Source organism: Poecile atricapillus, chromosome 13 (genome assembly GCF_030490865.1).
Source record: "Poecile atricapillus isolate bPoeAtr1 chromosome 13, bPoeAtr1.hap1, whole genome shotgun sequence".
Taxonomy (NCBI): domain Eukaryota; kingdom Metazoa; phylum Chordata; class Aves; order Passeriformes; family Paridae; genus Poecile; species Poecile atricapillus.
The window spans coordinates 2,352,611-2,634,479 of NC_081261.1; the positions used below are offsets into that span (position 1 = coordinate 2,352,611).

The window sequence follows — 281,869 nt, forward strand, 5'->3', positions numbered from 1 at the left end:
CAGCTTTTTTACAGCTTTGGAAACCACCTCTGAACCCTTTATGTCTGTTGAAAACAGATGCTGAACTTGTTGATGCAGTTGTAAAAGGGTTTGATGGGATTTTAGCTAAGGAAGGACACAGCACACAGAGTGAAACCATGGCACTGCTGAGGTTAATGGGAATATTCACAGCATATAATACAAACCAGCTCCTTGTACAGCATCTTTTCTATCTCAAGAGCCTCACTGAGACATAACTAAAATACCAAATTTAAAAGGCTTCCAAACGCTACCTCAAGACAAGACTGCTAGGACAGAATTTCAGCCCATGGTACTTGAATGTAAAATGAAAAATCCATTAGTGACTCACTTTTCCTAAGGATAGAAGGCAGCATCCTTATGAGTCAGCTTTCTGCTGAGAAAAATCTCCTGCCTTCAATGGAGCAGGAGCCACACCATTGAAAAGAGCTCAATTATCAGCCATTACACTGTGGGACAGAGGGGGGAACAGGTAATGAAAAGAGCAAAAACACATGAAGGACTCAGCTCATGGACGACCTCTCAGCATTATAAGGCTGACCTTTAAATTCAGTGAGAAATGAGAGTTGCATCAATCTATCACCTGTCTGGGAAATTTACTGTAAACCTCTCTGGAAGTCAAAGCACACGTGGGTGCTGTGGCTGCAATGCTAACTAACAAGGGCAGGGTTAAAATAGGAAGGTGGCAGAATCAATTAAGGGCAAAAAAAGAAAAAAAAGGTAATTAAATGCACTGAGCATTATCAAATTTGGATGACTGTAAGGGATGAGAAAACTTTTGTAGTGTGTGACAGATAAAATCTACAGATAAAGAAACAATCATACATAAGAGGAAACGTGTTGAACACTGACAAAAAAAGTGATATGGGTTCTGAAATGATTTAAAGGAAGTTTTTTGCATCTCTCTTAGAGTAAATTAAGTCACTTCTGTGAGCACCGCACTAGCAAGGTACATTTTATTTCTCATCTCTCACTTCAGCTCCTAAGTCCTCACCCAAGCAAAACTGAGTAAATTAAATCTTCCTCCTGATTTGAAACAACATAACTAATGCAAGAGAAAGCCTTTCAAGCTTGTCAGCTTTTTCACACCTCTGGGCTGCCTGGAGTCATCTGCAGCAGTGCTGTGTCCACATGAATCACAGTACCCTCTGAGCCACACACCAAAGGAGGCCAGCGTTTTGGAGACTGGCATTCTCCCTCAGATTAGTTCTACACTAGATTAATTCCATTGTCTTCATAAACTTCACTTGTTGTGGGGGGTGAGTCAGAGAGTTTGGCCCCCCACCTGAAATAATATTATCCGTGGCTTTGGATGGACACGATTCCACTGTGCTGATTTTTCATGCTTCCACTCCTCCTCCTCCTCAGTGCTCCTGCCTGATGGCCACACGAGGCCATCAGCACAGGGACTGCAGCATCGTGCCACTCAGCAGCAGGACCTCTCCTCATTTCTTCCTAAATAAGTTTGCTGTGTTACAGATGACCCATGGATCTTACTAAAACTGACTGATTTCACAGCGAGAGAACTCTCTGCCGAAATTCTTTACTTCCCCCTTCTCTGGCTCCCCCCCCCAGAATTTACCATCAGTGGCTCAATCACTTTTGCAATTAACAGCAAAAGGCAACAGAAAATTTTCTCCAGGCACTGGTGCTGGGAAGGAGCCTTCCCTTGCTGGGGTTCACTTTCAGCTTCACCACCGGTTTTGACCAATTATTTCCCTCTCTGGGGGAACCACAGCCACCTTACCCCACTTCCCTGCCCTGCCTCAGCAGGAACACAATGTCACTCACGTGAACTTTACGTGGCCCCAGGGGCACCAGGGGAACACCAGGGGTTCCTCATTTACATAAAGCAGCTCCAGCCATGACTCACGTCTGCCTTGTCACTGTGACGAGGCTCCTGATGGCGAGGGGACACGCTGCGTCCTCCGTCACTCCGACGTCCCCGACGTCCAGGCTCTTGCAGAGCCTGCGAGTGGGGAAATAACAAAATGTAAAACGTACCCAGGAAATTTCCCTGCAGCGTGAGAAAGCTGAGCTTCTCCTACTTCATCTCCTACATCTCATCTGCAAGGCTTTGCTGGCTGTAGCTTGGTGTCCCCCAAGTGTCCATCAGATCTCTGTCCTCCTGGAGAAAGGTCTTGTGTGAATTAACATCGTGATTGACAGCATTTCCCATCCATCAGCCAAGGCCAGAGGGTTCCCTGCTCAGGACTGCTTAGAAAATTGGAAGAGGGCTGAGGGATGTTGTCCTGGCACCATAAACCCCGTGGTGACTCAACTGAGAACATCCCTCTCCATGTCAGCAACAAGTCTACAACACTGGGATTGAGAATTTGTCTGCCGTGACTCCCTGAACAAGGGTGGATTTCAATCTCTTTAAGCTTCTAAGTTTTAGGCTTAAGGAGTTAATCTCTGTCCATGGAATGAGGTTACTGCTCTGAATTACCTCTGGAGGAGACCTCTTCCTGCACATGGGCTTGAGAGGGAATCTAGGAAAATCAGTTTCATTAGGCTAATGTTAGCCTCAGTGATGAAGTTTTCTTCTTCCTGACGCTGTTCACAGCACTGTCACCAGCAAAAAGCATCCACTGATATGGAAAAAGGACATCAGGGAAATTCCATTGAAATAAGCAGAATTGGAAAGTTCCCTCTTTTTTTTTTGGTTTTTTGGTTTGTTTTTTTTTAATAGGGTTGTTCCCATGAGGATTTCAGGGAAGAGAGTGAGTGAGTAAGTGAGTAAGAAGATGAGGAAGGGGCAGGGAAATACCAAACACTTTCAGTGTACGCCCTCAAACAGTGAATGAAATTTGAAATCAGTAGAATGGAAACATTTGGGATGAAGAATGGAAGAAAGTGAAACACAAAGGATGAGAGATTCATGTTTCAGTGCTGGAAAAGTCATGATGAGCAGGACAGTCATTTTTACGTGTTTGTTATACCCATACTACGAAGCCAACCAAAACAGAAGGGGCTAAATATTGTACCACTGAACCCAACCCAATATTCCAAGGTTTATTGCCTAGAGCTCAGAACTGGGATACCCAAAATCAGAGTCAGCACAGGCCAAAGAATTTCCCTGGGCATCATAACTTTGGCAAGCAATATTGCAGAATGATAAAACAGGAACTCCAAGAGAACATGATATAGATGTTTTCTAGACTTTCTCCCTCCCAGAACTTCATCCAGTGCCTGCAGATTGCATGCCAGGCAATCACAACCTGCCCAAAAGTCTGACATGTTCCCTTTAGTGGCCTCTGACACCAGAGATGAAAGGTACAGACATATTTACACCATCGGATGCACTAGAGCCAAGCTGCATTAGCATATGGCAGCTAAGATTAATGTTTGGAAGTAGCCCAGTCTCTGAGTCAGACTGATCCTTTCCGTTCATAAACTTTAAAGTGCCAGGAAAAAAGTGAAAAAGTCCAATTAAAATAAATCCTGGCTAACTCCACTGCAGGCTTATCATCACAGCGTGAGGAGGACAGGATTTTGTTCTTTCTCCTGCGAGAAGCTTGAGCAAGAAACCATGAAGTGGCCTCAGCAGAGACAGGGTGAAAGGAGTGTTCTTTGGTGAGGGAGAAGTCTGGAGACTGCTGGGTCTGCTTCCTCTAAAGGCTGGAGGAGTTTTCTGGATGGGTTTATTTGTTGCTTTGGTTTAGTGATTTCTGATTTTGCACTCTGTCATTTGAAAGGAACCTTTCACTTCACTTCTGGCCATTCAGCTCCCCCGAGTACATCTCCTCTTAGCTTCTGCCTTAAACTAAATTTATCCTCACCTCCAAGTTCCTGCACTGGCCTGCCTACATGTGTGGTCTATTTGTTCCCAGTTCCCTTCTGCTGGGCATTCCCTTCTCCAGCAGTTTCTCTGTCCATTAATTCACATCTTTCCATGCTCCATTGTCTGCTCTGTGTCTCCTCACCCCCATCTCAAGCCAACACTTTGAGACAGTCACCAGTTTGGAGTCTCTGTTTGGCCAAGTGGTGATTGCTGGAGCTGGCACCGAGGATGGATGCTGGATTGGATCACAAGGCATCTGGAATTGACCACTAAAATTCCTCCAAATCTGAGGCCAGATGCTGTTTACAAGGGCGTGTAGTGACAGGATAATGGGGAATGGCTTCAAACTGAAAGACAGCAGATTTACATGGATTTATTTGGAATAAATCCTTCCCTGTGAAAGTGCTGAGGCCCTGGCACAGGGTGCCCAGAGAAGCTGTGGCTGCCCCTGGATCCCTGGAAGTGTCCAAGGCCAGGCTGGATGGAGCTTGGAGCAACCTGGGACAGTGGAAGGTGTCCCTGCAAATGAAACAAGGCCAGAGACAGTGGTTTCTGCCTTAATTCATTAGAGGGTTAATAAAACATGTTATAAAATATTTTTCTTTGGCCACGCCTTGATTTCTGCAACAGATTCTTTAGCACTGACAAAACCTCCCCAATCCACTGACCATCACAGCAGTGTGAGGACACTGAGTGAGAACAAGGAAAGCACAAGTCTCATTTGCAGCAGAGGCAGCAATTAAAAATCCATATCCCTACCATGAAAAAGATGGAAAAAAAAAAATGGCATGTATTTCTTGTCTGTAATGTCCCACAGGGCTTACTCAGCTACACAATATCTAGAGGAAATCACTGAGAACGCTGATAAGGCAGCACAGAGGACATGCCAAAAGCAAGTCAGGGAAGTGCAATTCAACATCTCACGCACAGGGCTGGCTCCAGAGGGGCAGAGGATGGGAGAGAACCCGCTAAGCTGCAGTAGCAGGACTGGCTGCCCACAGCAGGAGTTGGCAAGTCTTCCAAGGAAACTTCCAGAGCCTTGTTTGAGAAATTCCTCCTTGTCAAGTTGTTGTTTGGGTTCACTTGTTTACTGCCTGAGGGCCTTTGTGATGGCCTAGCGCTGCTGAATCCTCCCACACTCTTGTGTTGGAAAAAGCTGCTTTCCATGAATTGCTGAGCACAGGAGAGCTCGACAGAGACACAACCTTGCACTTGGGTGCCTGAGCTGGCTTGCACAGCTCACACCTGGGAAGAAGGCACCCATTGAGAGAGGTCATTGTGGATTGTGAGCCAGGCACAGCATCCCCATCCCTGCTGAGTGCCCGCCGAGAGCCTGCCCATGCAGCGGCTCTGGGAGAGATCCAAAACAGCACTCAGGCACCAAAGTGCAACTTCTGCAGACTGCTGGCGCCTGTGCTTGTGAGAGCAACCCAGGAAAGCTCTGCCTGCCCTCCTCAGCTACGTCAGATGCTGTAAGTGCCCACAGCTCCTGGGGAACGCTTCCTGAGGCGCCGCAAGGTCTGGCGCCTTTTCGTGCCCCACTGCTCTGGGTGGGCTCAATTCCCTCATCTGTTCCTTGCCTCCTTCTCCAGAAATCAGGTGGGGTTTTTGTCAGGAAGACCTTCAAGACCCAATTTTCCAGGCATGGTGTAGCCAGCAGAAGGGAACTCTCAGGAGTGCTTATAGGAATTTAACATCAGTGAGTCAGGGACCCCTGCTCCAGTATCCAAGCACCATCGCTGTTTTCAAAGTAAAAGCCCTAATTCAGCACCAGAAATTCTGCACTTCTGGTTCAGCCTTCAGAACACATTTTCACCCCTTTCCTTCTTGCCCTCAAGTTTCTCACAGCACTCTGTGTTCAAAGGTCCAGACCCATCTTCCAGGGAAGGGCTCTCCAGCACTCAGTGAGTATTTAAAGCAGAGGCTCATCTCCCAGGCATATTTTCACTGACAAGACCAATTTAGATGTCAATGCCAAATGTGTTACCTAAAACAAAAACACTTTGTGGCCTTGTCTGAGTTTCACAGTGAGGTATTCAGAGGTCCCCTTCTCCTGAGTATTTCCCACTGGCTGATGTAGGAATCTCACCATCAGTGTACAGGCTAAGGGTACTTGAGTCCTTCAAGTCCTGGTCCTGAACTATTCCTCTCCAGTGTAAAGGGAATTTAGGGCATTTAACTCATTATAGAGCATTATACCTTTGAGAATCAGGTTCTAATCCTCAACCCTCCTCTGCTGCTAATCCCAAACCTCCTTGAGATCCAGCCCTCTTAGTGTTCAAAGTCCTCTATCCAGGATTTCACCCTAGTTAACCATTAACTTAAATCTCCCTTTGGCCATGACCTTTGGTCAGGTGCTCCTGAACTACACTGAACACTCACCACCACAGGGGTGCTGTACAAAGCATGAGGTAAACCTGGGACAGGGGCTGCAGCTTCCTTGTGGCATTCATTTCCACAGTGGAAAAAGAAATAAAATACAAAAAAAAAAATGTTCTGCTCACTGGGATTTTCCCATAGTAAATTCCTGGCCCCCAAAACGTGCCAGGAAACAGGCTTGCAAACAGGCAGCTTGTATTAAAAGCAGGGTACATTTTCTAGGGGCTTTAAGAGTGGCAGATTCCCCTTAGCATTTGCCCACTGTCACAGGACAAGGGAGAGATCATGTGGCTGCACAGACCCCTTCTCCACACTCATACACATCAGTTGTACCCATCCCTGTGACTGAAAAATAATCAGGTTATTTCTTCTGCCTATTAAGCAGGAAGAAGAGAGGTGGTTGTTATGTCTTCTTAAGGAAAAAGCTTAGCTATTCAATAAAAAAGCAATTTACACAGTAAATTCAGTAGATACTCATTTATTCTAATGTGTATTTTAAATCCCATCTCACAAAAATAGATGGACAGCATTACATATGTGGTAATGATAAACAAACTACACTGCAACAGGACTTTAAGACAACATTTAAAGGTTGCTTTTTGTTCCCTGGAATTTGGGAAGTGCTGCCAACACGTAGCTTACCCAAATCCTAAGAGGAAGGGCTGAACTTTCATTACTGATTATACTTAGCACAGCACTTGTATTTGAATTCTTCACCTCCACGCGCATCCTGTTCCTTCAGCGAGATTTCCTCACACGCTGTTATTTATATTTTGAAAACGCTTTATGGCATTTTTCTCTTCATTCTCTGCAATGTTTTTTCCTTTTCCTGAACGGACACACCCTGCAGAACACAACACATAATCGGGGGCACACGCCCTGCAGAGCAATGCGCTCACTCCGATTCCCAGCCCACCCTGCCACACCAGGGCTGCAAACTGGGAATAAAAGCACCAGAAAAACGGCCTGGGGTGGGCACTGCCACACAACATCCCAAACAAAACCCACTGGTGAGCTTTTGGTTCTGTTTTTACACACCTCTGTAGCAGAAGGGGCGTAAGTGAATAAGCACTGCACCTTCCTAAGAGTCACTGCACATTCCCCATTGATGAACGAAGCCTGACTGACCCAAAAGATGAGTGTGTGTACCCAGCTTTACCTTTGGCAAACAGTGCTGCTCATCACCCAGTCACAGCACAGTAAGTTCCCAGTGCAAGAGCTGTGGCAGGAGCCAGAGGCTAAAATAAAACTCAGCCGTGTGTAAGGAACCACAAACAGAACAAAAGAGGAAATCATATATGTGAGTGTTACAGGATGTTAGATCACCCCAAACCGTGCTGAGCAGGTAAGGATTGAGGTTATGCTTTTCTGGGAAAGAGAAAACCTTGAGATTACAAAATTGAGATAAATAAAATACATAGAATCATGGAATATGCTGAGTTGTGAGGGATGATCCAAATCCAGCTCCTGGCCCTGCACAGACCCCAAACAATCCCAGCTCCATCCCTGGAGCGCTGTCCAGGCTCTCCTGGAGCTCCGGCAGCCTCGGGGCTGGGACCATTCCCTGGGGAGCCTGGGCAGTGCCAGCACCCTCTGGGGGAAAAACCTTTCCCAAAATCCAACCCAAACCTCCCCTGGCCCAGCTCCAGCCCTTCCCTGGTCCTGTCCCTGTCACAGAAGCAGAGATCAGAGCTGTCCCTCGGGAGGAAGTTCCAGCAGATCTCCCCTCAGGCTCCTCAAGGCTGAATTATCAAGGATTAATATAAACTCCAAAAATTAACTTTATTAATGCGAAATCAAAACTTAAAAACAGCATATCAACTGGAAATGAAGAATACCCCAGAAACCTGGGCATGAATCATTTTACCTACATTAACAAATTTATTAAATAAATAACCAGAAAGATGATTCAAATAAAACACTTTTTTGGTCACTATTTTTTTCATAAGAAGGAGATACCAGTTTTGTTGTGAGGCATTAGTCAGGAATTCAAATAGACTCATCCATGATCTGATTTATCTGTAAGAAAGTGATCTGGAATGAGGAAAACGCTCTTTTTTTGCAAGAAGAATTATGAACACGAATTAGGACTGAAGGGATTTGTTTGCTAATTTAGAACTGAAGCTGATTTTACTCTGTAGTCTTAGGTGAGTCAATTCATCCTCCTGCTTTGGTTTCTTCGTTGTCAAAGAGGTTTGAAAATATCAATTTACTGGTTTCAGAGTGGCAAGTTTGGCTCAATGAACCTTCCCAAGGTAATTTGAAGAGAAATGATAGTTTTAAGCCTACTGCTGTCAGAAAAACGTTGGTTTCTTGCTCCCATGAAAAAGAAAGTTAACTTTTCCATCAGCTGTCAGTATCAGTTTGCTCATTCCAGCCCTAATGGTGGGACAACCACCTCAAATAAACCCTTTGCTTTTGGTTCCCATTCTAACACACACCATGAGCTCAGCTGCCGCACCCAGCTGGACTGGGGACAAATTCCTGTTCTTATCTCCAGCTCAATTGAAGCCTTATGTAATTAAACAATATTGTGACGAGGGTCTTATCTCAGGGCATTAACTTCTTCTTCCCTTGGCAAGGATGTGAGCGAGCTGGACCCAACTGCAAAGCTGCTCTGAGCCCTTTGCTTTCTCCAGTTTGACCTTTTAGTGGAAAATAAAAATCCCCACAACGTGAGCTCTCACTGAGCTGCGTTCTCGAGACTTGAGCCTGCAGGAAGAGAACTCTTCAAGGCCACCTCCAGATTTATCTACTGTACAAGTGAAGAGCTTTTGTAAACCCTTCAGCACTCTCTTGGCTCCTGAGAGAGCTGATGCCTCTGCACAAGACAGTTAATAACAGCTAATGATGTGGGGGCCTTGCCAGGAGCACTTGGTTGTGTAACCACCTCGACAGGCACTGTTTGTTTTGGTTTTTTTCCACTACGATCATCGCCCCTGGCTATGCCTGTGCAATCGCTTGACCTCATGAGAGATGAGAATTGTCTCATTAATTTCACTGGCTTGCTCAGTTTTTTGGAGCACAATGCAAAGTGCAGGAGGATTTTGTGGCTGATCTGTTAGTAATCTGCTGAATATGCTCAATGCAGTCAGATAATTCAGGTGTCTGATATAAAAAAACAAAAAACAAAAAAACCATTAGGTATTTTTATCTATTCCCTGGGGGCTTCTGAGGGATAATGCCGTGTTATCTCATACTTGGGATTCCTCCAGTTTCACTTTTCATATTCCCAGCATGAATTATTATCTCTTTCTTTGAATGAAAATGGTATTGATTAACAGCTCTGACTCTTCAGTAGTTTTCCCCTGCTTGTTTCAATCTGAATTTCTTTTTTTTTTTTTTTTTTTTAAACCAGGTATGGGCCTAGTTCCTGTGTGAAAGGAAAAAAATGGAAAGATACGCATCTCTAAGTAAAGAAATGATGACAGCAGGAGGAGGAAGAAAGAAACAGAATCAATTAAAAATGCAGTATATTGCATACTCAGATTGTTGTCATTTCGCGCTTTCTCTTGCCCTGCTTTTAGACTTAAAAGGCAAGAATAGTTGTATTTTGTTCCTGCAGTGCAGGCTAACCTGTGACAACCATTCTGAACACAGCAATACTCACACTACCTGCAGCAAAACATCCCTGAGGGATGCTGTTAGCTGGTGACAGAATTACGGGAAGGAACGGAGATGGTCATGGAGCAGGACAGGATCAGCCTCGTGCATTGCACTCAACCTGACAGGGATGCAGCCAGAAAAAGCCATGCAGGCAAAATGGAAAGACTGGGGAAATGTCTCATCTAACAAATGGGGAGCTTTTTCTAACTTTAATCCCTCGTCTCCAGTGAAATTGCAAAAAAGAGATTTCCAAGAGCAGGTGAAAGAGCTGTGCTGGCCCTAAAGCAGCTTATCATGGAATCATGGGATGGTTTGGGTTGGAAGGGAGGTTAAAGAGCATCCAGTCCCATCCCCCTGCCATGGGCAGAAACACCTTCCACTGTCCCAGGCTGCTCCAAGCTCCATCCAACCTGGCCTTGGGCACTTCCAGGGATCCAGGGGCAGCCACAGCTTCTCTGGGCACCTGTGCCAGGGCCTCAGCACTCTCACAGGGAAGGATTTCTTCCTAAGATCCAAGCTAAACATAAAGGGTGCACAGGGATGGAGGGGTGGGTGCTGTTCCTTCCTTTGTGGGAGTTGTGAGAGTTCTCCGTGTCTGGCACCGTGGCTTGGCTCTGTCTCCAGACACGGCCCGTGCTGCGGTCACCGACACACGCTGGTGTTATTGTGATGCTGAGAGTGAAAAAGATGCCGGACAAAGCCTGAAACAGCTCCACACTTTGGTCTGGAGCACCAAGAGGGGCTGAAGTAGAAGGGAAAGTGTCTGGGGCACCAGGAGGGGCTGAGGGAGCTGGGAAGGGGCTGGAGAATTCCTGAGGGAGCTGGGAAGGGGCTCAGCCTGGAGAAAAGGAGCTCAGGGGGCCCTTGTGGCTCTGCACAAGTCCCTGGCAGGAGGGGACAGCCGGGGGGGTCGGGCTCTGCTCGCAGGGAACAGGGACAGGAGGAGAGGGAACGGCCCCAGGCTGGGCCAGGGGAGGCTCAGGGTGGACAGCAGCAGGAATTTCCCCATGGAAAGGGAGCTCAGGCACTGGAAGTGCCCAGGGAGGGTTGGATCCCCATCCCTGGAGGTGGTACTCAGAGCTCTGGGCTGGGGACAAGCCGGGAATGGGGCACAGCTCGGACTCGATGGGCTCCGAAGTCTTTTCCAAGCGAATCAATTCCTCCATTCCGTGCTGCCCTGAGAGCCGCGGGGATGAGCGGAGCGCGGGGAGCACCGAGCGGGCCCTGGGGCCACCGGCACCCCTCACCCCTCACCCCACACCCCTCACCCCAGACCCCGCACCCCTCAGCCCTCAGGATCCCGGATCCCCAGCGCGGTGCCGCCGCTCCCGTAACCCGGCGGCGGAAGCCCCGGCCGGCCCGGCCGCCCAATGGGCTGGGGCTGCGCGGCGCCTGGGCCGCGGCCGGGGCCGTCACTTCCTGGCCCTGCAGCCGCCGGCAGCGAGGCCACAGCCGGGGCCGGGGGCGGCGGCGCCCGCAGCCCGCCCGCCACCACCACCGCCACCACCATGCCCTTTGACTTCAGGAGGTGAGTGTCGCCGAGAGTCGCGACAGAGCCCGCCCGCCCCGCGGCGACCGGCCGCCACCGCCCCGCGCCGCTCCCCGCCCGCCGGTGCGCGTGGGATGGGCGGACGGATGGATGGATGATGATGGATGATGGATGGATGATGGATGGATAGATGGATGGATGGATGGATGGATGGATGGATGGATGGATGGAATGTTCGCAGGCTGTGGGAGGGGGGAGGCTGTGCCCAGCTCCCTAAGGCGGCTCCATCAAGCCGAAGGGGCTGCGCGCAGTTTGGGTAGCCCGGGCAGGACGGAGGGAGCAGCAGCACCTTTGGGGTGATGGATGCGGGTGTTTGGGGTGGAGGTGCTGGGCTGCTGCTCCTCCCGAGGTGTCTGGGGTCTCACTTTTTGTGAGGAGGGTCACTTTTTGTGGTTGAGCTCCTGCAGCACCTTTAGAAGGTCAAGGTGCGGCTCCCATGGCAGCTTTAGGGCATCATTCCTTACAGTGAGGTTCCCACAGCAGCTTTAGAGTCATTTCTTATGGTGGGGTTCCCACAGGAGCTTTAGGAGATCACAGTGGGGCTCCCATAGAGTCTTTAGGGGGTCACTACATAGGGTGGAGCTCCCAGAGCATCTTTAGGAGGTCAATCTTTGCAGCAGAGCTTCATGTGCCAAAGCTGTGCCGTGTGTCTGGTGGCTGGGAACCAACATCGACGCCTCCACCTTTGGTTTTGCCATTTTGAGCAGGTGCAAGTTGTAGGATTTGGCCTTTCTGTGTGGCTCCTTCATCCCCTGGGCTGTGGCAGGTACCAAAGCAGAAGTGAAAAAGACCCCTCTGACTTCACTGGAGCCAAAATAGCAACTGTGGGTTCATCTTCTTTTTTGACCTATTCTTGAACCAATAATTTGCACCTTTCTAAGTTCAGAAATGCCAAGGGGAAGATGCACAGAAGAGTTTTCTAATACAGATTTTACTGCAGTGTTAATAGTGCTATAAAAAATACATACTTTTTGGGGAATATGGAGTTAACTACAGTCCTTTCCATGCAGGACCATCATGACCCCTACATGTTCACCCCCTTGAGATGGGAAATGGTGATAGTTAAGTGTTTTAGTTCTCACAAACAAAAAAGTTGTGCATTATATTTTTACTGTAATTCTAAACCAGGCCTCTCATTTATACAGGGTAACAGGATCTTGTGTGATCCATGGGGCATTGTTGAACATGGAGGCAGTTGCTTCTGAATGAAAACTTGCTGAAGCTGGAAACAGCATCTGCTGGATCATGTGGGATCTGGGGCCCAGAGCCTCGTTTCTGCTTTTGTGTAAAATTTGATAAAAAAAAAATCTTCTTTGGAGACATTCTGCCACCTGTGAATCCTATTGCCATCCATTTTCAGACTTGTAAAATACATGAACAATAAGAGATCCTGGGCTGGGGCTGTCACTTTGTAATAGCAGATAAAGAAAATGTTATTTCTGATGTGTTTGAAAATGTAATTTCTGTTGGGTCTCAGAATGTGCGTGTGGAAACACTGGCTCACCCAAGAGCATAATCATCTTTAAGAGACAGCACTAGTGCTTCATTTTGGAATGGAACAAAGATGTTCAGTAAAAGCTGAATTGCAGGGTTTGTGTTAATGAGTTACAAAAACAGAGGCATCAGTTCAGATCTGCATTTTAAAGATTCACAATTGCAAATAACTTCTTTGTCATTCAGAGTGGAGGATTAGAAATAGACACTTCAAAGCTCTTTCTCAAATAATGTAAGCTCACTGAACTTCAGCTTTTCTGCAAGGATGAATTTTTCAAAAGCTGCCATTGATAACAGGAATTTCATATTTAAAGTACAGAGGAGCTATTGTCACGTGCAGCAAACCACTTTCCTGTTTTAGAGGCATGAACAGAGTTCAGGACCAAAAGGTTTGCAAAGGTTAGAGCCCTTTTTAGCTGTTGTGGGTTTTGTTCATGGTGCAGGCAGCGGAACAAAACCTGCTGAGGCTGGAAAATGTTACTGTTGTAGGTAAAGTATGATGCACATGTGAAAAAAAATTCAGGTACTTCCTGACAACTCTAGAACATGCAATACAAGACTTCTGGAGAATTACAGTCACCACCTTGAGTCAATTTCTGAATGATGACATTTTCAGCATGTAAATTTCACCAGTTGTAAATTGTAAATTCAGAGAGTTCAGCTGGATGTTCCCTTTGGCAGGTACAGTTTGGTACCCTGTCCTTTACATGCCTGTGTAGAGGTTTGGATTGTTAAGAAACTTTTAGAAATGCCCCTGCATATCTTCTAGAGTCCAAAATTCCGTGTGGAAAGGTGGTGTGTTCTTGTGGAGGCCACACATTTCACTTTGCAGCTGAAAGAATTCTGTCCTTAGCTGCTCTGCCAAGGACATTTGGGAAGGCAAGGTTTTGTTGGTTTTGTATCCTCCCCTTTCTTAGAGCTTTATTTTTGGTATTTTAGGGTGGCAGGGTGTTGACAGCTGGCACCAGGTGTAGAGGGGGCATTGTAGACCAGCTGGAAGTTTAGGCTTTGAGCTCTGTTTCCACACAAAGTAGCTCTAAAAGGAATAATAGGTTGCTCAAACCTCATCTGGAGATGATGGAGACACAAATGACAAGTAATTAAAACAGCCCAGGACCAAAAATGTCCCTGTTCTTCGCCAACTAAAAGTCAAAGAAATATTTTCCTTCCATGTGACTAAATATCTTTGCTCTGTCTTAGCTAGGTTGAAGAACTGAAATTGCTTTAAAATCTTTCTTGGAAGTTGTCTCCATCAGTCAGTCTGATATGAAGCAGCTTGGTTTGTTACCTGTACTTATTTGTACAATTTTTTTTCCTGTAGGACTTCTGTTTTCTTGGCTTATCAGTGGTTCCCTTTCCTAATACAAACTACATTTAATTCATAAATAAACCAATATTTTCAGAGTAATCTCACATGAATAATAATTATTCTGTCTCTAGTATCTTTAGGGTTTTAATAATGCTCAGTATTTACCTAATGCTCTTCACTTTTCAAAGCATTTCATTCAGACTAATCCCCCCAGTCCTGCTGGGATCTTGGTAGAGAACCAAGTTTTCAGCTTCCAGATTGAAGCCTTCAGTACAGGTCTGTTCAGCGCATGTCACAAGACACCAGCCCTCCTACAGAACTACTAAATCAGTTTGTATTTCCAGAAGGCCTGGTTCTTTCCTATTTTTTAACATTCATTTGGCTGGAAGAGAGAGGCAGATTTTTCCCTTCTTGCCCATCTCCCGGTTTTTAGAACTTGTGTCAGCAAAGCAGCTCTGCATGTGTTTGATTGGGGATTCTGAGTCCTCTCACTGGAGCTGAAAGGGTATTTCCCCTTGGAGCCTTTAAGATCCAGTGTCACCTGCACACTTGCAGCCCCTGAGGATTGTTCTGATCATAATTAGATTAAACTTTAAGCCTGGGTCATCTTGAGTGGTGATTGTGAGCCAGCCAGAAGGGTTCCCACATGTGTGATCCTGTTAGGTGGAGGCTCAGCTGGTGCTGGCACTTCAAACTGCTCAGGAATTGAGAATGACACAAATAAAAACGAGAGTTACAGATGTAAAAATTAAATTACTCCCTTGCAATGGAGGTGGGCAAGGTGGAGAGAAGCACTGCTGCAAGTTCTCTTGGCTCTGGTGGCTTTTCTTTGCACCTGCCTTTTTGCACGGAAGAGTTACTGATGGGTTTGTAAGATACTGAAACTTCTGAACCATCTTGGTCACTTTAGTTGGTTACACTGAGAAAAACTAAAATAGACCACTCTGAAATCAAGTTTTTGTTCTATTTCTGGGTAATTCACAGTTGTGCTCTGGCCAGGTGTTTGGCACAGAGTGGCAAGTATCTGTGAATCCTTATTTTTATGTGTAACTGAGACACTCAGAATTTATTTCCCACAGTTAATCATTGTGATGTTTTCATTAGGGTTTTTATATTGTTCCTTGTTTGGTTTTGGGGTTTGGTTGTTGTTTTTTTTTTTTTTTCACAGTGTGATAACCTGTATGAAGTAACAATGTGCTGTACCCGGATTTTGGAGGTCATGGGAAAGGAGCCAGGCTTAGAAAGGATTTAGATTTAAATGCTGATCTAGAGTGGAAGGCAAAAACTCTTATTCCATCTGCACAGTATGACAGGCCCCTACTGTCAGCTGTTCTTTGGCATGTCTGTGATAAATATTTTCGTGTGGGTGTGCTGATTCAGACCTATGGATCATTTTTATTGTTTTGGGACACAGGCAGGTCTTCGCTTTCGTTCCTGATTTTTTTTTTAAATCAAATTGTTCAGTCTTAACCAAAACTGACACACTCCAACCTTCCTGCTCTCAGCAGAGGGACTATGTTTGGTTTAAAATTAGACCAAAGAGTTGTGATGGTGAATAGACAAAGTGATGCTCACAATTGCGACAAGGCACAGTTGTGAAATCGATTCCTGACCAAAAGAAAAATGAGGGGACCATGAAAGATTGGTTTTGTTCCTTCTTTTCTGAAGCCTAAAATGAAGTTATTTGCCTTAAGCTCACTAGTGAATGAGAAGGGGTCCGAGGGGTGCTTAGTTTGAAAAAGATTTTTCTCCATAGACTCAAAATCACCTAAAATCTGGATTGTGCTCATTAATCTGGTCAGGAATCGATTACACAACTGTGCCAGCTCACAAATCTGAGCATGAGCTTGTCCATTCACCATCACAACTCTCAGGTCTAATTTAAACCCAAACATACTCTCTTTGCTGAGAGCAGTAAGGTTGCAATGATTTTGTCCAAAACATTAATTCCTGGATGTGGTTGAGCTGGTACCCATCACTTCCTAAATGAATGTCTAGGGGCTGTAGCACAGCTCTGATCTATAGAATTACAGAACCACAGAATATTCTCAGCTGCAAGAAACCCACGAGGATCATCAAGTCCAAGCCCACAACCTTGGCATTATTAGCACCGTGCTCTGATGGACTGAGCTCATTTCAGCAGTAACTGCATTTCCATCCCCACCTGCAGCCACGTCTGGGGAGCCTGTCCCAGTTCACATTGTGCAATGCCACTGGTAAACAACCCTTCCAAGTGGTATTGCTGCCACCTTACGTAATGACCAATGTGGATTTGGGTGCCAGGCAGTGCCATGACTAACTTTGGCTCAACAATAGCCCTTTGAGGGCACCTGAGAAATTATTCTGCAGTCACAGCAGTCAGATGGGCAGGCAGAGCTGCACAGACAGAGTCTATTGATGTTTGTGCCACAAATAACTGATTATACATGGTGTGCATGTGTGTAAATATTTCTTCCTAAGTCTCCCTAGTGCGCCATTTCTCTCAAAATACCACTGGAGTGGAGATGGTTTTCTCCTGAGTAAGTAGGGAAATATTAAGGCCTGGCTTTGTAGGAAAGTTTTGCATTGTTCCTTCTGAACTTTAACTGTCCTCCTTTGTGACACAGATGCTTCCTTCATGCCATCATAGTTCATTGCTGTGAAAATGACTGAATCACACTGTAAACAGAGCTGAAGCAATGCCACCAGCCTGGACTGGAGCTGTGGATGTTGTTGAGCTTGTGTTTTGAAGTGTGCTGGTGTATTTTTTAGGCTTGTACTTCAAATGGTGGAGGTGGTGAGGAAAGAATAGTCTTGCAATGAGCGAAGAAGTGGAGAATCATCTGGGTTTTTTTTGTCTTCTATCCAAGCACAAGCCCTGAAGTGATGTCTGGGTATTCCTGTACCGAGCCAGCTGCTCTCGAAATGGAAAACTTGGTCTGCCAAAAAATTAAACACAATCTACAAAATCTTCCTTATACTGAAATGCTTGAGTATTTTAGTAGTAAATCTTTATACTGAAGTGTCTGAGTATTTCAGTAATAATCATGGCAGACACACACACAAGATGTAATTGGCCAGTACAACTCACTGAATTGTGTGTGTTTGGATGTTTGCTATTCTGTTTGTTTTTTTTGAAGGATGTTTCCAAATGAGAAGTATTTAGATTAATTCAGAGAAGCCAGAAAGATTGGCATGTAGTAGAAGAGCCTTCAAAATGTTGTGTTAAAATGTGCAGGCCTGTATTAGTGCTGACAGAATTTCAGGAGGTCATGATTCCTTAGTGTTTATTTAACAATTATATCCTAAAGCAGATTGCCTGGCTTCCAAATTGTTCCTCTCTGTAGGCCACTGTGTGCCCCCTAAAACATCAGTGATGTAAATGTGACTTTGTTTTCTGATAAAGGTGAAATTTTCAAGCCTTGCTTGGATTCTGTGTCATTCTAAATGCAACGTGACCCAACTGCACTGAAATCCAGATGTGGCTGCTGCATTATAACAGGTTACATCTGCACCAAAAACCAGTGGTAAACCTGCAAGTTGCAGCTCTTGAGTCTGTATCAGTTATGTTTTTTTAGTGGGCATCCATAAAGATATTTCTTGGAAATTGTGTCAAACCAGGAACTTGATGTGGAAGCCAGGTGATGCAGAGGAGTTGTAGTCGCTTGTAGGTAACACACTTAGATGGAAATAAAACCAGGACTTGGTTTTACAACTTGAGTTGTAAAAGCTTGTGCAGAAATTCTTGTCTTCTTGGGTTGGAATTTAAATAGGAGAATCTGGGTTTGGCCTGTGTGCTTTTGAAGGAAACCTTATGAATATGGAGTTGTTTTCTTCACATATCCTTCCTTTCCCCCTCCTTTTTTTTTAATCTCCAGATGTTATATTTCTTCATATTCTTTTGTACCAATTTCTGATTTTTGTGCTGAGCAAGCACAGCTGGGACTTAAATCAGAAAGAATCTTCCCCAACTAAAACTTACACATTTCTGATGCTAAAATAGTTCTTCCCAGATCTTGTTTCAAGGTGTTCAGCAGTGCAAGGCAGCAGCAGAGCCTCAGTGTTTTGTGATTCCTGGAAGCTGTGGGAAGGACTATGGTACAGCTCTTTTTTTCCCAGAGCTCTCTGGTTGTGTGTAGGTAAATTCTTGGAATTCGCAGTCCAGCTTTGAATTTTGTTCAATGTCTGCTGCAGATCAGGACTTTTGTTTGTTTGTGGGAAGGGAATGTGGCAGGAGGCTGAGAGCCCTGAGCTGGGAAAAGGAGAAATGGTCAGGACCAAGGGGATCACGAAGGGTGGAAGTGCTGGGATGTGCTGGGGAGCTGCAGGAAGAAAAATCTCTGAGTTGAAGGGTTACAGTCAGCTTATGGCATTCAGATATCTGAACAACCTGCTTAGTTTGGGGAGCAGCCATGTATGTTTAATGTTCTTCCCCATTCTCTGTTCTGAGCAGAAAATGCTGCTCCCACTCAGGAGCACAATGGCTCTTCCAGTCCAGCAAAGGGCTGGAACCCTTTAAATACCAGTCCCCTTACTTGGACATTTTTTCTTCATGACACTTTTCTCCTGTTTTGATGAAGCAGTGTGTAATTTGCTCACTTTATTTAAAATGCATTTCTCTTCCATGCTGCATTTTGACACTTGCTTCACTGCCTAAAAGGAAGTAAAATGCTCTCTGGCAAGACTCCACCTTTGAGTATTTGAGATTATACTTCCCCCCTCCTCCTAATTGCCTTTGGAATGGCAATGTTTGAGCCTAACATTTTATTTTGAAGGCAGAAGAAAAAGTGAATGTACTGTTTCCTGTCTTCCATCCTTCAGTGTCACTTAAAATAGTTACACTTTTGGCATATTGCAGCAATACAAGTGCTGTGTATACTCCTGAGAGAACAAGCTTGATATGCACTGGAAGAATAAAAAAAAATTTGTTAGATTCGTTTGACAAAAAGGTGTTCTGCAGGACAGCCCAATAAAACCACAGAGTGGGCAGAGAGGAGGAAAAAAGAGAATTGGCTCCTTGGAAAGGAATCAATCTAAGTGGGAGCAGAATGTATGAATTTTCGTGCTTTTTTTTTTTTTTTTCAGCAGCTGCTGTGAGGATTGAAAATGTTTTGTCCTAGAAATAAATGGGTTTGTTTTTCTGTCCCTATGCAGATCCTGTACCTGCTAAGTAACCAGCAGGCCAGATGACATAATGTGCACAGGCTGGTGCCTCCAAGGTTCTCTCAGCCCCTTTCCCTAAATGTCCAGTTACCCAAAGGCTGGATTATATAATTAATGACAGTCCTCCTGGCCTAACCTTGTTTGCTTGTTCTCAGTACTCCTCCTTGTTTCAGACACTTCCTCTGTTAGTTTCATTATGTTCTTGGAACTAGAATTAAGAGGGAGGAGCTGGCTGGCAAGGAAACCTATTCCTGCATTTCACTCCTGGGTTTGTAAGTGTGGAGAGTCAGCAGGTCAGAAAAAATCCTGTTTGCTTTGAAAACTGGTGTGATGTTGTGAGTGAGAAGTCAGTCATACAGTATTTGAACAATTGCAGCCTTCACCTGCTTGCAGTCCAGATAAACTGGTTTAAAACTCCATCAGCCCCTCCACCTGTCTGGTCCTTCTCATATCAGAGCTTGCTCAAAGTAATTGAGGATTAAACAGTTTCCCATGTAATTCTGAAGCCTTGTCCAGTAAAGCCCAGGTTCTGCAGTGTGTGTGTTAATGTCCCATTGTGTGTAAATGAGGACTGGCTGATTGCTTAATGATGTGTGCATTATCTGCTGTTATGAGGGTGTTAATCTTATAAAACGTGTTAATAACTGCTTGGTATTTACAAGTATCGGCTTATTGGTCTGGGCTTGAATCTGTATTTGCATCTCCAGCTCACACTCAGGGCCAAGCTTTGGTGTTTGTGTATTCAGTGTTTATTTTCTGTGTGAAACTGCCCTTAGCAGGATCCCTTATCTTACTTTGCACATGCTTCAAAGTTTGTGTCCCAGTTCACAGAACCATCGGGACTGTTCACAAACTGCTCTCCAGGCACAGCCCTGGTGCTGAACCAGGCTTGGCTCTTACAGAGCACATTTGTTTTCCTGAAGCCACCTTCCTGATGCTTTCCTTGTACAGAACTTCAAAGAATCACAAAATGTTCTGAGCTGCAAGGGACCCACGAGGGTCATTGATCCAGCTCCTGGTCCTGCACAGACACCTCAACAATCCCATCCTGTGCATCCTTGGCAGTGTTGTCCAAACTCTCCTGGAGCTCTGGCAGCCTTGCTCAGTGCCCCACGACCCTCTAGGGAAAGAACTTTTTCCTAATATCCAACCTAAAATCCTCCCAAAGCACCCCCAGCATCCCTTCCATGTAGAACTTGGAGCTGTGCTAGTTCAGCTTCAGATATTTGCAGTTTTCCCATCTGTAGGTTCCCACGTGCTCAAGGAAAGGTGGGCAGATGTTGCCAGGTGTTGCTGTGCAAAATGAAGGAGCTGAAGAAGAAGAAAGGTTTAATTGAAAGGTGGGCAGATGTTGCCAGGTGTTGCTGTGCAAAATGAAGGAGTTGAAGAAGAAGAAAGGTTTAATTGAAAGGTGGGCAGATGTTGCCAGGTGTTGCTGTGCAAAATGAACGAGCTGAAGAAGAAGAAAGGTTTAATTGAGTGGAACAGGAATTACACAGTGAGTCAGCCCTGGGAGCAGAACAAACTCAGGTCTGTTGGCTCCCACTGCTCATCCCCTCCGCGGGATCATAGCCTGGTTCTGCCAGAGCTGTCCTGAGCTGCTCCCTGCACATCATGTTCTCATCTGCCAGCAGACAGGAAACATAGAAATGTCATCTAAACAAAGAATTAGCAGAATGAAGGGCTCAAAAGTCAGTAGTTCCTATTTTCTGCCCTTGCTGCTGACTTCCTACCATTGTTTTCCCATTCATTTAAACAGATCTCACCTACTTGGTTGGATTGGGAGGAGAGTGATTGATTTTATTGTCTGTGCTGGGTTGTAGGAGCTGAGTGTTCTTGCAGAGTTGTCAGAACATGCACTTGTCTTTGGGTGGGAAGGAAAACAGCTAAAGAAATGATTTCAGAATTAAATCTTGAACTAATATTTCTCAATGAAAATAAAAAAAATAATGCTTTCTATACACATGTAGAGTGTGTAAAGGCAGCTCTGTCTCTTTACCTGTTTTTGAATGAATTTACTTTGTGTAGAAATTCTTTCTTTGCTAGGTTTGTGGAGTAAAATTGGAGATTTTTGCCCAGCACAGGTACAGCAAGGACCACAGGAGCTGAAAATGCAGAGCATGTTGGAACTCACCACTCTTTTAGTGTCAAGTAAGAGAGGCTTTGATTTAAAAGGACAGGCTTTTCTTGATGCTTCCCCCATCCTTTCCTAGTTCATAGACTTGCTCCAAAATGCTGGTCAGAACAGGTCTGACTTTTTTTCTTGTAGCAGCTCTCAAGCACCTGGGGAACAGAATCCAGCCCAGGGCATTGCTGAGCAGTCTGTGTCCCTTGCCCAGCCTTCTTTTTATTCCTCTCCAAACCAGCAGTGTGGTGATGCCCAGCCCCTCTCAGGGTCACTGAGCAGAGGGGAGTTGTGTCCTGCTCGTGTCTTATCTGTGTCCCAGATCCCAGCTGTTCCCCAGGGCCATCTTTACTGTTTTATTTCACATATTCTGTCCTTGGGCACATGGAATGGGGTAACTGATCTTTCAGGCCATCTCTGCCCACCCCAGCTGTTACACTGCTGAATAAGATCAATTTAACAAGTAAAGTGGTTAATCTTTTTATCTCTGGTTCTGGGCACCAGAACAGAAATTGTAGGGATGGTTTCAACAACTGTGAGCAGTAAAACTCCCCCCAGCTACTTCAGACAGGTGTCTGGGATTTTATTTTTATTTAAGTAAATGGTATTTTGCTAATCAAAAGAGCGCTGTGTGTGCAAACCTGACACAGCTGTGCTGTTTCTTCTACCTCTGTGTTCCCCTCAGCTTGAGCTGTCACATTGAAAGCTAAATTGGTGGCTTTAGATTTACCCATTTTACACAAGTAACAACTTTGCTTTTCAAGATCTTACCACGAGTGTCTGATGTGCTTTGTAGGAGGGAATGAAGCCAGAAAAGTGTGTTCTGATGGAAGTACCTCCCAGCCTTCGGTGGAGTGAGACTGTGTCTAAGGCTGCTTGGTTTTATTTACAGCTAAATGACCTCTCAAGGGGTTAAAAGCCACCTGATGGCTTGTGCTCCTCAGCTGGTGTGCTCGGGCTCCTGATGCCCAGCAGCTTTGTTGCCAGAGCTGGGATGAATTGTCCCAAAGTCATTGTTTGGGAGCAGTGACCCAAGGAAACAGAGGAGCAGTCGCTGCCTGTTAAACAACTTGGAAGCTCTTGGCTAAGTGATTGGATTTTTATTTAAAATCTATTTTGTTCAGTAATCCTGGTGTATTCTGTATGCCATCTTAGTTTCTCTAATTGTTTTCTAGCCCCATATATAGATATTTTTATTTTTTTTTTGTCTGTCTCAAGAGATCAAGTCTGGGGACACCAGTTTCAGAGGCTGGGCCAGGCTGGGAGGGACCCCAGAGGGTCACTGGTGTCACCTCCCTGCTCCAGCAGGGCCATCCCAGAGCACAGGGACAGCAGAGTGCCCAGAGGGCTCTGGAGTGAGATTCCACAGCCTCTCTGGTCTCTGGTCAGGGCTCAGGCATTTCCAGGGCAGAAATTCTGCCTCCTGTGCAGGGGGAATTGCTGGGCTCAGTCCCTGCCTGTTCCCTGCTCGGACCCCCAGGGACACTCAGGAACCCCCAGGGACCCCCAGGGACACTCAGGGACCCCCAGGGACACTCAGGAACCCCCAGGGACCCCCAGGGACACTCAGGGACCCCCAGGGACACTCAGGAACCCCCAGGGACACTCAGGAACCCCCAGGGACACTCAGGAACCCCCAGGGACACCCAGGGACCCCCAGGGACACCCAGGGCTGAGGTCCCTCTCTGCTGGGGCTCCTCTCCAGGCTGAGCAGCCCCAGCTCCCTCCAAGGAGCTGCTCCAGCCCTTCCTCAGCTCCACAGCCTCAGCTGGATCCTCTCCAGGAGCTCCAGGTCTCCATTCCTGATCTAGAAGCCTGAGAACCTGGTTTACTTCATATTTACATCTTGGTTGCTGGGGAGAGGATGGGGAATGCCATCCCTGGGTGTTCCTGTGGCTGATCACAGACCCCACTGTGCCAGAGCTGGAGGGATCCAGGGTTTCTCTTGGGCACTTGTAATTCCCAAACTTTACTGAGATGACCAGGGAAGCTGCCTGAGAAGTCAGCAGAGCACACAGCTAGAAATGCTCCTGTCACTTAGCATGCCTCTGGTGGGAAGGTTTCTCTAGAAATACCACTGGGGATTAAAGCCAGGGCGTTTCCATTTGTGTCTCCAGCCTGAATGATCCTGCTCTGACAGCAGGCAGAGCTTCCTTTTGGTACCATAAATTCACATGGAAAATAACCAATATGGTCTGGGTTTTCTTCCTCCCTTTCTGCCTCCAAGCTGCATTGATTTGGGAAGGGAAGCTTCCGACACAGGGTGGTTAAACTCTGATCTCCCCCTTGTAGCACCAACCTCTTCTGAAGTGTTCCTGGAGAGAGAAAATGGAGTCTGTTTGTGCACAGTCATCTTTGAATGTCGGATGGACTTAATCCAAGTTATATTTGCCATGACTAAGTTTCTCTCTGCTTCCCATGTCCTCCTTAAAAATGATGAAGTGTTTTATGCAAAGTGGATTCTCAGCTGTAATTGGTATCTCTGCTAAAAGCCATAATAGTAGCAGCTACTGAATGAATCACAGTCCATAAACTCTTCTTCTTCCTCTAGGAAAGGGTCTTCCAGAGGTGGGAGCAGCAGGAGTATGAGGAAACAAAGCTGTGTGATGGGATGGGGAGAAACTCTTCAGAAGCATCATTCCAGCTCGTTTCATGTGCACTCAGACATGTTTCCTGAAGTGGGGCTGAGGTTGCTCATTCTCTTCTTGCTTCACACGTGCCTCGGTTTCCTGAATTGCTATTGCAGCTCTTCTGTCGTGAAATAGAACTTCAAAACAGACCCAGTTATACAAACCTTGTGGGAAGAGCTGGTTGTCTCTGCACCAGGTCTGTAGGTCTGGTGGGGAACCCAAATAAAGGGGGTGGAACCAACCATCTCTGCTCTCTGGCATGCAGTGAAACTGAAAAAGGTTCAAGGAGGCAGACAGGAGATGGTAAGAGGAAGAACAGAAGTGTGTCGAGTGACAAATCCCAAGGTTATGTCCTTGTCTCCAGGGAAAACCAATCCTCAGAGTCGAGGATGATTTGTCTCTTTAAAAGCACTTAAATAGAAATTGTAGCTGGCTGGATTCACTGATATCTACATGAAGTAATTAGAGAGCCTTGTGTAATTCTGAGGGATGTGGCCTAAAACTGAATTTGTTTAGGATGTCTAAATGACAGATGCTCTCAAAGAAAAGGCAGTGGATGTTTTCAAGCCTGTTATCACACAGAGCTGCCTCAAAGTGACTCTTATCAAAAACCAAATGCATGCTGGCATAGGCTTGACTGTCCAGGGCTGTTTTTGGCACCTGTTTTGCTCTCTGTGTATTTTCCACAGTGCTGCAGGTTTTTTTTTTGATGTTGTTTTCATCAAAAGCCATCCAGGATTGTTGTTTTGAATGAATATTCCCAGAAATGCACAGTGCAGCAGTTTTTCTATTCACCTGAAGAAGAAAACCAGTGTAACAAATAGAATACTTTATCTTCTTTTGACAAAAAACAACTTTTTTCTTTTTTCAAGACTGAGTTTTTAAAAACTTCATGTCTGCATGGGCTGCCTGTGTATCATTTCTTGAACAAGTACAATGTGTAATGGTAGAAATTCTCTCTTCCACGTTGTAACTGGGTTTACTGGTGAGTGTGTAATGAGTGGACTTTGTAAAGAACAGTTAAGTTCTTTGTTTAGTCAGGAATTGGTGTGTGTGGAGAAATAGTGACCTCATGCCTTCTTGGCTTCTTGAGTTTTGAGGTTTGCAGTCACTGATCCCCTTTGCAAGGAGAACTTGACAAATGGGGAAAACCAGCAGCGATATTTCACTGGAATTTATCTCCAGTTTGCAGCTCCTTGCTGATAAATGGGGAGAGGCATTACCAGCAAACAAACAGAAGGGTAAACAAGGTTTGGTGACTGCTTTAACCTGCTTGTATTCCCTGTGCAGTGGCAAGGAAACAGTTCTGGCATGAAATCATTCCTCAAAGTCCAACTTAAAGTCTTCTTTCACTTTAGAGAGCAGAGAACACTGCCTAAAAATGCAGTGTTAGCTGCTGTGCAAGGTTTAGAGCACAGACAGACTTATCCCTGCCTCCTTGGGAGTGGAGTAATTGTACTGCAGGTACATAAATTCTGTGTGAGAAGAGGGATCTCCACAGAAATCTGAGTGGTAGGGCCCAAATCAGCCTCCCACTGAAGGGCTGAAGAGAGGGGTTGTTATTTCTTTGTTTTTTTGTGCTTTCTTTTCAACAGGAGCCCTTGAGATGAGGGTTTTTGTTGATCCAGGAAGCCATCTCAGCCTGGAAAGGTGTATTATTCTTTATTTCCACCCCTTGTCTATATGTCATAGTTGTCTTGCCTTTTTCAACCTGCAGCCCATCTCTTTCTCAGGGAAGTCATGTTTCTTACCAGGAAGGAAACAATCAGGGATGGCATTTCTACTGACCCTAAACCCCTTTTTTCAGAATCACAGAGTCCCAGGATGGGTCAGATTGGAAAGGACCACAGGGGGCCACTGGTCCAACCTTTTGCATCCAGAGAGTTCTGAAATATCCCCAGCGAGGGAGACTCCACACCCTCAAAACTGACTTTTTCTCTCTGTATTTGATAATTCCACCTTTGTGTAGTTTAGTCATTTCTGCTGTAGAATTGCCAGGTGTTTGATTAACTTGATAGTGAAGTTCTGTTTCTGCTGGAAAATGTGTTATCCCTGCAAGTCTCTTCAAGTTTTTTGTTAGTGAAACAAATTGGTTTGAGCAGCAGCAGGCTGTCTCGTTTATTCCAAGAGATCTCAGAGCTACTGATGTGTAATAAAATCAAGGTAGTTGTTCACTCCACACTGGACTGGTTATTGAGAGTGAGTAATGTCACCAGTGACCTCAGCTCCAAATGTGGTATCTGCTGAAAAACAGATGCCACTTCTCCAAGCTGGTGAGCATGGGAGGTGGAGAGTCAAGTGTTGTTTTAGCACCCACATTCTTCTGGGTGAATCACAGCCCTGGACCCTTTCTGCTGAGCCAAGGTGACAGTGATGGATTTACACCACTGACCTGCTAAAAGGGGAGTGTCAGCCGTCATTCTGATTGGGTTTTTATTTTTTTCTTAATCATCTTTGACATCAAAAATGTAATTTGTTGTAATGAATGCTCACAGCCTCTTTAACTTTCAGGATGTGTTGAAGTGCCTACAATAGAGCCAGTATGCTTCAAAAGGAAGACTGATCTTTAAATATTTGGCTCTCCTGGGGAAAAGCATAATCTGCTTGAAAAACAAAACTATTCTTCCCCTGTCTGTGAGCATTGATTTCTGGAAAGGTATAAAAATTAATCTTTTTGCTGCTGATTTGCAGTTTCTGAATTCTGTTCTGTAACCAAGTGCCACATGAGAATGTGTAACAGTTCTGCTTGATTAACTGGAATCCAAAATGCAGTCCAAGAGCTCTAGAACAGCCTTTCTAGAAAGGCTCTCTCCAGCCTTTCCCTGGCCCCTCAGGTAAATCAGTAAAACCAGACCTTGCAGAATGATACATGAGAACATTCTGCTGCTGGTCTTTGCAAGGACTCCACACAGGGCATCAGTAATTTTGGGGAGAAATTCAGCCCTGGGTGCCATCCCTCCAGTCTTTGTGCCAGGGAGGGATGGACAAATGCTGGAACCTGAAGGAGGAATTAATGTTTTTCCTTCTGTGATATGAACCCCTTTGGGGATCAGAGTTTCCCTTTGCTACAGGACATTCAAATTGAACCATTGTTTAGTTAATTCTACTTAAAAGTTGTTGGGTTTTTTTAATTGCCTCACATTCTTTGCTTCTTGCTCATGACAAACTTAACAGCCTCTTCCAGAGTTGTTAAAAAAAACTCTTTTCAGATTCCGGAGATGTCAGAGAGGACTCTTTTGTTTGGAGGTTTGGAAATCTTCAATGAAATAATGTATTTATTACTTCATTTCCTGAAATATTTCGGGTCCAAACTTGAAACTGTTCAGGTGTACATAAAGCCCTGGCAGGCAGCCCTGCCTGTGGCAGCTCCTGCTGAGGGAGTGAGCTCATCCTCTGCTCAGGGGAGGCAGGTGAAGCATCAACTCTAGAAAAAAACTTGCAGTGTTTGGGTCCTCTGCCCTCCCTGCCCCTCATCCAGCAGCATCAGTCCCAGCTCAGGTGAGACCTCACCTGCAGAGCTGCCCCAGCCTGGGGCCAGCACGGGGAGCACCTGGAGCTGCTGCAGAGAGCCCAGAGGAGGCTCCAGGATGAGCAGAGGGATGGAGCAGCTCTGCTGGGAGGAAAGGCTGGGAGAGCTGGGATTGTTCAGCCTGGACAGGAGAAGCTTTGGGGTGACACAATTGTGGCTTTTTAGTGCCTGAACGAGCACCAAGGAAGATGGAGAGAGACTTTACAAGAGGCTGGAGTGACAGGACAAGGGGGAATGGTTTCACACTGACAGAGAGTAGGGTTAGATTAGGAAAAATTAGGGACATTAGGAAAAATTCTTTCCTGTCAGGGTGGGCAGGCCCTGGCACAGGTGCCCAGAGAAGCTGTGGCTGCTCCTGGATCCTTGGAAGTGCCCAGGGCCAGGTGGACAGGGCTGGGAGCAGCCTGGGACAGTGGGAAATGTCCCTGCCATGGCAGGGTTTGCAATGAGATGCTCTTTAAGGTCCCTTCCAGCCCAAACCATTGCATGATTCAATGATAAACTTCTGTCTGAAGAAAAAATCTGAGTAGCAGCAGCAGCAGCAGCAGCCCATGTTAGTGGAGGTACAGCTGTTGGAATCCTTTTGATGCTTGCTGGCACTTGAAATCTGCCACCCTTTCGTTTGGCTCCTTTGAGGTCACCACCTAGAATTCACCTCAGTCTTTCCCAGAGGACTGTGGCACTCCTGTCCATCAGGGAGCTGGAGTTCTGCCCCACACCTGCCTTAACCACACAAAGATTTGTGAATTCTCTGTTGGAACCTAGTTAGGAATGACCCCCTGCTCATCTCTGTGATGCTGTTTTACCAGTTGGTTGACATTCCCACCAGCAAGATGAGAAAGTTTGGGGGTTTTTTGCCATGTCCTTGGATTGATAAAAAACTATTGTAGCATTCCCTCATGTTAGTTATGAATGTTGGTTCCTGCAAACCTCTGACATTGCCAAACGGGTTTTTTTGATTTCTTTGTTTGCAACCCTGCTCTCCATTGAAAGAAAAGACACTACAGATGTGTCAGGAAATTCCTTTGTTATACTGATGACAGCCTAATTCTATCTTTAGCCTCATATTCTGGAATTGCAAGGCCCAGCCTTCCCTTTATGAGAACACGTAGGACGTGGGGGAAGAACATTCCGAGCAGCAAGTTTGTTGTTTCCACTCTGAAACGATGTTAATTGATCAACTCAGAGATACAACTTGGCCTTACAAGTCTTGTCTTTCTGAAGGGGAGGAAGAAACTCGCCAAAAGCTAAATATAAATGGCGTGCAGTGGAAAATGCACACGTGCCTGCTCTGGGGGTGTGAAGTGATGTCTCCCTTCCTAAAGCAGAATGAGCTGCAGGTTAAGGGAGTTCACTGAGCAGTTGTCATTCCACTCCCTGGTTTCTCCTGGTCATTTAAGATGATTGCCAGACCCTGGATGCTGAGGGTGGCACAGGGTGGCTGTGCCCTGGGAGCTGGCAGCTACAGCCCCTCTGCACAGCCAGGCTCCCTGCAGGGTTACTAACACCTTCCACTGCTTTGAGGCAGCTCTTGCAACAGAGCACAAGGTTCCTCTCTGTTCCCAGAGCACAAATACTCCTCCAAGTGACCAATGCCTCAGGAACCTGGAAGCTTCTTGGAATTTTTACTGCAGGTGCTTGCAGGAACATCTGACCTGAGGGCAAGTAAAACCTGTTCCCCTTTGCTGCCTCCTCCCTCATGCATTACAAATCATCTCTGGTGTCTAATCCTCATTCTTTTCTCTTCCCAGGACAGTGTAAGTGCTCTCCTGGGATTGCTTTCCGTTCTGGGAGGTAGGCAAGGAGCCAGTGGCAAAAGGAGAAAGGCTTTTCTAGTGGAGGCAGATTTTTAATCCTTAGGTCTAATAGGAGCTGCCACAAATCTCTCATTTCTTGGGGCTTAGAGTCTCCTGTTACAATAACTCTTGTCAACTTCACAGATTTGTTTGAGACATTTGCTTGATTTACTTGTTTTCATGATTATCTATAATTAATGAAGCCTTCTTTAGGGTTCTGTCCTCATTGCTAGCATTTCATCTCTCTGGTGTCTCACATAATTTTCAAGCTGTCAGTGAGTCCTTTACGTTTCACATCTTCTTCTAATTTGGAGTTTAAATAGAGTGAAGAAGGTGGCTCTTTGTCCTGGCCATGCCATCTCCATCACTCTCCTCAAACTTTGTCATTTGGGCTTCCCCCTTGCCCTTCTCTGTAAGCCCCACTGCTGTTTTCACTAACAGGGATCAGACTGAGGAAATTCTATCAATTGTGGCCAGTATCAGATCCCTTATGAGGAGTCCCTGGAGCCCTGGGGACTGTTGTTCTTTTGCCAGATCATGAACCCTCCTAGCTCAGAACGTTTCTTTTCCAAGCAACTGGTTGTCCTGCCAGGAGACTTGCACATAGCCAGTCCTTTTTTCTTTTGGGCTGGTGATCATTTGGATTTGCTGGTATCACACATCAGTGAGCAAAATCTAACTAGGAGTGTTTGCCTCTTATCCCAAACTTGTGTTTTTTGATTGTTGTGATCATTTTGGCATCCTTGTGCACTTTCCCTCCTTCCCTTCTCTTCTGCTTGGGTCAAGTTCTGGATGTCATCCTTCAAGCTTCTGCTTTCATCCATAAAACCTTAATTGAGCACTTTTTGTTGTGTCTCTGCCTAATCCAAGCTTACTTAGGCCACTGAGAAGTTAATTTGTGGTGTTGGGTGTTACTTATGTGATTAAATGACAATCTGAGAGAGCTCTGCCTCATATGACATCAGCTTTCCAGTGAGTTGTTTAAAAAACTGGATTTTTTTTCTTTTAATGCTGTGATGTGCCATCATTTCAATACTAGTAAATATTTCTGATGGTGAGAACAAACTTCCTTTTATAGTATCCACACGCTGCTGTTTTTACTGAATCCAGCCTGGAGCTGTTTCCTATTTCTGAGTGTTTGCTCACACTCAGCAGCTCCTGGTGTTCACGTGCTCTGTCTCTCTCTGTTTCTCTCTCAGCTTTTTTAGCCTTGTTGATCTATTATTGTGACTTTGGCCAGACGACGCCAGCTTTCAGCATTTAATGGGCTGCGAGAGCAACAGCTTCCTCTGCCTGTGAGACCATGATGTCATCAGCTACTTTGGGTTCTTTCACCATCCTGATGCCTCGGTGGATGTGGAAAGAATGTGAACAGCACTTTCCAGATGTTCCCGGGGCAGCTGGAAAACCATACATGGATTGTTTGCTTGGGGAATATTGCTGCTCTGTTTAGGAGACAGCGGTGAGAAGGGTGATGAGAACACAGCTCCTGTGCAGCAGTGCTGTCAGCTGTCTCACAGAGGGTTGTTGGGGTGTTAAGTGATGGCACAGCTTATTCAGGACTCGAGCTGGGCAGCTGAAATATCCTCCCCCCTGCTCTCCATTCCCTCTTCCCTTCTTCCTCCAGCTTCAACTCCTGAGCTTCAACTCCACGGTATCCTTCTGATCTCCTGCAGGGCAAATGCTGTTCTGTTGGTGCGGTTTCTCAGAGTTATCTCAGCAGCTGAAGACTAAAGAAAAGAACAATGATCTCGTTTTTAAACTCCCAGTAAAATATTTGATGTAGTAGGAGCTACTGAATAAACACAGGGGTATTTCATCTTGGTGCAGTGTAGCCTGGGAATTTGGAAGCCCTCTCCAGGGCTGGAAAAAGCACCAACTCTCACCCACTTGTGGCAAAAAAGGTTATTTTGAGGGAGAACCGGTCACTTCCTTCTTTAGGGTGGGTGGGTGTTTTTAATGCATTAATTAATTTTTATTGAGTGATGGAAAAACTGATGTCAGAGCTTCATTGCGGTTGGGCGTGCAGGAACACAAGGTGGTAGGAAATAATACAGCTAACACATGAGGGCAGGGAGAGTTTAACCATGGGGAGTTTAAAATAGCAAAGCTGAGCCCTATGGATATTAAAAGCTATGACTGAATCAAAACAACGGTCTAATATTAAACTGGATTTTGCTGGGGGAGGAACAAACCTGTTGGGTTAATTTCTGTTGTTGTATCCAATGTCCAAGGGATGTTTTTTTGTCTCAACACCTGAATTTCTGACTTAGGGGTTGTCTATTTCTGGCTTTGCAGGATACAAATGACCAGGGGCAATATAGGTTGTGTTTCACTGCGGGTTTTTTGCCAGATATCTTTATCAGGAGTCTGTAGAGAAGCCTTTTCTTTTTACAGTGGTCTATAAACTTGTCCAGCATGACTTCTTGCCTGGCTGCTCTCACAGCTCAGATTGCACATATCCACAACAGGGAGGCGGAGGGAAGTGCTTTGGAAATGGGAGCCAAGACAGAGCACAGTTACATAATTGTACAAAAGCAAAGGGTTTTTTTGTTTTGTTTTGTTTTTTTCCTTCCCAGATCCTCCTGCCTACTGAAAAAAACGTTGGAAAGCTGGATGGAAAAAACTTCAGCGTCGTTCATCCCTGTGGGGGCATGAAATGTATTGAAATGTTCCACCTGTTTTATGGCTGATGCTTTTCCTCTTTCAGGTTTGACATCTACAGGAAGGTGCCAAAAGACCTTACACAGCCAACCTACACAGGGGCCATTAGTAAGTAACTTCTTTTTGATGTCCTTGCATAGCCCTGGTCTAAAATTAAAGATTGTTTGGCCTCTCTGTCTGCAGGGGATTTTTTGAAAGGGATGTTAAGCATTGGAAAGGGTGTCCTTTGTTGCTGAGGCAGCAAACAGTGGAATAGTTGGTGTGAATTCAGAATTGTAGAATGGTTTGGGTTGGAAGAGACCCTAAAGAGCCTCCAGGTCCAACCACCACCAGTGATCCACTCTCACTCCCATGGATCAATACACAGACTTTTGGCTGATACAGATCTCTTGCCTTGGGCCCCTTTTCCTTCCTTCCTGCTCCTGAGGCAGGCTGGAGGCTGAGTAATGCCATTTCACACAATTATATGCAGCGAGCTGGCTGGGCAGAGGGCTTGGTAAACATTGATCAGGCTGGTCCTGCTGGGCCTGTCATTACCCTGCTCATGCAGCTTTCCTGTCCCTTGGAGCAGGGACTTCCTTTGCTCAGGGAGCTGTGCCCCGTTCAGGTGGGTCAGTAGTCTTGTATGTCATTGCTGACGTGAGTGATGTCACATCCCTTGGTGACAGGACTGAGTCAGTGCCTGTGAATCAGGACACGAAGGAGAGCCCTCTGTGAGCTGAAGGAACTCCTCGCTGTGAGCATCCTCCAAGAACAGCTTGCTGAGGGTGATGTGGAGTCTCCATCCTTGGGGATGCTCCAAACAACCAGAGCTGGCCCTGAGCAACCTGCTCAGAGCAGGGGAGTGGGATGGGATGATCTCCAGAGAGGTCATGCCAGCTTCAACCAGCCTGTGCTTCTGTGAAGATAACACATTTCCCCAAATATTTACTCTCAGAGTCCTTGTCCCCTGAGCTCTCCTGGCCACTGAATTACTTGTATCCCAACTCCCATTTGGGTTTGCTGAAGTTGTGAACAAAGAGCTTGACTCAAGCTGTTTGGGAATTCAGGGGCGGATGAGATTTAGTGTTTTGAAAGAACACTTTGAACTTTGTGAGTGATCCTGCCTTCTCTTCTGTTTTGGAAACTAAGAGTTCCCACAGTGCCACTTGGATCCCTTTGAGAATTTGTCTTGTTATGAATCACCTGCAAAAGAGTATTTTAGAAACAACAAAAAAAAAACATCAAAGGCCATGGAGTTTAGGCTTTCAGATCTGCAGTAAACAGCTCAAGTGATAAGTCTGTTGTGGGAAGGCTTGAAGGTTGTGACTCTTACTTACAATTATTAGCTGACTTATTTCTCTCTATTGTTATTTTCAGCTTCTCAGGCTTTGATTTTCTTCTCTAACTGGTTCTCCTTCTTTTTCTCAGAGCCTTTTTAGGCAGCCTGATAGAAGCTTCTGAACCACAAACTGGTGGCTTTGCCTGTGAGGATCCTGTGAGCAGCTTTTCTAATGGGCTTTTCTGTCTGACCAAGCCTGTGGCTTGTAATTTGAAAGCCACTAATCTTAGGTGTTGTAGGAGGCCTGGATGAGACCAGCCCATTGCCAGGCCAGTTGGAAGCCTGGGAAGGTTGCATGACCTGGTGATAAAATGCTTCAGGGAAGTCAGCTTGTGTTAACATTGGAGGCTTGAGTGCAAGGGAAGGTTCTGCCTCTCAAAAAATCTTTTAGGCTTTAGTACTCATGTGGAATTACTACAACTGCAACTTTATTTTGGCTTGCTTTAAGTCCTCAAAGTTTTACAGAGCAGATATAAAATAGTCTATAATATCCAGTTAATTTTGGCCTTTTCCATAAAATTTCTGCTCAAACCTTAGTTCAGTATCACTTCTGGTGCTGGGGGCTTTCTGGAATAGGAGTGGATTTACTGCAGGGTTTCAACAGTGGGGTTTGGATTGTAAAAAGGTCTATTTTCACAAAAAAAAAAAAAAGGTGAAGGTTTATTAGGAAAGAAGGCACAGATCAGATGACAGAAGAAGAGATGGCAAAGAGCATCCTGGCACCAGGGCTGAAGGGGCCGAGGCTTTTAGGGAAGAAGCAGCCAAGGGACAGGAAGTGTTGAGGGATTTTGAGGGAGAAGAGTAGGTGATCTCGAGCATGAGCAAGTTCAGAAGCCAGCTGGCTTTATTTGGTTTATTTGGTGTTGTTGAGGCTTTGTTAGGCATGGCTTTTTAACTCCCCCATTTGCAGTGAACGCTGCACACAAGATATTTCAGATCTGTGTGGCGACCACTTGGCTACAAATGATTTTCTTAGGAATGAAGGAACCAAGAACAATCCAGTGCCATTTACTTGGAGTGAGGCTTGTCCAGTGCAGCTGTGGACTTCTCTGGGAAGTGTGTAGAAGTTACTCATTCCTTTTCCTCATTAAAATCCCGTTCTTCAGGCAGCATCTCCGGCGTGCTGTTGTCCCTCCTCCAGCAGTTTTTGCAGGTCCTCCTGCCGTGTGTAGCATGTCTGTGGTGTCCCTGTGACAGGTGTGGTGACAACCTGGCCATGTTTGGGTACAGAGGCAGCAGCAGCAGCTCTCCTGGCTGGCTGGACAGGAGCAGTGGGGCTCTGGAGAGCAGCCTGCAGCCCAGGCAGCTGCTGGCACCATCCTGCTCTCCAGCCATCGCTGTGGATGCATAGTTTGCATGCACATGTTGTATGCACACATGGAAATGTTAGCCAGAAATACTCTGTGCTGTTTGGAGTTTTAAATACACATCAGGAAATATCGAAGTTATGATTCACATGGCGCCTGTAACAGGACCCGTTCCTTGCGCTTCGTAACAGTTTGCTCCACTGAATAATAAATACTATTAATTTTATGCCTTAATATAGACATGGCTCCACGTTCTCAGTCTGTGTGATGTGTTAAACACTTTGTCTTTCTCTCATTTCTCGTGGGGTGGGGAGGCAGAGCCAGGAATGTACGTAGACTGGGTATGTAGTAGAAGGGATAAGTACAAAAAGGTTAGTGCAGAAATAAAAACCTTGGCAGAGTTTCCCATCCTTTTGGGATTGCAGATTAGCCAACAGCAGCGTGTCTACACCAGCAACCTTTGATATATTGATCATGTTATCATATTAGAGCTTTAAAAAACCTGTCTCAGATGTTGTTGGAGCTCTGTGGGAACGTCGCCGTGCTCTTGCAGTTAAGCGAAGCTTTATGCATGAATTGTTTGATTCTGTCTGATTCCAGCCTTTAATCTACTTTTCCAAATATAATACGCTTGTCACATGTGGGTGGTAGGACTGCACATTTGCATGGAAGCAAGTAAAAGCCTTCACTGTGAAAGAAGCAGCTCAAGCACCCCGTGCATAAATTCCTGTGCTGGGAACGTCCTCTGTGCCTGCAGCTCCACGCCGAGAGAGGAGCTCCTGTCCTGCAGCTGAGGAAATGCTGCCTCTGGAGAGAGTAACTGATAATGCTGTCACATGAGTCTCATGCCAAAAACTCCCCCTGCCCTGGAAATGTGTGTGTATAGGAAGAGTTTAACAGTGTCCTCTTTTCCAGTGTCTGGCAGCAGCTGCCTGAGAAGGAGCAGGAGGGGCAGGTTAAACACTTCACCAGGCTTTGCTCACTTGGCTCCTGAGCTTCCTGAGCTGGAGTTGGTTCCTTTGTGTTTAGTATCCCTCAATGGATTTCTTCCTCAGGGCATCTGTGATTCCTTTTTGTCATCTAACAGCTTTTATTTCTTAACCATCTTCAGCACCCATAGTCAAAAATCTTCAGAATTTAGTTGTGTAAAGGAAAACCTTCTCTTGTTTTTAACCTCCCCTTTCCCTGTTGTTCCCATACTGGAAGAGACAGTGAGTGGTTGTTCCCCACTCACCTCCTTCAGGCTGCTCCTGATTTTATATCCCCCTCTCATGTCCACCCTCAGTAATCTCTTTTACAGCTTCAAAACTGGCTCAGTGGTTTGAAGACTGAGAAAAGCATTGAGGAGCTTTGAAAGTCAGTCCCTGCCAGGCACTTCAGGGCATTCTTGCAGGGTTTTTTAGATACAGGTTAGTGGAATTTTACTGTGCTGTGCTTGGTAAGTATTGTCACAAACCTTCACTGCAAGAACTGAAGACAGACTTGAGGGAGCAAGTGCTGGAAAATAAGATATTTTGATTATGTAAGTAGCAGAGAAGGAAATTTAAAAATTGGAAGAGAGAGGAAGCTCTGGGAGAGAGTTTAGTTAAGAGAGTTAGTAGTAGCAGGCTTTCCTAGAAGTGCTTGGGAGCAGAGAGGTCTGGCTGATGCTGTGGAAAGCCTTTATGGGATTATAACAAGCAGCAAGGAATATGGGAAGTAATTAAAGAAAAAAGGGTTGTCTGTGTCAGACTCTCTCCCCTGCAACTGCCAGAGCTCAGAGATCTCATGTCTCTGTCAGATCAGTGGTACAAACACTGGATCTACTCCTGTCCTGCCTTGGTTTCTTTTTTTGGGATCTTTAAGTAGGTGTGGATGTTCTCACAAGAATTTGCTGCTGTGCTTTAAGCAGACCTTTCTCCTCCCCCAGCCCTTGGTGCCCTGTGCCAGGGGCTCAGCTGGGTCACAGCCCTGGTGGCCTTCCCTGTCCTGACAGCCATGACTTGGGAGCAGCTGTGTGGCCATCTCAGGCTTCTCTTTAGGAATTAATATCCCTTCTTGCTTCCTGGTTTCCTGCTGGTCTTCAAGGTTTTTTTTTTCCTCTCCATCCTAGCTAGTGGATTTTTTGGCATCTCTGTTAATCCCTTGCACTTTAGAGAGGGTCAGTAAATGAATTATTGAATTATTCTGATGAGGAAGGGGAAGCAACGCGTTTTTCTTTCCTCAGAACTGGAAGAATGAGGCATGAGGCTCTAGGTCACTCAAGGGTCTGTCTCAGCCCTTGCCCTCAGCACCTCTTTCCTTCCCTTGCCTCTCACATTCTGTACCGAGGGAGTTTGGACCAGGGCTGTTGTGTGATTGAATTGTTCCCAGCCTGTTGTTACTTGAGCTTCCCAAAGGAATGGGCACTCAGGACCTTGTGCACAGGTCATGTGGAATAAAGTTGAGGAACAGGGCTTCTTTTTTTTTTTTTTTTTTTTTTAAGTGTATTTCTCAACTCTAATTAGTGGCTCTGGTAAAGTGGTGATTTCACAGAGAGCTGTGCTGGGATGGAGGGGTTGTGCTGGGATTGTGCTCCGGCTGTCACAGCCCTGCAAGAGCCTGTCAGTTCCTGCTTTGCCCTTCTGTGAGTGATTCATGGTGAATTTGAGTATTGTATTTAACACAGAGACACACTGCAGCCCTGTCTCCTTGAGCTGGCACATCCTTGTCTGCTCCAATCATCCCTGATCCATAGGATTTTCAGCTGTGCTTCCTTCCAGCCCCTCCTGTGACTGTCACTGCTGCTGGAATGTCCCTGGTCAGTGGCTTGAATAATTTCCTGGTGAAGAATCAACAGTAACATTCCAGTTACTTTGGGTTCCCTCCATGCAATTCCAGGTTGGAATTCTTAGGAAAGACATGGGACTTGTCTGGGTACCTCACAATTCCATCAGTGGGGATTTTCCCTCTCTGCAGAGTCAATATGCCAGCAAATGGAGAAATTAGAGAAGTCAGGCACAATTCCAGTATTGCCATGTCTCTGCTGTGCCAGCTCTGGGAGTGCAGGCTGTGAGGTGCCTGACACAGAACCAAAACGTCTCCTCATCCCCAAAACACTGTGTCAGGGGGCTGTGTGCTTTCAAAGCAAGGAGGTGCTGGATCTTTTTGCCTTCTGGAGGTTTTAATAGTGATAAAATTGGGAGCCAAGGCTCCAGAGAAGTGATGTGGTCAAGCAGCTGTGTCAAGAAGAGGGAGTGCTGGCATTGTGTGCTGAAAATGAGAATGCAGGAGATGTGGGGAGATGGAAATCATCACAGAAAAAGTGACCAAAAAGGGAAGATACCTCTCAGGATGTTTGGATATTGGCATGGCATTGAAGTCGCTGCCCTGCTGGGCTCTAATCATTGTTAATTCCCATTGTTAATTGTGTATGGGTGGCATATCCATGGGGGGAATGATATGGCTGTGTGAGAACAGGTTTTGTCATTGTTAGATGTACAGAACTAACCTTTTCCTCTCCTTACCTCTGTTCCAGTCTCTGTCTGCTGCTGTCTCTTCATATTGTTTCTCTTCCTGTCTGAGCTCACCGGATTCATAGCCACTGAAATGTAAGTAAAAGTCATGTTTTCCCTTCTTTGTGTGGATGTGAATCTTTACAGCTTTACTGTTATCTGAGAGAAATATTCCTGTAATTTCACTAGGTCACTTAGTTGCCTAATGGCTTTGGGATTCCTTTAGGTTGAGTCCAAATTCTCAGACGTCCATTCAGCTTTTTAATTTGCTAAAATTAATAGGCAAACTTGGTTCTGAACTATTTTTGATAGAGGAAGCTGTTCCAGACTCGCTTGATCCTTTATTAGCTGCATGCTGGATTGCATAATTAGCAGCATGGAGAAATGGATTGCATAAAATAAGAATTATTAGTTTAATATCAATAATTGCTTTTTTTTAATAATGTCAGAGCTGAATCTCCGATTCATGCTTTATTAATGTGTGAATTTTTTCTTCTTCTGTTGAGTCTTACTAGGAAACCTTGTTCACAGGTTTTGTGCCTGAGGACAAATTGCCCCAGGTGGTGACAGCTTTGAGAAAAATGGAAATAATTTCTACTTTTAAAAATTGCTCACTGAACAAGCATGAAGTACTTATTAACACTGAGTTAATCAGATTTTTATTTTTTCCCCTGTTCTCATGTTCTTCCTGCCTCGAAGTAAACTTTTGGTAACTCTTGACACATCTGCCTTTGTTTGGGGCTCTAGGAAACCTTCTCCATCACCCTGCTGATGTGGCAGTGAGCTCACTGAGTGTGAGGCACAGTTCCTGGATAGCTGGGAAGGGTGGAACTCCTGTCAGGCTCACATGATGCTCCTGATAGCAACAGATGTCAGTGCTGAGCAAAAAGGCTCCGAAACCTTGCTTAGATTGAGCATTTTGATAACCAAGAGGCCCTTTCATTGTTTTTGTGCAGCTCTGTCTTGGATCAAGAATATAATTTCAGGAATAATGTTAATGTTGACTAATGTTTAACTGAAGGCAGGAGTGTAATCAAGCTCAAGATCGCTTTTTTGTGCCTGTTGCACGTTTACTTCAGAGATGGTATCTCAGATTTCTTGCTTGCTCACTGTTTCTCTGACTTCATTCCATGTGTTTGCTTGTGAAATCCGGGGTCACCTTATCAGCCACTTCACAGAGCTGAGTTTCCTTGGGTTTCTTGTTTTAAAAGACAGAGAAAAGCTAGACAGACTGCTTCAAGTAAAGCACTGCTTTTTCTTGCTCTCCTCTCAGATCTCATTCTCTTGCCTGGTTCTCTTTTTTCTTTCAGTTAATGCTTTACAGGAGGAAATAGTAATATTTACTTAGTTTTGACTCAGTTATTGGAGTGCACATAACTGCTTTATGTAGTGGCAGTTTCATGACTAGAAATTCCTTTTTGAACAGCACAACTGCATAATTCTCTGAGGCCTCTTCTTGCTTTTTCCTTAAGAAGATGATGCCTTTTCCACAAAAATATTGGGAAGTGCCATAAGCATGCTCAGCTGGCAAGTTCCTCATTAAAACCTCGCAGAAATGGTGAAGTGCCTTTCCCAGCAGGAGCTGTGTGGGGAGGAGGCAATAAAACAGTAACATTTGGGAGAGGATGTCATACAAGAGTCTGGGACAAATGACTGCAGGAACCTGATTCGTCATGGACTGTCCAACACAAAAGCTCACACAAAAGAGTAGGAAAACCTCCTTCTGATGAGTTACAAGTCACCAGACTCTTGCTGGGAACATTCACCCCCAGCAGTTGTGAAAAGGCTCTCCCAGAACAGTGGAAATACTTCAGAAAGTCACTTTAAGTCCTTCCCAGTTCAGCGACTTCGAAAGCAGGAGTAAACTTTTATTTTTCCATTTCTTACTCGTGGGTTTCTCTTCTGAGAAAGCCAGTACAAGTTGTTGTGAACTCTTGTGGTTCCCTTTCAGTCAGGTATTACTGGCAGTGCATTGTGAGGCAGCAGCAGAGCCTCAGCAGAATTGGGAGCTGTGCACAGTCTGGAACTTGTGAGAACTCTGTGCTGCCATTAAACTGGGTAATAGCAAATAACAGGGGACATGCTGTCTCAAAAAGGTGTTTGAGCCTTGCTTGCCCATGATCCAAATACTTACAAATATATGGAACATTCCTTATGTGCAAACTGTTCAGTTCTCATCAACTTTTATTGCAAGCTTCAAGGCTTTTATTTATTTTTTTTTAGTATTAAGAGTCTCCTACAACAGATACCTCACCCAGACAGAAGTTTCCCAGTGGCAGCCAGGATTTGAATGATTACAGGTGTGCAGTGACATGGGATGAACTTTCCTGCTTTGTCACTGCCAGCTGTGCCGAGAGACCACATCACTCTTTCTCCTTTTGTGTCGTATTTCCCTTAAAGCACTTGGCAGAGCCCAGTTGGGTGGGGAGAGCTGCACAGTTTTGATGACAAGGTGAGCACTTGACCTGGTGTTTTACATCAGAGACGTGGCAGGTTCCCTGCTGAGCTCTCCTGCTTCCCTCAGAGCCCTGCTCCAGCGAGTAATTGTGCGTGGGGTGTGTGCAGGGACAGCTCCTTCAGGGCAACCTCAGCCCACAGGATTCCCTGTCTGACTCTCAGCACCCAGAGCTTCCCTCGGTGGCTGCTTTTAAACCAAGAGGTTGGTGTGGTTTGTTGAGCTCGTGCTGCAACATGAAAAAAGAAGGTCTGCTCTGCACCACACTGACCCCAAATACTCACTGGCTCCTGCCCACTGCTGGACTTTCTTCCACGTTCACACGAATGCAGCAACCTCAGTGCCTGGCGTTACTCGAAATCTCGGTTTGGCTGCTCTTGCCCAACTTCAAAGCTGTTTTTCCTTGACCAACCCATTGTCGTAGCATTTACAGTCTCAGCTGCTGAAGGCTTGTCTGGGTGGCAGACAGCCAAGAAATGACAGCCTCATCTCGAGGATCACAGTCATAGCCCTAAACCCAAACATTACCTGTGTGGGGAGAACAGCAGCTGTGTCATAACTCGTGTGGGCATTTCTAATGAGCGCCCAGGCTGCGTTAACTCCAGTTAGGAAGTCAAACCAAGACACTGCAGGAAGCTCATGGAAGAGGTAACACTCCAAAGGCACATCCTATTCTGCTGCTGACGGGTTTCCTGGGGAGACCAGCCCCAAAGAAGGGTAGAAAACTCCCAAGTTGCTCATCCAGATTTATTGTGTGACCCTAACAGAGCTGTGAGCAGCCACGAAGGAAATCCAAGCTTGGCACGTAGGTGGGGCTGCATCCTTCCCAGGAAAAGCACAGTGAAGGGCTGCTGAGGGAAAAGAGCTTTTTTCTTTTCTTAGTCACAACCCATCATTGCCATTAAAGGGAGGATGAGTTGAACTCTGGAAGTCAAAGATCCGCTTGATTTTTATTTTTATTTTTGTTTAGTCCAGGCTGAGAGTGACTAAAGGCTTCGTCCAAACTCCAGTCATTGGAATATCCCCATCCCTGGAGGTGTCCAAGGAGCACCTGGACATGGCACTCTGGGCTGGGAGATGGGTCATAGGTTGGACTCGATGATCTTGGAGCTCTTTTCCAACCTAAGTGATTCAATATCAAGAACTTTGATGAATCTTCTCAATTCTGTAAAAGATTAAAGAAAAGGAGGTCTGTGCTCCACATTTGAACCTCTGAAAATTGAACAGCATCAAACACTCTTGTCCCACTGAGCCAATGACTCAAATGGCTGAAGAAATTAAACTAATGGGTTAAATGTGTCTGGTTTTTCCTGATCAATAGTTGGTTGAGTTGAGAGTAGTGTGAGGGCTAGAAATGGCTTGTCCTGCCTTTAGCACCCTCCTCATTCCTCTGCTGCTGTGTTGCAAATCAGAAGCATAGAAATCACCCATCTCTTTTCTAATTAACTCAGATCAGCACTAGGCATTAATAGCTGGCAAGATAATAATCTCACAGTTTTATCACCATAATTAGGTCATGAATTATGTCCTGTAAGATCAATAATAGTTTTCCAAGTATTCCATCATTAAGGATTAAAGATGTAATTAACTAATCTAGTCTGCCTTGCATTGGCAGCCAGGGGAAGGGGTAGGAGGGTATGAATGTGGTGCTTGTGGTATTAATGTTGCTGCTCAACACTAATTCATCTGCCACAACACACTGTAGGAAGCAACAGACTGTTCCTGGCAGTGTTTGCTTTTTCTTTCTTTTTTTTTTTTTAATGTAACAACAGACAAAAACCTATCTGAAGTGACAAGTTTGCTAATTGGAAAGCTGAGCCCTCCTGCAAGGCAATTAATTACTCAAGCAGAATATCTGCAGTAAAATACTGCCTTTTCATGGAAACATAAACCATGAATTGTGGAATCAGGGAATACCCTGAGCTGGAAGGGACTCACTAGGATGATCAAAGCCCAGCTCCTGGCCTGAAACAGAATAGCCCCAAGAAGGCTGTCAGGAGTGTGGGAGGAAGCAAAACTCCAGGAGTTTCAGGGAGCAGTGTTCCTTGTCCACACTGGATTCATTTACATGCCCAGGACTGATCCTGCAGAGCAGCAGGATTGTCACCAGACCTGTCTTCAGAGGCTTTTTGTCCCATAGCTCTCCAGAGTGTGTGGGGTGTGTTTTGTGGCTCTCAGCCCATGGAAATGGTACCAACCAGCAGAGTGAGGTTTCTTCTGCTGCAAACCGTAATCTGGGAGCACAAGCCAAGAGATGCCACAATTCCTGTGTTGTGACACAAAGCTGGAGATGCACCTCCGACCCTGCTGGCTCATCTTGAGGCAGATGAGGTGCTGGAGCCAGCCAGCCCAGCACAGGCAGCACAGCTTTGTAGGCAAAGGGGAATGGGAGCTGTAATCCTGCTCCTGCCACGGGCTGACCTTGAGACAGACACTTTTCTGCAGAAGGATGTAATCCTTAGCAGCCCTGAGAGAGGTAGGCAGGTAAGAAGCTTAATTAATGTTTGCGTAGCAACGCGGGGATTACCTAAGACGAGGTGTTAGACATTGGTGCGGGGTTGCTGTGCCCTGTGTGGGCTTGCAGGAAGCAGAAGGTCGTGCCATGATGTCATTTGCAATTCCTGACTCAAGTCTACATTGACGTCTTTCAGACCCTTCTCCTTCTTCCTGTCTCCTGGAGAGCTGTAATTCCTTCCTTTGTAGGGCAGCGTGTTTGCTGTGCTCCACAGCTGATCTGGGACAAGGACCTTCACACCGAGGAGCTGATTGGGATGCAGGAGGTGACAAATATCAGAGCAACAGACACATGACGCAGGAGAGAGTTTGCTGACCTGCTTGTTGTTTCTTCACACAAAGGAAAGAAGATTTGTCTAATGGTTTCTGGTCTGGCACCACGGAGAATGTGGTGGTGCAGGAATCTCAGCATGGAGGGTTTTGTTTCTGGGAGGTGGTTGATTAGAGCTGAAGGGGCAAGTGGAGCCAAGGGGGCTCACCTGAGGAAGTCTTTTGGGAAGCTTTGGGCTTCCTCAGGAAAGAGTAATTGTCTTCCCTCTTAGGCATGGGGTCCTGGGGATCAGAGGGTGCCTCCTGGGAGCTGGAGGACAAGGTAAAGTGCAGCTTTCTGGAGTAAGGGGCTGTATTTTCTCTGTGGCTGATGACTGAGGAGGAGGCTGGCTGATTGTTTGCTGTGAAAGGGTGAGAAAAAAGGCTAAAGCCTGAAGCAGGGATTTGGGACAAGGAGTACAGAGGACAAGGCAGATGTGTTTCCAGAGCACCCACGCAGTGGGGGAGCTCTGGAAGGTGGATGCAGTGCCCACCCTCAGATCCAAAGAGCTGCAGGCTCTTCAGCTGTTGAAGTTAGTGGCCAGAGCTGCTGGGTGGAAATAAATTACTGGGAAAGTTTTGTTTCTGGGGAAACGAAGCTGTTGTGTCATAAATCTGAGACCTAACGCACAGGGAACAGGTCTGACTTTCTTTGGATAAAACCCTGAGCCATGGCTTGCCCTCTGGCTGCTGTGGCCCCCTCTCCTTGGCTCTCACGTGCCATTGGCATGATCTGACCAAAGGATCCCTGCAGCTTTCTGCGTGGAACGCTGGAAGTTTGTAAGCAAACGGGGTAAGCAGCCCAGCAGCATCACTCAGGAATGTGAAGTATTTCTCAAGTGGCTCTTTCTAGAAGTGAAGCAGATTCCTGATGTGTGGATCACGGAGAAACTTCCCTGCTGTTCCTTGGGTCAGTGGTGGGAGGCTCCAGCTCTCACCTGTCGTGTTGTACTCGTTGTACTTTCAGAGCTCTGCGCCCTCACCCTCCTTTATTGTGCTGCTTTTATTCAAATATTCCTTAGCAGCCAGGAAAACAGCAACTCCTACACATTTGGAGAAGGTATACCCTGCCTCTGGAGTCACAACATGACCGGTATCACTGCCTCTCTCTGCCTGGCCTCAGGTTTTATTTCCCCTGTGACCATCCCAGATTTACTGTTAAGGCACTCTTACTCCCAGGACACTTTGTATTCCAGGACAGACAGCTATAAATTAGAGTCAACAACTTTTTTTTTTTCACCAGAGACATTATTTCTTCAGGGAGAGTGGCTAGAGGGGGTAAATAGTGCTTTTCCTGACATCCCAGGAAGGTCTGATTAAATAGTAGGAAGGCTGTGTGCAATTTGGCTGCGTGGCCCTGGGGAGGAGGATCTAGCAAGGGACATGTAAGTGCCAGCTTTTGCCACCCAAACCTGGGTGCCACTGGAAATTTGGAAATTTGCATTACCTGTGAGATTTCCAGAATTCCAATACTCCAAATATTTGGGGAGAGAAATGTCCAGTGTGTTGAAAACAACATTTCTTGTGAGGTTTGCACACGAGTGCAGCCTGTGGTGTGTCATTATTGTAGCCTTGGCTCCCCGTAGTGAGAGGGAGCATCAGTGATGCTCAAAGGATGCACTTTGGAGCTGGATTTATCAGTTTAAGCCTTCAGCAAGAGCTGATCCTGCCATGAGGAGGCAGTGGCTGGAGCTGGGAGGGAGAGGCAGGATCCAGCTGGATGGGTGCTCCACGGACGGTGATGCTGAGGGTTGAAATGAGGAGAAGGAAAGGAAGGATCCACTGTCACGAGCTGTCTGATGTCTGTGGAGTGATGGGTGATGAAATTTGGAGCATGAGTAGGAGAGGGGCAGGGGGCAACTGGGTAAAGAGGAGGAGGAAGTGGAAGTGAGGCTTGCCCAGGGGACAGGTTGGGAGCCACTGTTCCAGTGACCAGAGTGCGGGACAGGAAACCAATTTCCTTTATCTGCAGCTAATGGCTGTGTGACCTGGACAAGCTGTCCTAATTCTCTGTGCCTCAGTGATCCAGCGAGCAGCCAAGTGACCTCAGCACCTGCCTTCCTCTGTCAGAGCTTCCATGGGCACAGTTCATCCTCTGATTTCTGCCGGAGAAATCAGAAGTTTCTTCCTCACTCGCTCATCACCGGAAGGCTCCTGCGCCTTCGCTGCGGAGCCGCACGGTTCCTGACAGGTTCAGGGTTAGGAATCAGCAAATACAGATGCTGACCGTGCTGGGGTTTTCTGCAGAGAGCTGGGATGTTCAGCTGAGCTGCTGGACCTGCCTGTGCTCTGCCAGCCCTGCTGCAAAGGCTCCTTTAGCCAGAACGCCGAGGTGCCCGCGACACCGGCCGGGCATCTCGGCCAGCACTGCGCTGGGAAGGAGCCAGGGGTTATGAAATGGGCTGGCTGGGACTGGAAATGGATGGCAGCACTGAGAGGTGCCTGCTCTGGGGGATTAATGCCCATCCTGGCTGGAGCTGCTCCTCCCAGCTCTATTTGGATATATGACTTAATCGAATCGCTGCACAATCTGTCAGTAATGAACACGGAGAGGAGAGAATGCATTCCACCCTGGAGGAGAGGGCTCAGCCAAAAAGTTGCTAACTAGGTCACTGATGAGCAATCTTTCCCCTCCCTCTGTGTCATTTTTATTAATCACTTGAAAAATAGGTTGAGTAATGATTGCAAGCAACTTGTCAAGCCAATTAAAAGCAGAGAAAGGTAGGGCTGTGAAGCTGAAGACAAATGCTGTGCTGGTTTTAAATGAGTGTCTGTAAACCCCACTGACCTGTGAGCAATTGCCTCCAAAAAACCTGGCAGCATGTGTTTTTCTCAGCGTGAAGGTTTGTTTCTTCTGCATCCACAGGGCAAACAGTTCATCGTGGCCCAGAGATGTATCACCAGAGCAAAATCACTTTAAATCTGTTTTGTAGCTGTCTTAGTCTGGTTTGACTGTTAGCATGTGGATTCTCCAGCGGGGCTTGTCAAAGAGTTTAGTGCACTTTGAATGTAAAATAAAAATGCTACAGAGCACTTACTACTTACATTTTATGTAATTTGCCTGAATCTAAGCTCCCATAGTGTTGTAGTCTGCCCAGCTGGAAGATAAATTGTCAAATCTTATTTGTTGAACGGGGAAAAGAGCTTCTAGGTAATCTCACCATGGTCTCTGTTCAGTGGGGTGAGTCTCCCCAGAGCAGATTCTCCAGGATCATTCAGCAAATTCAGCACTGGGGTTGTTTTGATTTATTTTTTTTACGTGTCGGATGGATTGTGTGTGCCAACAATAAATATTTATACTCTTACATCCTTCTGCCTCTCTATCTGTGTTTTGTCTCCTGTGAGATGCGTGCCAGCACCGTGGGTGCTATGAGACAACGTTACTCTTTGGGAGGCTGCTGTAGAGTGTGTGAAATCCTGCTGTCCAGGATGTTTCTTCCCATCTGTTCCTGGCTCAAATCCTCTTCTCCTCAATTTTAATCACCACTTTTGGTTACCATTCATAGATTGAAATGTGATATTAAGGAGAAGGATACAAATACATCGTGCTGCCTCTTGCTGCTGCTCTGTCAGCTGGGTGGCAATAACAAAAGGCAATTAGTGACACAAATAAGCTTTCCTGGGGGGTAGTTGAGAGCAGCCTTTCTCTAGAACTATTTATGGAACAAATGGAAAAACACATGCTTCCCTCCTGCCTAAAAGGAGTAGCAGCCCAGGGGAGGGGAGGTTTGGATCAATAACCTGACACCTCTTCAGCATTAGGGTCTTGTTTCATAGCACCTCTGACAATTCAGGGTAGAGAAGAGTGTGGGAGGCAGAGCAGAAGTTTTGTTTTCTGCTGGTGCAGAACTTGTTTAAAGCCTCCTGGACTTGCCAAGCAAGGAGTCAAATGAAGCCGTGATTAGCCCCCATTCCATCTTGGAGAGCTTTCCCTGCTCTCTGTGCCTCTGTTGTATCCATCACACAATCAAACCTCTTCTTTCCAATCTCCTTTTCCCCCTCCCCATGCAAGTTTTTGGGTTTTCCCTGTGGGAAGCAGCCCTGTGCCTGAACCCACCTGTGTTTTTGCCCTCCAGAGTTAATGAGCTCTACGTGGATGACCCAGACAAAGACAGCGGGGGGAAAATAGAAGTGAACCTGAACATCAGTTTGCCAAACCTGCACTGTGAATGTGAGTACCCCTTTCATTTAACAGCTTTTCTTTGTGCTTTAAGTCATACTTGAAATGGGCCCAGACTGGTACAGTGACCCTGCTGTAACAGGGTGGAAATCAAGTAGCTGCAGCCTCTGCCAATATCCCATTGCCTTGTTTCAGGCCAGGGCACCTGTTTTCTTGGACCATGTGTTAATGGCTGATCTCCTTCACTGGCTTCATTCTAAATCTCATTTCCTTTTTTTTCTTTTTTTTCTTTTTTTTTTTTTTTTTTTTTGTTTTTGTTATAACAACCTTTTTGTGTCTGGGTGCAAGAAACCTGCCAAGTTCCATTCGGAACTCTGACTGCACCAGCTGGTCCTTGGTCTTCCCAAGTCACCTGCCTTGTCTGCCTGAAGTTTTTCTGTTTGTGTTTGGGATTGCAGGCAGCTGGCAGGACATGGGAGGTGTATTTGTGTCAAATAGGCAGCGTGAAAAGTTTGGTTACAAAGTCTTTCTGGGATAACAATTTCTGACAAAGGGCATTATTAGCTCAGTTAGTCAAATGTCAGGAAAAAAGGTGACAATTTTTTTCAAGTAAAAGCAATATGGAAGGTTTCCTATGAAACCTTCCTGTTACTTATTTAGTTTTATTTTTATTTTTTTTTGTCTACTCCTTCCCACCCCTGCAGTGGTTGGTCTGGACATCCAGGATGAAATGGGAAGGCACGAAGTGGGTCACATTGACAACTCGATGAAGATCCCTCTCAATAATGGGGATGGCTGCAGGTTTGAGGGCCACTTCAGCATCAACAAGGTGAGTGGCAGTGACAGTGGGTGAGGGTGTGCTGGCAGGATCCATTTGTAAAAGTGAAAATTTGAACATGTGTGTCTCTCCTACCATGTGTGTGTGTTCGTGAACCCAGTCAGACAGAAATTCATGTCAAGTGTGGGGAGAGGAGGCTGCATGGCCAGACCCACAGGGAATGTGTCAGATCAGGGGTTTTCTTCACTCTCCAAAGCAGGTAATGGAGACAGAATTGCTGAACAGAGAGGGCAGCTCTGTGCAGCAGCCTGATGTTCAGGGGATGTGCGAAAACCCTACAGATGCCAAAGGGCTTCTGTGTTTATCCTCACGACTTCTGCACCTCCACAGCCTGACTCAGTGTGGAGAGGTCTTTGGCAATGGCTGCATCCCAGCTCTCCTTTGTTCTGAGGGCTGCAGAATGACAGGAATGTTCCCTACTGGAGGCTGCCAGGGCTCCTTGCTTGGATGTTTGGAATACAGCACGAGGCCCCGCGCATGCTTGGTGGGAATGCTCTGCTTCTGTCTCAAGGAATGAAAATCCAGGCCTGGAGGAGGCTCCTCTTTGGGGTGGGTGTGTTCAAGATTGAATAATCTTCTGTGTAATGCTGGAGATGACTTGCTGGGGTGGGGGAGGCACTGGTGGGACCCGCTGATGTCCTAAGAAGGGCACACCCTTTATTCACTCCTCTTCGTGTACCACAGGCTACAGAATCCAACTTCCTTCTTTTCCTCCCAGGTCATGTTAAAGCACATCTAAAAATAACAGACAGAACATCTTGCTGATTCTGTGGCATGGAAAGGATGAGGGATTTAAAACCAGGACTTCTTCCTCATCTCCAAGCCACCAGGATCACTGGCAGCTGATAGTCCACAAAACTGGGAAAGGGCTTCTGGGAAGGTAGTCCTTGTCCAGACAATTCCCAGAGCACAGAGCTGAGATCCCTGGGGGTTTGTCTGCTGGATGTGGTGTGTCCTGCTCCACAAAAGCAGCTCCAAAAGGGGGTGCAGAATGTGGCAGTGAGGAGCTTCCTCCACTGCTAATTTGTGTCTCGTTTAGTGGCTGGGACAGCTGTCACAGGGAGAGGAGCTGACCCCAGGACTTCTGGCTCTGGAAACCTGAATCTCTCGTGTGTGACCTGGAAGTCTGCAGTCCTTGGCAGGAATTGGACAGGCTGAGCTGGGAGCTGGAGTGGGACCTGGCCAGGCTTGGAAACTTAAGCAAGGCTTGCACTCAGGTGTTGCTGTCCCAGCTGCCGAGGGAGGACAAGGTGACAGTGAGATGATGGTGTGTGCTGCTTGCTGCAGGGCCTGACGCCCTGTTTGCTGAGCTTGTTTATGACACAGCTTGTGTCCACACCTGAAAGTGTTCCCAGGAATGCACTGCTGTTCCTCAAGTCATTAAATCAGCTTTCCTGAAAGCACATGGAACGGGCATGTGGCCTCCTGTGGCCCTGCTGGTGAGGTGTCTCTGCAGAGAGAGGCACCGCTTGTATAACCACCCTCCCACTCCTTGGGCCATGCCAGATTGCTCCTCAGTGTTGCTTCATTTCACAACCTTTTCTCAATAAGAAAATATTCTTGCACCCTCCATGACAGTGATTGAGCTGTGTCTGCTGAAGGACTTCAGGGTTAGTGACCTGAGAAGTGTGCATGCAGCGTGGTGCCATCAGAGTGACACCAGGGCTCCTTTTCTGGCTTGGAGCTGAGCCTTTAGGTGAAACTTGTGTTTTTCAGCTCTTTGTATTTCCCTCCATTAAAAAAATTGAAAGGATGGGCTCCTCCTGTTGGCTCCTGCCAGGTGGAGAAGGGGAAGATCTAGGTTAGTTTGTAAAGGATGCCCACGTGGGGTTGGTGGTGGGTTTTCTCTTTATATAAAACTCATCCTTGCACACAATCTCAACATCCCCAGGTTCCTGGGCTGCTCTGCAGCAGTGGGCCCGTTTGCAAATGCCAGATGTGGGAGTAAGACATTGAGCAAGAGAGACAGGAATTTTATTTTAGTAGGGGTGAAAGACATAGCCCTGAGTGCTGGGAATCCCTGGAGCTGGGAGTGAGCCACTCATCATCTGCTGGTCAGGAACATCAGCAGTGCGGGGGTGCCAGACTCAGGGGCTGCAGGACGTGAGTGTGGTGGTGTTGGTCATGTGCAGGAAGGTCTCACAGATTCCTCCACCTTCCTGGATGCATCCAGGCATTCCCATGTCACATCACCGAGCCTAGCAATGCCTTGAGGGATAAAATGTGAAATCCTGTCTTCCCTGTCTTGGCTAATTTTAGGTCCCTGGTAACTTCCACGTGTCGACGCACAGCGCGACGGCGCAGCCCCAGAACCCCGACATGACTCACGTCATCCACAAGCTCTCATTTGGGGACAAGCTACAGGTGAGTCCTGAAAATTCCCTGGCTGTAGGGGAATGCAGTGAGAGTGGTTTAATATTAGACACTTTGGTTTTATGGAAGGTCTGTGTGTCCCTGCAGCATAAGCTCAAGTCTGGAAGAGTTCACGGCTGTCACCAGCTGGGACAGGAGCGGTGTCCAGTCACAGAGCAACTGTGCTGTTTTCTTCTGAAACTGAAAATGCTTTTGGAAAACTCTGTGGCTGTCTTCCTGACACAGGCAGGGAGTTAGAAATGAGGGTTTGTGGCTCAGCAAAATCCTGTTTTTAGCAGGAGCACAGCAAACAAACCTTTCTGCCTTAGTGGAGGAGCAGTGATGCGCCCAGGGAAGATGTGTCCTCACTGCTGTGTTTACCACAAGCTCTTTTTAATTCACTTCACTGTACTTGTGTAGCAGACACCTAGCAGTCACATTTGTTCTGTGGAACACAGGTTAGACTTAGCAGTGCCAGTTCCCTGCTGGGAAGAAGCTGAGTTCATGCACTTGCCCAGTGGATAGGGTTTCACCAGGTGCTGCAAGTTATGTAATATTACCTGATTTCTCAATAAGGACAGATTACAGCACTTCTCTAGCCTACTTCCAAGGAGCTGGCCTCACAGGTGGGAGTTCCACATGTGCACACCCAGCTTGAGACTCACCCTAAACATTGCTTACCCATAGTCTCTCTGTAATCTTCTTTCCTCAGCACAGACGTCTCATTAGTCTGCTCCTTTACACCCACTTCCAAAACCCTTTTTCATGCTAACGAGTCTAAGCGTTGCTTTGTAGTCTTCTGATTCTGCTCCCGGCTTCTTTTAGGAAATATCTTGTGTGGGAACGAGGAAATATTAGCGTATAAATAAGCTTGGCTTAATGTCTGTAAAGCACACTGAGATTATGGAAAATATTGGGTGAGTGGTAATAGGGAGTTGTGCAGCCTGCGTGGGAAATGGGCACTCCAAGGGAGCATTCCCATTGTTTTATCATGGACTGCTGGAGTAAGGCAGCTGGAGGGTGAATCAGCATGAAGGAGGAGCCTGGAGAGACAAGCAGCAAGTGCCTTCAGTTCTTGTGGTGAGAAACCTGTCTAGCAAAGGTGGAGTTGGCTCCTGATTTGGACAAGTTCAGATGAGTATTCTCAGAGTTCAGGATAACTGCTGGGCTGAGTGCTCAGGAGGTGCTGCTGGTGCTGCAGGCAAACAGCACTTCAGCAGCACAAATTAAAGAAGGATCTGTTCACCAAACAGGTGCTACCACGAGTCAGCAGGCAGTGAGAGCCAGCAAGTGTGGAGAGCTTTAAATCTGTCTAGGTGCACCTTTGAATATTTCAGGTTGTCTCCACCTGCTTTGATGTAATAAAAGCTTGTATTCCTTAAAGAGGGTGAGGAGCTTCTCATTCACTTGTGTCATGTGCTGGGAATTTGTGGCTTGTTACTGACTCTGCCACAGTGATCCGCTGAGGGACATGCTGTGTGTTCTCCAGAAAAACCAGTCTCTTTGAAACAGAGATTTAAATATCTTCTGGCACTGAATGAGCTTTGAGTCTTCATCAGTGCTTCGTGCACAGTAGTGGCAGACTTCATGGAGATTTCTCCCTCATTTAGATGAGATCAGATGTAAAACCTGCAGAATTCAAACTCATGCAGTGAGTTCCTGCATATCAGGTAACCCAGTAAGGAGAGAGGTGAGGAAACAGGAGATGTATCAGGGACTCTCCTGACAAGGTTAAAACCAGGACTATTCAACACCATAATGTAGAACTAAGTAGAAATTATGATTAAAAATGCAGCATCTCCTATTTACACATCTCTCTCTTTACTGGGTTACTTGACAGCTGGAGGTAGGAACTCATTGGTTTCAATTTTGGTCTTGTGTACATGAGGGGAAAATCTACCAAAAGTTTGAAGTGGACTTTAAAGTCTCTGGCCCAGATATTCTACAAAAGACTTCTTATGTGTATCAAGAATGGAACATAACACTGTAGCCTGCTCTGGGGGGCTTCTTATTATTATTATGCCTTTTACAGTGAGTAAAGAATGAGCACAGCCTGCAGATGTAGTTTGGGAATGGTTGTGTGAAATTCCAGCAGAGCAAAAGGTCCTTCAGCAGGATCAGCTGTTGCTTTTGCTCTGCTCCTGTTCCCAGCACCTTCCAGTTGAACTTGCTGATGATTTTGTCCCTCCAGAATTTCCTTTCTGCTGAGCAAACCCGGTTCACTTGCTGCTTCCTCCATCACCCACTCCGTGGTGTTGGGAATAGGGAAATGTCCATTAGAATGAGGCAGATGCATCCACGTGCTGTCAGTTGTTGAGAGGGTCTGGAAGGAGATGGCATTGCCCTGTTGGTGAGGTGAAACTGTCACACCCATGACCAAATCCTCCTTCCAAACTCTTCTTCCCTGTTGTCTGACTTCAGGTCAGGAACTTCTGGGTTGTGGAGTTCTTTGTCCTTTCTTTGTGCCTTGTGAGCAGCACAACCTCTGACCTACAGCTGCTGCCATGGGCTTTTCCCAGTCTGGAGAGTTCACACATGGATTATTCTGTTGCTGGAGATCAGACTCCAGGTCACAGCGTGTGCAGGGCATGGAAATCCTGTTGCTCTGGGCAAACAGACACTCACAGGTCTGAAATCAGCTGCAGGAAAAGCTGAAGGGATGTCAGTGTTGGGATGTGTTCTTCCCATCTCCAAGGCTGATGTACAGACCCAGCTGCTCTGACATGAGCCCCTCTAGAGGAGAACTCCTGAATTTTAACCCCAGTGTGACTCCCATTTATTTCCCTTTCAGCCTGATAAATTAATTTCCCAGTTAACTCTGCAAAGCTCTTAGGAAATACCTCACAGTAAAAATTTCACAACTGGCCTCTTCCAACTGCAATTCCTTTAACTTTGGAGTGGTTTTGAAGTTTCATCTTGTAAGGTGTTGTGAAATCAGCTTTTTCACTTGGAGCCAACCACTGTGATGATGGTCACTGAAAGATATTTGGGGTCATCTTTTACTGGGTTAAGGCTTTGTTTTTTGGAAAGGTTGAATCAGGCTGATCCCCTGGTTACAGGGTAGGGAAGCAAAGGTCAAGAGAATCAAGTCAGAGCAGAGTTTCTTCATCCTCCTTTTTGCTTTCCAGGTCCACAACGTTCACGGAGCATTCAATGCCTTGGAGGGAGCAGACAAGCTCAGCTCAAACCGTGGGTATTCCTGGGGATTGCAGCTCTCAGCCACCCTCTGCAGGAGGGAAAGCAGGGCCATTCATGCAACACTGCTGTGTCCAGAAGTCTTTAATTTGCCTCTTTAGCCAAAATGATCCAGACATTGCTGGCTGACATTTCCATTTCCTGCAGTGCTACAGAAAAGGCTTTGCCCAAAAGGTCCTTTGCAGTCCCTGTGGAGTTTTTTATCCATATCCTGTTCCTGTAGTGTCCCTTTGCTGCTGTTAGTTCCACCAGAACTTTTCCTTGTACTTGTGTTGCAAATTACCTCGAAATTTCTACTCTGTGGATGGCAAGAAGGGCATTTTCATGGCTCTTCTTTATGACCAGCACACAAAGGAAAATTCAATGCATGCTATGGTTCAGTGTAGAGAGTTGTCTCTCAAATGTTCAGGCTCCTCCTGGGCATCAGTCCTGTCCATTTCTTGGAACAAAATTTCTATGGCTGTTCCTGAAGCTATACAGTTGTGGTTTGGGTTTTTTTGTTGGTTTTTTTTTTACCTCCAGGAGCCAAATGTCATCAAGTTACACTTGGCTAGAGGGTCCTGCAGAGATGCCATTTCAAATTCTGTTTTAGAACTGTTTTAGCAGACACAAAAACCAGAATGAGCCATTTAAATAATGAAAAAGAGAAGAGTTAAGGTGTAGGAGAAGGAAGATGAGAAAGACATGGAAGTACACAGGTGGTGGCACCTCAGTTTTTTTTGTCAAAATTATCTCAGTGGGCTGCAGCCCTAACCTCAGCCAGCTCCTGATTTAACCAGGCTGTTCGTGGTGATGATAAAAGTATTACCATTTATAGTTAAAAGCAGTTAGGAAGGTTCAAGTAACACAAACCTTGGGTGGGCTGTGGTCCTGCAGAAGTGCTGGTGTCACCCCAGGACCTGGCAGGGTTCTGAACAGAGGGCAGAAATGTGGGATGTGAAGCTTTGTCACTGAGATCAGGAGGAGGGAGACACCCTTTTCTATGACTTGCTCCACTTTGAATTGTTCTGCTCAGTACTAACATGTCCTTCCCTTTCCTTCCTTGAGCACAGCCCTTGCCTCTCACGACTACATCCTGAAGATTGTGCCCACGGTGTACGAGGACATGAGCGGCAAGCAGCGCTACTCCTACCAGTACACGGTGGCAAATAAGGTAAAGGAGCAGCTGCTTCTCCAGGAGCCTCCTCTCTGCATCCCAGGGCACGTTCAGCCTCTGTTCCTTCCCCTGCTGCTCCTCTCTGTGCCCTGCACAGAGGTTTGTAGGTGAGCAGTAGCCTCTGCTGGGAGAAGGAGGAACTGAAGCTCTTCAGAGTGGGGCTTTTCCCAGTGCTGGCATTTGGGATTGAGAGGGTTTGTCCGAGCAGGTGGTGCTGTTGCTTTCCTTCCTGAGGAAGGTGTTCTTCCTCCTGGCCTTCTCAGCTGTTGGTTTAGCTGATGTGGGTTTCTGTAAATTGTGTGGGAGGTGTTTGCAGGCTGCAGGAACTCCTGTTGTGCCTGTCAAGATGCATCTGAATGGAGATTTTAATCCAGTTGAACACCCAAAACATCACTTCCACCTGGTTTTAGTAACAAAACAGTCTCAGTTGTGATGGATGGATGAGACAAATAAATCAGCAGAGTTTTTAACTTTTTACAAATGTTGATTTCACACATTAAGCCACTGAACTGTAGCAGCAAATATGTGCTAGTTGAATATTTCACTGTCCCTGTTTTATGATGGTGAATTATCACAGAATCCATTAGTTTGGAAAAGATCCAAGATCACCAAATCCTACCAGTGACCAATTCCCACCTTGTCACCCAGCCCAGAGAACTGAGTGCCACATCCAGCATTTTAATAATTCAATGTATTGAATTTTTTTAAGGAAAAAAAAAGTCCCTATTTACTTTTCAAGGTAGAAAGCATCTTCCAGTTGAAAATTATTGTGCCATTCAGGTAGTAAATGAAAGTCCAAAATCTGTTTGTAATATCCAATTACTTCTAGTTTGCCCTAACTGATGATTAAGGACACACTCTCCTGGACTAGTTCTCAGATTAATGTTCCTGACTTTTGGGCTTGCCTGTGTGGTGTGTCCCAGGGATTTGAACATCTCCCTCTGTTCAGATTACAATGTATTTGTTCTGCTTAATGTCACAACTGCTGTTCTGATAAGACTCCTGTGACAGGAGTTCTGAAAGTAATTTGGAAAATAGACAGCAGGAGCTTTTGACACTTCTGTGAGCTTGGCTGCAAATTGGGGCGTTCAGCCAAGTCTGACTCATTAGGACAGGATTGCTGGTGGGGAGAAGGGGAGAGGAAGGAAAAAATGAGGTCAGTTCTGTCAAAACTGAGGTGCTGAGAGGCATTGCTGCCTCTGTGCTTGCTTCTCGTGGTGCTTCAGCCCTTTCCTCCCACCCTGAGCAGTGGGAAAGGGAAATGGGGACCGCTGGAGCAGTCTGGCACAGAGTGAGGAGTCTGAAGGGGAAATTCTGTCTCCTCTCTTAGCTCCCCTGTTTCCTCACTTCCCACATAACCACTGTCCCAACACGAGCTGCACAACTCAAATAAAAGCCCTGAAAATGACTTGACTTGGGACTTCTGCCTCTCTTGTCATCATGGGATAAACTACCTAAAAATAGGGAAATTTGGGATTTATGTAAGATGATTGAAGATAAATGCTGCTTCACTAGCACGCAGAGAGCAAAATTAATTTTTTTTTATGTCACGCTCATGAACATCCTGTTGCTTGTTCTTTTTTCATCTTCCTGGAGTACTTGAGGCTGTCTTTGCCTCTGTGTGAAGGAGAATTGAACCAGGAGAGGTTCAATTTGCTGATATTTTTCTGTTTGCAGTTTCATCCTGGCTTTCCACAGGAGTTTTTCAAGTGGTTTGAGCATGGTTCCAGTTGATTCATACTAAGAGGGCAAAGCATTCCCATTGCTGGTCCCCGTGGGGAGGGGGCCTGACAGAGGAGTGCAAGGACAAGGAGGGATTTTCAGGCCCTCACAAATTAAATTCCATTTGTTTGGTGAAAGATTTCCGTACAAAATGTAGACAGACATATGATTTACAGAACCTGCAACCAGGCTGTTTGTATTTAAATAGAGCAGATCTAGGATGGAGAATCAAAGACAGCCTTTCTGTTCAGTGCTGTAACTCTGAGTGAAGGTGGGAGTGATCACCATCACTCTGTCCCCAGCTCTTTCATTATCAGGAGATTGTTTTCCTGGTTGATAAGGATGGGAGGTGAGCAGTCACATTGGAATTCACTGTTTGCTTCTTTCCATCTGGTACAAAACAGTGGGGTGAGGGCCAAACCCACAGAGGCAGTTTTATGGCAGACACTCTCTGGAGTGAGCCTGCTCACATTTTGTGCCATTTTCCCATTTTTTTCCCCCAGGAATACGTAGCCTACAGCCACACCGGCCGCATCATCCCGGCGATCTGGTTCCGGTACGACCTGAGCCCCATCACAGTGAAATACACAGAGAGGAGACAGCCTTTGTACAGGTTTATCACATCGGTGAGCTACCCTAATCCTCTCCTTCTCCCTTCCTCTGCCTGCCTTTCCTGTCTGTCCTGAGCCATTCTCATTCAGAGGAATTGAATTTCTGCCTCGGGGCGCTGTGACGTGGTGGAGATAAAGCAGCACATCACTGGGGTGGTACTGAAGTGTCAGGTGTAAGTCCAGTGCTCTGACAACTTGATTTAATAGCTGGGCATAAAAAGAAGGGAAATGAACCTGTTCCAGATGTGCAGGATGGGCTCTATTGCAGTGTGCCAGCTTGGAAGCAAAGCTGATGTGGTTAGCAGGAAAACTGCAATAAACTGCTCAGTATTGATGAGATCAAATGTGCAGAGAATGGTTTGGATTGGAAGGAACCTTAAACCTCATCCCATTCCACTCCCTGCCATGCCCAGGGACACCTTTCACTGTCCCAGGCTGCTCCAAGCCTCATCCAACCTGGCCTTGGGCACTTCCAGGGATCCAGGGGCAGCTACAGCTGCTCTGGGCACCTGTGCCAGGTCCTGCTCACCCTTTTCCACCCCAGAGTCATCCTGGTCTCACCTTGAGAGGTTTCCTTTGTTCAAGTGAGGGAAGGAGAACTGTTAGATGACACAGAGCTGCCTGTCCCTGCTATCTGCTGCCATTTGGGTGATTTTTATAGTAAATAGGAAGAAAACTGGCAGTGGTGATTTTACCAGCAGCCACTTCTCTCCTCTCCTACAAGACACTGAATTTTTTTTTTGTACACTGAGTGTCACTCAGTGCTGCTGCTTGGCTTAATATGGAAATGCCAGTTCCAGGCATTTACTCCTGGGTTAGAAGTGGAGAAGAGCTGCATTATCAAATTCCAGAGGTGTTTTCCTGACGAGTTACATTTGGGTCTGTCCAGAGAGCATCCTGCAGTCCTGATCTCAGCATCCAGAACAAAGCTGTGCTGGCCAAACTGCTCATTAGGCAAAGAGCTATTTAAAGATCCTCCAGAACTTAAAAAAAATATCTTCTTCAGGGAGTTGGCTTAAAATTGAAGCTGCAGCGAGCTGTGCCAGTAAGGCATGATGGAATGTGAAGCAATTGATAAATTGGATGGAGTGAAGACCTCAAATTCTGGTTTTTAAACCGTTTGACTGTTTTAATTGGAAAAAAATCACATAAACAGTGTGAAGAAACTTGAAGATTTTGATTTTGCAACTTGTGATAAACAGCAAGTTCCCTTCACTGAACTTCAGACAGTGACCTCTGGAATGCACAAATAACCAGATAAGGGGGCTTGAAGTTAAACCTAAATGTCGTGGTGAAAGACTTTCTCTTCTTAGCGTGTCTGCTTGCCTTCAAAACATAATCCTAAACAAGGTCAAACATCAGAATTTCATGGCTTGGCATCTCATTCTGCCTCAGCTTCTTTGCCTAAAATTATCCTCCCAAAGGTTTCTTACACATCTTGTTGGGGGTGAGGGTGTGGAGGTGTTTTCATAGGAAATGATTTGATAGCTGGGATTATTCTTTAATTTTATTATCAGTGTTGATTCACCACTGATCTGCCATTATATGCCTATAAAAAGCATCTTTTTTTGAGTTGATGAGTTGACAGAAGGGATCACAGGACAGGAATTTCCTCCCTGTTTGCCACAGTGACATTTTGGATTTGTATCTCATTTGAATTTGTATCCCATAACCTCAAAAACTGAAATGTGTGTTTCCTCCTGAGGATCCAGAAATGGAACAGCGGTTCCACTTCTGTTTCTGAAAAGATTTAAAGGTTGATTAATTTTTATTAAATAAGAATTTCAGTTCCTCCTCTTCCCCAAAATGACAATCCTCTCCACACACCATATTCCTCACTGGACTGAGTGTGAGTGTTGAATCACTGTCTTTAAAGGTAGCCAGGCACTTTCTGGCTGCTGGGCTGCTTAAGGAGAGTTTTGCAGTTGATTTTTTGGCTGCTTTCTTTGGTCTCGTAGATGTCTGTGGAGCCAGGCAGCTCCCTGGGGGCTATTCCAGTTGTGTCTCCTTACTCTGGAGGATGAGGATGATGCTGCTGCTGGCAGTGGCTGTGTCAGGACGTCCCACAGGTGTGACAGACACTCCTGGTGTGGAGGCAGAGCCCTGTTCCAGGGGCTGGATCCTGCCTCTCAGCCTGGGCTGGGGCCCTGCTGAGCTCCTCTGGGCCAGGGGGGCAGTACAGAAGGGCAGCCTTGGCTCTGTGTTACAGCTTTGGAGCCTGGCAGGGGGAACAGCTCTGCAGAGGATCAGAACACCTCCAGCCCTGCCCTGTTTGGGTGACATGAGCTGTTCTTTACCCCCTTCCTGTATCTCCAGCATGGCCTTTTGCATCACAGTTGCTCTGGAGACCAGTTAGTGATGAGCAGCACTGGGCTGAGGGCCAGCAGGGACTGGGCTGGGGTGTGTGGAGTCACTGCCTGGCCGTGGAAAGCATCAGCAGCTGTTCAAAAACCACAGGCTCTGGGATGGGGGCTCTTTCACTGTTCACTTGGGCTCCCCTGCAGCTTTCAGTAAATTTAAATTACTCCTGGGATGGGGGGTGATCCTGGGGACTGCAGAGGGGCTTGAGGGGGGTCAGTGCTGGAGGGAAAGACACACTGCTGAGGGGTGTTGGCTCTTCAGCAGAGAGCCAGAGCCATCTCCTGCTGCTGCTGGCAAGGTTGTCTGATGCTCTTTGGCACTCATGGCTTTGCCCTCCAAAGGGTAAAGCCCTCCTCCCTGCCAGGAGCAGCCTTAGAGCCCTGCAGAGCACTCCCACATCCTCTCTGTCCCTCTTCTAACTCATGCCTGCTCCTTAGGTTTTTGTGGTGTGAAGAATTATCCTCATTTTCTGTGCCATGTAAGAGGTGCTTCCTGTTGGTTTAGCATAAGTTTTTTGGTTTTTTTTTACTCTACGTGTCATGCTCGAAAAAGTTCAGTACTAAATAAGATTTTATATTACTTGTGGGTCAGTGCTGCCACTGTCACTGTTCCATGAGTTTGCCAGGGATTCTGGAGTTAACCACAGACACTTGGCAGAGTGTTAAACACAGGGGGTTTTTGCCTGTCAAAGTGCACTGTTTAAAATCAACTCATCCCTCAGAAAGAGAAGCCATTCAAGACCTCCTGCTTGAGGTTATGGAGCAAGGGGAAAAGTTTCACTTCTGAAAATTCATGAGTTCCTGTAAGTGGCCAAACTGAAAGAAGGTTTTATCATGAGATCGGTGTAGGGGCTGGGAGGGGAGAGCAGTCAGAAAAGCAGCCAAAGTTTTGCTTGAGCGTTCAAAATCCAAAGAAATTCCTTTTCCTGGTATGAGAGGACTCATCTGGCCTCTAGGTGTGAAAAAAAATTAAAACTGGAAATAATGGAGGGTGGGAAGTGGAGCAGAGTGGTTGCAGGCAGAGTCATTTCAGCCAAGGGAACAGGTACTGACAAGTGTCACAGACTCTGTCCTGTGGCATCTTTAAAGCCAAGATGCTGTTCTGCAAGATGTGCTGAAAATCTCAGGGTGGGATTCTGCAGTTTACCTTAGCAGGAATTGTCTGAGGGTCCTGCTGGTCCCCTCTGACTTTAAAAGTAATTTTCAGGCTTTAGGACATCCCAGAGGAGCAGTCGTGTATCTGACACTTGCCTTTCTGCCAAACCTTGCCTCCTCCTGTGTATCCACTCGTGTTTTCCTTCAGGCACGAGCCTGCATCCCACTCTGCTGTGATCACCTTCTCTTCAAGGTGCATTCCTCGTGTCCAGAGGGCTCTCACTGCTGGGATTATTCTCTGGGATTATTCTCTGTCTCTTTCCCTTCATCCTTTTCTTTATTCTGTGTCTCTTTCCCTTCATCCTTTACTGGCTGGGCCTGAGTCAGACACACCTCATGGAGCTCAACGCAGATCATTCCCAAGAATTTATTCCATTAAACCTAAAGAAGTGCCTGATGCCTGCTTCCCATACGTCTTAGAGCTGTGATGATAAAGAAACACTGGTGCAGCTCCTGTGCTGACCTAGAGCCCAGCACTGGTCACAAGGACTCCAGGCCCTTTTTTCGTCACCAGGACGCAAAGCTGTGTGTGCAGGAGGCCCCAAGCCAGTGCCAGGTGTGTGTGACTCATCCCCACTCAGCACTACAGAGCTCTGCAGATGAATTTCTATTTTTTTTTTCTATTTTCCTGCTGCACTGAAGTCAGATTTTCCTGCCTGTGATGCAGGATCTGGCTGTTGGACGGGGTTTGTGTTTGTGGTGTGACATCTCCCGTCAGCTGAGCTGCTCTGAACTGAAATAACCCAGCTCCGTGGTGGGCATTTCCCCTGGGAAGTCACCCTGTGCCCCGAGGGACAGCAGGGAGGGGGCCACAGGGGCAGGAGCTGCACTTGCCCCTAAAAATCCTGACTTTACCTCAGGCTGGTGCTCTGGTTTTAGCAAATCTGCTGGAATGCTGAGTGTCCTGCAATAGCCACATTTCCTGCAGCTCCCCATTTCACTGTGCTCACTGAATGTTCATATCTTGGTTAAAATACCCATGGAAAGGAGCTGTATCAGTCCCTGCCTTTGCTCACCATTACTGAGCTGTTTGTTCCTTCCCCTCAGCGCTGCTGCTCTTTTTTTTTTGTCTGTGACTTTGCCCATGGGGTGTTGTGTGGGAGAAGAGACGTGGCAGGGTGTCTGTAGTGTGACACCAGTTCCCTTCTGTGCCAGCTGTGTTGCAGATTTATAACATTTATCATGGAATTATTTAGGTTGTAAAGAGCTCCAAGGCCACTGAGCCCAGGCTGTGCCCCATCCCCAGCTTGTCCCCAGCCCAGAGCTCTGAGTGCCACCTCCAGGGATGGGATCCAACCCTCCCTGGGCAGTTCCAGTGCCTGAGCTCCCTTTCCATGGGGAAATTCCTGCTGCTGTCCACCCTGAGCCTCCCCTGGCCCAGCCTGAGGCCGTTCCCTCTCCTCCTGTCCCTGTTCCCTGCGAGCAGAGCCCGACCCCCCCGGCTGTCCCCTCCTGCCAGGGACTTGTGCAGAGCCACAAGGGCCCCCTGAGCTCCTTTTCTCCAGGCTGAGCCCCTTCCCAGCTCCCTCAGGAATTCTCCAGCCCCTTCCCAGCTCCCTCAGGAATTCTCCAGCCCCTTCCCAGCTCCCTCAGGAATTCTCCAGCCCCTTCCCATCTCCCTCAGGAATTCTCCAGCCCCTTCCCATCTCCCTCAGGAATTCTCCAGCCCCTTCCCATCTCCCTCAGGAATTCTCCAGCCCCTTCCCATCTCCCTCAGGAATTCTCCAGCCCCTTCCCATCTCCCTCAGGAATTCTCCAGCCCCTTCCCAGCTCCCTCAGGAATTCTCCAGCCCATTCCCAGCTCCGTTCCCTGGCTCCAGCCCCTCAGGGTGTCTCAGTTCAGCCAGAACTGGACACAGCACTCGAGGTGTGACCCCAGCAGTGCCAGAGGGACAATCCCTGCCCTGCTCCTGCTGTCACGCTATATTTGACACAAAAACATCTGAGTTCTGCTCAAGGCTGGCTTCCTACAAACCACCTGGAGGGGAGGCAGAAGTCGAACACCACAGGAGAGGAAGAAAGTCCCAGGGTTCCACCAGGCAGCGTTCACATGGAAAGTGTGATGCACCACAACGTCACCTAAAAATGTTACCAGCCATGTTCTAATAGCACAGCTCTAATTTCCTAACTCCCACATTTTTTACTTCAGAACTGTGATGCTCTTTTAATTTGGTCTTTTACACTGTGTAGGGTGAGGTGGTTTTGAGAATAACAACACTGGGTTGTGAGAAGGGGAACAAGACATGGAGTTTATCTCCTGACAAGGAAAAAGGGGATTTGTTATGAACTAGGAGCTGAAGGAGAGAGTAATCCCAAACCAATGAGCCATTGTAGCAGGGAAATATCTTGTATTGCTGGTCTTGTCCAGCCTAAACGATTCTGTGATTCTGTTTCCACAAGGCCTCTGGTTTGACAGAATGCACAGAATATTTCTGTGTTTTTGTAGCACTTGAGAAGTGAAAGAAGCTGTTAATACTAATCAGGAGATTAATTCTTTCCTTAACCCTGTTCTTGGAAGTAATTGCATGTTTTAATTCGACCCAAGATCCACATTTTGTGTGGAAAACTTTGTCCCACCACGAGTTAAGCTGGCTGCTGTCAGCAGCCCTTGTCATGGAAAGCATTAGGCAGAGCTGTGGTGTCACTGGGAGCTGGGTCTCTCTCTTACTCACTGCCCTTCACGTGCTATTTCAGTGTCTTCTGCCTGTTTGTAAATTATTATCTTGTGCAATGGGGAAAAGGCTACAAGACTGTGGTGTTTACAACAGAAAAATGTAGTAGTAGGAAGATGTGAGCAGCACAGAGCTTCTAGAAAGCTGAGTTAGGTGGAGTTTAGCCCAGAAAGGAGCCGTGTTCGTGCTGTGGGAGCTGGGATTTGTGATGGGCTCAGGCTGTGAGGAGCTCAGCACTAATTTATTCCACTGTAGGGAATGGTTTTTGGGAATGATTCTGCTGTAATTCCATGCCCAGCGCTGTCACCCAGCTCTTACAGTGCTTCCAGAAAATCCCCCAGCAGCAGGATCCCTCCTCCAGCTGAAGCTGTGTAAAAGTTTCCCTCGTTGTTGACAAACATCTTTCCTCTCTGTGTAATTCCAGATATGTGCCATCATTGGAGGAACATTTACTGTAGCTGGGATCCTCGACTCCTGCATTTTCACAGCATCAGAGGCCTGGAAGAAGATCCAGCTGGGCAAAATGCAGTAGCAGTGAAACTCTACCCTCAACTCCAAGGACAGGAGCAAAGATTGAGAAATCTACCACTACCTGTTTTTGTCTTTATTTTCTATTTGATTGAATCAGTATGTTTTTCTCTAATCAGGCTGCTCAGTGAAGACATCTTCAACAAATCAAAGAAATCTCCATGCATTTCAGAGCTCTGAGAGGGAAAAATCAGTGGAATCAGGGTGTGGATTTCGATTCCCTCCCCCCAGAAAGAGAGGTTGAAATGCCATATGAGATCTAAGTAAGGATGGCAGCCTGTCCTCTGGGAGGTTCCTATGGCATTGTACAAACTAGGGAGTAGATGGCAAAGAGCTGAACTGTCCTGTGGCACTTTCTGGAGGTCTGTTGGATTTGCATGATCAGACAATCGACTTTTGTTCGGGGCAAAATTACACATGAGGAAGAAATTCCACCCGTGGTGCCAAAAAGGTGATGTATCTGTTGGTGAGGAATGGAAAGTGTTAGTCCCCACAGCAAACCTAAGAGACAGAGGGCAGAAATAACACATCAAGAAATGTTTTGTGCTTCTGTTGAAAGCTCAGTCATTCAGATACAGCCTTTTAAACAAAGTGAGAAAAGGAAGCCTTCCCCAGCTACCTTTTCCTTGGTAATCTGTGATCCTAGCAGTGGAGGGCATTTCTTTTACTCTGGATGTAAAAGTGGTTTCATTTCTTCCCACTAACTGAATATCCAGTCTTGTGTTTACAGGTGGCATGAAGTAAAAACCAAACTGAGCAACACAGTTTTATGTGGCCTTTGCTTTGAAAGGGAATAGTTGTCTTTACAGAATTAGCTTTTATTTCCTCTGTTTATAAACACAGACCACCCAAAAGTCTGGATTCTGCATTTCTGCTATATTATTGCCGTTGGTGGTTTTTTTTTGAACAGTTTTATATTCTCTGTGCTCAGAAAAATGGTGCAGCCATCTGGGTGGATGAGCACAGCTTCCCCTCTTGCTTTGTGTGTGTGTGTATTCAATACACCTGTCAAACACAGGAATTCTGACTTTTCAGGATTTAAGGTGCCTCCTTTTTCCTTTAGAACTCAGTCAGGAGTCTTTTGTGAGCCCTGAGCTGACACTGTTCTCCCACAGGTACACAGGGCAGCATTCCCACGGGCTGACCCTTGCTGGGAATTTTGTTTGATCCCTTAAAATGGTACCTGAGCTTCCCTGTCCTTTCCTTCAAGCCTTGTCTTCTGGAGCCTCCAAAAAACGGAGGTGTGAGGGGAAAACTCCTGCCAGGAGTGTCTTGCATGTCGTGCTGGGCAGGAGGTCACAAAAAATGAGACCAAATGCCCACCAGTGCATTTTTCCAGAGCCTCATCAATGTTCCTTGAGTAGTGACAGTCTCCGCATGCCTTGTGAATGTCTGAGCTGAGGATAAACAAATTTTAAGTCTTTCAGGATGGATTAAAAAAAAATAATAATAATAAAATCATAAAATAAAAATCTTGAACTCAGTGCTGTAAATTCTAAGATGGGTGCAGGGTTTCTCTTGGATGATATCCATTGCCTTTTCCTAGAGGCAAAATATCCAAACTTTTATGCTGTGATGATATGAATAGTTGAATATTCAGTGTTATTGTTAGAGTCAGATGCATTTCAGAAGAATTCCTGATTGTCTGTTGAAATTGTCTCATTGCTTTGGAAGTAGGGATGGTGCAGCCAGATTTATCCACCCACCAAAAAGAAGCAGCCAGCTGCTCTCCCCCTGCCATGCTCTGCCCTGTAGTGACTTGGGACAGCATTGGAATTTTTCCCTGTTCTTACTCTGGGCTGATTGCTCTTACTTAAACTGGATTGTGTAACTTCCTGTACCCCTTCATCTATGGATAGATTTTTATTTTTTTTTTACTCTTTTTTTTTTTTAATTTTTTTATTTACAAGAAAAGAACTTGAAAATGAGATCTTGTGTTCATTTGGGGTGCGTGCCTGCGAGTGGAACCCTCTGGACATGGGATTTTCCATGGCAATTGCTTCTCCTGCTGGCTGAAGGATTTCCTCTAATCCACTGTGACCAGCTGAAACTCACAGCTAAAATGTCCTAATTTTTCCTTTTGGATTTGATCAGCCTTTGCTGACAGCTGGGGAACAGTGGATTACAGTGATGAGATTTTTAATATTTTAACATCTTCCCTAAGCTGAGATTTATTTAGTGCATCCTTCTCCTGAGCTGGGCAGGGGGAGATCTTTGCAGTACAGTTCATTTTCTGAAATTTCTCCTCTGGTACAGTTTCTTTGACACAAGCAAAGGTTTTTGCAGATTCCTCGTGTCCCTTGGTGTGTTATTCCCATCCTTCTCCCCATTCCCTGTCTGTATTAAACTGCCTCCTGTGCAATCCAGGCCAGTTCTCTAAACCAGACCAGTGAAATTGGTTTCTTGGGGTTGGTATTTTGGGGTTGTTTTTTGGAAATAACAGACAGACTTCAGTGTGCCTGCTCTCTCTGCCAAAATATCCCCTGCAATAAGTAATAAATCACAATTTTGGGGTTTTTTTGGTTTTGTTTTTTTTTTGTTAGAGGTAGAAATGGAAACCAAACTGTACTCAAGTTCTGGCAGGAGAAACAGTCAGTACCTTGGTTCTCTAAACCAGCTGTAAACCTCTGAGTGCTGCCAAGCCAAGGCCACCTTCTGGGGCTGTTGGAAATTGTGGAGAGCTTTTGTCCTGAGAATTGTCCTTCAGACCTGGCTGGCTCGGGTCCCACCGTGGTACTGCATCGTGTGTTTACAGAGGAATCTGCTCTTCATCTCTCCAGGTGTGAAAGCAAGGCACTTACTGCCTCTGCACCCATGAGATCTCACTTTTATTCTTCATTTTCTGAAGAGAAAATGAGCTTAGTTGTGCTTTTAAACGTCCTTGCAAACAAAAGAATTTTGAGTCAGAGCAGAAGGAAACCCTCAGTTGGAGGGTTCTGACTTTGCCCTTTCATGTCAGTGTTTTGATAGAAGTATTTGGGTTTCCAAGAAAGACATCCCTGTAGGAAATATTTGAAACTCCCATTTTAAATTGTTCCCTGTAACTCTTGACTCCACCCTACGGTGAGAACTTGAGGCATAGGATGCTTTGCAATGGTGGAGTTAAAAACTTCCAGCTCTAGGGAATGTTATTAGGTGTATTCTAGGCAGCATCTGGACTGCTGAAGAGGATTTTTAAAAGAAAATAAAATGGAAATGGGGTACAAAAATCCGGGAGAGATGCATCTGTGAATGTTTGATCTGATCTCTCGAATACTTGGATTTATGTGCGCTGTAAAAAACGAGATCTGCAACGTAGGTGGCCCTGTCTGCCTCCAGTTCCTGAGTATTTCTCATTCAGTGTTCTTCCTCTGAGTGACACACGGGCTCTGGGGGCTGGGAATGGCTGTGATGAGTCTCTGCTTCACAAAAGTTGTTTGAATTTGCGGTTTAGGGGTGTCAGTGAGGGGTTTCTCCTCAGAATGTGGGAGAGAGGGGCAGGGAGGAGGAGCAGCCCTGCCATGTCTGGTACAGCAATGTTTAAAGCACAAGTCTTTTACATTTCTACAGTGGAGACTGTTAAGGAGTTCTGGCATTTGTCTTTTTAATTTGCAACCTTATGTTAATAAACTGTTAGCCTTTTTAGTTCCATAATTAAAAATAAAACTCTTACGTGTTTCCATTGGCTCCTTGTTGCGCTCCTGTTGCAAAATCAATCTAAAGGGGCTTTTTCTCTTTTGTTTTTAATTGTGATTTCAGTGAAGTGAGCGTTATCACACAGTGAAATAACTGGGAGCCAGGTCATTGTGGTGAAAGTTAGCACGAGGCTCTTTTGTAATCGGCCCTGAGTCATGTCTGGACATTCAGTGCTCGGTTTTGTACAGTACCAAGTGTCCCAAACTCCCTTTTTTTTTAAGGAAAGGTGAGTGAACTGTGCTTGGGACTTGCTGGGTTTGGCTTTAGTCATTGTGTTCCTTGGTATATGAAATAACCCAAATTTTGTCCCCCTCCTCCTTTAATGTCCACTTAGCCTTGCCTCATAACCATTTAGGAAGAAGTCTCTGAGGCAATTATTAAACAGTAAAGGGTTACAACACAGTGAGCTTGGGCTCAAGATCTCTGCACCATCTTAAGAAATAAATTCCCTTTATGTTGGTGTGGATCCTTGTGAAGGAAGAGAAGCCTGTTCCAGTGTTTGGAACTCACATTTCCACAAGTGGTGGGGTGGTGCTGAAAGTCCCTTGCTCTATAAATGGTAAATAAAGGCTCTGGGAAAGGTGTTTGTCCAAATCCCAGCCTGGTACAACTCAGTCCCAAACTTTCCCAGCCTATCTTTATAAAAACCCAAGCCAAACCCAACCAAGCTGTGTCTCAGCCAATTAATTGGATAATTTCTACCAATTATCACTGAGAATAAATTAATCTCTATCCCAAAAAGATGTACTAGGGCCACATTTACCTGAAAGGGAACTGGTTTGTGCAGGTGCGCTGCTTTACAGGGACAGGGATGCAGGTGACAGTGACACTGGAGCAGGGGAATTTCAACCTGGCAGAAGGGGAATTTGTGTCCCTTGGGGACATGGGACCAGTGTCACTGGTGTCCCTGGGGGCTGAGGGACATGGGACCAGTGTCACTGGTGTCCCTGGGGGCTGAGGGACATGGGCTGGGCAGGAGGAACCAGTTTTCACCCTCATTCGTGGAGAGAAGTGACTGCTGGTGAACAGCAGGGGAGGGCTGAGTGGAGAGAGGGATGCACAGGTGAGGATGGGGACAGTGCACAGGTGGGGATGGATGGGGACAGTGCCCGGGTGAGGATGGATGGGGACAGTGCCCAGGTGGGGATGGGGACAGTGCCCGGGTGAGGATGGGGACAGTGCCCAGGTGGGGATGGGGACAGTGCCCGGGTGGGGATGGATGGGGACAGTGCCCGGGTGAGGATGGATGGGGACAGTGCCCAGGTGGGGATGGGGACAGTGCCCAGGTGGGGATGGATGGGGACAGTGCCCAGGTGAGGATGGGGACAGTGCCCAGGTGGGTGGCAGGTCCTGTACCGCGGGTGATGCCCAAATGGGTACCAGGAGGTGGTGCCAGGTGGGTACCGGGGTGTGATGCTCAGGTGGGCACCAGGGATGATGCTCAGGTGTGTCCCGGCTCTGTTCCAGCTGTGTCCTGGGTGTGTCCCACGTGTGTCCTGGCTCTCACCGGGCTGTGCCCCGGCTCTGTACAAGGTTTGTCCCAGGTTTGTCCCAGGTTTATCCCCGCTCTGTCCCCGCTCTGTCCCGGGTTTATCCCCGCTCTGTCCCGGGTTTATCCCCGCTCTATCCCGTGTTTATCCCGGGTTTATCCCCGCTCTGTCCCCGCTCTGTCCCGGGTTTATCCCCGCTCTATCCCGGGTTTATCCCCGCTCTATCCCGGGTTTATCCCGGGTTTATCCCCTCTCTATCCCGGGTTTATCCCCGCTCTATCCCGGGTTTATCCCGGGTTTATCCCCTCTCTATCCCGGGTTTATCCCCGCTCTGTCCCCTCCGGCCGCCAGGGGGCGCTGCCGTGGCTCTGCCGGAAGCGGAAGCGGAAGCGCTCCTGGCTCCTCTTCCGGGCTGGCGGCGCGGCGGCGGCAGCGGGTGAGGAACCGGGAGCCGCCATCCGCGGCCATCCGCGGCCATCCGGGGGCATCGGGGCCATCTCCGGCCGGCGGGGCCTCCGCGGGGCAGCGGCAGAGAGCGGGAAGGGGCTCGGGTGGCCGGGGGCCCGCCCGGAGCTGCGGGACGGGGAGAGCTCGGGCTCCGGGGGGAGCTCGGCCTCCTTCAGGCTGCGCTTTCCTGATGCATTTCTGAGTTACCACAGCCCAGCCCGAATGGGAGGCACCAGTGCACTAAAAACTTGCGGAATTGATCAAAAACAAACCTTTAATTTAATTTATCCCTGATTTAATTCATGCTTTGCTGTCGGTGTCCGTGGCAGTGCTGTAGCGCAGTTGTTAACATTGTGGAAAGAGCAGAAGTAGCTCGGATTTGCAGATGTGTTACCTGTGCGCTCTGGTGAGGAGCATTATTGGAGCTGCTGGGGCAGTGCGACTCCTCTCTGCAAGCCCAAAGTAGAGATTTTTATACACGGATATAAATGAGAGTGGTGTGACTGCGGGGCAGGACCCAGCTGTCCTGAGTGCTGAGAACGGGGAGGTTGGGATGGAAGGATGGTCTGATGTGCACGGGTGTCACTCACTGTCAGGCAGGAAAGAGCCTTCAGCCGTACTTGCAGGCCGGGATATCAGGGTTTGTTAATCAGTGGTGGGATTAAAAATAGTTGAAATTGTTTTTTTGTGCCGCGGCAGATTCTGTGGGCTGGGGTGATGAAATGTACTGTGTGTGCTGTGAGCACCTCTCCAGCTGTTGGGGTGTTTTTTATTTCAGCCAAAATGAAGTTCAACCCCTTTGTGACCTCGGACCGCAGCAAGAACCGCAAAAGGCATTTTAATGCCCCCTCCCACATCCGCAGGAAAATCATGTCCTCGCCCCTGTCCAAGGAGCTGCGCCAGAAGTACAACGTGCGCTCCATGCCCATCCGCAAGGACGACGAGGTCCAGGTACTGCCCTGCCCCGGCTGCTCTGTCACACCTGAACTCCTCTCTGAGGAGTTTGCAGCAGGAATTTCTCCATGGAAAGGGAGCTCAGGCCTTGGAACTGCCCTGGGAGGTTTGGAGTGCCCATCCCTGGAGGTGTCCAGGGAACGACTGGATGTGGCACTCAGTGCTCCGGGCTGGGGATGGGTCATAATTTGGATTTGATGATCTTGGAGGTGTTTTCCAAGCCAGCTGATTCTAGGATTCTGTTTTCATGTGCAGCCTGTGCAAAGGGAAGGATGAGACAAACTCATATTGGTGCTGGAGCTTTGCCCTCAGCATGGCAGAAATAATCTAAATTAATCAGGTCATGACTTGGTCTATCAAGTGTTTCTTAAATTGACCTCAGTGACAAGGATGATACCAGGAACACAAGCACTTCAGCTACATGAATTGATCATTGTGCTGAGCTAAAAACTTTCAACAATAAAACACAAAGCAAAGAATTGTTCCTTTTTATAGACTGTTTGCTACCTGATAGATATTTGAAAGATTAGATTAAAAATGGGTCCAAGCTGAGTGGCTTTTTTATATAAAACACAATGATAGGTGAAAAATTAGGGTAAAAGCTGTTAAAAAGAGCTGTCTCATTAAGATTTACTGCAGGGAAAATGGGGGAGAAGCACAATCCTGATGTTCCATGTTAGAAATGCTGAGATTGTCCAGTCACTGGTGTCTTTGTGGCGTGTGTGTGCAGGGAGCAGAGCTGGGGGTGCATCCTGTGCAGCTCAGCTGGCTGGTTCAGTCACAGGTTGTGAGATGGGGTGTTTTTGGGGCGTGGCTCAGCGTGTTTGCTGTTACAGGTGGTCCGAGGACACTACAAGGGGCAGCAGATCGGGAAGGTGGTGCAGGTGTACAGGAAGAAATACGTGATCTACATCGAGCGCGTGCAGCGGGAGAAGGCCAACGGCACCACCGTGCACGTGGGCATCCACCCCAGCAAGGTACGGGGCACCTGGGGGCTCTGGGATCGGGTAGAACTTGGCACCCAGGGGTGGGAATGCACCTGGCTCAGGGCAGCCCCTGGGATCAGCAGGTGGAGCAGCCCTGGGAGGATCTGGGGGTGCTGTGGGGGAGAGCTGGACCTGCCTTGGCCCCCTGGAGCCCCCCATGCCCTGGGCTGATCCCCCAGCGTGGGCAGCAGGGAAGGGGCTGGGATTGTGTCCCTGTGCCCTGCTCAGGTGAGACCTCACCTGCAGAGCTGCCCCAGCCTGGGGCCAGCACAGGGAACACCTGGAGCTGCTGCAGAGAGCCCAGAGGAGGCTCCAGGATGAGCAGAGGGATGGAGAAGCTCTGCTGGGAGGAAAGGCTGGGAGAGCTGGGATTGTTCAGCCTGGACAGGAGAAGCTTTGGGGTGACACAATTGTGGCTTTTTAGGGCCTGAAGGAGCTACAAGATGGAGAGAGAATTTTAAGGGCCTGGAGGGATAGGACAAGGGGGGTTGGCTTTAACTGCCAGAGCAGGGTTAGATGGGATATTGGGAAGGAATTGTTTTCCATGAGGGTGGGCAGGCCCTGGCACAGGTGCCCAGAGCAGCTGTGGCTGCCCCTGGATCCCTGGAAGTGTCCAAGGCCAGGCTGGACAGGGCTTGGAGCAGCCTGGGACAGTGGAAGGTGTCCCTGCCAAGAACAAGACAATCTTTAGGTTCTCTCCAAGCCAAACCATTCTGTGAATAAGGAATGGAGGTGCTGTCTCAAGGAAATGTTAGGGTGTCATGAGCAGAGATGTGAGTTGAAACCACAAACTCCTCATTGTTTCTAGGACTAGAAAGTTGCCAAAACACTTGGTAATCTTGCTAAAATACATCTTTGAGGATACTGATGTTTTCAAAGCACAAAATGGATCACTTTAAACAATCCTTTATCTTTTCTATGTGGCACTTGCACTGGATGAGGAGGTGTTGGAGAGGCTTAAATAGATGCTCAGAATTGTGATCATTCTTGCAGGCAATTGTGAACTGAATCCTGAATCTGGGTTTAGCCTGAGGTTTTTAGAGCTGGTGAAAACCAGGCTAAGCCTGTTCAGATCATAACAGGAAACATTTCAAGCTAAACACAAGAACTTGCCAAAACCTGGTTTGAAGCAGATGAATTCAGTCTGCTTCAGCCTTGCCATGTGGGCACAAAGATGGAAGTGTTGGTGGAAAAAATCCAGTTGTAACAGGTTTTCTGGTGTAAATGGTTGGTGTGAGGGCACAATTATTCCAAAACATCACGACTTGTGTGCAGCAGCAACATCTGACTGACAAGGTGACATTGTGGTGGAGCCAGTGCACGTATCTGTGCTGAACAGCAGTGAGAGAAACCAAATTCTTTGCTGGTTCTTCACCCTCTGAAAATTGTCATTAATTAGAAACTAGACCTCAATAAAGCTTTGCATAAAGATTCTGGTTATTAATGCAAAGAGAGCAGGGGAATGTTTTGGTACAGACTTGCAGTGGGCTGTGTGAACAGTTTGTACCTCTCCAGAGCAAAGAGGTGGGAATCAAGAAAGACCTAAATGCACAAGGAATGAAGGAGAAAATGTGCTTATATGGGAATTCTAGGATTTGCTTGTTAGTTCTGTTTTCCAATTAGTGCTTTTAATTTCTTTGCCATTTTGAGGAGGCAGGAACAGGAATTGTTGGATAAATTCTTCCCTGGGAGGGTGGTGAGGCAAAGGGTGCCTGGAGAAGCTGTGGCTGCCCCTGGATCCCTGGAAGTGTCCCAGGCCAGCTTTAACTGCTGCCTTTGTGGAGATGGGATCAGCTCTGTGCTGTGGCTCAGGTGGATTTGGTGTTGGTTGCTGTTCTTCCCTCTGGACAGGGATCCTGAATTCCTTGTGCTCTCTCCAGGTGGTGATCACCAGGCTAAAGCTGGACAAGGACCGCAAGAAGATCTTGGAGCGTAAAGCCAAGTCCCGCCAGGTTGGCAAGGAGAAGGGCAAGTACAAGGAGGAGACGATTGAGAAGATGCAAGAATAGATGGTTTCCTGATTGACACCATTAAAAAAATGCTAAAATTCAACCCCTTGTGTGTCTTCTTTCAAAAATCTTGATATGTCCTGCTCAGCATTTAAATATTCCTTCTTGTATTTTGACTTTGTAAAAAAAGATGTTAAATTTTAAAACTTTGTACCTGTTTTTACTGTTAAAAAACCCTGTTTTTTCCTTGTAAAGAAATATTTCCACCAACCTGAAAGAGCAGTGCAATCCTGTAACACCCACCTTGACAGTAATTGTATTTCTGTCTCTTCATTAAATGTGTCCACGTTTTTTTCTAATATTAACATGTTAATTCTGTGCACTGAATATATAATTAATTCAGGTCTTACATTAATGGCAGAGCTTGAGGACAAAGTTTATGGAGGCAGAACTGACTGATTTGGGGAGGGATGGGGTGAAGCAGTCTCAGGGCTGTTGGTGGTGTTATTTTGGATGAATTCTCTGTGAGAGGAGATTTTTCCTGTCCCTTTGTACCTCTGTAATTGAGAGTTGCTGCAGCGTGTTGAAAGCAGCCCAGCAGTTAAGTGAATTCACTGGCTCAATGAATGGCTCTGATTGCTGGTACAGAGGGAGAGAAATTCATCTGCCTCAACAACAATGGAATCTAAAACAGAGGATGCTGGCACTCGAGGAAAATTGTGTTTTAGAAGCCATTCATGGGTCTGGCAGTGAAGCTGTGTTCTGTGGTCTGGCAGCGCGTTTCTCTCGTGAAGGCTCAGAGGTTCTGTCCCTCGGCTCGTGCTGCTTAATAGGAAACTTCTTCACCTTGAGTGGGTGTTTGAGGAATTCTGTGAGGTTTGTTTATTACCGGGACCTTTCCTGGTGCGGAGCTGCTCTGTGGGATGGCGTCCCACATCTCCAGTTCCCCGAGGAGCTCAGAGCCAGCCCTGACCCGGCAGGAGCTTCGTGTCCCCTGTAGGGGATGGGGAGCCAGGCCGGGGATCCCACAGCATCCCCGATCCCACAGCATCCCCAATCCCACAGCATCCCCGATCCCACAGCAATCCCGATCCCACAGCATCCCCGATCCCACAGCAATCCCGATCCCACAGCATCCCCGATCCCACAGCATCCCCGATCCCACAGCATCCCCGATCCCACAGCAGTCCCGATCCCACAGCATCCCCGATCCCACAGCAATCCCGATCCCACAGCAATCCCGATCCCCCAGCACTCCCGATCCCACAGCAATCCCGATCCCACAGCAATCCCGATCCCACAGCAATCCCGATCCCACAGCAATCCCGATCCCACAGCACTCCCGATCCCACAGCAATCCCGATCCCACAGCAATCCCGATCCCACAGCAATCCCGATCCCACAGCAATCCCCATCCCACAGCAATCCCGATCCCACAGCAGTCCCGATCCCACAGCAGCCCCGATCCCACCGGGCCCGATCCCATTGCACGCGCACCGCGCGCTCCCGCGGCCCCATGGCCCTCGCACCGCGCGCTCCCGCTGCCCCGGTGACGTAGAGGGCGCTGATTGGCGGGCGCGGTGAGGGGCGTGGCGGGAGGCCCCGCCCCCTCGCCCCTCGGAGCGCGGCCATGGCGTACGGCGGCCTCGCGGTGCCCATCATCGTCATGAGCGTGTTCTGGGGGGTGGTCGGCGGCGTCCTGCCCTGGCTCGTACCCAAGGGGCCGAACCGCGGGTGAGTGACCGGGGGGCGGCGGGCACCGGCCACCTTCCCTTCCGTCCCCGCGGCGGTGGGGGGAGGCCCTGGCGGAGGCGGCCCCGGAGCCCTGAGGCGCCCCGAGGTTGCCCGGGCCCGGCGCCGCCGCAGCCCCGCGGGCTCCCGGCGCAGCGCTGGCGCAGCACGGACCGGCCTGGGCCGTCCCCCTGCTCCCGTCCGGGGCTGCCAGGGCCGGACGGTGCCCCCGGAGCCCCTGGGGACCCAGAGAAGCTGTGGCTGCCCCTGGATCCCTGGAAGTGCCCAAGGCCAGGTTGGATGGGGCTCGGAGCAGCCTGGGATAGCGGAAGGTGTCCCTGCCATGGCAGGGGGTGGAACGAGATGAGGTTTGAGATCTTTTCCAACCCAAACCGTTCTGTGAAACCTCTGCAGACAGAACGTCCTGTGTCAAGGTGGTTCATTGTCAGGCGGTATTTGAGTAACAACTTCCTCTTTCTTTCCTTACTTGACCTTTCCTAACTTATTCCACCGTCCTCTGGTTTCACACTGGGTGAGACTGGAAAGGCTGCAGTAGTGGATTTCTGGGTTAAATGTGTGCTGGTGCCCTTGTAGCTGAGGACAACAGCAGGGCTTCTAAACTGAGGTTTTTCCTACAGTGGTTGTGGCTGCTCAGATTAAAAACAGACAAGTTTTTGTCTTTCTCTTTTCTCTAGGAGATAATGGCTTCTTAATCTCTCTTCCTCTCTCTGATACTCCCTCTACTCCACAGGTACCAATTGCCTTTTCTCTCAGTTCTTTATCTAAACCCTCAGTATTCCTCCAGCTCTGATATTTCCTGCCTCACTTTCAAACCTGGTGTGTGTTTTATGCCTGGAAACGTGCCTGTCCTCAGAAATACCTTGGAAAAATGGCTTGCAGGCCTGGGAGTGTAGGAATTCTGTGCCTCGCCAACAGAAGTTACTGACCTACCATGAGTTGGGGGAGGAAATATATAGATGGAAATGCCTTTTTATAATTTAAAAAGAAAAATCCACTCCACTTTGCCAGTGTGTTCCATGAGCTGCAGAAATCACTGTTAGAAAATCTCATTTCCTTTCCTCCCATTTCAAACCCATCTGTGTGTGCGTAGCTGCAGTTTTGCCATTTTCAATTTTAAGAGCTTGGTTCTTCCTTCTTTTCAGCTTTCCGGTGGTTTCTGACACAGTTGTGTTTCACCAAGAAAATTTTACACTACAGCTTTGAGGTTTTATTTTGTATTCAGTTTGTAAATCCCTCAATCATTATATAAAATTAAAAGTGACAATTTGACACTAAAATTTTCCTTAAGTCTGCAAGGGGAGACCGTGTTTGCTGTGTGCATCCAGCCTCAGTGGTTCACTAATGTAAAGGACACTGCATCACATTTTGCAGCTGTTCACAGTGATTTTGTTAAATCCAGCTGTAAAGTGCTTGGCAGAGCTGTGTCAGTCCTGCAGATCTGAGCCTCTGCAGTTTACTCAGCTGGAAGAAGCCAGAACACTGATGTTGAGTCATCTTTCATATGATCAAAGTTAAACTTGTCCTTGTTTGCTGGGGGGGGTTTCCCTGTCGATCTTGTGGACAGTCACAACACCACACCTGATCACATTTCTCCTTCCTCTTGGCAGAGTTATCAACACCATGCTGGTGACCTGTGCTGTTTGCTGCTACCTGTTGTAAGTACAAATAATGTCCTGCCTCTTAAGCAAGGCCCACTCCTGTTGTAATCACAAGTTCCTTTTTTATAGCCTCAGAACAATTAGAAGCTTTTTGAATGTGTCACAGAGATTTAGACACATTCTGTGACAGCTCTTGGAATTCTGTGTGCTGAAGAAATTTTGCCATTGGAAAATAGTGAATTAAAGAGAACCTGAATCCCTCTTGTTGTCCTCTGACTGGACTTGCTATTCTTCCTCTCCAGTTCCTGCCTCATTTGCTCACAAGTATGATGATACTTGTCCAATTCTAAGATTTTCCTGAATCTTAGGCTTTTTTTTGCCTTTTTCCTTTCCACTTTATATTTAATTCTAAGGTAATACTAATTCAAACCCACTGAACAGTTTTTCTTTTCCATTCCTTGAATATATTCTCAAAATCTGGTAGGGTGGTGGGTGGAAAGGCTGCTGCATGGTGGTTCTTTTTAGTGAGACTTTGATATATTAAGATCATTTCTGTTGAAATGCACAGTGTATTTTGAGGCTGCCTCCTTTCTGTAGGAGATTTAGTAGCAATAACAAAGTGACTTGTTGAGAGCTCTTCATATAATGTTTTTTTTTAATCAGGATTTAAGCCAGCTGTAGCTGGAGGCTGCAAGACAAAGCTTGCTTGTGTTTTTCTCTCTTTTTAAAGACACTAGAGACTGATCTTATAAAAAAAAAAACAAATCTGCTGTGCAGAAATAACTTGGAAAGAATTTGTTATGGAGATTAAAGTGGTAAATGTCTGGTTTGATCTTAAGGGTTAACTTGTTATAAAAAATACTATTTGGAGTTCCATTTGAACCTGATTGGATTTTTTACTTTTTTGAACTATTTAGGCATTATTTTTGCTATTCAGAGGAATTTAAAATGAATATTTAGAGAAATGCAGCTCAGTGTTGACATATTCCTGGAGAGGCCTGTTGGGCTGGATTGTGGTACAACTTATCCAGGTTTGGTTCAGGTTAATAGTGTGATATTCAGGGTTAATATCAGGTCAGACTCTAGAAAAGTTATTTCTATTCAGAGTATTTGATATGTGAACTCCTAAGAATTCACTCTTGCTCAACTGTAAAAGTCCAGCAAACTTGGTCTGTTTTGCATCCACAGAAGTTTTTAAATTGAAGTTTTGCTGAGTGGATATAGAAATTTGAGAATTTGTGCAAGCAGCTTGAATTTGGGATTGAATTTTGGGCATCTCGGTGCTGTGAAGGTCTCCTTGCCCTGCACATGAAGTTTGTAGCAGCCCAGTCTCATAACAGATCCCAAATGTTTGGCTGAGAAAGGGCAATTTTTTTGGTGATTCTTACTGGATTGTTGCATTTATGTTACAGTAAGTTGGATGGGTTTTAATTAGGAGGAGAGTTGAGCTTTGCTTTGCTTTTGTTTAAATTTAAAGTTCTCACTTGGGTTTTTTTTCTTCAGAAATAATGTCCCACTCTTCTAAAACCCTGGAAGTTTAGGGTTTGGTGTCTTTAATCTTTGAGGGAGAGTTCTCCTTGAAGTAGAGGCCATGTGGCACTGCAGCATCCTCTGGATTACGATGTGAAATGTATTTGTTGTAGAATTACTCAAATTTTGGCTGAATTCTATGAACTCTTCAAATGTACGGTGCTATTTGACTTGTAGGTTTAGTTGATTATTTTATCTAAACAGATCCATTATAAAGCCTACTGTCATTAACATGTTTTATAAACTGCTCTTGCATGTCCAGCGGTTCTTTGGTAATTTTGTGGGCTCTTAACTTGTCTTCTGAATTTCCTTTGGCTTTCTCCAGTTATACCTTGAAAAAAAAAAAAAAAAAAGCAAAATCTCAGAATGTTTTCAACTCTCAACACATAAATTGCATTTGTAGTGTCTGCTTATGCAACAAAAAGCAGATTTTTCTCCTCATGTTGCAAGATAGAACTTGCCTCATCACAGGTTTTCTTTTTTTATTTGTTCATTTATTCTGTATAAAACTGTAGAATAGCCTTGGTTGGAAAGGACCTCCCTCAGAAGATCTGGTCCAGCCTTTTTCCCTCTGTTTTATTTAAACACATTTATTGTTCTTGTATCCTTCCCTTTTCGGGGAGGAGTCACTGAAAACATTTAAGACCTTAATTTTGGGTGATTAAAGAAAGAGATTAATTTTTCATACCAGTCTTGAAGGAAGCCAAAAGAATTTTTTCCTGAGGGCTCCTCATTGAATATGTTAGAATTCAAATAATTCCTGCAGTGCTGGGTATTTGCGTGTCCTTAGCCAGGTGGCTGGTGCTGTTCTGTGCTGCTCTGTACAGCTGTTCTGTCTCTGCTAGACCTGCTTTCATATCTTTGAGTTACCTTTCCAGTAGAAAATAGGGAAAAAACCAATTTCCTCTCTTCATTAAACACCACTGAACTGGATTTGAAGTTAGTCAGATTTCATCTTAAAGCTGTTTCATCTGTATTTCGATTTAACGGTCATCATTTTGAATAACCGTATTGATTACATGGGATTCATTTGGTTGTTCTGTGGAAGATGTTTGCATCTAATTTGTGTACAGATCCTGTACCCCAGCAGCTTTTTGAAGAATAACCCATTCCCAGGAACCTCATAAAATCTTAGGCAAAGTCTCAGGAGTTACTGCTGCAGAAATTAGAGGTTACACCATATTGTGAGGTACTATCAGAGTCTAAATCTATTTTGCTGTGCACAAAGCAGTTCCTGAGCAGTGTCATCATGTCCTAACAGAGGACAGGGTGCTTGGAAAATGATATTATTTGCTGCTGATTCTAACAGGATTGAAATATGGATGCCCAAATTGACATTTAAACAGAGATAGCAGGACCTTCATTTGTAACGCGAGCGCAGACAGATGGCAGTTGTGGTGGGAAGACCTTTTAAAAAATCTCTCTGGTACAGCAGAAGGGACTTTAATTTCCTTGTCTGAGCTGGATAATTAACAGTAACTGTTCTAAGAGGGATCTGGTAGAATTTAAGGACCTGTGGGTGGCTCGAATGCCGTACCTGCTTTTAGCAGCTCTGGAATATTGCATCTTGGATACAGAGCTTTGTTCTACTCGGGACGCTGCATTTTGTTGTCACACTGGATTATCGTATAAAGCAGCATCACTTAAGCAAAACATGGGAAAAGCTTTTTCACGACTAACCTTGAATGCAAGGCAGTTTCAGCCTAACAACTGCTTTAAATTCCTCAGCCCTCGCAGAGCAGGGAGGAGGAATGTGCTGCTGCCCTAATGCCACCCTGGCTCCGAGCTCGGGTATCCAGCACGGCCCCAACAAATGCCTTTTGAAACCTCCACGCTGCTTTTCCCAAAGCCTGGTTACATAGGTTGAGATTCTGAATGTGCTCCCAGCTCATTTAATTCACAGCCATGCTGGGCCTGAGCTCGGGAAGCAGCAAGAGGTGAGAGATTCGTGCGTGGAGTTCCTTCCTGCTCTGCAGTGACAAAAGGAATAATGTGCTTTAACAGGCTTTTAGTGTTCTACCCTCCTCCCACTTGTGTTACTTCAGGATGCTGGAGGCAGATGGCACAGTGCTCTTTGGATCTGTCTGTTGGATCTGAAAAATTAACCCTCACAGAAGAAATTCCGTGATCATTTTTAAGAGCTGATTCGTTTTTCCCTTAAGTAGATTTAACACCATGGTCTCAAAATGCATTGTTGTCACTGCTTTGGACAACAAAGTAGAAACGTGTCAACCTAAAGGTTTTTGGCTGCTCTCAGTGGTGTCTTGCTGATGTTTTAATTCCTTTGTAGAGCCTGCTACGTGTTCCAAGGCTTGTGTGACTGATGGACTGCTGCAGGCTCAGCTCCTTGTTTTAGCTGGAGTCCTACCCCGTGCAAAACTGAAAGGGGCATTGCCAAGAGATATTGGTAAATTTGAAGAGGATTGATGTGTTTTCTTTAAGTCTGACCCATATCTTTTGCCCATGGCTGTTGCAGGCATTTTGCAGCCGACCTGCACTTGGTTTGCTGGTCAGAGCATCAAGGTTTGTGTGGAATTTTCCATGACTGCCTAAGCACTCTGATACATTTGTGGCAGCTCCCATTACAAAGCTGCTCTGCTTTTTCTCCTCCTTACAAAGCATTCTAGAAATAGCAGACAGATGAGCCAGTGTGTTCACTAAATGTGTTTATATAGTTAGTATTTAACATAGATTTAAATCCATGGAAGCATCCATTGCTTTTTCTGACTCTTGTAACGTTTACAAAGCAAATACATCTTTTAACAGTGGAATATTTATTTCTGTTTAGCTTTCCTGGATATTTTCCACAAACTGCATTCCTCTTGTTCTCAGTTCTGGCCATGGCTTCTGCAGTGTTAGTTTGTGCTCTGCTCCAGTGACAAGGCTGCTGTGCTGGGATTTGTGTCATATTTGGGTTCTTATGGGGTGATTTTTTGTCTTCTTTGTACGCTTTTGTACCCTTTTGCTTCAGGTCCTTGTTTCTTGACCTCTGTGCCACGTTTAAATTCACTTTTGTTAAGTCTCTGAAAAATATACCATGTCTACAAGGGCAGGTTGTCGTGCACTGAGAAGCAAATGACAGAGAGGATGTTTCTCAGAAGTTGTTGTTTAAGGGATGCTTCAAAGGCACTGAAAAAAGGTCTGTCTCTTTCATGTTTCCATCTTCTGAGTCTCCAAATACCCGGGTTTCATGTGTCTCAAAACACTTTCCTGTCAAAAGAGAGGTGTGAGGGCAATGCTGTCAGGTGGTTTTGTGTTGCTTTCAGTTGAACAGGACAATCTATTTCACTTGCAGAGTGATTTGGTGCCATAACTTTGGTGGCTGGTCCTTGTGTATGAGTAGAATTTTTATTTGAACCTAAACCTTCCTGAAATAGCCTTTTCTTTGATAGTCCTGGTGTTTGGACAACCTTTCTGTTGTCACAAGTTGTCATTTGGCTGATTTGTCTCTGTTGGGTTGGGGGGTTGTCTTGCAGTTGGCTGATTGCAATTCTGGCTCAACTCAACCCTCTCTTTGGGCCGCAGTTAAGCAATGAAACAATCTGGTATCTTAAATATCACTGGCCTTAAGGATGTGTGTGCTGTGCTGCAGTTCATTGACAGGTGAGTATGATCAGATTTATTGATATATTTGGTTGTGTTAAAGCTTAAGGAGACATTGAATAGTAATGTGAGCAGTGTGCTCCAACTACTGTAGCTCTTTTGTAGGAGAAATCTGTCTTTCTGTAGGCTGCAACAAAACATTTTGGATGTTAGTCTTGACTGGATACGTGAAAAGCTTGAACTGAATTATTGGCAGTTATTTTTCTTTCTATCCTGGCGTGTGGTGCTGTGTTCAGGGGTTTGTAAGGAGAACAAAACATTACTTAAAAAAAAATATAATTGGACTGGGGTGTTTTTTAATAGCTAACATAAGTGGATTTCCTAATCTTTAGCAATTGTTAAACCTCTCCTCAAGCCTGCTACCATTTAATCTAAGACCTGTCCTGATTTCCAAGGCAACACAGCATTGCCCTCATTCATCTGGGAAGTTGGACTGGGAGCTGCCATTAGAATGTTCTTTATCTCCTGAGCTCACAGCTTGATGCTTTATTTTGTTTTTAATGACAGCCTGTGTGCAGCTTTAATCCCAGGTGAACCTGGTGGTTGCTATCTGGGCAGTGCTGCTGGAATGTGGTTCTTGCAGTTCCTGGGCTTTTTGACAGGGCCAGCAAAAATAAAGTATTGTACTAAAAGTACCTTAATGCTGTTGGGCTTGTCCAGGAGGGCAGCATTTGGAATTGAAGGTTCAAATGAAGGAAATGTGGAAACAAGCAGCCATGATTATAGTTTTTAAGCTGGTAACTGAATAATTAAACACATTTTTTTTTTGTCCTTGCACCACACAGTCTCAGTTCAGTGCAGCAGGCAGTGACAATTGATGTTATAGCTCTGTTAAATGCTTTCTGTGAAGTGTCCTGGACATCTGCTCCCCAGTTTCAGAGAATGCTTATTGTGAATTGGGATGTTGTCAGACTGGGCCTGTGTGTGTGTCTGCAGCTCCTTTTAAGCACCAAGCAGAAACTAAAGGTAGACTTGGCCCTGCTTCAACTCCAGGCCTGTAATTAGCAAAGTCAGTCAAGCAGAATTTCCTAGGAGCATTTTCACTGCTTGGGTGCTAACATATAATTAGTTAGCTAAAACAGAGAACAGTGTGTTTTGGTAATGGGCACAAAGATCCCTGAATCCCATAGGATGATTCAGTTGCCTGGGATCTGAAATTGGAGTTATCTGGACATAAAAATTTGGCTTCACAGTCTGTGTGTTGAAACCAGCAAGGACAGGCAGGAGGAGAGACAACCTCTGGACTCCTGCTAACAGAATCAGGCCTTTCCCCTCCATTTCAGAAGGATTTTCCAGAGAACTGGAGTTAAATTTGTACCAAGGAAGAGGGAGAACTTGTGTGTTTGAGGATGACTGCAGAGTTTCTGAGGAGCTGTCATTTTGAACTCATTAATGAAGCATTTCAGCCCTGCATAGCACATGTTGTTGTGTTACATGAAGGAGTTTGTTTTAACCTTTCATCTGATTTTATTGGCTTGATTTTGGAGTAAAATTAAGGTTGTTGTCTCTGGAAAAAAAAAAAAAAAAAAGGTTTAGAGAAGTAAAAGCATATAATAATCCTCAAATATCTGTTCTTTGTTGCTTGAAATGCATTGTCACAGGTCACACCACTCGAGTGTTGTTTGAGTGTTGTTGCAGGGTTGATGTGTTCCATGTCCTGTCCTTGCTCTTGTGGAGTTTGTGCCTAGGCAGGAGCTGGGAGTGAGATTCCATCTGATAAGAGCTGCGATATCTCTCTGACACTGCATGGATTCCCATCAGTGTAGCAACCAGTTATTTCTGGATTTTGAGATGTGCTTTTCCAGCATTCAGGGGACACGTACTATACTTGTTTCTGCCTCCTGTTCCTTTCAGTTGAGGTTTGGGTGGATTAGTATGGAAAATGCAAAGAGAATGAAGTGCTAACTCCCAAAGTGGAAAGATCTTTAAAAATAAGGATGATTAAAGCAAACTTATTTTACTTTACCAACTGAGCAGCCTGAAAATGCTCCAGTGAGCTCCTCGTGTTCTGCTGAGGAACTCTGCATATGCTGGCTTGATTGATCTGTGCCAAATTCCACAAGTTTGCTCTGTGTTTTCTGGCAGTCTCCCTCCCATCCAAGGGATGATTTTATAGCAATTCAGTTGATAGATCACTGAGTTAATGGCCTGGATGGCAGCTGTGAGAGCACACAGAGCTCTGTAGCCGTGGTGAATCCAGGCTGTGGACTCCTCCAAAGTGTGCTCCAACACTGCCTTTTCTCCTTAGCTTGGTGAATTCACAGTCTGTGTTCTCAGAGCAGGAACTTTGTGCGAGTGGAGAAGGGCTGTCATCCAGCTCGCTGGGTGTTGTTACAGCAGTGAAAACATTTGAGGAAAATAGTTGTTCTACCAGCTTAGAATGTAACTAAAACTACTTGCAGTAACTTCAGAAATGAAACTGCTAAGAAAACATCCACACAGATGAATTATCTCCAGTTCTTGACCATTGCTCAGTGCAGTGGTGGAATGGAAATAGCTGTGGTTAACAGCCAGGCCTTTAATTATCAACGTGTCTCTGTGGAAGGGAATAATGAAGTTGCCTCTTGCTTTGCAGGTGAAGAAGAGATGAAAAACTCCACTGACCCAAAGGTGCCCTTTCCGTAGCTGGTTGGATACGAAGCCTGCAGTAATGCCTTAACCTTTCTAATGTTCTTCAAGTGGCTTCTTCAAAGCTCTGTGTTTTTTCCTACTATTCCATTTAACAGAGTGCCTAATGCAATTTATACTCCTCTTTGGTACTGTCAATTTTCGACTGTTAACTCCAGATGTGATGAAAATTTCTATTTTTACGGGTCATGGAATCTCATTTCCTGTTCATTTTATCTGTAATGACACTTTATATTTGCAGGTCGTAGCTCGTCTGTCATTTTGCTGTTCACCCCTGTTCTGTTTGCACTGGACACAAATGTGTGCAATAAACTGTGTGAGGAGAGGAGAAACAGTGATATCACGTGCTGATGGCAATTCTTTATTTTATTTTATGTTTTTTTTCAAATGAATTGTATTCTTGAGAAATCTGGCCTTAAATTTCTCATGCCTGGAAATAAAACTAATCCTCTGCTTGATACAAAATGTTCTTGTGCCATGTTTAACTGTTACTTTTCTGCGGGTTTAATTGGAATCTTGGAGTTGAGCTGAGGATATTTAGATGATGTAATGAATTGTAATGAAGTTAAATAGTAGGAATAGATGGGGGATTGTTGCCTGTATGGAGACCTCTGGGGTAGATCTATAATAGGATTAAATTTGCAATCTAAAATTGCTGAAAGGTGCAGGAATAAGCAAATGCTTGGCTTGAGAGCCTCTTTTCCAGGAATTTCCCATTCTCTGAGGGAGACTTGGAGTAGCAAAGGTAACGTGGTTAATTTTGACAAAGCCTTTACAGTGATTTTGACAGGAGGCTGATTTAATCCCTGGAACATTTGGAGGGTATTTATAGGAGCAAATGGCTTGAATTGAACAGCAAGCATTCCAGTTATTTTCTACTGACCTGACCCTTGTGTCAATGTGGAATTGCTGACCTGGGAAAGCACATGGCAACGTAGACAAGAGGTTCCTGAGGCTCCTCAGTGTCAGCTGAGTCCGTGGGATTGGGGATGGATCTGGTCAGTTGTTTGCTGAGGAGCAGCTTCAGAGGATATACATGCTGCTTCCTGAATGCTTCCTCACCTCTTGTCCAGATAAATTGCAGTTATTATTTATTGTCATGCACAAGGACATAATAGAATGGTTAATATTTTCTTTGCTTTTCCCTCTTGGATAGCACCATTAACTTATTCAGTGGGACAGCACTCGTAACTACACAGGAAATTCCAAGATTCTGACATGCAACTTTCAGTGATCCAAAACTGGACAGTGTGAATTGCAAAAGAAGGAAGAACGTGCTGATTATTACAAATAAATATAGCAGCTGTTGGGACTGGAATAGCAGATTTTTTTTTGTCATGTTACCTTCTAAGAGCTGTATTTTACCATGCAAGATGTTGTACATCGTCATGTTACGCAGTCTGGACCAAATAATTCCTAGGAAAATTGAAACCAGGTGATCATATGAAAACGTAAGGTTGTTGTTTAATTTTTGATGTGTATGGAGAATAAAATATGTTGACATTGTATGAGGAGAGGGAGAGAAATACTTGAAGATCTCATTGACAGATTTGAGATTTTAAAATATATTGCTCTTCTTGTCGTATTTAGCCTAAGAAGAGGACACAAGAAAACACTCAGTGACAAACAGTGCTGTTTATTGTGTTACCACTGTCTTTAACAAGCTTTCTATTTTAGGTTCTAAGCTCTCGCTTGCTCTGGAGGAGGGAAGTAAAACAGAGTTCCCATGGGGTGTCTCACTGGTGCTGAATTTAATGGAAAGAGCTATTCCAAGGCAGGACAAAGAAGCCATAGAGCAATTTTCACCTAGATGCTTCCCAGGAAGACATTTCCCTTTTCCAGAGTGGTTTATATTTCCTCTGAAGCAGATGCCAGGTGGTAGCATGACTGAAGAAGCTGAAAGAATCATGTTTTGTGTCTGTTCTGCTGGATGTTCCATGGAGGTTGGGGAATGGTCTGCTCCATGTGTGCCAGGAATTCACACTGCTTGGGATAATTTCTTTTTTTTTGCATGACTGCAGGAAATGAGAACAGAGGGATTCAGCCACTGGTGTTTAACAAGCAATGCAGGTACCAGAGCATTTATCACGGATCCCTCCGTTTTCTGACAGCAGAAGAGAATGCAGAATGTTCAAGTATAAAAGAAAGAAGTTTGTGCTTGAAATGGAAAACCTGAAAGATCTTTGGGTAAAAAATATGAGGAAGGTGAAGGAAACTGCCTCTTTAGTCAAGTTGTGAAGACTTTTAAGACAAGATCTGGCAATGTGTAGAGCGAGAGTTCAGGTCAGGGTCATTTCAAATGCTTGTAACTGCTTTTGTTCATATTGTTTAGGAAATACAAATATCGGCATCTCTGCCCCTCACAAGAAATATTTTCTGGAGACTTTATAGACGTTTACTTTTGTCCTGGTGGAAACCATGGAAGCATTTTACTCCTGTGAAGGGCTGAGTTACCAGAGGTGGGTGGCTGCTCCCTTGTTTCCAGACTTAAATGTCATGGACTCTCTCGGGCAAAAATAGAAGAAACAAGGTGAAATGCAAAAACTTCTTTAAAGAATAAAATACATTCTTTATCAATAGCAAAACAAGAACAGGTGGGTCTATTTTTTATTATGTTACTTAGTAATAATTTCTCCAATTGTGTCTGAAGCAGTGCAGGCCAGCCACCTGTCACTGCGAAAGGTGGTTGTGCATGTAGCTGAGGACAGTAGGAAAAATAGAGCGCTGCAGGTAGGAGATGGACGGATGGAGAGGGGTGAGTGAGTGAAGTGAGCGGGGCCGCAGAGCAGCAGGTTCGGGGTGTGGGGAGATGTGGGGAGCCGAGCCCGGCACAGCCTCAGGAGCCGCCGCCCCGCCGCGCTCTGCCCGCGGGCACCCGCCTCCCCGCCTTAAATACCCCCCGCGCGCCGCGCCGCCATCACGTGACAGAGACACCCCCTCGCCATTGGCTGGCGCAGCCCCCTTCCCCCCGCCCCCCGCGCGTGCCCGCCCCCTCGGGCCACGTGAGGGTCGAGTCACGCGATTTCCGGGAACCCGTCAGGAAGGGACATAAACAAACAAACCCGGGGCCGCATGGAGGGGCCGGGCCGGGGCTCGCCGGGCTGCGGCCCCCGCTGAACGCCGTGAGTGAGGGGCTCGGGGCGGCCGCGGGGCTCCGGGGGGCTGCGGGGCACCGAGGGGGCCGAGGGTCGGGGGGCCCGGGTGGTCCGGCGGGAGGAGGCGGTGTCGCGGGGCAGGGGGCTGCAGGGAGGGAGGGAGAGCGGGACGGAGGTGTCTGCCCGGCTGCCGAAGGCACCGGGACGGGGATGGTGCTCAGCGGCCCCTCCGCTCCGCTCGCCCGCCGGGGGGGTGTGGCTGCCGGGGCCGCGGGAGAGAAGCGGTGCGCGGGGGTGTCCGGTCCCGGAGCGGGGCTCTGGGGCCCGGGCCCGGCTGGGGGCGATGAGAAGGGGCTGTGGGGACGGAGTGCGGGCTGAGCGGAGAGTTGTCGGTGTTGTCCCCTCCAGCCTCCGCCCGGCGGGAGCGGCCCGTGCCTTTACAAGGAAAGCGAGTCTCGCAGCGAGCGCCGGGGAGAGGAAAGCACCGTCCTGCCGGGAAAGCCCGGCCGCTCTGGGTGTGCGGGCGGAGGGGCTCCCCGGGAAGGGAGAGAAGGTTCCGCAGGTCCTTCACTTCTCTGCTTTTCGGGCTCCTAGTTGCTTCCTCCGTTTGCGACCTGTTTGAATGCCCGGGACGGCCGGGGGTGAGCCGTGGGCGTGCGGAGTCTCTGTGCCCGGTCATGCTGGTGCCCGACGGGCGCCTCCGCTCCGAAGGCTGCGGAGCAGAGGTGGCGGAGAGGGGTCACCGCTCTGTGAGTGCGGGGCAGGACAGGACGGGACCGTCCCCGCTCCGGCGCGGCGTTTATGTAATGACAGAGCGGGGGGACGGCGGTTCTCTGCCATCCGCGGCCCCGGGAAAGGGCTTCCGTGGAGCCGCGCGGGTGCGCTCCGGCTGCCCGCAGCCCAGGCGGGGGTCTCCGGGCGGGGGCCGCCCCCCGCGGGGCACGGCTCTCTGGGCGGTTTTCCCGGCGCGGCGGGGCCGGGGGCGGCCGGGCGGGTGCCCGGAGCGGCGGGCGCGGCGCGGGGGTCGCGGGGCCGCGGCCGGGGCGGCGGGAGGGGGTTTGTTTACATGTCGCCTCACCCTAGCTTGAAAGGGCCGCTGGGCGGGTGAGCGACGGGCGCGGCGGCCAATGGGAGCGCGCGCGGCGGAGCAGCCAGCCAATGAGCGCGCGCGGAGGGCGGGGCGGCGGCGGCCGGGGTAGGCTGCGCTGGGCGGCGGGGCGGCCATGTTGGCCGGAGGTGTGTTAGTGGGTCAGGGCCGGGCCGGGGGACACAGGGGGGACACAGGGGGGACACACGGGGGACACGGGCACCGCGCGGGGCCGTGGCTGCGGGGGCCACCCGCGGTGCCCGTCCCTCTGCAGCGCTTTGCCTCAGGGGGGCTGTCCCACCTAGGCGTCGGGACCGGCCCGGGGCGGTGCCCGCGCACGGGGGTCCCGTTCCCCGCGCTGAGGGGAGGACGGGGCGCGTTCCCGTCTCCTGCTCTTTGCCCGTCCCCGCAGATTTGGGTTATAAAACAGCCGGGAGACAGCCGCCCGCGGGTCTCAGCCTGTCCCCACACGGGTGTCGAGCACCTCTCCGTGTCTGGTCTGAGCTCCCGCTGGTTCCTAGCAGGGAACACCTCGATAGAAACCCCTCGTGTCACCGAGGACTCAAACCCAATCTTTATTATTTACCTTTTGTCGCCAGGCTCCCCACCCTCAGCGTTATTCCCCAGCCGCGGCATCGCTGCCGTGCCCTCCCCTCGTCCCTGGCAGCCCCGCAGCCCACGGCACTGCTCAGGGCATCGGCTGCTGGAAGGGATGCGGTATCCAGGACAATTCCGCTGTCACACTCGCTATAACACACTCGCTGGTTATTCAGGCTTCCCCATGCAACAGGCTGAACGGCTTGGAGCACTCGGCGCTGCCAGCTGAAATGTGCGATTCTCACTTAAAGCGATCGTGATCTTCCCGTGGCTGCCACTCCAGGGGTAACTTGTTGAAATCGTGCTCCACGTAACAGGCAGAACAGAATCGGATTCTCGTATTGTCTTTTAAGCGCTTCTAAATGTTTTAAAGATCGTGGTTGAAAGGTCTCTAAGGTCGCTTCCGAGCATCCTTGTGGGGAAGGTTAATTATGATTATTATTAAATGTGTTTTCATAGTGAAAATTACAGAGGGTCAGACGCAGGTGTTTTAGAAATGTGGTCGGTTTTTATTGTTGGCTGCTTAAATGAGAAGTCAGAATTTCTATGGAAAATAAATCATAGAATCCCAGAATGGTTTATGTTGGAAGGGACCTTAAAGATTGTTTCATTTCAACCCTCTGCCTTGGGCAGGGACACCCTCCACTATCCCAGGTTGCTCCAAGCTCCATCCAACCTGGCTTTCGACACTTCCAGGGATCCAGGGGCAGCCAGAGCTTTTCTGGCTGTGATAGTTCTGCAAGAAACCTTTCCTGCTAAAATAATCTCGGAGAGATTCCTTTTTAAATGTTTTAGCTCAGAGACCTCAAACATGTCCATAGCCAGTAGTTCACAAAGAAGGAATTATTCAGTGTTTGGTGGGAGTATTCCCTGATAAGAGCAACCTGCAGCAAAGGCATCAGGCCCCCAGCATCCTCCCCAGGTGGTTTTTAAATAATGAGAGAGGCAAACAGCCTTGTGAAGGACTGAGATTGAAGTCAGCATTAGCAGGAATTAATTGGGAGCAAGCAGAAGCTTTTGTTCCACTAATAGACTGATAGTGTTGGATCAATAAGGGAACCCACAGGTTTAGATTCCTATGGCCTGCATGTCCAGGCTCTGTGATTTGGGAAGTTTAATTGAATTTCTTAACATCAAACCTTGATGAGGAGATTTGGCACTGCATAAGAAGTGCTTAAGAGTCGGCATTGGCATGAAAGTTAAACCAAAAGTTTTGTGAAAATTCTGAATTTAAGCTTTAGATCTTTCCATAATAAATTCCCTGGTTTTATTATTTTTTTTTTTTAATCCTTCTGGTTTTAAATTTGTAAGCCATGGGTATATTTTTTTTACTTTTTGGACAATTTTGACTGATGCATTTTTCAGATTTGCTGCTGGCTTTGAAGTATTCGGTACAGATGCACCATTTCTAACAAGAGTATAACAATCGTAATTTCACACTATGAAGAGTAGACCAGACTGTACCGTTCCCTTCATCATAAGACTTGTGTTGCTTTTTTGTTTTTTCCTGGAAATGACAGAATTAATAATTTTTCTCTTAGTCTGAAAGACTGTCAGAAAAAAATGTAGGAACAGCCATCCTGTCAGGATGTAGAGTGTTGCTGGAAATTGGAAACGGAATTGTTTAGTTTTGGTTTTGTTTTTTGCCATTGCTTTCACCCCACTCTGCTTCAGGAGAAATCTAGAGCTTAAAAAAAAATTAGATGTTAGTTTTACTACTAATACTCATGCGTGCAAACCACTCTCCTAACTCTGCAGTGTTATTTTAATAAGGGTTTATGCTATGACTATTTAAAATTTAACCATTTTTTTAATTAAAGTCAGTTAATATAGTTCTAATAAGTTTAACATACTGCACATCCCACTCTTAGCACTAAAATAAGAATAAAATCTCAGTCTTTGTTGCAGAACATACAGAAAAGTGCTTCTAGTAGGAATATATTAATCTGGGCATAGTTGTTACAAAATATGTCCATGCAGAATGTTCGTTAGTTTAAAAAGTAATCACTTTGTTTTGCTTCTGCCTCCTGCGTGATGGTCAATATCAGTGCAGGCTGGGGTACAAACACAGGCTGGGCAGGCACAGGTGGAGCAGCTCTGGGAGGATCTGGGGGTGCTGTGGGGGAGAGCTGGACCTGCCTTGGTCCCCTGGAGCCCCCCATGCCCTGGGCTGATCCCCCAGCGTGGGCAGCAGGGAAGGGGCTGGGATTGTGTCCCTGTGCCCTGCTCAGGTGAGACCTCACCTGCAGAGCTGCCCCAGCCTGGGGCCAGCACAGGGAGCACCTGGAGCTGCTGCAGAGAGCCCAGAGGAGGCTCCAGGATGAGAAGAGGGATGGAGCAGCTCTGCTGGGAGGAAAGGCTGGGAGAGCTGGGATTGTTCAGCCTGGACAGGAGAAGCTTTGGGATGACACAATTGTGGCTTTTTAGGGCCTGAAGGAGCTACAAGATGGAGAGAGAATTTTAAGGGCCTGGAGGGATAGGACAAGGGGGGGTGGCTTCAGCTGAGAGAGCAGGGTTAGATGGGTTATTGGGAAGGAATTGTTTTCCATGAGGGTGGGCAGGCCCTGGCACAGGTGCCCAGAGCAGCTGTGGCTGCCCCTGGATCCCTGGAAGTATCCAAGGCCGGGCTGGACAGGGCTTGGAGCAGCCTGGGACAGTGGAAGGTGTCCCTGCCATGGCAGGGGTGGCTCCAGATGATCTTCCAGCCCAAAGCATTCTCTGTGATTCCATCAGTTTCTGGGATCTGTTTGCTGACACAGCTGCAGCACCCCCAGGGCTGGGAATTGGCGTTGGCACAGGGGGTCCATGAGTTCTCTGTTCTTCTGTGGATTCATGGGCTCTGCTGCCTGAGGTGTCTGTGTGATTGCAGACCAGAGCTTCTCTTTAGAGGTATCACTTCCAGGTCTTGAAGTCCATCTGCTGTGGGCGAGTAGGATTGGAAAAATAACACTGGAGGGGGAAGGGATGATCAGTGGAGGAAGGGGAACAGAGACAGTGAAGTAACAGTTCTGCTGAAGGGAAGAGGCTTAGAAGAAGTGAAACAGTCTGCGTATCTTTAGTTCTTTTAAGTGGCAGTGCTCCATCAGACTCAGGGTCTGGGGGTTTTAAGCAGGCGGTGTTTTCTCTCCAGGACAGAAAAAGCAAAGAGCATAATGCCCTAGATGGTTGTGCTGGCATTTTAATAGAACTCCTTCACCAACAAGGTAGAGGGAACTTGGCTGCTTTTGTGAGTCCAGGAATGAGACTGCAGTGGATGGAAATACAGGAAGTTTTCTCTTTTAAAAAAGAGAGAGAAACTCTTTTAAAAGAGTGTCTTTGTTCACTGCTATGAAATAATAATAATAGTAATAATAAACTTAATGTCTTTATGGCAGGGGAGAAAAGTAAAAAAACTTTTTGAAGTCTGGATAATCATTGAAGAATCATGTAGAAAGGAATAAAGGAACATTATTCAGAAACAAAAGTAAGAAACATACACATTCATTGAGGCTGGAAAATCCTCCAAAGCCATTGAGTCCAATCTGTGAGTGATTCCCACCTTCTGAACCAGACCAGAGCCCGGAGTGCCATGTCCAGATGTTCCCTGGACACCTCCAGGGATGGACTCCACCCCGGGCAGTCTGCATGTTCTCAGCTTGAACACTGCCCTGAGCAGAGGGTGTTCTGTACCAGAAAACAAGTTGGCACAAACTGTGGAAGGAAAAAATGTTTTTAAGAGACATGCAGGAGAACTTCTTGCATCTCTAACTCCAATATTTCATGAAATGTCCAGATACAGCAAACAGTGCATGGTGCATAATGGTTCTTTCCAAGCACGTGGCATAGTTTTTGTGCTTTCTCTGAAATTCAGAGTTGGCCATGAATGTTTCAGTCTGAGCTTTTAGGTTTAGTACTGGCAGTCTCTCGTGAGCTATTTTTTTATACCTGCATCAAAATTGTGACTTTGACAAGCTGTGCTGTGTGATGCAGTCACCATCATGAAAGTGTAATTGTTCCTGTAATGCACTTACAGCAGGCATTTAGCTGCTGGGATAATAAGCACTGTGCAGCCAACAAAAAAGCACAGCCACGCTCCATGTGCCTTTCCAGTGGTACAAAATACACAGCTGAACTGGGCTAGAAATAGCAACTTTCCTTGTAGCCACGGTACAAATGATTCATGCAGGTGACCGAGAAAGACTTTCAGAGCTGCTAAGCTAAAATCTGAATTTTTGGGTTTTCTCTTGCAGGGGCTTCTTTTGAGGTGATGTGTTGTGGCAGGAGGGTGTTTTAGTGGCCCAAGAGGCAGCACATGCACAGGAGCTGCATTGTGTGTCCTAAATGCTGCATATTTGGAGTTTAGCTCCTGCTGTGGGCTAGGTTAGACCAATAATCCCAGGTAATGCAGCTGCTGCTCCCCTGTGTGAAATTCAGTCTTCCGTGGCATCTTGGAAACACTGTTCCTCTTCAGAAAGTAAATATTAGATACAGGGGATGATTTTTAGTTAGGATTTGTCATTAGATTAATTAGGTGTTAACTCCACAGAACAGGTTCCTTGTTGATGACTGATGGGATTTTAACTAATGTACATGTGCATGCCTCCATCAGTAGCCCAAATTCTTAAATGTTAGATGGACATAGCTGTTCCCGAGATCACAGAATCATTGAGTGGTTTGGGCTTGACAGGACCTTAAAGATCATTTCATTTTAATCCACGGCAGGGACACCTTCCACTATCCAGATTGCTCCAAGCCCCATCCATCCTGGTCTGGAGCACTTCCAGGGATGGGACAGCCACAGCTTCTCTGGGCACCCTGTGCCAGGGCCTGCCCACCCTCACAGGGAGGAATTCCTTCCCCATATCCCGTCTAACCCTGCTCTGGGTCAGTGTGAAGCCGTTCCCCTTGTCCTGTCACTCCATCCCTTGCAGAGTCCCTCTCCATGTGTGCTGCAGGCTCTCCTCAGGTGTCCCCAGGCCCCAGGGAAGGCAGGAGCCTCCTCCCAGGAGCAGAGCTGGGCGCTGATGTGACTCCAGACCTGCAGACACAGAACCAGCTCCGGGCCTGGCTCCTTAATCACCTTAATCTGATTTCCCTGCAGGCTGTTGCCAGAGGAGCCTGCCCGCTGCTTCGGGCTCTGTATTCCACCTGTGTCTCTGCATTTGGGAAGGGCTGATGGAAGGCATTAATGGAAATTGTCCTGAAGTAGAAATTCCAGCTATATTTATCTTCAGTAATTCTTAGTGCTGCTGTACTTGAGCTCTGCCACAGCTCTTTTAGTTCGTTCAGAGCTGCATTCATTATAGATAACACAACAGCTGGACTATTCTTTTCTAACTCAGTCTTGGGCTGAAAGTGCCAGTAATGATAAATTCTGTAAAAATGGGACTTTAACTGCAGTCTGCAAATTACTTTCCTTCACAGCAAGTTCTGATTTTACACCTGTGCTTCCATATGTGTCATTGACTTGTGCCATACATCTTTATTTACACTGGCAGCTAAGTATAAACAGCAGGAGGCTTTTAATGATGACCTTGATCTTTCTGGGAAATTTGGAAAGCAGTTGGAAGTAGGGCTGCTTTGTTGGGAGCATGAAGGATATCTGGATTGTGCAGCTCCCTGAGGCAATGTCTTTCTTTTCATGGCCTCACTGTGTTTTCCCCTTCCACAAAGCTACTAAGAAAAATCCTACACTGTGGAATAGTTGACTAAATTCTACTGGGATTAAATTAAAATATTAATATAAATATTATAAGATGTCAAGAACGAAACATAAAGAGAATTACTGGAATAACTGGGTTAGCTGATACACTGCTTTGACTGGAGAGGATATGCACTGGCATTCTTAAATAGTGCAAGAAGTTTATCACTCCAGTCTTGGAGATGGTAAAAGTGTTTTGAGCTTTTAATATTTGTTTTGAGGATTTGAAAGTGATCCAGAAGCTGGCACTTGGAAATGTTGGTTGTTAGTGAAATCAGTGTCAGTAGAGATGAAGTTTCATCCCCCTTTGCTGGCTGTATGTAGAACAGCTTGAGGCCCACGTTCTAACAAAAAACACAACAAAGAATAACCAGTGAAGAAGCAGCAAGTGTTTCCTTTCTTTCCCCTTTGTATCATGGAGAACTCTGGCTGGCTCCTTGTGAATGCAGGAGGCGGTCTGGTGATGATGTCAAAGCATTAATCTGATGTGCTGGTAAAAAATGCATCCATCTGCAATGGAAAGAAAGTGTTGGGGTGTTTAGGGTCATAACCTTGCTTCTCTTTTTGTGTCTGAGAAGATCCTGTGTTTGTTTTAAAGAGCAGGCCCTTTCTCCTAGCCCAGGTGAGGCTGAGAAGTGACTCAGTCATCCCTGCCACGTCCCCACCTGGGAAGGACCAGTCCTGCTGTGGTGTGGCCTTTGCTGAGTGAAGGCAGATGGGGCTTGCTGTGGCACAAACTTTAAATGTCGCTTTTAAATAAGTAAAGGGTTCCCTGGAGGTTTTGGAGCAGAAAGGAGCTTTTCTCACAAGGAGCTGGCTCGTTCACCACAGGGCCCCGTGAGAAACGGCCGCTCTGGCAGGGCTAGCGAGGGTTCAGCTGAGAACTCTGTGTAACTGGACCTGTAACTGTTGTTCTTTATATTCCAGCTGCTCTTTGCAAAGCAGGCTGTTTTGATAAATAAAGACTTCTTTGCATAGTGACTGTTTTTACCACAGTCTGATGGTCCATATGCTAAAGAGGACAAACTAACTGAGATACCATCTGAAAGTGGGAATAATCATGGGGATGCTGTCATGTGCTGCTGGGGGAGGGTTCTGAGCTGTGGGAGAACACTTAGAGTTTACTATTTGTTTTTCAAAAGAGGAGAATAAACACAGCCTGAGCAGATTGCACCAGAGTCTGACTTGGGAGCAGTGCTGAGTGAGGGTTTTCCTTACGCCGTTCAAAATTCTGGATTAAAGTCAGAAGAGTCATTAGACAAACATCTGAAGTAGAGCAGGTCTGTAGAAACTTCTAAACTGTAAAACTACCAGTAGATAAATTGGTCCAATTTCAACATAGGCCTTACTTGAATTAATAGAGAAGATATTTTATTAGACAGCTGTGAATTTGGCAGTTTTTAATTTGTTCTCTTGAGGAAATCTGTCTCTTCCACTCTGCTGCTGGATGGTTTCTGTGATCCTCTACCACTAGATGTTGCTGTGTGAGTGATTGATGTAATCTTATCTGATGCTGGATGGATTCATCCCTGAAGAAAAGGAAGAGATACCACTGAAACAGCATTTCTGCTTCTTCTGAAATTTATATTTTGAGACTTTTGCCTGAGACATTTTTAGAGTTTATTGGCTCTGTTACATTAGTCATAAAGGTTGTCTCTCTCTTGGATACCCAGCAGTGTGCTGATTATTGTTCCCAATTTGTCAGGGTTTTCACTTCAGGTGTGTCTGTAGAGCTGCTGGTCTCAGCAGAGAGGAAAAAAGGCAGGAAAATGTAACTTGACCAAAAACGGTTTTGCAGCAATTCTGTTCTGTAGCATCTGTGGCTTTTCATTCAATGAAAAATGGCAGGGGAAGAAAATTTCTATACATTCCAGCATGAGGAAAAATCAGTTTTCAGGGGAAATTCTTGCCTTTGGCTGTTTTTTAAGCTTTCACCTTGTTGGTGAAGGATTACTCACCTCCTTGGGGGTTTGCTGTGTTTATTCTGCACAGAAGCTGACAAATAGAAAAGCTCCATCAGGGTGAACTGAAGTTATCCTAAGGAAAAATTTCATTGCATGGATAGTATAAACACCCTGAGACTGAAGTAAAGCTGGAAAGGAATCGACAAGTGAATAAAACAAGAAGTTTGGAATTGGATTTGGGGAATCTGGGCTTGGAAATGCCTCAGGTAAGTCTGCTAGGATTTTATTCACTTCTGTAAATAATTTTGCCTCTGCTTAAGAACAAATTTGACCAGCACTAGGAAGGAAGATGTGTAGGAGATTAAAGGATGTATATTTTGTAGGGTCCCTGTAGTGTCTGTGGTGGAAGCTGTGGTGCTGCTCTTGGTGCTGTGTTTGTTCAAGCTTCAGCCACGTTGTCGCTTGGTGAGGGAGGATGCCTGGAGAGCAGAACAGCCTTTTATTACTGCAGTGATTCACACTCAGCACACTGAATGACTTTCAGCAGCACAGTGTTTCTCCCTTCCCAACCCTCAGGGTGAGAGTGTCTAGAAGAGAAATTGAGGTCTGGAATTAAATGTAGCAGAAGGCCTTGCTGCCCATTCCCTGCATGCCCAGTCATCCTGCATAATGCTTTTTTTGCCAAATTTCACTTCGTTCTTGAGAAAGAGGTAACAATCTTGATTTAGTTGTCATAAATTTTGCTTTCCTTACAATTTGATGTGGAAGTTTTATGAGTTCTAATGGCTCTAAACACAGTTAACACTGCTTTAGTACAAAATAATTTGTATTAGAGGGACTCCCAAATCTTGCCAGGACTGGCCCTCATCCTCTACAAATGCCAGCATATCCCAAAACTTGGCAGACATAAGACTTTGAAACCAACAGGGAAGAATGAAGGAGCAGTGAACGCTCTTGCAGCTCTGTGGTGGATAAAAATTTGTCCTTTGATTGCTCCTGCATGTTGTCAGCTGCTCTTGAAGCATTCTCTGGCTCTGGGGAATGTTGTGCTTATCTGCGGTGGTAAAACCCTTCAGAGACTAGGAGAAAATGGTTGTCCTCTTTCTGTTTGTTGAAGATGAAAATGTGCCTTTTTATATCATGTTTGAAATGTCTGTCTGTTGTGCTGTAGCCCAGTGTGAGTGGAATGGACCCTCCTTTTGGGGATGCCTTTCGGAGCCACCTGTTTTCAGAGCAGACTCTGATGAGCACAGATCTCCTGGCGAGCAGCTCGGATCCAGACTTCATGTATGAACTGGTAGGTCACCTTTGTGTGCCCAGAATTTTATCTCCTTGACTGATACCAGTTCCTGTAGGAATCAAGGGGTGTTGGTTCAAGAATGCTAGAAAATTATTCATTATTGCTGGCTGCTGATTAGGGAAGGGCTGGACTGCTTGTCCAGCAAATGTGGTGCTTCTTCAGCAGGCACGTCTTCAAACTGGCCATTGGGATAGGCTCAGATCCACCTTCCACTATCCCAAGCTGCTCCAAGCCCTGTCCAGCCTGACCTTGGACATTTCCAGGTATCCAGAGGCAGCCACAGGTTCTCTGGGCACCTGTGCCAGACCCTGCCCACCCTCACAGGGAAGGATTTCCCCCTGCTATGTTCTGCTTCACCCGAGCTGTGAATGCAGGGGAAGGAAAATAAAAGTTGACTACTTTTATGAGCATTCCCTTTTTGATTTTCTCCCTGTATCAAAGGGGAAAGGTCACTCGTGGTCATTAATTGGTTGTGTTAGAATGAGGATTTCCAGGAACTTGTAAACTTGAGCATATTCTGTTAAGCACATAGCAAAGATTGACCTAGCTTATAGAGATGCTGTGATGTCTTTCATATTTTAAATACATGGGTATTGGCACTGGTTTAAATCCCAATGAGCAGATGGATTTGCAATAGTAGGAAAAGTCAGTGTTATAGGAAGAACAGTGTCTTCAGAAAGATCTGTTGCTGAAGCACAGGAGCTGAACTTCATTCTGACCTTCAAAAGAAGCTTTTAGTTGAAAGTTGAGGTCTCTTCCTATGTCACCACTCTCATATTTCACTGGAATTGTGCTCTCTTTACCAGATTAAGTAGAAGAAGGAGATGATGGATACTTTTTGGTATTAACTTTTAACTTACCTTATTGTGCACAGGACAGAGAAATGGACTATCAGCAAAGCTCCAGGGACAACTTGCTTTTGATGGAGGACTGCAAAGACCTCGAGAACTTGGAGTCTTTTACGGACATCCTGGACAAAGAAGCTGCTTTCACTTCCAAGTGGGAGCAGTGGGATACCTACTGTGAAGACCTAACTAAGTACACTAAATTAACCAGCTGTGACATCTGGGGAACAAAAGAGGTGGATTACCTGGGCCTTGATGACTTCTCAAGCCCGTACCAGGATGAAGAGGTGATCAGCAAAACACCCACACTGGCTCAGCTGAACAGTGAGGACTCCCAGCCTGTCTCAGATTCACTCTATTACCCTGATTTGCTCTTTAGTGTAAAACAAAACCCTTTAAATTCTTTATTACCTGGCAAAAAAATCGCGAGCAGAGCCGCGGCGCCAGTCTGTTCCTCCAAGAACGTGCAGGCCGAGGCCGCGCTGTCGGACTGTGCCCAGAAGGCCAGCAAGCCTGGCAGCCAGCCTGCTTCCAGCACACAGATCATGGCCAAGACCAACGTGTACAGCAGTGAAAAGGTGAACATTCACGTTGAATGTAAAGACTACGTTAAAAAAGCAAAAGTAAAGATCAACCCCTTGCCGCAGAGCAGGCCCGTGCTGAGCCAGGCGCACGCTGACGCAGCCAAGGAAAACACCTGCTACTGTGGGGCTGTAGCAAAGAGACAAGAGAGAAAAGGACTCGAGTCCCCCCATGGTCACAGTACAACTCCTGGTTTGCCTTTTAAAGAGACTCAAGAGCTGCTCCTCAGCCCTCCCCAGGAGAGCCCAGGGCTGGCAGGGGGGGAGAGCAGCCTTTCCGCCAGCACGTCCGTGTCGGACTCCTCGCAGAAGAAGGAAGAGCACAATTATTCTCTTTTTGTAACAGACACTTTGGGTGAACAGTCAGCCAAAGCAGACCCCGAGGAAGAGGAGGAGGATGAGGATGATATTGAAGATGAGGACCACGATGAAGGATTTGGCAGTGAGCACGAGCTGTCTGAAAACGATGATGAGGAAGAAGATTACGAGGACGATAAGGACGATGACATCAGCGATACCTTCTCAGAACCAGGTACCAGCGTTGTTGGGCTTTGGTAACGTGAAGGTTGATGGATTTGTCCATCAAGCTTTTGAACTCCTGGTAGTTACTGAAGAGCAGCACTGATCTTAAGTTGTGAGCTCTCCTCCCACATTTTCTGAGTGCTTTGCAAAATGCAAATTAATTCAAAGTATGCAAGGTCTCTGTTGCTCTGTTTCATTAAAAACTACATAAACTGTGATCATGCAACAAAAATTATAATAGAGAATACAGGAAGCCCACCTGTAGCCTGAGGTTGGAGCAGCTACCTGCAAGTTTGGCCTTCCTTTTTTTGTAGCTCTCTGGTAGGATATGCAGACCTTTCTAGCACTTCTTATAGCTGTGAATTTATCCAGAATTGGATCTGTCAGGATGTGAGTGAAATGATTTCATAAACTTAAGTCCTACTTTCAGCTACAGTTTTTCCACAGAATCCAAAGAATGACTGAAATTAATAGAATCATTTCTAGGTGGTTTTCAGCAGTAACACTTAGTGGCTGCTGAATTGAGGATACTGAATTCCTCTCTCTCCTGCCTGTAGAAATGGAGTTCTAACAGCAGGAATAAGAACTAACCTTCAACTACAAGGTAACAAAACAGTGGCATTGTATAAAAATAAAATCTGCACACAAAGCCACAGGATTGTAACCAAGTGTTAATTTCATTTCAGAATGTATTACGATATTCACATCCTATAAATGTCCTGTATCAGAGTATAAGAATTAAAGTATTCAGACATTTGGCAATATATAACTTTGAGGGGATAAAGCAGCTGAAATTTCTCCTTGTTGAGAACAGCAGCTTCCCTAAAGCTTGTCAGTGTTTGTCATAATGAACTCTCAGATGAAATTATTTTCTAATTAGATTTCCTGTGTTGGCATTAAACTCGTTAAGCATTCTGCCCTTTGTGCTACTTTCACATGCACACAACACATTTTTATTAACATTTTGAAGCCTCTTCCTCCCTTCTGGAGTGAACTCCCTCTGCTTTCTGGGGCCCTGAGCAGCTGTTCCAGCTCTGCAGCCCGTGGGGGTTGTGTTGCACTGGGAGCCTGAGATCCATGAAAAAAGTTGTGTTGAATGCTGTGGGTGGAATTAATTAATTTAATTAACTATTTTACTGACCAACAATCCTCATTCTGCAGCAGTAGCTGAGGATCTGGGCTTATCCAACTTGCCAAGCCCTTCCATGAATGAAGCCTAAAACCATGTGGTGATATTAAAAATTTTATCATATATTTTGTCTGTTGTAGAAAATAACATCTCCAGGTATTACAGTTATGTCACTCTTGTACTTGGTGTTGCTTTTACCCTCTAAAGGTAAACACTATGGGTAAACTATCTAAAAATAGGCAGAGCACAGGAAAATGAAACCTTCCACAGCTCTGAAAGCAAATTCAGTTGGTATTTTGAGTGAGGATGTAATTTACTGAAAGGCCAAAAATCTACTAATTATTGCTGGCCCTCTAAAGCTTTTTTTTAATACATGATTTGCTTTTGGTTATTCTTCATGTATGCTTTTAGAGTGAATGTTTTCTTCAAGAGTTATCTGAGGAAATATATACATATAATGAAGGAGAAATAGCTAAAAATGTGACTGGCTCCCAGGCAAGTTTGGACAACAGTGTTTTTATTATCACCATGACACAGATTTAGCAACTTTGGTCCCCTGCAAAGGTAGTTTATTATGGGAATTACCAGCCCAGGCCTTTTCTAGCATTTAAATGTGGTGGTTTTGCTATTACTGAGTCTATTTTTCCTATCTCATTTAGTAGAAAGACTTTTAAATTACTGTTCCTGCCATCAAGTAGTCAGGAGATTCCAGAAATGGGAAATGCAGCAATTTATTCAATTGTCAGTAGCACTGGGGAAGAATGGGTGAAAAAGTGCTCACAGAGACGCAGAGATTGTTTTAAGAAGCTGCATTAGATCAGTGTGAGCACCTGGACTATCAGCTGGGGGAAAAACACTGGAAATAATTTCTCAGAAGCCTCTGTGGTGATGAAGTGGTGAGGAGGAGGAGATCTCTGGGTTTGTTTCGGTGGGGCTATTTTTGGGTTTCACCTGGTGAGAGGCAGAAATCACATGGACACTGTTCTCTGTTCTGCTTCATTTAACCCTGGTGAATTTAAACCTGAAACCACAGGGAGGGATGCGAAGAAAGACTTTTAGGAGGGAATTGTGAAGGGCTTCAGAGTTGAATACAAGAACCCTTTCAGATTTCTTAGAAGCCTGCCCTGCTGTGTGATCTTTGCTAAGAGGAGGAATAAATACGGTGCAGAGCAGCTAAACAAGTTGGTGTGTTAGGTTAGGACACTGCACTGGATTCTTTTATGTAACTTTATAATGGTAGCAGGTCAGTGTTGGGCTTGCAAGGCAGGATGTATTAAGTCAGTGTAATTGAAGTTGCTAACTTAATTACAGTTTGAATAAGCAAACAGGAAGTTCTGATTTGAACCTTGTACATTTGTACACTTCAGCTCTTACAGAGATTTGTTTTCATTGGTTGGATTAATTCTGTGTTATCATGAAGATGGGCTCAATTTATATATTTCTGTATGAGTTACATAGCTTTTTTTCAGGTGGAAGTCAGTGGGCTTTTTGAGTGCATTTTGATACTTATGTTAAACAGCATTTGAGTAAAATGGAGCTGCAGTTACAAATATTTATGGTATTTGAAGCTGTATTTCATGTAAATTGTCGATAATTTTGGCTATACAACACAAATGTTTTATAAAGTGTGTTTCATTGCTTGGTTTGCCTTTAAAATCCTGCCTTTCCAATAAACCAGAGAATCCAAGTACCTGAGTTGATGAAATGATGAGAAACAGAATTTCAGGATGGATTTCATCCATCTGCATACCTGACTTCTATTTGTGCTTTGGGTTATGACATGAGAGTCAGACCAAAGCAAGAAAGTTTGTTTTTCCTCTTTCAACTGGTTTTTCAAGTGCAAACAGACTAATTGAATGGACTGTTTTAAAAAGAAGAAAGTGTTCTTTGTGCTGGTGGAAGATGAAGCAGAGCTGAAGCATATGGGGTCAAGGCTTGCTAATTCTGCAGTCTATGCATGGGTGGCTTTTCCTTTAGCTCCATAAGAGTATGTGATGTTTAGAGATCACTTTCTAAAGTAAATGTAAACTATTATTTATCATTTTAGCACAAAAGGCTATGCAGTGGTTTGAGATTTATTTTTTTTTTAACCTTAGTATAGCTTATCTTTATTTTCTGAAGCATATCTAGGGTTTGAGAACCTGTGGTTTGTGTTTACAGTTATGGTAAATATTTCTGTGATGTGGACAGTGGCATTACAGTTTCCATGTCCTTAATGAGCAGTTTGTGATACCAAGTGCATCATAATTCACCTCTAAAATATTGTACACCTTTTTTGAGGATCATTTCTCCCACTAAAGAGGAGGAAGAGGCTCCAGATCCCTTCAGCTTAGATGGTCCTTTGGTCACTGTCCTGATAGCAGAGCCCCTTTCTCCAGCCTAGGAGGGATCTGTGCTTGGATTTATTCCCTGCAGGTCTTTGGCCTCAAGGAGCAGCAGGAGTTGGACTCGATCCTGTGGGTCTCTTCCAACTCAAAGTGTTCTATAATTGAATCTTTTTTTCTTTATTGTCTTTTGCTAATCCATCTTTATTATCTGCTTCTCTTTCTATGCTTTTTGTCAAATGTGGAGGTGAGTTAGGATTGTGTTCCTGCCAATTCATGGAGAAAATTGTCTGGATGGGAGAACACAGTCCAACATCTGCTGTCTGTACTTGGCACTGCTGGGATTGTGGGGGACTACAGTTTAGGGGGTCAGAGAACACAAAGGGACTTTAAATGCATAAATAATTTTGGTTTTTTTAACTAATGAAGCCCCATCAGTGGCTCAGTGTCTATCCCTGGATTTAATGCAAGTACCCAGGAGCACTTGATGCTGTAAACCAAGTCTGTTAGATAATGCAAAACAGATCTGTGGTTCTGCTCTTAACTTGAATCCTCAGTCCGCTGCTAAAGGGCTACAAACAATTCTGTCACCAGCATATAAACAACCCCCTGCATCCTTTTAGGGTATGAAAACGATTCTGTGGAGGATTTAAAAGAAATGACAGCGATATCCTCTCGGAAAAGAGGCAAGCGAAGATACTTCTGGGAGTACAGCGAGCAGCTGACGCCGTCCCAGCAGGAGAGGATGCTGAGGCCATCCGAGTGGAACCGGGACACCCTGCCCAGCAACATGTACCAGAAGAATGGGCTCCATCATGGTAAGATATCCTCATCCTGGCCACAAATGACTGTCTTCTCCTTGTGACACCTTCAGCAGCCAAACTCCCCTCCATGCAAGTGCTGAGAAGTTGTGTTTTGGCCATGAAAATTTGAGTGCTGTAAATCTGTTACTCAGTTAGCAGGGCTCTGCAGTGCCCAGGGGAGGCACGGTGAACACACAGTAGGGACTTTCACTGTGGTTTCTTCCAGAGAAGCAGGGATGAATTGAGAATTGTGACTTCCAAGGGCTCTCAGTGGAAACCCTGGGAGTTCAAAGCTTTCTCAGTGCGATACTGTAAATATTGGATGGGTGGTTTGACTGATGTTTGCTGCTCGTGGCTGTTGCTGTCAGTGCTGCCTGTGTTAGCAGGAGGCTGGGAGGGCTCTGGGTGCCAAGTTCAGGGCACTGTGGTATGAACTGAGGACAAGCACTAAGGCACAAGTGTCTCTCTGCTCCTCCCTCCTCGTTTTCCCCCTGTGAATGCAGCACAGTGAAGCACTTACTCCTCTGGGAATAAACTATTTCCTTAAGATGCCCTCTCAGAAACTTAAACCAGTTGCTCTAATAGCTGTGATTTATTCCCAGTGAGCAGTTACTGCACCACAAACATGATTAACATCACCCAAAACAAACCACTCTTAGGGGTATTTTTGTTTTCTTGTTACAGGACTTCTTTTAGGCTGTTCCATTTGATTTTGGCTTTGAAGGAGCAAATTAAACTAACTTCCCTGCTTGTAAGGTCAATGTTCCCTTAGAGTTGAAAACTACTGCTTTTAAAAAGGCAATTGGCCTTCTCTTAAATCAAAAGATTTTGTTGTTGTTGTTGTTCTTACCTGTAGATTTATTCAGGGAAGAAAGCATTTTTTTCTTTAAATCTCCTTAGTTTTTAAAAGCTTCTTTATCCTGTAGGGAAATACCAGTACCTAAAGTCCCAATCATTGCTCTTTCTCATGATGGACCCCTGAGCAACCTGGTCTAGTGGAAGGTGTCCTTGCCCATGGCAAGGCGGAGAAAAAGATGGATTTAAGATTCTGTCCAACCCAAACCATTCTGTCATTCCATTATTTTATATTTGTTATCCAACACCAAATAACCAAATGTGCTCTGAGGACTCAAACCCACCAGACACTTGGACACTTGACCTTTAAGTCAAGTGCAAAACCAGGCCTTAAAGAGCTTCAAATAAATATAATGAAATGGGTTAGCTGGCTTTTATGTGGATCATTTCATCTCAGCATCAATGAAGACTGTTTCAGCACCAGGCCTCAGCACTCTTTCTTAGTCCAGAACTTTAGCAATAAGATCATTTAGGGATTTAATCCACTTGAGTGTGCAGGAGGATATTTTGGCTGAATACGAGTTAACAAGTTTACAGCCAGAGCAAAACAACAGGGTTTGAACTTGTGACATACATTTTTCAGCAGAGTTGTGTGTATGCTCTGTAACATCCAGTGGCCTGGCCAGCAGTATTTGCTCTTATCTGATCTGGATAGAATATGAATTGTACAAAGCTCTTTGTGTGGAAATGCTCTTTCTATTGTGAGAGGCCACAGGGATCACCTGATTCCGGCCCATTCTCCTGCAATGAACAAAGGAACTTCAACTGCACCCAAAAAATGCCTATTTTAGAGTGTTTTCTCACAGGTTTGTGTACATATTGTGTCACTTCCCTACCCATTTTTCTGTATATTTAAAACAGGAAAATATGCAGCAAAGAAGTCACGGAGGACTGATGTAGAAGACCTGACTCCCAATCCCAGAAAGCTCCTGCAGATTGGTAACGAGCTGAGGAAGCTGAATAAGGTGATCAGTGACCTGACACCCGTCAGTGAACTCCCCTTAACTGCCAGACCCAGGTCGAGGAAAGAAAAGAACAAGTTGGCTTCCAGGTATACATTGGGCAAAGCTGCAGGGATGAGAAAATTGAATTGCTACAACTGAATGATAAAGATGTAAATAATTTTTGCCTAAAGAAATTCTGCTTCACGTGGCAGCTCCTGCAATGGGAGTTGCAGTTCATCAAATGTAAATTACCAATTTATCAAAAAGCTGGGCAGCTGGCACCTTGGGAGCTGTGGTTTGCCTGTTTCCTAGATAAGGTTTCCACTGGAATTGGCTTCCTTAGCTGTGGAGCAAACAGCTGGGACAGTGGCAAATTCTACAAGTGTCAAATGAGAGCAAATGCAGGTAGCAGAGTGTTTTCAGTGAAGGTGAGGATGGAGGAGTTTGTGCATCACAGCTCTGGGAGGATTGGTTGATGAGTTCATGTGGCTCTTACTACTCTGGAATTTCTGGTAGTGTTCTAATTCTTCCCCTCTTCTTGCCATAGGGCTTGTAGACTAAAAAAGAAAGCCCAGTATGAAGCCAATAAAGTAAAACTCTGGGGTCTCAACACGGAATATGGTAAATACAACTCTTCACATCTTAATTTTTGTTGTGTTTGGGCAAGTCTTTGTTTTGCACCATGATGTAACCTGGTGTTTAGAGAAAAGAGTTGGTACAAACCCAGTAATTCTGTTGGTACAAAACCAGCCCATTGAATAAAGTGAATGTAAATTGGGTTATCTTCTTTGCAGATGTAAATTATGTAAATGTGTGCTGTAAATACTAATGAAAATATTGGTAATATTTGATATAAACTATTATATTTCATTTTACAATAAGTGTGATGTGACACTTTTGACACAGATAGTTGTGTGTGGATAACTGTGAATCCCTTCCAGGGGAATGTGATGTAAAGCTAATCCTTTATTTTATTCTTTGCAGATAATTTACTCTTTGTCATCAACTCCATTAAACAAGAAATAGTTAATCGGGTGCAGGTACCTAAAGATGACAGAGGAACCAACATGGAGCAAAAGTTGAACATACTTATTAAAGACACTCTTGGTAAGCAGTGAACTTCATGTATTTACCTGGGTATGAAAATGTAGAATCATAAATGCCCTGAGTTGGGAGGAACCCAAAGCTCATCCCATTCCACCAGGGACATCTTCCACTGTCCCAGGCTGCTCCAAGCCCTGCCCAACTTGGCTTGGACACTTCCAGGGATCCAGGGGCAGCCACAGCTTCTCTGGGCACCTGTGCCAGGACCTGCCCACCCTCACAGGGAACAATTCCTGCCCAAGATCCCATCTAACCCTGCCCTCTGGCAGTGTGAAACCATTCTCCCTTGTCCTGTCACTCCAGGCCCTTGTAAAAAGTCTCTCTCCATCTTGTTGCCTTATGCAGGCACTGGAAGGGCACAGTGAGGTCACCCCAAAGCTTCTCCTCTCCAGGCTGAACAATCCCAATTCTCCCAGCCTTTCCTCCCAGCATCCCTCTGATCCCACTACCTTCAAGAGGAAAGAATGAGAGTGAACCCTTTCCTGATTCCTGCTGTCCCAACCAAGGTGTCCCCTGGCTTTGTGTCACTCAGGAATGTGCTGTGAGCAGTGACCTGAGAGCAGCTTCTCTTCCCTCCCTTTCAGGACTTCCTGTAGCTGGACAGACGTCGGAGTTTGTGAACCAGGTCCTGGAGAAGACAGCAGAGGGAGACCCCACGGGCGGCCTCGTGGGGCTCCGGATACCCACGGCCAAGGTTTAGGGCAGCACTGGAGCTGCTCCCGGGTCAGGTTCCGCCCGTGCTGTCGAGTTCCTCGTTGTAAATGGCATTCTGGTCTGCATGTCAGCTTAGCATTCTGTAAACACTCACCTGTAGGTTCCATTGGTTTCAAGTAACTCTGTAGGAAAGCAAATCACAGCGTGGTAGAAAATGCTGCAGAGCATTTTTGGACCATAAACCAGATAGTTTCAAAGCTGCTTTAAAGCTCAAGGGCAGAAATGAGAGTTCTCTTTCAAATGATCTAGGACCAGAATATATCACTTTTGTTTGAGAAGCAAAAACTTGGGTTTGCTAGTGAAAATATTCAGCATTTGCCAGACATTGTGACAGGTTTATGGTCCAAGTGAAGTAAGAGGAAGCATTTTTTTTTGGTGAAGCTATCAATGTAGGGAGTTTTTCTGTTTTGTTTTTTTTTTATTATTATTATTTTTAAATATTTGGATTTTCTTTTCTTGTTCTTAAAAAAAAACAGTAAGCTTTCTTTGCAACCATTAACTTGTACATAGCACACACAGCATTAGAGCTAGTGTGCCATATAAGACTTTAATTTTCTGAGCTTAATAGAGTATTTAAATGTCTGTGCAAGCAAGAGAAAAAAAAAGTATATTCTTTGTGCCTTGTATTTTGTGGGGAGAGCTATCAGTATAAGCTGGTAAAGTTTTGTATGAAGAAAACCCTGAGGGGAAAAACCGAGCTGTATAGATGGTGAGATTTTAGGTTTTAATGTATTTGTTCCAGCTCTTAAAATTTTTTGAATGTATATAGGAATATGTTGAAAATGTAGATATATGCCACAGAGTCTATGTATTGTATAAAAGATGGCTCTAGAAAACTCAATTTCGGTACTTTGGCCGGAAGAAAACAAATACTTGCACATTAATGCGATTGTTTATTTTTGTACCAAAGACAAATGCAACTGATATGGCGAACTGCCAGTCTAAGTAAAGTTTTGCACAGCTTATATGATACTGTACTGAATGTAAAAACAAAAGAAAAAAAGAAAAAAAATTAAAGGTCAGGGTTAGGGATCTTACTGAACTGTGAATTTTTTTGTTTGGGTCCAATTATCTACAGAAGGAGCATTCATACATAACAATATTATTTTGCTGTTCTTGTAGTTCGCTTCCATGGTAGATAAGTTGGTGGCCGTCTTGGAGTCTTTAAATCTTTTTTCTCTGCACTTACTGTAGGAGATTTTAATATATTTGGATTTTAGTAAGCTATTGGTAAAATAGTTTTCGACTTTGAGAATTTAAAAAAAAAAAAAGTATTTAGCTTGTTGTAGTATACTTCCACCAAACAACCAAAATAAAATTATTTTTATTGTAACGTGTATATATGTAAAGAGGAAAAAAAAAAGAGCTACAAATATCTAATTCCTTAGTTGCCACTTTTCCAGTTGATGTATTATTATGCATGTGATGTTTCCAAGGATCAACACAGGCTTCAAACAAAACAAAACAAAAAAAAATTTATAGACTTTTATATTTTTGTACAGGTATTTCGAAACTAGCTTCTTCAGACTTATATGTGACTTATTCTTGTTAATTCAGTAGTTTCTATGATTGAGGAATATTAACACAAAGTTCTTATTTGCTCTTCTGCTAATAAGAGTTGGCTTTGTAGTCAGTGTTAATGTACAGATTAAAAGCTTTAGCCTTTGATGAGAAAGTCCTTTATCTCAAGGCAAGATCATTCTCTGGTTTCATGGACCCCCCACTCCTTTTCCTCCCTGTTCTTTCTCTCCCTATTTAAAGATGACAAAACACTGTTTACTGAAAATAGAAATACCAAATATTTTCAAATGTAGCTGCTGAAAAAAAAAAAAAAATGCAAAAGTCCATGAAGGCTTTCTCCCCACTCCCTTTGGGGAATTTCTCCACTTTGTTTCTAGTTTGTCTAAGTTTGTTTGTACTGTGATTCCTTTTTGTTTATAAGTAGATTATTTTTATATCCAAGCTTGTGCTATAAGAGAAAAAAGCCTGAATTGGTAACAGTGCAGGAAGAGTGGCCGGTGAAAGTGATGGCCCTGCCCCACTCACAGCTTCCTTTGTTCTAAATATTTTGGAAGACTCAAAAGGGAGGAGGAGGCCAAAATACCACTACTGAGCTGTACAGAAAGTCTTTCCTACAAGAGACTGAACAAATACCCAGGGCAATTTAGGCAAAACTTTGTAAATCCACTTAAGGCTTGCAAAATCCGAGTGGAATGTGGGTGTTTTCCTTTGAGGCGTTTGTGTTGTAGTCGTTGTTGTTCGGGTGAGGTGAAGAGTTGGCTGCTGCTTTCCACGGTGGCTCTGGTGTATTCCTCTTGTTCTTGTGGAGGTGCCCAGAGCCCCAAAAACCCCGACAGAGAATGTGTCCTGTGAGGTTCAGGCTGTGCCTGGGCAGGGCTGGCACGCTGAGCTTGTCCCTGTGCTCCATCCAAACCCTGCGGGCGAGCCAGCCTCTCTGAACATTGAGAGAGAGCAGTTTGGAATCAGGTAAAAACTTCTGGGACAAATTCAACTGACAAAGTATTTAAAAGCCCCCCCCCCCCCCCCCCCCCCCCGTTTTTTTTTTGCTGCCTGGGAATTCTGGGCAACACACAACTTTATAGCTTTTTATTTTTGTCTGAAAACCAGACTATGATTTTGGTCTCGCATTTCAAAGTAGACTTTGAATCTTTAGTGAGTTCCATACCCTCGCATTTCAGTGTTTCCTATGTATTATTTTAAGTTAAAGCTTTGAAATAGTTGAGCTTTTTAATGTTGACACTTTATTTTGTAACTATTTATATGTATGTACATCTTAGAAAAGCACTTTGTTTAAAAAAAAAAAAAGAGGAAAAAGAAAAAAAAAAAGAAACTGCGTTTTATATGATTCCTGCCACTTGCTGCTAACTCTGGGCTGGTCAGAATGCTGCAGCGATACTTGAGATAAATAAAACCTGGCAGTAAAATGTAGAGTAAAGATAAGACCTTTTGCTGGTTTAACTTTATCATAAAGGTGACATAGGCAAGCTGTGCAGCTTTACATTTTAACCAGGGGACTCTGTGGCATTTAAACCGTCTAGAAATGGTTGTACTTTAATGCCAGTAACAATCTGCTTCCTCTAGTGTCATTAAAATATATACATTTAGTGTATACTTATCACAAACAAAAATCTTATAAGGGTATAAAAACCAACAAATGTACATGTTCTGTTTTTTGGCAATTGTGGCATGCGTTTTGGGGTGATCTTTAGAGAAGACCATTTTCTAAAGATTTTCAGTGTTCATACATAGTATGTGGATCTTAACGAAGTCCTGGGGTTATTTTTTTGTTTGTTTTTGAGTGTAGGCATTGTGAATATTCACTTTTAATCCTATATCCAAAAACAATGATCTATTTTTTTGATTTAATACAACCAGAAGCTCTTCCTTTTTCTGATACACTGGATTCTCTAGGATTTGTTTCCATATTAAAAGCATGCTGTCATAACTGCTCTTGTCGAGATCTCGTCAGTCTGAGCGTAGGTGCCACACTTGGAATCGATGGGCTGCTTGTTCTGCTGTACCATGTATGACCCTCGTCCTTCCCCCCTCCCTTCATGACAGATGATGATGTGGCTTTATATTGTGCCTTACTTGTACATCTAGAACTAAATGTTTTTCATTCCCTCTGAACTCGTCAAAGCTTCTGAGATGGAATCAGAGCTGATGAAAGCGTGCTGGAGCGAGTGCGGTTAGGGCTGATTTCAGTTTCTCTCAGTAGTCCTTTTGTATTTCTATGGAAGACCAGTTTTTGAATGGCCTTGCAAAACCTGGGGGTGCTCCTGAAGGGTGTTTTTAAACCCAAAACCCCTTTTGCTAACGCTTCCTTTTCTGGTTTATTGAACACATTTACTGATATTTGGTGAGTACTTTTTGTTTTTGGGATGAGAGAGACTTAATACTAAAGCTATGTTTATGTGTGGATGGACTGGATTTTCTTATCATACCAGTTGAAATAATTGTGATTTAATAAAGTTGCATTGCTGTAAAGCTGATGTGAGAGTCAGGCTCAGCTGTGTTCAGTTCCTAATTTATAAATTGACTTTTTTCCATATTAAGAGGGCCAGGGAAAAGTTGGGGCTTTTTGAAAAAAAAACAAACAAAAAACCAACCTAAAATGGATGAAGGGTCTTTTAACTAACCTAAAAGCAAAAATACCCTTTGGAAATACAGAGGTGTCTGTTTAAAATTTATTTTTAAAAGACACCCTCCAGTATTTATCTAATATTTGCCTTCATTAATGAAACAGCTTATTCACAACTATAATGACTGGATGTGCTTTTATTTTCCATAAATAATTTAAACATAGCTTTTTTTTTTTTTTTTTTTTTTTTTTTTTTTTTTTTAAATCTCTAAAAGGTTTTATCAGGAGAATTTCCAAGGGTTTGTATCCAAGCTGCCTCCAGCAGAAATAGCAAATGCAGTTCTGTTCCTCAAACGTGTTTGCTTGTCTTCCTGAAATTCTGCTGAGGCACAACCCAGTTCTGGACCGTGAATGTCAGGATCTGTATTTGGCCTTGAGACCCGAGTTTCAAGAGTGCTTCTAATCATGATTTGATTTTCTTTTGGAGTTGGAGGCTTCAGTTGGAATCACCTAGTAAAGTGTGCTGCTAGATGTGGTCTTGGCTTGTTGACACAGCCTTGCACACAGCTGAGGTTTATTTTGTTTACCCCAGGGATTGTGTGAAGTACATTTCAAACAGTTGCTGCCTCGGTGACTGATCCTTCTTGTAACTGTATTAAGGGCATTAGTCTGTTGAGAAAACACCACTCTTGAATATCTCCCAATGGAAATTGGGATTCTTCAATGTCATTAATCAAAGATGGCACTTTCAGGCTGTATCTTCTTTGCAGCAAAGAAAAATCTCTGTCTTTCTACAACTTGCATTTCACAATATGCCATGTTTTCCCTTCAGTGCTTCTAGAAGGTGTCTTTGCACTGTGAATATAATCCTCAGCCTCTTAGGCATCCATGAACTTCCACGGGAGCAAATACTGACTGCATTTATTGTCTTTCTAACGAGCTGTGGAGTTAAAAGTGGAACCAGAGCTCTTTTAAGCCACGCTTCCATTTTTTTGTTTCCCCCATAAAAAGAAATAAAACTCCAAACATTTTCGATAACATCATTGTTCAGAGTTTTTCTGGAGTTTAAAATGTTTTGTAGTTGGGTATCCTTTAAAGTCAAATTTGGGTGATTTAACTAGCTCCTGTAAGGAAAACTTCTGGATTGGATTTGGTATTGGAAAAAGCACATCCCACCCTATCAAAATACTCTGATTAGGAAACAGAATCTAGTAAGAAAACCTATTTTAATCTTTCTTATAATGATGGTTACTCGTACATTCTGATTGAAATCCTCTATCTTCCCAGAATATTATATATCCAACGAAAATTTATTGCTCAGTATTTGTGGTTGGGTGAACTCTTAAGGCTGATGGCAGATGCAGATGCAAAAAAAAAAAAGGCATTTTAAACAAAACGTGGCATCCTGTTCCACCTATGCTTGGGGTCATGATTGTAATGCTGTCCTTGATATTCTATAATCAACTTCCAACTGGAGCTAAGAAAAACTTACTGAAAGTCTTGTCTCTGTTAGAAAATAAATTTACCTTGTTCAAAGCATGATCTGTTAAGAGTTGCGATGTTAAATGTTGGTTAATAGTTGTGCAGCTTTATTTTTTTGAAAAGAGGCACAATTAAACTATTGACTTTGTTTACTCTGTCACCCTTGATCCCTAGCACTTCTATTCAGATACAAATTCATCAATGTATGCAACATCCTTTGTAATTTAAAATAAAAATTGTGGAGGAAATATTGTCTTGAATCACTGTGTGTGTGGAATGATAGTGAATGGCATCTGCTGAACTAAGTCCTCAGTCTCCTGGTATTTCCAGGAATTTTCCTTTGGAAAGGATGACAGCTAGGTAAGGAAATACCTGGTTTTTCCTTCTTCGTGCTCAGCACTGCTGGGTCGGTGTGGGACCATCTGGAGAATCTGGATGAGTGCCTGGAGAAACTGGCTCCCTGCAGGTCCTGTGGAAATGGTCTCTCCTTTGGCCAAAGGGTCTGAGGGCAGCAGGGAAAGGCCACGGCAGCAGTGGGGAGTCTGTGGGAAAAGCAAAGGGCATTGCCCTGCTTCTCATTTCAGGGCTGCAGAGAGACCTCGTGTTCCCCACCCTGCTCATGAGCAGCGCCAGCCTGGCCTGGCCAGGAACCCAGGGAGGCTCTTGGAGGTAAACCTGGAACTTCTCCCGAGGAATCTTCTGGCTCTGCACAACCCCCTGAGGGACGGCCAGAGGGGCTCTGCTCGCAGGGAACAGGGACAGGAGAGGGAATGGCCTCAGGCTGGGAGTGGGGACCCTCAGGGTGGACAGCAGCAGGAATTTCCCCATGGAACAATGGCCACTGGAACTGCCCAGGGAGGTTTGGAGTCCTGGAGGTGTCCCGGGAAGGGCTGGAGGTGGCACTCAGAGCTCTGGGCTTGTGACAAGGTGGGGATGGGGCACAGCTTGGACTCGATGTGTTTCGGAGGTGTTTTTAGCCGCGGTGATCCTGGGATTTTGTCGCTCACGCCAGTGAGCCCTGTGGAGCAGCGCATTCCCGGCGGATTGGCCGGGCATTCCCGGCGGGTCGGCCCCGCGTTCCCGGCGGATTGGCCGGGCATTCCCGGCGGGTCGGCCCCGCGTTCCCGTCGGATCGGCCCCGCGTTCCCGGCGGAGCGGCCCCAGTTCCCGGCGGACCGGCCCCGCGTTCCGGCCCCGCGTTCCCGGCGGAGCGGCCCCAGTTCCCGGCGGACCGGCCCCGCGTTCCGGCCCCAGTTCCCGGCGAACCGGCCCCAGTTCCCGGCGGAGCGGCCCCGCCGCGGCCCCTCAGCCCCGCCCGCCGCCCGCAGGGGGCGCCCGCGCGCCCCGGCCCTGCCCTGCCCGGCCAAGATGGCGGCGGCGGCCGCGGCGGTGCCGCTGCGGGTTTGCCACCAGGAGATCGTCAAGTTCGACCTGGAGATCAAAGCGGCCGTGCAGGTACCGCCGCCAGCCCCGGGACACCCCGGCACGGCCGCGGGGCGAGCCTGGCCCGCGCTGACCGCGCCGTTGTGTTCCAGGACATCCGGGACTGCCCGGGGCCGCTCAGCGCCCTCACGGAGCTCAATGGCGCCGTGAAGGAGAAGTTCCGACACCTCCGCGGCCGCATCCAGGTGAAGGGCCCGGCCGGGGGCTGCTGAGGGTGCCGAGCTGTGCTCCGGACCCAGCGGCTGTGCTTTGGGGGTCTCGGCTGTGCTTTGGGGGTCTCGGCTGTGCTTTGCGGGGTGCCGGCCCGGGGCTGGAGGATCCCGGCTGCGGGTTCCTGCCGGGGTTTGGGGCGTTCTGCGCCTGTTTTGGGGAATCCCGGCCTTGCGTTTGGGGGTCCCGGCTGTGATTTGGTGAGTCGCAGCCCTGGATTGGGGGTTTATCAGATAAATCTGCTCCGAATCCCCGGCCGGGGCTGGGCTGTGCGAGTTGCGGGTGGTTGGTGAGGTTCTGCTGTTTGTGCTCTCCGCCAAAGGAGCTGGAGCAGATGGCCAAGGAGCAGGACAAGGAGTCGGAGAAACAAGCCTTGCTGCGGGAGGTGGAGAACCACAAGAAGCAAATGCTCAGGTGGGTCCGGCAGCTGGTGCTGTTCCCAAGTCCGCTGTAACCAGAGATGGGCTGAGTTTGCTGCCTCAGAGTCTGGTTGGGAAGTGCAGACACTGACACGTGTTTTACCCCAGCCCAAGAGGTCAGGGACAGAAAGGGTACAACTCCCTTCTCCTGTCCTGCTTTCCTAACTCTGGTCTGTCACTTTGAGCACTTGAGCTCAAAGGAGGTGGCTGAGGAGTCTGTTGTTTGACAGCTGGCACAGTTTTCTTCTTCCCTTGCTTCATAAGCACTGAGGAGTGGGAATATCAGGATAGAATGCTCGTGGTGTGTGTAGGAATAGAGAGAAAGTGAGGGGCTGAGGGAACTGGAAAAGGGGCTCAGCCTGGAGAAAACGGGGATCAGGGGGGACCTTCTGGCTCCTGCCAGGAGGGGACAGCCGGGTGGGCTACCATGATGAGAGGGAATGGCCTCAGGCTGGGCCAGGGGAGGCTCAGGGTGGACAGCAGCAGGAATTTCCCCATGGAAAGGGAGCTCAGGCACTGGAACTGCCCAGGGAGGGTTGGATCCCATCCCTGGAGGTGGCACTCAGAGCTCTGGGCTGGGGACAAGCTGGGGATGGGGCACAGGTTGGACTCGATGATCTTGGAAGTATTTTCCACCCCAAGTATTTCTTGGATTCTTTGGGTCTTTGCAAGTATTGGAGTGCCCAGTTACAGTGGGGGTTGCTTTGTGAAAATTGTCTGTGCTTGCAAGGTGTTCCTATCACATTACAACACTCTGCTGTTGTGATTTCAGCAACCAGGCAGCCTGGAGAAAGGCAAATCTGGCCTGCAAAATTGCTATTGACAACTCTGAGAAAGATCAGCTGCTGCAGGGAAGAGACATCTTAAGACAAAGGTATTGGACTGTCCCACTGTACTGTGGGATTTAGCAGTGTCTCCTGTATTCACTCATTTTAAATGGAAGTGACATCATATTTTTAAGTTACTTAATTATATCAAGTGTAGCTTTTTTTTGTGAGTGCATTTCCCTTTTGTGGAGATTTGGGCTGTTAAGGATTGTGATGAATTCAGGTTTTCTTGGCATGTCTAAGCAGAAAAGGGGATAAATTAACCTTCATAGCTTTACATATTGTCTTTTACATTAATTCCAGATAAGTTCTAAGCAAGAACTGGATCATTATCCAAGCTGTTTTCACATACAGAACTGGATGTGAGTGTGTGCAGGCTGTGTGTTGAGAGCAACAGCTGGGATACTCAGGATAATAAAATGGGTTTGTGTTGGTGCTCCCATAGCAGCTCTTGGAGTTAACACAGTCCTGGCAGAGCAAGTGGTGAAATACACTTGTGAGATTCTGGGCTGTTGTTTGGGCTCGGGACTTTCATATTTTGTGATTATTTTTTATTGTTTAATTGAAAATAATCTGAACTTCTCACGCAGTGAAAACCAGTTGTGTCTTTTGTACACTGCAGAGATGTTTAGTGCCAAGTACTGTTCTAATCTCCCTATCAGCAGCATTTTCCCAGGGTATCCAAAGAAATAATTTTGCCCCTTCCTGCTTTGCTTCTTTTCCTTTTCAGGAAGACCACAAAGGAGAGTCTGGCAGAGAGCGCAAGCAACATCACAGAGAGTCTGATGGGCATCAGCAGGATGATGTCCCAGCAGGTGCAGCAGAGTGAGGAGACTGTGCAGACCTTAGGTACAGCTGGAATTTTGGGATGGGGTGATGGAAGCACCTTTGGTCAGCTCTTGTCAGCCCAGGGAGAGGAGCAGAGGAGGAGAAGGTGCCACAGTGATGATTAAAGGACTGGCCAGCAGAACTCCTCTAACAGCTGGACATAAACAGGAAATATCAGAGTACTTTGTGTGGAGTTTCTGTTTGTTGGGGTTTTGGTTTCATGATCATGAGAAGGAAAAGGGGTCAGGATGAGGTTTAGTTTCTTGTAAAAGCAGCATGAGCTCACACAGTGCCCAGAGTACGTTTGGTGTTACTCTGTGCCACTGTCCTGGCATGGATTTGGGAATAGCAGAGGAAACAGAAGTCCCTGCACGGAGGAAGGAGTGTCTGGAAGGCTGCTCCAGCCAGGCTCCAGCTGGGATGGCTGAGACACTGAGATCAAGTGCCTTGAACCCGAGGTCACTTGCTCTGTCAGCAGTGCATCAGGGACTGTGAAACCAAGATTTCACCCAGTTCCTTGGCTTTGACTCCTAAAACAATAAATCAAGTGACCTGTCAGAACTGGTGATTCATGGAGCATTAGAAGTTGCTGCCTGCTCTTCCTAGCTGTGCTTTTGGGCAGGAGGGAACTTTACAGACAAGGATAAATAACACAAGTTTGCCCTCCTTGCTTTCTGCCCCGTCTGAGGGTGGCAGCTGGGCACAGTTTGTTGCTGCAGGAGTAGCATGTTCCTTCTCCCATTAAAAGGACATCTTGGCAGGCACTTTTTCACTCTGTTTCTGAATGAGCAGCACTTGGAATTCATCAAGGGAAAAACTACCAAAGGTCATCTACAAAACCCAGCTGCAAATTGAGTTAGTAGTGGGAATTCCTGTTTCCTGAGCATTCCCTAGGATGCAGTGAGTGTTTGAGGCTGTGGAGCAGGGAAGCTCTGCTTTGTCATTAACTCTGGGAAACAAATTGTCTGTTTTCACGTGGATCAAAATGCCTCTTGAAGTGGGATGGGACAAGTTGTTTTTCAAGATATTGCAGATTTATTTCTGCTCTGTTTTTGTGAACCAGACAATGGATTTGGCCTTTCTGTGAGCAACCAGGTATAGGGTGATGCACTGTCCTACAGGCTGTGCTTTCTGTAAAGCAGAAAAAAGGGGATTCCAGGACTTTTGCTTTCATTTAGCAAATGGAAAGGAGCAAGGCTAAAACATGGGGGGCGTGTGTTTGTTTTGTCACACACTTCTAGTTGACCCTTCTCATAGGCAAAAAATTGCTATGTGTGTCAAAAATGACTATTAAAAACAGTTTGAGCTGAATAATTCTGCAAGCTCATTTGAATCCCATTGATTTACTGCTGGGGCCTGGGGAAACACTTACAGTGGTGCAATTAATATATTCAAATATTGCCCTGTCCTGCTGCTGCTGCTGATTTCTCTCTCTAGCACTGTTTCTATTTCACTCTTCTTCCAGCAGTGCTGAAAAACCTGAACTAGATTTGACCTGCTAACCCAAAAATTCAAAATTCAGGAACTTTGATAGGATCTTTAAGCTTTTCAGTGCTTTTATTTCACTTTGCACTTTTCCTCATCACATCAGCACCCCTGAGCTGTGAGAACTCTGTGTCTGTCTCACCCACAAGTCAGCCTGACCCAGAAGGATCCCTCAGGCACTGTTACCAAGTATCTCATCCTTACACACTTTGCTGTGTATTTTTGAAGCACAACCTGCTGATTTAAATTTTTTTTCTGTTCCACTTTAATTTCAGCCAATTCTTCTCGAACCATCCTGGAAGCAAATGAGGAATTCAAGTCCATGTCTGGCACCATCCAGCTGGGGAGGAAGCTGATCACCAAGTACAACCGCCGGGAGCTGACGGACAAGCTGCTCATCTTCCTGGCCCTTGCCCTCTTCCTGGCCACAGTGCTCTATATCCTCAAAAAGAGACTCTTCCCATTTTTGTAAAACTCCAACAATCACTGAACTATTAAAAGAAAAATAATCAGAAAGAGATGGTTGATAACAGTGAGGCTTTTAAATGAAATAATAAAGGGATCTTGCAATGGCTGGAGGAGCTTTAGAGTAGGCAGGAGTTTGTGCTGTCCCCATGGAGCTTGTGAGCTGCCTGAGAAGATTTTAATAGATCATGCTGTGGGAAGAAGAAATGCCAATTTGCCTGCTGGTTTGGGGAATCAAACACTTGAGGGACTGAGCACTCGGAGGTGCCAGTCTGAACATTCAACCTCTCACTGATTTTTGCCTTGAAATTAAGTTTTGTCCTTTTCCTGGACTGGAAGCTGCTCTGACATCTGTGTGTAAGGTGCGGAGAGAAAGAGGAAGGATGGAAGAGAAAAACTCACACATTCCATTAATAAAGTATTTATTGTAATCATGTCAACAGAGTTCTGTTTAAAAACAAAGTATTGAAAGAGCCTTTCAGTGTAAAGTTTCTGCTTTTTCTTTGGCAGCAGTGGATTTTTTTTCTGGGAGCATAACACAGCCTGGCTCTGGCCTTGGGAGGGCTCTGAGCAAAGCAAAAATGGGAACCCAGTTTGTTACTATGAATTCACACAATAGATAAGAGAATTAGATTGGCAGTCTCTTAAAATCAAAAGCCTTTTTCCTCCTTTATATAATTTCACTTCATGCTTTATCTTTGCAAAAATTACTGCCAAGGTGGGCATTTGGAAGTTGGAGGGTTTTGCTCCTATTTTGTGGTCCTGGAACAGGCAGACTAGACAGAGTGAGTGTGGTTTTCCATATTGTTCATTCCTTGTGTTTCAGGGCAGTTCTTCCTCACAGCCTTGTGATACAGAATTTCACCAAGAATGAAATAAATTGATCACGTGCACATTCAGGGTTTGAATAAGAGAAAGGACTCAGCTTCAAAAATCTAATCTTTGTGAATTAGCCTACCTGCATAAACTGTCAGTTTGCAGAGAGACAATTGGAGACAAAGGAATTTGGGAAAAAATAGCAAGGGCTACTGGATTTTTTGGGAGAGGGAAAGAGGAGAAATTCCAGGATGCAGCAGTTGCTGTGCAGCTCTTGGTGCTTGAATCATTTCCTTCCACAGGCAGCCAGGAATCACCCAGGCTCCTGCAGGGCCACAGACCTGGCAGGGAATAACCAGTGGACGGAGACAGATCAATGTTCTTTCCCTTTGGGGTGAGAAGGGTGGTTTGGTGCTCAGCAGCTGCCCTGGAGCAGAGCTGGTGATCCCCTGGCTCCCTCCTGGCACGGTGGGATGCTCCAGTGAGCTCTGATTGTGCCCAGCTGGGGCTGGGTGCTGCTCAGGTCCCTCCACACTCACTCTGCTGCCTGCCTCGCTCCTCAGCACAGCTCCTGCACTGAGGGTAGGACTGGCTTTCTCATTTTCTTGGATAAGTTTGTGGGAGCAGCATTTTTGGGAAGAGGAAGTGCTTGTGCCTGGCTTTTTGTTGTCTGATCCAGGGAATGTGGAAAGTTGTGGCTGGGCAGCTTTTCTGTGTCTGCAGAGGGTTTTGTATTTGCACTCGGGATGTTGTGTCTCGGGGTCTTGCTGCTGTGTGCCCAAGGTTGTGTGGGGAAGGGTGAAAAATGGCATTGTGCTGGTTTTTTTGAAAGTATTTTCTTAGGTGTGTGCCTTGCCAAGTGCAGCAGAGCCAGCGGGGATGGTGAACATGGGATTGTCTCTGCATTTTTGGACTCGGGCATGACTTGGGAACAAGGGCTGGAGCTGTTCTGAGACCAGGGGCTGCAGGAGCAGAAAGTGTTAGGGAAGAAAGAAAGAAACCTTTGGAGAAGTGTTGAGGGCTCCTACACAAGTAAAAGCAAACAGAGGAGTTTTACTCCTGGCCCATTCCTCCCCACAAATGGAGGGTGGGATTTGCTGTCACAAAACAATTGCAGTAAAAATATTTTTCCTTTGAAGAACAGTTCTCCTTTAAAATAAAGAATAAGGAGGCTCCAGGAGTTTTAAAAGGACTGAAATCTTGCTGTGGAGTTGTGGGGCTGAGACAAGCAGCTGTAAGCAATCAAGTAGCTGTGGGTTAATGAACTGCTGCTCATTAGCTGAGTGGGGGTTCCTTAGCTGTGTCCTGCAGGCAAAGGGGGCTGCAGCCACTGGAGGGACTGTGGGTGTTTGGCTGCGCAGCTGGAGCCACTTAGGGATGAGGATGGGGCAGCCCTGATGCCTCAGCACATACAGAGATTTTAGAACTTTGAGGTTTGTGGTGAATGTGAGGTCCTGCTGTGGAGCCCAACCCACTGAGAGCGATTTGCTTTGTCTGAGCACCTGTGGAAAAAAGGAGCAATGCCTGAGGTTGTCCCTTGGGGTGTCAGGAGCAGGCAGTGCTGTTGGATGTGTCTTTGTTGCCAGCACAGGGGTGGTGAGCTGTGGATCCAGCCCCTGTCACCATCCCCGTGGGCAGGAGCAGGTGCATGCCAGGTGTTCATTAAATATCATTTTATATCCCTGAAATCTGCAGCATGAGGGCCACTTCCAGGGCTTCAGTTAGGTCTGTGTTTCCTTGGAAAGTTGTCTTTTCGTGGTTGCAATAAATATGGACCTGAGGAGAACTGGAAATTTAACATACCCTGTAAGTGTGCTGAGACCAACTTGATTTGTCTCATAATTGTTTTATTATTGATTGTGCTGTTATCAAATACAGAAACATTGCAGGGTAACTCTGGGAAAACAAATGACAAGGATAATACTGTTTATTCCCTCCTCCCCTCCAAGAATCAAGGGGAAATACAAAAGCTGTGCTTTGGAAATGCTTTCCACATAACTGACTTTACCAAAATGGAAAGGTGAATTCATAGCTTGGAGGTTTCTAAAAATGTCTCTGCCAAATGTGTGTGGCTGCTATCTCGTGCCAAGTGGCCCAGAGCAAGGCAGGCAAGTCAGGCTGCAATCTTTGGGGGCTGAGAATATCCAGGGGACATGTGCATACTTGTCTGCAAATATGTGGGGCTCCCCTTCAGAAAAAGTGGGGGGTGGAAATCAGCTTTAATGTTGCTTTGCCACCCTGTTTGTAACGGTGTGATTCTCACAGAAGAGAATCTGATGCAAATTTATTCCCCAGATGTGGTGTCTTGGTGATTGTACATTTCTGCAAAGCCCTTTCTGTCCCTGAGGGTGTGCTTGTCGTGTTTCCTTCCCACAAAGGTGAGAATTGTTCTCCAAACAGGCTGCAGGTGCTTTGTACCACAGCCAAATGCCACGTTCCAGGCTCTTAAATCATCCTGCTGCTATTGAAAGCTGATTGTGGACTTGTTCAGGCTGAGGCAGTTGAATAAACACAACTTTATTATTACCTGCTAGCTTATATAGAATGGTACAAACTCTGTGCCACAAAGGGAATGACAGTTCCACTGGGCTGAAATTTGTTTTTCTCACAGGAGCCTGTGATGAAGAAGATTCTGTGTTTGGGTGATGGAGTGAGAGAGGCTCACTGTACCTGTGCCTTTGATCCTCTCCCATGTAGAGAGTCTGAGGAAGGGGCTGGGATCTTCATCACCTTAATTGGGTTCAGACCCTGACCCTTCATGTGTTCACTGAGATCTCCACTTGGGTCAGCACCTGCAAGCGTTGCCTTGGGCGCTGGAATGCTGCGTGAATCGTGAGGCTCCTGCAGCCTTGCAAAGCCATCCAACAGAACTGGGCTGGGGTTGTTTGGCTCAGCTGGGCACAGCCTGGTGCTGCTGACTGGGCCATTCACTCAGGAGTTGGGCTTGGTGGTCCTCGTGGCTCCCTTCCAGCTCTGAGTGTTCTGTGACTCCGAGCTGAGAGCGAAATCTGCTGAAGGTCATCCAGACACTGCCCCAAGATCCATCCAGCCCTGCCTGGGCTCTGGATCCAGACCCAGACCCAGGCTGTTCCTGCTGTGGTGACCCTGGGCAGCTGTGGGACAGTGACCCCGCTCCAGCACAGGCTGCTGTCACACCTTGCCCTCTTCCACTTGGGCTTCCTTTTATTTTTAACCTCTCAGCGCTGATCAGATGCCACCGCTCCCGACCTTCATCCCCCGCTGCCGCATCGGAGCCGCATCCGCTTATCGGGGGCTGTGCCGGGGCTCTGGGGAGCCTCTGCCCCGCTCTGGGTGTCGGGGCCGGCATGAAAGGAAAGCGGCACTCGGCTGTTCCGAGCCTGGCCCGGCGATAAAGCCTCGTGTGTCCCCCGGGGCCGCGATAAGAGCCCAAAGGGCAGGCGGGGAGAGCGGCTCCGCGGGCATCAGCGCACACCCCGCGCTGGAGATAGAGCCGCGTATATATAGAACCACATGAAAGCTTCTCGCTTTCTTCTTTTCAACAGCGGCAGGGCTGAGTGTCACATCCAGGGACGCTTTTGGGAGCTGACCCCGCCGGGGTCTGGGCTCGCTGTCCCCGAGAGCTGTTCCAGTTCGCGGCGGCCCGAGAGGGGATGGAGATGTGAAAGCCAAACCAGCGCAGAGCCCTGTTCTGCCGTCCTGATAAAGCCTCAAAGAGCGGGCAGGACCGGCTCCCTGGCCCTTTATCTTCCAAATGGACAGCGGGACACAATTTTCCTGTTGGGGTTATTGGCTTTTGGTAGGTGTCACGCAAGCTCTGAGCTGTTCTTGCCGCTGCTGATGGGAGATAACTCTGTCAGAGGCATCTGGGTGCTGACACTGTGGCCAGCCAGCCTAAAGGAAGATAAGATTTTTCTATATTGAGTAAGTCTATTGATCCGGTCGGCCTCCTGTCCTGTGTCCGATGATAACTTGATGTTTCCAAGCCTCCCCTTGCTCAGTATATTCATAGAAATGTTGTATATACATATTAAAGAATGATAACTCGCTTATCATTTATATCATCACTTGTATTTCACATTTCACTGTTGTCTGCTGATATACATCTAACACATATATATATAAACGTAGTATATTTTGGATTAAATAATGAAAGATTGCTTTCTCAGCTGTGTTCTTAAAAGATGCTGCTTTTGCTGCTTCTCATTTGGATATTCCTAGCAGCATTTGCAATTTCTTCATCATATTATTCCCATTGGTTTAAATGTCAGAGATGATGTTTGAAAGTAGTTACAGCAAAAATGAAAATAGTTTAATGTCAGTGGCTCCTGGCTTTCACTGCCTGCCTTCTGCCAGTAACCTACTTATTCGAAACCAACCAATAAGAAATATTAATTTGTTTTTTTAAGTTGAGGAAAAAGAAAACCCAAACAACCGTTCTCTTTATCTGCAGATTTATTTAAAATAGTTTTGGTTTTGGTAATTGCAGCCTTTGACCCGAACTTTGCTCCTGATCTTCCACAGATTTAATGGTAAAAAACTTGGCAGGCAATAAATATGGTAATGTTCATGCTGGGAGACAGCAAGTGGGAATTTACATTCTCATTTCTGAAAGCTAATTATTTTTTATGAAGATGTGGGGTTATATTTAGGTTTTGCAGAACTCACCAAGAGCTTCCTGGTCTTATCACCTTGTCAAAAAAAAACCCCCGTGTTTGTCAGAGGATTCCAGAAAAGATAATGAGGGAATGCCAGTGGAGAAAGCCTCACTCCTGCAACAACAAACAGTAAATACAGAAGGAGAAAAACCTTTTATATTCTCTCCTAAACTGCAGGTGAAAACTTTGCCCCTGCAAGAGGGGAATGGCAGCAGAGCTATTTTGGTGGATTAAAACCAAAAGACACCAGCGGCTCTTTCTGCCCTGCCCGGGGCACTGGATTCAGTGACTTTGTCCAAGAAACAGCCGTGTGTTGTTAATTCGCGTATCTCACCCTCATTCCTGGGAGATTCCTCCTCCCTGACCCCACGGGAGAGGTTCCTGTGAGCCCAGGGGTCCCTCAGAACGTGTCCAGCTGACAAATGACATTTTCTGTGTTTCTCCTCCAGGGCTCAAGATGCGACGTTTACATCCAAGATCAATTATTTTTAACTGAAGAATGATAGCCCTGCGTCGAAATTATCTCAGGGCTTAATTCACATCAGTTAAAGCTTTTCAAAGGCTTATTAAAATTCCTTAAGTGTGTCCAGCTTATCAGCAGTTGAGTGTCGATGGCATTATACAAATGCTGCTATTGGAAATAACTGTTTTGTTTGGCTGTATTATTCTCATATATATATATTGTGCCTGGGACTATTAATACTACTTAGTACTTACATGATTCCTTTCATCTGGTGATCCCAGGGAAGCAAGGACTGCTCTCCCCTTTGAAATATGGGAAAATTCTCACATCCAGCAGCTGTGCCTCAGGCTTGGATTTAACATCTTCTGCTGGATCCTGCCAGATTTTAACAGGACTTTGTTAATTTGTGCTGCTGCACCTTGTCTGGTGTGGAAAAGCACAGGGCAGCAGAGGTGCTCCTCTGCCTGTGGTGCTGGAAAATGCAGGGATTGATGTGGAAATCAGCCTGGACTGGCAGCAGGAAGGAGAGGTGATCCTGAGCAGAAATCACTGCAGCAACCTCTGTTAAGGGGCAAAGGAAAGTGTGAGAGGAGCGTGGATGGGTTTTTGGAGGGGAGGAGGATTTGTCCCCATGCACACAGCTGGATTTCCACTGAGAGGGGCAGGGACAGGCTCTGAGGAGCTGTGGATGCCACTTGTTCCATGTTCCTGTGCCAGTCCCTGGCAGTGGTGAGCGAGGAAAAATCCTGGCTGTTACACAAATGTAAATGCCTGTCCTGGCATCTGATAGAGCTGCAGGAGATTGGGATGGGGTTGTAGATGTGTGTGAATAACCAGTCAGAAACCTTTGGGATTAGTTTGCAGATGTTTTCCTTTTTATCCTTATTTTTATCTCTTTTTTTTTTTTTCCCCCCACCCTGCAATTTAACTCATTTCAGGCAGTGGTGAAAATTTAGATTTTATTATCATCTGTATTTACTCCAGACTGAGGTTCTGTCTGGAGAAGCATTTTCAGGAGCTGATCATTTATTGCAGAAACCACTAGGTAGCACTGTGAAATAAAGTTCTGCACCACGTTCTGCTTCCCTGAACAAAGCCCTGCCAATTCCAGCCTGGCTGGGCTCAGCATGGAATAAAGACAGCAAGGGTGGAATTAAAACTTTCTCCAGGCTTGGGTTCACAGTCAGGTGTGGGAGAAATGAAGCTGTCAGGGGAGGTTTAGACTGGATTATAGGGGGTTCTTTACTCACAGGGTCTGATCACCCTCTGGGGAAGAACCTTTTCCTAAAATCCAGCCTAACCCTCCCCTGCCACAGCTCCAGACATTCCCTTGGGTCCTGTCACTGCTCACCAGAGAGGAAATGCAAGGCACTGATCTTGATTTAACACCTTAAAAGGTTATTTTTCCGAAGGAATAGAGTCAGCTAAAAACTTGGTTTTGGCCGTTAACTTTTCATTGAAACTACTTCAGTCTTTGGTTTATTAATCCCCCAAAAATCACTCAAGGTATCTTGTCAGATTTATTTTGCAGCTTTTAGGCTTCAACAAGCTAGCAGGTTATCCTTCTGCATTTTAAATCTGCTCCACAGAGTCAGTGCACAATATCCAAACCTCAGAGCACTCTGTGCCCGTTTCTATTTCAATTCCCAACTGCAACGTGTGTTCCTGCAGCAGCCCCATATCGCTGCTTTTTAAAATTAGCCCTGGCTTTGGCTGCTGGAGGGAGAGGAGACATGATAAAGGGATTGAGCATCATGCTCTGCCAGAGCTGCTGGGCTTAAATCATCCAGTTACAGGAACCCTGAGCTGCTGCTGGAAAGATCTGCCTGGTCCCTGGCTCCAGGGGTCACGGGGGGTGTGTTGGTCACTGTCAAATGCTTTGGGGAACTTCAGTGCTGCCTGAGAAGCTGGAAATTCAGAGGAGAGAAGATGATTCTTTCTATGTGTCTGCTCTGGCTGTACCTGATGCAAGGGTTTTTTTTTTTAATCTGCAAAATCAAGGAATTGGATGAGATGGTCTTTGTAGGTCCCTTCCAACCGAGTTATCCCATTCTAAAATTATTCTGGAAGGACATGGAATTGTTGGAGCCAGTCCAGAGGAGGCCACGAGGTTGATAAGGGGGCTGGAGCACCTTTCCTTTGGGGACAGGCTGGGAGAGCTGGGAATGCTCAGCCTGGAGAGCAGAAGGGTGTGTGGAGACCCCACAGCACCTTCCAGGAGCCAAAGGGAAGAGGGAGAGGAGAACTGGAGGGTCAGGACAAGGAGGAATTGGGTTTGAATTGAAAGAGGGGAAATGTAAGCCAGCTAAAGGGAAGAAATGCTTCCCTGGGAGGGTGGGGAGGTCCTGGCACAGGTGCTCAGAGAAGCTGTGGCTGCTCCTGGATCCCTGGAAGTGCCCAAGGCCAGGTTGGATGGAGCTTGGAGCAGCCTGGGACAGTGGGAGGTGTCCCTGCCATGGCAGGGATGGAATGAGATGATCTTTCAGGTCCCTTCCAACCCAAACCATCCTGTGATTGTGCAGAAAAGCACGTTTTGAGGTGGGTATAATTCCCCACTGTCAGGGAAATGACTGGGGAGTGCTGACCAAGGGGGGCAAAGTGTCTGTGCTGAGGCTGACTCCAGTCCTGGGCAAGCCAAAACCATCCCAGCTCCAGCTAAAACAAAAGAGCTCATTTTGCCCTGACAGGGGCCTGAATTGCTCCATGTTTTCACCTTTTTATAGGTTTGGCCACCCTGACTTAGAGCAAAACAAGGCTGTGGCCTCACCTGCTGCTCTGAGGGTGTCTGTTAACACTTGCAGGGCGGCTGCTTTCCTTTATCTGCCTCCTTCTGCACCATCTGCAAGCGAGTTATGTGGGATTTCCATCCCCCTGAGGATTTCTGGTGACCTCTCAGGGACCTTCACCAGAGGATCAATACCCTCCTGACACCTGTAGATCAACATAAACTTGACCCTGGGTCTTGACAGATCCATCTCTGCAGTTCCTTCCTGTGAAGCCTCCCTGGGGAGGTGGTGGCACAGCAGAGCCCCTCCATCCCAAGGTCAAAGAGTCAAAATGATAAAGGAAGGCCAAGCCTGTGGTACCCAGGCAGAAAATCGGGGTGATAACGAGGGAGAAGCTCCAGCCAGGTCCCTGCAGGACAATTCACCCTGTGGGTGATGCTGGAGTGGAGGAAAAGCTCTGTGAAACTCCTCCTTCCATCAAGGGCTGTTCCCTCCTCGGGGTTTGTGATAAGGAGGGAGCTGCTGCTTTCCAAAAGCTGCTCATCCTATCTTTAGCTCAGGGCAGCAAAAGTTTCATCTCTTTTGAAAAGTCAGCTCCTCTCTGCAAAGGCTTTTCCTCTCTCATCCCATCCATTTTTCCATCCAAGCACTCCAGAGCAGGGATTTCTGTCTCTGCAGCTTTTCCAGGTGATGGAGGATCCTTGTTCCTCCCTTGAGCTCTGCCTCTGGAATGCCACACATGAGGTGAAACAACTATCTCAATATTCCACAGATGTCAAAGCTACAAATAAATTTGGCTCCTCAATTTCAAGACCTCAGAACTCTTGAGTTTACCCCCCCCAAAACAAAAGCCATAAAGCAACAAGCAGTGGATGCTGCAGCAATGGCAAATGCTCTGCAGAGCTGGATTTTCCCAGACTGATTTTTATTTAAAGTCTTTTTTTTTCCACCTAAGAAGTTTTCCACAAAATTTCAGTGACTCAAAAACAAAACAAAACAAAACAAAACAAAAAAAAAAATTTTAAAAAAATAAAAATCCAGTCATCAATTCTGTATTTAAGGAAAAAATAGAAATACAGAATTAAGACCTGAAGCCCACACTTTTTCTCTCAACTGATTTTGAACCCCTGCTGCTTTCATTCCCCTCAGAAGTGAATAGGATGTTGTTATCTTGGCTGATAAAGCAGGAATGATCTCAAAGAAGACTTTTTGAAAGCATTGGGCTAGGGAATTTTGGAGGCACACACCAAAACCTGCAAAATTTGTCATCTTCTCTTATTAACAAGATGGTGTAAATGAGAATTAATTGCTTAAATGTCCTCTCCATTCCCAGCCAGCCTCTTTTACCCGAGTTCAGTTCCTGTTTCTGGATATTTCATTTCCCCTGGGTGTGAAATGCTGGTCCCTGGTTGCAGGGGATGATGGTGTTAAATAAATAAATAAATAAATAAATAAATAATAAAAAAATATAATAATAATAATAATAATAATAGTAATAATAGTAATAATAGTAATAATAGTAATAATAATAATAACTCTGTGTGTGTGGCTTAGAAAATTTAATCTGGAGGAAGTGAGGACGTGTGGTTAGGAAATACTCACTAACAGGACCCAAAGCAGGTCCTGGGGGGATGCTGCTGGTGCCCAGCCCAAGGACAGGAGGATTTTTGGTCCTTGCACTGCCTGGAGCCATCCATCATCTCCCTCTGTGCCCTTGCACCACCTGTCTGTCCCAGCAATTAAAACTGAGCTAATGAAGACAGCAGGACATGAAAGGAGGAGCTGATCAAAGGGAGCAGAGCACGGCATTTCCACAGCCACAATCTCGAGGCAAACGTGGTCAGGAAAGGGAGAAAATTGAGGAGGATATTTAGAAATGAACCTGCAACAGCCCCATGTTGTTCCTGGGGGGGGATTCTCTCGTGTGCTCGTGCTTTTGGGGTTTTTGGCAGGGAAAAATGCTGAGTATTTCTGTTCAGCTCGTTACCCTGGCAGTAATCTGTGTGTGTACACAAATGAAATGCTGTAGGTAGTGCTGCTGCTGAGGACTTGAGTCCTGGAAAAACTGATTTCCAGTTTGAGCTCCTCATTGTGTAAGAAGTTATTTAGGTTTCTGTTCTCAAGGTGAAATATTGGTGGGATCTAAGTGTCTAATCAGGTAAATGGTCACCTCTGGCCTGGCTCCCAGAGAAGCCAATAATCAGCAGCTTTCACTCTTTTTGAGGTTGTTTTTTAATTAATTTTATTGTGTGCATCTAAAAGGGGAATTTTTGGTCCCAGATGGGCATGTTGGATGGCAGATAGGGTCAAACATCTCTTTTATGGCAGCAATTATACTTTCTTTTCTGCAGAATTATGGTTAAATAAAGATATTTTTTGGCATTGCTTGGGAAGGGCCGTTCCTAAAGACAGCAGTGAGGAACCCATGCTCTGTGTTTGTGGCTCCAGAATGGGAACTCCTGCAATCCCCGTGGATGGGGAACATTTCCTGGGCATGGAATTGGCTGGTGGAACTCAACTAAAACCCAGAACAAACAGGAAAGCGCCTCTAACCCCCAGAAGCAGCAATAAATAGCAGGAGGACACTGGAGCCTGGGCAGGGGAGCGTGCCAGGAATGAGCAGAGTGTCAGTGAGGCTGTCTGCTCCCCGAGCCCTGGCCCTGGGGAATCTCCAGTGGGATTAACCACGTCTGTAAAGTGTGGAACTGCTGCTCTGAGGGCAGCTGATCCTCCACGATGCTCAAAGCAGCAGTGAGATTTCCATTTTCCTCCTTTAAAACAGCATAAATATCTCTTTAACACCATGAGGTTTGCTGGAGTGGAGGCAGTTGGGTTTTCTTCCTAATTTTGTCGGTGTTTAAAAATGGGGGAAACTTGTTGATTTGACTGAAATGAGTATGAATTGTTTTGGTGATTTGTTTTTTGAATGGTTTCTCTTGCTCCCAGCCAGCACTGCCCGTGTCTGTGTGCTGCTCCTCCACTGCTCTGGCAGCAGCTTCTCTTCTGCACAGATAATAAAGAATACAAAAACATCCTGGGCCAGGAAAATGGGATTTGGGGACAATTCCTAGGAGTCAGTATTGTGATCCAAGCTTGTGCTGGAGGACGATGTAATCAATTTAGGAAATGTCTGCTGTGCTAAAATAAACTCTGCTGTGTTCTTGTGGCAGCAGAGAGCACCAAATCCTGCTCCAAATGCACAGAACCCCTGGAAAATGACTGAGAGCAGGTGTTCAGAGCTGTGGTTGTTAATAACTTGTTCAACAACCAGATTTGCTGGTTCCAGGGCTAAAACTCTAAAATGCCTTTCTAAATCCCATTTGTTTCTTACTAGCTGGCTTTGAGAGCAGCTCCCAGAATTTGAAATACTCAACAAATCTTTTATTTCCTCCCATTTGAGCCTGTTAACTCCTGACCTTGCCCTCTCCACAGCACTCATTCATGCCTTCAGCTTACCCATCTCCACAAATAACAATTTAGCTCCAGGATATCTCCCCCAAGACAAATTAATCTTAATCAATCCTAAAAAATAAAATTTTTACCACTAAGATTTATTCCCATCTACAAGGATGGGGTTTTTTTGGGGTTTTTTTAATGGACAATTTATTTTTCCAGCCCTCCAAACCGAGCAGGAATTGAGCAAACTCTGCAGATTTTGTGTGGGAGAATCCCTGGGCTGCTCTCAGAGGGCAGGACTGAGCTGAACCTGCTGCAAACACGATGCTCCTCGCTAATGGGGTTGGGAAAAATGCCCAATCTCCTGGTTTAGACCTGTGCTTTAGCCATTTGGCCCCGATTCTTTACTGACACCCAAAAATATGTTCTTTTAAAGCAGGGATGACTTGAGAGATGTGTTACAGTCTCAGTGGGGTCGGTGCTCCAGCTGCTCACACACACAGCTGGTTTAAAAATGTTTTGCTCTTCTCCCATTTGGAGCCCTAAAAACCCCCCAAAAACGGGATTGGAAATCGAAAAAAATGGGATCAGCACCCCCAAAAATGGATTTGGGAGCCCATAAAACCCCACTGGGAGCCCTAAACCCCCCCCCAGAAATGGGGAGCCCAAAGAATGGGAGAATTTCTCTTCCTGGGTACTCAGTTCCTGGGAAAGAATTAATTTTCTGTCTCGGCACATTCATCCAGGCTCCATTGAAATAATTTCTATTTCATTTGAAGTTGCAGCGACTCCTTCATGCGAGGGCAGAGGAACTCGCGTGTTTTTCCTCATCTCAGCAGCCCATCAGCACCAGGCTGGGCAGGACAATGGGAAATGTGGCTGGGATGTTCAGAAATGGGTTTTGCTGCATGAAACGTGGAGTGGCAGGGTTTAAAATGACTGCAGGAGGCAGGTAGAGATCTTCAAGTCATTTATTCTGTGTCACTTTGCCCAACCTTGACTGATGAACTTGCGCAAATGCGTTGCCAGCGCTTGATCTGCTGGGAGAAATCTCTGTCCCCCTTCTCCGCCTCAAAATGCAGCGATTATTTCATGTTTTAGGTAATAAACCACCCAGGAGTGAAAAAATCGGACGCCAGCCTGAAAGCCCATCTCTTTCTCGCTTTGGGAGTGGCATTTTAAAGGTGTTGATTCTTGTTAATAATCCCCATTAAGAAGAAATCACTTACTGCCGATACTGATCTAAACTGATGTCAGGGAGATGAATTAGGGGCTGTGGAGAGAGGGTTGCTGATCGGTTGTTTTCCTGCTGAGCTTCTCAGGAACATTTAAACACTTAATTCCTGCCAGGACCGTATCTTGTTTTCGGACTCCAGAGAATAATTTCCGACCTGAAAGCTCCTTGAATTTAAGGAATAAAATTCTGGCACTTTAGGAACTGCACGGCTGTTTTTGGGGGGGAACAAAACAATTACTTCAGTTCCTACAAAAGTGCTAAAGGCAGGGGATTCGGTATCAGTCCCTTACAGCTGACAACTTGTTCCCGTACAATTTGTGTGAATTCCAAAGAGTTTGGGTAAATGTGCAGTTTGTCTCAGGAGGACTGAGCTGCTCTCACCCTGTCACCTTCAGGTGGAGCTGGGGCACTGAATTCTCCAAAAAAAAAACTGGGTTTGAGCAGAGCCGTGAATGCCAGTGCCAGGCTGCATAATCCCCCAAAATTCTGAGGGGAGGGCGAGACCAAATCCGAGTGTAAATCTTATTAAAAGCTTTTTTCCTGCAGCCCTTAGCACGCCCCCGGGCGCTGGGAGGATCTCTGATTTCGGGTTCCCTGGGGAAACTGCAGCATCCCGCACTTCCCTCTGGAATAACCTTTCCTTAGACAGGCTTCTGGTGCTGCTCTAGAGCTGGGAAACCCTTCAGGCTCAGGCAGGAGCAGCTCAGATTTGGTAGGTGCGGTTTTTCTGAGCCTTTCAGAGGGCTGGGCTCAGAGAAGCACAGCCCCGGTGCTTTTGGAAGTCCTGGCGGGACCTTTTGCCCCCTCCTGACCCTGTGGGCTGAGCTGGAGAGATGAGAACAGAGAAATGATCCACCCCCGGCCCATATCAGCGTGCTGGGGCTTCATTCCCCCTGGATCTCCTTCCACTGCCCATTAATGCAGCGAATGGAAGGATTTAACCAGCGCTGCCCAGCTGTGTCCTCTGCAGAAATCGCTTTCTGAGCCAGCTCCAAGCCCCGATCCTGCCCTGCATCTGCTCCTGATGCAATTCCCACAGCAACTGGGAGGCTTTGGAAAGTGGGAGCATTCTTCATCCCTGCTGAGAATGAACACAGTGCAGTCCTGAAATGAGACCCAAAGCTGGTGCCCAGAACAGCCCCTGCAAGGAAAATCCCACCAGACAGTCAGATCTCTTGATAGCTGTAGCTCTGAGTTATTATGGGAGGAAAATAAACATGTTTGAAGAAAATAACAGGGTCTGAGGAAAGGAAAGGATGTTGGGAGTGTGTGAGAAGGGTTCTGTGTTGATGTGGGGAGTTATTTTTTCCTGTGGCTTTTCCTAAAGTTTCACTGCTGTCTATCTCGTTTGTCAACTTAATGAAGGGCCCTCCTCAGGGCCAATTTCTGAAAGTTCAAGTTTTAGCTCAGTCTTAGTGCCTGGCCCCATGGAAACCCAGGATTTGTCCTCCTGAGGGCTCCCTGTGTGCTCTGTCCCTGGCTGAGCTCTGCAGTGGTGACAGCTCAGGCAAATTGTGTCCCCCAAACTGTGACTGTCCCCCAGCACCCATCAGTGTAAACCCAGCTTTCTCCTGCCCCTTCTCTTCTCCTGGAGCTCTTGGGGGACACCCTTGGCTCTCTCCAGGCAGGGAATTTTCTGGTGTCTCTGCTGCCTCTCTCCCCTCTGGAGAGATGAGACAGAGCCCTCCTGGAGCCTTGGGGATGGTTCCAAAAGAGGGGAGGCGGCCTCTGCTTCATCCTGGCCTGCCCAGGTGCCCTGTCCCCCTGCTCTGGTCCCTTTGTCACAGCCCCCAAGCCCCCGTGGCTCTCTGGGCAGGCAGATTCCCCTCGGGCCGAGGTTCCTCTTTCCCCAGCCAGGTGTCTGCAGTGCCCACCGCGTTAGGAGCAGCACCCAGGGCTCCTCTCGGCGTTTGCAGGGATTGGGAGGAGGTGGGAGCTCCTTATCTGTGCAATCCTGCCTCGGGGGGTGTGTGGGGTTGGGAGGGAGGGAGGGAGAGAGGCTGCAGGCAGCTTCCATTCCCCGGCAGCCTTTCATCCTCTGTCCCAGGGCCACAGCCACCCTGTCTCCATCCCTGTTTACTGATGGGGCCGATAGGGCCGAGGCAGGAGGGGTTGCAGGTCCCCTTAATCGCCCTGTCACCGGCCGGACAGCCTCAGACACTCTCGGAGGATGTTGTGACTGCGCTGAATTACAATGTTTGTTGTTTCTCACTCCCAATAATTGACATTTGATAGCGACTACCGTAAAAGCGGCCGAGGGGCAGGGGCTGAGGCAGGAGCCGGGTGCTGGGGAGCCCCACCGGAGCTGGGGAGCCCCCCGGGTGCTGGGGAGCCCCCCCGGGTTCTAGGGAGCCCCCCGGGTGCTGGGGGAGCCCCCCGGTTACTGGGGAGTCCCCCGGAGCTGGGGGAGCCCCCCCAGAGCTGGGGACACCCCCTCGCTGTCCCTGGGCAGTTTGGGGGCAGGCTGGGGGTCCTTTGTGCTTCTCCCCATGGGGACAGGACCTGGAGGGGCTGGGGGCAGTTTGGGGGCTCTGGGTTATGATTTGGGGTGCCGGTAGCTCTCCTTGCAATGATTTCCCTGCAGGGAATAAATCCCAGGGGACAGGGAGCGGCGGGGTCGGTGCCGACCCCAGCCCGGCGCCACGGGCCGGTGCTTAGCGGTTCTGCCAGGCTGCGAGCTCGAAAAACGGCTTGAAAATGATTTTTAAAATTCCTTAAAACACAAACACCGTTTGTAGGCGGCAAAACGGGAATGCCGGATGCACGGAGAGGGGGCTGCACAAAGCCGGGGCAGGGAAAGGCTCCGCTCCCGGGATGCTCGGGATGCTCAAGAACGCCAGGGACGCCGAGGTTCAGCCACTCTCTTTAATGACAACTCGCTGATCTCCGTCAGCTCGTACAGCAAAGGGCAACACGTCGGAAGGGGCGGACAGTGCATTTCCATACTAATTCACGTTTTAGTGCAGAACCCTACGGGACCTGGCGGGCCGGAGTGTCTGTGTCCCTCGGCTGGGCCGGGGGTCTGTCTGTCCTCATCCCTGCCCAGGCCGGCAGCAGCAGCCTCGCAAGGGACACCTGGGGGTGCCGAGATACCGAACAGCGGGGACCGTACGGGAAGTGCAAAAATTAAATGTGGACGTCAATAATAATAATTAACATGGAGTAAAAGTTGGTTTTTTTTCTAAAAAAAAAAAAGAGAGGGAGAGTTGCAGGGCTTGGCTGGGTGCTGTCGGGAACAAGTCACGCGAAATTACCGGCTGGTTTGTAGGACGGAAGGAAGGGGATTATCAAGGTGAAGAGCCGGGTGGAAGGGGAGCGAGAGGGGCCGGGAAACGCGGACATCCCCCTCCAGTGCCTGCCTGGCCCCGGGAGAAACACCGACCCCGTCCGTGGCCACCAAAGCCGTGAGATCCTCCGGGATGCTCCGCCGAGCCCTCCCCAAGCCCCGCAATGTCCCGAGCCCGGCTCCAGGCGCGGCCCCTCCATCCCCGGCCGGCTCTACCAGGCTCGGATCCCGTGCAAGCTGGAGATGCCCGCGTTGCCCTGCGGGATGGGAGTTTGCACAGAATTCAAGTCCCCCACGCTGAAGTTCATGAAGTTGTTGGCGGGCGCCGAGGGCTGCATGGGCTGCATGGAGGGGTAGTTGCAGTTGTAGTTGGCGTTGCAGGCGGGGCTGTTGTAGTTGGTGTACGCGGGGTAGGCGTTGTAGCTGTAGGGGTTAATGCTGACATTGTAGGGCGAGCTGTAGGGCGAAGATTCCCCCAGGCAGGGCTTCCCATCGCGGACCAGCACCGGCACCGCGATCCGCCGCGGGGGAGGGATCCCCACCATCTCCAGCGTCTGGTCCTGCCTCTGCCTTTTGCATTTGTACCTTCGGTTCTGGAACCAAATTTTCACCTGCGTGGAGGTGAGCTTTAGGACGTTCGCTAGGTGGTCCCTCTCGGGGGCCGAGAGGTATTTCTGCTGCTTGAACCTTCTCTCCAGTTCGTACACTTGGGCTTGAGAAAAGAGGACGCGAGGTTTCCTCCTTTTCCTCTGTCTGGGGCGCTCGGGGTCTTCCAGGTCTCTTTTCTCCTGCTCCAGGCTCTTGTGTAGGGAGCACAGCTCTGCAGCGAAATAAACGGGCGAAGGAAAAAATGGGGAGGAAAAAATTGTGCAAAAAATTTACAAATCAGTATTTAATAAAGAGGATGCAACGTGAGTGAGCTCTGGCTCTTCCTCGGCCTCGCAGCAGCGGGACCGGCCCGGCCCCGCTCTTTAGGTACCTCTTCAGCAAATTTTCCGGTTTTTTCGTTTGAAAACAACGGTGTCCCGTACACTGATGTGAGTCCCGCCCGCCTGTGCCTCAGCTCGGATTTATCCAGATTTATTCAGCACCGTAGCTTTGTGCTGAGACCCACCCCGACCCCCGAGCGAGCCAGGAATCGGCTTTGTCACCTGCTTTGTGTCCAAAGCCGAGGCCTCCCGTGTCACCCTGCAGCTCTGCCCGTCCCGTTGGGCAGGGACACAGCCCCGGCCCCGCCTGGGGGTCTCCGGGACCCGCGGGACCCTCCCGGGGGTAAAGATGACCTTATCCCAGGGGATAAAGATGACCTTATCCCAGGGGATAAAGATGAGACCGAGCGCAGCCCCGCTCTGTCCCCTCTTCCCCCGCAGCCCTGGGGACCCTCGGCCGAGCTCCCAACCCCTCTAGGGGTTAAATAAATAATATCCTTTAGCATCCCCCTGCCCTCCCTTTTCACCCGAGCCCTTGGCTTTACCTTTCTTGTCCGCCTTGGCCTCCTTGGCCGAGTCCATCTCCACGTAGCTTTTCACATAGTAGGAGCCGGGGAAAGCGGCCGCGGTTTTGCCGGGGGGAGGCTCGGGCAGCTCCTCGGGCAGGGCGGGGGGCTCGGAGCCGAACCCCTCCTGCTTGAAGGTGGCCAGCATGCAGGACGGGGAGGCCAGCGAGGCCAGCTCCATGGAGCCCAGGCCGCTGTGCTGCTGCTGCTGCTGCTGCTGCTCCAGGTTCAGGATATCCTTCACCGAGAAGGGGGTGGTTGTCACAGGGCTAGGAAACATTGCGGAGGACAGCGGGACAGCGGCCGCAGCCCAGGGTCATGGAAAAGGAGGTGGGGAGAGGCCGAGGAGGAGCAGTGGAGGAGCGTGGGCTCCCGGAGGGGGCACATAGCATTCCCGACAGTAGCCCTGACTTGTGCACTGCGGCCAGGTACGAGCGGACCATAAGGCGAGGGAAGGAGGGACCAGGCACTTTTTGGGTGACTTTAGCTTTCTATTGGCCAACATTGCGGTGATGGTATGAGAGATGCAAAGTTCCATGTCACCTAATATAGTAATACATCTCAAAAACAGCTCCGCTCTTTTAAAGGGGCGGCACTGAATTTATCCAGCTTCGCAGCGGCGAGTCTGTTCATCCATTTGAAACGAAAAAAAAACCAAAAAGAGAATGGCCTAATGCGTACAAAGTCAGTGTCTGACGCTATCTATCATACAGTCAGATTAAATAAACAAGCCGGGAGGAAACCATCAACCAAATATGTGCTGATTTAATTTTTTTTTTATTTTTTTTTAAGCGAGAGAACGGAGGTTTCGTTTTTAGTATTCTGCAATATCCGATGGCAGGAACTAAAAAACGGGAGTTCAGTGCTGTGTGAAGAGCGTTCAAGGGGAAATCCACGCTCAGGGTTTATACAGATGTACAGTGATTGCAAAAGAGAGAGACCCTGAGCAGCCCCTGCCTGCCTTTGGAGAGGGAAATGCCGATTGGGTTTTGCTCTCGTTTGTTTGTAAAGCTTTCAAACAAAGAAGCAGCAGTGTCTGAGGGGGACAAAAATTAAAAATCAACCAAAACAAGCGCGGGTGAAGGTGTTGCAAAATACACCAGGGTAAGGGAGGAGGAAGTAAAGGAGCCGCTAAAATAAAACTGCAAAGTCGCAGGTAGCGGAGGGGCGGTTCGGGGCTTTGTGAGTTGGGGGGGGGGGGGGAGAGAAAAAAAAATAGAAATAAAGAAAGAATCTCCTTTCTGCAGAGAAAATAAATAAAATAAAGAAAAAGGAATAAATAAAGAATCTCCTTTCTGCAGCGCCCGGCTGAGAGAGGCACGGGGATGGGCACGGTGGGAGCGGAGCAGAGAAACCCTGAAGGGATGCGGTGAGTTCGGGGGGGCCCTTGGATGAACCCCGCTCTCAGAGCTGTGCAAATCCTTTCTCCTCCCGCAGGAAGGTGGAAGGGTGAGCACCTGGCCACCCCCAGCAGGACGGAGCCGCCGCTGCCCCTCGAGATTTTGTGTCTTGGCACCCCGGGCTCTCTTCCGGGGAGTTGAATTCTGGATATTTTAAATTCTGGATATTTTAAATTCTGGATATTTTGAATTCTGGATAATTCGCAGCCCGGGGCTGTGCTGGGAGCGCTTTGTTGGCGAAGCAGCCCCGGGTCTGGCGATGACAGTGGGAGCGATCCCTGTGAACGGGAGGCCTGAAATATTGCGATTTAATGAGGGGAGGGGTCTGTCGAGCGGCCAGCTCCATCTTCACGGCTGCGTTTGCTGCGGACTTCCCTGAGGAATAACTCCGGGGGATGGGGATGGAGGCTCCTCTGATGCAGGAGAAAGGGTGAAATGCCCGGGAATGTGGAGGCAGCCCCGGGAGAGGGGCCCGAGGAGAATTTTGCAGAGTGTTTGGGGCACCCCTGGCGCTTTCTTAACCTCATTACCTCCTTTTTATGACAGGTTTATAGGGATAGGTTGGATACCGGCTAAAAGAACGAAGTGATCCCCAAATCCTCCCCAAACCCCGAGCAGCGTCGACATCCCCCATCCTACGGGATGGGAGAAACAGCTTCCAGCGCTCCCTTTCCCTTATCCCGGGCCAAAAATCCCTTCCAGTTCGTGCCCCGGAGGTTTCCCGGTGCCCGAGCCGGGCTCGGAGCGCATCCCGGCGGGGCGGGGGCTGCCGGCCGACAATCCGGGATTAATTGAGGATTGTCGGGCTCCCTGCAGCCCCCCGGTCACACGGAGGCTGCCCATCGATGTGGGACCGGCCGCGGAGGGTGGAAGTGATTAATTGAACGATAAGCCGGAGCTATCATTTGGAATGTCATTAATGCGTCGGGGAGACATTCATTGGAGACAGACAGCGTTATCTCCGCTTTATCTTCAACAATGCATCACTTTTAATACCGCGGTTTAGAAACAAATGGGGGCTTTAGCCTTAGCCCTTCTCTTCGTGTTTATATTTTTGGAAGAATCACAACTAGTGGGAGTCCCGGGCTCGGCCCCCTGATAAATGAACATTAGCACTTTTTAGAACTACTGTATCAACAAAAAGAGCTGCAGGGCCGCAATAATTGGTGAAAAAGCAAACACTCGGCGAAGAGAGGCCAGGTCTGCTCTGTGTCCGGCTGATTGATGAATAAGTTACTGACATACAGCAGCTCACGGACTTTCCGGGTCGGGGCTCAGCACCCATTCCTCCCCCCTTTCCCAGCCTCTCTCTCCCCTTCCCGGGGCTCTCCAGCAGCCCGCTGAAGCCAGGCTCCGGCGAGTAATTATAATTATAATTATATATTGTCCAGCCGAAGGGACAGTGGGGACCTCTTCCCCCCGCTCCGAACACTGCTCACAGCCCGCAGGGTCCTGCCCAGCCCGGGGGGACCTGCCCGGGTATCCCCAGCATCACTTTTAACTTCTGCGGACTCGTTTTTGATCACGTTTATGTAGCACGAGGAAAATAAGAATATTATTATTATTACTATTATTATTATTATAATCAATAATATTAATATTTTATTATAATCAATATTATTAATCATAAATAATAAATAATAAATACAACAATAATGATAATGATAATGATAATGATAATGATAATGATAATGATAATGATAATGATGATGATAATAATAATAATAATAATAATAATAATAATAATAATAATAATAATAATAATAATAATAATATAAAGCGAGGCAGGACCCCGAGGAGCGCCCAGAAACGCTCTCTGCAGCCCCAGGCCCCAGAGGTGTAAGTGGGGCAGACAGGGTGAAAATCCCGCTGCTATTTTCCTGGCTGTCAGGGGAAAGTGGGGGTGTCCTGCTCTGTCCCCCGCTGTTTGCAGGATGCTCTCGCTGCTCCCTCGGGGCTGAGCCTGCCCTGGACTCTCTCAGGCAAGAGGTGCCGTCCACACCCGCTCGCTGCTTCTCTCCAGGATCGCTAAATGCGATTAGTGTTGGGTTTAGTGTGGTTTTGTATTTTTTTTTTTTTTTTCTGGTGTGCTTTCTATTTTTTCTTAAATAAAAGAAGACCCCGAAATCTTTTTTTTGCTGAAACCAACCAAACAAAGAGAAGAAAATTCCCAACCCCGCAATTAGCTCCAGGGGGCACATCCCCTCTCCCTCTGAGCTTTCGACACCTCGGACTGTTTAGAACGAGAGAGATGGTACCTTTTAAAAAAGTTTTCCTCTTAATCCCAGTCGGTTAAAATGTCCAGGGCCCCCTCCCGTTCTAATTCCCAGCTATCTCCCGAGGACTCTGTTTATACCTCGCCAGTAAACGCTGGGGTTTGAGTCCTTGTCACTAATTGAGTGCGAACACTTCAGGTGCGATAGATTTGTTAAGAGCCAGTAGTCCAGAAATAGCCTATTAGGGTTTCCTTGCGAGAAGCGGTGCCAATCCCCCGCTTCCCCCCGGGACCCCGGGATCCCTGCGGCTCCCCGGACTCTTTCGGGCAGGAATTCTTTCCAAGCCATTGGGAAGCGGTGCTGCGAGCCCCGGCTGAATAAATCCTGCCGGAGGGATGGCGATGCTGCCGTGCCTGTCCCACCGAGGCTCCGGGAGACCTTTGGGGGCTGGTGGGGCGGCTGGAGCCAGGGAACGTTTTGCTCTCACTCCTCTGGAATTCTGCAGAGGGAAAAGGCTTTGGAGCTGTCCAGGCACTCCAGTCCACCGCAATTAAAACCTTTTCTTCCTATATTTTTTTCCCCCCGTTTTTCAAAAACTGTTTCTTTTTATTATTATTTTCATTCCCCCCAATCCTTTCAAGCTCTAACGAAGCTCTCCTTTTCCGGCAGTCAAAAATAAATGGTTTTGACCTTGATGTGAAGCCGGCCTTGCAGAGGGGCCTCTGCTGTGGCCGGTGCTCGGGAGCGCTGCCCTGTGAGCCCGGGGCTTCCTCCGGGACAAGCCCGGCCCCGAGCCAGGACAGCCGGGTGGCCCTGCCAGCACCCCCGCTCACCCCGCCGGGTATTCAGGGAATAATAATTTAGGGAATAATAATTTAGGGAATAATAATTTAGGGAATAATAATTTAGGGAGTAATCCTTCCCCTTCCCGCAGTGCAAACCGAGGATGCAGCCGAGAGTCCGGGCACAGCCGGCCAGCACCACAGAGCTTTCCCTTTATTCCAGGAATTGAGGCAGAGCCGGACAAACCTCCCCGGAGCTGCTCGGTTTGGGCACCCGGGGTCGCCTCTTTTCTCCTCCGCCGGTGACTCGGGTGGGATAACTCGGGCAGGAGGACTCGGAGAGCAAATCCCTCCCTGGAGTTTCCCCTCCTGCCCTGGGCTCCGTGCCTGGAATCTGACAATTCTGCTGCTTCTTGCACCTCGGGTGCTGGAAGTGTTTTTCCCCCCGGATGAAGCGAAAGCTGGGAGCTGGGCAGATAAATGAAAAGCTTTAATTTTACGCTGCCTGTAACTTTTTTTTGCCCCTGCGTGTAACTATGCCGTGTTCGCTGGTGAAGAGAGCGATGGGGGAATTCTCCGACCTTCCCGTCGCCCTCTCCCCGTCCCCGGGCAGCGGCCGCGTTATTTGCGCTTGTTTCGGACCCGCCGGCTTTCTGCGCTTCAGAAAAAGTTTTTTTATGCGTCCAGGTAATCCCTAAAGCGCTTTTTCGTTACGTTTCCATGGGGAACGCACTCAGGCCAAGAGCCACACGGTGATTTTTAGGGACGGAGAATTAAAGGACCGAAGAGACTTTGATGTGACCATGCTTTGTCACACGCGTCCAGCGGCCGGGACGCACCGGTGTCCGGCGATGGACAGAAAAAGAGTTTCAAAAACGAAATACCTTCCGGGCACTGTGAAGTTTGGGCTGCTTCGAAGGCCAGAGCTCTAAACTCGGCGGGGTTTTGTCCCCATCTGCCTCCCCCGGGCAGAGGCTTCCCACCGGCTCCGGTGGGAACGGGAGCGGTGCTTGGCCGGGAAGGCCGAAACTGCCGCAAGATTTCAGGGTGTTTGCGGCTCGTCTGTCCGCACGATGTGTTCCAGAGGAGATAAAGGTCTGACTCCTCGGGTACTTCCTGCTGGCCGTGTAAAATCCGATCCGTCTTGCGATGTCACCGTGCGCGCTTGGCGCTCCTCGGGAGCCCGGGGGGGGCCGGGCCGGTCAGGGGGAGTCGCGTTTAACATGAGAGGGTGTTTGGGCTTTATTTGTCTTAAAAGTGTTCTGTCCTCGCCCACACACACCCGCGGGGGTGAGGAGTGAGGAACCCCTGCCCGGGGGTGCCGGCTCGGCCCCGCCGGCTTCGCCCGGGGACTGCGCGTTCCCCCGGGGCTCCCGCAGCAGGATCCATCCCGGCCCCATCCCTCTGGAAAAGCCCCTTCGTCAGGGATCAGCTCCGCCGAGACAGAGGAGGATGAACTCGAGCGGCTTGAGTTACAGAGCGCTGACCCCCGGCTCCTCTCCGGCGTCTCCCGGCCGTGTCCCCTTTGCTGCCAGCCTGTGACCCAGAGCCGGGGAGCCAAAAATCCGCTGTCCTGGGGCAGGCGGAGGCCTGGAGGGGTGTGTGTCCCCTTCCTCATCCTCATCCCCATCCCCATCCCCATCCCCATCCCCATCCCCATCCCCATCCCCATCCCCATCCCCATCCCCATCCCCATCCCCATCCCCATCCCCATCCCCATCCCCATCCCCATCCCCATCCCCATCCCCATCCCCATCCCCATCCCATCCCCATCCCTTTCCCCATCCCGTTCCCTGTCCCCGCCGCTCCCTCGGGGCCTGCTCGGGGTGGCCGCTCTGCCTTCCCCGCTGTCCCCTTGCTGCAGAAATTCCGAATTCCCGGTTCGGCACCGCTCCTTTTGCCGCACTTGGCCCTGGGCTGTCCCGAGGGAACATCCCCGCTGTCCTGGGAACTTCTCCGCTCCCCAGGGCGCCGCTCCTACGTCTTTCAGGTAATAGAAAATAACTCCAAAAAAACCCACAGCAAGCCCTCCTCAAAAACCAACATCCCCTCCAAATCCAACAAACCAACAACTACCAAAATAATAATAATAAAAAAAACAAAAGAAAGGAAGAAAAGAATAACCCCGCCACCTCGGAGCTCTCGGAGCCGCGATTATTTTTGCCCTGTTCCTTCTTTCCCACTCCTCCTTTCCTTCTCCCGGGAGAAGCTCAGTCCTGCCGGAGCAGGATCAGCACTTTGAGACTTTGAGGCGTAATTTTGTTGTTTATTTATTTATTTTTATTTATTTTTTGGAAGCGGAGAAATGATCCTTTGTTGGGTTTTGTAAAGATCTGACTGGGAATGGATGGATTTCTCCGAATTGTTCTATTTTTGCATCTTCACAAAGCAAAAGCTCCGGGTGCTCCCGCGGCTTCTTTTCTAGAAAGCAAATGTTTGGGAAGAAATCCGTGCAGAATTAAAATATATAAGAACGAGAAACCGGTAAATACACGCATGAGAAAGGGTTTTTATAGCGTGATGAATGTATATGTTTACAGTACATAAAACACAGATATTTCAAGTGCATGGCAAAAAGAAAAGGGTAGAAAGAAACGAAAATATTGTAAAAATTCTTCTAAATTTTTACCTCATTCTTTATTTACTTTTCCTGTTCTGAGTAAAATTTTCAAGCTTTTGGTAACTTTGCGAGTAATTATTATGATTATGATTATGATTATGATTATTATGATTACAATTTCAAAGGAATGTCGCATAAATAAAACCAAATTTGAACTCTTATTCCCTAAATTTTGCTTAATTATCAGCCCGTTTTTCAGCGCTAGAGGGGGAAGCACCTTTTAGACGGCAGCCTTTATTTTTTTTTCTTGGAGCCTCGGAAATTCAGTTAAAAAAACTGGAGGAAAGGAGGGAGAAGTTCCCGGGTGCCTCGGTGCTTTCCTCTCTACCAGCTCTGTGAGATCCCTGCCCGGATCAAGCCCAGCCGCCGCCGCCTTTTCCATTTATCAATTAAAGAACCAAAAAACCCAAAAATAAATTTCAAGTGAGACGCACAAAGCGTTAATCTCCCTTTAATTTCTCGGGCAGGGTTTATTTGTAATAGAATCGAAAGGATTTGGGGTTGGCTGTTGCCTCTTACACTTTTGTCTGCTCTTCTCCCCGGCGGTGCTTTGGAATTACTTTTGGTTTTTAATTACATCGTATCTGCCGTGCCTGAAAGCTAAAATTAGTGAGAGGAGCCGGCGGGGGCCGCGCTGTTTTTGGAAAAGGAGGAATTTGAGGGTTCAGTCCCGAGGAGCTGCCCGGGAGAAGCGGCTTGGGCGGATCTTGGCTTTGGGATGCATCACCCAGGGATCCTTCAGAGCTGATTTTTAAAGGCAGGACAGGGATCTCCAGCCCCTGGCTGCGTTTTTTTGCTGTGCTCGGTGTCCCTGGAAGCCCCTGAGCATCCGCAGAGCTGTGCAGCTGCGGGGTTTCTGTGTGTGCAGGAGTGAACATTCCTGGGCAGCACCTGCTGCAGGTGGAGGGAGGAGAGAGCCTGGGGATGATGGTGCTGGGGAAACACCGCTCGGGCCGCATCTCCTGCAGCTCTCCGGTTTGGGAAAAGGTCCCTGGGGGAGGCACTGCAGCTTTTTGGGGCCCCTTCACATCTGAGGTTAGAGCTGGAATCAGAAAAGATCCTTTCCTCTCGTTTCTGTTGATTTCCTGACCCCGGCCCAGCGCAGTTTTAATGTTCAGCCTTGATCAGAGCTCAAGAGGACATTTCCTCCTCCAGCGTTTCTCTGGGCAAAGAGGCACCACCAGATTTTTTCCATAATGATGAAAACATCTGGCCTCCTCTGAGCTGTCAGCCTCTGCTCTGCTCCTTCCCAGATCCCTTCCCCACTCCAGCCCTGCAGCCCCTCCGTGCCCAGGGAATTCCCAACCTCCAGCTCAGGGATGCTCGACACTGCCCACACCGGGGGACTGACTGACTCCTCCAGGATCTTCATGCTCTGGCTTTGGATTTTAGGCACAGCCAGGGAGGTGGAAATCTCTACCCTGAGTTATTTTCTGAGGGTTTTTTTTTTTTTCCCTTCACGGTGTCCAACAGAAGTTGTTTCCACCACTGCTTCCTGTGCAGTTCAGCTGCTCCACGGTTTCCATCCTGGAATGAGGGGGTACATTCGTGCTGTCACTGATTTTCACTGCTTCACATGCTTCAGTAATAAAACCAAGTTTAACTTAGTTATTAAATTTAGTAATAAACTAAATTTATTACTTGGGCCCTTAGTTTCGTGTGTCAGAGTTAGACCAGGCATCCACTTTTAGAAAAAATAAAAAGATATTAAACTCCCCAAAGAGAAATAAGGAAATATTGAAGCACTGATTCAATAAGATCCTAAAGTGGTGATCAAATTGTAAATATCTGAATTACAAGGATCTCTCCTGTGCTTGAGCTTTCATAACAGAACTGGGGTGAAAAATGAGAAACTTTGTTGCCATATTGTGATTTAAGAGAAAGAAAGTCAGGAGACTGAACCGCTCCTGGAAAGTGAGCAAAGGTACACACAAGTGGAATGACTGAAAAAATAAATATGTTCTTAGGCCACAAGAAAATGCTCTGGAAGATGCAATTGGCTCCAAGCAGTCAGAGCAGCCTGAGCCCTGTCTAGAGCAACTCTCAGGATTTCAGCATATAAAAGGAAAGGGGGCGATGTCCTATGTTTAAAAATATGACTTTACTTAGTCCCAAGGAAGAATAAACAAAGCAAAGCCAAAATCCTCAGTGTCTCTAGAGAAAAAAAAAATAAAAAATGCTTAACCACAATTCTAAACTATCCTTTTCCTTGTCCCTCCCCACTTTTTAAAAAATGGATGAATAACAGCACCAAGCTCCAAAGCCTTGTGTCATATTCCAGCCTCTCCAGCTTTGCTCTCATTGATGCCAAAGTTCATGGAAGAACAATAATATTTACAAAATACGAACCTGATCCAGTAGTTCACATTCAGGCAATGCTCTGCACTTAAGGTGATGGAAGCTGGGGCAAAACAGAGCGGAAAATCTCAAAGTATCTCCTGTCCTGGGAACTTGAATTCCATCAAGGATGTGAAAACTCTGCTGGGCTGATCCCTGGCTGTGCTGGTGTGGAGGATTTTGGGCAGTGGACTGGGATAACTCCATGGTGGAGATCTAATGGCAAGAAAATCCCATTCCCATTTCTGTCCTCATTCCCACCACGTTTATTCTGAACCACTCGTTAGCTGGATGAAAGTGCCAGTGGGATAAAATATCCTGCAATGGGGATTTCTGCTCTGTGTTTTGAGGGCAGAAAATGCTGCTGTCTCTGTGTACATTTTTATTGTAAGCTCCACTAGCCCTGGAGTAAATCCTCATTTTGAAAAAGCCCCTTGCACCACTGGAGTCACTCTGAGCTGGTTTTTGTAGGTGTCACAAGTGGGCAGAAGTGAGGGGAAAGGGACAGTGTGTGAGCTGAGTCCCTCAGCACTCTGATGTGACTCTGTTGTGTACATTCCCTGCCAGGCTTTTGGGTTTATTTCCCCCCTAAAGCCCGTGTCTCTGCACAGGATGCACAGTACTTGTGTAGCAAAGCAACAATTCAATATTTCGTTTATCCCTGTTGTTGGGCTCCCAGCCTTGTTCCACAGCAAGATCCTAAACCTCAGAGTCGTTCAGTTCCTCTTTCATTTCAGGGGTGTCCAACTGCTCTGAAGGTATGAGAGGTTCTGCCTTTGCCTATCCCACGTGTGGAGAGAAAATAACCCAGGAGTTTTATCCCTGGATTTAAGGTGCAGAGTGTGAGGTTAAAAGCATCCATGGATTTGGGGTGCTCCATGTAAGATTGCTGCAGCATGATTGAAAAGAATTTTGGAGGTTAAAATGTGCTACAGCATTCCAGGCATGGAGAAATTGCTATCTAATGGGGGGTAACCTGGTTATGGTTAGGTGATTCTCATGTAGATAACAAAAATTTCAGGTGCTGGTGCAAAGGTGAAATCCTTTCCTAAATGCACAGATGGGTTACAGTCGCTCAAAGCAAAAATCCTCAGGAATTTTCTGATGCGTTGTTTTCCAGCCTTGCTCTCCCCTGAGGTCTTCCAAATAAAGCAGGTAGATACAGGTTCCAAAAAAGAGGCAGGTACCTTCTGGCTCAGCTGCTAAAAAGTGTTCAGCAAGTGAAAATAATGGAAATATCAGTCAAGTCTCTGTTAGGTGGAGAGCCAGAGATGAGAGGCTCGAGTTTGGAAAGCTTTTGTGCATGAACAAGAAACAGGGGGGAAAAAAAGGGTAAATGCCCTGAACTGAGAGTTTACACACTGTCCTCCCACTCAGGCAGCTCCTTTCTTTGGGATTTGAGAAAATCTGCTGCAGACAGGTGCCACCAACACCTGCATCTGCTCCACCTGCAGATGCTCAGACCTTTCTAAAGCCAGAAAAAAGTGGAGCTCCTTGCTTGCTCTTTGTTTACTTTCCATTTTGTAAATTTAAACCCATCTAATCATGGTTCTGGGAGTGAACAGTCCATGTGTACAAACCTGCAGCATCCTGCCTGCCTGCTCTTCACAGGGAATGTTATCTCAGGTGCCAGCTCTGACTGGTTTGGGACACCCCATCCCTGAGTGGCTTCACTTTTATCAGTCGTGGTGGGACATTTTTCTGCTGGGAAAGGCCATCCTTAGGAAGAGAAGCTGTTACCTCATCAGAAAGGGGTGAGGTGGGCCTGGCTTTTGATCACTTGATTAACTCAGACTCGATGTGAGCGCTGACCCACCACGGGAACACCAAGGCATCCTGTCAAACCCATCCCTTTCTCCTTCCTGCCATCCAAGGCTCGAGATAAGCAATAGTGAGATGTCTGGCTGGCTGGTGGAACCAGAAGTTTCTGGTCTAATCCATGCTGGGCTACAGCACAAGTGTCTACCCAGGATCACAGAGTATTATGTTTTATACAATACGTGCTGGTGGGTAAATTTAGAGTTGACAAGTCCCTTCCACAATTGGAGGACTCAAGGACAGTCCTATCAGGTGGCAACTGGCTGGGGGAGTATTTATAATCCATTTGCTGACTGGAATTAATATGAATCTGTCATCCCTTGTGCCACTTGGGAAACCACGTAACCGAGGGCTGACGGTGCCAATAGCTGTGGGAGATCTTTTTTGGCAATAGCTGGACGTGTTTTTCCCGACTGATTTCAGCAAAAGTCGTCACTGAGATAAAGCACTGTCTGGATCCTCTGTTTTCTGAGCCCTGCAGGCTCGGGGAAAGGGGACATTTGACACGGGCAGTAGATTGTGGTGTGGGGGCAGCCGAGGCACAGCTGGCGTGTCCGAGGAGCTGACAGCTGTCTGGGGAGAACCTCAGCATCTCCTGCTCCTGTCTGCTTTTAGCAGGTAATGCTCCCTGTTATCTGGGCCCACAGACCGGGAACTGAGGCTTCCTCTGTTCTAATCAGGTGAAATACAGCCAGGGAAGCTTCTCCAAGCAAGGGAGGACCTTGGCTCCTTTCTTGTCAGCTGCAGCTGCATTTTCTCTCTGTTTCCCTCCCTGTTTGCCATGATTGCCTTGATGGAGTCGTTTACCTGCACCATTTGATTTTTGCGTGTGTTAAAAGCAGCTGGGAGTGTTACCCACAGGAGTTGCCTACAATTCTGAGCTCCTCCAAACCTTCATTCCTGCTCAGCAGCCATCGCTGGGCTGGAGCTGTGGCTCCCTTGGGAGCAATGAAAGCCGTGCCTCGAGGTTTCCTGACAAATAACAGCCCTTGGCTGAGCAGCTGGGTGGTGTAGATGTAATAAATGACAATAAAACTGGGGGGTGTTATAGCTGAAAGGAATTTTATAAGGTAATTAATTTTCCCCAGTTTTTGATGTTTATTTTTTTGCATTTCATTGTGTTCACAAAGGCAGAGAGGCTCCTTCCCTTTCCTCTACCCAGACACAAACCCCTTTCCTTGCAAATATTGTTCAGCCACGTTTTACCTCCAAGCAATAAAAGCCAATTTATTTTTAATCCATTGATAACACGCTCTAAGACCAGCCACCCAAATTTCAGACACAGAAAGACAAAACCTTTAAGAAAAAAAAAAAGCTTTATTCCGAGAAGGTTTCCTGGAGATTTTTCTGAGGAATGATGGGAGGCTGGTGGCATTCCCTAGGGATCCATGTGGTTGCCCTCTGCCTGATCCCCTGGTGACCTCCCCCTCCTGCTGATGCTCTCCCAGGCCCTGGCTCTGCAGCTCCTTGCCCATCCCAGATGGACATGGCCAGGTTTCAGAGCTCTGGCACGTGAGACATTTGGAAAAAAGATCAGAAAATCTGCCCTGAAGTTTCCAAGCAGGGAATTAGGTTTCATTTCCTCTTTTTTTTTTGCCCCCAGACTGGGTGGAACTGGGGCTGGATGGTTACAGGGGCAGTGCAGGTCATTAGAGGAGCCTTTTTTCCCCCCTGCCTGTGTCTCCACGTCTGTGTGCACTCATGGCTGAGCTCAGGCACTACAGTTTAGTTCTTAAAAGTTTCAGATGTCTCTTCTAAAAGGAACACAGAGAGAATTGTTCTTCCTTTAGGATAGTCTTTCTAGACTCCCACACCCTCCTGAGATGGGAAGTTTTGCCCCTGAGACCTCTTGGCTTCTTGCAGAGAGATTTTATTTTATTTTTAAAGAAAATTTAATTGACTGTAATTGCGCCTGCTAAATCCGAGGAGGATCCTGCGTCTTACAGCTCCAAACAAAAGTTTCTTGGAGTTTTAAACGAGGCTTCAGGCAGGTTTGATGTGCTTAGGGAGGGTAAAATAACTGGAGATAACATCCAGAATTTACCATTTGGCCTGAGACTGCAGGGAAAGGGATGCAGATCTCTAGTTTGGCACATTGCACACACAGAGAAAATGGTACTGAGACCCACAGCTTGCTTCACACCAGATCTTTTCCCTGTCTCAATCTGACTCCAAGCCCACGCACCTTTCAGAAGAGAACTATATTCTGCATCCCTAAATCACATGAACTGCTGGAAGTTGGCACAGGTCTGTCCCCAAACAGAAACCAGAGAAAAGGCTTCCTTCCAGGAAATCTGCTGCCAGATGGTCATTTTGAGCAGAAGGAAAAGAAGGAAATGTTAAATGCTGCTCTGCTTTGAAGATTGGTTTCATAAATGCAGCTTCATGCACAGTAACATTATTGGCTGTTCCTTCCAAAGCAGTGTCAAGAAGTGGATGTGTGTAATTTATCAATGTGTCTGCTCCCTGAAATTAATGGAAAATACAACTTTAGAACCTTGGACTATTAAATCCTTCTGTATTCCATCTCCTTTTATTCCTCTTCACAAACCCCATTACCGTGTACCACTCCCTGCTGACCATTTCACAGGCCCTGCTGTTCACTTTTGGGGTTTTTTTTCAGGTATTTATTTTCAGAACTTTATTTCTCCTGGTGCTTTTTCCTGGCATCACAGACAGGTCTGGCTGCTCTCATCCCCTGCTTTTGAGGACAGCCAGTGCCTTTGCCCTCTGCCTGCCTGCTGTATCTCACCTGTCCCTCACAAGTTCACTAATGGCTGAGATAAGCAGCTCCACGAGGATCCAAGGATAAAATTCCTCAGGGACAGCTGATTAGGGAATATCCCACTTTCCAGCTGGTTCTGGCCCCGCTCAGAATTGAGCTGTGGATGCTTTAGGTGAGGAGAGGAGTTGTTTGTTTGCTGTTTGCTTCCCTGTATTTTTTTTATCCCTGCAGCTGCTGATCCTCTTCCCTGCTCCTTGCAAGGCTGTGAGCAGAGAGGGGTTAAACCACCTTCAGAGGAGTTATGTGGAAAATCAGCAATGCTCAAAGGTTGATTAACGGGATTTTATTAAAGGAATTGAGCTGCTTTTCCCTGTGTCTGAGCCCTGCTACACCTGTGAGGGAGGGCTTCGAGCAGAGCCCAGCGATGGGCAGGAGCTGATCCCAGGAAATTTCACCTGGATAATGGGAGGAAAAACCTTTTTCCTGTGCAGTGAGTGATCCCTGAACAGATCCCAGAGCAGGGATGGGATCCCCTCCCTGGGGATATCCCGGAGCCCTCTGGGCACTCTGCTGTCCCTGTGCTCTGGGATGGCCCTGCTGGAGCAGGGAGGTGACACCAGTGACCCTCTGGGGTCCCTCCCAGCCTGAGGTGACACCAGGGACCCTCTGGGGTCCCTCCCAGCCTGAGGTGACACCAGTGACCCTCTGGGGTCCCTCCCAGCCTGAGGTGACACCAGTGACCCTCTGGGGTCCCTCCCAGCCTGAGGTGACACCAGTGACCCTCTGGGGTCCCTCCCAGCCTGGGATTTTGGGATCCCAGCAGCTGCAGAGCTTCCCCAGCCCCTTTCCTTTCCCATGAGCAGAGCAAGGTTGCCTTCAAGTGAAAGCAGAAAGGAACTGCAGGGAGGGAGGGATGAGGACTCTGCGGTTCAGAGCACAGGAGAATTTATCAATTAAAAACACACAGGGACAAACTCCCACCCCCATAATTTGACAAAATGTCCTTAATTTTGGCAATCCCGACCAGAATCTGTGGTTTCTCTGAATTCAGAGAATTTACACTTTCTCACTGCTGCACAAAGATTGAGCTGTGGCTGTGTGGGGATAAGTTGGTGCTGCCAAAAGGAGTCAGAGCTTCGGCTCTGAGACTCGACACCGTGGCTGTTCTCTCCTTCCTTTGGTTTTTTCTGCAGTAGAAATAAGTTTTTCTCTCTGCCTGACACAAAGGGCCAGATTCTCCCTTTGTGTGCAAAAGGACAGGCTTTGCTCTCCCTCCCAGCAGCCTATTGTTCTTTAAATGGAGAATTAAAAAAATCTCACGTCTTAGTGACAGGTGATTTTGATTAACTTGAATTATTTTTCTCCTAAAAACAATGCAACTAACTTCAGAACTGATGTCACAAGTGGTCTGAGTGTAACTTTCCTGAAAATAGCCTTCTTAAATTTTAGTTTCTTTTACTAAAAAAGCTCTTGAAATAATATCTCAGGGTTTACTTGTAGTTAATATCAAGTTTCCACTATTTCAGAGCCCATCATTCATTTTTTGGAGGTTCTAAATAAATATTATTCCTATTTTAAGTCCTTGCACCTCCTCTGCTCTTACCCTCAGAGTTAGATGAGAAATCTGGATACTGACAGGAGAAAGCTGAGCTGCTTTCCAGAAATGAGGAGACCAAACTCGGAGTGTCATCAAACAAATTGAAAACCTGCAGCAAACACCTCCAGCTGCTCTGTGCTCTCTCCCCATCCTTGTGGCTTAAGCAGCAGGGAGGTGTGAAGGCTTTTTTATCCTTCCTGATGCTCTAAATCCACATGGGAGGGGGTGTGGGAATTCTGGGGCTGGGGAACAGCCTGTTGGAGGTTGTGGGGCTCAAGATTGTGAGATTATTTAATTTTCTAAAATTTTTTTAAGCTCTAGGCAAATGACATTTCCTTCCTGTCGTGGATGTGGCTGTGCTGGCAGCAAACTCAAGACGAGAATTTAGCAGATAATTTGGTTTGGTTTGCAAAGCAGTGATGCTGCCTTCCCTAGGCAGAAAAGGGGCTGTGAGAGCAGAGGATTTTACCAATAAAACACCGAATGCCACAAACTCTCCCCAAGTGTGGCTGTGCTGGGGTTTTTCTGGGGTGGCAGCTGTCCTAACTCCCCATCCCTGATCCAAACCCCCCAGCTCCTGGCTGCATCCTCAGCTCCCTCTGGTCCAGCCCTCCCTGCAGCCGAAGGTGTTTTCCTCCCTCTTGCTGAAGATGGTGCTGCAGAATAGGGAATTGTGGCTGGGAGAGGATTGCGGGTGGGCACTGCTGCTGCTGCTGGGGCACAGATCCTCTCCCAGAGCTGTGCCCGTGGCTCCTGGGGCTGCTCAGCTTCCCAGGGAAGCGCTTTGCTGCTTCCTTCCCAAGGAAAAAGGACTCGCTGGTGGTCCTTGACCTCCTGGCTGCCCCGCAGGAGAGTTGGGACAGGGTGGGAATCCCTGAGCCACCTTTGCCATTTCACTGTGCACAGGAGCCTGGGGCTGGGCCAAGGGATTTAAATCAAGATATTCACTCTTTGAGCTCCAGTCCTGCCCCACGCTGATGTGGGATGCGCTAATTTCCCTGCAGGGATCCTGGTTCACACTTTGCACTCACAATTGAGTGATGCTGATGGGCTCTGGGGAATCTCACGGCAGCAATTTAGGAAATTACTGCCCCACTTCACCTTGGGGACAGGACCAGCTGCACTTGCTGTTCTCCAGGCTGAAAACTCGGTTTTTTCTTTGATATATTTTATTTTCTCTGGGGGACAAAGTGACCTTTGCCAGTGGCATCAGCTGATGTGCCAAACTCCCCCCGAGATGGAGATGTGGGTCCCGTGGGGCAGGATTGGAGACCCTCAGCAAAATCCTGTAGGGATCCCAAACTGGGCTGCTGTGGTCGACCAGAGAATGTCAGCCAGAGCCCTGAATACTTGCACTACATTTATTCTGGATTTTCCATACCTGTATACATTTATTTCATTTCACTTTTCAAGTATTTATTCAGATTTTTTTTAGGAGGATGATTTATTCCATAAGAAAATGACGCGGGGCATATATTCATTTTTGGTTTTGTTTTCCTTTTTTTGTTGTTGGCAACACTTGGTTTTCTTTTGTGATTTATGAAATTTATCAGGATTGAAATGGGAATTCACAAAAGAAGCCGTGAGAAGGAATTATTATCTAAATTAAACTGTCCAATGTGTTAACTACAGATGAAAAATAGAGAGTATAAAGGCCTATTCTGTGTATAAAGCTGATTCCTTGAGGGAATTTTTAAATAGGGAGTGAGATGAAGTATTTTTGCTGGTCAAGGTCTTCACAGTTTTAATAATAGAATATATTTTGGATTTTTTCATGGCTTGAAATGGAAAATAAACTTTCCTGCTTTTCAATTGATTTATTAATACCTGAATGATAAACTACCCCGCTCAAACCAATTGAATAAATCAGAATGAACAATTCTGATCATTTTTTTCTGTATTTGCAGTGAAAGTTATTTTCCTCAAAATTTGTTGAGTTCTTTGCCACGTTCAGGTCATGGTGTGTGGCTTCCACCATTTCAGCAGCTTGACTTTCCTTTAAAACGTTGTCATCATGTATAATTTGTGCAATTTTTCTCCATAGTGCAAAGGATTTCAAGAGATGATGGTATAATTTTGATTCTATTTCTGATGTCATTTTAAATTCAAGTAGGCAAAATGAAAAAAAAAAAAAAAACCAGCCCAAAATGTAATAATTCAATGTACATCTCCACCAGGAGCTCCCACTGGCTGCCTGTGGATAACCCAGCGGGTATTTTCAGGCTGGCACTGGTTTTGTTGGCATTGATCTCAGTGGGGAGGATTTCTTATTTTCTGCTCTCACCCTCCTGACATTTATTCCTGAAGCACAGGGCTCCAAGAGTTGTTGGGAGGGGTTTGGATTTTTCCCATCTGAGCCTAAAGAATTCTGTTTCCAAATGCTGCTGGAGATGTTTTCGCAGTGCCCAGAGCTGGAGTCTGGCTGAGGAGACCTGGGACACCCAGCACTGCTCTGTGTTAATTTTGCAAATCCAGGAGTCCTGCTTGGCCTGCAGGAAGCCCCCAGCAGGTCCTGGGCCATACCAGGTGGATGTCTTGGAAAACAAGACACATATCAGCTGGCTCCTGACACCTGTATTTTGGCTACAAACCCCTTCTATCCTCTGCTAGGCACTGCTGGGGGCTTCCTGCAGGCCAAGCAGGACTCCTGCATTTCCAGGATTATCCAGTGCTGGCTGTCCCAGGTCTCCTGCAGCTCTGGGCACTGCAAAAACATCTCCAGCAGCATTTGGATACAGAATTCTTTAGGCTCAGATGGGAAAAATCCAAACCCCTCCCAGAAACTCCTAAAGCCCTGTGCTTCAGGAATAAATGTCAGGAGGGTGAGAGCAGAAAATAAGAAATCCTCCCCACTGAGATCAATGCCAACAAAACCAGTGCCAGCCTGAAAACACCCACTGGGTTATCCACAGGCAGCCAGTGGGAGCTCCTGGTGGAGATGTACATTGAATTAGTACATTTTGGGGTTGTTTTTTTTCGTTTCACCTACGTTGTGCTACGTGTTTTTGGGCAAGTCACTTCTCACCTCTCCTTTCATCCTTTGCTGTTCCCAGCGTCACCTCCTGGGCCCAGGGACTCTTGCAGCATGTATTTACCTGGATGTGAGGAGGGTAATTAATAATCCTGAGGGCCAGAGCCACCTGCAGCAGGTCTGACAGGTCCAGCTGGCCCAGCACAGCTCCTTCCTGCTCCGAGCTGGGGCTCCCCAGAATCTGGGAATTGTGCAGGACAAGGGAAGCCGAGGATGGGTGGATGGATGGATGGCTGCAGGAAGAGCAGGATGTGGACTGGACACCAAGTTCTGTGTCCTGCCTTTCCCTTCCCGCACATCCCTTGGTTCTTGGGGCAGGTTTTGGGGAGCAGAGCAGCCTCGAACAGGCTGAGCCTCATTAGCAGCTCATTAGTAGTCAGTGGTAATGTCTCCGGAGTACTTTCTTCACTCCCTGTGCCTTCTGCACAATCCCAGTCCCTCCTTGCAGAGGATGGGTGTCCTCAGGGAAGGGTCGAGCTGAGTTTGCCTCTAGAAATACACCCACAGCGAGCAATTTCTGCCGTCAGCTCCACTCGCTTGAAACCCCTGTAAGAGGGAATTGTGGAGCAGCTGAGAGTCCCCATTTGCCTTCTCATCTTTCCGTATCTTCTCTGTTCCTCCCCTCTCTGTCTTGCCTGTTCTTACACTTTTCCTTTCCGCTTGTTCCTTGCCTCTCTCTTCCTTTCTTCCTCATTTTTTTTCCCCTCTCTCCTTTCTACCCCCTTTTCCTCCTCTCTCTCTGTGCTGCTGGATATTGTGAGCAGTGACAGCAGTCTCTGGGAGCTGGAATCTGGGGAGATAACAGCAGTGCCATGAGAATCAGCCTGCTCAGCCACAATTAGCCCTGCCGGTATCTTTCACCTGGGCAGAGCTGCCTTATCATCGCTACTTCTTGGAAAATGAAGGGCCACAGATACTGATGGCAGATAGCACCGACTCAGGCATTTCCCTCTGCTTTTCATGTGGCTGGAATCCCTTCCTGGCTCCCTTCTCCCCACCATTAGTTCTGCATCCCTGTGGTTCAGCTGTGGGATGGAGAGCAGGAGCTTCCCGGCTGGAATGGGGATCCCTGGGAAAACCCACCTGGTGTGAGTGACACCACATCCAGGAATCGTGAAAGGCCAGAAATAAAATAACACATCAGTGCCCCAGGGCCTCTTTCTGCTGAATCTCTGCCCTGTCTTTGGGAACTTTTCAAGGGCATGAGGCAGAGGCAGCTGGGATTGTTCCCGTGGGGCTGATCCGATCCCACCCTGGTTCTGCACTTCCTCACTAGGGATACGGAGATATTGGCAAATACTCCCACAATTTCTTTTCCTCACCCTGGATGGGCTTTACCATCTGTTTCTAAAGCCTGTAGGCAGTGGGGTTGTCCTTCCTGACCTGTGTTTTGGTGGCAATTTCACCTATCTGATAAAAAACCAGAGCCAGCTTTGTGCTGCTGTTTTGTGGGTCCAAAGACCACAACCAGAATAATTTTTGATTTATCCCAGTGTCAGACTGGAGGCATCAGCGTGCCTTCATCCTTGCCAGTGCCACAGGAGGCTCCCTGGCTCTGGCCCTGCTGTTTTTCTGCCGGAGGAGTAAACTGTGAGTATGGGGGTGTGTGCCCTGGAGCGTATTAGAGCAGGGGTTGTGCAAGCCCTACTACAGGTGCACCTGTGGCTCTGCAGTGGCAGCCAGGGCCTGCTGCAGGGCTGGGGCATCTCCTGGACTGAGCTGACCCTGCCTTTCATGTGCCGCCTCTCCAGCCAGCCGTGCGTCACCGCTGTGCTGCTGCTTGGGCTGCCGGGCACACGCCGTGCCTGCTCCACACAGCCCTGGAAAAGCCCTCCTTTCCCTGCTGATGTGGCTCCAAAGACAGCCCTCAGAGGCAGCAGCTGCCTTGGTGACCCCTGAAAGGTTCTCAGTTTGCTCATTTTCTCGTCCTGTAGAGAATTGCTGAGATAGGAGAATAGTGGTGGTTTTTATTTGAAGATGGGGTGGGTGTTTGCGCTGGGGATTTTGTTTTTCCTGTAAAACCTGGGCTTCCCATCTCATCCTCTGCCTTCTCTGTCCTGCCTGTGCCTCATGCTGGTAGAGCATGATCCTCCTGTGAGCTGCCCACAACCCTTTGTCCCGACAGAGGAAAACATAGGTGAATCCAGAGGAATGTGAATCCAATAAATTGCAACATTTGGGTGTTTATCTGACCTTCAGTGTTTACCAGGTTGGCTGGCAGTGGCACGAGAGAGGGTTTGACCAACTTGTTGGTCAGCTGGACTGAAATCTGTTCTTGTGTCTGGTCAGTCTGGCAGTGCCCTGAGAACAGCTTGTTCCAAGCCAGCTCCTAAATGAGTTTATGTGCTGAACTGGCATCGTCGTGTGTTCTCACTACTGTCTCTGCTCCTTTCTCACTCCACCCTTTCAGGTTTTTGATTTCTATGCTCTTGCTCAGAAAAAGTACTCTATTTTCCCCTCAAAAATGGTATCATCCTGCTACCATTTTCCTTGGGGAGGTACAGCTGTCTTTTCTCCTTTAAAGAGAGGGCCTGACCTTTTTTTCCAGGCTGTGCTAAAGCTGTGATATGTGACCAGCACAAGGAAAGTGCAGGATGGCTAAAATTCAAGCAATAATGTCATAAACATTAGTAAACTTTATTGCAGATTTTTAAAAGCAGTATTCAGGCTCTATCTTTGTCATAGTTCAAGTGTTGTACAATTCTGGATTCTGTGGAAAGGCACCATGGATTTCCTGCTTTTCCATGGTTTGAGAATGGGCTGTGCTTAGGGAGTGCTGCATGAAAACCCTGTGCCTCAGATCAGCCATTTCAGAACGTGGGAAGTTTGAGGACAGATTATTTTCAGCCTCATCTCTTTTCTGGTTTTGACAAGACTGTCCCTGATAAGCCTATGGAGTCAGGAAAGCTTCAGTGATTCGGCAAAAGCCTAATCCTCGTGTCCTGCTATCATTATCAATGGGTTGCTTTAGCAGAGCTTTTGATGAACCCAAGATGGGGCCTTTAATTATTATCCCAGGCTCATTCCCCAACGTTCCCTGTGGCCAGCTTTCCCCAGTCCATGTCCCACACAGAGCCACATCTCCTTCTCCAGGAATCTGCAGCGTCAGCTGCTGCTGCCACGGACCCTCAGGAGCCCTTTCTTGCTGCAGAGCATTTCCATTTTCCCTGGGCATCCTCTGCCCCCTCCAAGCCATCCTGGCTGCTTTAAATCCCTCTTTCTCTACAGGCTGGAATGCTTTTAATGAGCTGCTGCAGACTCATCATCGGTGAGTGGCAGCTTTTGGGTCAGCAAGTGTAGGTGGGAGAAAACCACGTAATTCCTATCATTGCAAAGCATCTTGTGCAGGGAGTTAATGCTGAGTGCCCAGGCAGGCACTATTTCATTTTCTGCATGGGGAGGCAAAGGGCAATGTTTCCTTCTACCAGTGGGATCTTTTTTTGGCCAGGGTACACGGATCAGTAGCCCCAAGGTTGGGGCTTGCTGACAGCCAGGAGCTACTGCAATCATAAATAATAATAATATTTTACAGAAAGCTTCAAGCATGTGCGCTGCATCCCTCTGCAAACTGATTTTGTAGTGACTTGGTTTCATGTCAGTTTAGCAAAATGCTGAATGTGCATAGTTCCTCTTCATTTTATCTTAAAATAGGACATCTAAATAAGGAGCTCTGTAGGCCTTTCCCAGTCTCTCCTGGCTGTCAGCTTTCACTGAGCTTCCCCACACCTCCCACTGCATTTTTCTCCAGGGTAGGAAGAGACTCTGCAATGTAAGTGGGATTATTCATGGGTGACAAATGTAGCCCGGTGTGACTGTGGGATATAGAAAAGCAGCTACAAACTGCAGAAAATCTGAGAAATGGAAGCGGGGTTTCTAGCAGCGATTTCGTGCCATAATGGCTCAGATGGCAGAGGGCTGATCCTGTGCTGTGGGTTAAAATGCAGCCTGGTTTTAGCTTTTCCATGAGCTGCTGTTTCCAATGGCACTGGGGAAGCTGGTGCTGCCTGTGCCACGGGCTCCTGCACTGTGCCAAGCCCTGGTTTCAACCCTGCTGAGGTTCCTCTTGCAGAACCAGGCTGGGGCTGGTGTCTGTGGTGTCACCAGAGCCTCTGAGATGCAGGGCAGCATCACCAGCACTGCCCCTGGGGCACTTCCAGCAGAATTCCTCAAAAAAAAGCCTCCATCTCCACGGAGAACCTCACAGCAGGCTCGCCAAAGAACGGCTTCTTACTTGAAAAGAATTTCTAAATAAACTCCAAGCCACGTTTTTATAGGCAAGGATGGTATTTGCAGAAAAGGTTGAGGCTGTAACAGGCAGTATTCTCAGAGATAGGAATCCTCAGCCCCTGCAGCTTCCCATCATTTGACATAAATGTCCCTAACCCTCGAGTCCCCATTTCACATTCCCAGTCAAGAAAAACACCAGGTTTTCATTTCAAAATGCAATTCTTCACTGGCTGGGGGGGTTCTTCCCCTAAAGAAAACATACAAGAATAAAAATGTGAGGATTTCATTAATTATAAGGTTTTGCTTAACCCTGTGCAGGACCTGTTGGTGCTGGGGCTGCAGGAAGGAGCTGGGCAAGGCTTTGGGAGGCATCAGTGGAACTCCTGACTCTGGAGAGGGGGTCCAGCTGCACCCCCTGGAATTCCCTCTCCATAATTCACTTGGGGCTCGTCATCCCAGGGTGGCTCGAGGCTGGAGATGTGCTGAACTTGTCCCTGGGGGAACAGGCAGCCAAATTTGTGCCTCGAGCAGGTGTGAGAGAAGCCTTTCCTGCGAGAGTCTCCGAGGGGAGCTTGGAAACACGAACATAACTAGCAGTGAAAACTGAGTGGGATTTGTGTTTCTGGTGAGATGTCAGGAAATAGCTTTAAAAATGCTCTGCTGAGAGGCTTCCCAGCAAGCTTTTAACTATTCCCTCACCTGGGAAGATCTCTGGGATGGATTCCTCAGGCGTGACGCAGCACGGAGCTGCTCTGGAGCTGCCTGGGCTCTCCTGGCATCTCCAGGCAAAGGAGGAGAGGGAAGGGCAGGACCTGGGAACCTGGGGAGAGCAGGCAGGAACGCTGGCAGCAGCTCTGACTCAGCTCACCGTGTGGGCTGACATATGTAAATTGCCATATACATTTGTAAATGTTTTGGTATGCCTGAGCAAGCCAATATCTGGAATTAATTTTGTTCTTTTGGGAGGCAAGACAGGGAGCCCATGAAGAGGATAAGTCCAACTGGATCACAAGTATGAATGCTGGTGGGGTTTGTTCAGCTGGCTGAGACCTGTGTGTGGATGTGCATTTGCAGCTCGAATTTTCTGGGCTTGGTTTTCCTCACCTCACTTGTAAAGTGACTTGGAGCAAATTGAACTAAGATCACTCCAGCCTTGAAGCAGACTTGTAGCTGGTATTAAACATATTTTAGTGGGTTGTGCAATGCAGAATCCTTGCTCTGCAGTCTGTTTTAGTGTTTCTTTTTCTCCCTGCGCTTCTGCACTTTCTAATGTCAGCACTGTGTTACTGACTGTGCTGTTTGGTGAGATGTGATGCCCTAAGGGGAGCTGGGGGTCGTTTCTCCATCACTAACGTTTGCCACTTTTGGGAGCAGGGTGCAGGCTCACCATTTTACACGTTAAGAGATGAAAAAGAACTTTTCTGGTTGAAATTGTGGGGAGGATGGTAGAGGCAGAATGCAGCTGCATCACAGCCATGGTGAGGAGCAGCTACTGCAAAAAAAAAAAAACACATTAAAGATGCACTGGGATGGTGAAGGGTCCAGCAGAAGTTATTCCTTGACTGTAGCCTGAGTGCAGGTTGGTCTGAGCTCACATCCCACCAAACTCTGTGACAGCTCTGCTGGCAGGATGCACTCTCCCGTTGGTGTTTGACAGTCCATGACAGGATTATAAAGAGCTGCTGCACCTACAGGCAAAGAAATGCTACAGGTCCTACATTGCTGCAAATCACATTTAGGCTTGTGAAGCCCATCTCATCCAAAGGCTTCAACTGGATTAGTTATTTTTAAACCCCACAGAAGGAGTGTTAAAAATGTGCTTTTTCATGCAAGCAGCCTTAAGAAAAAAATAATTAAAAAAAAAAAATCCATGCTTTATGTTCTGAGGTGCTTTCTCATAATTTCCCCATCCCTTTGCTGCCTACACCCCGACACTGTATGAAAATGACTTTGGAGACAACACAAAGGACTGTATCTGCAGCTTGCTTTTTGTAAACCTTAGGATTTTGCTTTTCTCCTTTGCTGAGACCCCAGTAAGCATCTAAGATTTCGATATCTGATTTAAGAGAGAATTACAGCTCCTGTGACATCCCTGTACAGAGCCACTGGCTGGTACTTACTGATAGGTTATTAATAGCTGCCAGTGAGGAGTGAAAAACGGATGTCCTCTGGTTTTAGGGTAAAATCTTGATGGGGTAACTTGCTGTGTGACATGAACTGACTCTCATACATGCAGGACAAATCTTATCAGCTCCTGCAGCTTGCAGAAAGGGTTGCTGCTGCATTTATTAATGGGTCTGGCTGGAATCCAGCACTTGGGGCTCAGGGGGCTGCCAACACCTTGCCCACAGGCAGGTGCTGTGGTCAGCCACAGATCCCCTCCCTGGCTCCTCTGGGATGCATTTATGGATGCTGGGCTGTGCCTAAAGCCTGCCAGAGCACGATGTGCCACTGCAGAGGGGCTCTGGGAACCTGGGATGGTCAGGGCAGTGAGGAGAAACCCCCAGCAGCTGCAGCCCCTGCTCCTTCCCTAACCCCAACCTGCTGATTTACAGCCATGGGGTGGCTCTGGCAAGCTGCAGCGATCCCAGCCCATGGGAAAACCTCCTGAAGGGGCTTTGTCTGAGCTTGAGAAGCGCAGGAGCTTCTGCTCCCTGGTTGTTTTTTCACCCTCCAGTTGATTCTGCATCTCCCTTCCTGCCTCAAGCCAAGCTTCCAGGTCCCAGACCAGCAGCCAGCGAGGTCCCCCTCTCCTGGGGAGTGACACACGAGGGTTGTGCCCTGCTCTGGAGGAAGGTTTGGCTCTGTCCCCATGTCCCTCTGCCACTGCCTGGCTGTGGGGGACGAGCCCAAGCCCTTCTGTCCCCCCTTGGCTGCAGCTGCTGGCTCAGCTTCAGGGGGCTCTTCCCACCCCCTTATCTCCCAGCAGCCGAAATTCCAGCTCAACAAAACCCAGCCACAGACTTATTCAAAACATTTATTAGTGTTTAAGGAAAATAATAGTGTGTGAAAGGTACAGAGCTTTGTCTAAAGCCATATGCATTTTCTTTATTTACAAGCTTATTTGGCTGCAAACTCTACACGAGATAAAACTAGTATGTTTTTCTCCCAGAGATTTGGAATTAAGGACAGTTTGTCTTTTATTTATTTATTTAATTTTATTTTTTTTTCTCCTTTTAGTTCAGCACTGTAAGTTAGGACAGCATTTTCCAGGGTTTACTGCTATCTTTTTTCCTGTAGGCGTTTTGCTTCTCTCGCAGTATTTTCATTCCAGAACAAGGCTCATTCCAGATGCAAAGCATAAAGGAAACATTCATACCTTGGCTTTTAAGCTAAACCTCCTTCATGAACAGCAAGTTCATAAGGAATGTTAATTAAAGCATCATACAGTATCTAAATGGACTTTTTTTTTTTTTCTTCCTTTTTTTTTTTTTTTATAAAGAATTAAGGCTATGTAGATGTCACAATAAAATAATCTCAGGTAAAACGCACCCTATCTGTTAGATATGAAAGAAAGGTTTAACAATAAATAAATGATTTATGCTGTCAATAACATTATGGAACTGTATAAAACTATATTTACGCAGCTTTAAACATAAAAAAACCATACTAGTGGCATGAATATATACAACACAGGTCATGACATACGTTTAAATTATCATAGCCAGCAGTGTTCTTTTTTTAAATGGGGACACTATAATAAATAGAAATGTTAAATATTTACAATAATAGCATATGTGGAATCAGTAGATGAACACATAAAATCTTCACACACAGAGGAAAAAAAAAAAATAAAATGATGCCTTATACAAAAATCCCTCCCACCCACAGCTTGTCCCCCCCACTCCCCAATTTTCACTGACTAAACAAGGGGAATACACAATTTTCCCCACAGAACCAATGAATACAAATAAAACTGTATGCATGCTGAGGTGATATGTTGACTGAGACATTCAAAGATGTAGATCTGTTTGGTTCCCATTGATGAATCAAGACCTCTAACGACAGAGGGATCTTATTTTAGTTCAATGCAAGAACATTGGTAGCAAGTTGTTGTTTCTGGTTTGTGTTAGTTGGTTGTTTTTTTTTTAATCGTTTTTTTTCTTTTTTTTTTGTGCTAAAATGCTTGGATTGTCTTTTTGGTTTGAGCTTGTTCTTCGTGGTGGTTCTGTGCCACCAAGGGGGAGAGGACACTTGCAGGGAAGCCACGGAGGCACACGCCAGAAACCTTCTTAGGGTGCCACCAGCAGGTTTTTGGAGCACAGGAGGTGGCCAAGAGAGTCAGGCCCAAACCAAGCTGCTCTGTGGGGCAGCCTGGGTGGCCCAGGGGTGGCTGAGCTGCCACCAGCCCCACGGGGCAGATGCCACACTCACTGCACCATCACCGTGCTCTTTGCTGCTGCTGCAGCACCTGGCCTGATCCCAGCTCTTCCCACTGAAACCTGATGAAAATTTCATCACAGAACTTGGCTAAAACCGGGCAGCGTCAAGGCCACGTCGCTAAGCCAAGGCCTGGTGATCACAGAGACACCTTTTCAACTCAACTGTCCCCTCTTGCCTCCTACGTGGTTGCTATTTAAAGCAGTGCCTCCAAGTTCTGCGGGTGGATCCCTGCATTAAACCCTGAATGTAGCTATTAGGAGCCGTGCTCACTTAGCAGGAACTGAAATCTGAGTTGGAAATTGTAGCCAAATTCCAACACCCTCCTCTCCTGTTTATGCAGCTCCTTCCCACCATGCAGCAAGACGTACGTTAGTTCACTGGGTACGTTCTGTCTCTGCTGAACTGCCTTCCTGCCCCCACAGCTTTCCTCCCAAACTTTCTAAATGAGAAGGCTCCAATCCCCGGTGTGATTCCCACTTTCTAAGAGAACCTCCCCTTTTTTTTCTCTAGAGGAAGCTGAGAGCTCACCCTCCTGTCCCTGGGGGTGCTGCAGCCTCCACTTCCAGTACAATATCTGGGAATATAGGATTGCAGAGCTGCAACCTGAGAATAACAATTGCATAGGGGGGTAGGAGAGATATGGCCAAACACCTCATTCACACTTGAAACTGTTTAAAGACAATAAGCTCTTGACACTCTTCACCTTTACTAACTCATTCTGTGGAGACTGGTCGTCGTTACCTGCACAAGAATTAAAAAACCCAAGTCAATCCCCTCTCCTTGTCTTTGGCATTTGGATAAACCAAGCTATAGGCAGGTTAGAGTGGGGCTCCACATCCCAGCAAACCACACCACACTGCTAAGGAGAGGCTTCTGATGGGCCTTCAATGCAGCCCTAATAAGAACTAAATATATGGGGATTTATAGGGTCCTTCTGCTGTCTGAGCCCACACCTGCCCCTTTAGGCTTGGGCTGGAAGGGTGGAAGACCTGTATCACTGAGGGGGCAGATGGAAGCAGAGAATATGCACAGGGTTTGCAGAGGTCCCTAGGAATACTTTTGGGGGTCCTGCACCCTGTGCAAGTGTTAACAGTCACATTGCCTTGTCTGGAAGCTGATTACTTGCCTTTGAAGTGACTGGGTATGGTTCTGTGATCAGCAAGTGTCAAGTTATACAGTTGTTAAAAACTAACAGGGGGGCACTTAAAACCAGGCAGCGTCACCCAGGTGGGAACAATGGCTCAGAAGTGACTTCAGAGGAAGTGGTGGAGATCCAGAGCACACCTGGTTCCTGTGCCAGAGACGGGACAGCTCTCCTTGGAGAGCTCCACATGGAGAGAGAGCCCTGAGCTCTGGCGTTCCCAGCCACAGGCAGAAACCAAATGCCCCTGGAACTCAGCCATCTGCTGTAAGGCTGTGCCCTAAACCTTTGGAGGTGCTAAGCCACAAGCAGCCACATGCAGCCTGGCAAAGCCCGCTCGGAACCTTCTCCCCTGCCAAGGAGACCAAAGGAAAAAAAACCAAAAAAAACCCAACAAAACAACCCATAATTAAAAAAAAAAACCCAAAACCAAACCCCCAAAACCAAACCCCAAACCCAACCCAACAACCCCCCGAACAAGATCCTAAAATTTCAGACGATGTCCGTTTCATGAAAAACGGGGAAAGAATTTAGCTGGAGACATTTTGCCACCCGAGTGCCGAGTTTGCTGGATGGATAACCCATTGCCACTGCTCTCCCTTTGCTACTATATACACACTGACGCCGAGGTCCATAGATATCTTGCAATGCCCTGTGCTTGACCTCTGAATGGGAAATGCTTTGGAATGTCCATAGACGGGAGGATGGAACTCGAGGGAGGAGGTTTCCGGGGGAGGGCGGGGGGGAAGGGGGAGCTGGTGCCTCTTTTCACCTCCGGATGTCGGAGAAGTCGGACAGTTCGTCTGCCCGGTCCAGGATCCCGTGGGCCCCTTTGGGATTGTGGCCCCCAGCTTTGACCCGAGCGTTGGAGTGGCCCTTGGTACCTCTCTCTCCCTTGGCTGCTCGCGAGCTCTCCCTGTGCTCGGGGTCGGCGTGGGCCACCATGTCCCCACGGCCAGCACCGGCCCTGCCGCCTTCCCCCACCTTCCTCTCGGCTCCCAGGACGGCGTCTCCGTGCACGGCCGAGGTGCAGAAGCTCAGGATGGAGCAGAGACTCCCCCAGTTCTGTTCACACTGGGCCTGGACGCTCCTCGTTATTGCCTTCTTCACCTCCTCTCCACAGGTGAGCAGGATGTTCACTAGGTCAACGTAAGGCCTGGAGGGAAAGGGAGCAGCGAGAGCAAAGTCAAGAGCCGGCCCAGGGAATCAGGAAAGAATCTGCCTCAGCCTCACCTCCCAGTGGTGGGAGCCCCCTGACTCAGCAGCAATTCTGCCCACGTTAATTATGGAAAATCCCTCATTCTAATCAGCTGCTTCCCTGCAGGAAATGCACAGTGGCCTCTGTCAAAGCCTCTCTTGCTCTCCCCCTGGAGAAACTCTGGGAGAACTGGAATGTTCACCAGAGGAACAGATGAGCTCTTGCTTGGCAAGTGAAGAACTATCTCACACTTTCTGCCTCCCATCTCTATCACAGGACACAAGGCGAAGGACACCTGCTCCTGTCCAGAGCCATCAGCTTCACCCAACAGGCTCTGCCTCTGCGTGGGGTTCAGAGTATTCACCAGCCCCCAGTCTGGTGAGGGAGGCGTTTTCTCACCTCTGTGAAAGCAACAAATACTCATCCAGAGATTCTCTGGCTTTCCTCATCATCTCCACTGGCTGTTGATCTCCATCACAGGCAAGATCCTATCTGGACCCAGGATCTGTCTGAACAGTGCCCAGACAAATGGAATCCACTTTGGTGGCACTTTTTCTTCCCACACCAAGTTTTATTTCTTCATTTCCTTAAAGAGCTTTCAGTAGCCACCTTTTCCCAGCCAAACAAGGTCTCAGAACATGCCCTGGCTCAATCCCCTCTGCGCTTCCCACCCAGCCCTGAGTGTCCCCAAGGCACCAGCAGCTCGAGCACAGGCACTTGGGCTTCTCAGCCACAGGTCACCGAGTGCAGCAATTTTAAAATAGTTGTGGTCACAAGTTTTGTGGGTCAATATTGATGTTGTCTATTGACACAACTGCTCAGCTGCTTGCAGGCCCAGAAGGACGTGCTTAAAAATCTTCCACGGCAGGAACCATCCACAGCACAAGTGGAAAGCTGCCCGGGGTCAGAAGTCGTGGCTGTGTGGGGTGGGTGGTGGGGGTGCACCTCTTGGGCACCCCATCCACCAGCTCTGGTGGCTGTGGACAAATCTGAATCTCTTCTCATTAACTGAAGACAGAAGAGACGAGGAAAACCAACAGCATCTAACTTTACCAACTGCTTAACCTCATTTTGAGAATCGCTAATCTTGGAGAGCCACCTATTCCCCTATCTCAAAATATTTCCCATGGCTGGATTGTTCCTGCTGCTCCAAAAAAAAAAAGTTACTTGGAATGCAGCAGGGACGAATCTGCCAAGGCCTGTCACCACTTCCACCATAGCAAATCAGCCTGACCCCCACAGCTGACTCAGGAGGAGGCTTCACCGCCCCGACCGCGTTCCGAACACTCATCGGGAAAGAACAGTCAGAACAAAACAGAGAACAAGCCTGAGAGCTGCCACTTGCTTCTCTGCTCTTAGGTTTTTGTTTTAAATGGAAAGTAGGAGATAAGAGAGAGCTGAGCAAGTTGCATACAAAGTGTATCCAGCAAAAGGATATAAACCTCCCTCCCTCCCAAGAAATGAGTTCTTGAAATTGGGCATAACCTTTGCAGAAATCTTTGTAAGAAAAAAGGTCGCTGGTATGACTAAAAAGTGGCTCAGCTGCCAAATATTTCAGGTATTCAGAGCCTGCCAGAGCCCTGTGGATTAATACTGGCCCATTTCTCCTTGCCTGTTTTACTTTCTGCATTTCAGCCGGCCTGACCAGACTACCTGAACTGAGCACAAGGCTGCAAGTCAGCAGACGTGATTTTATTTCCAGCTCCGCCACACTTGCCTATTGATCTCAAACAAGTTCCTTAGTTCAAGAGCTTCAGAGATGGCCTCTAAATTTAGGGGAGGGGAGGAGGCTGGCTGGTTCTATTTGGGGAGTCCCACATAGGAGAGCCGAGCTCCCGCTCCGGGAGATGCTGGAGTGTAGGAAGCGCTAAATGAGATCATGCAAATTATAGGTGTTCAGCTGAATGACCCTCTCTTCTCCAACCAACAACCCCCCAGTTCAGCTCCCCAGAAATAAGCAGCTGCCTCTGAGCATTCCTGCTTGAGCCTGTTCATAAAATAAGGATAACTCACTCCTCCTTGGACAGGCTTTTGGCTCGCACAGTTCTTTTCATCCCCAAATGATGGGGGGGTTAATTGGTGCCAAGTACCCAATTTATAGCTGCTGACACAGCCCAGGCAGTGCCCAGAGAGGTGCTGCTGGGCAGGATGGAGCCCTGCTGCCCTTCTCCCTCAGCCAGCAGGATGCTGCCCATGGCCCTGAGCACAGCAGCTCTGCCCCCAGCCATGCCTTTGATCCCAGCCTCAGGAATGTCCAGAGAAAGGGCTTTGCTTTCAGGCCACCATGGCCAGCTTGAGCAAACCACAGCACAGGATTTGTGGGAGTAAACTGGCATTGAAGCATCTCTCTGCAACTGCTGCTGAAATATTAGTGGGGGGGTGGTTTTCAGCACTAAGGGAACCAGAGCGCAGCTCCCTTGGGTAGTGAGGAAAATAAAATGCAAGGCTGAAATTCCCAAAGAAGTGATTCAGTAAAAAAAGAAATCGTCTGTCATGACTGCTTGGATTTGGAGTTTCTGTGCTAATATCAAGGCACAGAGGTGTGGTAGGAAGATGCTCTAAGGTTAAGCCTGATGCCAGGCTGTGGCTCAGCCTTCTTGTTTCAGGAGTGAGACGTTCACCTGCAAGAAAAACAGGCTCTGATTTTTGCATTTGTGCACAAAGAGTCAGTACAAACAGCTTGTGCTTGGTTTGTTGCTGTCATGTAGCAGCTTTGATCAATTCCAAGTAGGATTTGTGCCTGCCATTCCTTGGAGGACAGCTGTGCTCTTAGTTAGAGGAATGAAGTCCTCAAAAATCTGACTTGTGCCTTCATTTTGTACAACCCCATGTTTTATTAAAAAGCATCTGAGATTAATAAAGAAGGAAGATGAATGGGAGATTACCTGGGGGACTGCAGCTCTTTCAGGGACAATTAACTACAAGACATTTCAAAGTATGTATTTAAAGAAGAAATTATCATCTTGCTGACAACTTTGCATAAACCTTCTTCCCCCTTCTCTAGTTGTCACCTCTAAGAGGATACTGGGGTCAAAGCGATGCCTTTCAGCTCAGAAAAATAAAATAAACCCATTGTGAGATGCCCCTGGAAATGGCAGACACTGCTGGTGGATTTCCCAGAGCACCAAGGGGATGGGCAGATCCAGCTCATTTCACCTCCTTCCACAGTCACATCTCACCCTTGGTACACAAACCTCAAGGGGCCCTGCAAAGAAAGCTTTACCTTGGTGCTGTACATGAGAAAACAAGAGGTGCTTAAGGCCAGAAGGAGGTGAAACAGCTCTTGGGCAGATGCACAGCCCACTGACACTCCTGGAAGGAGCTCCCACGCTCTGACTGCACCAGCACGGAGGCACTTACTCATGCTGCAGCAGGTCTTTGAAGTGAATCATCTCCACAATGACCTGGACGTTCTCCTTGGCAGCAGAGCAGAGGTCATGCTTCAGGTAGCACTCCCGCTGTAACTGGAACACCATCTCTTTAATGGCAGGGCACTTACGGCTGATGCAGCTGAATTTATGCCTCAAGGCATGAGCCTTACACTTCAGAGCGTCTTTAATGAAGGATTTTCCCTGAGAAGGAAAGAAATGGAGTAGGTCTGTATTTTTGTCCATTAAGCACAGCAGCTGATTTATGCCCAGCCAGCTGCTTCTCTGCAGGACAATGTCAAGGGTTATTACAGTGCTAAGGATATCACTTAATGGCTTTCCCCTTCTTTTCTGCCCTTAAAGACCCTGCCAAGTCACCCAGCTTTGCTGTCCCAGTGGACCTGAAGCACCCAGGGCTTCCCCACTGCTGCTCTGAGGTTTCCTCTGCCCCAACAGCTCAATGCCCAACCAGGGAAAGAGCAAAAGTAAGCACCTTGAAGTAATTCAGTGCTGGAGTTACTGAATTAATTTGCTCCCAGGGTGGCAGAACAACAGGAGACACAAAGGAGAGGGCATCCTGCCATGGCTGAGCTCCTCAAGACCACAAGCAGATACCCATTCAGGAACTGCAGGGGTTTTTCTCATTTTAAAATCAGTTTACAAACTCACAGAAACGTATGCACGATCTATATGCCCCTGCCCTGTTCCTCAGCTATCAGCATTTTCTTGCTCAGAGAGGGACTCAAATCAGCACTAATAATAATAACATTCATCATCATCATCATTCACCCTACAATGTCTTCATGTCTGTTGCAAGAAACTCTGAGATTAAGAAAATCAGATCAAGAAGCTAAAAAATAAGGTGGAGGAAAGCTGCTTTAGCAGCATCTCTTTGACCACTGTGATTCCTTCACTCAGTTGCTTGGTGGCCATCAAATCTATCCCTTCCTTTCCCCTTTTATTGGACCCTGCAGCTACAGCTCTGCTCAGACTCCCAGTGCTTTGCTGAGCAATAGACCCATGGAAGCCTCCTGCCCTGCCTCCACCTCCTCATCAACCTCAGATTCTTTTATGCAGGTGCTCCATGAAGACCAAATCCTTGCTCCTCTTTACCCAAGAGTGCACTGGCCCAGCTCCACTGACCCTAAATCAGATTTCCCCCAGACCTGCAAGCAGATGTCCCCAAATTGTTTCAAGCCAGAAATGTTTCTTGCTCATCAAAGAGCTGCTTCATCCCTTTCAGTTTCCCATACCAAAGGCATTCCCTCGCCCTTCCCTTCAGGAACAAACACACAGCACAGCAGGCAAATAGGGATGAAAAAGAGAATTCTTATATAAACCCAAACTGACATCAATTCTCAGGTTTCCGAGCAGAGAACAGAAAATGGCCAGTGTCAGTCTTGTCATTTAATGCAGCTTGAAATAACTGGGCATGATACAGAGAGGAGCTGTGAAAAGCCATGTCATAGCAGAGGCTAAAGTCACCTTCATGTTAAATAAAGCTCCAGGGGTTTAAATCTTCTGCTCTGCACTGGAGACAGCCTGGATGTGAGACGGGCTGTGTTTGATGAGCAGTATCTGGGGATCTGGCATCAGCCTCCACAGACACCATTCCCTGCCTTCCCAACTTTCCTTCCCTACTCCCTTGGTCAGCTCTGCTCACTGACAGAAATATTGTGCAGAAATGAACCAGTGTTTTCTGGAAGCCACTTGGAAATGAAGTTGAAGGCTTTCAGATACCCACAAAAGCAGCGATTCCCATTTTAATGAGCAGCCAGGCCCTTTGTACATCCTTGAACATTTGAACCTAAAGCTCCAGCACTACTAAAAAGTGCTCCCTGCTGGGTGGTCCCAGCACCCCTCATGGGACAGGCTGGATCCTGAGGACAGCCCTGCTTTGTGCCACACTTTTAGCAGTGCCATGTAGCCCGTGCTTTTAGTCAAGTTATTCACTAAACTGCCTGCTCAGGCCCAAAATGCCGCCGGCCCTTCGGAATGTTCCCTTCCCTCCACGCTGAAATGGGAGAGGAGGTTTACAAGACATAATAACAGGATGTCTCAATGATGCATAAATGGTCTGGGGAGAAAATGAAGGAGACAAACTTAATACCACATACCATGGAAGTAACGTATTTTAACGTCAGCGCTCGAACCCAAGGTTTGAGTACAGCAGCTTTAGGAGGTTGCCTGGGCTGGTTGTGTGCAAGTCTTGAGGGCCAACTTTAGTAACTGCCCCTTGGGAAATACCAAGATAATTCTAAATGAATTGGGAGCCCAAGCTGCGTCTCAGAGTCGGCTTTGAACAAACACGGGGTAGAGGTTTAAGCCGCCCAGTGTTTCTTAAAACCAAGTTTGGCTCCATGAAGGGTTCTGCTGGAGTTATCCTGGCTACTGGAGGTGGAAGGGATCCAGGGAGCTGCAGCTACAGCCAGCCTGTCTCCTAGGACAGGCTGCACACCGCTGCTTTATTACTGTCCTGAGGGTCCTGATTCTGGACCTTTCCACAGAAAAATTCCTGGTGAATTAGTGAATCATGGCAGAAGCAGGCTGGCTCTGGGAGTTTTTTGAGCAAATAATGTGTTAAGGAGCTGCAGTAGGTGCCAAGTGTGTGTTAGAAGCAAGCAGACAGGTAGGACATCTCCCCGTGTTACCTGGGCATCGAATTTTCCAGCGTTGTGCAGGAAGGTCATGCAGATCTCGTGTAAGCCTCGGATCTCACAGGAATTGTTCTCAAAGCATTCAAACACTCCACATCCCACATCGCCAGCATTGACCAGGCAGTGCTGGATTTCAGCTAGAATGAGTATTGGTTAGAGTTAATTTGAAGAACTCTTCACAGGAACTGGTGGTGGGTAGGGGAGACAAGAGTTGTTTTGCTCCCAACATCAGTTTGAGAGAAAAATGCGTGACAGTGGTTAATCGTACCCGCAGCGTGCCCGTTTCTCGCAGGAATTAGGCCAAAACTTGGATGTATTGTGTTATGAAAGTGATATCCAAGGAGTAAATGCCAAATCCACTATGCTTACGTCAAGCTATTTCACTTGAGAACTGTCTCATGCTCTTGAATTCCTCAGGAGCAGAGGACAGGCATGATTTTTGCTCTCTGGCTTGTGCAAAGCCCCCCCCCCCCCAGCAAATTTAAGTGCCAAAACGAGAAGCCCAGGACCCAGCCAGCCAAAATTTTTAATTTTTGGTACTTTGAGCAAGTTTCTGGCCATTTAACATGATGTTTTTTTACAGATCACTGGGTTTTGCCTGTCAGGATGTCTGTCAAGTTAATGGCAAAACTCCCACTGATACGTGAATTCCTTTGCACCAAGAGTTGTACAAAAATTTAACTGTGTGCTCAGCTATGCAGAAATCAATAGAAAATATTTATATTTATATATGTAGTACATAAAGTAGATGTACTGGAGCTAGCAGTTACATATGTGTTTATTCTGCCCTTTCAGATGTTACGTAATACATTAAAAAAAAAAAAATGCTGTCTAATACTCACTTCCAAAAAAGAAAACAACAAAAAAAAAAAACAACAAAAAAAAACCAACAAAAAAAAAAAACAACCAAAAACACCAAACCAAACCCCACCAACCCAAAAATCTAATTCTTAACACAGCACCTTCTGGTCCTTTAAAATAAAATAGATGTAGTAGTACTGCCAGAGGGAAGGTGGTTGCTGAAAAAGCCTGGGGATAAAGTTAAACAGGGGCAGCTTTTAGACCAGAACTGAGGATGCTAAGAATTCCTGTACTCTGTGCCCTGTGGTACCTTTAATTAAAGTTCGCCCTTGGGAGCCAGACTAATCCCCCTGGAACCGCAGCGTGTTTCAGCCATCCCCAGCCTCCCCCTCTGCCATGCGGTCCATTTGCAAGTCTTTACAGCAACTTTCGGTCTAATTTCCACCCGCTGCAAGGCAGAGAGAGGAGCCGGGGATGGAAACGAGGAGCCTGCCGGAGTTCTCACGACCCCCCCGCCACCAGCTCAAACCCAAACCACCGCCGCCCCGCTTTTTTTTTTTATTTTTTGCGTTTTCCTCCCCCCTCCTACCTTTTATTTTCTCCCTTCTACCTGCCCTGAAGTGCATCTGGGGGTGGCACAGGGTGGGATGCAGGGATTGTCTGAGGCACAGAGGGGAAGCTGCGCAAATGCTCCCGCAGCGGGCGGGGGGAAAGGGGCACTGGAGCCCTTTGTGGAGCCGGGAGCTCTCGGGGCCGGGAGCTCTCGGGGCCGGGAGCTCGGCTCTGGTGCTTGTGTTGGCATCCGGATGCAAACCCTTTGCCGGATCACATGTCCTGGCTCCAGCGTGCTGAGAACTGCACAGTGCCGTGATTCACATGTGGCAGTCCCTAATGGGCATTCGTGCATTCCTGCTCGTGTGTGTTTAAACACGTCTCGCAGCACGGAGAGTGTTAAAAGGAAAAAAAAAAAAAAAAAAAAAAGAAGAAAAGGGGGGGGGGGGGGAAAGGAGAAAAACGGGAGTGGGGGGGGGGGGGTGGGATGAAGGAGGGGGAGGAAGGGAAGCGTCTGGATCCCGCGCTCTCTCTTTGCACGGCTGGGAAGCGATCCAGCCAAGTGCACGCCCCAGCTCTCTCTTCCTAGGCAGATAATGCCCGGGGGAGGGAGCGCGGGGGGCGGGAGAGGAGGAGAGAAACCCCCGGCCCCTGGCATCATTGCCCGGCTCCCTGGGGCAGGGAGGCAGAGCCCCGCTCATCCCCCGGGCCCTCCCGGCTGCCCCCGGCCCTCCCAAACGCTGCGCCGAGAAACTTTCTCCTCCCCGGGCTCGCAGCATCTCGGCGGGGCCGCGGCCGCGCACGGGCAACACGTGCTTGGCAGAGCCGGGCTTTAAAGGTAATCAGGAGCCAGCTCCGATTTCCTGCGGTGATTTACGCCTGACGGTCGGACACCGAAATAAAACGCCTGTCATAACTCGAGGCGGCTGCAGCAGCAGCAGCAGCGAGGGGAGGGGGACACGCAGAGCCCGGTGCCCCCCCCGCCGTACCTGTGTTCTGCAGGGACAGGCGCCCCTTCTGCTGCGGGGTCCTGTCCTGCGGGCCCTCCGGCGGGTGCGTGGCCTCAGTGCCCGCGGCCGCCCGGGCGCTGGCCAGCAGCAGGGCCAGCAGCAGCGCCGGGGCCAGCAGCTTTCCGCCGAGCTCCGCGCACATGGTCGCGCCTTCCCCCCGCCGCCGCCGCCGCGTCCTCCCCCGCGGGGTGCCGCACCCGGGCCCAGCGCGCTGCTCGCCGCGGCCCCGCGAACCGCATGTGCCCGGCGCGGCGGCGAGCGCGGAGTGGCGGCGGCGGCGCCGGAGGGAGCCTCAAATATCCCCGCCGAGCCCCGGTGTCACTCGCATGAGGGAGCCGAGCAGGTGTCGCTCCGCGCCGCGGCCAATGGCAGCCGCCGCCCCGCTCCGCCCGCCCGCCGGGGGCCGGCCCTGCCCCGCCGGCAGGTTGCAGCCGCCCGCCCCCCGCCCCACCCGCCGGGGGATGGGGGTGCAGGGGACAGCGGGGCTGGGGGAGGGATAGCAAAAAAAAAAAAAAAAAAAAAAAAAAAAAATTAGAAATAGAAAAAAAAAATTAATATTAAAAAAAAAAAAAAAAGGTGGAAAAGCGGGATTTTAACAGGGAGGCGGCAGCCAGCGGCCGGTCCCCCGCCGCCACCTCCGCGGGCAACTTCGGGGCGCTCCAGCCGGCCCTGTGCGGGGAGCAGCGGGGTGCCCGTGCCCGGAGCCGGCTGCCAGCGCCGGCCGTCCTGCGGCACTGCCGCCTCATGGCAAGACTTGATTTCAAAGAAAAAAAAAAAAAAAATCCTTTTCCGAAGCAGCTATTGCAATGACTTTCTTGGAAACCCTCCACTCCCTCGGTTTGGGGTTTTTTTTTCCCCCCACCCTAGGATTTTGCACCCTGTTTTCTGCGAGGGGATTTGGGCCAAATACATCACTTGAAGGGGGAAAGTGGTACCCTGGGTGCAGAGGCGGATGGGCGAACAGGGACAGACGCTGCTTTCCCGGGGGGAGAACCCCTCTGAGAGCACTGCCAGCACCGTGGGGAGAGCATCACCCTTGCAAACCCCTCTCTCCAGGCATCTCTGGCTGCTGCCTTTTGTCCGGGTGGGGGACACACAGACAGACAGACAGACAGACACACGCACACACACACACACGTAGGAAAATCCGTAGCAGGTGATGAGAAGTGCCGCGCTGGCTGGCTGGGGAGGGGCAGCGTGTCTCCCCTTGCCCTGCCGTAATGCACATCAGATGTTTCATCAGACCACGCTCTCCTGTCCCCCCCTCCCCTGCAGCCCCCGAGCCCCCGGCAGTGCCGGGCCGAGCTGTGCCGTGCCGGGGGCGGGGGTCCCGCCGGGACCGGGGAGGGGGGGGGCGCAGCCAGGAATGTCTCCAGCTGCTGCTGCCGCCCGCTTCCTCACAGCTGTCAAAATGCACTTGAGGAAATCCACTCACACCTCCCCGAGCAAGGGTCTCCTCGGCGGGACGTGACACCGCGCCGCAGGACCATGGCTCCACGGCTACGCACCGGCAGGCACGTCCTGACACCCCCTCCAGCCCCCGGGCAGCCCCGGCCTCCCCCGCTTTTGTCTCAGGCCCACGGGGTTTGTGTGTGCTGGGGCTGTGCGAAGTTTTATTTGAATTATTTTATCCTTCCGGAGGGTTTGACATCGCAACGTCTTTTTTTTTTTTTTTTTTTTTTTTTAAGGTTGAAATTCTTAACGGTGGTGCCAAGCTCGTGTGGAAATTCCCTTTTATCAACACGCTGCTGCCTTCGGAACTGCAACTTGCAGCTTTCCTCTGAGGAGCTGCCTGTGCCAGTGCGGATGTCTGCAAAGCCCCCGTGCCCCTGGGATGGGCTCTGCCCTTTCTGACAGCAGGGCTATTAAAGGAATAGGTTTTTCTTCTTCATTTGTACCTCACCCGGAGTGCCCGGCCCTTCTTTTGTCCTTGTTCTCTTCCTATTTATACTGCTGAAGAGTTTTGCTATTTAATTGCCTTTGCTAGGTCTAACTTAGCCCGAGTGTTCAAAGACCAGGGGCTGAACGAGTTGAACTTGGGCAGGAGAATTTAAGGGATAGCAGTTTTTCTCTGTTGCAGGAGGTAACAGCCACTGCACTGCTCCTAACCAGCAAGTTTGTTTCATATTTTTATAAAATATTTTTTTTTTTCCCCTGGTGCCTGGCAAATGATGTTTCTCCTAATGCCGTTTCCCTGCTGCTTTCAGGCTGATGTCCTCCTGCAGCCATTCCTCATCAATTTTTCTGCCTCTTTTTAAAGTTACAAACACGGATGTGTTTCACCCTTTTGACTTTTGAGTTCTGTGCAGTCTCCATCCTCCAGACCCCACGTTCCTCCCTCTGGTTGATTTCTCTACTCAGGTCTCCTAATTTCTCAGAGCGTGTCCTTCAAACCCCTCAGCCCTGGCTGCCGTGGTGGGCTGCTCCTGCTTTTCAGCCCATATTTTATTAATCAAAGTTATTTTAACATCTTTTCCTTACCAAAACCGTGCCTAAAATAGCCTCTCCTGGTGTCACTTTGGGGAGGAAATCTGCTGGCTGTCAGCACGTTGAGCATTCCCCATCTCCTCCTGCTCAGCACGCAGGGCTGGGCACTCAGAGCTGTGGGATTTCTCCCTGCTTTTCTCTCTCCTCAGGGTGCTCCTGGGATTTGAGGAGCTGGTGCCACCCAGCCCTTCCTTAGGGATTTAGGGAGCTGTGGCTGCTCTTTAGAGGTGAGTGCTGTGAGGCAAGAGCTCGTGTGTGATCCACGGGTCACGCTCCAGCAAATCTGGCATTTCTCGGAGCCTGGTGTAACTCGCTCCCTGGCAGCGTGATCGACTGCTGGGTAATTTTATAGAATGGTTACCAATTCCAGTGATTTAGGGGCTGGTTTCCAGGACACTTGGGATGGCTGAATCCCAAGGCACTGAGCCTGCAGCTTTGCTCCAGCACTGGGAGCTTGCATGGACACAGGAGGCTGACCGCAGGCTGCTGTCCTGCCGCGAGGTGTTTGAGGACACGTTTGAGCAATAACGCTCTGCAGAGGATCATAACTCCTTCCAGAAGTTCTGGAAACCTGTTGGCTTTCAGGAATACTCTCTGAGCTCCCTTTAGTTAACATAGACAAGCTTTTCTTTTTAAGAGCGTTTCATAATTCGATCTTCGTGTGATCAAGCAGTGGCACGAGCGTTTTGCAACTGCCTTGAAATGGGAAGCATTTAATTGTTTGGCGTCTTGAGGGAGATGAGCTGCCCTCATGACTATTAAGAGGGCTGTGTCCCTGCAAGGCCGTTGCAGGCAGGTGAAGGCTGAGGAATGCTGTGCAAGAGGCTCCAGCACACGGGCAGAGAGCGAGCACACCCAGTTCTGAGGGACCCAGAGGCCGATGACTTCAAAAAGGGAAGAGGATGCTGCGGGGAAGGTGTGCCAAGGTCTGGATTCTGGGCTTTCTATCTGTGACTAAACACATTTCACAGCAGAGTTAGAGCCCCAGCAGCGCAGTGGGATTTCATCAGACTTGAGAAAATAAGCGAGGCAGGGGAATTGAGTGTTGCCTCTTCTCCTGGGTAATTTTCCCACCTCGGGGCTTAGTGCAAGGTGCTGACTTGCAAATGACACATCATTACGAGGCCAGCCCAGAGCTGCAAAGCCCTGCTGGGAACGTGGTCAGGAGATCGGAGGAAGCTGCCTCTTGGACTTGGTTCCTCCCGGTGTGGGACCTGCTCTGGGAACATGTTGATTTAATTCCCACAAGTTGGTTCTCGGATGGTGCGAATAAAGCTGCTGACAGTGACTGAAATGGGATTCGACACTGGAGAACCTGTTAGGCTCAGTAAATGTAGGTCTGTTGGGAGGCTTCAAAGGGGTGTATTTTAAGCCACTTTTCCCCTCTCATCATCGATTTTGAATTTCTGGTAACTGGTTTTTATGAGGAACGAGCAGAAGTTGACAGTAAAGTCACAGAAAATGAAATGCACGAAAAGCCAAAGCTAATTATATTAAAAATGATGCAGACATTCTCTTCCTGATTGCTCATGTAAAAATCCTGCATTTGAGAAATGTTCTCAATGAGTTATGCACCAGGTTTAAAGCTGATGTGGCTTCTTTGATAAACTATGAACTATTGGAAAGATTTATAAGAGTCAGAAATGCTGCCAAATATTTCAGTATTTAGAGCAGCAGGAAACCACTCTGAGATATTTTTAAAACAGGTATTTACTCAAGTAATTGGTTACTTTTAATGTGGAATAAGGAAACCTGGTGCAGCTCTATTGGACTTGACATAAAAGTCAGGTATGTAATTTGTGAGCAAAACAGGGTGGAATGTACACATTGTACCTGGGGAGGTATTTCAAGAAAGACAACTCCTTGAGACAAAAAGCCAAAACAACTGACACGCCGGGTTACATGCCAGAATTGCTTATTCCTCAGTTAATCAGCTGTGTAATGAGTGTCCAGAAACAATCCCTTCTGCCCAGGTAGTTTAAGTTTCAAACTTCGTCAGCTTTGTGGCCATCATAAAATGGATTACATGGAAGTTGGATGAAAAACACATGTTTCTGAGAACATTTTGGTTCAAATAATAATAATAATAAAAAAATGTGGCAGTGCCTGTGCCAACAATTTACTACAGAATATCTGAACCAGATGCTGTTAAACTATAATTCCAAACAATTTGCCAGAATTATGTATTCACTTTATACTTAAAGTCAAACTGAAGATATGCATGTTTTCTATTACTGGTGGATATAAACAAAAATGTGATGCGATTACAACTCATATAAAGCAGATCATGCCCAACAGTCAGGATTTCTGGGACTACTACACGAGCTGAAGAAAAACTGGAAGTTCTGTTGGTAATTATGTGTGACAGGGTCATCAAATTGGGGCAGATTGAGACATATCAGACTGCAGTCTGCTTAGTCACCACAGAAGAGCTTTGGCCAAAAATCATCCATTTCTCCCTTTTTCTCACAGTAGCACATTTTTTTCTGCCTGGAGAGAACGGGGAAGAGATCTGCAAGATGTGGAGAGTTACATTCTTAGCTGGAATAACCCATGGAAGGGTATCCAGTTAGGAGATACTTGCAGGCCACCTCCAACCTGCCAGTTCTTATCCAGGTGAGCTGCTCAGTGATGGTTGAAATGACAGACCCTGACATCAGAATCAGCATCTTGTAAGGACAGAGTGAGTTTTAGCGGGAGTTTTTATGGCACTGCGTGTCATTCAGGTTATGGAGGCTTCTAGCTGGCACTCCCACAAGCTGAAAGAGTCAAGAGGCTCTCAGAAAACCTCAAATAATTCCCTCGAGTGAAGTGGCTACCTCAGGCAGCTGCAGCCTGACACAGAGAAGTGCTGAGCATCCTGGAACACCCCTATTCCCAGGTCAGCTCCGGATCAGCAGGGAGAAAAATCCACCAGAAAAAAAACAGAGAGTTTCAAGAAGCAGCTTTGATTCAGAGAATTGTTCAGCAAAGTCACCAAAACTGAATCCCCCTGAGAGCTATAAAGGGAAGAAGGATCTGCAAAAGATTTGCAGTGGAGTCTCTGGTTTCATCCAGACCACGGCCTGCTGGGACACAGCTCCGGCTCCCAACCCAGGGCTGCAGTGTGGGATCCAGCTTGGAGGAGCATGGAAACTCCTCACAGCCCTTCTGCAGAAACCCTGCTTGAGTCTGGGAAAGAAGAGAGCAAAAAAAGCATTTTCTGGGTTCCCCACCTGAAGACCACATGGTACATAAAGCATCCTCTTTGTTTTATCTGCTCCAAGGTTAACAGGGGTTCGGTTATGGGCAGCATCAAATCCAGAGGTGAGCTGGGCTCCACCTGCAACACGGGATGGTTTTGAGCTTCTGAACCCACCAAATCCCAAAGCAGTATCTACAGGAGGGATGAGAATCGTCACAATGGCATTAATGCCAAAGCCCAGTGCAAATAATTTATTCAAGTGTCCCAGCTGACATATTTATCAGACACACCCAGTTTTTGTGCATTTTTGATGCAGTTACGTGAGGCAAAAGTTAAAGATGGGCAAGATTTGCTAGTCCCTTCTCCTTTGAAGATCCTTCCAGCATTCTGGTTCCTCCATTCCTCTTCCTCCTCCTCCTCCTCACCTCGTGAAGGAGCCACAAGCAGTCAAAGCAGACACTGACAACATTTTTTTTTTCTCCAGGAAAAAAACCAACCAAACTACCTCGGCATTCCTGGCCTTCCAATTCACACAAAGCCTAGAGCTTGTGGCCAGACCAAAAAGCAGAATGCTGCAGCCCATTGTGGCAGGACTATCAGAAACCCAGGTCAGGTAACGGGACTGTAATTCCATGGGGCTCGCCAAGAAGGAAACGTGCCAGTGTAATTAGAGTGGTAATTATAGCACCCGAGTCACCGCCCACAGACTGCACAGAGCAGAGATTCCACAATCAGAGTCCAAACAATGCCGTGCTCTGGAGCTGCCCTGACTGCTCCCAGCTCAGCTGACCTGGGATCCACAGAGCATCTGCTGCTCCTGGGAATGGCCGCGCAGGAGCCAACAGCTGCCGATGAAATTAAGGCTCAGTTTTTGTTTTTGTGTTGAACCCAAGAAATTCAGTGCAATCCTGCAGGGCTGCTAAGAGCAGCGAGAGAGAAAATCATCTCTGCAATCTGATCTGGGGCTCTCCCTGGCCTTCCATAACCACATTTCACTTTTTACGTATAGATGGTCTTCCCGCTGCTTTGGGACTTCTCAGCTGGATTAGACAATAATGAACCCGTAAGTCCAAGTGTTCCTATGGCCTGCTAGGATCTCTCTTTTCACTCCTGTGGGATCTGGGCAGATGCTCTGACACACAGCACAGCCTGTTCACCATGTTGGCTTACAGGTATTGCACCCATGACCTACATGACACAATTTATAGATTTTTATTCTTCCTGTGGAATAACGAGTACTGTGAGTTGAAATTCACGTTAAGAAACTCCCACGCTTTTAAGTAAATAGTTAATTGTCAGTTGAAGCTAAAAAGATTCTCCAAATCTCAGCAGTTATGAGCCAGGTTTAGATAAACCAGGGGTCAGTGCAGAGTCACAGAGCTGTGGTCCTGCTCCAGCTACCAACACTGGAACTTTGAAAATACAAGTGAAGGTCCTGCTGCTGTCATGGAACTTACTGGGGTCACTTGGGTGCAGGAACCTGCCCAAACCCCTCTTTCTGCAGGGCTAATGCTGGCATCTGTTTTTCAAATTAATGTAGTTTTTATCCACCACGATGTGCCTCTCGCCTGCATCACCCCTATCTGCGTTTATTTAACGTGTTTTTACGAGGAATGGTTAAGATTTGCTTGTGGTGGAAGCCTTTTATTTTGTGGGGCTGTGGTGACAGGAGCCCTGTCCTGGTGTTTGTACCTTGTCCTGTGCTGGCTCTGGGGAAGTTGTATCCACAAATGTTCCCTCCTGCTTCCAGCAGGATCCCACGCCAAGGAAAACACATTCCTTGAAGAGATAGGTAATTGCTCTTAGACTTTGTCTAATGTTAGAGCAAGACCAAAAGAGCACTTGAACCAGTTTAGTATTCATAATAATACGTGGTTCAGAGCTGACTAAAAGGCTATAATTCTTTTGAGGGGTTCCTCTGACATCATAAACCACCAGAGCTCAGCCAGTCAGCAGAAAGCAGAGATTGGATTATAGCTGGGCTCATCAGCATGGCACCGTCCATGGCAGTTTCTCATGTCTGCAAAGGGATTATTTCAGAAGGTTTTTTTCTCCTCATTCCAAATCACTTTATAACCCAAAATGAAAGAATTGCTGGATGCTGTTTTCTGCTCGAAAAACCCTCAGAGATAATACTTGCTGTCTTCTTTGTCCTGGTGTAATCAGATTTTAATCTGGAAACGTGTCCAGTAGTGCAATTCAATCCATTCACCCCATTAACAAACTGTGGTGCTGCAGTACAGCTCTAACAGCACATCTGGCTGGTGCACGAATGGTCCCTCATGAAATTGTTCTCCCACCTCCCCAAGAGTTTTTGCCCATCCATGTGCCAATCCTGGGCCCCATATTTACTGAAATACATTCTGGATATGAGTTTGGTGGGTCCTTTCCTGGGGCTATTTCAGCTACACCCATTTTTATAGTCAGTAGTGGGTTCCATGTGCCAAGCATGCCTTGAGTTTTGGTTGATGTCATATTGCATTCAGAAGTAGCTGGGGACCATTTCAAAATAGAGATCTGTTTATATAAATATTTATATGTAATTTTCTGATAGCCTCAGGAAACCAAGTCAGCAACTGAGGAAATAAATAGGCATGGAAAAAATCATAAGGGCATTGTTTATGAATATAGACAGATGATAATAACAAGCAGAACGAATTCATTGGAGAGGGATAACTGACATGATGGATGCTAGCTTTAACACCATGTACTAAACTTTCTGTACATCTTGTTTCAGAATTCCTATTTCTTGAAAACCCTCAGGAATAAATTAGTGTGTGGGTGAGAGGTTCAGACAGGGCTGACTTGAGGGTGGAATGTGCTGAACAAGACCACAGACAGGGTGTCCATGGCCTTCTGCTGCCTCCTGGGACTCCTCTCTGCCTTTTCCAATCTCTGTGTTTCGTCAAGTGTCTCTCCTGATAACTGGTGGCGCTTTGGCTGAGGTAAAAGCTGCCTGTGCTTTTGTGTCTTCCATCCCCAGCAGCTTTGCTGGGTGCCCCAAGAGCTGCTGAGGTTCAGCTGTGTCTGGAATGTCCCCAGCAGGAGGGCTGGGGTGGCTGTCCCTGGTGGCCTGTGTCACAGGAGGTGTTCCAGGTGGAGAACAGGCTGGGGTGTGGAGCAGACAGGGCTCAGAGCAGCCTGCTGGGGGACACAGCTCCCCGTGGTGAGTGCCTGGGGACAGGGCTCCATGTCAACATGTGTCACCCTTGGGTGATGGAGATGGGCACTGCACCCTCAACCCTGCCAAAATCTTCTGGGGAAACTGCAGGGCACAGACTTGAGTCCAGCACAACCTCAGCTTGAATGGCACTGGGCTTGGGTTGCCAGGAGGGTTTTCAATAATAACAGCAGCTGTTCGAACCAGTGGCACAGTAATACTCATTTATATGATTTATGGGAACACTGTATGTAATGATTCCAGCATATACAAGCAGGACTGAACTCCTTTTTAGCCTCCTGAATAGAGGCAGTTGTGTAATACCCACAGGAGCTCAGTACTTGTAGGAATATCCGGCACTGCCTGTGGCTGGAGGAGCTGTTTACATCCATCATTTCAGCTGACCCCATTAGGAGTTTTTGCAAGCAGCAAAAGAAACTTCCCTGCTGTTGAACCTAGGAGAGCAGGTAGCCTGCTATCTTCCTGAGCCTTCTACGTGCTCCTGCCTGCTCTCTGTGGCATGGCCAGTCGGGGGGATGCAGTTTGTGTTGGATTATCAGTGAGCATAGAGCTGGTATTGTCTTGGCTGGCCCATCGTTGTGGGCAGACTGGCTGACTACAGTGGCTTGAGTCCTGAGATCATACCAGCAATTCTTCTTCCACAGCCAGTCTCCCATTATAGGCTGCTGGAACACACTGGGGTGTTTCCAAGTTCTTTTTTTTTTGTTGTTGTTTTTTGGGTTTTTTTGCATCTGTCTAGGAGGGTTGTGGAGTTCCCTCAGCGTTTGCCTCTTTTTCGATGAACAATCTCTGGTGGGCTCAATGCACTAAGCAGGACCAAATCTTTGGGTTTGTACTCGCTAGAATACAGGCTGTTCAATTTTCTCATTGCTGGGTAGGATTTGTTAGATGTGGAAACCTTGGGGTACCCCTTGCAGAGCCCTCCTGACCCAGGGGACCCTCAGGGATGTGTTTTGAGTGACATTGACACAACGTCCGTGCACATTCCTGTGCCTGGAAAGCAGAGCTCAGCACAGACGTCCTCATCTGGCTAAAGAGCACTGAGGAGAGGCTCAAAGTGGCCTTGTGACAGTGAGTCACAAGAACAAGTCAGGGTAATATTCTGCAGTCTTCTATGAATTGCAGCTTAAAAAAAAAATAAAGTTGACTTTGTGTTCTTTGCAGTGAAAAAAAAAACATTTATCACAACATGTTTTCACCTTATTTAGAGTATTTTTGTAGTGATTTACATTTGGGGGTTAAGTGTATTATGTTGGGCAAAGTTTGATAATTGGTGCTGCTGTTACTCAGCTGACCTTGGTGGATCATCACCCCAGAGTAGCCATAAAGACCTAAGAGAAGAGAGCAGGATATGGGCTGGGAATTTGAGATCAGCTTGGTTTTGAAGTACTTTTAATTTAGATGCACGAGAAAGGATTGTTTTAGGCAATTTTGATCGAATGTTCTTTTTTCCAGTCAAAAGTCTCTATTAATTGGCTGACATAATAGTTCTGTGCCTCTTCTGTGAAGTTTTGAACAAACCTGTGTAGTTTTTTGGAGCCTACAAACAGCTCCTATGCCAAAATGTGTCTCCTGGAATAATCAGATGATTAAATCTCCTGCCAGGAGGATATGATTTCTCTCAAATTGATGTCTATTCCCTGCAAATTTCATCTCTTGTCTCATTAAAATGATTTGGAGTCTATTATTCTCCTACCAAAAGTTCAGTCTGTGTTTTAAGGACAGAAACAACATAACCTAAGAGAGGATGTTTTCATTTCTCAAATCTCTGCTTAGGCTGTGTGTCACTCTCTGACGTATCTCTTGAACATTTATGGCTTTGAATGACGTTCAGTAGAGCAGGTTATCATTGTTTTACTTTGATATTTGGGTGCTGTTTTAGTCTGATGGCACCATATCTAAACTATGAACATATTTCTCCTGGTGTCCTATCCTGGGTGTCTGCTCCAAGGTGAAAGTGGATTTATTTGTGAATGAAGGCTTCAACAGACAATCCTTGTGCCCAAATGTCTCTCGTTCTGCTGCAGTTGGGTCTTCTGAGGGCAGTTCAGGCAGTTCAGAGTTGCCTCTGGCTGTGCTCCAGGATAGGATTTTCTCTTTCCTTGCCATCTGTCCATTGCGATGATGACAGAGCTTCTGGGGGGCTCGCTCTGGTTTTAGTGCAGCCTCATCTTGGATGAGGGCTGGCCCCCAAATTCTTCAGTTCTGGAGAAGGGACTGGCCTTTCATGAGAGCCACATGGCACCTTTCTCTCGTTTCTGCCAGCCTTTACCTCGGTGAGCTGTTTCAGAGCCTCTCCTGTGACACCAGGTACGCCGACCTCTGTCCCTGTGACATGACTTCCCACCAGACACTACCTGATTATGTCATTTTTCTGCAGAATATGGTCTTTGCACCAGCGTGAACTGGTCCAGCAGGAGCAGCTGATTTCCACCAGTACAAATGGCAAACAAACACCTGGAGGATCATGAGTGGGTTTTGTGAACAGGATTCACCAGAATTTTACTCCAAGTGCACAGGAGGAGCAATTCATCTCTGTCACCCTGGAGGGACAGTGAGGAAAACACGAGTTGCCCCCAGAGTCAGCAATTGTTCTTATTCCCACCCACGGGAAATGTCCAGGAGAAATCTTAGCCCAGAGAGATGAACCAGCACCTTTCTTAGTTAATTTAACTACACCCACCATGGTAAAATCATGGTAAAAAAAGCAGGTGCTCAGAGCCCTGCAGACAGGGATCTTTTTACTGACACATCTGTATCATTTATTATCATACAGACATGAACTTGACTAAGAGCTGCTTTTCTCCTGATGAGGCTGATAATTACAGTTTATTTTGTTCTTGCAGTCCCGTGTATTTGAGCCGTGCAAGTTTTCCGAGGGGCAGAGTTATTTCTGAGCAGCAGGGTGGTTTCCAGGCTGGCACTGTCCTACCTTTGGTGGCAGCTCGGTGGCCGGGGCTTTGCCTGGGCCTTGGGGACAGCTGGGGATGGGGACTCTGCTGCTTCAGCAGCTCCTGCTTTCCCTGGTGTGGTTTCCCTACACTTGGGCAATCCTGTCGCTGATGACCTTTGCCTCTGCGCTGCCTGGAGATGGCATCTGGCCTCAAGCCCCTGTGGGAAGCACAAGGTCTTCTCTGAGCTGTGTGACACCCACCACAAGCTCGTGCTTGGGTCTCCTCCAGTTTTCAGGCAGCTCACTCACAGCCCTTTTTGGAAGGGCTTTATCCTGCGGAGAGGGAAGGAGTGGGAATTGCACACAGATGGGAGCTAACAGCTGGTGCTTTAACAAGACCCCTCTTTCTGCTTCCCTGGGGGAATCTGGCTAATCTGGGTTCATTCCCTACCTTCCTTTTCTTCACCAATGTAGATTTTGGAGTTCCTTTGGTCAGATGTTTGTGACCTGACTTTTCACAAAAGCTTTTTTTTTTAGTGGAGCCCTGGTATGAAGAGGCATCTTTTCCTGTTACGAGTTTTGCATTCTGCTCAGTGCAAGCTGCTTCCCAAACCCATTGCTGGGCTGAAGTGCTCCACCAGGACATCCCAAAGCAGCCTCCTCACTGCAGGTTTTGTGCCAGGTCCATCTCCTCCCTCTGTCTGGCATTTCCAGCAGTTTTCACTGTGCCTGTCAGCAAAACTCCAGTCCGTGCAGGCAACAGGGAAAAAGAAAAAAATAGAGGAAAAAATATTTTACTAATAGCTATTGCTAGGACATTTTGGTCTAAAGACCTAAAATCTTTCATGAATATTGCAGTGGCTTCTCAACAGGCCTCCAGTGCACACAGCCCCCATCTGCTGTGCTTTTCCAGACTTCAGCTCATCTGCTCCCTCCTGCACGCCTTCACCAGTGGAATAACTTTTTCCTAGCTGAAAGCCTTTGCCAGCTGTGCTAATACTTGCTTATAAACTTGGTTACAGAGATTTCACAATTCCAGCAGGCAGGACTTTACTCTTAGCCCCTGCTTAAAGTGAAATCCTGAACTTGGCCCTTTCTGAGAAGTCATTTCTTTCCCTCTGCAGACTCATTGCAGGGAATGTTCATTCCTCAGTTTCCCATGTAAACCAGGCAGTCTTCTGTGAATTGCAGCTAAAAGAAAAGTAGTTTGTTTTCTTTGCAGTGAAATAAAAAGAAGTTGCTTGCAACACATTTCCACTTTATTTAAAAGATACTATTTTTGTAGGGACTTAAAGTTTGGGGTTGAGTGTAGTATGTTGGGCAAAGTTTGATAATGAATGCTGGTTTTATTCAGCTGATTCTGATGGATCATCACCCCAGGGTAGCCATTTACCTGCTTACCATGTTTTTCATTTTCCTTTGAAGGCTCTGAGACAGGAGACTGGAAACCTCCTCTGAGTAGTGCTTGCACAGGCTGTGTTTGCAATCCCTGGGCAGTTCTGCATCACAGAATGGGCTGGAAGGGACCTTAAAAATCATCCAGTGCCACCCCTGCCATGGCAGGGACACCTTCCACCATCCCAGGCTGCTCCCAGCCCTGTCCAACCTGGCCTTGGGCACTTCCAGGGATCCAGGGGCAGCCACAGCTTCTCTGGTTACCCTGTGCCAGGTCCTGCCCACCCTGACAGGGGAGGATTTCTTCCTAATGACCAATCCAACCCTACTTTTTATCAGTTTGGAGCCATTCCCTCATGTCCTGTCCCTCCATCCCTTGTAAAGAGTCTCTCCATCTTCCCTGTGGGCTCCCTTCAGGTGAGCCCCAAAGCTTTTCTTTTCCAGGCTGAACAATCCCAAACCTGTCAGCCTTTCCTCACGGGAGATCCCTCAAGTGCTGCTCAGAGCTGCAGCAGTCCCAGATGCAGAACTCGGTGGGGAACAGATGCGGCACAGCCACCATCTGCCGAGGAGAGCGCGCCGGAGGCAGGGAGCACGTTCCTGCTCCCTCCTGCTGCTCAGACAGCCCCTCAAGCCCAGCCAGCTCAGGGCAGGACGTGCCACAGCCTCCTCTGGAGCTGGACTGGCTCTGGAGCAGCATCTGTGAGAGCAGCACAGCCCCAGGAAGCACAAAGGGAGCTGCCCACCTGCTGCTGCACCTGCACGGCTCCGGGGATGGAGAGCAGCGATGTCCCCCCGGAGCAGCCCCATCCCTGCAGATGTGCTAAACCGTGAAATCACCGATTTGGGGGGGTTAGGGACGGGGAGGAATAGAGGAAGGGAGAAACGGCTTCATTCAGTTCTCTACGGCACCTATTTTGTGTTCTGTCTCTGCCTCTCCAGCCTTGGGCTGATGTTTTTCCCTATGAATAGGAAAATGTGCGGGTTTGCTTCTGTTATTGTAGCCCTGATTGTACAAAAGTGGAAAATTATCTTGGATTCAGACTCCTGCTTTTGTTTCTCTGAGCTTATTTCCAGGATCAGGTTCTCTTGCCCGCTCATTCTTTTGGATCTTCAACCTTGCAGAAATCAGGATTAAAATCAAATATTTCCCCTATGTCTTGTTACTTTTTAGCTTTTCATTTTAAGCTGGGAGTCCTGGTATTTCTGTGCACCATTTGCACAAGGGTTTTGTTGTTTTAAGCTTCATTTTCCAGGCGAGATAGTGTTTATTGCTGTGCTGGTATTGTGACTGTAAAGGAACAGTATGTTTTCATCTGTGGTGTTCCTTCCCTGAGCAGATCAATCCCAGTGAACTCTTACTCAGCAAAAATTATGAGAGTTTTACTAAACATTTGCTCAGAAAATACATTCTGTGGTTAGATACACTGTCTGATATGACCACACTTCAACAGCACAGTCAGGGCTGACCTGGGATTTAGGGTTGTGGGGTTGATGTAGAGCAAAGGCTTCTTGCTGCTTTATTTTAAAAAGCTGGGTAAAACACAGGGCTAAAAATAAAATCATGCTTAAAAATACACCAAATTTCGGAAGAAAAGACAAAAATCACTCAGATTTCTGTTCTGTGGAGCTCGGCAGTGTCCTTTTGAGCGCCCTATGCCAAAACAACAAACCCCTGTGTTTCTCAGGCTGTTTGAAAGAGCAGGAGACAGAGAGCCAGTCCTTCCTGAGGCTCTGCCAAAGCCTCGAGTGGAGGCAGACGCTGATGTCAGAAAGCTGCTGGGATTGTCTTGTTTGCTACGTGATTGACAATCCCTGTGACACCATCCCTGTGCCCAGCACGGCTCCTTCGGGAGTTTTCCACTGGCTTTGGTGAGAACTGGCTGAAATCCTGCATTTGTCTGATGTGTTAATGTGTTAACTGTGTCAAAAACTTCGTGACACCCTTGCCTATTGTGCAGCTGATGATCTATGGGATGATAACTGTATCTGAGGAGGACAGACAGCCACAGGAATTTCTCTCAGTGTCTGTTGCATTGTTATTAAAGACAGAACTATCCGTGGCCCTGACAGTACAATTGCATTATAACAACAGTAGATTTTCCGGGGAGTTGAATTTTGGATTGCCACTTAATCACCAAACCAGTGAAGTGTTGTTTGACTGAATGGAGAACGTTTTGCCTTTGACTGGATGGTTATTATTTTTCAGTGCCACATAATTTGCTGTTATTATTTTCAGTCAAGAATTAAAAACAAGTCCCTGGTTTGGGTCCAAGCTTTAGATAAAGAACATTGCAGCAGAAACTAAGGGAGGAAAGCCCAACATATCCTCTCTGACATCCCTATCATCCAGGGCTTTGTTGTTGAGGGTTGTGTGTATATAACTGGGTGGCTTAAACATTTAATTTGCATTATAATATTTAATGACTATTACATAAAAGTAGAATCTCTGTGTTTTCAGCAGCTACACTCCCTAAAAACCCTCGTAGCAACCGTGGCTGAACCTCAAGGTCCTTTCTTGACTCTGCCTCCTTATCACACCGAGCTCCAGTGGATTTAAGTGGGAGTTTTGCTTGAGGAAAAGAGTGATTCTTGGGATTTGGAGCAGGATGTTCTGTGAAAGGACATTCACCCATAACCTATATTGCCTTGACTTGGCAGTATTGTTTTATCTCGTATATCTGACACTCTCACTGCTTACGTAAGAAAATAGTTTGTACTGTCAACAGCTCTGTTTAACCTTTAATAATAAAATTAGTAACTAAAACCAAGAGGCCCAAGTCCTGGGGCCCATATTTGGGTAAAGTTTCCACTGAAACCAGTGGTAATTTTGCCAGGAACAGGTCTGGAAAAGCCCTGAATTTTGAACTCACAATTTACCCCAGCGAGCTTTTTCAGTAGCCTCTGTTTGTGCTCTCCAAAGAGCAACTGGGACTACAGTGGCAGCGAGAGGAAACGTTAGAGGAACCTTCCTGTACTTTCCATTTAATGACTTTATTGGACGAGACATCTGATGATACCAGGTTTTTTCTAATTCCCATTTTTATAAGCGATCTAATGCGCGGAAACGTCAGTTCTGGGCATATGTTCCCGTCCCTGGAGTCTTGTTCAGACATTAGAGGAACATTTTCTGACTCAAAAGATAAACACTTCTGCTCGAGTTCAGGGACGGAAATTGTTTTCATCGCAGCAGGTGTTGCCCATTAGTTCTACTAGAACTGAAACCCTAAGCTGGGCTTTAAGGGAGATGCATAATCGAGCTCTTACATCATTGTGAGATGTACCGTACTTGAACCTTTTGCTTGCTGAGACTGTATTTCCTCCAAGAAACATCCTGTTTTGCAATCCCCCAAATTCCCCATGTGCCATACAGCATTAGGGATTTCATCACCTCCCGGGCACACAGGCTGTGCTTTCTGCACAAGACCCGTAGGGAGGGAGAGACAGAGAGCCAGACAAGTCAGAGGTTTCCATATTTCCTGATGGGACCATGTGATCCATGAAAGATGGCTTTATTTTCGTTCCCCCCTCCTTCACTTCACGCTGTTTCCATTCTAGACCTGCTGGAGGCGGCTGATTGCATCATGTCAAGGAGAGGATCATGCTCTCCTCAGCCCTGTTCAATTGTTCCAGGTCCCATCTTGCTTTTAATGGCCTTGGCTGCTTCATTCCTGCCCTTCACTGTGTCATGTTTGAGAACAGAATATATTTCTTAGCGGTTTTTCATTTCGTGCTGTCATTGTAAATCTTCATTTATAACTTTAGGACCTAATTTGATTCATCTAAATCCACTGGGGATTGTTACTCTGGGTTTAAATAGAGGTTTGCCAGACCTCAGCAGGCTCTGACTTCCCTGAGTGGCTCTGTCTGGGCACCCACCTGTGCTGGCAGGTCCTGAGCTGCTCTTAGGCTCAGCCCCTGGGGATGTGGGGCTGTTTGTGCTGAGTTGTGTCTGCACTTTGGGCTTGGTTTGGATTTCTCTGGAGCGTGGTTGGCCTCAGATATGGCCCCTGGACCTGCTGCCCAGGCACTGGGGGCTGTATCTGTCTGGTGATGCTGCCCTGCTCTCATCCTTGGGCCTGCCTGTGTGTCCTTTGCAAAGCACATTTCAGTGGCTGCGGGATCAGGGTCTGGCCCTCAGTTGCTGCAAACCCTTCCAAGAGTGTTTTCCCTAAAGACTGCTCATTTCTTATATTTTGTACTAATATTTGAGACCTGTTGACAGCTCTGCTGCACTTGCACAGGTTGTGCCACAAGTGCAGTGCTCATTGTTGAACAAAAATGTTCCACTTCCTAATTACTTTTCAGTTATATTGGTCTATCTAATGCATAGAGGAAAACTGGCTGGGTTTTTGTTTCCCTAAGTGATTTTGTTTGATTTGTGTGTTTAGTCCTCTCCTTATAGCAAAAGAAAGGTATAATCATAGAAGCACTAAGGTTGGAAAAGAGCTCTGGTATCATCGAGTCCAACCTGTGCCCCATCCCCAGCTTGTCCCCAGCCCAGAGCTCTGAGTGCCACCTCCAGGGATGGGATCCAACCCTCCCTGGGCACTTCCAGTGCCTGAGCTCCCTTTCCATGGGGAAATTCCTGCTGCTGTCCACCCTGAGCCTCCCCTGGCCCAGCCTGAGGCCGTTCCCTCTCCTCCTGTCCCTGTTCCCTGCGAGCAGAGCCCGACCCCCCCGGCTGTCCCCTCCTGCCAGGGACTTGTGCAGAGCCACAAGGGCCCCCTGAGCTCCTTTTCTCCAGGCTGAGCCCCTTCCCAGCTCCCTCAGGAATTCTCCAGCCCCTTCCCAGCTCCCTCAGGAATTCTCCAGCCCCTTCCCAGCTCCCTCAGCCTCTCCTGGGGCTCCAGACCCTTCCAAAGCTCCCTCAGCCCCTCCTGGTGCTCCAGCCCCTTCCCAGCTCCCTCAGCCTCTCCTGGTGCTCCAGACCCTTCCCTGGACACATCCAGCCCCTCAATGTCCTTCCTGAATTGAGGGTCCCAGAGCTGGACACAGCCCCTGAGGGCAGTGCCACCATGGGGGGACAGTCACTGGTCCTGCTGCCACGCTATTTTTGGCACAGAACGATCCTTCCAGCGATTCCCTGGGTGATCACTGCCTGCTCACCTGTAAAAACGCGGTTTAAATGTCCCTGACTCCGCAGCGCACAAAGCAGAGCTTGAAAGCAAAGATTATCCCAGGAGTTTCCTGCAGAAGCTCCCCCTGGCTGGGAGCATCCCTCAGAGCTAAAAACGCTTTATGATCCAGGAGGGCTGGGGAGGTCAGGGAGGCGCAGGGGAGGGAAGATCTGTCCGTGCCCATCCTCCAGCAGCATCCTCTGGGTGTGCAGCAGCTGTCCCGTGCCGCGGGATGGATCCGGGATGGATCCCGGCCGGGAGCAGCTGGAGCAGCACTTTTCCCTCATCCCACTAGAGGGTGGGTGCTGTTTGGACAAGGCAGGCTCGGGCTGGAGCTCTGCCCGCTTGGCAAGGGCACAGCGGGAGCCAGGCATTAATTTAGCACCTAACGAGGGGGCCGGGGCTGCCAGCACTGGCGGATGGGACCTCACCAAATACTCGGCTTGGGGATGGATGCAGGAGTTTTCCCTCTCTGCTTCAGTCTCCGGAATCAGGAGATGCCCTGAGTATTAATAATATATAAATTGAGAGAGCCAAAGTTTTTTTTTCTTTTAAATTTTAATTTTTAATATTTTTTTTAATTTTTAGTAATTTAAACTAAAAGCATCTATACCTCATTTCTAAATTAGAGAGCTTTTCATGTTAGCATCTTCTACCAGGCACAACATTTAAAAAGTAATTCTTTCAGAGATGAAAAAAACCAACCCAAGAATAAAATAAATAGTTGAGATCGTATTTTCTTTGGGTTTAATATTTGCAAAATCTGTTGTTTCGTGACAAAAAGATGAACAAATAAAACAGTCATCTGATCACCATCTCCACTTTTGAACTGAAGAGTGGTTTGTACTTGATAACAAATCTCAGTTTAGAAAGGATATGATTCATTGTATAGCCATCAGCATCATCTCATCAACTTCCCTGAACTCCACTTCAAGTAGAAGATATTATTTCAGGTTTTTTTAATTTTTTCACCTGATCTATTTGTTTGCCTTGCGGGAACTGAGAATGCAATCTCTGCTCAGGACTGAGCCAAATAATGTTGTAGCTGAACTATATAAATCATGCCCAAGACAAGATGGAATAAAGGTAGAGAAGAAGAAAAGTTTCTAAAGTTTGGAGGGAGAGAATTTATCTACAAAGAAATAGAATGGACCAACATTGATTTGGTGTTGGATTGGCAAGGCAAGGGATTAAAACCCCGAGAAACAGGGTAAGATGAAAAAAAATAATCCTATGCATCTACTTCTGTGAGAAAAGATATTAATTTAGGTAAGAACAGTATTTTTGACACAAAATCAATTTGTGAAGTCAAAGACTTGATCTTAAGAAGAAGACGTTCAGTTATACCAATCGAGCTAAAATAGAGAATAAAAAAAAGGCAGTCATCTTTTTTTTGACAGTCATCAAAAAAAAAAAAGACTTGGACATATGTTGCTTTCTGAGAGCCCCTGAGAGCCTTTCCTCTCTGGGATGACATATTGCACACTTGCATGGAACAGGAGAGTTTTTCCCTGGGTCAAGGGCAAAATATTGCACAAGCAGCCCAGGTGCCTCGCAGGCGTCGCGGATCCATCTTTAATCTCCCGTTCCAACATCACCGTTGGCCTCTGCTGGAGACAGGAGGCAGGGGGAGGATGGATCACTGAGCCTGTTCTGGCGTGATAGCTCCTGTGTTTTGTTCCATAGCAAGGGCTGTGATCAACAGGAGCGCTGCCAGCGGAGGTCACTTGCCAGTTTATGAGCAATGGGATTGTTCCGCCGGTTTGTGCAGCCCCGCTTGTTTTTGCTGTTATTGAAATGTAACGTTGGCTGACAGCTCTGTGGGATCTCACATATGGAGGCTCTGCTCCGCAGGGATGGGAGAAACTGGACAAATTGTGGAGGGTTTTCACATATGGGGCCAATTCATGCCTGATGAACCCCTGTGGAAGCTGCTGGCGCTGCACCAGCCGAGAGGCTGACCCGGCAGATCCACTGATTCATTGTGGTGCCGTTGTCATGATTAAAACACTCAAAATTTTCCCCCTAATGGGGGACCACGCTGAGTTTCAGCATGTCCTGCTCTGCTGCCCGCCTGTTTCTGTTGTTGTTACATCTTCTGGGGTTGTTTGTGTTTGTTTAAAAGGAGCACAGTGAGCTAAGCTGGTGGTTGAAGCGGCAAATGTGGCTTAGTGGGATTATAAAGACATTTGACATTCTTTGCCACCTTCTTAAATGTGTGACGTGAATGGGTATGAGAACAGGCAATGTGGATAAAGAGGAATCAGATGACAGAAATGAGACCAGAGTGGTGGAAAGCAGAGGAGATGGGAAATCCACTGGGATTTATTTGTTCAAGGATGGTCCCATTCCATCCCGTGTCCAAGTGGCTGAGAAGAAGGGATATGTGTCTGGAGAAGGTGGTACCCTGGGAAGACAATCAGGAATGGAAGGGAAAAGAGCACTGTGGGGTTTGTGGAACTGGGAAAAGAATTCCCAGATGTTTCAGCTGGGTTGAAAGATCTGTATGTGAGCAAGGGTGGAGGGAAACTTCACCAGTGTGTTGTGCACGATTAAATGTGGCCTGGTGGGCTTGGTGGCCCATATTTGCAGGGTGTTGGAAGAGCTGCTGAGGGCATGGATGCAAAGATACGACTGTTCTGCTGTTTTCCCAACAATTTATGGCCATGGTTTAGAAAGTAAGGCAGAGAAAAGACGTTGGGATGAGTGATTTAGTAAAACCAAGCTCAAGTCTATTGTTCCACACAGGCTCTCAGGGCATCATGTGGGGCTCGCTTCCACTGCTTGCAGTGTGTTGTGGAGGAGGGGACTGGAGGAGGAAAAGTAAAACTCCATGAAAATATAAGTGTGAAGCTTGAAAAGAGCAGCAGGGCCATAGGCCCTCAATGAGAAAAGCAGGGGCACTGCATCTGAATAATGCAAGATGCTTCAGAATGGGCTGAAAAGGTGAAGAATAATCTGGTAGCTAAAAATAAGAACGGTGTGGGTTATTTTTATTTTGAAGAGAGCTGGTAGTAATCCTAATTCCAACTAGGAATACCAGAGGAGGCAGGCTGGGAAGTGATGTGGGCAGTGGAAGGGGAGGGTGGCTCAGGTGCTGGAGAGAACTTCCTTTGCAAGCAGTGAGAGTCTGCAAAATAATGAGTCCCACCCCTCATTTCACTGTGTTTATGCACTTGTTCTGGCTGTTTTGTGTGCTGCAAACTTTGGGTGGTGAGAGCCACAGATTTCAACAAGGAATGAGGAATTAAGCGTGGGCCCTGGGCTGTGACTGTCCCTGAGGTGCCACCATCCACTGCTCACCTCGTCTTCTCCTCATCTTGTCTAACTGAGCAGGGACAAAAACGTGAAGATGTGTAAGCAGATCCCATCACCTATCCAGGAAAACCCCAGGTTGTAAGAGCTTTTATTCTTTTGCGCTTAAATTTTAGCAGACTGGAGTCAATAGCAGCTGCTCTCTCCACAGGCTTAAGCTCACATGTAAATTTTGAACCAGAGAATCCCAGAACAGTTTGGACTGGAAGGGAGAATTGAAAAAACTTAGTTCTGCTTCTCTGTCATGGGCAGGGGGACCTTCCATTATCCCAGGTTGCTCCAAGCCCTGTCCAGCCTTGTTTGAGGTAGAATCTGGTGAGGATTTGGTTTGGGATCCAAAAAAGGGACAGGAGGATGGGCCAGGGATGATGTTCAAGCAGTTCTAGTCAGGTTTGTAGTTGCACCATGAGAGAAGTGAAGAGCCACAAAGGCAGGTAGGTGGGCACAGTGGTGAGATGGAGGTGAAAGGAAGATGCAGAGATGAAAAGAAGCTAAAATTGAGGGTGAGGTTTAAAGTCAAAGGTTGTAGTCACTGTTAGGGACAGGAGGCTGCAGGTGATGGATATTGAGCTGTTCAGTATAAACACCTTCCTCTCTTGAGCTCTCCTCACTCTTTTATGGTTTTTTCCCGTGGTTCAGACTCTCAGAGCCTGTTTCACACTCCTTTCACTGAGCACAGCCTTTCCCAGGCAGGCAGGGATGGGAATTACTTGGACTGCAGCACTCCAGCCCTGAAACAAGCAGAAAATACAGCTCCACACCAGCTCCAAAGTGCTGCTCCAAAGGCCAAAGTTATTCCTACAAAACTACTGATCTTGCACGCAGGGATGGATTTTGCCACTGTTTTTGAGACTATGTGCAAACTGGGCATCTTAAAAACTAGTAATAAAATAAAAAGAATTGTGTTATTGCCTTCCACATGCTTGTGTAATCTGCCTGCAGAACATCTGAGCCATCTTCTCTCAATCTGGAGGTAGTTTTGGTTTCACATAGATGGTTTTTGATGGGCCACCTCCGTCAGCCACTAGGTTTCGGAGCTGTAAAAATAAGAAAAATAATAATTTTGCTCCCCGAAAGCCAAATCAAACCACAGTAGAGATCTGACAGCTGTCCAGGCAACTGAAAACAATCAGTCATAAAGTGCCTTTAAATCAACAAATAGAGAACCAAAGAAATATCAAGTGAGATTAATCACTGTCAGTTGTTCCAAGATTTTATAACAAAGGGGCAGGGGGAGGAATTAGTCTTGCAGACTTTACACCCCCCTTTTCTTTATATTTTTTTCAAAGGGCAACAGTTATCCAAGTCAGTAAAAATGAGGTAATTATATTGCAAAATTCTTTGGATGAGAACGAGACTTAGTTCTAAAATCTGAAGCTACATTTACCCACAGCAGAAAATTGCTGGAAATTGGGTGAATAACAGCTTGCATGTTTATTTTTCCTAGAAGAAAACAATTGACTCTTCAGAACTCGTTTGGAAGTGACTGAAAACAGATGGCAGTGGAGATGATTTGCTACCCAGAAGCATCAGGGTGGTTATGGATTCCTGGGGGCTCCTCTCGTGTTTGTCTGCCTTGGGCTTCAACAAATACAAACTGGACTGGGGAGCAAAAGGGGATTTTCAGGAGTTCTCAATCACTGCTCCCTCATACTGAGAGAATGGGAATGCAGCTTTGTTCTTCCCTCTGCTGGGATCATTACTTAGTTTGGTGTGTGCTAGGGGCTAGGCAGAGCTGGCACTGCCTTCCCCAAAGCCTGAAAATTTGACATTTTTATTCTCTACCAGGGGGACAAAGGTGTGCAGAATTTCCAGCCAGAATCTGGATAAAGAGACACCCCCTCAGTGTTGTTTGTGGGGTTGATCTTGCTGGTGACCCTCTAGCAGAGTTTATTTGTTCTGCAGTAACCCTGGGTGTTTGTGATTGTCATTCAGGACTCCACCAATGAGGAAAAAAAATGAAAAATCTCCATTTTGTGTGCAGAAGCTCTGAGTGGATTCCCCAGTGGTTTTGGGGATCCCCTGTGCTAACGAGGGGAAATAAGGAAGGTGCTGTGGAGGTTGGTTTTCTTTATCAGAGTAAAAGTGTGTATTCAGTGATTGAATGAAGCACCTTTTGCTCTGATGCTTTTTCAGTGTTAATACACCAAGAATTCGAGCTCTCTTTCCAAGCCAACAAGTAAAGGCATTAAATGGCAATTATGCTGTGTTTCCTCTAGCCAGAACACTCAAACCAGGCTTACTATTTTCCTATTAGCCACTGAGAACAGAGATGTAATTACCCTTTTTCTATATCATATATCATATATATATATATATATCCTGTACAAGACATGGATTTTTAATGTTTTTTATGCATTAGTCCTCATAATTTCTATATCTGTGTGAGTTTGCTGTCTGATTTTTAGTGTTGTGTCCATAGCATTGACAGAACCAGGTGTTGCTTGAATTAACTGTGCAGCCTGAGGACACCCATGGCAATACTTTGCCTGATCCAGAAAAGTATTTAAGCAAATGTTTAATGGTTTCAGATTGTCTGGGTTAGCAGTGTTTAAAGGTGAGCTCACAGATCCCTGCTTTGGTGGATCAGGGAGCAGGTGCACATTTCCACAAGGCTGTTTATTTTTTGTTTATTTAACAAATGTAAACGATGCTGTGGGGAGATTCCAGAGCAAACTCCCATTTTCAGGTGGGAGCGTTGCAAACTGCCTGGGGTCTGAAGGTGGAGCTGTCCCTTTTTTTGTCACTCTTTTCATCCTTGGTTTCAAAGATGAAGATGGCCCAGGCTGACCTCCCGTGCTGCAGCCCCTGGGGCGGTTCAGGCTTTCAAGGTTTGCTGATACAAGGTTAATTAGTGTAAAGTTTGACCCCTTGCCCCCCACTTTCTCTCTCTGAAGTCACAACTAAGCTCTTGTGCTTTTTTATTTACCTTGCATCTTATCTCCCTTTGTTCTCCTCTCCCTGGGAGCCCAGTTTTCTCTTCATGGCTCCAGGCTCTCTCCCTTTTCCCCTCTTGTTGTCACGCTGAGCCTCTGGAGCTCTTTTTGCTGAAGAAAGGCCAGAGTGAAAAGTCCCCACAGCCCAGCTCTCACACAATCTGATCTGAGCTTAATCCAATTTGCCTTGGCAGGGAGTTTTATGGCTGGGATGGGCTGGCTCAGAAAGGAAACCTGTGCTGGCTGCACGGTGACATTCTCCTGCCTTGTTGCATCACAGCTGGCTCCGTCCTGGCCAAGAAGGTGTTGTGGGTGAAGGTTTATAAGTGAACTAAAAAGGGATGGAAGGCCTGTGGATAAAGGACCTTGCATGAGTCTCCAGCAGAAGGAGAAGCTGGGAGTGGGCAATTAAAATCAGTTCAATGTGCGACTTCAAGGGCGCTGAGGGAGTGAGGGATTCCTGAGCAAGTCACTGGCCTTGGAGGTTTCTTCCCAGCTCCACTCTTGCCAGAACAACTCTAAGAGTTGTCTTGTGGTCCCTGAATGATCTGGCTGCTTCTCCCTGCCCTTCTCTGAGGGGCTGGAGGGATGTGGCTGTGGGTGGCATCAGCTGGAAGCACTGATGGATTGCTTAGATGGATCGACAGAAAAACCTTTCTACATTTCAATAAATCAGCTGCTGAGGCAGCTCTTGTGGCAGCCATCCACGTTTCCCCCCTCACACTCTGTGACAGGATGAGCAGAGCAATCAGACAAAGTTTTCCTGGTGCATGGGGTGGGTCTGTCCCCACAGGCATTAGCAAAGCTCCTTCAATGAGCACCAGAACTCCTTTTCCTTCCCTGGGAGGACTCTGAAGGACTCTCTTCTTCACTGGGCTCATTCCAGGCTTTTGGGAGTTTTGGTGGGGGCAGAGACTGAAGAGGGAGAAGAGGTGGTACAAAACTGCTGCTTCCTGATAGTGCCAGAAACCCCAGGTTTTTTCCAGGACTTTCGACCTTCTAGAGAGCTTAAACTTGGTGGTGTTGGTGGAAATGTGTGTCCAGAATGCAGCTGGGGCCCATCTCTGAACAAAGAGTTCTTCAGGTACTCGCTAATTTAGCACAGGGCCGGAGTGCTTTGGATGTGAGGGGTATTTTACTCATGTTTACAAAGGCATGAAATAGTGTTCTGTGTGTTAATGGTCCATTTAATAAAGGCCTTCCAGCTAGGCCATTTCAAGGCATTAATTGAACTTCTTGGGTGCTCAAGGCCATTAACCTTTGATTGTAGCCCACACCAGAGGCAAACTAATCACTCCAAGTTCTCCCCAGCATTACTGCTTCAGCACAGGGCAGGAATGTGCTACACGGTGGATAAATCATTCACCACGATATCATCAGGGCAGCTGGGCTGCCATCTAATTCTAGTGGGGTACAGAATGTTACAAACCATGGCAATTAGCATTTGCAGGCACTGGGAAAGCTGCTTGAGTGATATACATGAGTTTAAAAACAAAAAAACAAAAAAAAGGGAGGAGGGAGAACAAGAGCAGCCAGGAGCTGGATGTTGGCAGGGAGCCGCAGCCTTCCCCCGGGCAGGTGCCTCACCTGTGTGGTACTTTGCTCTTATTTCTGCTGATCTGGACCACCTGCCAGGTCTTTCCCATCCCTGTGCTGGAGGGCAGGGTTTGTTTGTGCCATAATGATGCCTTATAACGGAGAGTGCTGTGCGCATATCCAGAAAATCCAAAAGGATCCAGAAAAAACACTGGAGACAGTTTAGAGCTCTGTATTAGAAAGTTTATTTTCTCTTATGCTTTCCTTGCTGTCTGGGGTAGCTCTCTGGGGGATTTGAATATTTTTAGCAGGGATTTAAGCTGCAAATCGAAGTTGGCTGCTGGCTCAGACCAAAGCTGACAGTCCTTCCCAAGGTAAAACTCACCCTGGCTCCCGTGGGACCTGTCTGAGGTGACAGTGTTCAAGATTTCCTCACTGGTACTTTCTGGGCAGCTGTAATGAGCTCTTGTCTATGAGAACACAAAAAAAAACAAATAAAAAACTGCATTGACAACTCATTCTTCCCACAGAGTTAAACCAACCAAATAAAAAGACCCTCCCAAACCTTGTTTTCCCACTCTTGTTGGTCTCCTAAATTGCTTTTCAAAGAGGGAGGCTTCCTGTCCTTCCCATCTGACCCCTCTGGACACCCCCTTTTCCTTGGCTCTCCTGCTGGCTGAGTGCTGAGCTATCTGCTCATCTGAACCAGCAGGAGCTGCTTGGAGCTCCTCAGACCTCCAGTAGTGGTTGCATCCCAACACAACTTCGGTCTTCCAGTGCTGAAACACAAGCAGAGACTGTTCTGGGAAGGAAAGGGCTCTGCCTGCCCAAAGCCAGAGGCTGGGACAAGCCCCCAGCATCCATCCCTGCTGGTTCCAAGAAGCAGCTTTGGACTATTCTTGTGTGAAAAGCTGTCTCTGCTGCCCTGGGGCTGGCAGGGATCTGGAGGGGGCTGCACATGTGGTAGCCCCCAGTTAGCAGTCCTAGCTCCCAATGAGAGGGATTTTGGTCCCAAGGACAATAAGAGCAGGATATTCTCTGTGTCCCTCTCAATGTGAACCTTGGAGCAATGGGACTGGAGGGTGGAGTTCCCAAATTGTGTGGCAAGTGGCTGCAGTCCTGAAGGGATCCAAAACCCTCCAGTGTGCTCATGAGCAAAATGAGGAGGAATGTGTAGCTACTGGCTTGCTTCTAGGACACTGCAGTCCCTAAGTCTAGCCTAAACTCATTGCCAGAGCAATGAAAGAGCAGGGATGAGTTTGAGGGAGTGCAAAAGAACATGAGCTCACCCTGGAGGTCTCAGGCTGCCAAGGTTTTCCTGAAAAGGGAGCCGACTCCATGCAGACAGAATACAAGGACTCAAATGTCGCCAGTAGGAAAGTTTCTATTAAAAAACCCAAATCCAGACATGTGCTTTTTTATTAATGAGAAAATTCTTCTGTTGTTTATGAGATCAACCCTTTAAGGGGGGCAATGGGAGGAGAAGAAGAAAAGAAGCTGTTTGTTAGCAAAATGAAATCCAGACAAATATTTATAGCTACTTTCAAGTGGCTTGTTCTGACATGAGTCGACTATCCTTAATACCTTCCCTTTAGCACCATTAAGCATCTCACTGGCACTCAGAACAAATTTATGAATGTCTTATAAAAGTCAACAAGCCGCAGGAAAAAAATAAATAAAAAAGAGCCTTATGCAAACAGTGCTTCATTGCAAGAACTCAAACAAAGAAGGTCACATTCATCATTTGCTCCTGGAGAGGGAAAGCCAAGAAGACGGATGGATGATGACACAAGACCTGGCTGGGTTTAAATCCCCACCTCACAGGAGTTTCTGTAGGTGCTGCCAGGGTGGCCACGCTCTTTGCAGGCTGCTCTCCTGCCACATCTCACACGTTCCAGTAATTGCTGCTCTCCATCTGAGCCGCTGGAGTCTGACCTGCACAGTCACTGGAGGAGCTGAATTCCCATCCCGTGGAATGTGCTGGGCAATGGACTTAATAAAATTAAGAGGGGATAACTTATATTGTTGGAGCCTGTCCATCAAATGGAGGGAAGGACATCAGCATGGGGGAATTGAGGATAAATCAGGTGGTCAAACGTGATTTCAGAATTACCTAAAGGAATGTTCCTACTGGGTTAGGATAGAATGGTAATTTTCTCAGCAACTTTTCAGAGTTGATATAAAAAATTTTGGTACTTGTAGGTGCTGGTTCCCCATTGTATTCAAGCACTGTGATACAAAAAATGGCAATTCATTATTAGGAGCTTGATGGAGTTAATGAGTCTTTTTATCAGTTCTAGAAAGCTCTGAAGGCAGAAGGGTGATTTCACCATGAAAATGCCATTCTTTCAGTGATCTGGTGAAAAAGGGAGGACACCTGCATGGTGGTCCCTAGAGGTTAAATCTGGGCTGAGCAGGGGCTGTGGGGCTCAGTTCAGAGCATTCCCAGTCATCCTCTGCACTGGGGAGACATTTGGGACTGGGCTCAGGAGTGGGACATGGGGTAAGCCTGGCTTTAGGGAAACGCTAAACCAGAGAAGAGATGGGGATTGTGGAAGGAATGTGGCTTGGAGGATAAGAGACAGGGAAAGACTTTAGTCTGCACAGAGGATTGACAATGCTGGGTTAAACCTGGCACTGGGGATTTTTTTTGTTCACAGCTGGGGTTTTGGCTGAACAGCCATTCCAACAAGAAAACTCCTTTCCTGTGGCACCTGTGTCATTTCTGATGAATCCCTGAATTGTTTTTCAGCTCTCAAACCTGCACTCTATTTTCCCTGTCCCTAGATTTGGGAAATCTGATCAGATTTGGAACAGAGGGGGTTTGTATTTTTTTCCTTGCCATGATAGGGAAGCACATGTGTGCACACAGGTCCCACCCTGGCACAAAACCAGCACACACAGAGCTGCATTTCACTGAAATCAGAGTCAGGTCCCACCAGGTGATCAGTGCTCATCCCTTTGGCCCCCAGAGCTCTGAAATTCTCTGAATTCTGGATAAATGCAGATCATGGTGTGCACTAAATCCCTCCTGTTCTTGCTCTCCTGCCTTTGCTGTAATGCAAGGGATGCTGAGAACACTGCTCCTAAATATAGGTTGGAAAGTCACTGTTCCTTGATAGGATTAATGCTGCCTCCAAGTCAAAAACCTCAGTGGGAGCGGGGCACAATTTGCTTGTGTCTGTTCTGGCTTATGCAGGGTGAAAACCCAGTGGAAAGGAAACTGTTGCAGGACATTTGTCATTTTTACCTGTTAACTCATTTTCCAGCTAAACTGGGAGGTCTGTGCCCATGAGAGAGCCTGCAAGTTCATGTGGAGGGGAGTGGGAAAAGCAACCCACAACCTTTTCATCATTCACACAGAGATGAGAGAAAAAATCAAGTGGAGGAAGATGAAAAGAGCCTCATGGATTTGAACAGGTTTTTTTAGGGTTAAAGTCTGCCAGCTGCAGAGTTAGACTTTCTCCTGCTCTGAAACCATGCAGAAGTTAAACAGTTCAAGAGTGTTTACTGCTGTGAATTGTTATCCAGAACCCCAGTGCTTTTGGCTGCCTGGGCTTTATCTCTCATGCGTGTCTTTTCCTTCAGTATTTAGGGTAATTTTCCGCTTTATGGCGTGACACAAACAGGTACCAAACCCCTCCATGCTTTCTTTAACCGCTTGTTTTCTTTCAAACGTTTTGTCTCGCCGAAATATCGAGTCAGCTGGAATGACCTTGATGTAAACAAATACTTTTGAAGCCGTGTGAGGATCAAAGTCAAAAGAATGTGAAACGGAGGCTGGAATCTGGAAATGATCCACGGGAGGTTGGCATCATCAGGCTTCCATCTTTTCTTCATTCATTTTTTTTTGGTGATATGGAGCCCAGAGGAAATTTGCCCTGTTCAAAAGTGAGGAAAAGTGACTTTCAGGCAGCAGCACAATGGTTGCAACACTGGCATTTTTAAAAATTAATCTGTTTCTTGCTTTAGCATGATCATCATCAATATAAATCATAGATGATGTGGAGTAAAGCCCCTGTTGTTTTCTGATGGCTCTTTTGCTTGGATTCTATGACTGGACTGGAATTTGAGCTGGAAAAAGTAGCAGCTAGCACTTAACTGCAGGTTAATGTCTTTGAGAAAGTGTGATTTTTCTGTAGAAATTCTCTCTGGTTTCTTTACAAAATGAAGAAAGTGGGAGCTCAACATCACTAGGCTGTGCTTATGACTTTTAAATATTTATTTTTTTTTACTATTACCAACTTTGAAACAAATGGATTGGCTGTTTGTCATTTCTAAAGGAAGCAGCCCAAAGTGCATTTCACAGTAAAGTTAGAACTTCCCTGCACTGCTCAGAAGAAATGAGGGGTGAGCTGTGCTGGGAGGAGCAGTTCTGCTTCACAGTCTTCCTGACTGCTGGCACTGGAATTGAGAGGAGGTTTTGTCATCTATTAAAACTGACATTTAGCTTTGCTTGAAGTGACTTAAAAGTCTAAAAACAAATGCTCTGGAAATTTCATGTGCTGCTGTGTGAAGCCCTTTTCAGAAGCAGCCTCTGATTTTTTGGGCACCTCCCCTCTGAAACGCTTGATCTCAAGTCCTTGAGCTGAGCTTGGGAGCATCTGCAGCTTTCCTTGGCTTTAGCTGGATAAGAAAGGTGATTATCTGTGAAAACCAGGCCTGCTTTGTCCCTTAGGTTGGACATTCAGGGTGAGAAGAAACATTTCATCACCTGCCTGACACACTTGCTCGTGTTATGGGGGCACTCAGAGGTGAAATAACCCAATTTCCCAGATCTCCTCATTTTTTCTTGTGGCCTGCTCTTCCCTGTTGGTGGGTGGCAGGAGCAGAAAGCTCTCTGGGGTCAAGGACAAGAGTGGTTTTCTCTTTAAAAAGTTCCCCGTATCCCCCTTGATGTTGAAATTAATAAAATCCCCACTGTAGCTGTCACATCTCCTTCACAGGTTTGTTAGGTTTCCAGTGAACAAAAGGTTAAATATCTAAGAAACTGATTTTCCAGGCTTTTCGTGGCATTAAACAGTAGATAGCTTTTTATGGAAACCTGATTCTCCAGAAGCTGTGTGTTCCTAACAGCAACAAACAAACAAAATTTTGATTTCTTCCCCCAGCCACCCAATCTTTTAAATATTAACAGGGTTTTAAAATTTTTATTTGTACTACTAATCATTTTTCCAGCTGTTTAGCTCATCAATACTTTCATTTTTCTTCGCTCCCAGCCCACCAGACATTTTATTTTAGTTTTTAACAAGAAGGAAGCTGCGTTGACTTCTTGGTCTTATTCCTAAAAATATATTTCTGAGTGCAATTAAAGGAGTCCTGTCACCGGTTCCTGGATTGCACAGAAGTCCTCTCTGATACTGCAGGGCAACATTTTGTAGGCATAAATATGGGAAAGAGACTGCTGCCATTGTGACACAGCACCAAAATACTTCATATTTATTTGTACATGCCAGCCCAGTTCTGACATCAGTGGCACCAGTGTAGATCTAAATCTTCTTGGGACATTGCAGTCCTGCTCTGTGGCATAACACTGGGACAGAAAAACTCCCAGTAACTTTCCACTTGCCTCATGGAGACCCTCTGCTCACAAAAAAAAACCCAACTCTTCCTTGGAAAAATGTTCTTTTTTTTTTAATTTTGTTGGGACAGGTGATGCCAGTGGGTTGGATGGAGCTCAGAGAATGGGAAAATGACATTGCCAGGACTCTCCAACTTGTGTTAGACTCTCTGCAAAAGGAACTTTGTTCTCCATACTTTTTGAGGGAGACAGGGAAGGTTCCTGAGCATCCTTTCCTGGGGCTGGAGTGTGGGGAAAATCCCAGAGCCCGGCCAGGATCATGGTGCAGAGAAAATGAGCGCTGCCCACGCTTCCAGAGCACCAAATCCTTTGGAACTGAGCTGGATGTGCCCTTTGGAGTGGCCTTGGTGTTGCCAGAGGGATTGGAGGGGAGGTGAGGAAGGGAGGGAAGACTCGAGGTGGAAAAAGGAGGGAGGACTGAGCACAGCCATTGCCTCCAGAGCTCCTTCCTGCAGCTCTGACTCTCCATTCCCCAACACCTGGGGACATTTGACAGATCTGTCCTGATTTGTTGTACAAAACTCAGCCAAGAGCATCAGTTCAATCACTCTTAGGAGCATCAGCCTCAACTTCAAAGGGGCAGATGAGGAAAGCAGCGTCTGCCCTGCTGCTGGTAATTTTGGTCCTCTCTGGTTTATAAAAGGAGGTGCAGAGGGGAGGTTGCACAACCTGGGAAGCTGAATGGAAAATGAAGAGGATTCACAGAATCAGATAATTCTCCTGAGGGAAAAATAAACTCCCAAGGAAGTGAGTGGCTGGGTATTTTGAGCACAGAGGTTTAGCAGCAAATGAGCATCTCCCAGCCCTGGCTGTGTGTGTGTGGCCCTTGCTCTCTGTGCAGCTCAGGGTTTGGAATGTCTGTCACTCATGGCCAGGGGGGTGTGCAGTGGAACAAGGTGCCTTTATCCCTTCCCTGACTGAACCTGGGCTTGGTGGGTTGTACCGATGAGTCCTGTTTTAATCTCAGCCTTTTTGCTAATAAAGTGTCTTTTAGCTGGTGTGAGGGGATGAAGCAAAGCCCAGCCAAGTGACACAAGCCCCAGAGCCTGCTGTACTTCACCTCCTGGTTATTGTGTCCCAGTTCATTTAAAAATAAGTTGACTTCCACCGATCTGTGTCTGGTTTCCCTTTGTCCTTCCATCTCCATTAAGCTGGCAGTGGGTTCCTGGGCAGCATCCCCACATTCCCTGGAGGAGGCTGCTCTTCAAATCTGCTGATGTTCAGCTCTTTGGGACCACAGCTCTGCAGATTCTCCCTGTCCCCTGAAGATTGGTGTGGGATGAGATCCTGCTCTCCTGGGTTTAGTTCTTCTAAAGACTGGGCCTTTTGCTTGGACTGGTGCCCAAGCGTTTTTACAAGTCCAGACTTTCACTCTGCCCTTGAGAGCTGCTAGGGTTTTCCCTCAGGGTTTTGTTTATGTATGTCTCTTCCTGGCCTGTTTTTTAGGGGAGAGAAATGCACAGAAAAAGTGCTAAATGATCTTGATATATATGATAATTTGTTATTATTTGTAAATGAAAAATCAGGCTCTCACTTTGGCTTAATGTCCATCAACTTCCAGATGTCATTTCCGGAGGGAATGTGTTACAATTTATTTCTAATCAGATTTTTTCTTCCCCTTTTACCTTAAATGCCAGAATTAGAATATTTTATATTATGCAGCTGGAAAGAGAATTTGTCATGTTCAGAGTGACATAACCAGATAATAACACAGTTATCTGTAGAATTGAACTGTACACAGAGCAAACATAGCTTCAAAACCTGACAAAATTATTACTACTATGCCATATTTGTATTCCATGTATTACTTGCAAAATGCAGCTTATTCCTGTTTGAGATGGAGTTCAGCTGATTTGTTTTCTATGTTGGTGTTGGAAAATGGGGTGTCCTTTGAACTTGAGGCTTTGCAGGTGAAGGAGGATAAGCACAGGAAACTTCATAGGGAGACAATAAGCAACAAAAGCTTTTTCCTGATATTTTTTTTTAATGTTTAGGGCCCACTGAAGGCACAAATAGTGGATGAATTATGCCTCTGACAAGTCCTCAGAATGTAGCAAAAGCAGTTTATATGGAAACTAAGGTGACTTAGATTTCCATAACTAAATAATTTACTGTGAATTTCCCAATGTCAGAAACTAAAGGATAAGTGAAAACGTGGACAAAGGATCCACATTACTTCTGCTTTAAAAATCAGGACAAATTAAAGCAGTTTGAGCCCTGTCTCTTTCCTTACCTCTGCCTACGTTTCTGCTGTGCTGGTTCTCGTGGCAATGGAGCAATTCCAGCCACGTGCCCATCGCTTCCCTGCTAACTCTGCCTATTTAAGATCCTGGAGCTGAGGATTTGGCTGCCAGGAAATATCAGTTTAATGGGTTCCTAAAGCTTTGTTAAAATGAGGATATTGTCCACAGCACCAGTGGAACTGGGCAGGACCTGTCACAGTGGTTTTTGGAGAAAGGAATTTCCTCCATTTCTCCAACAATTTGCTGGGTTTGCCCGTGTGAAGTTTCCTAAACCTTCACAATGACCGTGACCACAGATTGGAGAATTCAAGCAGAGTTTTTGCAAAGAATTGCAATCTTTAGTGCTTGAGTCTGTGGGAAGGAACACAGACAGAGCTGTGCTGTGTCATCCCAGCAGAATTCCTGCAGCTTGGGTCTGATTTGGGTCACAGCATCTGTGTAAGGAGAAATCCATATCACAGCAAGAATACAGTGATATTTCCCTTGATTATGCCTTCCCAGCCTGCAGCTGAGAAACTTCATGAACCAGAGATTTGTTCCTCTTTTTCCCTCTGAGATCAGTGGCAGCTGTGGGCACTCAGTAATCTCTGAAGCCCTGACTACTATATTTAAGTGCCTAAATATAGACATAGAGGCCTAGGAGCCCGTGGGTACCATTGAAGTGGACTGGAAACTTCCCATTTGCCTTTCTGGGGATTGGATCAGGCCCTATTTCAGGTAACCAGCTTGAAAAAAAAAAAAAAAGTAAAATTGGATTAAGTGGCTTGTGCAAGATGGTTGAACAAATGGGACAAATGGCTGGCAAGGCTCAGGAGCTCTGGATGCCATTCCTGTGCTCCCACTGCCAAATTAAATTTGTTCTTGTATAGAAAGAGCTCGTGCTTGTATAGAAAGAGCCTGTTGTAGAGGTGGAAAGGCATCTTAATTGCATCTTCTCAGGGAGCAGAGCTGCAGGGGTGTTTTGTGTTGCTCTTTACAGCAGGGTCTGGAGAGCAGGAGCTCACAGGATGCTGTAGCCTGGCTTCTGCCTGCTTTACAGAGGCACTGAGACACAGCCTCCATCTGTTGGTCCAGGCAGGATTCCCTGTTCTCAGTCCTCCTGCTCATCCTGAAGTGTACACAGAATTTAGCACCTCTGTTTGAAACAAAGGCACTTAGAGAGGGGGAAGGCAGGGAATCAGGACTGGCTGTAAATGGTATAATTTGGGGATTTCTCCTGTTCAGGCCACAGCTCCTAAACTGGTGGCAGGGAGATGAGGCAGCCTGGCAGGGAGCTGTGCCTCAAGCATGTGCCAAGGCCAGATCCCTCTCCCTTTGAAGGCAGGGAGAGTTAAACCATCGACTTCACTGCAGTTGGGTTAAACCTGTAAATAGTTCCTAACACTTGCATATTATTAGATGCTCTCGTGGCCAGATCTAAGCACACTTGATCTCTGGAGGAATTTGTCTTTGCATGCAGCCAGCCATTCCTCATTTCTCATTAGCTGGGTAAACACATCTGCAGAGAAGTTGGGTTTGTCCTCTCAACACAGTTGCTTCTCCCTGAGAGGGTGATGAATGGCCTTGTGGAAATTGTGTGAAATACAACATTTCTGGAAAGAAATCCATAGTTTGTCTCACAGTGAGCTGTGGCTGTGACAGCTGAGCAGGGGAGGCTCAAGCCAGGCATAGGTTGAAGTTTTTTGTGATGTGGGGCCTTTGGCATGTGCTCTGCATGTCACAGAAGATAAGGACAGCAAGTGGGGGGTTCAGCAGCTGGCATGGGAATCCAGGGGAATGGCAGGGAGCTGTCATCCCATGGCTGTGGCAAAGGGCATGGGAGAGGCTTTGGAATATTCTCTGTAATTCTGATTCACCTTTTGCTGCATTAAACATGCTATAGAGTGGTTTGTGCTGGAAGGGGCCTTGAATTAGGCAAGGGTGCTCCAAGCCCAAATGGCCTCGAACATTTTCAGGCAGCATGTGCCAGGGCCTCACCATCCTCACAGGAAACTATTCCTTCCTAATATTTAACCTGTTTTCCCCCTCTGTCAGTGTGAGCCCATTCCCCTCGTCCTGTCCCTCCAGTTCCTGATGAAGTTCCCTCTCCCACTTCCTTGTAGCCCCTTCAGGCACTGGAAGGGGCTGTGAGGCCTCAACACAACCTTCTCTTCTCCAGGCTGACCATCCCCAACTCTCTCAGCCTGCCTCCATAAACTCCATCTCTTGCTCTGCCTCATCCTCTACTCCCCAGTCCAATTTTACGCTCGTCCTTTCACAGTCACGAACCAAGAGACTTCCTTATGGATTTCTCAGGAGGAAAAGCAACCAGCAGGTGCATTGGCACCTCACCCAGTGGCAGAGCTGCCAAAAGCTGGGGGGCTCCACACCAAAGGAGGCTCTTGGGGTCTGAGGTGCTGGGCTCTCTCTTCCTCAGTCACCACAGGAATGACCACAAGCCTTTGGGACTGGGTGATCCAGCTGCTGCTGAGGTGGGAGATGGCTCAGTGCACTGGAACAGCTGTGACAGGACAGGGACACAGCTTAGGTAGGACTGGACACCTTCTTAGTGCTGCTGAGAGAGAGTCAAGTTGGGTTTTATTACTTATTAAGTGCCTGTTTTGATCCTGATTTCAGCAAGGCCAAGCTGCCATGTCTCAGTCCATGCACTGCACTTGTGGTTGGTGTTCCTCTCCTCAGAGCTGAATGAGTTGCATCCTGCCTGATATCTCTGGGCAAATTCCACGCAGAAGGCATTGGGCAGCCACACCCAGGGCCAGAATTTGCTCGAAAACACCAGGGGTTGGTTTTTCCCCCAATGCTCTGCATGCAAATGAAAACACAAAGCAATCCATTTTAATCTGCAGTTTCCCAGAACAAGGGTTTGGACCTGGATGTGTGGGCATGAAATGAGTCTAAAATTAGACTTACCTAACCTTCAATTAAGCTTGATATCTAAGCATCCGTGGGAATGATCCCCAGGCCTGGAGTTATTGCCTGCTGAGAGCTGGGCTGTTTCCCTGTCTGAGGGTAGTGCTGTATTGTTCTCTTAAGGGCTGTGTGAGTCACATCTTATATGAGTTGTTTTATCACTGTAATTAGTCTACATATTGAGGGGAGAAAAAAAAATAAAATAAAAGAAGGGTATACAAAAAGATAAAGGCAAAACATATTAGGAGCCCCTGTAAAATCGTGAAGCTCTCCCTATGAATTTTTTTAAAGTGAGAAATAAAACATTTCTTTCATTCGTTCTTCCACAGAAATGTCTCTCCCATATGTCAGTGGTGTAATCTATGTAATGAACAAAACTTCACAGATGGACTGGCTGATGCAAGGGACATTCTTTAATATTGACAATTACTGAGTTTTTGCTCCCTATGTTGCATAACTTTAGAAAAGTGCTGTAGTTCAGGGAGGTGAGAATTTCTTCCAGAATAATCAGTGGCACAAAGTAGCTGGAGGAAAGGGCAGACATTAAAAAGAGAGGCCCCCAACCAAAATCCTTTTTAGAATGTGTGAGACCTTTTAAAAACAAATAAACAAACAAACCCCACTCTGATTTCATGCTTTACTTTTTGACCAACGTCCTCAGGTTAATGGGTTTTTTCTCCCCACAGTTTATGCAAAGATACAGCTCTTCTCACTGTCTTGGAACTTGTTTGTGCCCTTGGCTTCTGAAGTTTTTAAAACTTGTTTTAGGTTTTATTACAAATGCTTTTTTTAAACTAAAGGCCTTTTAGGAATGCAGGAAAATATTTGTTTTGAAGTCCAGCTTTCACCTTCATTGCTTTCCTTGGCCAAAACTCACCACTTATTCAAATTCACAAAGTTCTAGGACTTCAGATTTTATTTCCGTAACCCTACTTGGTAGGTTAGAGATCAAATCCCTTCTGGATGTTCTCTCTGTCTTTCTCCAAAGATGCTTGGTGGTGACGTGGTTTTCAACTCTGGTTCAATCTCCTCTCCCAGTTATTGCTGGACCAGAGAGGTAAAGTCAGAAAGGTTGAATTTACTATGACCGTGTGTCCAGGACTTGGAAAAGCTTTGTGGAAAACAAAAGTCTAGTTTGTATGAAAGAGGACATTTTCTTTTGCTGTTTTATTGAGATGTGTCATCCCAGCCAAGAACCTGGAAGACATTAAAGTCAATGTGATTGTCACAAACATTGAGGGTTTCATTTCATTTTATTTTTTTTTAATGAACCAGCTACACTTTCAGCGAGTCTGAGGTGGAACTGCAGCCCACAAGGAGCTCTGAAGGTGACATTTTGGTTATCCAGGAACAACAGTAACACGCAAGAGCTCTCAGTTCTACGTGTGTGGGGAGAGAATAAAATTTTATGAAGTGATGGTTTCCAATGTAATGAAAGATATCTCACTCCTGGCGTGAAACTCAGACATCCACCCATCCAAAGCCTTTGCCTGAGGCCTCCCCAAACTCACACTCTCCTCTTTTGTTCCCCAGAGCTGCCTGATTCCTGGGTCTCCAGCATTTATTCTGTCCTCCAGGGTGGTGCAGCTGAAGGTGTGATCGTGTCCCTGTACCAGCAGAGCTGTGACAGCACTGGCAGCTGTTTGGTGGCCAAATCAATTTGCAATATTTGCACGGAGAACGTGTGCTCCCTTCCCTCAGGACCGTCCCTGTCCTTTGGGAGAGCTGTTTGCCCTTGATTCGGATCAGCATCAAGCTGAAGACTTTCATCAGAGCTCCTTTTCCATCTTTCCTCAGGCTGTTTTCAGGTGCTGCACGGGGTCATCTCTCCCCTCCTGCCCCGCTTGCCTGGGACTGTGACCTCTGAGTGCCTCTCTCTCTATTTCAGGCATATTGTCCTGGTATTTTTTGGCCCAGAGCCTGCAGCCTCTGCTTTGCTGGCTGGAGCAGCTTCCCAGGGACTCACAGGCAGCTGGGGCTTGAGCTGGGAATTGAGTCCATGCTCCTTGGATCCCACCAAAATTCTCAGCCTGCTGTTGCTTCCTTCCTTCTCCTCGAGGACCTCCCAGAACACCAACACTACTGAGGCTGGAGCTGAAACCCTGGGGGCCACAAGTGAGATGCATCCATTTATTTTTGGTCCTATTAAGAAGTGCCACCTTTGGAAGTGATGTCTGTCCTCAGCTTCCAGGGTTGCACCTGTCTGGTCCCCTTGATTTTTGATATAAATTTGAAGCCAAATTGTGGTCTCAGAAAACTCTATCTATCTATCTATCTATCTATCTATCTATCTATCTATCTATCTATCTATCTATCTATCTATCTATCTAATCTATCCATCCATCCATCCATCCATCCATCCATCCATCCATCCATCCATCCATTCTTGAACTTGGATAAATTTCTCCTCACTGTCAAGTGCAATCACATGCTTCAAGCAGCATTTATGCTTTGATCAACATGAGGTTTCCTTGGGGAAGGGAAGAGAGTGGTCCCATCTCAGATAATCCACAGCAGGAGGAGGGAAGTGAGCTCCTGATTTATTGTTATTGGCTGGTGATGCAACTGCTGCACAATAGAAAATGTGGTTGCATTTGTAGACTGAATGATTCCTAGCTGAATTTCCATTCAGTTTTGCCCTTTCCTGCTCATTCATCACTGGTACACAGACCATAATTTCCTTTAGCATATTTTAATTCCAGGGTAGCAACTGGTTTGCTAAGAGAGGTTAATCTTTGGGATTTTACTGAACTTTCTGGGCTCACTAATACACAATAAAAACTCACTATCCGGATTATTTAAATTAACTGAAATTTGTTGAAGAATACACATAATGTTATTATTTTCCTCCTTGATTGGATGAGTGTGTAACATTCCCAAAGTTAACAGGGATCCTCCATCTGAGGACTGAGACTCCACTTGCTCTTTTTTTTCAAACCTCCCTCACAGTAAAGCAATTTTTTCTTGTGTTTAAACAAAGTTTTCTATATCCCACTGTGCCAATTGCCCCTCATGCATTCCATGGATAACACTGGGAAGATTCTGACTTCGTCTTCATTTCTCTCCCTGTCAGGTATTTATCCACTAAGCCATATTCCTGCAGTTATGCAATTTCCTGAAGTCTTGACTGTTCATTTAAAAATAGGATTTTTGCTTTCTCAGTCAGAGGGCCGTTTAGCATTTCTCCTCTGGGCACAGGAACCAGAATGAATGTGGCATTTGGATTAGAGATGATCTCCAGCCCTGTGCTCTCCCCTGCAGGATGCTCCCTCCCTCTCTCCTCCACATGGAAATAAGCACACCTATGGCACCCTGGTGTTATCTAAATATTCTAAACATTCTAATATTCTAAATATCTAAATATTCTGGTGTTAAAACCAGAACATTTAGCAAATGGCTTTAGTTCTCCTTGGACATGTGTCCTTGGCATGAGGGAATGGCACCTGGGAGCTCGTGCTGAGACATTGTCTCACCTACCCCTCCTTTTTGTCTTACCCACCTTTTCTGCCTTATTATAACTCAGCGAGGGACAGAGCAAATGTTGGCTTCCCTGACTGCTTAGTGCAGTGGCAACTCCTTAAAAAAAAAAAAACAACAAAACACAAAAAGAGAAGTAAAAAAAAAATTAAAAATTAGTCCTAATTAAGGAGTTGTCCTCATGATTTGTGGTTTTGTATACTGGCAAGCAGGCCAAGGCTGTCTGATTTCATTTCTGTAAAAGAATGTAACTCCAGCTCCTTGCCAGTTTATACCATTCCCCATGCCGGGCAGTAGATAATTTCTCATGGTCCCAAAGCTTTCAACAATACTCTATTATGTTTCATGACTCATAAATGGGCTGGTGCCCATGGAAAGCCATGTGGCTCTGTGCAGGCAGCACAGCTCCCCGCAGTAGGTTTGAACTGATTTCATAGCCTCCAGACCTAGCATGGTTTATTATTTTTATGACTTGCTCACTGTTCTCATTGTTGCTAAGACCATATTGCATCAGGGATAAAATTCAAGGCCCTGATGCATTTCTGTGCGGAATGAAAAGCACAATTTGTGGAGCTGCCATTGGAGGCAGAAGAAAACAAGACCAAACAACGGGCTGAACTCAAGTCAGATCTAACAGCTCCTTGAGACAAGCAGCTCCTATGAGCTGCAGGCAGCTGATAGATTTGATATTATCTTCACTGACAGAGCTGTGGGGATTATTCTTGGCTCACCTGTGCACTCGGGGCTCTGCTGATGGATGTTGCCCACCTTCCCTCTTTTAAATCACAATAAACCCAAGGGTTGGAAAAATAGGATAAATTATCCTCAGCTTGCTCCTGCAACAGAACTGAATCAAAGCAGCCAAGTGTGACTTGCAGAATTCCTTGCTGCTCCCAGCCTGCTGAGTGTGTGCAAACACAGGCGAAGCCACAGCCCAGCCCTCCACACCTGAGTAAAGGTTGGGAGATTTTAGCGGTGTGTTTATCCCACTTTTATTAACGTCCATGGAAAAACTGCTGGCTGGCTGCTGCCCTCAGGATTTTTTAATCCTATTGTGATTTCCTGGGGTTTTGATTCGGCTGGCATGATCTCAGCAGCCTTGTGATATGGGGAGGGCTGGGGTGGAATGGGAGCCAAGAGGGGATCAGTGCAGGAGCGTTGAATGGAGTGGTTTTGTCTGCTGTTGTAAGGCTGTTTTGTAATACTCAGATAACTTATTGCAACTGCTGCCAGGTACTCTTGCAAGCATATGACTGTGGAAATATCTGCTTGGGTAATAGGAACAATAGAATTTGAAAAAAAAAAATGATTTATATTATTATTTAAAAAAAAAATTAGCTTGGGTAATGAAAACAAACAAGTCAGTATTGCTTTATTTGCCTACTTAGGTCTGTTTTCAGATTCTTATATTCCAGGCTAAGTCAACATTTAGGTTGTAATAATACAGGCTGAGGGCTTATTTATTTATTTTTGAAATATAATAATACATTTCCTTCACATATTTGTTCAGTTTCTTGTGGAACCATTTATTCAATCTTTGATTTCCTTAAAAATTGCTCTCAGATTTAGCCTCAAAAGAATGTGCAATAAAACATTTTAAAATGCACCTTCTTATTGTAGCTGCTCCTTGTTACATAATTTCCCATTTGCTATTTCTTTCTTCTCATTTAGCCAGTTTAGGGAGTTTTTAATATACATATTTACTTGAGAAAGCTGAATATATTTGGTCTGCTGAAATAAAAGTACGTTCCATAAACAGATCTGTTCCTTCAGCAGAGCTTCATCTGTTTAGCAATTATTATTTTTATTTTTATTTTTTTTTTGGAAGGAGTTTGCAGCAGTAACATTGGGCACGGCTGCTTGAAACAATCGCTGGGCATTTGGGACTGGAGTCAGGGAGCTTTGAGAAGCAAAGCGTGTGTGGATCTGCTGCGATGCCTAATGATTCATTTAGTGCACCCTGCTTAATGATCCTAACGAGCAGATGTGGTAATCCTGCTGCCATCCTCACCCCTTTTCCCCCTTGCTATTTCCAAGCAAATAAAAACCCGGCAGCAGCCAAGGATCCGAGCTGGGCTGGCAGCAGGGCTGTGCGTTCAGCACCCTGGGCAAGGTGGCATCCAGGTTTCCCACAGCCTGGCCCACGCTTGTGGCTCCCATGGATTTCCCACGAGCTCCAACAGGGAAAATTCCCCTCTGTGGACCCAGCTCAGGGACTGCAAAGGGAGGATGCAGTGCCCAGCTGTAATTAAAAACGCCTTCCTATTAGTCCGTGTAGCTGGAGCCAAAGGATCCGTGTTTTGATGCTGAGGGAGGCAGGAGCGGTAATTAATTAGCTGGATGAGCTTTTCCATTGCGCAGAGCCCGGTCCCATGACCCAAGACAGCTTTCATTGCAAGGCAAAGGGAAGATTTATTTATTAAAGCTTAAGGCAAAGGTACGGATAGATAGGTAAAAGTTTTGGAAACAACCTAAAATCCTTGTAGAGCAGAGCAGCCCGGGGAAGTGTTTACCCAATTTTCATGCAGAATGCCCTCCTTCCATCCCACCTCTGACCAACTCCAGACAGCCACCTGCCTAGACATGCTCCTTGGGGATTTTTCCCTCAATTCAAATGCAAATGCTATGCTGATCACTTGCTCCGGAGGTTGGAAGCCGCTCTGGAGCAGTTACATGAATGTTTTCCCCAGCAGCAGAGGTAATTTAGTTTTGCCCCCACGTTTGGCCACTTGCTCTTGGCATTGTCCCACGCAGTTCATTGCCCCCCAGTTGTGCTGAGGCAGCTCTTTGTGGAGACATGAAAACATCCAAAATTAAAAAAAAACCCAACCTGACTGCTGCTCCAAAGAATTTTCCCTGACCCAGTTCATCACAGAGCCCCACAAGCAGTGGCAGCAGCACCTGGAAACAGGAGCTAAACCAAGGTGTAGGGATGGGAACAGGACACCTGGGTCAGGCAGGAAAGCAGGAACTTCTCAAATTTGATTTTTGTTTTTTGCTGGAAAAGATGGTGTATAAATACATCTCCAGGTTGTGGCTGTACAGGATGTACCTGTGCATCCAGAGGTAATAAAATTGGTGTAGGTCAGGGTTGGGAATGCAGCTTTTCTGTTGAACATAAGATGCAGAATCCATAAAGGATTAAGAAACATCTGGAAGTGGCACTCAGTGCTCTGATCTGGTGACAAGGTGGGGATTGGTCACAGGTTGGATTTGACCATCTTGGAGGTCTTTTCCAACCTCAGTGATCCTGTGACTCTCTGTTTTGCTCCTTTATTTCAGATTTGTGCCGTAGCAGGAGGATGGAGAAGCTGGCAGAAGTTAGAAGGGTGCAGGCAGGTGGTGTTTGCCCTGGCATAAAGCCCACCAGTACAAAGTTGATGTGTTGAAATGTTTTGAACAAATTGGAGCTGCCTTACACCTTTGTGTCTGATCCATGTGGCTGTGGCACTTTCAGGCAGGATCCTGGTGTTCTTTTCTAACCCATGGCATGGATGTGTCGCTGCTTTTCCCTCATCACAGCTCTTTGCAGAAAGCTCCTGAGTTCCTGAGGGAGATATTTCCTTCCTGCCTTCATGGTTTGCAGTTGGGACTGTTCTGTGTCACCAAAACTGGAGTTCAGAGCACAAAACCTTCTCCACACCCTTCCTTGGCTCCTCACAGAGGCTGCACGAGACCTTTAGATTTGCCCTCACGACTGCAAGGAGGCTGCAAATGAGGGAATTTCTTGGACACACAATCTTTTGGGATAAATCTGCCCTTTCCTGCTGTCAGGATTTGGGGTTCCTGAGGAAAAGAGAAGAGCGAGGTATCTCCCCAAAGGCTGAGGGAGGTGAAAGATGTGTCTGTTGTCAAGGTGAAGGGCAGATGGGAAATGGGAGTAACGTGGAGTTCATGCTCTTGAGCAGTAACTCGTGTATTCATCTACCCAAAACACAGGGCTCTGCAGCCCCTTCTTTGAAAACTGCTCCAGAAAGTCTGGTTGCTTCTGATGTTTCACTCTGCTCTGCAGCTCCTGGCCTGGCTTCTGGCTGGCAGATGTGGACAGAAGGACAGACAGGTTTGGGTTTGATGTGCACCAGAAGCAGAGCCTCTCCTGCGAGGCTGCTCTGAGCAGATGCAGAGCTGAGGGACCAGACAGTGGCTGTCAGAGAGCAATTACTGTCAGAGACCAGATTTGCAGATGTAATTAGTTAATGCCTAAACAAAATGAGTTAGAGCCTAGTTAGAGCAGCATGCTGTGTCTGAGGAGGGGTAGAAGGCAATGCCTTTGGATATGCCTTGGAAATGGATTTTTATTTTTTTTTTTCTGAAAAAGTGAGCTGCTGGCTCAGTACAAAGCATGGTGTTATTGAATAAATGTCAAAATCTGTGAAAACACAGGCCCAGAGACTGAAGCAGTGTGAGGTGCACAACTGGAGGATTGTTTCCAAGCACAAGGGCTCTAAGTCTGAGCCCTGCAAAAAGCTGATTAGTTGCATTTTCTGGAGAGGTACCTGGGGTATATCCACAGTCCCAGTGCTTGAAGAGGCAAGTCTGAGTGTGAGTGTGAGCTTTAGGCCTGCAAAGTGTCTTTAATGATGAGATTTGGACACACAAGTCAACACACAATTACTTTTGTTTCTCTTTTCCTCTACTTTTTATTTTTGTTTCATGATTAGCTAAAGGTACTTAGAGGATGCTTTGTTCTGCTGTAGCTCTCTTTCCCTCATTCAAACCAACTTTGTGTGCTTTCCTGGACAGCAACCAAGCCTATATTTGTGCCAGCACCCCAAGCTTGTGCTGACTTGTTCCATTGTGGCAAAAACTGCTAATGAGTGCAAATGTGTTCCTGGAAAACCCTTGATGCTGGGGAGGCATCTCTGTCAGGAACGATGCTCCTGGCTATGAAATAGCTGAACACCTGTTCCTTGCTTAGTGCAAAACCCCCCAAAAACCAACAAAAACCCCTAAGACCCTCAGGAGCTCTGCTCCCTCTTTAATTTCTGAGTGTCCCCTGTCTGCAAGGCCTGCTGTTCAAACTCAGGCTTTTATAATTTTATAATTTATAATTTTCGTGCCAATCACAAAATTGCCACATTCCTTTATCCACTCAGGAACAAACCCTGCTCTGCTGTTCTCACGTGTAAAGGACTGTCATGATACAAAAGATTCAGGGTTGACCATTAAAAAACCTTTCCTGCAGGACCCAGAAGGAGGCAAACTGATATTTGGAAAGCTGTTTGGCTCGGTGACAAAAAGGGTTTTGTTTTAATGCTGGTCTCTAATCACCTGAGTCCTGCCTAATCAAAGCTGAGAACTGGGCTGTATTTATGGCTTAGATATATTTGTTGTTTGCTTGGAGTAGGATTATTCTGCAGTTTCTGTCACAGCTTGGAGCCACCTGGCATAGTGGAAGGTGCCCATGGCAGGAAGTTGGAATTAGATGATCTTTAGGGCTCCTTCCAACCCAAACCATTCTCTGATTTTATGGGAATCTGTTCATCTTTATGGGAACTGATTTAGGGTGGGGAAGAGAGTAGGAGCAGGAAAAAGTAACCCTGAACAGCTTTGTATTCATCTTAAAAACAACAAAAACAACAACAAAAATACCCAACAAGAAAACCTCCCACAACACCACCCCTCAAAAAAAACCAAGCAAAAACCTCCCTGACCAACAACTGCAAAATTTTCAAGCAAATAAAAAGCCCTCCCCACTTACAGAGACAGGCTTGTATCAGCTGCTGTCACTGAGCAGTGGAGGAGCTGGCCTGTCCACACACAAACTCACAGCTGGCTCTTCCTTTCTGCAGTTATTTTGCCATCTGTGTGGTGGTTTTTATTTATTTATTTTTTAAACAGCACATGAGTTGCATCGCCTTCAGCTTTGAAGGTTTTGCTGATAATCAGAATTGACTTTCATCTCTGTCTGAATCTTGAAGGAGATGAAGATTAAAGGCTCTCCTGAGCACTGGAATCATTTGGCAGCTCTGGTTCATCTCAGGGATCCCTAACTCCTCCAGGGCTGGGAACAAACAGTTCTTGACTGTTTTCAAGATCTATCTCTACCAGGCACTTCATCATTTTGACTTTATAATACATGTGTTCACAGAAATATATAGAACCATTTTAATAGCTTCAAGCTGTTCTAGGTTGATCTACCCTGGTAGGTACTGGCAAAATCTGACTCTATTACTTCATGAGCTGTTGTTCAAGAGACCTGGATGGGTCACAGGACTGGAAATGGAAAATAGTTTGGTTGTTTTTCTTTTTCTTGGGTTCTGGTGTGAATTTGAATAGCAGGCAGCCTGAATATTGCAAATAATGAGATGAGTTTAAGGTGTTTCAGATGAATTTCCAGGGAGCTGAAGAATCATATGGATTAGCTGTGTGGAGCAAGATGTAGGATTTTCCTTCTCTTCTGTCTTTGGCAGAAAGAGTTGATCAGAACTGTACTAGAGAGTAATGAAAAAAACCAAGAGAGAAAAAGGAAAAGAGGGAACAGCTGTTTACAGTGATTAGGAACGGGGTGGAAGGCAGGCAATGCTTCAGGATGTTTGCCCAGCCTGGAAAATGTGCACAGTTCGGGTTTTTTTGCAGCTCATTGTCAGAAAAACGTGCCCCAAATGTGGCAGAGAGGGCAGGGGTGGGGCAGGGACCCTGGTGCCAGCTCCTGTGCCCTGCTCAGTGTGCATGGAAGGGATTTCAGACCTGACACCCCAGAGCAAAGCACTGCTCCCCTACATTCTCTGAACTGATGCCACAACCTGGAATAAAAATCCCCCAGCAAACTTTGCAGAGAGCCCACAATTTCTGTGTGAAAGCAGCCTGATGCAGCCACCTCGGAGGGAGAGCTTGGAGAGTGGCACTCGAGCACAAATATTTGCACGTTACAGCTTTAAACTGTTCTCAGCAGAAGAATAATTATCTAATAGTTAACACACTCCAGCTTGGAAGTGGGAAGTCAAATCCTTTTTGCCTGCTGTTACCTTAGTTACCCTGTCTGTACGTTGGGGATAAAATGAGAACCCCCTCCAACAGACCTGGGGAGCTGTTGCAAGTGTTAATAAACGTTTGCACAGCTCTTTAAAGTTCTCTGACTAAAGTAATTCTGAACTTGTGAAGTGTTAAAGTCTTTTTGTAGACTTGGCTGCAGTCGAAGATGACTGGAATAGAAGAAGCTGAGTCCTGATTTTGCGAAACTATTGCAAGCAGAATTTGAAAGAGGATGGTTATATGTTAAACTGTAAAAAAATCAAAGATTTTATATATTTAAAGAAAGGCAGATCTTGTGATATTGACATAATATTCAATTTTTTCCCCCATTTTGCTGAGCCAAAACACCATATTTCTTGGTAGAAATTCTGAGAAATATACTTTTATCTTACATTTGAAATGTGCTTTAGCTATTACCCTTTACAGACCATCAGAAGTACAGAGATGTCTCCCATAGCAGCTGTTCAAGAGACTTACAGGGAGAAGAATTCACAGTTAGTTCACATAATCTCAGAATGAGACCCAGAACACCCTTTGCCTGCCCTGTTTGTCTCTTTTTTTTTTAAATTTTATATGAAAAACTCCAAGCTAGGCAATGGCTGTTACCTCCCTGAGGATGTTTAGTGTCTAGAGAGCCTCACTCTTGGCTTTTTCATGGTGCTGTGTTAAAAATGTTTCATAATAATAAAGCTCCAGAGTTAATGGTAAGGCAAGAAGATTTGAAGTTTCTGGACCATAACTGGTTTTCATCCTGCTCTGCAGTAGCCAGGGGCAACAGAGCTCCAGGCCAAGCTGTAGCATCATTTACACCCAGACAGCTTCAGACAGTCAGGGACTGGGTGATGTAGGTCTAAGATCATCAAACTGGACAAAACCAAAGCCAGGCAGTTGATTTTTATAATCCCTTTAATATATATAATCTAATTTTATAGATATTTATAGATACATTATATAATTTTATTATTTTATATGCATATTTTATTTTATTATTTTATTATTTTATTATTTTATTATTTTATTTTATTTTATTTTATATTTTATTTTACTTTATTTTACTTTATATTTTATTTTACTTTATTTTACTTGATATTTTATTTTATTTTATATTTTATTTCATTTTACTTTCTATTTTATTCTATTTTACTTTATTCTATTTTACTTTATATTTTATTTTTTATTTTATTTTACTTTATATTTTATTCTATTTTACTTTATATTTTATTTTATATTTTCTTTTATTTTACTTTTATTTTATTTTATTTTACTTTTATTTTATTTTATTTTATTTTATTTTGTTTTATTTTATTTTATTTTATTTTATTTTATTTTATTTTATTTTATTTTATTTTATTTTATTTTATTTTATTTTATTTTATTTTATTTTATTTTATTTTATTTTATTTTATTTTATTTTATTTTATTTTATTTCATTTTATTTTATTTCATTTCATTTCATTTTATTTCATTTTATTTAATTTCATTTTATTTCATTTTTTTAACGGAGGGCCTAGATTTAATAAATCCTTAGCAGGCTGTTTAGAAAAGGCCAAGCCAAGTCCCAAACTCGGGAGGATGGGTGTGGGCAGGGCTGTGGAGGGAACAAAGTGGCCTGTCTGAGCTGGCCAGGCAGACTCCTGCAATTACATCGGAGAGAGGAGCTGCCCACGTCAGTGAAAAATGAAAAGTATTTCTGTCACCCATGGCTTGGTGCACAAATCAAAGAGACAAATTTCACTTAGCATGAAACAGGCAAGAAACCCCAAAGCCCAGCGTGTTCCAAGAAGCTCAAATATACCCTGTCCTGAGTGCTGGGAAGGGAAGCAAACATCTTGGGTGGTTTGCACATCATGCCAGGGCTGCCAAGCAAAGCCAGGGCTACTCCCTGCCACGTGGAGAGGAGAATTATCAGGGGGAAAAAATCTGTCATCATCGTATTTCGGGAGGGTTTTTCAGCTGGGTTGATGGTGATGGAAGTGCTGGTGTCAAACTAAAGGGAACTTAAATCCCAAATTGTGTGATGAGGAGCCTTGGGAAACTCGGTCCTAAGTCCTGCTGGCAAAAATACCCCCTAAAAATGGTGGTGTTGCCCCTACAGGGTGTCCTTTCAAATCGTAAGAGTGTTCTAGAAACATCTGTGAGAGCTTTCTAGGGCTTCCCAAATGAACCCCTGCCCCAGGAATTTCACCTTTCTCCAGCAGCCTCCTGGGAACTGCCTTGAGTCTGTTCAGTTCTAAGGGACAAAAGTAATTAGTGATGCTCGTGTCTAAGTATCATGCAGATCAGGTTAATGATGTGTAGGAATCCCACTGAGAGCTGTCTAAGGTTTGCTTGTACAGATAATTTCATTGATTTACAAAACAGTTTCATTTTTCTCAAGCAATTGTCAACATTCTTAAACAGATGGAGAGTAGCTTATAAATTGTGGCTCTGTCAGCTTCTTGCTGACATCAGCTAATCTTGAGGCCCAGTTGAAAAATAGGGCACAAGAAGACTGAACTGAGTAATAAGATTCCAGACTGATTTATATTAAATATGTATTTATTTAATTTAAAAAAGTTTATAAGGTACATAAGCATAAATGCTGATTGTATATCAAATCTCTTTAAATGCAAACACATTGTCTCTAGGAAACACCCAAGATATTCCATATGGGAAGATGAGAAAGAGAATAAATCCAAGATCTCCTGGTGTATGGAATTATCTTCTAAGGCAAGTAGAGAACTTCCCCATGATACTAAAATTAAATGGGGGAAAAAAAAAAAGCAAAAATTCTCTGACGTACCTCAGTGGAATAATGCAGTGAGAAAGATAAGTCAATGATTCCCAAGAGATCCATGGATAGTTTCAATCATGAGCAACTTTAGCCAGTAAAGCAACTTTTGAGCTTGGATGAAGGGTGAAATTTTGAAACCCTGAGTCTGTGGGGGTGTGATTCACCTGACCAAATACAGAGATCTCCATCTGTGCTCGTCTAGACTGCCTTTACAGTCAGCACAGAGCAAACAGGCATTTCTAGGGCATGATTTGCCTTTTCCTAAAATAGTCATCTGGGATATGTCAGGCAACTGCTTGGAGACAGAAGTCCAAAGATGACTTAGCAGTATGGAAATCTGTGAGCCAGAAAATCGTGTTCTGCAATTCAGAGCTCGCTTCTGAAAGCCGAGGCTTTTTTTTTTTTTTTTTTTTTTTTTTTCCTCAAGACCTACGTGGAGAGCCATAAACCACGAGGTTTCAGAACCACAACCTGACCTGAACCACAATCCCTGGCTGAGGATCCATCCCAGGGAAGCTGTTCCCTGCAGGTCTGAGCTGCTTCCCTCCCATGGGCTGCGATGGGACCCATGCTACAGCCGGCCCATCTCAAACCATTTTGAAAAATTTCTTCCTGAAGAATAATTGGGTTTTCAGCGATTGCTTTGAGGCTGATTTTTAATCCTTTTTTCCCACAGAAAGTGTTATCCCAGCAGTCACGGAGGAGTCTGTCGGAATCAGCCAGAGGAGGGCACTTTTGAGCTTTGGGAGACCTCTGGGCCAGTGGGGCCGAAGGTGCCGCGTGTCCCATTAGTTTTATTTGCTGGTCACATCCTTGAAATCCTCCAGCTGTAGGCTGGGGTCGGTGCCTGTCCCCTGGCACGGGTTGTGGTGGCTCCCATCCCTTCCAGACTCCGTCCTCTTGGTCGCCAGTTGTGGTTCTGTCTGTCAGGAGGTGGCAAAGAGCCAATGGCTCCTCTACGAGGGATGATGGAATCCCAGGATCATTGGGGTTGGAAAAGACATCCAAGACCACTGAGTGCCACCTGTGCCCCATCCCCAGCTTGTCCCCAGCCCAGAGCTCTGAGTGCCACCTCCAGGGATGGGATCCAACCCTCCCTGGGCACTTCCAGTGCCTGAGCTCCCTTTCCATGGGGAAATTCCTGCTGCTGTCCACCCTGAGCCTCCCCTGGCCCAGCCTGAGGCCGTTCCCTCTCCTCCTGTCCCTGTTCCCTGGGAGCAGAGCCCGACCCCCCCGGCTGTCCCCTCCTGCCAGGGACTTGTGCAGAGCCACAAGGGCCCCCTGAGCTCCTTTTCTCCAGGCTGAGCCCCTTCCCAGCTCCCTCAGGAATTCTCCAGCCCCTTCCCAGCTCCCTCAGCCTCTCCTGGGGCTCCCGACCATTCCCAGCTCCACTCCTTTCCCTGGACACAGCCCCCCAATGTCCATCTGTGCAGAGCCCAGAACTGGACAGAGCCCTCGAGGGGCCTGTGACAGAGAGGGACAATCACTGTCCTGGTGCTGCTGGCCACGCTATTTTTGATGCAGACCATGGGTCTCCTCGCCCAGCTGGGCACACTGACACATCTGTGCTGCAGAGTTTGGCTGTGGATGAAGGCGCTGGTGCCTCACTGGAAGCTTTTTGTGCAGGAGATGGCTGAGCCAGCTGATGCCCTGAGATTCTCCAGTGCTGATGGACTGAAAAGGGCACAGCCTGCAGGGCTGGGGCTGCCACACCACTGACTTCAGCTGTAGCCACACTGGGGTGAAGCTGAAGGCCTGGGCCGGTTGTTGCTGTGCTGGGTGATGTCCAGCTGTGTGTGGAGCTAGCATGGCCCGAGACAGGACACGGATTGTTCCCTGTCACTCACCCCCAGGGCCAGAAGTAATGGATACCTTTCCAGGATGAGTTTGCCTTGCTGTCCATCGCCTCATATTGGTTTGGAAGTGTGGGGCCTGTCTCGGCCTCCTTGGGGACGCTCCTCCCTGGGAAGGTCAGGCCTTGCGTAGCAGCGGAGTCGAGATGCGCTCAGATCCTGCGGAGAAGTATTTTCAGGGAAAGTATTTAAAACACGAGCAGCAGGGGAGTGGGGTGGAAGTGGCAGGGAAAGTGAAATCCGTAGGTTTTGTGCATATGTTGGCTTTAAAGAGTGGGGGACCCCTGCTGAGCTCCTTGGCACGGCGAGCCAGGCCAATGAGGACAGCAGCAGATGGGTTCATTACCGAGGCATTTTCATTATCACCCCTCGGGGCCAGCCCCTCTTCATCCTCCTGGTGGGAGCATGGGAAGGAACACCGTGTTCCCAAGCAGGGAGAGATGAGAACACAGGGGGAAGTGCTTGCCTGGGGGACAAAAAAAGCCTGATCACACCACACCAGTTCACGTGAGGAGATGCTGGTCCTAAAGCACCCCCCTTCCCTCAGCCTGCAGACCTAAATTCAAATGCACCATTAAGAACCACTAAGTGCCAGTGGGAATCTGGTTTATCTCAGAGGAGGCTCCCCTGGCATGACCCCATCAGGGCATTAATTCCAGTGGAGCTCGCTGGAACTTGAACAAAAACAACACCAACAGGCAGAACTTCAGCAAACAGAGTAAATCTTGGTTAATCCAACATGAAGGAATTCCCTACTGGAAATGGACTCATGCCTCAAATTTGTTCTGACTTAGCATGTAATGGTGGTTCTCTGAAAGCAGAGAAATGGTAATTTTTCAACACTCTGGCTCCTTTAAAACTTCATTTGCAGGAACAAAGGTATCCTTTCCCAGGGAATTGTTAGGTTTTGTGCAGGCTCTTATCTTTCCCAGAAGTTGTGATGTGCAAACAAATAAATCCATGTAAGGCTTTGCAACCCTTGGTCAGGCTGTAATGGCTGCTTTGGTGCAAAAAAATTGGTTCCTTCAGCCAGTTTTATTCTCACTTTTTCCCTCCAAATGAGTGTGTGACCGTGGATTTGTGGAGAAAGGTCCAAAAGTGAGTTCTGGAACTGGTAAGGATTCTGAGCTGGGATTTGGTGGAGTGGTCAACCCCTTTCTGCCCGACACCACCTCATAAGCTGTGGAGAGCTTATGTGCTGGACTTGGAAGTGTGCAGGCTGGAATTTCTATCACCTCTTTCCCAATTATCATTGTTTACACATGAAGCCACCTGTTTTCTTGGGACCTTGCCATGGTGAAAATAAGTTGTTGGTTTTTTTTTCCATGTTCCCAAGAAAAGGAGAAGACAGACCAAAAAAAAAAAAAAAAAAAAAAAAAAAGCAGGCATTTTAACATTTATGAAGAAAAAGCAAATATGTATTGCAACAGACCTGGAAGGGCCAGAATGGACTGAATGTTCCTAAACCTTTATGGTAATTTGCTCCAGTAATTTCCATCATAATTAAGAAGCTGATAGCGAAGCCATTATTGCAATGAGTCAGGCTTGCAAGATCTGCTTCCACAGCAGCCATAGCTGCAGGCTGCCCATACCCTGCATTTAAATGTTATTAGTTTAGAAGTGGTTACTAGAAGTATATCTGTTAAATGGAAAGTTTAGAGCAATCCAGATATAGGAAGCTGATAATGAACCCCAGCTGCGGGGAAATGAGGAGGTTTTATGCACACCTTGTCTCTGCATCCACCTTTGCCTCCAGAAATACAACAGAGTAATCGTGAGGGATTTTTAGGTTTTTTTTTTTTTTTTTTTAGGATGCTGTGTCCTGGCTGTTTCTCTGCTGCTGCTTCTGCCTTTCCTCTGGTGTGGATGTGAGAAAGAAAATCAGTCCAGCTTGGTGAAGGCAGATAGAGCAAAGATCACTCTTGATTTTTCTTCTTATCCGTCCAAACAATGTTCTTTATCTCCTGCCCACATTGACTGCCATGAAAACTGCTGGGTATTGAGTGGTTCTAAAAAGCAAATTGAGTTGCCCAGGTGCCAAAATAGGAAGGTGGATTGTACACGTTTTCCCTCTGAGTGTCATGGAGCTGTTTTTAATGACAGATGGTTGATACAAACAGATTTCAGCCCTGGAATTGTTCTTGCAAATTTGCTGGTCATAGTTTGTGCTCCACGATAAAATGACTGAGGGGTTTTGGGGTGCTTTTTTTTGGTTTTTTTTAAGTGAGAGAATAGGAAATGCTGAATAATGGTGAGTCTGGTTCAATTGTCAGCTCCCTCCATGCCCCACAGATTGAGTTACTGGTAAGAAGGATGGCAACAACCCTGTGAAGCCCCACTGCAGGGAATGCTCAGGAACACCAGGATAACAGGGGGCAAGGACACCTCTGGAATTTGGATAACACTCAAAATGTGCAATTGGATCTTCCAACCTTCCCTCTCTGCAAGACACCGATTGATTCCTCCTCCTTGGGGCAGGTGTTTGCCAGATTTGTTGTGGGATGTGCCCCACGTGGAGCAGGGAATCTCCCAGCCTGGTTTCCAGAGTGATCACCAGGGAAAAGCTGAAAGAACAGCATGGAGCTGATGCCTTCCAAAACTACAGGATGGCTTCTACCAACCTTGCTACCACGTGAGGGCCTGGCTTTCTGCTGGGTCATTTTATATTAGCTTTAAAAATATTTAATCTTTTCAATTCATACCAAAAAGGGACAAAAAATGACTCAAGGTGAGCCTTCTGCTCCTAATACATCAGATCTACACCCAGTTGCTTCTTTTAGTCCCAGCCAGATACCCTGGGAAGGCAAATGCTCCTGGTTATGGATTGAGTCCCATTTCCAAAAGGAACTTTAGCAGAACAGCCCAGCCCTCTGGTGTGGGATGATGTGAGATGGCTTTGAAGGGTCCTCTCCTTCAGGCAGCTACAAGAGCTGGTTCTGTTTGCCCCTGGCAGCAAGCACAGAGGTTCTGTGGGTGCTTCCTGAACCCCATTCCTGATGTTAGTGGCACATTGACCCTAGAATTGATCCCAGTGAATGGAGCACGTGGTGGCATTTCCCTCCCTGGGCTCGCACACGGCGCTGCAGATTCTCCTCCGGCACGTCGGGATTTGCAGTCCTGGCACGTGCTGCCCGTGGGAGTGCTCCCTGCAGCACATTCATCCCTCCTGGCACACTGAGCCTCAAATATCTTCTTTGCATGGCTGGGGAAGAGCACAGAAGTGTAATCACTTGCTCGGAGAGCAAATGCAAGATATTATAAAAAGCTTTTGCAGGATGACTCAGGAATAAGAATTACTGCGTGCTGTCTAGTAAGAATTCTAAAGCTCTTATAACTGAGGGGGTTTTTTTTCCATTTTATGACTTACCAAAAGCCAAGGTTGACCTATTAGCTCACATTATGACTAAAGTATCAGCCACAGGATTATGCAGCAGTTGAGTTTAATGTTAGTCTTGAAGCTAAGCCCAAGCAAAGTTGACATTACGATCTGAGCTAATTGTGACTGTAGAATAGCAAGAAATCATTTAAGGACACTCGCTTTCACAGCTTTAGGTTGGTTCCTGGGGACATGAATGAACTGTAAATCTCAACTTTCCCTTCCTTTGGGAACTGAAATTCTAGGTGAAGATAAAATGTTCAAATAATTGCACAAGTCTTTCATGCAGGAATATCAGATAATTCACAACCAGACTTGTGCTTCTGATAAATTTTTCAGCTTTGCTTAGCTGATCTGAAAATTCAGATGAAAAGCCTTGATTTAAAATTAAATTAAATTAAATTAAATTAAGCAGGCAGGATAAAAAAATCCAAACCAACTCAGAACTAAAATGAAGTAAAAAAAAAAAAAAAATAAAGTTTAACTCATATGTCTGGTTGTGGGTTTCTTTGGTTTAGTTTGGTTTGGTTTATTTTTCTTTTTTAAATTGTGGTTTGTTTTTGGTTTTTTCCTTTTTTTTTTCCCTTTTCCCCACTTTGAGATGTATATTTTTCAATGGAAACAATTTGCTAGAGTTAATATAGAATCATGGAATGGTCTGGTTTGGAAGGGACCATAAAGAGCATCTTTGCCATGGGCAGGGACACCTTCCACTGTCCCAGGCTGCTCCAAACCCCATCCAGCCTGGCCTTGGACATTTCCAGGGATCCAGGGGCAGCCACAGCTGCTCTGGGCACCCTGTGCCAGGGCCTCCCCACCCTCACAGGGAAGAATATCCAACCCAAACCTACTTATTTTCAGTTTGGAGCCTTGTCCTCTCACTCTAGACTCTTGTAAATAGTCTCTCTTTATCTTTCCTGTAGTTCCTTCAGGTACTGGAAGGAATTTACATCCAGCCAACTTGCTGCTGCTGGTTTTATTTTCCTTCCTCTGCAGGATTTTTTCCAGTTCTGTTCCCAGTCAGTGGCAGAGACCCCCACCCTCGTGGACAGAAGCTGGGCAGCTCTTAGGAGAACACTTCAGGATAATGTCCCTCAACCAAGACCCAAAATGAAGGGCTTGGGGAGATTTAGAGGATTGACCCCAGGAACGGCAGGTTGGAGCTGTGGCTGTGGGGAGCAATGGGAGGTCTGGCTCCCAGGAGCTGCTGAAAGAACAAAAAGTTCCTCCTGTCCCTGGCATGGGCTGAGCTAAGGCCGGTGGTGAGCTCCTGACCCAGCACAGGATGTCTGTGGGATGGGAGGGAGGCTTTTTGGAAAAGAACTTCGAGCACTTCTGCAGGAAAAAGTTCTGCAAACAACTGTGTTTAATCTCGGTCTCTGCTCAGATGTGGGTGCTCGTGGTTTGCAAAGTTTGTTCAAGGAGGGGTCAGCAGGGTAACTCCAGCATGATGGACACTGGAGATGTCTTACTCCTTTACAGAAAAAAGATTTGAATAAGGCAGGACATCTCTGAGCTGCCAGTGGAGTGAACTCTGAGCACTGCCTGGCCCCAGCCTGTGGTGGCTTCAGTTACAATAAATGTGTGTATTTTATGCTCCCAGTAATTACCTCATTAGGGGCACTTTGAAAGCAGATAGTGCTTGATCTTTTGGTTGAAAAGTTTTCCAAAATGTGGAAACTAAGAGGAGAGAGAACAGAAGGAATTCTTTAGAGCTCACATCTTGTATAATGTGGGGACTGAGAAAACAGATCTCAGTTCAATAGGTTCTGACTCTCTTTTATATTTATGCCACTTCAAGCAGGATCAGAGAAGCTCAGTTAAGAAATTCTGTGCATGCAAACTATTGGAGTTCCATTTTTCCCCTTTGTCTTGCCATGCAATATATAAAACATTTGTTAAAAGCCTGTGAAGCTCTTGGGACCCCTCCACCTAAAATTATTATTGCAAAACCAAGTCTTGCAGGATTCTGCCCCATCTGGAAGGTCCCAGCCTGGAGACACTATCTGTGAGAAATAATTATACGAGATAAAGAGAAGTGCTTGGATTAGGGCTGGGTAAGGAATCGTAGCAGTCACTGCTGAAAATCTTGGGGTGAAAAAGTTCTGAGGAGGAAAGGACCAAGGAACAGCAGAGAAGATGGGACCTGGTGGGAAAAGGTTGGATAGCAACAAGAGGAATGAGGGTAGGGTTATTGAAGTGCTTTATTCATTTAAAAGAGACCCCAAACCAACAAATAGACAAAAAAGGCTTCTAGTTGGGCCAGCTTCAGGGATCTGCAGTCTCATGGGTGACTCCAGGAGAAGACACACTCCTTGCTTTACTTGGAATGGAGGGGAGAAAAATGATGAGAGCGAAAAACCCACACAGAGTGATAGGAAAAAGAAATCAACCCTCAGCATGGAAGAGCTGTGCTGGGAAAAATGTGAACAACTCATGAGGATGTTGCTGTTATTTGTTCCAGTACTTAATATTCTAGACAAAGAGGGCTGTTCTCTGAATTTCTTCGTGTGACCTTATTGTGTATTTGGATGTATTTGCTGGTGACCTGGAGTTTTGGATGGGCATTGGCTGGAAAATTTTTCCTTACAGAGATTGTTTTCTTGTTTCATAATAGGAGAAGTTTAACCCTTCTAGGAAAGGACAACTGGGGCCTTGTTTCTCTGATATTGCCAATAATAACAGTTACTGGTTCCTTGTCCAAACATTCTTTCAACACAAATGACATTTTGTACAGCATGTATTTTTTTTCCAGAAATATTTAAATTGTTTTCTAAATGCAGTGGAAATTTTGATATTGATTTAATGGTTGTGGAATCAGGCCCTTGAGGGGAAAATGCAATATGTTCTCCTCTGATTTTCTTTTTGTCTTCTTGCTCTTGTTATCTTAATTTCAGTGGATATTTCCTGTGCAAGGATGGAGTTGCTGTCCTGTCCTCAGAACCTCTGGTGGCCCTTCCTCTTTTTGACACGTGAGCATAACTACACTTACTTTATTTGGCACATTTATACAAATAAGTGAAGCAAATTCCTCTGTGCTAGTGGCAAATAGAGACAAGGAAACCTCTTGTGACAGAAATAGGTGATGAAGTAGCAGATGCCAGGTCACTGTTCATATCATAAACAATTCTGGCTAATGTTGTTTGCATTTCTGCTTGTTTCTAAACCTAAATGATTGAGATGAACCCACACCACACAGCCAAATCCTCATTTTTTGGTCACCTCATGATGTTTGCAGGACCTGGTGCTGCTGGAGAACCAAAGTCTGGAGATGCCAAGACATCTTAGATGTCACTTCACCTCAAAAAATCTGCCAGCTTTGCAGGATTTGGGGAAGATGGGGCTGTGAAGATGATGTATTTAAACAGGGAATCAGTGGGCTGTTAAAATTTTTGTAGCAAAAAATTGTTTGCTGCTGAAATTCCACGATCAGTACAGCCTGGTGGGGCTGCAGCTCGATGCTGTGGTTAAAATATCCCCACACAACTTCCCCTGGGGCAGCTCTGTGGTGTGTGAGACGTGCTCATGTGGCACCAGGTCTGCTGCTGTTCAGCCCAGAGCAGCTCAGGCACTAACAAGAGTTCTATAAAAAAGGCCAAAAGAGATAAGAATACATGAGTTTTCCTACTCTGTCACTAGCAGAGGTAGGTTTGCAGCCAGCCAGGTGCTGGCTGAACACACAAACCTTGGAATGTTGCACTCACGAGCTGGTGTGTGGAGAGGGAGCATCTGGGACCATCCTCGGAGAGGATTCCTGGCCTTTCCCAGGAATTCCTCCTCCTGCACATCACAGCAAATTCCAAGTGCAGCAGAAAGACAGAGTCATGCCTCAGACCTTTCCAGATCCTATAGGAAAGAGCCAGGACCATGGACCACATCCATATGTTGTCAGAGCTGGCTAAACCCTCTCGCAGTCAGAGCTGCAAGCTGAATAACTGGAGCCTTGCATCAGATTTGGAAAACAAACTGTTCTGTTTCATTCCCCATCCTCAGCATGGGGAGCAGGGATAACACTTCAGCTGGCAGCCCTGGCCATGAGGTTTAACAGAATGCAGCTCATTCTTCCATGACTCTCAGCCCTGGAGTGTTGACAGCAAGAGACTTGAAGTGGGCCAAGGAAATCGATGCTGGATGCGAGTCAGGTACAAGGCTGAATTCAGCTTGGATTTAATGTTATTGAAATACCACAGGTGGTTTCTGTTAGGGTTTGGCCTCATGTGGCAAGACTGAAGTCAGGTCAGCTGTTCAGTGAGATCCAGCCTTGAATTCTCATGAGCATGGGGAGTTGAGTGAGACTTCAGTCACACCTGGAGCACAAGATTGTCCCTTTCCTGTTTGGGTGTGAACTTGGGACCAGAAATTGCCGGGGCCTGAAGTGTACACAGAAATCAGAGTGGGTTTGTGTGAACACAGGTTTTAGTTTTCTTTAGCTTAACTGGGATTTGCACCAGTGAGCTGTGACACGGGGCTGGGGTGCCTGGGAGTTGACCCTTTCCCTTGTTAATCCATGGTTGTTTTATCAACTTCCCGTTGGTCACAGGGGAACCTCAAGGTGTGTTTGCAGAAAAGCCGTGGGAGGGTTTGAGGCTGAGTGAGAAACCACAGCAGCTCCTCATGCCCTAAGCTGTGTCCTTGAGTGTGCTGAGGCTGAGCTGCTGGGAAGGAGATGCTTTCCATCTCCAGGCTCTGGTTTATCCTGTGATTTTTTGGACCTTGCAATGCTCGTGGATGTTCTGACGTTGAAAAATACCCACCAATGTAACAAGAGGACTTTCCAAGCTGTTTGAGGATCTGGTTTGCCATGTCTTGATCAGGACTGGCTTTTACTGATGTGCTTCAGTTAGAAATGCTCTGGGTAAGTGCCAGAGCCAGGATTGAGGTGGAATAATGACCATGGTTAGATATGAGCAGAACACTCTATGAACAGGGCACTTCCAATGCTATACCACAAAGCAAGGATGATTTCCATGCTTCCTGAAACAAGGTGCATAAAAGGACAAAAACACCTGTCTGCTGAGTCAAAGTCACCAGCCAGGAGCCCAGAGAAAGCTGTTGGGGTGACACACAGACCAGAGGGGACATCACCAGATGCCATAAGGCTCCAGGGTGGGTCACATCATGCTGGTCTCTTGTGACATTTCCCTCTCCCCCCTCTTTAATCAGTATAGAAATACAGGCAGTTCCTCTGATATTTTTCACTTACACTTTTGTGGTGTTAAAGAGACAGTAAGAGCTGGAATTGAAAGACTTTAATGCAGTCAGATGTGTTAGAGTGGCACCACTTTTCATCTCCCAGCCCTGACTCTGAGTCCCCTGTACAGTCACACAGACACCGTAAAACACAACCAGCAGAGCTCTCCTGTGAAAAGGCTGTGAGTACCCAAAGATGGACTATAAATGGAGGAAATGAAATATTTCCTTGTCTCTTTGGACCCTAGAGGAATCTGTACTGGCTGCAGGGGACAAGAAGTATCACCAACCACATGCTTGATTGTCTAGGCTCAGTATTAGTGGGAACTGACCCCAGCCTAAGCCTTGTCTCTGCTGTTATTTTCCAGCTCAGTCACTGGTGATATGATTCAGGATGGTCATTAATTAGCTGGTTTACTGCCTCATTTACATTTTTACCCATGATTTACTAATTGTAGTCAATTATTCTCGATTAGTTTGACAGTGAAAAGGGCGGCAGTTATTTCAGGGCTGGCTGGTTTATTAATTCCAATCCATGAGCAGCAGAGAGTTCTGTATTTTTCTGTTGACTTTCAGCAGTGCCAGTCACAAAGGTACAGAGATTTTGAGCTATTTCACTCTATTTCTAAAAGAAGACTTTTCTCCTTCACTGGTTTGATTTTAAATATTCAGCTCGCCCTCTTCCCCCTCCTCCCCATGCATGGAGGATTTGGATCCCAGAGTCTGGTTTTGGGTATCCTTAGCCAGTAAAATGGTCAAATATGGCTTCCAAAATATACAAATTGCGCAAGAGCTGGTTTCTACCAAAGGGCTGTTTTTTGCAGAGTCATTTTTTGCTTAGAACTACGTCCTAGCAAAGCCTGAGGGACCTGTAAGAAGGATTTGTGGAGCCAGAGAGGTGGTTTTGGTTTTGTTTTTTTTTTAATCCCTTCAAATTTCACCTCTATTTCTGAGGTCGAATCATACATAAAAATGAGTTTATATTAAAAAGACCAATAAATAAAAAAAACAAAAAAAAGAGAAAAGTGCAAATCCTTCTCCTCCAGCTCTGGCTTTACCCAGGTATGCAGCAATTTTGATTTATCCCCGAAGCACCCATTGTGTGAGAAAGCCTCGTTTGCACCAGCCTAAGCCTGCAGCTGATGGATAAGGCTGCTTCAATTTCCCTCAGCCATTCCCACTCTTGGATTGTACATTCAGGGGGGAAAATCCTCCCTGGCACCCCGGAGCCGGCGGCGTTTATTAACTCGCGCGAAGTCGCGAGCGATGTCCCAGCGCCGCGGAACAAAAGCGCCCAGTGTTGAGCCTAAATCAAGGTCCTAAATCATGGGCCGTGCTGTGACAAACTGCACCGGGCTTGCCAGTACTTTTAAAACCAGGCTTTCTTGCCAGGCTGAGAATCCATAGAGCCCAGCCAAAGAAAACAATGGGAGGGAGCCAGGGTTCTCCCAAGCCTTGGCATGAAATCCACAATAGTAGCTTTGGCTGAGCTCCACGGGCTTGAGCACATGCTCCAGAAGGTCACTTCAGAACACTGTAATTGCTTGGTATTTATTTGCAGACAAAATTAAAAAATAAAAATTTAAAAATAAAAAATAAAAATAAAAAAAAATTTAAAAATAATAATAAAAAATAATAAAAATAAAAATAAAAATAAGTAAAAATAAATTATAAAAAAACCAAACAAAAATTAAAGATAAAAAGAAAAAAAACCAAAATAAAAAATAATATAAAAATAAAAAGCAAAAATAAAAATAAAAAATAAAAGCAGAAATAAAATAAAAATAAAAATAAAATTAAAAAAATAAACCAAACAAAAATTAAAGATAAAAAGAAAAAAACCCAAAATAAAAAATAATATAAAAATAAAAAGCAAAAATAAAAATAAAAAATAAAAGCAGAAATAAAATAAAAATAAAAATAAAATTTAAAAAATAAAATTAAAAATAAAAATAAAACCCCCAAAATTAAAAAAAATTAAAATAAAAAAAAACAAAAATAAAAATAAAAAATAAAAGCAAAAATAAAATAAAAATAAATAAATAAAAAAAATAAAAATAAAAATAAACCCAAAAATATATATAAAAATAAAATGTGCTGTGAGATGGAGGGGGAAGCTAAATAACAGCAGGGGCGATGAGCAGCACGGCAGGTTTTGGGAGGGAGAGCGAATTTGATGTCCCAGTTTGTCCTCAAAGCCCTCAGCATTTTGTCATGGCCACTCAGGGGGTGTTTACTGACCTTTGGGGTCACGTTTGGGGGTCACTGCTGAGCTCACCTGAGAAGAGGTGACAAATTTATTTAACAAATCTCATCTCTGCACCTCTCCTTCCTGGCAGTCCTGCTGGAGAAGTCAGGAGCTGAGGAATAGAAAACTGCCCTGAGTCTAAAGCCTGGCTCTGACCAACTCTGAGCTGGGCAGGGGGACTGCAAAGCCAAGCTTACTGTGAATTTCAGGGCCTGGATTGGATGGTGTAAAAGCTCCTCTGATACAGGATGTTTGGTCCTGATGCTCACAATTCAGGATGTTTGCTAGTGGGACCCTACAAGCCCCTTATCCCTAAAAATGATCCCTGAGCACAGGGAAAGAAATGGGGCTGAAAATCCTTGAGCTGTCTCTGCTCTTAACATGAAGTATCCAGGAGTCAGCCTTTACTATTTACATTTAAAAAAAGAAACCACATTTGATTATTCAGCATTCTTCTTTTACATTTTTATTGCCATTTTGCAGAGCTCTGAAGACCAGAGGAAACCTTACTGCTTGACATATTTAATATTTTAGCACTTCATAGTGTCTTTAGACAAAAGCATCCAACATGCATATGTGTTTTGGCAGCTCTGCTTGTGGCCTCTGTTCTGTCTCTGGCCTTGAGAAGCAAAAGAATGAAAGAAAAAAGAAAACCCAACAACTTTAAACTGGGTCAGGATTGTTCCCTTTATTTTTGTTGATAGCTTCATTTGGGATTTGCATTGATAGAGAAGGGGAGGGGGGGGAAAAAACACATGCCCCAAGCATATGTCCTTGAAAAACAATGTCACATCTTAATTTTCTTGGGCTGGCAGTGCCTGCGTTCCACACTCTCTGTGAAGTAGAACTAACGAGGATAAAAGTGCAAGAAAACTTAAAATCAATTGCAGCACACCCAGGAGCTCACCCTGTGTGTGAAATTCAGGGTGCTGGAAGAGAAATCCAGGCCATGCAGCCATGGCAGCCCAGTATTTCTAGCTGGGGATTATTTTAGGCAGGATTCTGCACCCATGGAAAACCAGAAGCAAGCAGAAGTGCTCCCTGGCATCACTTTGTTGTCAAATACTTGTCCCGACGATCTTCGGAGCGCAGCTCAAATCCGCAGAAGCGCAGTTGTTGGGAAAGACTAAAGGTGTGGATTGAGGGTTTTCTTCTGGGCATTCAGGATCTTTTTCCCTGTGTTTTAATCCCCTGTGTGCAGCCCAGGAGCTTCGTGCACATGAGCTGTGTGTTGCTGATACCGTGGCGATGATTAGTAACCCCAAAAGAGATCAGTGCTCTCAGCCAGGACACTGAGCCTGGGGTGAGGGGCTGCCCTGGTCCCCCCAGGCCAGCATTTCCTGCCTGTTTCCACCTGTTTTCCTTTGGTTTAAGGCATAAATTTCTCCTGGGAGAAGAGTTTTTTGGACAGAATTTGTGCACACAGTGATATGCACCGTGAGATCCTGTTATCTGCGGGGACTTCCTTGGTAGTGCCTATAGCAGCAGGGGTAGAAATAATAGAAATAATCATAACCTAACCCAGCAGCTGGTGGGACAAGCAGCAGAAATTTGCTGTGACCTTCCAGGTGTCACATAACAGCTCAGTGTCAGGGCCCTGAAAAGAAACCCCCTGTGTATCCTGTCTGCCAGCCCAGTGCTCTGAGCTGGAGGGGACAGCACTGCCTGGTGACATCTCCTGATCTGGGTTGATTTACAGCCTGTGCAGAGGCAGGGAGAAAGAAGTGAATGATACACAGAGTTCTTTGTAACTGTGGATTTTCATTTTTGCTGTGTTATTTTAAGTCCTAACCTTAAAATCCTGTTAACCTTCAACCCTGTTAAACCTAACCCTGTAATTCCTGTTGTCTTCTAGCCCTGACTATTGTAAATTAGCAGTATCTTAGCTGCCTTGTGTTTAAGAAAGAGAATAGTCATTGGGGCATTAGCCCAGGAACTGGGATTTTTTTTTAAAATCTCAAGTCCCCATTGTTTTCAGAGATCTCCTGAAAGTCCTTCTGCTTCTGTGTGTTCAGGTAAAAGAGGAATCTCAGCTGACAAGTGTTAGATAAGTGCACAGAAATGTGGGGGTGCCCCAAATGTCTTAGTTTGTGGTTTTTATTACCAGGATTTTTTAACCTTTGTGATTTGTAGATGTATGACTGGTCCCTGCCAGGACTCTGGGACTGCTCTGGGTTGCTTTGCCATCAGATGGTTCAGTCTTCATTGGGAAGTTACCTGTCCTTAGCAATCCCATGTGTTTTCCCAGAAAATAGACTGATAGAGCAACGCTGAAAGATTGTCAGCCCATCCTCTAAAGCCTTTAATCCTTCAGAGTAAAAGTGGAATGCTCACCTTTACTCAGCTCCTCTCACTGTAGCTGGGATCTGCTGGTCCCCTGCTCCCTTCCTCCACGCTCTATCCTCTGGGAATGGACATCTCATCTTCCCAGAGCCTCACTTCTGAATGGAGTCACCCTGGGGAATGTCACAGCTTTGTGCTGCTATAATTTGGCAGGAGTGTTGAAGTCAACACTTGTTTGGTGTTAGTTTTGGCAGGGCCAGGGTCATATCAAGTGACGCTGTCCCCAAGCTGAGGAGAACTTCCACATTCTCCAGGTATTTATCTACCACTGACGCTGGGAGTTTACACAGGGAAAAGCATGGAAATGGTTAATGTGAGATGCTTGGGCAGGCATCTCCTTGCCTGTCAGCTTTCCATCCCTCCCAGATGTGACACCTGATAGGGAACCACTGGTGGGAACTGACTGGAGGATGCAGAGGAGGCAGATAAGAAATAGCATGAAATTGTCTTTTGCTTCCCTGTGAGTGCGAGGGAAGAAACCAGCAGGTGTTTTCCAGGGGCAAATGGCATGAATTGAACACCAGAAACCCAACTCTCATCTCTCAGGACAGTCTTCCTAAGCCTCTTGTGAACCTCCCTTGGCTCTGGTGGGCAGCTCAGCCTGGTGGCTGAGCAGGTTCAGATATCTGCACATCTGTAAATAATGAACAGCAGCAATTCCACGTTCTCTCAGAGACACAAAGCAGCACATTGAGCACTGCTGGCAGGGAGCAAAGCCCAGCAGGACCAAGCTTAGGGCTGCTGATTTGAATTGTCCCCTGTGTTAAAGGGACATCCTTGCCACAGTGGAATTGTCTGACACCCAGCACTCCCAGCCTTCCTGGTTCCTTTTCCTTCTGCCTCTCTGTGCTGCTTACTCAGCCAAAGAAAGGGCTGACTAATATTGGAAAGATTTGCCTTTCCATTCCCTCCATCCCTCTTTTGGCTTGCTCCTTTCTTAAAAAATTACACACACGCAGTTTTGATGTCCAGATGTGCAGATGGGGAAACTGAGGCACAGGAAAAGGCCCAGGGCTGGCAGGTGGGAGAATATCAGTGCAGGAGAGAGCAGCAGGGCCAGGCAGAGAACCAGCCTCTCCTGATCTCTCGTCCTGTGCCCAAGAGTTTCAGATGGATGCCACCCCAGTTCTGGCAAAATGAATAAATTCTTGCACAGATCGCCCCTGACACTTTCCATATTCACTCCCAGCTCGTGAAGAGCCCCAGGTCACCTTCTGCAGCAGATCTCAGAGCCAGCCTTCCCTTTGGCACATCTGGATCCCCGTCCCAGGCCCTGTTTGCATTGCACACACACCAGCAGCGATGGAAAGGCAGTGCTGGTGCAGACCTGGAGCTGTGCCAAGGCTTAGTGAGCAATCAGAAAGGGGAAGGAATGTTCTTGGTGCTTGTTTGTCACTGCTGCTGCTCCCAGGGGTGTCCTTTAACCTTCTGAGTTCAGCACTGCATGGTGTAAGTCGGGTTTCTGTGCTCAGTGGAGTGTGTAATTGTCTCTCTGAGTGTTCAAAGAGCATTTGGGGAGCAGAGGGGGACCCCAAAGCACATAAGTGACTTATTTAGGCAAGGTTCACATAGATTTCACTTTCTGTTTGGATTATAGGACTGCTGGCAGTACAGGCACCTCTTCCTCCTGCACCAAACTCAGGAGGTGATCTTAATTCAGGGTTGTCAGTGATCTCTGTGCTGCCTTTCCTGGAGTTAGCTAAAATAAGCTATGAAGTGAAAAGAATTGGATTTTTGACCTCAAGTTGGAGCCGAGGTCCTCATTTGGTATTCTGGAATGTGAAGTGATATATTCAGAAAGGTTGCTCGGGATTATCTAAAAGTATAAAATGAAAGAAGTGCTGCTATTAATATACATCTATAAAGAGAAATTTTTATGAATGTCACCACGTACTGTTCTGCCCCTACCCAGTCCTGCCAGCCAGCAGCAGAGAGCAGAGCCCTCTCCCAAGGGGAATGTTAATGTGGGAAGTTAACTCTGCAGCTCCGAGGAAACCTTGGATGGTTCTGCAGGCGCTGGGGTGGCAGTGGTGAGAGCCAGAGAGGGAAAAAAAGGCAGAGGAGAGCCAGGCCAGCTCTGACTGGACACTTGGAAATGTGGCCCTACAAAACAGGCAGGGCTGCAGAAGAAGACAGAGGGATGTGCTGGCTTGGAGATTTGGCCCTGGAGCAGGAACATTGCTGAGAGCAGGGTGGAAGCTCCTTGCTAGAGACAAATGCAGCTGTGGTTAAGGTGGTTCTTGAGGGCAGCCTCTGTTGAGGCCGTTTAAGAGGGAATAAACCTCCACCTGCCAGGAGCACATTGGTGTGGGGCTGAGCCAGGCCCCGTGGAGGTCGGGAGAAATCTTTCCACTGACTTCAGTGGGCTCTGAGTCCAGGTCCCTGGTGATTGGCTTGAAGTGACACACAGACTATTTCTGTCTGACAGTTTTTTCCTTCCTGCATCTTCCAAAAACACCAGCAAGAGGAGAGCAAGTCAGGACTTCATCTGTTTTGCTCAAGCAGGACTGAGGGTTGCATTATTCACCACATCCCAGGGCTGGCTCTGGAAAATGAGGGATGCAACACTGCAAAAACCAGAGAATTTTGGGGTTTTTTTAAAATTTTTTTTCACTGAGATAAGTAATCTGAGCCATTTGCTTTCCTGTTGTACAGACTGAACCCATGGAATGGTTCAATGTGATGGAAAGATCTCTGGAAACATTAACAATGAGCTGTTTACTTGCTTTGGCGCATTCCCGATCGCAGCGGGCGTGTGAGATATTTTCTTTCTAAATCTGTAGAAACAACTAACAAATCCTGCAATGATCTATGAAGAAAGGGACACTTGCCAGGAGGAGTCTAACACAGTGCTTGGAATTTCAGGGCTCACTGTGCCTTTCAGTTCTTTTTCCTTGAAGTTGCCTTTATCTAAACTTTAGTTCCTCACCCGTGCGTGGTGTGAGCTCTCCTGCAGCCGTCAGCACCATGGATCACTGGAGGCCTCCAACTCTATGATTAAAGCATTAATCATCAAATTCTTCTCTGCTGCCTCACTGCAGAAGTTTCAAAGGAGCTTGGTTGCTCTTTTGTGGATTGATGTAGCTCTAGGGGCTTTGACAGTCGAACAGCCGTGGCTGTGCTGGTACACAAACTTCCCTGTTCTGTAAAACGAGTGTGTGAGGAAGCACTGACTGATGCATCTCTAGAGACCTCGTGCAAGAGCCTGATTTAGTCCTCTTTTTTAATAGGAACTTGGATGTCAAGCACTGCTCTTGTGTAATGACAAGCAAAAGGAAAAACTAACAGGCTCGCTTGCTTTTGAAACCTGTCAGTCAGCTTTAAAGAGGGGCTCTACAAACAGCACCATGTATAAAAGCGAAAAGATGACCAAAGTGCTGATGAAAAACATTTTAAAGGCAGTCAGAGAGATGTGATGAGTAATTTGGGACTGGCAGCCTTTCCAAGCAACACGTGAGGCTGTGTTTTCCTGGGGTTGTGTGTTCCCCAGAGCTGGGATCTGAATAACCAGGCTGGGACACTGGCTCCCCTTGAGCCTGAGGGGTGTCCGTGGGAGCTGGGACTCCTCTCCCTCCTTCCCCTCTTCCAAACCTGCTGCAGCTGCTGTGTACCCACCTGCAGACTGCTGCTGAGCTCTGTGTGTGTGGATACTGGGAGCAGGACACAGCAGTGACAACCTCCCACATGGTGGCAGGTCCCAAACCTTTCCTGCACATCCTAATTCCAGGAGAAGTCTGGCTTTTACAGCCTGTAGCTGCCCCTTTATAATTTTTTTGCTAAATCATGGTCTCCCAGCAGTCAGTTGACACTTTCACAATGCTTTAACTCCATCCCTAAGGGTTTGTCTCTATATTTAATCTATTTTGCCGTTTGATTAAAGCTCCTGCTGACAGCATGCTTGGCTAGGGATACAGCAGCTCAGAAAAATGGGTATATGGTGGCAAAAGACGTGTGCTGTGCTCTGAAATGAGCTGTTATTACTGCCTGCATTTGCAGTCTCTGAGCTGGACCTCAGCTTGCAATCCCACAGATTCCAAACCCGTAATTACTGACTGCTGCCTCTGCTGTGAAACACTTTATTAAGCCTTTAGAGTCATTAAAGATTTTCAGGAAATTTATGGGAGCTCAGATCACATTGCCTGTTTGTTTAGATAGGCCAGGATCTGCCAAAAATGTGGCTTGTAGAGTTTCTGTGCTCACCCATGTCTGCTGGGGACTGCCTGGTTTATCTTCCATTGGCCTGTCCTGTTGTGGGATGCAGCAAAAAGCAGAGAGAGACTGGAAAGAGAGGAAAATTAAATGATGTTCTGGGCTTGGAGCTGATTTCTTGCTTGGGGACAGTGGCCTCTGGACCAGCCAGAGTATGGGCTGGGGCTGTGAGCTCAAATAAAGCTGCCACTGCCACAGTGTGGGAGTAAGGACTGAGCTGAGAGTGAGTAAGGAACCTGGGAATTGGTCCCATGTGTTTTAAGGGATTATTGTTTCCTCCCACCTTGGATCTAAAGGAGCTGAGGGAAGTCCAGGGATCTCAAGGCAGCTTGAGCCAGACAAGGTGTGGCTTTATCCAGAATCTGAGTTTAGTATTCACCAGGATGGCTCAGAGCAGCAATTCATATTCATGACACTAAGTCCCTTAATTTGATTCATCTGCTGCTTTTTTTTTTCCTTTCTTCTCTTTATTTTTTTTCCCTATTTTTCAAGGCTTTGCAAATGCCCTGTTGTGTAACATATGTGGCATTCAACATGGCTTGCCCAGCTGTCCCAGAGAGGTTCTGCCACGCTCAGCAAGGGGAGTCAACCTCCCAGATGTGTTGTACTGATGGTGTTGTGCAGGGTTTGGGGATACATTTGCGAGCTGCCTGTCCTTACAGACCTCAGAGGTGACTTTTTACTGCACTCTTACAGAGCTGCATCCTTAAAGCTGGACTTGCAAGTCTGAACTGGCAACATCCAGCATAAAACAGGCCTGTAGAGCACCTTCTTAGAGGATTAAAAACACTTGGAGAAGGCCAGTTGTGATTACAGTCTGACTGTGATCAGAAGATAACTCTTCAGCCACCAGCTCCCTTCTGACACCAGCATGGGCTGTGCTGATGCCACTGATGGCTGTCCCTGCAGGAAAGGCTGATCCCACTCTCAGGGAGCAGAAAAACCCAATGTTCCTGCAAACCAGCCAGACTGGGGAGCCTGCACCTCCCTTCTGTGTGGCTTTGTGGCCAGACTGACACCATTTATCTGTGGCTGCTCCCTGGGATTTACCCCTGGGATGGAGCCGTGGCTTTCTCCCTGTTTTTTGGCAGTGTGGATCCCCGCTGCAGGAGCTGATAACCTCTGTCTCTCACATCTGGGGGGCAGTGGCAGCACATCTGCAGCATCAGGCAGGCACTGGGGTCTCTCCCTGAACCCCTTGGGATCTGTTCCAGAAGGTTGACAGCCTCACCTCTGGATTTCGGGACAGCCTCAAGGTGTTCCAGAGGCTCCAAAAGGAAGGACAAGCTTGGCACTTGCACATTTCCCAGTATTCTTGTGTTAATGGGAATTATAACCAGCCATGGCCTGGAGCCTACAAAACTTTCCATCCTCCATTTGTCTTTACAGCCCAATAGAGGTGTAAGGCAGGCTGGTAATGACACTAATTATTCCCCACCAATTTCAAGGACACAAAACCCGTGCCAGCCTGGGATTAGATGGCTCCTGACTCTCAGACCTTTAACAGGCCACTGGTTTCCCTTTCTCCCCAGCGTTAATCAGCAGAGCTTTGCTGACACAATGCCTTGGCAGCGTGCCCTGGAGAGCTCCAGGCAGGGGAGGATGAGATATACCATACGCCTCCATTTCCTGATTTGCAGTATATCAAGATATAGACAGACCTTCATTTTTTTTTGATGTGAAAGCAGAATGAAAAACTAGGTTAAATCAGTCTGGAGGGATATTAAGCTGGTTCTCAGGAAGCCTATGCAATTATTATGCCTCATCCCAGCCTTCTTGATTGGGAACATGCCTTTAAGAACATGATCAGCCCCAGGAGATCTCCCCCGTAGCCTGGGAATTCCACCCTGTCTGCTGACGAGGAGGGAGGCTGGGCCACAGAAACTCTCCATTCAGAAGGAGAAAGCTTGGCTTCCCTTTTTTTTTTTTTTAATTTATTTTTTTCCCCTTTCCCTTTTTTTTTTTTTTTTTTCCCCTCTCCCCTGGCAAATTATAAATGTGCACGTTGGATTCTTTTGTCAACCAAATCTAATGGGACTGGCCTGAGCTGAATGGCTGGTCTGTGTGATGCTGGGACTGGGTTTCTTTTCAGGTGCTCACTGCCTGTTTCCAGGAGATGAGGATTAGCATCTGCCTTTGGCTGGGAGCAGCTGCGGGCGCTGTGTCCCTTGGCTGGAGGGTTTTTGGGAGCTGGAATGGATCGTGTCAGACTGGCTGGGCTTTGGGGCTGAACAGGTGCCTCCTCAGCCCTGGGTTATCACAGTCTAGGGCCAGCAGTGAGGATTTTTTTTTCTCTTTTAAAAGGTGGGAAAGTCATCCAAGGTTTGGTTTTCATGCAGATTCCCTTCTGTTCCCTGCAGGGAATCAGGCTGCCAGTTCAGCTGGGATGAGCTGGTTGTGGGGATGAGGAGGGGAATAAAAAAGTTAATCAAACCTCAGGCAGGAGCACAGTTCTCAAGGCCAACATGCCTGGGATTTCCTTTGCTTTCTTGTGAAATTCCTGAGCTACTTGGTCCCAGGCTAGCTGGTTTTTTTTCCATGGCATTTAGAAAACAGGTTCCCAGGCAGGGCCTTTTATTGATTTGATATTCCCATAACACCCACCCAGATCTGACTTTCCAAGTGGAGAAAAAATAACTCCAGCCACTACAGCTGAAAGAACGTGAAGCCCTGAACCTGGCCACTGCTGGAGTGGGCTTCCCTCCTGTCTCCCTGTCCCTGACACAGCCCCCAGCCCCAGAAAGGCATGTGGTGCACACACACAGAGCCTGTTCTTTGGGAAATTTGCCTTTGGGAGTGCCCATCCATTACGGGTCAGTGCAGCTGTTCACGTGAAGACAGCTTTAAACTCTCCCAGAAGCTGCTGGCACACATCTGTGGGTGCCTCTCCCTCCATCCCTCGGGCCAGGAGGGAAGTGCTGCCACCTCCTCCAGCCTTGGGGGCCACGGGGGAGAGGCTGGTGGCCCTGGTGGCCCTGCCACACCTCAGCCACACACCCCACACATCACAGCCTCTGCTGTGGACACCCAGCCCTTGTGCCAGCTCCTTTGCAAACCCTCCTTGCTGCCCCAGGCAGGGCTCTGCCCCTCCTGATGAAACTGCTCTGTATTTTATGAGGTTTGACTTTGAAACAGCAGCTCCCTCCAGCTCTGATTCCATCCATTTCTGCATCAGCTATTGTAAATGTTTGAGATGGAATTAACTTTTACTTCCCACTGCAGGCTTCCAGCTCAGGGGCTGTTTTCCTGTGTGTGTCCAGAGAAAAGCTCTCTGTGTTCATGGAGACCCCTGAGTGCCACTTCCCCCCCAGCACTGCTTACTCACCTTCCTTTTATCCCTGCATTAAAACCTTCCTAAGCCTGTTCTGATGGGGTCTGGGTGCCCAAGTCACCAGAAAGTGCAAACATTCCAAGAGAATGTGAGAGTCCGTGTTCCCCAGGACAAACCTTGTGTCCCTGTGGTCATTCCCCCACCCTGTAACTGCAGGAGGGAGGGGAAGGCCTTTGAGCTCTTCTGCCTGAAAAATGTTCCCAGGAGCAGGGGACAGCAGTGACAAATCCCCAACACAATCCAGGTCCCAAAAATTCCCTGCACATCCTACTTCCAGTGCACCTCTGCTGGGTGCTGAGGGGACATTGGTGTGAGAGAGTGGCGAGGGCAGGGCTCCTGCAGCCCACTGAGAGCTGTCAGCATCCCAGAGTGGGAAAAAAAATGGGCACCAAATAGCCAGGAACTATAGTTTCAAATGTAAAGCAATCCAGTCGTTTCCAGCCAGCGGCTTTCCCCCAGCTGTTCGTTTCCAATAGAGAATTATGATCAGTAATTGATACTCTCAGATGTCTCAGAGCAATCCCCAGAGAAGAATGGTCAGGGCAATATATTTTTTTTTCCCAACTCACTGGAAAATTGAGCCCCAGCTGGGGCTAATAAGTGCTTTCATTAAAATACTGATCTTAATCCAAAGCTGAGAATAATGTCTCCTCTGTGCTGCAGCTCTCCCCAGCTCTGACAGGGGCTCTGCTTTTTAACAAGAAATGAAAGAGCATAAATAGACACTTCTCACCATAAAAGCACCGATGTAGGATCCCAGTGAGGGCAATTTCTTTTGGATTGCACCAGTGGAATGTGTTTTTGAGCCTCCCATGTGATGGAGATGGGGTGCATGGGCAGTGATCCTCCTGCATCCATCCTGCTGCACTGCCCATGGATGGTCTCACCAGGCAGAAAACGGGGAGCAGAACTGTTTGTTGGGCTCCAGGCACAGCCAAAGCCATCCCATGATCTCAATACAAGGGTTTGTTTTGTCTTCCCACATCTTCATTTCCTTCTGGACAACACAGAGAGGTTATTGGTAATATTTTCTCATCCAGAGCTTGTCAGAGAGAGGGAATTTGCAAACCACATCTTGAAAGGTTGAAGGGTCTTTCCCCCACTCTCACAAAGAGAAAGAGGAGGGACCTCCCCTTCTTTTTCCCTAGGAATAGGTCCTGTGCATCTCCATTTCATTAAGGAAAGGACAAGAGCTTTGTTTCGTGTTTTTCTGACCCTGACCTCTTTGCAAGGCTGGGTATGAGTTTTGTCCTGATCAAGAGCAGGATCATAAGGCATATCTTGCATCAAGTATCACACAGGATGCCACTCCTCTCCCTCACTTCCCTCCCCTATTTGTCCTGTTCTCTCTCTGTTACCCCTTGAATTTAAAGGTGATCCTGTCCCTGCTCACATTTTCTGCTTGTTCTGCACAGAGGACTCGGACAGGGACACTCCAGGAGAAGCCTCAGATGTCATGGGAAGAAAGAACCTTGATTTTCCCTGCAAATAAGGCAGACTGGGACTCCCAGCAGAGCCTCCTGCCCCTGAATCAGGTTTCAAACCTGTGAAACCTGTGGTTTTTTGGGGGAAGAGCTGCTGTGAGTCCTTGCTGGAGTTCCTGTGAGGAAAGCTCAGCGGCAGGGTTGGATGATTTCTGATAGCTGCTTTCGGAGGAGCAGCTGAAGTGCAGGAAGCTTCCCTGAAATGAACCCTCTTTTCTCACCCATTCCCTCTCAGTGTCCAGCTTTCTGCCTCCTGCTTTTCCTGGGAGGGAGATGAAGGACATTCCAGGTAGCAGAGTTAGAAAGGGAAGTGCCCAAAAAGAGAGAATTCTTCAGATATCTCTGAGAACACCTCTGAGGAGTCACACAGCTCTGGGGAGGACTTTAAACTGCTTTAATGAATGGCTGCTCTGGGATTTATTCTCTTTCCTGCTGGATTTAGGATGTCCTCTTTGAACAGCAGCACCTTTTTGCCCTCACTGGCCAATAAAACTGGCCAAGTTTTGAGTTTCACTGACAGCAAATTGCACATTATTTCTTAAGAACTGCCCTTCACTCCATTGACACCACTCCTAATCAGTGCTTGATTCTTTTTTAAAATCCTCTTGCTTTATGAAGCTTGATTCAGTTTTAAATTAAGGATGTAACATCTTGTGTGCAGGTTTTGGCTGTCCTTCTGTGGATTTATTTATATGCTTTATAAATTTATGTGTTTTAGCACTGAACCTTTACAAATTCACTGAACTGTGACCTACACTGCCTATGCTCAGGAGAGATAAAAGTAATGCCTGTTTGACAGAGACAGGAGTAGAACTGCAGTTAAAACTAAAGCATTAGATATGTTCCATGTGGATTTAGGAAACAAAGTGGAAAATACAGAGATTTCACAGCAATTCTAAAATGTTGCACGTAGTCAAAACGAAAATCTTGACATCACAGCTGGGAATTAGTTGCACTCAGAGGCAGACAGAGCACCACAGAGCCCTGGAGAGCTGCTGCTCCTGCTTCCAGGACTTCCCCATGCTCCAACCACTGTGCCCAGCTCTGGCATCATCATTGCCCTCTACCTCACAGCAATCCAGATATTTACCCTTCAAACTAAGCCTGCACATTTATCTTTGCCTGCAGCACCACCTGGCTCTTCATCTGCAGGGTCTTCAGGGCAGGATCTGCCTGCCTTGGTTTTCTGGGGAGCCTGCTCCTCTCCGGGAGGGCAGAGGATGCTCCTGTTGGTGCTGCAGGGAGTGTCCCCAGCCCAGCCCTGCTGCCAGCTGCAATCTGCACACTTTCCCAAGCAGCCCGAGGAGGACAAGCCACCCTTTTAGCTTGCACGTAACCCTTTCTGAGCCAGGAAGCCCAGAATAGCAGAGAGAGGGCTTGGCAGCCTCCCCTGTGGGTTAAGAAGGAGCTATTTGTTCTCCTAATTACTTGTCTAGGAGAGGGGTCTGTCTGACAGTGCTTTCCTGCAAAGCATCATGCTTGCCCCAAAGCCAAATAAAACCTCGGTGTAAACCCCTGCCCAGAGAGAAGAAAAGGCAGCTCAGAGGGAGTTTCTGTGAATAAAAAGGCTGTAACCATTTCAAAACATCTCTTGTGCATCAAGTGAGCTGATCCCTAATATCTCACGTGCCTAAAATATTACTAAAATCCAGGAACAGGCCCAGATGGGGGGTGGTTTCCTTTCCCTTCACTAAGATTTTTTATCTCTGTGTATCAGACCCTCTCCCACCTTGCTCCACTGCCCACCCTGTGGAGTTCCTGACACTTTTCCCAAGCCATGCCAGCACTGAAAACCCATATTCCCTCCCCAGACAGGAGCTGCCTTTGGGCAGGAGGGATCAGGCCCTCTCCTCTTGGCTTTTCCCACAGATGCAGTGCTGGGATGGCTGAGAGCAGCTTGGGCAGAGTGGCTGGTAATTGTGGCTTTGGGGTTTTGTGTTACCCACTGGCTAATCCCATGCAATCTTCTCAGGTTTCCAAGGTTTAGCCCAAGCCAGACTGTCCCTTCTCCCACTCCCTCCAGGATCTGGTGATGACATTTGGCTTTTTCTCTGGGAAGGGGCATTTCACCACAGTCCTGACCTCTGCCAGACTGCCAGGCATCTGCAGAAGTGAGGGTTGGGCAAGTGCCTCTGGATTCCAGAGGTTTTCTTTTGTTATTTCATCCACTTGAATCACTTTAACATCATTTCCAGTAACAAATGCACCTAATTAATGGGTAGAAGGATTATTGCCCTCTGTGGTGCATGGTCTGAACTGCTCAGCTGTGTCCCACAGTTGTGTGCTTGAGGTCAAGGGAAATCAACTGTGAGGTCAGGTTTGTGTTTTTGGGACACACAGACCTGAGTTCTTGGAGAGCCACTGCTGTGAAATCAGAGTGGCTGTGGCATCCTGAGTTTCCCAGGTCAGAGCAGAGAACCTGTTGGAAATTCAGGAAGAGAAACAGCATCCTGACCTCCTGAGGTTACACTTCTGTTGGAAAATTCTGTCTCTGTGACTTGAGAACACACAGGCAGCAGGTGCACTGTTTGGCCAAAACAGAGTTAGGGGCTAAGTAAGGCCCCTGAACACTGAGAGGTGGCTTTTGCAATTTTTCAACCTCTTTTTTTTGTTCCCCTGGTATTTCCTATGGAAGAAATTTTCCTCCCTTCACTCTGCAGCTCTCTGAAGTGAGGCCAGCACAGCACATGCACACAAGGTGCCTGGAGCTGCCCAGTATTTGAGGACCTGGAAGGGGAAGGTGCCTGGTGACCCGATAGCAGTCTCAAGTTAATATAATTTCTGCTTTCCTTGGCTTCTGTGAAATGTTTGGTGGAAAAATAACAACTGGGCCAAATCCCATTATTTCACATCAAGGTAATCAAAGTGGTCACTTCACTGGCTGCTTCAGAATGAGCTATTTCCTCTCTGAATTAGCCAGTTCAGCCTTCAGTTTCTCTCCTCTTTGAAGAGCAAGTGGGTTGGGGGCTGCATGTCCAGATAAAACACCTTCAAACTGAGCTGGGCACAGACTTCTGGAGATATTTGGCTTCATTTTGTGCCAGAGGCAAAGCAACCCCAGCAATCAATGCAGCGAGGGGGTGTGTGGGAGGACAATGCAAAAGAAAGAAAATGATGGGCCTCAAACTGATAGACAGGAAAATTTTGAGGGCCTCTGAAGAATGCTTCAAATAAACATTTAAAAATTTGGATTAACATTTTGGACATTGTGGTACAAAGCTGAAAAAATTTCTCTCTATTTGTCAGTTTGTTTCTACAATCTTTTGATCAGCTTTTCTGTTTAGATTTGTGAGGTTTTGTCAATGGTAAGTCGTAAACTGTTTATTTCTGTGTCCCAGAAACCTTTGGTCCCCTTCAGAATGAGCTTCCTCCCTTTTCTCCAGGAAAGGATATAATTTCTCCTGCTAATCACACGAGATCAGGTTGCCACACTGGTTTGGTTACAGGATTATGTTTTCAGACACCTATCATAGGATTTTTGTGCCTCATTTTCCTTTTCCATGTATTAATTCTCCCTGCTGCAGCTGGGCAGAGGTGGATGCTGTTGGTGGAGGTGTTTAGCTCTCATGAAGGGCTTCAGGATTCACTGATGGATCATCTCTTCTGAGATGGAAATAACCCTTGGCACATCTCGTGTTTCATAAGAGAAGGATATGATTTTTCTTAGCTTATAGGTCTCCAGAAAGGAGCCTCTCATTATAATGTAACCCATTTAGACTCCCAGCCTAAAAGAAAGACTAAAGCTGTTATTCAATATTTAGTTAAAAGGTTTCCATTGTAGTCTCTGGTCTGTAAGAAAACTCTGCTTGCTGGGAATGCCCATGTTTTAGTGAGGTCTGTGCTTTGAAACCTATGCTTTTTTCAGGAGCTGTGTCTGGAGAACATCCCAGCCCTTCAGAGCTGAGATGTGCTCAGCTCAGTGGTGCAGCTTCAGCTCCTTTTGCCACTGAAACCCTCCAAGGACACACTTCCTCCATCCCAGGAGGTGCTGTGCTACCAAGGGATCAGCCTGTCGGGATGGAATTTGGCCTTTTGTCAAGGTTAATGTTGTAGAGGAGGCTGGAGGATTTTGGAGGGAGATTTTCTGCTGTGCTGGGCACAGATGGTGGCTGGTTCAGGATGAAGAGGAGGCTGGGTGGTTCATCAGCAAGTGGCTGCTCTTGTTTGTAGCAGAGTTACAGAGATTCACCATCCCTTTTAGGATGAAAACTCCCCAAATCCTTCCCTTTCCAGGGGACTGGTCCTTAAAAAACCCTCTCCTGCTTTTTGTGGCTGTGGTTTCCAGCTGGCTTTCTGTGTTTGCTCCACGTTGGGCGGGCAGTGCTGAGTGCTGTGACTGCAGAGCTGGCAGGGCAGTGCCCAGACAGCCCCTGAGCAGCAGCTTAATGCCTGTGCAGGTACAGAATGTATTTATAGCTGAATGCACAGTCTGTGTGTGTGCACGTGTGTGCCTGGGAAAGTTTCAGAGGCAGGGGATAATGCATCTCAATTACACCCCCGTCTGGAGCTACAGCCCTGCTCAGGAATTGAAAAGCTGCAAAGAATCCACTGAGGTTAAAAACACCATTTGGTTTCCCTCGCCAGAGGGACACTCATCAATATCTCTCTCTGTTAACAGCAGAGGGTTAAAGCCTTGGCAGTGCTCTCAGCCACCAGATGCAGGCAGAGTTCAGATGCAAGCAGAGGTTTTTTTGTGAAAGACGATTTCATTGCTGCTGGGTTAAAGCTCCAATTTTGCCTGACGCTGCAAGTTTCTTGAAGGCAGGAAAGAAGTGCACAGACTGCTGGCTCTTCCCCTTTGTACGTGTCCTGTGGATGAACTGGCCTCTTGTTTTATCCCACTCAAGACAGATTTCTTTACAATTCACTCCCCACTTGACCCCACGTGGAATCTTGGATGGCCTGAGGTGAGGGGCTGGCGCTTTGGTGTTTGTGCTGCACCTCTGGGCAGTGCCCAGCTCTCCACGGTCACTGTGGTGGAGGAACTGGCAGAGAAGTTCTGAGTGCAGCTTCATCATCTCACACATGCTCTGAGCAGCTGAGCTGATCTCAGGAGGAGGATCCTTACTCAACCTTGAGCTTTTCCCTGCCTCAGGCTTAGAAGCAACCTTAGCACTGCTGAATCCCATTTCTTTCCCTGATGCATCTCTAACAATAAATCACATTTTCTCTCTCTGCCTGACAAAGGACACTCCCTCCCAGAGCAGATTTCTTCAGCACAGACCTGCTGTGCTGCTCAACTCTGCCTCTTTAAAACTGAAGCTACTTCCCCGAGGTTACACAGCAACTCCTTGGCTTCACTAAGTGACTGAAACACCCCTGATTGAGCGGTGGTTGTATTCCCATCTCCTCAGTGAGGAATTTTCTCTGTCTGACACCCCCAGCCCCCTCCAGCTGCTCGAGGGGCTGCACAGCACAGCTGGGAACACCTGGCCCTGCTCCTCAGGGGCTCTGCAGCCCAAGCAGGGACATCTGCTCCGAGCTGGGAGCTGGCACCAGCAGGGGTTTGGCCTTGGAAGGAAGATATTTACTTTGTACAGCTTCTCTGTAAACCAGCATTGGCTGGAGAAGCCCAGCAATCCAATCTAGTCTAGGAACAGCAGAGCATGCCAGTTCCTCTGGAAGAGCCCCCCAGTCCAGCTGGTTACTTGGACAATAACTTTCCTACAGGAGGGAAAAAAGATGCTTTATTCCTTCCTCTTGGTCATCCCTGCTCCACAGCACTGTACAATTGTCTGTGTCTCACATGTCAGGAGAACAAACCCTTTCAGTTCTGTGGAAATGAAGGAATTTGCATCCAGGAGGAAGCTCTCCTCAGGATAATTTCTGTTCTTCTCAGCAGGACCTGCTGCAGAAATCTCTCGAAGCTGCTGCCTTGTGCCAGCCATGGCTAAACTCGAGTCCACCCTGCTGCAGGCTCTGCTTTTCCAGAGTGAGGCTCAGCCAGCTGGTCCTGATGGCAGAGCAAGGGCTGGAACTGAGTGTGAGGATGGAAGGTTTATATGAGACCTTTAATAAGGAAAGGCCCAGCTCTGAGTGTGTGTGAGTGGCCCTGGTGACAGGAATGTGCCAGGCAGGGATCTCATCACACTGGGAAGGACCAGACCAGGTGCTCCACAGAGCTGGAGCCTCCACCCTGTCACAAGCCCAGGGCAGATCTCCCAGGAGTTATGAAGTGCCTGTCCCATGTTTTGTGCCCTGTCTCAGGGCAGTCCCTGGTCTCAGAGGGGGCTGCTGGCCTGTGCTGTGGCAGAGCAAGGGGGGCTGAGGGCAGTGCCAGGGCTGGCAGAGGGATGGAGAGCACAATGGGGATCCCTGAATGGGGAGCACAGAGCCAGAGGGGTGCCCTGGGCAGGGACCCTCAGGGGGAGCTTGAAGCCCTGAATGGTGACAAGTTTCACCTATTGTGTCTCTGTTCACCTTACTGTGTCTCCAGTAAGAATTTTGGGGATTTCACAAGGCTGGACACAGGCAGGGGCAGGCTGTGGGTGTCCTGCCAGTGTGACCACGTGCCCCAAGGACACGCTGCTGCCCAGACCCTGCAGGGCACCTCGGGGCTCTGTTTGGACTTTCTCAGTTCAGAGCACACCTGCCTGGCTGGAAAAAACCTGGCTGCAGGCTGGGGGATGTCCAGGAGAGGCTCTGACACCTCACCCAAACCCCCTGGATTGCAGCATGAGGGGCTCATCCAGGTCGGACTGGGAGGGCAGGAGCAGCTCTGGACTGTCCAGTGCTGCTCCAGGGGCTGACCTGGAGCACAGGGATGTGCCTGGAGCTCCTGGGATGGGGCCAGGAGGAGCAGGGCATGGTTTGGGTGCCCTGTGGGGACCATACAGCCCCTGCCTGTGCTCAGTTTGGCTCTGCACAGAGCTGACGTCTCCTGGTTTGTGTCACATTATGCATTATGTAATAATTATAAAAATGTGCAAATAGAACTCGCAGTACCAAGCAGGCAGCACGCAGCTTTGAGTGGTGCCATGTGTGTTTTCCTGCTTCCCCTGCGAGGATAAATGGCCCTTTTAGAAAAGAGCCTCGTGTTTGGTTTAAGTTTCTCATTACTCCATAGGAGTTCTTCCTTGTAGGGCTCTTGGAGCAGGATTAGCTGGCAATGGGTGGCACAGTTAGTTCCCTTGGTACATGGTGATCCAGCTCTGCTTTCAAAAGCGCTCAGGGCTGCTGCAGTTGCCTCTTATTTCCTGCCAAGTGCCCAAGGGGGGCTGATGTGAGCCAGTGGGTCCATCCTGGCGTGGATGTGACGGGATGAACTGTGGTTTGCCATTTGTTCCTCCCAATTACCCACATAAAGCCAGGTCCCCTCTGAGCCAGCTCCTTGGGGAAATTGTTCATTTTCTCTTACTGGGTGGCACTGGTTTGTTTTTCAGCACGGGTTTCCTGTTTTGTTGGCAGCTTCCAAGTCCAGTGTGGAGAAGCAGCTTGGGATGTGCTGTGTGGGGGGATGAACCTTCCTGTGGTCCCAGCAGACAATGGGATGTGCTGGTCTGTGCCACCACGGCACAGAGGGAGCAGCAGGTGCTGCACACACCCCCCAGAGCTCTGGGGGCTCCTCTCCTGCCACTCAGACATCACAGAATGGTTTAGGGTTGGAAGAGACCTTAAAACTCATCTCATTCCCAATCTTCTTTTTATTTCCCATCCATTTCTACAGTGGCCTCTTACCCCCTGTGTCAAAATCACCACTTTTAAGACTTCTCTTTAAATCTGCAATCACAGCCAGAGGCTGTTTCCAAGATAAGAAAAGGGGGCTGGAGCATCCTTTAGCACCAAGTTAACAGAATATATTGGTGTTTGTACTGTGGGTTATTTAATGAGGAACATGGCCTGTTTATTTGGTTTCTGGAGGAGTATTGACCTGTACAACAGCCAGGAGAGTTTTCATTTAGTACCTGTTCCCCTATGTAAAAAAATACTGATTTTTTCTGTGAGCTCTCATTTAAACTCATGGGGTTTTTTCCTGAATAAAATCAGGGGAGCCCTTAGGGAGCTGAGAGTGAGCTATGAAGAAGGAAGAGAAGAAGGAGCTGATGTTTCCAGATTTTAAAATCTAGATCTTGTTTTTAGGCCTTGGAAGCGGTGGGAATGAGCACTGAGAATAGGGCTGTGCACTGCTGGGCTCCTTCAGGTGAGGAATCCCTTGTGTTGGGAGAACAGGAGCAAGGCAAGGCTGGTTCCCAAGAGAATCCCCTTCTGCTCCAGCCAGAGGATCTGGTTACAGAGAAAACATCCCTGGCTGTGCTGGGCTTGTGTTACAGACAAGGGGGACCCCTTCTTTCCGAGCTGGGCTCAGTTCCTGTTGGCACAAATTCCCTGATGTCCTGGATAAACCCTTGTCAGGAGCTGCCCTGGGAATGAGCAGAGCCTCAGGGGGGAAAAACTGGGAGCTGGAAGGGCTCCTGAGCCTGTTCAGTGCTCACCTGCAGGAGGGAGCTGTGCCCCTCCTGGGTGCTGTAACAGGGCAGGGAAGTGCTTGGCTTTCCCTGGATTTGGGTGGGATGGACACTCACTGGAAGCATCAAGAAAGGAGAACCTTGGGGCAGCATCCAGCTCCTGGGCTGCTCCTGGCATCATCAGTGCCATGGTTTGGGTGAGGTGTTTGGGCATGGGTTGGTCTCGATGATCTTGGAGGTCTCTTCCAGCCTGGTGATTCTGTGATCCCAGGCCAGGGAGGCAGAGCTCTTCCTCCTGCAGGGCATGAGGAAGATGAGCCACCTGCACTCCATCCTCATGTGCATCCCATCACTCTCCTCCCACTTCCCTCTTTCTGGACAGAAATGGTGATTCAAGGATTATATTTCAAGTGTTAAGAGTGAAGAATTCACTTATGGGTGAAATGCCAGGCTGTGATACAGCCCAGCAAGGACAGGGACTGTGCAGCTCTGAGCAGCAGAGGGGAGGAGGAGCAGGACATCCCCAGGGATCACAAGCCTTTGTGTGGCACTGGGGCCATTCTCTGCCTCCTGAAATCCAAGGGCTGACCTGTTTCTTTCTAAGACTGACCAAAAAAGCCCCCACTGTTATGCTTTTATTCAAGAACAGCAAGGATGATGAGAGGAAGAGCAGCTCAGATACTCCCTGAGCTGCTGCTCAGGCTCTTGTGCCTTTGGGGTCTCTCTGCTTTTTGCTTCCCTCTGTGGACTCCTCCTTTCACCCAGAGCCTGCTGCACCCACCCTGGCCCTGAATCTCATCCCAAAGGCAAAGCTACCTGCAGAACCTTTGGGTGGGACGCTTTGAGTGTCACAATTCAGTTTCTTCTAAAAACTGGAGAAAAAGATTTGCCCTTTATTCAGAATCTCCCTTTGTGTTTTGAGGTTTGTGTTCCACGCAGGCCCCGTGTGCCTTTGCAGTATCGAGAGGAGGATTCCAGGTACAGACCAGTTCAATAAATATACTCCCTGATTTCTTTTTTAGAATTCCTAAAATACAGGCAATATGTCATTGTCAGGAGACAGCGATTCTCTTCAGATCTGTGGGCTGACTGATTACCTGAAAGGGTTTTTTTTTTTAAATTAAAAAAAAAAAAAATTATTTGAGGGAAGGAGAAGCAGCATTATAAAGGATTTTAAAGCAGGTACGATCTTCCTACCCACTGATGTAGGAAGCTGATATGTCATATGTGTGAAAACAAATGAGAACTTAACAAGGGGAGGGGATAATGACTCAAGAGAAGTTTTTGCTTGTTACGCAACCAGAAATCCCAGGACCTCAGAAATATTTGAAAGTATCCCATTTCCCCCTGTTCTCTCAAAAAATAAGCAATCCCTCCTTTTTAGCATCCAGTCCAGAGGTAATCCAGTGCTGCCTTGCAATTTGAAACTGCACCTTGGGTGTTATCTGGGCTGAAATATTTGTGTGTTGCACAATTTTTAAGCAAGTTGAGGGGAGGGAAATAAAACGCTAAGATTTTTTTCTTTTTTTCTTTTTAAAGAAATATCATTCCCTGGTAGTGTTCTTTGCACTTTCTGATTTGTTGCCACCCTCAGGACATGTGAGGTCCAGGATAAAAGGCACATGTGGGGCTTTGTGATGGGTGAAATGTGGAATTTCCTCCTCCTAATGGAGCAGAGAGCGCTGGGATGAGTGAAGGGATGAAAAAGGGTTATTGATAACGTTGATAAAGTGCTATTGATAAACTGTCATTGATAACACTGATAAAATGTTATTGATAACGCTGATAAAATGTCATTGATAATGCTTATAAAGTGCTATTGATAACCTGCTATTGATATGACTGATAACATGTTATTGATAAGGCTGATAAAGTGTTATTGATAAACTGCCCTTGCACACCATCCCTTTCAGGGCTGCAGCCACTCTGCAGTGCCAGCACACAGAGAAGGATGTGACACCGTTTTTCCAGAGTCATAACTGTGCTTTAAAAGAAGCCAGAGCTGCGAGGAGAGCGGAGGGCGGATCCGAGATAAGGACCCGTGGGCAGTGAAGCTGCTGAAATGATGGTTCAGGCTGGTGCCAGACGTGACAGAGAGCAGGGTCTGAAGCTCATCTCCACTTGTTCTGAGTGAAACCCTTCAGCCAGAGTGCCAGAGTGAGTTCTCACCTCCGGGGACAGCTGAGTGTGGTCCCCAAAGCTGTCATCAGGCGTGGCCAGCAGGGCAGGAGAAGGTTTTCAAGGCATTGCTGGAGGTGCTGGCTCTAAGCACAGGGTAGCACAAGATGTTTGCTCTGTGCTGCTGCTGCAAGTTATGTTTAGCCTCTTGGAAATATTCCCAGCCCACCAGGAGTCATTTCTGACTAACAGGCACCCCTTAATCTGTCTCTAATCCCCCCCTATAATTTTACACCTCTTTAGCCTCATCCAAATAAAAACCCTCAGTTGCTTAAGTAACGATTGATGAGGCTTTGCATCTCTGCTGGGAAATAAATATTATAATCTCCTTTTCTAAACAAGCAAACTGTCCCTTGATGAGGCAAGTGAGTTCTCAAGTGAGGGTGGAGCAGGTCTGACAGCAGCTGCTCTGCCAGTGCCCTGAACCAGCCCTAAAATCCCCAGAGAGGACAGACACCAGCACTTCCCGAGAGAGCTCATCCCCATGGGCTGCTTGCAGTGCTGGGAGCACTTCTGGGCCAGCTGTGGAAGGGGACAAACAGCCAAACAGCCCCTGATCCTGCTGCTGCAAACGTTCCTTGTGCATTCCTGATGTTGGGAAATGCTTGTGGAAACAGAACCCTCCAGGGCTGCCCCGAGCATGGCACCTCAGCAAGCTGTAAAACACCCCTGGCTCGTTTGCAATGCGATTTAAACACCCCCAAAGGTACAGAAACCTCCTGGTGGCACAGCAGCCTGTGTGTGTTGGGAGCCAGGGCAGGATGGCCCAGCTGGGCTCCACCAGGGACACTCTGCCCAGGAGCTTTGCCAAGAGGTCTCTTTTCCATCACGATGCCTTCAGTTCTCGGTTCCTCTGTTCTTTGGTGTGAGGCTTTTATTCAGGGTTACCAGAATCTTTTCACAGAGTGACAAAGACACAACAATCCTATTCCAGCTGAGGACTCAAGGACAATTTTTTCAAACTTCAGGCTCAAAGTATAAACAATGTGAAAAGGAGGGTGGGCAAGTGGGAGTCCTGTGTGCAAATGGACCAAACATATAAAAATGTGAGATCTCATGACCAGGCTCTCCTTTTGCTTCCATCTTGGAGCCATCCAGGCAGAGCCCCGACTGTAGCACTGCAGGGTGGGGCCTTTGAAGGCCTCAATAAATATCCTTTATTCCTCTTAACTCCATCTAGCCTCTGCTCCAGCTCTTCCAGGCATCACAATGTGGCCCCTCTCCCTCGGCACTGGGAAAGAACAGCTCAGATTCTCCCTCAGATGTTCTGCAGAGCTCCTGGAACCAGGGATGAGCTGTGGTTTTGTGGGATCATGTTCCCCTCAGCTCCCACAGAAGCTGGGCCTGGTTTTCACCCACTGTGGAAAACACCAGGAAAAGCTGCAAGAGAAACTCTCCAGCTGTGTTTCCTGGACAGCAGAGAGCTGCAGTCTTGGAAGGAGAGCAGTGAATCCAGCTGTGCCCATGGGCACTCCCTGTGAATAGCTGAGCGTGGATGGGAGCAGCAGGAGCTGCTGGACACCAGGAAATTCGCCATTCCCAAATCTGAGGATAACTGAGGAGGCCTCAATGCTGCACATTTCCATTTTGTTTGCCTTGACTACCCAGCAGAACAAGGGAAAGGTTTTGGGGGCTGGCAAACCAAATTCTCCCTCCTGGTTTTATCACCTGAATCCTTAGGTCAAAAAGCTGAGGGAAGGATTCAGCCTCCTTGTAGAAAAGTTTTCTGCTGTGGTGGCTTCCTTTGTGCAGCACAGAAGGGCTGGCAGGAAAATCAGGTGTTAAATTGGTGGTGGCTGGCAAACCTCTCTCCAGCACAGAACTTGTTCCAGCAATCAGGATCTGGGAATCAGCTGCTTGGGGATGCTCAGCTCCCAGAAAAGACAGCAAAGAGGATGTAGCCCCCCAAAAAGGGCCACATTTCCAGGAGTTCTCCCCTTTGGCAGTTCTCTAAGGGTGGAAATCATGAGCTAAAGCAGAGGTGGACGTGCCCCTGAGCATGCAGGGAGCAGAGCAAGCAAATCCCAGGGGCGTTCTGCCAGTGCCTGCTCTATTCACAAGGGGCTGCCTGTTCAATCAGTGACTTCCAGTGATTTATGGAGGGCTGGTTCAGCGTCCCTGGAAGTCAATGGGAGCCTTTTGACATCAGGAGCCTTCAGCTGGAGCCACAGCCTGGCCATTCCTGCAGCATCTGGGTACTGGCAAGCGAGGCAGGGCTGAAAGGGAAAAGCCTTCCCTCGGACAAAAGCCTGGCTCAAAGTGTTTCTCTGAGCCCTGAAATGCACAACCTGTTGCTTTTCTGGGGAGCTGTTCAGGGCTGTGTTTTGTTTTTAAGGGACAGTCTGTTCTCAGGGCTGTTCTTACTCCTAAGGGCTGCAGCCCCCATAGGTGGGGGTGTCAGCAATGACTTCATTAACATTTATTTAGATGTCTGCCTTGGAAGCAGCTCTGATGGACGAGCTCATTGTCTGGACTTCCCCAATAACTCCGTGCCTCTACTTATCTCCATTGTTCCGTTCAGTTTTAAGCAACCCTGATGGGTTTGGGGTGAGTGTTGGGGTGGGATTTAATCTTCAGGACGTCCTTCTAACCTTAATTCTCACCAAGTTCTCAATTTGGAGAGGTGGGGATGCTCAGATTATTGCTGCTTTTCCTAAATTGGGGTGATGATGTGTTACCCCAAATGAAAGATGAAGCTGGAGCTGGGATAGGAACAGAGGAGATCCTGAGTCCATCCCCAGTGTTGACTCTGTGCTTTCCTTCTGTTCAATTCTGGCCTGATTTCCTTCTCTTCACTTCCTGGATGCCATGTGGACAAATGATGAGCCAGGTGAAACAACTGCTGGCTGACACTCACACCCACACTGTTAAATGGCCAAAAAAAATCGCTTTTCCATCAGCAACATGTGAATGTTTGGAATATCTGCATCCACAGCCCGGTAACAGCTACTTGGGAGATGTGGAGACAGTGGAGGCAGACCAGGCAGCTGTGAAATCTCTGTCATTTAGGGGAAAAAGCCCATTCAGGGGTGACATTTTGCACAAGCCAGGCCTATTTCAGCATCTGCAAAAACTCTGAGAGGGTTTTTCCACCTCTGAGTTCTTAAAGCATGAAAAAAAAAAAAAGAGTCTTTTTATTATGCTGCTCTTTAAATAATAGCAGCAATAATTCTACACCCAGATACTTCATTTTCAAGACCCTTTGGTCTTTAAAAATCACCCCTTGCTTGAGAACAGTTGATGGGAAGAAAATAAACTCGAAAGGAATTTTCCTGCCTCTCCTGGTGCTGGTGAAGCTCTGGACTTCACCTTTTGTAGCCATTTAGAAAACTCAAGGATAACAGATAGGGGAGGAGGGATCAACCCCCAGCTGCTGTGAGTTTTGGTGTCAGCAATTCTCTCCCTTTTTCATGTGCAGTTCTTTGTGGGATGGATGCTCAGGTGCTCCTCTCTGATCCCAGAGGTGTCAGGATTTCCGTGAAGGATGAAGCAAATCCCACAAAGGCAGTGAAATTCTGTAAACTCCAGCCTGGATTTCTGTGGGTGACAGAGCTGTTGGAGCCCATGTGGGGTGTTGGCTGGAAAAGCTGGAAAAGGGAAAATACACATTCCTTACCTGGCTATTTGTAGAATTCAGTGCAGGATTTGTACCTAGAGAGGCAAAGCAGAGAAAGGGAGTGGGTGAGAAACACCTTACATCAGAATCATGTAGCCCAGACTGTCTCACAGGGGATGGGACAGCTGAAAATTCCTACTCTTTCCTGTGGCTGGATCAGATTCCTTTGGTGGAAAGAGGGCAGGGTGCCCTGGGGAAATATCTGCATAGCCCCAGGCCCCTCTGACATCAGGTCAGACATTCCGGGTCACATAACTGGAGGCTGCAGCATGAAATTTAATATTTCAATGGATCAAGTGCTCCTGGCACATGGAGCTCCTGCCTGGATGGACTTGGTGAACTCAGCACAGAGAGAGCAGAGGGTTCAGCCACGGCCTGGAGTGGGAATGATGGAGCTGAGGGATGGATAAACCTGAGCTGTGCTGCCAGTGGTGGTGGCAGATGGAACTTGGCAGGGGTGGAAGTAGGACAAGGGAATTACATTGTGGTTTACTCTGTTGTAAACTGAACAAGAAAAACAAAAAAAGGAAAAAAAAAATTTAAAAAAAATGAGAGCCTTGATATGCCCAAAAAGAAGAAGCAGCACTTTCATCTCATCCACTGGCAAAGTCTAAAATTAAAGCCTATTTAATGTCTAGGTCCAGGGAGTGGAAAAGATAAATATTGCACATATTTAAATATGACTGACAGGCATCAGAGTGGAGAGACTGATCCTGCACCAAGAATCTCAGGTGGTCTGTCCCCCTTTCCAGAAAAACAAAGCCCAATGAGTCGCCTCCAAACCCCATTTTCAAAGCTCAAATCACTTTAAATCAATTTCTGCTGCAGGTGTCCAAATAAGCTCCCATTTCTACCGTCTCTTTTCGGTAAAAATAGCTTATCCTCTGACATCTGGGAGAGGTGAAGGTGTTACCAAGCACTGAGCTGTCAGAATCCCTGTCATCATTTTATTTCTGGTTGTTTAAAGTCCCATTAGTTCGATTTTTGTTCTTCTTTTGTGCTCATTACCTCCTTGTGCTGGGAGCGAGAGCGCGTGGCTGATGGGGAGGACTCCCATGTTCTGCAGAAGTGGCAGGGAACGTTTCACAAATGCATCCCCTGCCTGCAGTGCAGGCTGAACTCTTAGAGCTCAAAGCAATGTGGAAAAGTAAGATTGAACAGCAAATCCCAAAGCAATTTTTTTTTCCTGCAGATTTGCTGGTTCGTCTAATAAAAGGCTCAGAAATCCTAGAACTTTTTTAAGACCTTCTGGAACTTTATTGTCACTCAGGCTTGTAATCTGATTTTTTTTTTTGTGTGGATAAAATGTGGATCTTTAGGATGACATGGTGTGAGCAGCATTAGTAGGTGTCTTTCTGCAGAGTGGGAAGTGCTGGATGTGAGCAGAGGGAATCTTAGGATCACAGAATTGTGAATATCCTGAGCTAGAGGGGACCCAAAAAGAGCAGGACACCCCAAGAATCCACCCTGTGCCTCTTGGGGCTCAGGCAAGGTGCTGCTGCTGCATTTGCAGTTTAAATCTCATTTTCTTCCTCCTCATACTCATCAAACCTTTTCCTGAAGAACCTTGTTTAGAGCATCTGTGCCCTTTCAGACTCTCTGCCCTCTGCTGAAACACTCTAAAGGCTCTCCACTTTTCAAAATTTTTGATTAAAGCCTTAAAGTTTTCAGCCAATTCTTTGCTGTGCATCAGCTACTTTTCAGTGAGGGCAACTTAATTCCTATTATGAGCCAGTATCTCATAAACTGGTTTCTTTTGGAGCCCTTTTCCAGTCCCCAAGAACATTATTTCCATGCCTCTATTTCTCTTGGATGGGCTTTCACATTGCAACTGCCCTCGGTTGCTGCCTGCAGAATTCTGAACTGCTGGTTTGGCTGGAATTATTCTCCATGAATCACCTCCCAGTAACTCCCAGTGCCTCGGTGTCCTGCAGGCTGGTGTCTGAGCTCTGCCTTCAGCTCAGTTTCTTTAGTTTCCCTTTGATTTCACTCTTTGCAGAGAAGCTCTCACGGAGGTAAGGGATGTCATACATATTACATCTACCAAAATTACAAATTATTCATCACAGCTCGATTCAAAGGCAGCTCTGTCATCTCTCCTACTGCTTCTCAGAGTTCCTGAAGCCTCCAGAGTAAAACCCTTGTGCTGGGAGAGGTTTTTTTTCTTTTAGGCAATGACAGAAGGAGCTGAGCTTGAGAAGGACAGACTGGAATCTCTTGATCTGATCTGGTAGGACCAGTGGTCAGGGCAGCAAATCATCTCCCAAATGCTCATGGTGAGATGGCTGAAAATCAAAGCAGAAACCAGATTTTCCCTTAGAGCTGGAATAATTCTGGTCAGGAAATCCCCCAGGACTACATTTCTTTATTATGAGCCTGGAAGTTTTCCCTGACTTTGGGACAGTGAACACTTCTCTCAGGTGTCTGTTCAGTGGGAATGGACAAAGTGCAAAAGATCCTCATATTTAATCTAAACCCCACCCAAATGGCTGCTTCCCTGAATTTCTCGTTTCTTCAGCATTGACCAAAAAATCAATTGCCCCTTTATACTTTTCCATGCAAGTTTACCCACCAAACTTCACTTTTTTCTTTTGTGTGAAGGAGACTGTGTTCCCGAAGCACAGAAAACTTCTTTTGAGATCCAGTGAGTCTCCTAACCAGATAAAAGTGTTACATCCCACCCAAAAAGCACTGCAGCTTGTGGGTGAGCTGTTTTTTGGTGTTACCAACCTCATTTCAGCCCCTCATTTTCCTCAGCAGCCCCACAGTGAGAGTGATGCCAAACAGCAAAATCGTATTGACTTGGAGAAGGAATTTGGGTTTGATCTGAAAATTCTGATTTTCTGTCTCAAAAACCCCTCCAAAATGCAGAAGTCTCGTATCTCAAACCCTGCCTCAGGTTTTCTTTTTGACACTGATGCCTGGAGAAAGCTGACCTGGAACAGAGGCTGGACAGAGCTCAGAATAAAGCAGGGATTTATTGAAAGGCCTTAAAGGACACTCCTTGGGCAGTGCAAGAGCCTGGCCAGGGTTACACCCAAACTACCTAAAAATGGTCACAAAATGGATGAGTGCTCATGAGGTCTCACAATTTTATAAGTTTTGGTCCATCTGCATATCAGGGTTCATTGTCCAGTCCCAGTTTCAGGTTATGAAGTCCCACCCTTCTTGTTTTCTCTCTCCAGCCCAGCGTTGTTTCTGCTTTTGGGCCTGGAACTTGTGACGACTGCCCTTGGTACCAAGCAGGAAAAGGAATTTTGTCTGCCTGCTCTGTGCAGAGAGCTCCCTGACACTGAACATGAAGCTCAGAACTCCACACCTGGAATATGAGAAATATAAAAGCTCAAACTTAAGGCATCAACACAGCTCCTTCCCTGCTGTTTCCGTGGCAGAGCCCGGCGCTGCTCCTGTGGCCGCGCACGTCGGCAGTGGCGGCAGGGCTGGGGGGCCAAGGGGGGCTCAGGATGGGCTGACCAGGCTGTGCTGTTGTCACATCAACCCCCTGCCCTGTCCTCCTGAGCCCTGGGGCTCTCTGGCAGCCACAGGGGCTGGGAAGGCTCGTGTCAATCTGCTGGAGATGGAGCCACGTCCCGGTACTCGCGGAACCGGCGCTGGTTAAAAATGGAATGTGTTCCTGAAATAAACCTCTGAGGGTGGCTGCTGGACACCCCCCACCCCTCAAATCTCCAGGACATCCCTGGAGGAAGAGGGTGGGATGTTTTGGGAGCAGTGTCAGCCTTGGGGAACTGTCAGGTGTCACTTGCCAAATCCCACTTTTCCAAACCGTTTTGGGAAAGAGGGATTTTTGCACCAGATTATGGCTATGTTCATGCTCTCCTGTAGGAAGCAGAGATTCTGGCAGGGTTGGAGATAATCAGTCAAACCCTTTTGCAGCTGAAGCAGCTTTTTTCTCCTGGGAGGGGTTAGGAGGGAAGGCAATGGCTCAGATGTTCCTTGGGTGAGATGAGATCAACTGCTCCCCTGAGCACCTGCAGGTCGGGGTGAGCCCCAGGGGCAGCACAGAGAGTGCCAGAACTGGGGGCAGAGAAGCACAGAGCTCTCCAGAGCAAGGTAAGGTTCAACTTGACTTTATTTGGGGATTCTTGGAAAGATTTGTGTTAGCAGGGTTATTTCTGCAAGGTCTTGTGTGTGCAGCATGGCTGGAGAAGTAACGAGTGAAGGTGTGGAGCTCAGCTGGTGCTGGTGACATCCAAGGCTCTTTTTCTTGGTCAAAGCAGTCCTGGTTTTACTGGGATGGCAGAAGTTGGGCAGAACTACCTGGAGGGAGGATGAAATGTTGGCAGGAGGAGCTGGTGGAGGTGAATGCTGGCAGGGAGGGGCTGTGTTTAATGTCCTGGTGTCTCACAGGGAAGGGCTGTGGGGGAAGAGTTCCCACCAGGTTTTTCTGTTTTTTGCTGCGGTTGTGCTGCCCCCTTGTAGAAGACAGAAGTTTTGTGAGTGTTCTCAGAACTGTGATTGTTTCATGTCCCTTTTGCAGAGTTGCAATGAAATGTGAAACTCATGGCAGTGCTTTTCTGTTTCTGTTAGAAATCCCTTCCAAAATGGATATATTTAATGTATAAGGTTGCTTGGAATTCCCAAAGGCCCCAGTTCAGCAAACTGCAGCCATTTGTTCTCATGTGAATTCTTTGTAGGGGCAACACCTGAAGTGCTTTGGGGAGGTTTTTTTTCTCTTTGTTATAAAGACACCAGTGCAAAAGGCACGGAATTCTGTGAGTCAGGGAGATGGAATTGGTGACACAGGAGGTCCTTCAGCCTGTTCAGGTGGGCTGGACGTGTTGCATTTTGCTTTTGCCTGCTTTGTCCCAGCGCTGCAGGGGATTGTTGGAGCCAGCTCCCAGTCTGATGGCTGAGGTAGCACATTTCTCTCTGCATGGCTGGATGGTGTCTAGACTGGGCTGGTCACTGCCCAGTCATGTTCCACAGCTCTGCTCTGTTGTGGGCTCAGCACCTGAATCACAGAAATGCAAGAACTGCAGCGATGGGTCTGATACAATCTCATGGCACAGCCAGCTGGGGCCTCACACCTGTGAATTGTACATTTGGGTAGGCCAGGATTTACAGTTCCACATCCTAAAGCTGTGATTTTGTCCCTGATCACTGGGGCTGTTCACTTCTCTCCCCTAATCCTGATATTTGTCTCCTATTGCTAAACCTCTTGGGAAATGTCAGTGTGTGCTGTGTGATTTGCACTGTGCAAGCACAATCCGAGCTCATGGAAGCACTTTGGGAAAGCTGTCTCCACACCTTGCTGGGTTGATTCAGTCAGGAGGCAGCAAAAGAATCCTGGATCTGCTCGGGATTTGCAGGGGAGGAATTGAGAAATGAAGCAAGAGTTTATCTCCCTCTTACGGCTGAATTCCGAACAGCTGCGCTGGGAAAGGGAGGAGCAGCAATTCCTGCACTCGGTGGTTGTGGAGGGACCCCAGCTGCTCACGAGCAGTTAAACCGCTAAAATAGGATTTTCACTGCAGTATAAACCACAAAATATCTGTGAAAGACTTAAACTGCTCCGGTTCTCTGTGAGTTTGAACCCAGAACTGGCCAAATATACAATTATGGACTCTTGGAATGGCTTGTGCTGGAAGGGACCTTTGGGATCACACAGGTAATGGCACTTTGGTTCTGCTCTGCAGGTGCAGTCTGCTTGAGTCACTGTGAGCCACTCAAAAAACTTTTTCTGCAGCTGCAAAAGGGCTTGAGGAATCCAAAATCCACTCAGGTGGAACCGTGACCTTGATGAGGTGATCAGCACTGTGGTTTCTGCCTGGCTCTGTTGGTTACCTGCTCCAGATTTCACTGAGAAGCATCTCTGGAGTTAGAACAGTTAAATAGCGAGTGCCTCAGGAATCATCCCGTTATTTTATGTAAGATTTGCATAAGTTTAAAAAAAAAAATCAGAAAACGCCAATTAATTTAACGCAAGAATCAGTTTTACTTCAAGAATGTGTTATAAACACATTATTCATCACTTAACTCCTGTTCAGTACCTGGAATTAAGATTATCTTGAGCTAAAATATGTATTTTTGTAAAAATGGATTGCTTTGTGTGTTTGATATGCATCACATGTACATTTTTCAGGAATAATGGGGGAAAGGCAATGGAATGCTGCTGTTCAGTTTTTCATGACAGCATTTGGGACAGTCAGAGGAACAGAGATCAGAACTGTTGTGTGGCTGCAGGCCAGGGTTTGATGGGAAGGGAAAATAAGGGAAATTCTGCAGTGCTGCAAGTGATGCTTGTGCAAACATCTGTTTCATGTGAGCTTCTTGATTCCTTCAATGTCTTAGACCTCTCTGCCTCCCCAAACTCCTCACCCTGCACAGCAAAACCTGACTCATTCCCCAGCTTTAGTCCAACATCCTGCTGCAGGGACAATTTCACTTCTACAGTAGGTACAGCTTTGTTCTTTTGTTCTGCTCTGAAGAATTCTGTTTCATCACTGAGGTTTTAAGGCAGGGATCCTGATTCTGGCTGCGTGACTGACAGAATTTAATCAAAGGGCACTGCACAGGTCCTTCATCATAAGGATTTGGTGGCTTTTGTCACTGTCCCATTGTGTCAGGGGTGCTTCCAGGGCTCTGATCCACAGCAAGGACTTCAGAACCCCAACATTAAAGATCCCAAACTGGCTGCCCCAACTCTTCAGGTGCTTCTGTTGTGATCTGAAGGTTCCCACAGCCACTGGAGCCGTGCACAGGCTGGGCCCCACCAAAGGCTCAGCAGTGTCAGAGCTCAGAGTTAACACAGAGAGAACAATGGAAAAGCCTTTTAAAAACTACCCTGGCTGAGTCTATTCTCCTTCACTCATCTTTTAAAGCAGCTGTCAGGTAGGAAATGCAGGCTCAGGTTCCCTCCTCACTGCAGTAAATCCAGCTTGACTTGCTACAAAAAACCCTGAGCTGCTGTCCCTACTCCTATTGCCATCCAGAATTTTCCTAAGCACACTCAGAATCCTTTCCATTTGCTCTTTAAAACAACTTTTTTTCCCCTGAATAAACGTTTCAGTTCCAAAGAAGTGGTTGAGAACCCAACCAGGAGGTAAAAGGTTCTTTTCTGTCAAGAGCTGCCCTTAAGGCCCTAAGGGAAAACATTCATTACACATTTGGTGCAGTCTTCAATCCCCAAACCAACATCCAGGAGAAAACCCTTTACTCACACAATCCTCACAATATTTTACATTTTTTGAGACATCTTCCTGGGAAAGGATACCAAAACCATCTTATTTCATGTTAAGAAACAACTCCAGGTCGTTAAACCTGGATTAACCCATAAAATATGCAAGGTCACACTTTCCTTAGGGTTCCAGGCATTTCTTTAAATAGTTTCTCCTTAAGAAAAAAGTGCTGAAGAAGCCAAGCCTCAGAGATGCTTTTTGAGGTGTTTTATTGCAAAAAGGTGTGGACATTTGCTGGCAGAACAGGTTATCACATTCTCCATTTGACTGTCATCCAGAGGACACTGCATGCATTCGAGCTGAAAGCATAGGACAGTTTCCACCAGGCACCTGAGAAAGAAAAGTCTTCCAAGCAGAAAAAGACAAATTTCCACCTGATCCCCAACTCTGGTGTGCCCTTTGCTCCCCAGAGTTCCCTGGGAAACAGGAGTGACATCAGCTATAGCAATAGCCAACTGTAAACATGTTCCTGTGTTCAACAGAATTTGTCTGGATAATGGATCCTGAAGCTTCAGCTCCAGTTTTGAACAGGAAAAGCCTTTCCCAAAGCAGGCAGTGCAGTGAGTTCCACCTGACCTGGCACCTGCTGCTCACTGGAACCCAGCAGAGGCTTCCCCTCCTCTGGCTTCTATCAAAGGAAATCTGACAGCTCTACTTGGTCTCCAAAAAATACCCCACCCCCAAACCCTCCTTCCTTTCTTCGTGCTCCTTGTAGAGCCTCAGCCCCATTTCCCCTCTCCCTCCAGACAGCAGACAACGCCCTTTTCTCCTTCCCACCCCCTTGCCCAAAGGCATGACTAATGAATACAGGCTGCAAAAATCTCTCCACACTTGGGCTGTCCCTCCACAGGCAGAACTCCAGGTGCACCTGAATTTCCCCATTTCAGTGCCTATTTCCCACAGGCCTAACAAAGGTTAATCATCTTTGGCAGACAGCAATCCTGCACCAAAGGGAACAAGGAATCCATTGCCAGTTTAACAGGGCATGTTGCAATTGCAGCTGCTCAGCAGCAGGATCTCCCTGCAAGAAAAAAAAAAGAGAATTTAGAGGATGTAGAAGCACCTTCACAAGTCAGTGCATTAGGACAGATTAGGATATATTAACAACTGCACTTTGCTGTGGGTTACAATGGACTTTTAAACTACTTGAACCAGACAAATGCAAAAATTCAAGTCACAAGTAAATAACTCAGGATGACACTACAGCCACTTAAACTTCTACTATTGAACTAAACCCCATGCTGGTTGCTCTGATAATTCCCAGCCACTGTAGGGTCTTATTCCTTCTAAATAAATCAGCTGTAGATTACATGGAGCATTTTTACTTTCAGAAAGCCCTGGCAGATGGAACAACTGACAATTCACTTCCTTTCATGCAGCATGGCTTTAAATCCCCCAGCAAAGGGGCAGATTAACATTTCCCACCAAGGCAGTAGCTCCTCAAAATCAACCTTTGCAATCTTAGCAAAGATAGACACATCTTGTGCTAAGACAGAGGAGCAGTTATGGCCCCCTGAGGCCCCTGGAGTTATTTTAATCACAAAAGCCAGGATGAACTTGTTTGCCACAAAGGCACCCTCAGTCCTTGCAGCTGGAAGATCCAGGCTGCTTTATTTAAATCAGGTTTTTGAGTGAACAGTTTTTCACTCCCAGAGATGTTGTCCCTACTCCAGCAGGACTATTCTGGTCAGTGACAATTCAACACTCCAGTGTTAGTTCTGAAGCAGAGATACCTAAAATTTTCAATGCTAAGCCACAATAACTTGTCACCACCCTATTCCCATCTGTGTTTCAGTAAATGATATATATTTTTAATCCATTTGATACAGTTCTGAAGGCACTCCAGCCACTTCCATGTTAATGCTGCTGGATATGCTGCTTTTTTTATTCATTTTTGGATATGCTTTACTGGAATAAAAGGCCTTTTGGGCTGATCCAAACCCAGCTCTGGCACAGTGCAGAGTGTTCCTTGATAGCTGATTTACATCATCCCTATGTCTTAGTCCCAGATATTTTTAGCAGCCACTGGAGTGGCAGAGGGCTGTGACAATGACAACAGCCTGCTGATCAAAGTGTCCCCCCTGCCAAGCCCTCCTCTATCTTGCACTCTACAAATACAGAGATGAGGCACAAGGAATGTCAGCACTAAGTGCAGAGATACCAGACCTTTAGGAGGCATCCTGAGATGGAGCAGGAGGATCCTTATTCTCAGGCTCTGGAGGAGGAGGAGCTGGCACATTTTCCTCTTTCTTTTGTGCAGCCAAAAATTCATGAATCGCCCTCTCTATCTGAGGCCTGAAGATGTGGTTTAGTTTTGGATCCACCACCTGAGAAATAATTCTGTCCACTCCAGCTTCCAGCATTCCTGACCTTGAACAAAGACAAAGAAGTCATTCAGCTCCTCTGAAAAACTTCTCCCCAATCTCCTCCAGAAACTCTCCAGAGCCCTCCTGTCAACTGCAATTAGCATTAACATGGTGAGAACTGCAGCCTACTCAGGAGATCCTTAACAGGGACTTGTTTCACTCACCTATTTCTCTCCCTGCTCCCTACAGAATTAACAACTCCCATCTGGTCTCCCAGGTACTTAAATGACACCTTGGCCAAGAGCCACTTTTAACAGGGCTCCTGTGGAAACCAGGTCAACATGAAAGCAAACAAACACATTTTGGCACAAGAAGAGAAATAAGCTATTCTGAGGAGGAGGGCAGGTGAGAGCACAGGCTTTTTTTTGGCTGAGTGGAGGGAGAAGAGCCCTGCCCCCTAAGAACAGGACCGTCACTTGCTCCTTGTAACAGTCTAGACAGATGGGTATGAATTATAAAAACAAGACAGTGAGCACACAGCAGAGGCTCTGGGCTGAGCAGCAGGAACTGAAGTGACTGGTGACTTCAGTCAGGCTCCTGGACTGTGGGGCACAGGCTGTCTGGGAGGGTTAAGTCATGTCTGCAAGGGAGCAGGGACAGGAAATGGAGATGTTCATGGCACTGGGAGAAGGAGCCACAGGATAATGAGGCTGTGAAGGATGCAGAGACACAGGGCACCTTGTGCCAGGTAACAGCAGCCTGGGTGGGCAGGACCCACACCTGGACACCCCCAGGGCTCAGCCCTGCCCCTCCAGGAGTGACAGGGACTGTTCAGACTCCCTACAGCATTTTGTGTGCAATACCTCATCCTCTCTTCCTGATTAAAACTCAGCAGTGCTGGGAAGCAGCCTAAAACCTTAAAGCTCATCCAGTTCTACCCCCTGCCATAGCAGGGACACTTCCCACTGTCCCAGGCTGCTCCAAGCCCCATCCAACCTGGTCTTGGACACTTCCAGGGATGCAGGAGCAGCCACAGCTTCTCTGGGCACCCTGTGCCAGGGCCTGCCCACCCTCCCAGGGAAGGATTCATTACCAATATCTACTGTTACCCTGCTCTATCAGCTGAAGCCATTCCCCTTTGTCCTGTCCCTCCAGGCCCTTGTCAATTGTCTCTCTCCATCTTATTGGCTCATTGAGGCACTGGAAAGGCACAGCTCTGCCACCTCAAAGCTTTTCCTCTCCAAGCTGAACAACCCCAGCTCTCCCAGCAGAGCTGCTCCATCCCTCTGCTCATCCTGGTCTGAAACAGCTGGACAGGAACTGTCCTGTGCTGCAGGAGCTCAGGCTGGTGCAGAGATTGCTGCTGACAGGGAATGGATTCTGCATACACAGCCTTTGGCATCCTCGGGATTCTTTCTTTAAAGAATCTTTAAAGGCTCTTTTCTTTCATGAAGGTAAAGCTCAGGTTCATCCAGCTCAGTACAGCAGGCACAGCGTTTTTGCAGCAATAATTTGGACAGCAAATATAAATATTTCATCACTCCAACCCACCCAATTCAAGCAGAGTAATAATGGGTATTTTGAGGAGAGTTCAGACTGCACTTATTCTCCCAATGAAACTCAGGGAGGACAACAGAAAGTGGTGTGAAAAACTTCATTCTGGCAGCTCTCCCTTGCCTTAGGTGATTTATGGCTTATCAAATATCACTGATTGTGCAGGCTGCTGCTCACTCACTGGATCACACTCTGCCTCAGCCCATTCCGTAACTGGTTCTTGTTCATGGCTGGGTTCCATTCCTGCTTGTCCAGGTGGGTCGAGACAAAGTTGTCGACTTTCTGCCTCAGGTTCTGATAGGCTGGCTAAAAAAAAATAAAAATAAATCCAGTTCAACAGCTCAAATACCTCCAAACAACCCCCTGCCAGAGCCCTTCACAGTGCAGCTATTGTCACACACACTGCTGTGCTGTGTTTCCCTCCCTTCACTCTCTGAACAAAGATAATCCTGTTTTCCCTGAGAACACAACTGGAAATTGCACAGCAACACTCAGTGTAGCAATAATTCAAACAGCTGGATAGGTTGGGGATGAAACTGTAGTGAAATGCAGACTGTGCAGACAGAAGTTGTTTAAGCAGAGTTCTTGTTGTCTGGAAACCCTCGAGCCCACAATTCCTAGGCATGTGGCTGAGCAATACTGCCACCAAACAAGAACTTGAATTATTTGCTTCTGTGGCACTGGCAGAGGAGATAAGAATAAAAATATAAATTGCAGTTTTAAAGATAATTATAATGATATGAGAACATAATTCCACTGAACAGGAACTTGACTAACAAATCCATATAAATCCTCAGGATCCACATCCTGAAGGACAAGAGGGAGACTGGGATATTTCTGAATTTGATGTGTCTGTCCTGGGTGAGGACGGCAGATCCCAGGACTTTTGCTGGAAGCATAAAACTTTGGGAAAGCAAAATTTAACCAAAAGAGTTGAATTTTGACAGAGTCACTGTGAACAATCCAACTTGGCACTGACAGCCCAACTTCTATACTGGCAACAAATGATGAGGAGTTTGTTTGTGGCTGAGAAAATGAATGTCAAACAACAGCCTAAGAACATCTACTCAGGAAGCAAAGGTTTGGTTTGAGAATTCAGGGATGTTGGAGAACATGGGAATTTTTGAAATCTAGGTTGAGAGCAGCACTGTTCTCACGGGAAGGTGTTTTCTGGGCTGAGAAATGAAAGGCTGAGCCTGCTCTCTGCCGGGGCTGTGGCTCCGAGGATGTCCCGGGAGCAGCCCCGGGGGAGCGGGAGCGGGGAGGGCCTGGGCTCGGTGCCCGGCCCCGGTACCTTGGTGTCCACGTCGGCCAGGCAGTCGCGGCGGAAGCCGTCGAAGAGGCCGCGGCTCTTGAGCTGCTCCACGATGATGGCGATGAGCTGCGGGTCCCCGGGCGGCAGCGAGGCGGGGTCGGTGGGCCCGGGCCCCGCTGCCCCCGCGCCGCCGCCGCCTCCCCCGCCCGCCGCGGCCCCGCCGCCGCCGCCGCTCTCCGACATCGCCCGCGGCCTCCGCGCCCGCGCGCCCCGATTGCGTCACCGCGGCCCAAGGCATCACGGGGAGCCGAGTTCTCCTCAGCAGCGATGCCGTGGGCTGAGGAGCTCTGTGGAACTACGAATCCCAGCGTGCACCGCGGCGCGCCGCCGCACGGCAGCGGAGAGGCGGGCGCGCTGCTGTCGCGGTGCGTCTCGGGAGTTGTAGTTCAGCGGATCGTGAGGACGCTCCCCGCATCCGCCGGCGGTTGTGTGGTGGTGGCGGTGCTGGGATCACCCGGCCGGGGAGGGCACAGGGCTCCGCGGGCTCCCCCGGAACGGGGTCAGCCGGGCAGAGGGCCCGGGTGTTCTCCTCAGCATCGCCCGCATGCTCCAGGGGTGCGGCTGGATGCTCAGGGATCCCCTCCCATGAAAACAGCGAGGTTGCGGCTTGCGTGTGTTCTCCTGTGCCGTAGCGAGCGCAGAGATAATATAAAACTGCGGAAAAAATGATCAATGTGCGTGGGCTCGTGCTGTATTTGTGTCGGGATCCCGAGTGTCCCCAGCAAGGGCTCTGTGTGTGTGTGTGACGGTGCTCGCACCCGGGAGCTGCAGGGCACAGATCGGACACGCTGGGTTTGTTTCCTTCCCAGTGCTGTAGGCAATAATGAGCCCATTAGGCAATAATGAGCCCATTAGGCAATAATGAGTCCATTAGGTTATTCCCATCCCAATCCAGGAGGACAAGCAGTGCAGCGGTGTCATCACAGAATCCCAGAGCAAATGAGGGATGTCTGGAGGTCACCCAGTGCCACCCCTGCCATGGCAGGGACACCTTCCACTGTCCCAGGCTGCTCCAAACCCTGTCCAACCTGGCCTTGGGCACTGCCAGGGATCCAGGGGCAGCCACAGCTGCTCTGGGCACCTGTGCCAGGGCCTGCCCACCCTCACAGGGAAGATTTGAGGACAGAAAAGGGACAACTGGCAGCGTGTGCAGCCCCTGACACCTCCTGTGGCAGGATTTGGGGACACACACGAGCTCCTGCTGCAGCACACTCCGTCCCTGTGCCTGGTCACTGTCACCGCTCAGTGCTGGCTCTTTTGGGGTCGGGTACGAAACTCCCTGGGCTCATCCCGGCTCTCAGAAGTGTCCCTGGAATCTCATTCCTGTCTGGCAGCTTTGTCCCCAGCCCTTGTGACACTGGCCTGGCATCGCTGTCCTGGCACCGGGGGGACCCCTCGGCATGTGTGGGTGCTCCTCCATGGATTTTGATGCTGATGGCACACGTGTGACAGCAGTGACAGGACAGAGACAGGTTAGAGCCAGAATAGGAACACGTTTTATAAAACAGATCTGTCAGGACCCTGCACCTCCGCTCTGGGTGGTTTTTAGGGCACACGGCCTTGTTTTCTCCTGTGGGCAGGGGAATTACAGAATATCCTGAGCTGGAAGGGACCCACAGGATCATCCAGGGCAGCTCTGGCCCTGCACAAACCCCCCAACAATCCCAGCTCCATCCCTGGAGCGCTGTCCAAGCTCTCCTGGAGCCGGGACCATTCCCTGGGGGAGCCTGGGCAGTGCCAGCACCCTCTGGGGGAAGAACCTTTCCCAAAATCCAAGCTGCCCCTCCTTGCAGCTCCAGCCGTTCCCTGGGAGCTGTCCCGGGTGGTGCCGGGGCCAGGAGCCGCTCCGGGAGCGGGGGAAGCAGCGCTGTGATCCCGGCAGGTGGCACCCGGCGGCCGCGCTCCCCATCCCGGCGCCTCCCGATCGCTCCTCCGCTCCCAGCCTGGCACGGACGCGATGGATGGATCCCACCCTCTCTGTGGAACCAGCAGCGAAGGCAGAGCGTGGCTCCTCTCTTGGGACCCTCAAGGGAGCGATGGAGGAGGAGGTTATACTTATTTTATTTTATTTTTTTCGGGATTTGCCTGCTGTCCTGGGATGGCTCCTTCCCGAGGAAGGGCTGAGAGGCAGCGACCTCAAAGGCAAAACCAACCCTTCAGCAGCACAGAATCCAGCCCAGGGTTTACTGGGGACTGCCCGGAGTAAAAAAATTCCTCCCAATTAACAAATTACTGGGAGAGACTGTGAGCATCCGTGATGCAGGAGAGGAAAATCCTCAGTGCAACCTCCTGTAGCCGGGATGCTCCCAGCTGCTCTGGAACTGGTGTCACTGGTGCTGATGCTGCTGCAGGAGCTGAGCACTGCTCCAAGTCCCTGTGTGAGGTCTCTGCCTTTTCCTGTGGGTGGATGCGGTGACCTCTTTCTCACGGTGGCACAATTGATGTTTCAAGGCGGAACAGAGGGGGCAAAGCAGGTAGCTATGAGATAATGAGAGTTCACGGCTTCTCTTACAAGCTGTGGGGTCGAGGTCAAGCAGTGTTTAATAGTTTTGAGATCTGTAGCAGGGGGGAAAGAGAAAAACAGAGCGTTTAATCTGTTTTATCTGTGTGTTTTTGCCCGACATCACAGCACACAGCGAGAGCATTAAACTGTGGTGTCTTAGATAAAGCAGCCTGGCCCCCAGGGAGGAGAGCTGTGAACCTCTCCTTGAATCACATCTCGAGTACAAAATTTATGAGATCTGTGAACCCTCCCTGTATCCATGGCCTCAAGGAAAGCTTCAGGCAGTTTCCACAGCTCCGGTCAGTAGAAGACTCAGGAAGGGAGAATTTTTTCCTGTTTGCTGTTGTGTTGGAAATGCAGTTCTCATGGTAGGATAAATGTTTAGGCTGAGGGGAAGCAAACTTGTAAAGGTAAGGGAGAAATATTATTTCAGGTGAAATAAATAGGAAAAAAAATGGTGTATAAAGTTACTTGGATCAAGATGGCAATTAATGATTTTAAATCTTATTTTCCTGTGTTACAGTCCCCCTGAACCCCATTCCTTTAGCTGACCAGGGAAATTGTAATTTCAATTTGTGAAAAACCTGAATTCCAGTCACACTTGCTATCACAGATGATCAGAGCCAGAGGTCAGTCCTTTCTTTGTCAGTGTTTGTCACCACTGCCTTGCACATTTCCTCCATTCTCAGCCCCGCTTCTTCACCCCCTCCTGTCACCACAATCACAAGAGCTGTGAGCCAGCACCTCTTTCCATGGAAATTCTGATATCATAGGGAAAAAGCCATCTCTGCTACAGCTGCCTGCAAAGAGTTCATGGTTGTTGGAACTGGCTGACAAAACAGAGTTGTTCCCATAAAAGTGGTGTGAATGAAATCTGTTTTCATGGGTGCTCATTTCTACTCCTTAAAGCTCTCACTGAAAACTCACATTGTGATGCTGCATGAGGCAGAAGGTCCTGGAAGGGGTGTGGAGCTGGCAGGGTGTGTATTCCCATGTGGAATCCTCAGCAGTGGAGTCCTGCCTGTGCTTCCCTCAGTGCTCACTCTCATTTGAATCCTCGTTCCCTCAGCTCCTCATTTTCCTAGGGTTTGTAGGAATCAATTCCTGCTGCAGGGCATGTTCTGTGTTAATCCTCTGTGGAGATGGAGTTTGTTCCTTCCTTGGCAGTGGGGACCAGATTTCCACCGCTGTGTTTGGCCTGGCACCAGACCTGGCATGACCCTGCCCAGGAGCAGGGGAGCTGCTGGAGAGGCAGGAAAAACCAACATTCCAGAGTATCCTGTGAACCCTGTGCCGTTTCTTGTTGAGATCCAGCATCCCTGATCATGAGGATTTCTTCCTGGAAAGGGTGGTCAGGCATTGGAAGGGGCTGGCCAGGGAGATTTGGACTCCCAATCCCTGGAGGTGTCCAAGGATGTGGCACTCAGGGCTGGGGACAAGGTGGGCATTGGGCACAGGTGGGGTTTGATGGTCTGGGCTTTTCCAAACTCAGAGATCCTGGGATTTGCAGTGGGGTGATCACTGTGGCTGGGGAGAGGAGAAGGTTTGTTCCCTCTCTCGAGGTTTTCCACATCCCTGTTGAAAGACAAACTGTTCACAGGAGGCATGGTTGGCAGTTTGCTCTTCCTTGCCCTGGCAACCTCTGCAACAAAACGAGAAGCCACTCAGCGAGTCCAATTTCTCCCAGCTTTGGCCCTGTCAAAGATTAAGATGAGAAACCTGGGATATTTGGCTGTGGCCAGGCACTGCCAGTGCTGGAATGCAGATGGAATTACCATGGGCACCCTTGCAGAGGCAAAACCCAGCTGCTCCCAGGCAGGAGCTGTGGAAGCTGCTTCCCTTCCTCCCTGTGCTGGCACCTCCAGCAGCACAGACCCAAATCTGCCTTGCTGTCCCTGGCAGGGGAGCTTTTTCCCAGGTGTGTTTGCAACCCAGATCCTGCCCTGCTGCCTCTGTGCATGGGAACTGTAAAAATGTGAGGTTTGGAGGGAGATGATCCAAAGGAAGGTGAATCCAGCAGGGTGGCAGTGCAGCTAAATTTGCTTTTATCCTTTAGCAGCGTTCCAGCCGTGCCTGCCGGCTTTGGGCCACGCTCTCCTGCTTTTTGCAGGCTCCTGCTGTTTTGCAGAAGCTCAGGTGGAATATTCACACAAAATATTCTGAGTTGGAAGGGACCCATAGGGATCAGCCAGTGAAACTCCTGGCCCTGCACAGACACCCCAACAATCCCTGAGAGCAGTGTCCAAACTCTCCTGGAGCTCTGGCAGCTTTGGGGCCGTGCCCATTCCTTGGGGAGCCTCCTTGGAGCTGAGTTAGGATCACAACCCTGATCCTGTGCACTGTGCTGGCAAGGAGAGAGCAGGAGCTGCAGAAACTGAGGAAATGTCTACTTGGGTTTGGTCCTTTTGGTGTCAGCAGCCCCAAAGTCGTGTTTAATCCTTGCCCCAGCCTCTGAAGGAGTTAAAGCCGAGTTCCCTGGGGGTAGGTGTGGATTGGGGTCAGCCAGGGAAGCGCCAGAGTTTTGGGATCCTGGAGATTTACAGAACAAAGAGCTTGGCTGTGCAGGTGGCAAAATATTGAAAGAGTTGGGAAGCTGCAGGAATGTTCCCCAGCCCATAATTCTCTCCCAAAGAATGTGCACCACACACCCAGCCTGCCAACCTTTCGGAGGCTCCAGAGCTCGGGAAGAAAATGTCAATTCCTGCATGTTTATCATTTGTGCTGGGCAACATATTATCCGTGGAGCATATGCTGTATACACCACAGGCTCTCTGAATCACTCTATTTCTGAAACACTGCATTGAAATTTATACATTGGTTTATTTTATATGTAAATATATATATATATGTGTGTGTGTGCATGCATATGCATTATATACAAGTGGCTGGTGTTAAAACAGAGATGTAAGTAAACAGAATTTGTGTTCAACATGCCCACCTCCACAGGATGGTGTTTTATTCTCTGTTTTTTTTGTGGGCTCTGTCTTGTAACTCAAACGATTTGGAGCTCCAAGTATCTGCAAATACCAAAGGAAAATGTATTTGTAAAGCTGCTGCAGAGCCTTTCAGAGGAGATGCATGCTGTGTCCTCAAACAGAAATGTCAATTGTTCATTCTTATATCATTGTTTCCATTATTATGAAAGGCTGAAAGCATGTGGCAAAAATAATATAAACATTATTGCCATATATGCAGAAGGGGTAATTTTCCAAACTAGATCATCAAATGAAGCCTTGGAGTGTATCTGTGTAATATAATCCCTTGGAAGAGTTGCCTTGCATTTGAAGTTTTCACATATTTATAAATGTTTATGAAAAATGCCAGTTGAGCTGATGAAGTCAATAAGTGCCCCTCTAGGCAGGGA

The 281,869-nt window shown here is 47.0% G+C and overlaps 8 protein-coding genes across 9 annotated transcripts; 5 read left to right on the forward strand and 3 right to left on the reverse strand.

Moving 5' to 3' along the window:
• Nucleotides 1–11,142: 11,142 nt before the first annotated feature.
• On the forward strand, nt 11,143–67,772 carry ERGIC1 (endoplasmic reticulum-golgi intermediate compartment 1). The gene is made up of 10 exons (XM_058848344.1): nt 11,143–11,315; nt 32,072–32,133; nt 38,150–38,222; nt 47,481–47,575; nt 48,229–48,353; nt 50,622–50,726; nt 53,843–53,903; nt 54,962–55,062; nt 57,291–57,413; nt 64,010–67,772. Exons 1-10 carry the CDS (start codon nt 11,158–11,160, stop codon nt 64,115–64,117), a joined length of 1,011 nt encoding a protein of 336 aa, XP_058704327.1. The 5' UTR covers nt 11,143–11,157; the 3' UTR covers nt 64,118–67,772.
• A 1,871-nt stretch (nt 67,773–69,643) lies between these two features.
• RPL26L1 (ribosomal protein L26 like 1) lies at nt 69,644–73,717 on the forward strand. The gene is made up of 4 exons (XM_058848823.1): nt 69,644–69,714; nt 70,504–70,676; nt 71,516–71,656; nt 73,546–73,717. The coding sequence occupies exons 2-4, from the start codon at nt 70,509–70,511 to the stop codon at nt 73,672–73,674; spliced, it is 438 nt and encodes a 145-aa protein (XP_058704806.1). The 5' UTR covers nt 69,644–69,714; nt 70,504–70,508; the 3' UTR covers nt 73,675–73,717.
• A 1,483-nt stretch (nt 73,718–75,200) lies between these two features.
• On the forward strand, nt 75,201–85,190 carry ATP6V0E1 (ATPase H+ transporting V0 subunit e1). The gene is made up of 4 exons (XM_058848864.1): nt 75,201–75,348; nt 76,974–77,021; nt 81,971–82,097; nt 84,673–85,190. Exons 1-3 carry the CDS (start codon nt 75,245–75,247, stop codon nt 82,062–82,064), a joined length of 246 nt encoding a protein of 81 aa, XP_058704847.1. The 5' UTR covers nt 75,201–75,244; the 3' UTR covers nt 82,065–82,097; nt 84,673–85,190.
• Nucleotides 85,191–87,717: 2,527 nt separating this feature from the next.
• Nucleotides 87,718–113,593, forward strand: CREBRF (CREB3 regulatory factor). 2 transcript variants are annotated; one of them, XM_058848861.1, is made up of 10 exons: nt 87,718–87,847; nt 97,177–97,354; nt 97,472–97,798; nt 98,260–98,385; nt 99,263–100,346; nt 104,413–104,607; nt 106,309–106,498; nt 106,939–107,012; nt 107,376–107,498; nt 108,080–113,593. In XM_058848861.1, exons 4-10 carry the CDS (start codon nt 98,275–98,277, stop codon nt 108,193–108,195), a joined length of 1,893 nt encoding a protein of 630 aa, XP_058704844.1. In that variant the 5' UTR covers nt 87,718–87,847; nt 97,177–97,354; nt 97,472–97,798; nt 98,260–98,274; the 3' UTR covers nt 108,196–113,593. The 2 variants fall into 2 exon arrangements, with proteins under 2 accessions (XP_058704844.1, XP_058704843.1); XM_058848860.1 differs by lacking the exon at nt 97,472–97,798.
• Nucleotides 113,594–115,105: 1,512 nt separating this feature from the next.
• Nucleotides 115,106–119,944, forward strand: BNIP1 (BCL2 interacting protein 1). The gene is made up of 6 exons (XM_058848863.1): nt 115,106–115,248; nt 115,329–115,421; nt 115,769–115,860; nt 116,638–116,739; nt 117,423–117,541; nt 119,281–119,944. Exons 1-6 carry the CDS (start codon nt 115,162–115,164, stop codon nt 119,475–119,477), a joined length of 690 nt encoding a protein of 229 aa, XP_058704846.1. The 5' UTR covers nt 115,106–115,161; the 3' UTR covers nt 119,478–119,944.
• Nucleotides 119,945–135,596: 15,652 nt separating this feature from the next.
• On the reverse strand, nt 135,597–137,981 carry NKX2-5 (NK2 homeobox 5). Its single transcript, XM_058848716.1, has 2 exons — nt 137,506–137,981; nt 135,597–136,851 (listed from the first exon to the last, which is right to left on the reverse strand). Exons 1-2 carry the CDS (start codon nt 137,804–137,806, stop codon nt 136,244–136,246), a joined length of 909 nt encoding a protein of 302 aa, XP_058704699.1. The 5' UTR covers nt 137,807–137,981; the 3' UTR covers nt 135,597–136,243.
• Nucleotides 137,982–163,238: 25,257 nt separating this feature from the next.
• Nucleotides 163,239–175,726, reverse strand: STC2 (stanniocalcin 2). The gene is made up of 4 exons (XM_058848685.1): nt 175,369–175,726; nt 173,021–173,163; nt 170,362–170,573; nt 163,239–166,959 (listed from the first exon to the last, which is right to left on the reverse strand). The coding sequence occupies exons 1-4, from the start codon at nt 175,529–175,531 to the stop codon at nt 166,572–166,574; spliced, it is 906 nt and encodes a 301-aa protein (XP_058704668.1). The 5' UTR covers nt 175,532–175,726; the 3' UTR covers nt 163,239–166,571.
• Nucleotides 175,727–271,019: 95,293 nt separating this feature from the next.
• On the reverse strand, nt 271,020–276,200 carry BOD1 (biorientation of chromosomes in cell division 1). The gene is made up of 4 exons (XM_058848992.1): nt 275,982–276,200; nt 274,869–274,993; nt 272,994–273,197; nt 271,020–271,848 (listed from the first exon to the last, which is right to left on the reverse strand). Exons 1-3 carry the CDS (start codon nt 276,183–276,185, stop codon nt 272,996–272,998), a joined length of 531 nt encoding a protein of 176 aa, XP_058704975.1. The 5' UTR covers nt 276,186–276,200; the 3' UTR covers nt 271,020–271,848; nt 272,994–272,995.
• Nucleotides 276,201–281,869: the final 5,669 nt, after the last annotated feature.

Excerpts from the sequence above, each read along its gene's own strand:
- NKX2-5 (XM_058848716.1), bottom strand. The coding sequence starts at position 137,806 with ATGTTTCCTAGCCCTGTGACAACCACCCCCTTCTCGGTGAAGGATATC. Across the intron at positions 136,852-137,505 it reads GGCCAAGGCGGACAAGAAAG|AGCTGTGCTCCCTACACAAG; the intron begins GTAAAGCCAAGG and ends ATTTCGCTGCAG.
- BOD1 (XM_058848992.1), bottom strand. The coding sequence starts at position 276,185 with ATGTCGGAGAGCGGCGGCGGCGGCGGGGCCGCGGCGGGCGGGGGAGGC. Across the intron at positions 274,994-275,981 it reads TGGCCGACGTGGACACCAAG|CCAGCCTATCAGAACCTGAG; the intron begins GTACCGGGGCCG and ends ATTTTTTTTTAG. Across the intron at positions 273,198-274,868 it reads CTGAGGCAGAGTGTGATCCA|GTCAGGAATGCTGGAAGCTG; the intron begins GTGAGTGAGCAG and ends TCTTTGTTCAAG.
- BNIP1 (XM_058848863.1), top strand. The coding sequence starts at position 115,162 with ATGGCGGCGGCGGCCGCGGCGGTGCCGCTGCGGGTTTGCCACCAGGAG. Across the intron at positions 115,422-115,768 it reads ACCTCCGCGGCCGCATCCAG|GAGCTGGAGCAGATGGCCAA; the intron begins GTGAAGGGCCCG and ends TCTCCGCCAAAG. Across the intron at positions 115,861-116,637 it reads CACAAGAAGCAAATGCTCAG|CAACCAGGCAGCCTGGAGAA; the intron begins GTGGGTCCGGCA and ends TTGTGATTTCAG.
- RPL26L1 (XM_058848823.1), top strand. The coding sequence starts at position 70,509 with ATGAAGTTCAACCCCTTTGTGACCTCGGACCGCAGCAAGAACCGCAAA. Across the intron at positions 70,677-71,515 it reads GCAAGGACGACGAGGTCCAG|GTGGTCCGAGGACACTACAA; the intron begins GTACTGCCCTGC and ends TTGCTGTTACAG. Across the intron at positions 71,657-73,545 it reads TGGGCATCCACCCCAGCAAG|GTGGTGATCACCAGGCTAAA; the intron begins GTACGGGGCACC and ends TGCTCTCTCCAG.
- CREBRF (XM_058848860.1), top strand. Across the intron at positions 100,347-104,412 it reads CGATACCTTCTCAGAACCAG|GGTATGAAAACGATTCTGTG; the intron begins GTACCAGCGTTG and ends GCATCCTTTTAG. Across the intron at positions 107,013-107,375 it reads GGGTCTCAACACGGAATATG|ATAATTTACTCTTTGTCATC; the intron begins GTAAATACAACT and ends TATTCTTTGCAG.
- ATP6V0E1 (XM_058848864.1), top strand. The coding sequence starts at position 75,245 with ATGGCGTACGGCGGCCTCGCGGTGCCCATCATCGTCATGAGCGTGTTC. Across the intron at positions 75,349-76,973 it reads CCCAAGGGGCCGAACCGCGG|AGTTATCAACACCATGCTGG; the intron begins GTGAGTGACCGG and ends TCCTCTTGGCAG. Across the intron at positions 77,022-81,970 it reads GCTGTTTGCTGCTACCTGTT|TTGGCTGATTGCAATTCTGG; the intron begins GTAAGTACAAAT and ends GTTGTCTTGCAG.
- STC2 (XM_058848685.1), bottom strand. The coding sequence starts at position 175,531 with ATGTGCGCGGAGCTCGGCGGAAAGCTGCTGGCCCCGGCGCTGCTGCTG. Across the intron at positions 170,574-173,020 it reads CTGGAAAATTCGATGCCCAG|GGAAAATCCTTCATTAAAGA; the intron begins GTAACACGGGGA and ends TTTCCTTCTCAG. Across the intron at positions 166,960-170,361 it reads AAAGACCTGCTGCAGCATGA|GCCTTACGTTGACCTAGTGA; the intron begins GTAAGTGCCTCC and ends CTTTCCCTCCAG.
- ERGIC1 (XM_058848344.1), top strand. The coding sequence starts at position 11,158 with ATGGGCTGGGGCTGCGCGGCGCCTGGGCCGCGGCCGGGGCCGTCACTT. Across the intron at positions 32,134-38,149 it reads AACCTACACAGGGGCCATTA|TCTCTGTCTGCTGCTGTCTC; the intron begins GTAAGTAACTTC and ends CCTCTGTTCCAG. Across the intron at positions 50,727-53,842 it reads CATTTGGGGACAAGCTACAG|GTCCACAACGTTCACGGAGC; the intron begins GTGAGTCCTGAA and ends TTTGCTTTCCAG.